We start from the raw sequence: 273,148 nt of genomic DNA on the forward strand, positions 1-273,148 counted from the left end.
ACCGTCTCTGTGCCCCAGCCATGGGGCCTAGCCCAGGCAGGGCTTGAGGAACCTGCTTTCTGGGCGTGTAGGGTTCATGGAGTCATGGCCATTTGAGCCCCTTCTGACAGGCTGCATCAAAGCCTTAAGCCTCTATGCAGGATCATCAGCGACAGGGAGACCATTGCCCTGGCAATCATCCTCTTGTTACTGGCCCATGAACAGGGCCTGCCTTATGCTGACCTGACTGGCCCCGGGGTCCTGGGCACTCACGGACCAGTAGAGAAAGCAGCTGAGTCCTAGCTCCTAGGAAGGGCTTGGTGAGGTGATGGCTCCTTTGGGCTCCCCAATGCCTGGGAAAGACAGATGATAAACAGACGAACCAATAAACAAGGTATTTTTAGGCTCTGAGGGAGACAAAACAGAACTGTATGGAAATAAGAAGTGGAGGAGGAGCTTCAAATGGGTGCTACAGGAAGTGCAGCCACCTGAAGCACAGGGCTGACATTCCAATGTCCAGAGTTGCTATCCACATGTGCACCTGGGGCAGGAAGGTTCCAGATGAGAAAAATGACAACAGCAAAAGCAGAGGCTAGAGGTTTCTTAGAGAAATAGCCAAGAGGCCAATGTGACAGAAGATGCCAGGGAAAGGAAGGGCCTGGCCTCATTGGGTGGAGAAGAGCTTCTAGCAGGCCAGAAAGAATACCAGGGACAGACATGAGAACAAATTAAGAGGTGAATGAATGAACACACAAATGAGGCCTGGGGCCAGGCTCTCCAGAGCTCAGGTCTTGCCCTGGACAAATACGTCCAGGAAAATGCGCCACTTCCTGTCTGGACAGGGGCTTGGCCCCCAGGGCAGCTGTGGACCCAGCAGGGCCTCAGCTTCCACATCTGTGACAGGGTGGGTCCAGCCTCTCTCCTCCCCCAGACTCTCAGTCCCCAGCAGAGGTGGGGCTGTGGACAGCTGGGTCCCTGCTACATGGGCAGATCCACTGCAGGAGGCCTCTCCAAATTCCTGGCCTAGCTCTCAGTCACTTGTCAGGCCCAAGGCTACCTTACCCAGCCCTGACCCCCACCCAGACAAGGACCATTTATCTCCATCAGCTGTTCCCAGCAACCAGGCCCTCGGCCAACAGGTCCTATCTCTACCCTATGGGGCTGACACTGGGCAGCCCTTCCCTAACTCCCAGCCTCATCAGCTGGACCCCCCCCCCCCCCAGGGAGGAAGCCACCACAGGTAAGTCCCCACACTGTTCTGCAGGTTCCTGGAGAAGGAACCCCTTCCTACCAAGTCCCTGGGAAACCCAGCTTCTAAGAGTTCAAGATTCATTCACTGCAGGCATCTATGAGTGCCCATAACATGCTCACGTGGGTTGGGTATTGGGCACAACAGAGAGAACAAGGCACAGATCCTACCATCACCCATACCAGGAAGGATGCTATCACCAGGCCCAGCCTTATGACCAGCGCAAACTCAGGGAGCCTCAGGCCTGGGTTCCTCCAGCTCAGAACAGGGGCCTGTAGGCCTCCACCAAGGGCCGGCTTCATCCTTCCTCTGGAGGTGAGGAGGAGCGTCCTCAGGCTCTAACTCTGAGAATGACAGCTGCCACCAGGGCTCTTACCCCACCTGGTACTGCCCCCCCCAACTGGTATGGGCGTGTCTCCCATTCCCCTACCCACCCCGGCCCCAGGTGAGAGGCCCCAGGTACCAAGCAAAGGTGGGGGTGTCTGAGAGACTATGTGTGGCCATCAGTAAGGACACAGCTGCATAGGACACATATGTGAAGGGTAGCGAAGCTCCACCAGGGCAGGGATGGTCCCTGTCACCTCCATGCCTGGCACAGATACCTGCCAGGGTGTGAGCATGCCAGGCTGGCATGTGGTGGATGGGCCATAGCCATGAGTTGCCTTCTTTGATTGGAGGTAATAGGGTTCAGGGCAGGCTCCCCCCAAAACATGGCATTTTGACATACTGACTCCTTGAATCAAAGTTACTTAAGAGGCAGCTGGTGCAAGAAGGATGTTCTGACCCTCCTCTGTCCCCCTGAAAGCAGGAAATAAATCTCCCACTTGAAGGGTACCTTCCCCATACCAGGAGGTAGAGACACATCCTCATTACCAGAGATGGGGAATTCAGGGTCAGGAAGGCCGCATAAACAAACCTTGTTATTTCTTCACCAACTTCCTACCCCTGGCCCAAACTTCTTTTTCTTTTTTTTTTTTTTCAAACTTCTTTTTCTTGTCAGCTCTTCGCAAATTTAGTATTTCTTTGTCTGAAAGGTACAAAAGCTGCCTGTTTGGTCACTTCTTTGAGTCTCATATTTTATGAGCTCCTATACATATGAAATAAAATGTTTTCTACCGTTAATCTGTCTTGTGTCAATTTAATGATTAGGCCAGTTGAAGAGCCCAGAAGGGATAAAGGGAAAACTTTGCCTCCCCTTCAGGGGAGGCCCCTGAGCTCAGGGGATCTTCCACCCTGCCTTGTCCCTCCCGCTGGGTCCAGGCCTGAGCCTGTTCAGGAGGTTCACTGGGCTGCAGAGATGAATGGGGGTGGGGCTTTTCTCATTGCTCTCCAAAGGCACAGGGGTCCTCTGAAGTAAGATCTCTCTTTTCTCTCATCCCTTCTCATAGGGCAGCCTCCCTTCTTCTTGAATTTCCACCCACAGGCCCAGGACAGGCCCTTGGAGCCCTTAATCCCTGCGCTCCCATCAGCCACGTCTTTCTCCCCAACCTTATCTATCTCCTGCAGCCACCGCAGGCTCCCCTGCGGCCAGCCTTCCCCTCCCTCTAGCCTCACTGCAGGTCAGGGTGTGTGGTTGTATATCTGCCTCCCCTCCCCTCCCTTCCCCCTTCCTCCCCTTCCTTCCCCTTCATCTCCTCTCTTCACCTTCCTCCTCCCTACCCCTCTCCCTCTAGTCTCCCCCCACCCCTGTCAGCCTCCTCACCCTCCTCCCTACCTCCCCTCCCTTCTCCCTCTTTTCTTCCTCTGCCGCTCCCCCTCCTCCTCCTCTCACCGCCTCTTCCTTCCTCCCTTGGGGAGAGAAAGGAGTTGGAGGGATGGCTATGGACAGTAGCCACTGTATTCACTCATCCCAGGCCAAGTGCTGGACAAAGACCCCTTTGGTCACTTTCCTTCAAAGGGGAGGAGCAGCTAACGGTACCCCACAAAGAGAGGCCCCAGGGCCTGTGAAGATAAGAGGGTACTGGATGTGAGCTGTGGCCTGGGAGGGTTTGCATCCCATCCCTAGACATGCTCCCTGTAATCTGGAATCCAATCTGCAGGAAATTCTCAGGAGGAAGCTTTGTCTTCCAGAAAGAATACCATGTATTGAATACCATGCATGCTGCAAGGCATGGAACCACCATGCATCTTTCTTTCTTGGCCTCAGGGCTTCCATCTTCCTACCTGTCTAGAAGATGTCGAAGGAGTTGGATATCAGCCAGCCCAATGATGACTTGATCCAGGGTCAGTTCCTGCCTCTGCCACTTTCTACCTGTGAGCTCCCCAGCAAGTCACTTAAACTCTCAACAACTCACCTTCCCCATGTATACAATGGGGTTATGAGGCACACCTCTACCACAGAGTCTGTGAGGACCTAAGAAGCTGCCTGGTACGTGGACCTTGGCCAGAGGAGGCAAGATCAGAGAGCATCACGGCAGAAGCAGCGAGATGAACCTAGGTTAGCAGTGAGCAAAAGGGACAATAGAGCCCATTCTCCCCCTCACCCCCTACCCCAGGGTTCCTGCTTGGCCCAGAGAGCAGGTGCAACTGGGACATATCCTTGGCCAAGGAATGCTGGAGAGGGGGAAGCAGGGCAGTGTGACTTGGGATGGGCACTCCCCGAGGAGCTTACTGCTAGTTGGAAGGGGAGGGGGGACGTGGAGCGTGTGCAGGCAGGGGACAGGATGGCTGGGATTGTGATGAGCACCAAATGGGACAGCAACAGTGGTGTCAAAGCTCCTCACATACTAGGTGCTCAGTGAGGGCTCATCGTCTGACTCTGCCTCCTCCAGGACGGGTCTTCCTTGTCATCCCTCCTCCTTCTCCAGAGCTCGAGGTCAGCTCAGGGCTAGGCAGAGTCCAGGTGCTGCCCAGTGTGGATTTGAGAGAGGAGGGAGATCGTGCATGAGTGCAAGGCCTGGCTCAGCCCTGCCCACCCTGTCAGGCTCTGCGAGAAATGTCTGTAGAGTGGAGCCCCCAGAGTGAACTGGTGCCTCCCCAGATGCACAGACAGACTGATGGACAGAGATGGAACGCCTCCTCCTCTGGTCAGCCCCCAGCGTCCCCGGGGATACCTTGAGGAGGTGTGGCTGGCATGGTCTGTTGAGGCTTGATCATGGAGGCCTTGAATGCCAGGCTTAGGAGAGACAGCTGTTGGCTGTAGCTGGTAGCAGAGTATGCCAATGCGTGTTGTGTGTCCAGGAATGCATGTGTGAGTAGGTGGGTACACTCTCCTACCACTGCCCCGGCCTCTCTGGGAAGCACATCCATACTGTAATGCTCCCAGGTGGGCAGGCAGGTGCCCACTCAGGCACTGAGACACCCCAGCTCTCTGCCGACCCACCACCTCAGCCACCTCTGCCAATAGGCCACGTGGGCAATGAACACATCAGGCAATTAAACAGCAGATCAATTCAACTTAACTTCTTAGAGGAAAGCAGCTGTACTCAGTGGAGGGAGGGCAAAGCTGCAGGAGACAGAGGCTGCACTGGGAGGGAATAGAGTTGGCAGGGCAAGGTGAGGAGGGGGTGGGGGGCTGCTAGAGACAGCTACAGAATGCACTCTGGAGAAGAAAGGAGAAGCCAAGGGGAGGGCAAAGGAACTATGACCAAGGTCACTGACCAAAAGGACCAGGGCAGGACTGGGTGGTGGCAGAGAGAATAAGAAAGATGGAAAGGAGACCCAAGGTAGGCAGAGGAAGAGTTTGTGTCTTCTCAGCTGCCCTAGGGTCCCCTCCTGGTGGGGCAGGGGCCAGTGGTAAGAATACACACATATGGGACACCTGGGTGGCTCAGTGGTTGAGTGTCTGTCTTCAACTCAGGACATGATCCTGGGATCCTGAGATTGAGTCCCACATTGGGCTCCCCACGGGGAGCCCGCTTGTCCCTCTGCCTATGTTTCTGCCTCTCTCTGTCTCTCATGAATAAATAAATAAAATCTTAAAAAAAAAAAAAAAGAATACACACACTTTACCAAACTTGCAGGATGCTTTAGGACTTGCTCTATTGGTCATGCTGGTCCCGGGCTCTCCCAAGGGTGCCCTGGGAGGCCTCTTTGACCACATCTTGCACACAGGAGAACTGGGCCCATGGGTGAAAGTGCTGGAAAGTCACTCATTCATTCATTCATTCATTCGGTGATGTTCTCCGAGCATCCACTAAGCACCAGGCTCAGGGTTTGGCACAAGCAGACCCAAAGAGGCGTCAATGCACACATGGGTAAACATCCTCCCGCAGGGGAAAGGACAGGACAGAAGGAGTCTGGTTCAGGGAAGAGGGCACAGAAGGCTCCCTACACTGGGAAATCTCTGACCTAAGGTGGAAGAATAGGAGCAGTTAACCAGAGGAACGTGTGGGTGTAGGGAGAAGAGGAAGGGAAGGCATTCAGGCATTGGGGACAGCAGGGGCGTGGCCAGAGGGCCAATGAGCACACCCTCCGGAGATGGCACTTTGTCTATCTGTGGGGACCAGGGGTTTGTGGGTGGGTTGGAGCAGTCAGTGTGGTGGGAGTGGGTGGGAGGAGCTCAGGCTGGTCCTGAGGGCAACAGGGAGCCAGGGATGGTTTTGAGCAGAGGTGGGATGGGAAGCCCCATCTGGAGGTTGGATTGTCCAAGCCAGAAGCCCTGCAGGAAGTACAGGGCTGGGAGGAGGGATGGATTGCTTGTGGGTGGGAGCAGCATGTCTGAGGATAGATCTGGAACTCAACATAGAAGATACCCCATGAATCTCCTATATGAATAGGACCTATATGTGCTACAGCCCAAGGGTGAGAATGAGGCCACAAGCAAGGATGGACTCAGAGAGAAGACCAGCAGTGGGGACAGAGCCCTGGGACAGGCATGATCCAGAGAAAGCTGGAAGAAGACACGTTTGAAGAGACTGAGGCAGTGTAGCCAAGGGGCAATTGTGTGATGTAGAAAGCAGTCGCTAACAAGCCGCATGCTGGTGAGGGGCTGCTGTGTGCATGTCAGAATCAGTGGGGGGCCTGGGAGCTGCACGTGGCAGCTTTGGAACAGAGGAAGTAGAGATCACAGTGTGGACACCCTGGGAGGAGTTTAGAAAAGATGAGTAGACAGACAGGCAGACAGCTGTAGGCACATGCGGGAATGGGGGTCGTGTGGTGTGTGTGGGATGGCTGTGGGAATGCTAGGAGGAGGTTGGGAAGAGGGGTTGATGGAAGGATAACGGAGATGACATGAGGAACAAAGCACAGGGCCCCTTAGTATGAACACAGATGTGTGATGTTAGCCAAGCCCCTGCCTCAGTTTCCCCATCTGTAACATGAGGGGGCTCCTCCTCACTCATAGGCACTGAGGATCCTGTGGTGAATAAGACAGGCTGGTTCCTGCCTCTGGGCTCACAGCCTAGAGGGGGCCAGGCAAGAAGAGAATTGCCCCTAGAGGAATGAATCAAGGAAAGAGAAGTTAAGGCAACAGGCAGGCCCAGCAGAGGCCAAGCCTACTCAGGTGCTCATTCCCAGTAATCCCTGGGGAGTCCCTGACCCCATTATTCTCCCTCCTTGGGTTGGAGACAAGCACATTCCCCCTATCCTTGGTGCAGGCCTGGCCAATCAGCTTCCTCCAGCTTCAAGACCACAGTGACTTTCTGGGATGGAATGTGACCTACTCGGCACTGAGGCTTCTGCTGGCAGTATGAGAATGAGGTATCCTGAGGGGGCAGGACTGGGAAGTCCCGGAGGAGCACGAAGTTCATACTCAGAGAAGTACAAGATGGGGAGGCTATGTTCTGATAATAATGTTTAAGCATTTACATCTAGCCATGCTCAAAGACCTAGACTTTTCAGTTACTTGTGCCAATAAATTCCATTTTGTTAATGCAGTAATATGAGTCATGGTTCCTACTTCCCAATTTATGACCTAAAGGGTGAAAGTACCCTCGTGCTTGCTCAGGCCAATGAGGGGGGAAAAGCTTCTCAGCAGAGAGAATAACATGAGCAAAGGCCCTGGGGTTGAAAAAAGCTTGACACTACTGAGGAATTGAAAAAAGCTGCCAGGGCAGGGAGCCCAAGAATGGAGATGGGAGATCAAGGAGCTGCTGGAGCTGCCATCTCAGTGAGAGCTAACGGGGTCTGTTAACTAAATCCATCAGTGGTTGAAGTGAGCAAGAAGGGATGGTGGGCAAGAAGGGATGCTGGGTCCAGTGAAGAGTGAAGAAGACTAGCCCACAAGGCTTTCCATTTGGGGCTCAGGAGAGAACCTGGAAGATCCCAGGAAGACTGGAGTCTTAGAGGGACCGATCTCAGAGATGGAAGAGGGACTACTGGAGTAGACTCAAGATGGAACCCTAAGTAACAGGCAAGTAATGGGGCAGAAGGAGGGCAGTGGGGTCTGGGGAGCCAGGCCACCTCATCCACTGTGTGTGGTATGCCTGGTGAGGTCTTTGGTGGCCTTGCCCTGAGCCATTTCCAGGGTGGGACAGGGGAGCCGAATGGGGATGGGAAGGGCGCATGAGGCTGTAGACACCTGGGCTCGGCAGACGGCAACAGAGAGGCTGAACAAGCATCTTCTGGGCATCAGATCCAAAGACTGAGGTGTCTCGCCCCACTCCTCCACCAAGGCTTCGGACAGGAGACACAGGACCAGTGAGGAGGAGCCAGGAAATTAAAAGTGGGGCATCTAGAGACTCAGCGGAGCAAGGGATCCTAGTGGGGTGGTGGGTGGGGGGAGTCTTCCCAGACTGTATGGCAAGAGCTGAGGGGCTAAAGGGGACTATTCCAACACAGTCAGGAGGTGAGCAAGAGAGGGGGTGAAGTGGACAGCCTGACGGTAGGACCCAAGAGACACCAGGAGGCACAGCGGGATCCAGAAGGAGCCTTGGTTGCTTTCTCTCCTGGGGAGATGGGCTGCCCCTGGGGCCCCCAGGATGAGGGTCTGAGGGGCAGATACCCAGGCCTTGCCCTGAATCAAAGCCTTCCCAGGCCCCACCCTACCCCACCGGGTGGCTAAAAATAAAAGCAACGATAATTTCCCTAAATGAAACCTCCACTTAAACACTTAAAAAGCAATAAAAACTCAATTTTCTTTCTCTCAATTATTTTACTTATTCCATTTTCCAAAAGGTTCACCCTGTTATGAAGATGTATTTTTCCCCATCAGCGGCAGCGTTCTCCGCCATTACTCAAACTGACTCAGCCTCCCTCTGCCAGGAGGGTCGCCTGGTCTCCGCGGCAACCGGTGCAGCGCACCAGGGAGGACCGCGAGTGACTTCACCACCACTGCCTTGTGGCAGGGACATGGAAGGGGTGGTACCTGCCACCACCACCACCATCTCCCCCATCACCCCCAGTTTGTGCCTCGGTTTCCCAGGCTGGCCTCCTTGCCTCCTCCTCAGCACTGTCCCTGGGCCTCCCTGCCTCCTAGTGTCCCCACCAGCCAGTGCCCTCTGCCCCCTGGCTTCCCCGTGCAGGCTCCTCTGATGCGTGGGGAGGGAGACCAAATGCCACTGACCTCAGATGGCACGAGGCTGGTTAAGGGGAGCAGGCCCAGTGCTTCATCACACAGTCCTGACACCGTAAAAATTAGGTTTCCCGATGTCATTAGCGCTTTGTGATCAGCTCCATTTGTATCGTGCCTGCCCTGTTGCCTCATCTCTGCTAATTGTTTTACTCACTCCTTCCATTTTTAAACTGCTGTCTTGTTGGCTTTTAATTTTTAATTATTGCTGTCTCCCCTTCCTTCCTAATTGGTCCCGGCCCCTACTGAGGCTCCCTGTGCTGTGGCTGGAGCTGGCTCCCTCAGACTGGCTTTGGCTTGCTCACCACCTGCCCTAGTTAGCCCAGGGGGGTTACAGCCTTGCTCCAGAGGCTGGCCACACAACTGGCTCCTGATGCAGTGAAGGCATCTCATCCTCCAAATGCACATTGGGCACTGTGCAGAGCTAATGGGTACAGCCACCCTTGGGGTGCGATAATACCCCCCTTCCAGAACTGCCTTTGTCCTGTTATGGCCTTGCCTGGGGTTGGCAGGGGCATGGAGGGGGACGTACTCACTTCTTCTCCCACCTCCCAACCACTTGCCACCCCAGCCCTGCCTTCTGTGTGGCCCTGGGTCTCTGAGCTTTACTGAAAGAGACACCAGCCTCCTCCCCAACTGCTCAGAGCCCGGAGATCATTCCCAGCCTCCTCTCAGAGCCCTTGCTCACCCGGGCCCTCCTGCCTGGAATACCCTTCCTCCTCTCAGCTCTGTGGAATCCTGCTCAGTGTTCTCTGTCTGTTCACTGTCTGTCCATTTGTCTATCCACCTGTCCATTGTCAACCCATCTATCTTGCTCCTCCATCTATCCATCTCTCTGCCTGTATGCCTGTTTGTCAGTTTGTCAGTAGGTCTCCTAGTCTGATCATCTGCCCATTAGCCTGCCCACACCCCTCTTTGCATCTGCCCTAGCTTCATTCCTTCCCTCGGTGCTTGTCCCCTAAGATTTCTGGTTTTCCCTTCTCCACAGAGGCCCCTCTGACATTTCACTCAGGTACAAGCAGGTCAGAGCCAAATTCTTTGGAAGTTTCAAAATTGAACTTGACCTCCCCCAGCCTGTGTCACACATGTTTTTTTTGTTTTTTGTTTTTTGGTTTTTTTTTTTTTGGTCACACATGTTCTTGCCTCAAGATCTTCACTCCCAGCAGGGATCCCTGCCAGACATGCTGGCCCTTCTCCTTGATCCATCCAGTGACTATAGACTCCCTCCACCTAAAGCCAGTAGGCCTGGGCCCTCTCTTGGGTCTGCTCTCTCTTGCTGTGTGACGTTAGCGAGATCCTTTCCTTCTCTGACTTCCTGCTGTTCTCATCTATAAAATGGGAACAAACCACGGTCTCTGCAAGGCCCCTCACAGAGCCATTAGGAAACCCATGGAGTTTCTAGAGGAATACATAACCACATAATTAGTGGGCAGGACCCCAGTCCTTAACCTATCCTTTGGGACCTCATACCCAGGCCCACCTATCCTTTCTGTACCTTCTCCAAGAATGGAGTCTTTACTGGGTTTCAGGAGCTGCGCTATCTCATGCCATTTGATCTGCAGCACAACCCTATGAGGTAGGGACCATCAGCAGGGCCAGAGAGGGAAGGGATATGCCTAAGCACCCACAGTTAATAATAGCAGAGTAGAGGGGCACCTGGGCAGCATAATCAGTTAAGCGTCCAACTCAGTTTCAGCTCAGGTCATGAAATCAAGCCTGGAGTTAGGCTCCATGCTCAGTGCTCAGAGTCTGCTTAGGATTCCCCCTCTCCTTCTGCCCTCCCTCCTTATGCATGCACTCTCTCCCCCCCCCCCCAAATAAATAAATAAATCTTACAAAAATAAAAAAAGACAATAACAGCAGAGTGGAATTTAAACCCAGAGCTGTGGCAGCTTGTTTTGGTGTGGGTTAGTGGTTGCTGGTGAGTCTGGGTGCTCTTGAGGGCTGGGGTGGGCAGCACCAGCCTTGGTCAGCAGTATTATTTCACCTGAGCACTGGACCCATGTTCCAGATAGAGACAGCCCAGAGAGGGAAGGCACCTGCCAAAGTCACATGTTAATCCTGGTCTAGCAGGGGCTCCATCTTCCAAGCTCCTCAGCTCCCTGGTGGCAGGGAGATGGGGCCCCACTATGCAAGGGGAGAGCTTGCACGGCCAGCTGGTCTGGGGAATACTGTGGTCACAAGTGACCTCACACTCAGTTGTCCTTCCTCCTGCCCCCGTTTGTTTGCTTCTTCAGTTGGGGGAGGGGGTGGGCAGCCCCAGAATGGAAAGGAACTTTTATTTATTTATTTTTTAAAAAGATTTATTTATTTATGATAGACACACACACACAGAGAGAGAGAGAGAGAGAGAGAGAGAGAGAGAGGCAGAGACACAGGCAGAGGGAGAAGCAGGCTTCATGCAGGGAGCCCGTCGCGGGATTCGATCCTGGGACTCCAGGATGGCACCCTGAGCCAAAGGCAGGCACCAAACCGCTGAGCCACCCAGGGATCCCTGAAAGGAACTTTTATTGAGCAGCTACACTGTGCCAGGCACAGTACTGGGTGACACTTAATTCCTGAAGCCACACAGTTCAGGGAGCTATTATAGTCCTGCTTTGCAGATGCACAGCCTGATGCTTAGAGGGGGGCAGTGACCTGCCCAGGGCCTACCCCTGGGAATCTGATGCTCCTCACTCGCCTGCCAGAGCTGCCTGAGCCAGAGAATATCTTCCTTCCAGCCGCTTCTGAGAAAGCAGGGTGGGGTCTGTAGTTGGAGCCTCTGGGGCAGACCCCTCCCCTGTCTTGCTCATCCTCCTCCATGTCAAGCCCCAGCACAGGCCTGGCTCAGAGCAGAGGTTCTGACATGTCTGGTGGTGACTGAATGCATGAAGGTATAAGGAGGAATGAACGTCCCAGCCCCACTTGGCCACTACTGAACGCAGCCCCAGACACTAAATGGACCGCTTATCCAGAAGCACCAGGACTTCAAAGGACGACGGGGAGGCGAGGCCCTGCTAACGGAATCGGAATCGCCTGCAGCAAAGCTGGGAGATGGCTGGAACGGGTTGCACGGCCGCCGCGCCCTGCAGCCGCCCAGAGGACCAGGGCTCCGGTCCGCTCTGCCGTCCGGGTGTCCCACGCGCGGGACTCCCGCAGGCCCCTGGAGGCGGTGCTGGGCGGCGGCGGGCTGGGGGAGGGCACCGCCCCTCGAGCGGTGCACATGCGCGGAGCCGCCGGGCCCTGCCGCCGCAGCGCCCCCCGCAGCCGCCCGCGCCCCCGACGCGCGAGAAAAGCAAACAAAGACGTATTGGTTTCTGCTCTATTAGAGGCTCAGGAGGGGGGAAATCAATGTTTAGTAAATGGGAAAAGAGAAAATCGTTCAGGAAAGACAGTCTATTTCCAAGCTGGAGAGGGGTTCGTAAACAGCACAGGCCATTGCGGAGGAAGCCCCGCGGGCCATCAAACTCCCCAAGCGGAGGAATGCGCGCTTGGCCAGCCCCGCGCCAGCCTAACACGGAGCCCCGCGCCCTGGCAGCCCGGGCTGACCCTGGCTGACCCTGGCCGAGGGGCAAGGGCCTGGCGTCCTCCCATTAAAGCCACACCCAGGAGCCTCCGTTGGTCACGCTGTTCCCCCTCAATCCTTTCCATGGGTCCCCATCGCCTGGGCTGCTGTCTGCACCTCCTCCTTGGCCTGCAGCGGCCTGCAGGGTGGGGCCTTGACAGATGCTCTGTCCTCCCTCACTGCGTCCAGTCTCGGGGCTCTAGTCACCCTGGCTGCGTGGGGGTTGTTTGTTTCCAGGAAGGCGAGGGCCGGCACCTTGGAAGAAGGGCATTTAAGGGGCACCTGGGTGGCTCAGTGATTGAGTGTCTGCCTTCGGCTCAGGTCGTGACCTTGGGGTCCTGGGATCGAGTCCCGTGTCAGGCTCCCACAGGGGGCCTCCATCTCCTTCTGCCTGTGTCTCTGCCTCTCTCTCCCTGTATCTCTCATGAATAAATAAAGTCTTAAAAGGGGGGGGGGCGGCTTTTGAACTGGACCTTGAATCATACAAAGGAGTTCCTCAGGTTAAGAAGGAAAGGAATGGTGATCTGAGGTGAGGAACAGACAGTAAGTATATGCAAAGGCCAAGGGTACTTGAGAAATGGCCACAGATTCTGAGAGGGTTGAGTGCAGGCAGGGAGAGGGGAGCTTTTGTTTCAGAGCAGGTAGCTGAGGGAAGAAAGGGCTGGGCACAGAGGAGTAGAATTGAGTGGAGACTGGCATCCAGGTAGTTGGAGAGGCTCAACCCATCCTGTGGTCAGGCTACAATGGCCCCAAAAGGCCCAGAAAAAGCACAGCATCAGAGAAGGAACATCTGAACCTCTGGGAGGCTGTAGATGGGAGACAGACTCAGAGTAGTTCCTGCTCTGGCCCCAACTGGGCTGCTAGACTATTAGGGGGCCCCTTTTGGGATGGCTGGACTGCTGCCCTGCTGCCCTGCCTCTCTGTCCCTACTTGGCCCCTCATGGCTGATGGTTAGATGTTCCAGAGAGCAGGGAGTGTGGGTAAGAGTCTTTGTCCTCTCCATTCATCATAACCCAATGGGCTACATTGGGAAGTATTGTATTTTAGCTTAAGATGGATGGTACAACTGGAGTCTCCTTTACAAATGAATTATATTCTGTTTACTATTTGTGCATGTGTATGAGCATGTGTGAAGACTAGATGGGAATGTGAATTTGAGGGGCACACCCCCATGGGTGAGTATGTGCATGGAGAGAAAGTGGTGGCTGGGGTGCAGGCAACTCTTGCAAAAAGTTTGACAGAGACATTATCCTCAAGGGTGGGGCCAGGGCCAGGGATGCAGGAAGGGCAGCAGCTTTATTATTACCATTGCTCTTATTATTATATTGGTACAGGACCCTGTCCCCTGCACTAAGTCCTTTCCAGGTAAGTCAGCTTCATAAGATCATGTGAGATTGTGAGGTCAGCTCTGTCATCACCTGCATTTGCTGGAGAAATGGAGAGACTCAGAGAGGTGAGACGACCTGCCAGAAGTCATGTAGCAGGATCCTGGAGCTGAGACTCCAGAGTGTGACTGGATCTGAGATGATTTTCCTGATGGGGAGGTGGCCCTAAGAGAAAGCGAGGGATAGAGAAGAGAGAGTAGAGGGCAGAGGTTGAGGGATGTGGGGGGAACTGGAGCACCCAGGGCAGAGCACTGAGATCTTGATTGCTCTGGGCAGGAATAAAGGCTGGAGAGAAAATGCACCCAGGTGAATAGCCCAGCAGAGAGGCCTGTCTTGAGGGCAGTGAGGGAAATCAAGTGGACTCCTAACCCTAACCTCTCCTTGGGACTTTGCAACCCCACCTCCCATCCAGGATCCCTGCTTCCTTTTTTTTTTTTTTTTTTTAAGATTTTATTTATTTATTTATTCTTGAGAGGTAGAAGGAGAGAGAGAGCCAGAGACACAGGCAGAGACAGAGCCAGAGACACAGGCAGAGGGAGAAGCAGGCTCCATGCACCGGGAGCCCGACGTGGGATTCGATCCCGGGTCTCCAGGATCGCGCCCTGGGCCAAAGGCAGGCGCCAAACCGCTGCGCCACCCAGGGATCCCCAGGATCCCTGCTTCCATTTCACCCTTCTGGGCCTCTGTTTTCCCATCTGTACAACAGGGTATTTGGACTGGGTTAAGGAAGTGAAAGACTTCTGGGCTTCTCTGGGCTCTGATTTTTGTTTCTTTTCTTTTCTTTCTTTCTTTTTTTAAGATTTTATTCATGAGAGAAACAGAGAGAGATAGAGAGAGAGAGAGAGGGATCCCTGGGTGGCGCAGCGGGTTGGCGCCTGCCTTTGGCCCAGGGTGCGATCCTGGAGACCCAGGATCGAATCCCACGTCCGGCTCCCGGTGCATGGAGCCTGCTTCTCCCTCTGCCTGTGTCTCTGCCTCTCTCTCTCTATTTCTCTCTGTGACTATCATAAATAAATAAAATAACAAAAATTAAAAAGAGAGAGAGAGAGAGAGAGAGAGAGAGAGAGAGAGAGAGGCAGAGACACAGGCAGAGGGAGAAGCAGGCTCCAATGTGGGACTCGATCCCGGAACTCCAGGATCACGTCCTGGGCCAAAGGCAGGTGCCAAACCACTGAGCCACCCAGGGATCTCCAATGGGCTCTGGTTTTCTGGAACTCTGTTAGACATATGCACAGGCATGTGGATACATGTTTTGGGGGGAGTGTGTGCCTGCCTAGTGGGGAGCACAAGTACAAAATGGGATCCGAAGGAACGTGAACATGTGCTTGTGTGCATCCTAGCCCATAGGCGTGGAGTGGGGGGGAGCATGTTCACACAGAGGAGGGGGTAATTCAAGGGTCAGCAGGTCAGCTGAGCCCAGGATGAAAGGAGGGAATGAGTGTGGGCATGAATAGTGACTTAGGGTAAGCCAGGCCTGTGCCTGGTCCAGGGGTGGGGGAGTAGGGACAGGGTTCGGGTGCAGAAAGAGGGGGCAAAGGAGACCCTTGGATCTCAGGACTTGAATTTCCACATATCGTGGCCCAGTCCCACCCCTGTACTCACTCGGCCCCACTGCTCAGGGCAAGCACAAAGAAAACAATTTTGCTCCAGCTAAGGCCTCGGGAGATGGAGATTGTGATAAGGGAGCTTCAAGGTGAAATCAGTCAGCATGGCCCCTATGCTGGGCAGGGGAGGAGTCCAGAGTGGGGAAGAGGTTAAGAGAAGGGGACTCAAAGAGGCTCTGGGATGAGGAATGCCTGAAGAAGGATGGATGATGGGGAAAGGCTGCCCCAGGGGCCAAACTATGGGGAGGGGACAACAGGCTCAAGGACACCAGAAGGGGACAGACAAGTCAAACAGAATGTTGGCACTGAGGAGGGGGCTTTTGGGCCCAATCTCCGTGGGGCCCTCAAAGAGATCTTTACCCCCAGATACCTCCTGAGTCCTGCAGTTGTCATCATTATGAGCATCTGGGGCAGCTGTACCTGGGCTCCAGAGTCAGGGAGCCCAAGTGGCAAGAAGAGGCCAGGGCCAGGCTTTGACCTTGACTGCCAGTGGAGAATTAAACATGACCAGCCTCAGGGCTACTGAGCAGGAAGGTGAATAGATGTTCCAGAGGTGGTTCACCTCCCCGCTTCAGGAAAACAGGTGGCTTTCATCTAGCCACCTAGTATCATGTGGGTACCTTCACCAGAGGGGTCATTTCCAGGCAAGGGCCCACTTGCTAATGGGGGGGCAGGCACTAGAGTGCAGGACCTATCAGCTGACCTGCTCTATCTAGTTCTACATCTTACCACACTTTGAGGTCAGGCAGTACTTCGCTGTAGGCTTGAGAAGTGGGAGCAGCTAGGTGGGTGGGACCAGGGGTAGAAGATGACGGAAAGGGGAGAGGTTCAGGCAGGTGCCCCTGGTGACAAGATGTCTCACCCCGAGGAACTTGACCCCCAGCTCAGGCCTTGTCCAGCTACATGGCCCTTGCTCCCTTACTGTGCCCAGGTCATCGTTGTTTCATGGCAAGCACCTTACAGATGTCCCTGCTGTGACTACTTTCAGAATAGGAAAGGGAGCCTGGCAGGACTAGCTTAGAGCATTCCTCCTCCCATGGCTGAGGGTGTGTGTGTGAAGGACCCAGGGGCTATTGCTGGGAGTGGGATGTCATTTTAATGCATTTTGCTTATTGACGAAACAGATGGGTCCCTCAATCTGAGGCCAAGAAGCCTCTAGAAGAATAGCTGCCACGTCAGAATTCTCCTGGTTCCTTCAAGGGGGCAATCTAGAGGTCCAGGCAATCTATGGAGGGATGGGAGGAAGGACAATTTTTGTCACTCCAGCCTTTATCACCCAACCCTTTTAGGGGTTGCTGTCTATCCCTCTGGACCCAACACCCCCCATGCTCTGAGTATCCTCCCTGCCTCAGCCCAACTTCACAGGCTCAGGGATGCAGAGATGCTAAGTACCTGGCCTTAGCTTCAAGGTGGTGTACATCTAGTATCTGTATCAGACCACAATGGGAAATGTCATCTGCTATGGAAACATCATTTTGGATATGGTCCATCTGCCCCAGGCAGGGAGGGGCTTTGTCAACCCTTCAGTCTTTCTTTTGTTTCTGCCTTTACTGAAGCAGCTTTGGGAAATCTCATCTTTCTCAGGGGGAGAAGAGAGGAAGAAGGTGAGGAGGGACCAGGAGAGGAGTGTTTCTGGAGGAGGAACTGGATAGGTGGGACAAACTGGGCCCTCATGTGCCCCGCCCCCTAGGTCCCAGAACTAGGCAGAGAGGGAGGGATATAACTAGGCTATAACTAGGCTGGATGGGCAGGGCTTTCACCCAGCGGATGGGAATCAGAACCATGGAGAGCTCCCACAACCGACCCAGGCCCCAGGCAGAGAGAGACAAGTCTTGGCCTGTGAGTCAGTGTCTGGGGTCCCTCCTGGTGAATCAAATGGGTCTGTTGTCTCCTCAGTGAGTGGTGTCACATCTTTCCTGTGTCTCCTCCACATTGGCCTGGATGGGCCAGGATTTCAGGAGCAGTTGTTTGTTGACCAACTGAATCATGGTCTCCCAGGTTACTTCCGCCCTGCCCAGGCTGCTCTCTAGTCCTGGGGACCATCTTCCCACACTCTCCTTCCTCTCAAAGTTTTAATTTAACCAAGCCATCTTCTTTTCTTTTCCCTGAAGAATCAATATTTTCTCTGTCTTTTGACACTTATTTTATTTTATTTTTACATGCGGCCTCCCAAAGGCTGTAATTTACGGCTAATACCATGCAATCAGAGACAATGGTTGGGTGCCTGTGAGCAGGAGCAGGCAGGCTCCCTGCCAGGTGCCCCCAACCCCCCTCCTGCCCTCACCCACTCACAGGGGTGCCCGTGGCTGAGAGGCCTCTGGATGCAGGGTCTATGAAGAACCTGGGAAAGACATGAGCCATGGCCTCAGCCATTATTTGGAGGGCACAAAGGATGGATCCTCCAGCTGGGGAGAGGCTCTGGAGCAGCCTAGAGGTGTGGAGGCTTCTATAGAGCCCTAGTCTGAGTGGAAGGGCAGGCAAGGTGTTCATGGGCTCCCCGCTGGGCTGGCCTTAGCTGCAGAGAGCTCCCCCACACACCCCCCAACTGAGGTGCTAGAGCTATGCCTCTGTTGGCCCGTACCTCCTTACCACCCCCTCACCCCTGCTTTGCCTCTGCTGTACTGTGCCCACGTGGCTCACGTGCTGTAATCTATGGCGCTGTTACTCTGTGTCAGTGATTTAAATCCTCTGATGGAGCTGGTGACAGCTTAAATGGCTGCCATCCCCTCCCCATACTCCGCGGGCCCTGACAAGGCCCCATAGGGGGAAGGGGGGGCTGCTGAGGTGGGATTCAGACAATATTTTCCAAGCTTGAGGGTGGCCAGGCTGCTGTTCCTCACCCCTCTAGAGAGGAGGGAGCCAAGCGTGCCCTCTCCTTCCCCTCACTAGTGATCAAAGAGGAATGATAAAACCCTCCATAAATTCCCAGGAAATGGAATGTCTGGAACACGCTCAATTCTACCTGCCCGCAGGTGAGAGGTGCAGGGATTGGGGCAGGGTGCCCATCCCCAGAGATCCTTCTCTGTGGCTTTGTAGGCCAGGACTATAGGGAGCTAGACAGGCCTGGAACCCAACCCTGTGCCTTGGGTCCAGCTTCAACCTTACCAGTCACCCCCAATTATACTGACACTCAAACCCCAGCCCTACTCCTAGATCCTTGCTATCCTAGAGTCTTGCCTCCATTCAGCTGTTTAATTCTTAGTTACAACCCTGCTCAGCTAACAGGATGGGGGGCATACATGTGAGGAGAACTGAGGCACATAGAGACAGAGCTAATCAGGGTATGTAATCCAGAAATTAGTGGCAGGGCAAGTCCTCGTCCCAGCCTCTGCCTCATCTTGGGTTTCTTGTTGGGACATTCTGAGACTGGGGTTGACTTCCTTCCCTGGCAACACATCCAGAGCAGAGCCCTAGGGTTGGGTAGGGGAGAGAGATGAAAGCTCTTGCTGCTGAATAGGGTCTTTCATCACTGGATAAAGAGACCCTATGAAGGCCTAGCACTGTCTTATCCTTTGGCTCCGGGGTCCTGTACCCTCCCAACAAAGCCCCAGAAAGAATGGCTAGCTCATTCCAGCAAGGTCTCAGGCTTGGTTAGGGTGGGTCTCACGTGGATGGGGGCACGAGGTCCCGGGTATGCTGGTGGATGTCAGAGACAAGACTCGACTTTTGGGGGGCCATGCCTAATGGGGCAGATGAAGCCCTTGTCAGGTACTGTGTGATCAAAGGGAACAGCCCAGGGGCCATGGGAACACCCAGAAGTCCCATTCAGATTTAGGGAAGATCCTTATAGCAGAGGCTTGAAAGTGGAATTCTCTAGAAGTAAGACCTGGGAGAGGGTAAGTATTCCAGTCAGAGGGAACAATATGGGTGAAGTAGCCCCCAAGGGAGTAGCCAGGACTTTGCCCTGATGGCAGAGAGGCAGGGGGGTGACATGACACCCCACCACCCCTCTGCCATCCAGACCAGGAGAGACAGACAGATCTTGTGACCTGCCTTGCCCTGTATGAGGAGACAGGTAGCAGCATCCTCTTTCTCCAAGGATGGAAACTGAGGTGTAGCAAGGTTAACTGACTTGTCCAAGGTCAACAGTTTGCAAGTGGGTTGAGCTGTGACTTGATCCCAGGTCTTGTTGCTGCCCCTCAGCTCCCACCCCAGACAGGACACAGGCTAAGCTGGGCTTGTAGATTGCCAGCCTCCTAAACTCCTGCAAATCCCTTATGGGAGTAAGAAGTGTCAGAGGAGTAATTAAATGATTGAGTGAGCAGGGCCAGCTACCGGAGCAAGGCACCCGGCCACACCAGGTGTCCTTCCAAATAGCCACATGTCCTCAGTTGGAGGCTCTGAGAGTCCGAGCTAGTAGGAGGGGCTGATCTCCCCGTCAGAGGTGGGTGAGAGTCAGACAGACCCTCGGCTTTCTGTGCCTGACCCTCAGGACTGCTGCAAAGTGGGCTCAGGGAGCAGTATGCCAAATTGTTCCCAGAGGGACCCTTTACTGCCACTGCTCTGTCCCGTGGAGCTCACGGTCTGGAGGGACAAATTCTAGACAGCTGAATAGGCATAGGACGGGGTTGCGGGGGTGGGGGCGGGCACTGACTTTTAAGGTCTCATTTCACCTTGAACAGGCCCCTTGGATAGTTAGGCTTAGGAGCGAGACAGACCTGGGGTCCCCTCCTGCTTGCAGAGGTCCCCTTGCCTACCGCCACCCCCAGATCCACAACCCTGACTCAGCGGCTTAGCCCAGCTCCCTGCACCTCCCACTCCAAGTGCCTTAATGACTTTTTAATAAATTGAAAAATTGTTTCAATACCAAATGCGATCCTGGGACATTGTTCGTGACTATATTGAGCTTAAGTCAAACGCTTTGCATCCTCAAATCCGACTGATTAATAATTACAAGGAGCAAGTCTGTCTTTACTGTAATGTGTTTAGGAAAACTGATGGATTTAATTTTTTTATCGGCCAAAGTAAGAAAATGTAATCTTTCTGAAAGTATCTAATACAACAATGCACCATAATTAGTTTCTCTGGAAACAGGCATAATGGAATAGAATAATAAATCACTTCTCCTTTCGTCCCTTCCCTCTGATGGAGAGAGATTTCCCCTCTGTGGGGCTGGAATAGGACAGGGAACAGAACTGGGGGATCACGGTGGCCATGGCTCTGTAGCCCTGGCTCCTCTCTGCTGGTTCAGCAGGATTTGGGCCTGCTCCACCCTCCAAGGGGCTTGGAAAGCAGGTCCTCCATTCCCTGGCCAGAAGCCAGAGCAGCTCTCCAGAATTGGGATCCAGGTTCCAGAGTGGTGGTTCCTCCCCCGCCCCCACCACCTCCCCGCAGCCAGACTCGTACCCACTGCTTTGGATACTCCCCTGTCTGGGAAGCCAAGACAACATGCCCTCAGGGGCAGTGGAGACAGATTATTTTGTCTGAGTGTTTAGGGATCCCGGGATGTGGGAGGTGGGATAGGCGGACAGAGGATGGTTCTTAATTTGTAACTAGGATCGCTCACAGTTACTACCTTCCCTGATGTGTCCGCTTCCCCATGCTTAGGCTGCTCAGGGAGAGGGACACCATCAGGAGGGGAGTGGGTGGGATCCCTAGGTGGCGCAGCGGTTTGGCGCCTGCCTTTGGCCCAGGGCGCGATCCTGAAGACCCGGGATCGAATCCCATGTCGGGCTCCCGGTGCATGGAGCCTGCTTCTCTCCCTCTGCCTATGTCTCTGCCTCTCTCTCTCTCTCTCTCTCTCTCTCTCTGTGACTATCATAAATAAATAAAAATTAAAAAAAAAAGGAGGGGAGTGGGTAAGAGGGTGGGCCAACTAGCCCACTCAGAGCCAGGTGGGGACTGGCCTGCATCCCACCTCCTTCAGTTAGAGCTTAGTCCTCCTGCTTTGCTGGTTCCAGGCCCTGCCCCCTATTCCTGGGCAGCCTTGCCTGGCGGCCTCCACAGTCCTCATCTCCTGCAGCCCCCAACCTTGGCCAATACCCCAGGTGTGGGCTGTCCTCATCAGAAGCTCCCCCACACCCCAAGTGCTCCTCCTTCAGCTGCTGCTTCTGCCCCAGGCTCACAATCAGTAATGACAGGATAATTGTTTGTTTTATTGATCATAACCAGCCTTCTGTGGCCCAGTGATGGATGATGTGGGAAGAGACACATTTGCCCTGGCACAGGCACCCCAGCACCAGGAGAATCAGATGTGGCCTCACCTGGATCCAGACTTTCCCCATCCTGCCACCTCATCACCTACCTCCAGCCCTGGCCCATGGTGGTGGAGCATAATGAATGCTAAATTGGGAATCTGGAGTCCTGAGGCTGATTTCCAGAATTCCAGAGCCAGTACCCAGAGCCCCCAAGCAACCCCTTTCCCCTCCAATCTCTAGTATCAGATTTCCTCCTACAGTCTAGCCACTTGGGAGGCCTGGCTGCAGGTTAGAGGTTTGGAAGAGCAGTGTGTAACCGGGGTGCCCCAGGTGGTGCCTTATAAATGCCTGTGCACACAGCCCAGAACTAGCCAACCAGCCAGTCACCCAGAGCTGCTGGCCACCTCTCTGGCCACCTAATTCATCATTTTCCTCTGTCATGGCCTCTATACTGAGGATCCCACCAGCAGCTGGCCCAGCCTCGCCCTTTCAGAATCCCTACGAGACGCTACTGGCTGATCTCTGCCTCAGCCTCTCCCAGCCCACCCATTACCACACCCGTGACCAGTCATGGCCTAAAGCTCAACACGGATCCTCCCTCCCTTTCCACAAGGCTCCACCAAGACAGGACAGGCTCCAAGAACTTCTTGGCTCATCTAGCCTTATCCTCTGGGGGACTTCTTTTCCTGAAGCAGGAAGCCCAACTCATGATCCCGAGGGACCTGAGGAAGCCGCATGTCAACTCTCGAAGTCCAGCTGGACTAGCATTTGGTGAATGTGGGTGCCCTGGGTCTGGAAGGTGAATGGAAGGAGAGAAGGAAGCGGGAATCTCACAGCCACTGTTGGCAATTGCCAAATTCCCATTTTTCCTGTTTCCAGCCTAAAGGCAGAGTTGCTCCTTCCTGCCCCCTGATGGTCAAGTGGAGCATAGTGTCTGGTTCTGACCAGTGAGTAATGAACAGAAGCCACACTTCCAGGCAGAGCAATTAGTTGATGGTGTGAGACCTTTCTAGGCCCTGTTCCCCTCTTCCACGACAGTTTCCCAGACTTTGGCTGTTTCATCAGCCTGGTCTCAGTATGAGGATGACATAGGGCAGAGCCTTGGTTACTGTGAAGGATACGTAGCAGCACAAAGAAAGAAACCTTCGTTATTTGAAGCCACTAAGATTTTAGATTTGTTACTACAGCCTACTTAAGCTTAGCCTGACTGGTATGGGGAGGAGGGATACACTCTGAGACCAGGTGGTATTGGGAGAAAGGAGGAGAGGGATGGTAGTGAGGGTAGGCTGTATGCCAGGAGGCCAGGTTCCCCACCACCACTCGCGGCCCTTCGTTTCTCTATCCCTCAGTCTCCCCACCAGCAAGACACCTGTATATCTTTTGGATTGGGAAGAAGCAAATGAAGGGACAGTGTGAAAGTCGCTTGAATTGGGAAGAATAAGCACAGGTAACTATGGATGGGGATAGGGACAGTGAGGCCCTAGCTGGATGTTGATGCTACTATGATGGTGACAGCAATGATGACTGTGAGGGTGACAGCAACACTGAGCTGCTGGAGGCAGTGTTGGTGACAGTGTCTGTGCTGGCAGTGCGGGTGCTAACAGCAATGGAGTCCAGCCCTGTCAGCCTAGCCCAGGCCCTGACTTCCACCAGGGCACTGGCTCAGCAGTGATCACAGCAGACCCAGACGGAAGGCCTCAGACGTTGATTAATTACCTCCGCTGGGGCTGGCTAATTGTCTGCTGATCTCTGCTCGTCAAGTGCCCTGCCTGCCTGACCTGTTCGAGCCTTCCAGAGCAGTACTGCATGGTGTCAGGGCAGAGGTTTCCCAGATATGCCAGCCCCCAAAGACCTCTTCATTTGCCTTAGCTGAGCATTCCCCCGCTGGGCACAGCAGAGGCTCCTCCCGGGGAGCTGGGTGCTGGGCTGGGCAGCTGTACAAAGTATCAGATGGTGTTTTCCTGACTCTTGATGAGCACAATATGGAGTTGCCATGTGTCAATGATGTGCGCGGGGTCCAGGGCTGGGAGGGACTCTCAGGGACTTGGCTAACGGAGTCCTCTCTTGGATACTCCTTGCAGATGTCAGGGGAAGTAGCTTTGGCTCCCGCAACAAACATCTGTGTCCCATCCATGCAGGGCCACGTATTGGCCACTGGGGGCACCACCGACTCAGTAGTAACTCCACTCTGGCCTGCCCTCTGGGAGTCCGGCTGTTGGGAGTAGGCAGTTCTGGACACAGACACACCGGGTGTGATGAATTTGCCTCATATGCCTGGGCGAGGGCCAGGGCAGAGCAGCTCTTGAGCTGTAAGCACCGCGGCTCCAGCCCACCTCCTTCCTGGTACCAATGGGCAAACTGAGGTCAGGACGGTGTGAGATAGGTCCCAGGTCACACAGGGACTTAGGGGTGAGCTGGGCCAGAGCCACATTCCTTTCTCCGGGTCAGGGCTCCTCACAGCCACCCCAGCTCCTCGTTCTGAGCTTATTTTTGCTGGAAGGCACAGATGAAGATTAAAAAAAAAAAATCCTCCATTTTGTTTTTGCTGAATCGGCACTTCTGTCATCCCAATCTAAGGGGCTTGGCTTGTCTGCTATGAGGGGGGGAAATGCCTCCATTTAAAAGCAGAACCAAAAGAAAAACATCCACAGGCCCCATTTCACTGCAGCAGACATGATGAGCAAACCATGGTCGTTAACATGATAAAAGTCACTTTGTCTGGGTGTAAAATTCATTTTTCCCCATTTAGCACATGGTGCATTTGCATCGTGCTGCAGTTCCTGGGCTGCGGTCTCCTCCCAAGGATGCCCTGAAATTGTTCCCATTCCCTAGGCAGTGTCCCTGACACTTGGGCCCAATGAGGCCAAGGCCACGGTGCTGGGTGGGGCCCACTGTTTGGGCCGTCTCTTGGCCATGGAGCTATTCTGCCCAGGTAGCCTCAAGGGGGACCTTGGGGCCCCACACTCTCTGGCCGGGCCTGGAGGGGCCTGATCCCAAGGAGCCCCCTCTGGCCCAGTCCTTGCCCCGGCTCTGACACAGAGTACCCACACAAGGCCACCCAGTCAGCCCAGGTGTCTCATCACCCACCTCAGCCCCAGGGGTCCTGACCTCGGAGGCAGGGCGTCATGGGGCTCCTGACTCAGAGAGGGGATGGAGTGGCTTACAGTCACCAGGGCAACTGAGGCAGAGATCAGTGTGTCCCACCACATGAGGGCTGAGGCTTCAAATCCCATCATTTGTGCCAGCACCTCACCCACAAGGGTTTAATGTTTAATGCCAGAGCTGACATAGACAGCCTGGGTCCTGTCTCCCATCCTGTCTTAGAAATATAGCCTTGGGGGACACCTGGGTGGCTCAGTGGTTGAGTGTCTGCCTTCGGCTCAGGGCATGATCCCAGGATCCGGGATCGAGTCCCACGTCAGGCTCCCTGAGTAGAGCCTGCTTCTCCCTCTGCCTGTGTCTCTGCCTCTCTCTCTGTGTCTCTCATGAATAAATAAATAAAATATTTTTTAAAAATTAAAAAAAACAACTATAGCTTTGGATCTTCCTTTCACTCAGACTCAGTGTCCCCAACCATATAGTGGCAGGTTCTATGAGCCAGACCCTGAGGTCTGTTCCAAGTCTATCCTTCCCTGAAGGGTGTTCAAATATTGTCTGCTGTTCATCCTGACTCTTGGGGAGACCCAGCAGCTGTGGGCTGAGGGGCAAGTGGACAAGGAGAAAGGGAAGGCAAATCTCTCTGCCCCTCTGTCCAGCAGGCCAAACAGGATCCACAGCCTTCCCAAAAGGCCCTGCCTCCAGCTCCTCCCCATAGAGGCTGGGCTGGCTCCAGGGAGGAGGTGGCATGGGGCCCACAATGGCCCAGGTGGAGCTGGCTGCTGATGGAGGGGCTATGGTTGAGACACAGCCCCAGAGTTTTGGGAGGTGGGAACCCCTTTCTGGAGAGCTCTGCCAGCAGACATGGGAGAAAGGAAAAGACCCCTGGGACCTTGGCTTTGGCTCTGGGGGGCTTTGACACCGTTGAAATAAAGCTCCTAGCTCTGGTGGGCAGGGAACCGAGCAAAGATTCCTTCTTGAGAGAAGGAATGCTGAGGCCTGTGGGCGGGAGTAGAGGAGGCTCCAAAGAGGGGTTGGCAATTGGCCCCAAGACAGAGGAGGGGGGAGCCCCTGAGGTAAAATGCTCACCTGGCCCCGAGACAGGTCTGGACAGAGTGGACTCAGAATATGCACAGTAACCATAATGAAGTTGCTGGGTAACCCTGCCCTGCCCCCTTTGATTGGAAAGAAGGAAAGGCCAGGAAGTCCTGAGCAGTGGATGGCCATCCTGTCACAGAGGAGTATATGTCCAGGTCACATGGCAGCAGGGTGGGCTGGAGGCCCTCTAGCACTGATATTGGGGTGCCCACATCTGCTTTCCTGGAGAAGGCAGGACTCGGGTAAGGCCATAGTCTCCTAAGGAGGGGAAGGTCCAAGCCGCCCTCTCCTCCAGCCCGGAGGAGGGGGCACCATGCCTCGCACCCCACAGCTTACATTCTGCTGCCAGAACAGGGGTCCCTGACTGCCAACCAGAGTAGAGTTCTTGGGGACTCTGGGGCGCCTGCAGAGGGGAGAGAAGCCCCCACCCGGTGACAGGGTGCGGGAAGAGCATTGTGCATGGCGGGCGGGGCCCAGCAACAGCTGTTCACTTACTGAAGCTATTTTATAATATTGCTGGAGCTTTTAAAATAATCCCATTTCTGCAGAATATTCCCAGCTAATTGGAGCTGTCTCTTTCTTATTAAACAGAAAGGTTATAAAAATGTGTGTTGAGGGTTTAAGAGCAATACCTCTCGGCTGTTCTGATTGTTATGACAAGGATAACGTACCGGAAGCCTGTGCTAGGCGGGCTAGGCGGAGCAGGCTCCGGTGGCTGGGCAGGGGCAGAGCATGGGCTGGGGCCTGGGCAGGGCCAGGCTGGCTCTCCCCTTGGAGCCTTGCACAGCACAGGCTTGAGGAATGGCAGCCTTCCCCAGAACAATTGCTCTCTAAACACTTAGGCTGCTGTGACAGGGCTGTCCATCACCCAGGCCTCTGACTGGGGGAATTCGCATAATTTACTGAGAGGCAGGGGAGAAGGGGGAAGCAATTCCAATTAGCTGAGCCAGGAGGCAGATGAGTTCCCCATGACTTCAGTGCTTCGGGAAGATGAGTAAATACCCCCTCTCTGTGATGGGGGGAGAAGTCTCTGCCCCTGTTCTAGCAAGTGAGGGCAAAGGTACTAAAAGGTACCCATTCTGCAGATGGGAGTATGAGCCCCCGGCTGTAAAAGGCCTTTCCCAAGGTCATCCAAAGAGGGTGGAAACAAGTCCAGACCTGTCTGGAGCCAAGGCCTTGTGCCCAGTACCCAGCCCTCCCTGTACCCATCTTTGGGGTGGGGTGTACACCCTAACTGTGTTCTGGAAGCCTCTTGAACCTCTTCCCCTCTGCCATCCTCCATCAGACCAGCCCCACCTTAATCTATCATATATGGGGGATCTGTGTCAAATTTAGTTTAAAATGAATTCCATGTTGCTTAAGAAGACAGCTGGAAATCCAGTGTCCTGGAAGAGGCTGACAAGATTTCCACGGACCCTTCCCTGCTTGGCAGCTGCCCCCATCTGACCCATTTAATGAACAAATCAGTTTATTCCCTAGGATCCTTCCTTGGCCCTCTCTCACAGAAAATAAGCTTCCAGACTGTCCTGGGCCACCCGCCACCTGTTCCTGTTTATCACATTTCTCCACAGGCCACCCTACTCTCTCTGTGTATTTCAGGGGCTGCAGGAAGGTCTCTGTACATTGCCCCAACTTCAACACATCACTCTGAAATGTGATCCAATCCTAGTCCCGCCCCTGGCTTGGGGCTCACTTCCAAGCTGTCCAGGGCAGTGTCAGTGTGTGCTGGGCCTGGCTCACTGCCTCAACTAGATGGTGTGTGTAGGGGCGGGGCAGTACTCTTGCCCCTCCTCCCCCATGGTTTCTAGAGGACCCCTCTCCCCACTCAGGTGCAGCTCTTCTAGCCTGCTTATGATTCAGCAATGGATCAAGCCCCAAATGGCTTCCCAGCAGCTCTAAGAGGAAGATGAGGGGGTTTATTAAACCCATATTACCTTCAAGGAGACTGAGGCACAGTGACATTAGGTAATGAGCTCAAGGTCACCTGGGCCGGCTGAATGTCCGCTGCCTCCCTAGCCATGAATCAGGCCAAGCATGGGGATGACTGTCCTTTCCACCCTGTGCTCATGGGACATTTCTCCTATGATTTGCAGCCACAGCTATATCCAGCTCTGCCACCCGCCTCCTGGCCTCTTGGCTTGCCTGCTCCAGTGCAATGGGCTCTTTCATCATGGAGAACTCACTTCTCGAAACAGAGCAGACCTTAAATGCTCTGCTGGCTTTCCCTGTTGCAGATCCTACCTTCACACCTTTTACTAGTTCCTCAATGTTCCCTTCACCTAGAATGCCCTCTCCTCTACCTCCAGAAAGCCTTCCCATATCTCCCTGAAGAAAGCAGTCGCTGTCCTCATGCATCCTGAAGTGCCCAAGTTCAATTCTACTGGGCCAGGGGCTTCATGGATGGGAAAGGGAGGAGGCGGGGCAGGGCCCCACTGGGGACAGATCTGAAACTGCTGCCTGCAAAGCCCTTCCTGGAAGTGCCTTGGGTAGGCAAACAGTGCAGAGAGGTTCAGTCCAAGCAAGAGAGACAAGACCTGTTAGACATTGGTCAAACTTGAAGGCTGCACTGCCATCCTGGGAGCAGGCAGGAAGTGCTATTTTGCATGCGGTGTGTGTAGTTTTGCATATTGAGATAAGATGGACTTATTAAAAAAAAATTCTTTTTTTTTTAAAGATCACATTGTGCTCCTCATGACTCAACCCAGGAGGAGCTAGATTGGGAGTCAAATCCCATCTCCGCAGCTTCCAGGCCAGATAGAAAAACTCACTCTGAACCATGGGAACCTTAGTTTCCTCTTCCGTTCAAGGGGGCTAATGCTATGTACTTGGCAGGTTATTGTGGGACTGAGGCCTCCTCCCAGCTGTGCCTGGTATGTGTGGGAAAAGAGGGGCTGGACCAGAGGGGGAACACTGATGGGACTTATTATTCTCATTCATTTTCAAAAGGAAAGGTTCTCCCTTGAAATTCACAGGAAAGCCAGAGTGACCCAAGGCAAGTTCTTTTCCTCGTACAGGAACCAGAAGGTTCTCATTTCCCAGGAAAGTTTGAGAGCAGGGTCACTCCTCAGTGCTGTTTAACAGGAAGATGCAGCAAGACTCTTAACGATGTCCAAGTATGGTCCTCGGACTCTGCCAAGAGCAAGTCTGGAGGGCTGGGGTGTCAGCAGAGCCTGGAGCGAGGAGATTCCAGATTTGCCCAGCTTTCTATACGAGCAGCTAGGCCAGTGTTCTGAGGCTAGCATGAATGGGCAACGACTCTCCTGGAGTGTCCAGCAGAATCGCTATAGTGTGAGGGTGGCGGAGCATCAAGAGGCTGGGGCTTATGGGGAGCCCTCAGTCCAATTAGAGACATGTAGCGGGCAGAGAACAGCACAGGAACCTGGGAGGAGTCTGAAGGCAGGGTCCACCTCGCTCCCTGGGATCTGACCAGCAGGACTGGCAGTGGTCACATGGCAAGCCTGACTCCAGACCCCAATACAGTGGAGGTGATATATTATTACATAGTCATTTAGTCATTCATTAGTATTTGATAATTCCCTGCCCTTTGGGGGGCCTGAGCATGCCCAGCATACCTACTGCCCCTTGGTTCAAGCACCATCCCCCACTCCTGTCCCATGCCTGAGTCATCAGCAGTCTTTCCTGTCCATGGCACGCTCCCAGCCACCCGAAGGCAGCTGGCTTGGCTTTTCAGGCAAGACCTGAGTGTCTCATTGCAAAATGCTGATTCTACATCCTGATCCTCCCTGAGGTCTCTCGCTCTCTGTCTCTCTCAGCGTGTCTCTCCATCCGCCTCTGCCTCTCCAAAACTCCTCCTCGCTCATTTAGAAATTAAGACCTCAGCAAGATGGTGCACTGGAGCTGCCAGACTGGGCTTAGTGAGGCCGTGGCAGTGGGTGGGGAGGATCCCTTCCAGCTGGGGGGAATATAAACAGGTAGAAACCTCCTGTCTTCCCCCTGACTCTCACTGGCCTACCGGGGTGCACCTTCCCAAGCACCCCCTTCTGCCTGCCTGGAGCCCAGTGAAGCTCTCTGACATCCTTACTTTACAGAGAGGCTTAACTCTGCCTTGAGGGTTCCCTACCGTCCTTTGAAATAGATTCTGGGGCTCAATCATCTCCAGAACAGCCAGGATGTTTCCCACCTGCCTAGACCCTGGGTCCAGCTGGGAAAGGATCCAGAATCCCTGCAAGCCACAGTCAGCTGTGGCCCTTGTGCCCTGGACAACCTCCCTTCCCCCGCCCCATACCTTCTGGACTGTGAGTACCCCTCTCTCAGCTAGCCCATCTGGGGCACAGTGGTCCCAGGCCAGCCTCTGCCCCTGTTTCCCACCACACAGCACAGGCTGTGCCTTCCATCAAGACCAGGTGCCCCCTTCATTTGCCTAACCTGGTACTACTTCATGCCTAAGAGGGAAAAGAGGGGTATGTTTCCACTCAGGCCAGGGAGAGGGACAGCCCTGCCTGTTTGCCCCTTTGTGTGACCTGAGGAGCTGGGGCTTCCAGCTCTGCTGCCTGCCAAGCCTGGGCCCATCTGTGTTAAGCTCCCCAAGCCTCCACGGCACCCCCTAGAGAACAGAGTAGCCTCCAACCCACACAACGTTCCTGAGCAGATCCTAATGGCTCACTCATTCCCCCTTGAGTCAGCATCACTGAAGGTTTCACAGGGGATTGGGTTGGAAAATCTCCTCCTTCTCCAAGGGCCTGGGTCGTTGGTAAATCCTAAGTACACCTGGATTGTGCTTAAGGCTAATGTCCTGGCTTCTGTGACAACAGGTCCAGCCTAAGAGGGGCTTCTCTGTGATCTACATCCCCCCGCCACACCACCAAAATGGGAGGAGCCCATGCCTCCTTCCTTTGGGCTCCCTGTTCTACTTCACTTCAGACCCTGGGCTAGGCAGGGGTCTCAAAAGATCTAGCCCAGGGAGATAGCGAGGTTGAAGACAGAGCCATGCTTCTGAGAGTGGAGAGACTCACACCCAGTGCTAATGGGAAATCTCGACCGGCTCTTGGCAGAAAGCCTCCCTTCTCCTCCCTGGTGTCCAAGAACCTCAGGGGGAGGGTCCTGAGTGCTAGCACCAGCCCCAGGAGGCAGCAGCCTCATGGAATGGGACAAAGCACCCTCTCTGGAGACTTCCAGCCTCTTACAACTCACTGTTCTGAGTGGTCCTCCTGCCACCTCCCACAGTGTCAGCGTCCTTCAGTAATCGAAGAAGAACACCTAGCCTCATCCATCTTTCAGGCTCAACAAACGAAGTGCTAACTGCCCCTCACAGGAACAGCAGCCATCAGTTAAATTAAGTGATGGTGGACCTGTGTCCTGCCCTCCCCTCCCCTCGACCACCTAGCAGAGGATAATCCACTAAAGGGTTAGAAGGCAAAAGCCAAGGAATTCTTTTAGCAGAAGAAGCAAAAGGACCTTTCTCAAGGAGTTTCCCTAGCCCATTGCTCAAAGAGTTACTCCCTGGAGTCCAGCATTGGTCTCTCCTACCATTTTATGTACCATCAGTACTTATTGCCCCCATTCAAGCCTCTTTTGCTGTTGGGGAGGGGAAGGTGGATGGCATGAGGTGTGGACTTGGCCTCAGAGAGCCCTCCCTTAGGAAACAGATTTCTCACTCTGTGCTCACACTGAGTAGAGCTAACTCATTCAGATGACACATCCATCAAGGCACCAAAACCCTCTGTGCCTCAGTTCCCTCATTTGCTAAAGGAACAAGTTAGGGACAGGTTATTCTCTTTCCCAGTCTTGGTGGGGGAGGCCAGCACCCGCTCGTCTCTGCAATCTTGAGGGCCTGGAGGGGCGGCTATCAGAGGAGGCAATTTGCCGTGGCCATTCTGCTGATGGGGCGTTAGGCGGTGATGGAAGGCAGACTCCGTCAGAGCCTGACTTAGCCCACCACTGACACTCTTCACTTCCACCTGGAGGCAGAAAAACATGTCTAGTGGAGAGTTAGAGCCACTGTCAGTCCTGGCCAGGGGCTCCGAGGAGACTTTTATTTATTTGGAAGCCATTTAGACACCTAATGCTCTTCTGAGGGGAGAATTTCTCTCTTTTATTTGTCCTCATTTTCTCTTGCCATGGTGGGGTGAAGGCCCCAGGGCCATGGGGCTATGTGCCATGCAATCTGAGCCTATGTGCCATGCAATCAGCACTGCATGTGGGACATAGGGGCAGCCCCTGGACCTCCAGGGGCTGATGTTCAGGTCAGGGTTCTCCCAAGAGGAGTTCTGGGAATGCTCTAGGGGCTGGGAGGGGCACAGAGTATGGAACCTAGACCCAAGCCTATGGCCTGAGTCTCTTTGCCCACCATGACCCCTCAGGGGTCAAGCCCTGCCCCTCCCTGGGACTCAGTTTCCTATCTGGAAAAGGAGAGGCTGGACCTCTCTGAGAAAAACTGCAAACTGTCCAGAACAGCTACTGGTGGGAGTGGGACCACCAAGACAGGGGCTACTCGTGGACAGTTGTGTCCATCGCCATCCTGCCTAAGTTGGTTAAGGTTGGTTAATTTGGCTTAGGGCAGCTAGGGCAGCAAAGGTGTGCTTCCCTGTACTCACACAACCAAAGTTCCTTCTCTAAGGATGAGGCCACCTGGGCTTCTGGAATCTCAGTGCAGAGGGGAACAGGCTGTCCTGACACCCTCGCTCATCGTCACCCCTGAGCTGAGCCCTGCCCCACGCTGCCTGTGAAGCTGAGCCATCCTGCCATCCACCTCCCTGCCTCTGCCAGGAACTCCTCCGGGGGGCTGTGTTCCCACCTCCGCCTCGAGAAGAGGTCCAGGGAGAAAGAAGCCGGAGCCTGGGCAGACAGTCTCCTCACTGCAACCTGTATACGTCTGGCACCATCCTGCCTCAGCCCTTTGCTCAGATGCTCTTCTCTCCATCTCCAGCCACTCATCCATTCAAGCCCTCCCACTTCTTCTGTGTCAATTGCAAAGCCTCTTTCTCCAGCAAGCCTTCCCTGATCACCAAGCCTCACATTGCTGAGTGACCACATACCCTGTTTCACCCACAAGATGTAATTCATCGTTTGAGGTATTCGTTGTGTTTTTGCCTATGTCATATTTCCCTACTAAGTGGAGAGTTCCCAGGGGCCAAGGATCAAACCTCTACACCTGCCAGAATCTACCTAATTAACTAATGTCTTCTCTAGGTCAAATAAGCAGAGTTCAGTGTCGCTCAAGATGTACCAGGAGGCCTGGGTTCCCCCAGGAGCACTGTACTGGATTCTTGATATCAGAGGCCATGATGGGGACACAAAGGTCTGGGTGACTGGCATCACTCTTGGTCATGGGGAGACAGATCTGGGATGACAACCTAGGTCTTCAAACTTGAAGCTCCACCCTTGATCTGCACTGACTGCCAGCCTCAGGCAAGTCTCCTCACCGATCTGGGCCTCAATTTCCCTCTCTGTCTAACAAGGAGGTCCTACAGGCTCTGACAGTCTGTAGCCTAGGACTTGTCCCTGACTTTGACCAGTGGTGATGGTTTACATTACCTGAAAGGGTTAAGCTCCGGCCCCTTCCATTTATTACAATAAGTGACACTAAAGGGATTGTGGGTCATTTACTGTGCAAAGAATCCTTGAAGGATTCTTAATGTCTTTGGAAGTGGGATCCTGTCTGATTACACCTGGAGGCCATGCTGCATCTGCACCATGATCAGGCAGAGGCATTTGTGGGACCATCACATCCCTGGATGTCCCTAAGGAGTTAGTGGGCGAGCCAAAGTAGCCACTGGCAGGTGTGAGCGCTGGCAGTCAGCCCATACATGGAGGTGTCCTGGCTGGGGGCCCTTAGGGACCACTGGCTCTAGCCCAAAGCGGGCAGAGAATCGGCACATCAGAGGGGGCTAAATGAGGCGAGGATAGCCTCCTCTTATAGAAGGATACTTGCCAGGACAGAGGCAGAGCTGGGTCAATGGGGCTCAGAATGGTGGGTCCTGGCTCAGGTCACGGTCAAGTCTGGGGGGTCTCCTTTCTTTCCTTCTCTGATATGCCCATCCCATCTTGCTTGTCTTACAAGGCCAAACTGGAATCTCTTCTTTTCTAGGAAGACTTCCCTCCCTGCCAGCAAGTAGGCCCTGCTCTTCCTGGGGATGCCTGAGTCTCTCTGTGGTTTCCTTTCATTAAGCCTTTGCTAGGTGCCAAGCCTTGCCCTTGAGGTTTTACATGCTTTGGGGTCTTCAGAATGCCCCTTCCAGTTGGGTACCATGGCTCCCATTACATGGACAAAGAAACGGAAGCTCAGAGAGGCAAAGTGACTTACCTATAATATCTGATGCCAAAACTTTCACTTCTCATGCCCAGACTAGACCACTCTTCCCAGGCATACCCCCAAGCTCCTGGAGATGTCACTCAAAAGTCCTTATGTCAATAATTCCTGCATTCTCCTAATGGCCAGGTTCTGTGTGGGGCCCTGAGGACGTGACAGGGACAAGGGAGGCTCAGGTCCCAGCTTAACAAGAGTCCAGTGTGCAAGCATTTTCCTGAATCTAAGATGGAGGCTGCAGGCTGTGTGTGTGTGTGTGTGTGTGTGTGTGTGTGTGTGTAGAAGTGGGGCCAGGAGAGAAGGGCCTGGAATGGGAAGGGCTTCCTGGCATAAGCAGTATTATGGTTCCATAAATATCCTGGGTTCAAATTGAGGCAACCATAGGAGGAAAGCCCTAAGAAAACAGGGAGCTGTCTAGCCCACTGGCTAATGGAGTGGCAAAGGGTGTGAGAGGGAGGCTGGAGGTGAGGGAGTGCTGGAGGGGGGGATCTTGCTGGCCCAGGTATCCCAGATGGACATTCCTGATGGGCTTCCTCCTCCCTTGTATGGCATAATCAAACCTGGGACTTGCTTGGCCCACTGGAGGGTTTCCATAAAGACTTCTTAGTTTCTTCTGGTCTGCTGAGATGACCTCCCCTCAGCCTGCATGCAGAACTGGCACCTGCCAGGTCCCCTGCCATGGTTGGCCCCCCCTCTGCCACCCCCTGTGTTCCAACACAGGCGCTTCTGGCCAGGTGGGTAGCCCCAGGCCTTTGCTACCAAACATATCAATGTACCTGCCATGGAAGTCCCCGCGTTTCTGGGAAGTCTTGATTTTTCCTCCCATGACTTTATACTGTGGCTGGAGCCAGCCGCCAGGAAACCGAGGATGTTGTGAGCCTCAGAAGTTGGAATGTGTAAACTCTTACTACCCGTGTACTCTTAATTACCTCCCCTCCTTATTTGTCTTCCTTTAACGGCCTGTCAACCAAAATCTCCCGCCTTTCCCTCTGTGCCAGCAGCCTCAATTAGGTGCACATCTGTGGTGGCTGGAACTGAAATGCCCTACTACCAAGGCCCACTCACCGTACCCAGTCTGGATACAGGTGCTTGATGGCTTGTGCACTCTTCAGCTACAGTACTGTCACTCTGGTGTCAAAGGACAGAGACACTGTCCCTGACATTTCTTACCCTGACACTGCAGAGTCTGCCGTGGGAAGGTTCCCACCTAATCCCAGAGCACACCTAACCCCAGAGGGTAACACCCTTTGTGCAGGTTCCCTGGAGCCGTGCACTACAGGCATTTTATCCAGCAAACAGATGGGGGAAGACACCATGGGCCCATCCTGCCCCGAGTAGGGGAGAAACAGAGATGCTGGAGACAGGTATCAGCAGGAGGGGCTGGGAGGGGGTTGGTTAGCTCAGGGTTTGTTGCCTCTTCTGTGCAGAACTCCCCCACCCCCTACCCCCTTCTGTCTAGCCTGGAGGGTTAGCCCTATCCAGAGGTGGGGGTGGGGACATCTGGCACAATCAGGCATCTGCTTGTCCCCATATAGCTGGCCTAGCTTGGCCTCTCAGAGTCCATTAGGCCCCTCCTACTCACCAGGCCCCAAGACTGTCAGGGGTTTGAGGTCCAGGGCATTGCCTTTCTCTGATAATGTTTTTGGGGCCTCAGAGTTCGTGGCCTGTTGGCAAACCTCACTTAGATCAGGGAGGGGGAAAACTTCAAAGCTGTCCACTTGTCAAGCCCTGGCTTATGAGGGTGGGGGCAGGTGTGGGACACCCCAGGCAGGACTGGGGAGCTAGTAAGGATTGTCCCAAGCCTTATTTCCAGCCCCTGACCTCTGCCTTCCTTAGTCTGGGGGCCATCATTCTTCCCTCCTCAACATTAAGTCTTCCTCAGGTTGACTTATGAGTGGGTGATGGGAGGCTCACACAGATACCGTAAAGTGGGGGCTCTTCCCCACATGGCTACTATTCCTCATTCTTCATGTTAAACTCCCAGAGTCTGTGGTCAGCTACTGCTAAAAGAATCTTGCCCCAAGCCAAGCTGGCAGGAAGCACTCTTCCAACCTGTCTAGAGGGAAGAGCAGAGTTCCAGGGGCAACTTCAGGGGAATCTCTCAGATTTGGGAATCTCTGCCAACCAAGAGTGTTTCAACTTACCAAGCAATATACTCCCATTCTCACTTCATGCTAGAAATCGGGTTAAGCACCCCACACAAGCATCCACAAAAGAGGAAACTGAGGCTCTGAGAGGCCCACAAGCTGCAAAGTCAGAAGCCACACCAGCCCCTGGCTTCTCCCTGCAGCAGGGAGGAGCCAGGGGCCTCAGGACAGAACTGATTGGATTGTGCAGGGATGAGCTTCCTGGCGCCGAAGGAGTCTAAATAGAGGCTCTGGAAGTCTCGCGGGGGTGGGGTGGGGGGTGGGGGGGTGGCTAGGGTCTGGTCTGCGCACACTGCCTGCTTAGGCCCCTGAAGTAAATGAGTAGCTGTAGAGCGCTGCATCCTGCCATTCTCAAACCCCGCACAACTGTGCAATTGGACCCAGGTTCCCGCTCAGGGATCCAGGAGGCCGAAGCCCTTCCTTTCCGTCAGGGAGTGAGGACCCAAGTCCCCCAAGAGAGGACTCTTGCAGGTAGCCGGAGCCGCTGGGGGTGTGAGTTTAGCACCGATGCCCTGTTCTCTGGTCTGAAGTCTGCCATTCCTCCATTAAACCTGCGACTCCAGGCCTCGAGCCTGTTGAAGGTCGAGCCCCCGTAAGGGTCACCCGTGCGCCTGCCGCGGGCCGCGGAGCCCGGAACTCCCACCGCGGGCGCGCCGGAGAGGGCCGGGCGGGCGGAGGCTGGGGGCAGAGGCGCGCCCCGCGAGGTCGGCCCGGGGCTGGGGCAGGACGCGCGCGCACACGCGCCGCTCTCGGGGCTGCGCGGGGACGAGGGGCGCGCGGGCACGGGCGGGCGCGCGGCCGCGGCGGGGGCGCGCGGGGGCGGGCCGGCCGGGGAGGGAGGGGGAGGGGGAGGGGGAGGGCGGCGCCGGCAGGTTGGCGGCGGCCGCTATTTGAGCGCGGGTCCCGGGCCGGGCGCTCAGAGCGCTTCGAGTCAGCGCGGCGGAGAGGTCGCGGCGCGCGGCCCGCAGAGGCGCTGCGGCCCGTGCAGCCCGGGAGGCCCGGCGCGAAGGAGGCGGAGGAGGCGGGGAGGCCGGCTTGCCGCCCGCTGCCCGCGCCCCCCCACCGGCCGCCGCCGCCCCCCCTCCCCGCGGCGCCGCATCTTGAATGGAAACATGGCGGTGCCGGCTTGGACCTGCGGCGCCTCTCGGCCCGGCCCGGCGCCGACTGCGCTCCCCTGGCCCGGCCGCGGCCCCCGGCCCGGCCCCGGCGCCCGGCGCCCGCCGTCCGGGCCCCCGCGCCCGCTGTCGCTGCTGCTGCCGCCGCTGCTGCTGCTGCCGCTGCTCGCCGCCCCCGGCGCGTCTGCCTACAGCTTCCCGCAGCAGCACACGTAAGTGGCCTCCTCGCCGGCCGCGGGACCCCGGCCGAGCCCCGCGCGCCCCTCCGCCCCCGGCCGCGCCGGCCCCTCCCCGCGCCGGGGCGGGGGCGCTGGGTCCGGCCGCCGGCTGCGCCCGGGGGCGGCGGCCCCGAGACCCGCGGACGGGCAGCCGCGGTGGCAGCCGCGGTCCCGGCGCTTCTGGCTGCGTCGCGAAACTTCCCCGCGGTGCCCCTTGTGTGCCCCCCCCCAGCCCCCAGACGGGGCAGAGCAGGATCTGCAAACCTCGGGATGGGCTGGGGGGCTTCCGAGTTTGCCCGCTGCTTCCCCTGCCGCTGTCCCGCTGAGAGGGGAGCCTGAGGTTGGGTGGGGGGGTGGCCGGCGACCCCTGCCCGGCAGAGTTGGAGCCGCGCGTCCGCTCCACGTTTCCTCCCCAGTGGGAACCCGGCGCTTTTGAGCCAGAGGCGGAGGACACCTCCACACCTGTCTTGGTTGGCCTTTTCCTTTGACGGGAAGGACTGGATGCAGAGGGTGCAAGCACCTTCTTGCTGTGACCCGTGCCACCGAGGGGGTCAGTGTCCCTTGTGCTTGTCCCCTCGCTGCACCTGAGGGGAGGGTCCCCTGGAGAGCTGGGAGGTGAAGGTGCTGGGATGGGGGCAGAAAGTGAATGGCAGGGTGGACCCCTGCCTGCCTCTGCTGCTGCTGCCAACAAGGGGATAGCATCTCCTGGCCCTGCCAGCTTCTGCCGGTTTTCAGGGTCCTTTTGAGCCTTCTCTCCCTCCCCAAGGGCCAGCAAACTTGGGCATCCTCCTCTGATGAGCTCAGCCAGATGTGTCTGGGGCTTGGAGTAGGCATTCCGTGCCCGTGGCCTCTAGGACAGCAGCTATTTCTGTGGGCACCATGCCCCAGACTTAGGTCAGTGCCCAGACACCTCTCACCCCTGTGGCTTTGGGCCGTGGTGACTGCCTTGCTGTCTGCTATCTGTCTCCAGGTCTGTGGAGCCACCTGTCCCTGGGATACTTCACCAGTAGCCAGGCCTGGGGTTTGGGAAATGAGTAGCTGGGCTGCTAGTGGCCAAGGGGAAGGTTCTGGCCTCAGGGAAGGGGAGAGGCTGACTCTGCGTCATTAGACCATTTCTGCCCAAGGGTAGGAGACCCTGGTTTTGCCTCAAAACCTGCCAACTCCAGCTGGTAGGTTCGCTCAGATGAGGGAAAAACAAACTCGGAAAGGCACTGCTGAGTGTCTCTTCATCTCGTCATTTCTTTCCTCATACAGCCTGGCTGTGCTCAGGCGGGTGATCAGTTGGCAAATTACAGGTGCCGCACGGACGTGTCCTCTGTCAACCGTCTGGATTTGTGTGTGTGTGTATGTGTTGTGGGGAGGGGGTGCTCAAGGAGAGGAGAATCATATGGAAGTTCAGGGCTTGTGGGTGCGTTATTGTCTTTTATTTGCTGTGATGAAAATGGACTTTAGCCACAATGTTTAAAAAAGAGCAAAAGCATTATTTTTTGTTGTTCTTTTTTCCTCAAAACCAAGCCACAATATTTTTTTCCCTAGCCATTTTATAGCTCCTTGAATGAAGGTTTAAATAGATGTCTCTTTTCACCTCTTCCCACCTGGCCCCCTCTCCTTGCAATGGACCAGATGGCTGCTGGGCCTGCGTGGGTCTCCATTGGAAGGACAGTGTGAGACCCTGACCAGAGTGGACACCTGTCACTCTGTCCCCAGCAAGAAGAGGATGAGGCGGGTGTGATGGCAGCGGCACATTTCCAGCTGGACGCTCTTCTCTTGTCCGTAGAGTTGGAGCTAATTTGAGGGTTTGGGACATGTCTCGCAAACCATAATTAGAGAACGAGAGTGGGGGTGGGACAGGGGCTGCGCGGCTCTGAGGGTCCAGGGGGAAGTGACTAATGTGACGACGACACACAGGGTTTACCGTGACAGCCAGCGCCCTTCAGCTGCCCTGGTCCCGCAGATGCGGATGCCCATTGATCCTCACAAGGAGGAAGGGGAGGGAATGGAGTGAGGGCCCCTGCATGGCCAGCTGGAGCGGGGGCTTTTGGGGCTTTTGTCGAAGTCACATAAAAGGCTGAGGCGGCTGCCTGCCGTGGGGCTACCTTGGGGGCAGATGACCTCCCTGAACTCTTCCTGGGTCAGCGGCCAGGCTAGGATGAGACTTTGATACAGGTGGCTTTCTGAGATGGGAAGTGGGAGCCTCATCGTCATGGCACTGGTGTGACGACCCCTGGGCGGAGAGGGCCCTAGGTGGGAAAGTCATCTCCTCGTCTGCGTCTGGCAGAGCTCTGCGAGCCACTGGTTTTAAGCCAGTGTCGGTTTGGGGTCCGGTGGCCATTATTTCTGTGATTGCTGTGGCAGAGTGGCTCTGTGCCCATCAGGCGAGTGGACCGAGGCAGCAGTGAACCAAGGAGGGCAGAGGAGTTGCCGCTGGAGTGGTGACAGGGCTTGGGTTTTGGCAGCAGAGGGTGGGGGGAAGTCCCTCACCCTGCCTGGACCTAAATCGGGGTTTCAAACGAGGAGGCCATGAGAGCAGGTACATGGGTGTGTACCCGTGCACTCGTATGTTTGGGGGTGAAGTTGGGGGAGGAGTGAGAGCACATTTTTCCCTTTTACCCACCTCCCCATTCCCAATTCCGCGCACTCCCGCCGTGGCCCTGAATGGCGAATGGCCATTGCTGCCTGCCGAGGGCAACTGCTTTGCCTCTCTCCAGTCTTTCTCCCATGTGTCTTCTGGTCCCCTCCCCTGCCGCCTTCTGGGGCCCCCGCAGCCCCACTCCTCCATTTCCTTGCCCATCCCTCTCAGTGCTCTGTGACCGCCTCTTTTGGGGGAACCTCTGACCCCAGTTCTCTGGCATCCCTGGCTTCCTCCGTCGCCTGCTCTGTGGGGCCCTGGCTGAGTGCTGTGGGAGCCCCAGGCTGAGCTGCCTGGCTGGTCGCCCCCTCTTAGCCTCACTCTGTCGTGGTGACAGCACTGGCCAGCACTCCCTTCCTCTGGCAGGGTGAGTGGGGAGCTGAGAGCGGCCCGAGGGGTCTGAACCCACCTAGCAGATTAATGACAGCTGGAGTACGTGCTCTTTTTCCTGAGTGCCCACGACGGGGCATGCGTCAGTCTAGCTACGGTTAATGGTGGGTGACGTGTGCCTGTCTGGGCCTCGGAGCCCGCGCCTTCACCTCCCTGTGACTCTCCCTGTTAGAGGGAGGCAACATCACACATCTGGGTCCCCCATCTCCCCAACGACCTGCCGCAGCTTTTGCAGGAGGGAGGGGTGAGGCTTCACAGCCTGCTGCCACCACCACTGGTGTGCAGAGCTGCCAAGGGCTCATATCCCTCTTGGTGTAAAGACCCCGGGCTGCTGTTCCTGCTGTGCCCTACCCCTGTTGGGCACCTCCTTCTGGTGAGCCATGTCAGACTAACCCCTGAGAAGGTGGGGGAGCCATTCTTTAAGATGAGTCTCCTCATAATCTGTGGGCGAATCTCACTCTGGATTCTCAGTCACCCTGGTGTCCCCAAGGAGAGACTGACTCACAAGTAGAGTGAACACTTCAATACTCAGTGCCTCCTTTTCTCTGCTGCCTGTATGCAGGTGGGCACTGTCAGCTTCTGGCACCTCAGATGTGTCTGGGGGACCCTGCCAGCTCCTGAGAGGAGGCAGTTTGGGGACACGCTGGGTGTCAGGTGTAGGCCCAGCAGGCTCAAGCGTTGGCCTCCAGAGCTGACCCTCTTGTTGGGATGACCTTGCTTCAGTTTCCCCAGCTGAGATAATAGAACCTGCTTAAGAGGCTGGTGGTGAGAATTCCTGTGAGGGGACATAGACCTCTGAGGGGTGGGGAGGCTTCCACGGGTGGGCACCGGGACACCTGTTATAAACGTCAGCATCTGGCCCTAATGCTGCAGCCAGACAGGCCTCTGCCCACCAGCCTTTTCACATTGTTCTCAAGGGCTGAGCACCTCCTATCCTGCTTTGCTGGTGATTCCCCTCATCACTGCATGCTTTGTTGAGGGGTTTAAATACCTCTTTCAAGGTCTCATACCCACACCTTCTAAAGGCTTCTGGGTTGTACCCACCTAAATAGGTCTCATACCCACACCTTCTAAAGGCTCAGACTGTACCCACCTACGTAGGGTATCAGCTCCTGGAGGACAGACTCTGGGCCACCTCCCTCCTTCCCTCCCTGAGCCCAGCTTGACTGTGGTGGGTAGCATCACCAGGCTAATAGTGGGCCTCCTCTCAGTAAGCTCAGGCCAGGCCCTTAGCTACATTACTACCTTGGCTTCAAAACCTGGGCTCATGCCCGTTCCACAGATGAGGACACTGAGACTCAGAAAGATGAAGGCCCTGCCCAAAGCCCCACAATTTCTGAAAGCAGCCCTCGGAGAGGACTGATTGGTCTAGATGCTTAGCTGCCCTGCCAGGGGCCTCGGCACATCTGAGCAGTAGGCCCAGGAAGTTGGGGGTGGGGACCCAAAACCTGGGTCTTTGGATGAAAATGAAGAGGCCTAAGACCTGTGAGGCGGTGTGCCTAGGCCTTCCAGCTGTAACCTTTCTTGCACTGTCGCTTTGCTCTTCCAAGTCTTAGACAACCTGGGCGGGCGGCGGGGGGGTTTCTTCCTTGCCCCAAGGCTGCCCTGCCAGCCCACTTCCACCCTCTTCCACACATACACACGTGATCATGGGGCCCCCAACTCAGGTGTTCTTCTTTTCCAAGGCTTTGAGTCATCTACCAGACCTGCCTGGTATGGGGGGTTGGGCAGGAGGGGCTCCCATTGCAAGATGCCAAAATGCCATCTCCCCCTCCAGATTCCAGTATGATTCTGGAGAGAAAGGGCATGGGGGTGGTTAATGGAAACCTGAGGCTGGATCCTCTAGTCCGTTGGGGGTTTTGTCAGCCCCGAGGGGACTTCAGAGGACTCGGGCTTTATAGACTTTAGTGGTTTTCATGCTCCAAGGACTGGTGTGGCCTGGGGGGCTACGAAACTCTTCAAGGGCCAGCTGGAGGTTTTGGGGGTCAAATTAGGCAGGCCTGTGGGATGAGCCTATCTGGCAGGTAGTGGTGTGTGTGGGTGGGGGCTGGTCTCTTTCTCCTTCCCCTTCCAGTACCCCTGCCCTGCTGCTATCCTTGCAGTCTTCTAGATTGAGATCTGCCTCAGGAACTGGTGACCTGTGTCTTTAAGTGAGTGGGCTTAGGGCCTCAGGTGGGGGCAGGGTACATCAAGGTCTGGGGTACTATGAAGGCAAGGGTGGGGGGCTTTCCCACTGCTGGCTACAATTCCTTCAGCCAACTGGGGAGCTTCTGTTCATGTCAGGTTGGTTTTTTTTTTTTTTCCTCTGGTGCCTACTGTCTAAACAAGAAGCTACAGAATCAATATTCGTATTCCCAGAGGGAGGTGTATGTGTGGTTTTTGCTTTTTTTTCTTTTCCCTTCCTCTCTTGTTCTGTGTAACCTAAAGAGCCTTCCGAGTTGCCTGTGGCTAAGGTCGGTGGGGGAGTTGGCAGTGCAGGTGACCACCAATGGATTGGGATGCCCCTGGGGGGGCCACAGGGATCTCTTAGAGCTACCCAAAAGGAGTCAAGGATGCTGTCATTCAGGCCCACACGGTCTGAGCCCTACTTTATGCAGGCACAACCCCGGGGCTTGACTCTGTCTGGTCCTGCCCTGCCACTATGGGACTTAGGTCATAGGTTTGGTGTCCCTGGGCCTGATCCTGCTTGTGGGCCACCTAGTCCCTTTCCCATCTGAGCTGGGGCCCCTCCTTCTGGGCCTGGGCTGGTCCGCCTGGCTTCTGGCCGCTGTGTGTGCTAGTGCCTGAGCCTGTGGGGGATGGAACCTCATGGAGTAGGAGACCCTGTCTAGCTGGGATTAGGTGAGGGAAATCTTCACATGGGGGGCTTGGGGGCCCTTGCCTCGGGTTAGCCTGGTTCTGGGAGGGACCTCTGTCAAAGGTATTTCCAGCCCAATCCTGTCAGCTTGGTGGCTTGTATGCCAGTGACCTTGGACAAGGCCCCTCTCCTCCCCTGGGCCTCAGTTTCTTTTCCAGGGCTCCACTGACTGACATCCCCATGTCCTAGGAAGATAGGCTCAGGGTCTTCCTTTCCTATTCACGCTGTGTTCTCGCTGCAGAGTGAGGCCTGACCCCCCAGCCCCGCCAGACCCTCCCTCCGCCGGCCGGCGGGAGGGGCACGCACCTCACATACTGGCCTCTGGCCACACCTTGGGTATCTGGAAGCTGCTTCTCAGACTGACCCACTTTGAGCTCTAATCAACCTAATTGTTTAGCAGAGAGGGAGGGGCATGGGAAATCTTCCCTGCTGGTCATTAACCAGCTCTCCCCACCTTGGAAATGACTCTGTTAAACGAAGGGGAAAGGAGTGGTAAGAGGGGGGAGTTGTCCCCTCTGCCTTCCTTCACCGCCCTGTGTAGCTGGTGGGTCCCTGGCTCCCACCTTGATGCCTTCCTTGCCTGCCAGCCAAATCTCTCTGAATGAGCGCCCTGCTTGGTGCACCCTCAGGCTCTGTCACACCTCTCACCAGCTGTGCGACCTTGGGGACTTCCTCGGCCTTTCTGGGTCTTGGGGCCTCATCTGTAAAATAGGGTCCCTTGAGCGTGCTGCCTCACAGGGCTGGGGTATGAAAGGTCCCAGGGGACGGGCCTGGCCCCGGGGAGTACATGATAAGGTTGTGTGGATCCTGACTTGATCTGCTACGGTTCTCAGCCCAGCCAGGCCCACCCTCTCAAGTGCCAGAAACCTCTCCTGTCACCCACAGCACCCATGGCACCTCCAGGCCCTATAAGCACCTGACACGCAGCTGTAGTTTCTATGTCTTTCCTCCTGTGCTTGGCCCTTGCCTTGGGCTATGTGTGGATGTATCTAAGAGTATGCTCTTGTGTGTGTTTGTGCACATGTGTTGGGTGTGCTCATGTGAACACATACTTGTGTGAATGTCCACTTGTACACGAAGATGTGCTTGTGTGGGTGTGTGTGCATGTGCATATGTGTCCCTGTGTGCGTGTGCTGGCATATTGTTTGTGTGCACATGTGCAGGTATGTGTGCATGCATGTGCTCATGTGTATACATAGGTGCAGGTGTGCATGAACAGGAGCAGAAACATGGGTGTGTGTTGTGCATGTGTGCATATGCAGACACGTGGTTCATCTCTCTGTACCCAGGACGTGCTCTCAGTGCCCCCTCCCGCACCCGCCTTTGAAGTTAATGCCACAGCTGGCTGGGCAAATGCTGGCAGCGGGAAATAAAGCAGCCTGGTTGTTAGGGCCAGTGTTTTGCAAACTTTTATGTCAGGAACAGCCCGAGTTAAGGCTGATCTGGAAAGTTTGATCATCTACCAACTGGCTCGATGACAGTCTGTGAAGGAAACACACAGGCTGCATCCTTGGAATTCAAATTTTTGCAGATTGAGTGGTATTTAGATGCACTGGAGGACTTGGGACTCAGAGGAGCTTGGTGAGTCCTCTATGAAGTAAAGCATCTTTGCAGACAGACCTTTCCTTGTGGGGAATGTGAAGGGTAGGCAGGGAGGTTGGGTAGTGAGAGTGGGAACCCTTGCTCTGTGACCTTGGGCTGGCATTTTCCCCCTCTTGGAGTGGGTGCTTCTCATTTGCACGGCAAAGGGAGGGAGACTGGCATCCTTGGAACATCTGCTGTAGGTCTAGGGTTCTCACCCCTAGGAAGATATTTGTGCAGTCAGTTGCTGGCATGATTTGGGGTACAGTAGCTCGATGATCCCCATATGTTTCTCTAGTTAGGGCACCTCCCATGAAGTCTCTTCCTTCCAAGGATGAATTTTTGTCTACTGGGTGCTGGCCCTTGGGGCTGCTGTGTGCCCAGCTGAGCTCTGGCCCTGATATGAAGGGTTCTGACATGGGTTCTGATGTCTGAGCGGATCATAAGTTTTGCTTTCCTGGCATTCTCAGGGTCTGTGTGTTGTCAGTACTGGGGTATCCCAATGTCCTCGGCATTTTGGGAGGGAGCTTCTGCAAAAAGCAGAAGTGACTGAGAAGGGCTCTGGAGCCTGCAGGGCCAGTGGGGGTTCCGGTTGGGGGCACTGTCTCCTTGGGTAGTATGGACTTTGCATGGTTCCTTGTCTCGGGAAGGACATATCCCAACCACAGAAGCCTCTGGGGACCCAGGCACCTCCATTTTAAGACAAGGAAGCTGATGTCTGAGATGGCAGAGAGGAACCTTCAAGCCCTACGTGTCTTCGCTTGCACAAACCCTGTGGATAGGGCTCAGTCCCCAGTGCTCAATACAGGCTGCTCAAAGAATGATCCCAGCTTAGCTGTCCTTGCACTATCACATACAACTGGTTCTCTTGATAAAAAACATCCCTGGGGTGTCTGAGTGGCTCAGTCAGTGTAGCATCCTACTTTTGATTTCGGCTCAGGTCATGATCTCAGGGTCATGAGATCAAGCATCAAGCTGGGCATGGAGCCTTCCTAAGATTCTCTCTCTCCCTCTCCCTCTGTCCCTCCACTTCTCTCTCTCCCTCTCTAAAAAACAAACAAACAAAAACAATCATCATCATCATCATCCCTGACATGGGATGCAGGAGCAATTTGAAGCCTCCTCTGGCAAATCCTTTTTTTTTTTTTTTTCTAAATATTTTATTTATTGGGGCATCCAGGTGGCTCTGTCATCTGCCTTTGGCTCAGGTTATGATCCCAGAGTCCTGGGATCCAGTCCCCATCCAGCTTCCTGCTCAGTGTGGAGTCTACTTCTCCTTCTCCCTTGGCCCTCCCCTCAGTTTATGCTTTGTCTCTTGCTTTCTCTCTTTCTTTTTTTTTTTTTTTTAAATTTTTATTTATTTATGATAGTCACACAGAGAGAGAGAGAGGCAGAGACACAGGTAGAGGGAGAAGCAGGCTCCATGCACCGGGAGCCCGACGTGGGATTCGATCCTGGGTCTCCAGGATCGCGCCCTGTGCCAAAGGCAGGCGCTAAACCGCTGCGCCACCCAGGGATCCCTCCTCTGGCAAATCCTATAGAGCAGGGTGCCTGTGTGGTATGAGGCTCCAACTCCTGGTCTTCCTCTGGGACAGACGTTGGTGCCTCCCTGCCATTTTAGAGTCAGCAAGGCTTTCAGGGTACCCTCGGAAAGGACAGCTTTGTCGCTAGGCAGGCAGGAATGGCCTGGTGTGTTCCTGAGATGGGTAGAGGCCCCTGCTCTGCTTCGAGTTCCCAGCCTGACGTGGCATTTTAGCCTTGATAACTTCCCTCTGCAGCCCCGTGTTCTTTGCCTGCCGGCGCCGCCTAAAATGCTGTATTTGAAGCCTTAAAGGTCAGGCCTGGTGCTGCTACCAGTTCCAACAAACAAACAACAAAACAACCCACCTCAGCCCTGCCCCCAGCTTCATTTATTAGAAAAGAGAAATGAGCTGGTGAAACAGGCTTCTGTGCTGATGGCTGTCACAGATGGACGTTTCTCTTTTCTCCTTGTGAGCTGAGGCTGGGGTGGGTGGGGGGAAAACCTGAAGACTTCCCTTCTTTTCCTGGACCCCCTGGCATGCTGCAGTGTCTCCTGCTGAGGGGTAGTGATAACCTTGCACCCCAGAAGCCTACTGTGGGCAGAGCCCCATTTCCCAGGCCAGCATTGAGGCTGCTTGGGCAGGCTCTAGTCTCTGGCCACTAGCCCTGTGACTCTCCAGGCTCCAGCCAGGCCCAGCCACTTGCAGATCCTAGTAGGAGCTCTGGCCTTTGTACCTCCTGGCCCTTGCTCATCATGGTCTGTCAGGCTGGTCTGTTCAACCCAAGTACTGAGGCAAAGAGCCCTTCTGACCCATGCCTGCCTCTGGCTTCCCAGCCCTTTGTGGGCCTTTCTGACAACCCTATGCCCCAGTGTATAGGGCCCTTCCAGGAGTGGGCACTGGGCTGACTACTACCCCTCCAAAATGTGAGTCTGAAGAGTACATTTGGCTACTACTACGAAAAGGAGTTTTTGCATACACCATGGCGACTACAGCATGATGATTTTTTTCATTGTGGTTAGTCCTTTTATCCTCTGATAGGGAGGCCAGAGCTGTCATTAAGGACTGAGTCCACCCCTGCACTCTGCCTGACTGGCCTCACTTTTAGTGGGTCTATTCTTGGCCAACTCCCCTCGTGACAACATGATGGCTGCCATAGCTCCAGGCATCACAGGTACTAGACAATAGGAGTAAGGGAGATACTGGATTCCTCTTAAGAAGCCAGGAAACCTGGCTCAGAAGCCCCTAGCCAACTTCGCCTCACAACTCATTGGTTAGCACTTGGGTCACATGTCCACTCTAAACCAATCACTGGCAAGGGAGAAAGTGTACTGTGATTGGCTCTGGCTAATCAGGATTTACCCTTGAGCAAAGGATGGGGTCACCTTGGGGCTGGAGGCAGGAGAGATGCTTACAGACTTGGGTTTTGTTAGCAAGAAGCGGGGAGTAATGGAGAATAGGAAGCAATTTCTACTCCAAGATCAGACCAGAGGCCTAAACATGGGATGGGGGTGAGGAAGAAGGTGGGAGGGAAGCACAGGGGAAGGGAAGGGGCATGTCCATCCTCAAGGAAACATTGTTAGGAAAGTGGTTATTTTAACCACATCACCAATCACTATGAGCTGGGCCCTGAGTAATGTGTTTCATGTATCCTATCCAGTGAGATCAATCCATTTTTATTCCCATTTCATGAACAAGAAAAATTGAGGTTCAGCAGGGCTGAGTGATTCTGAAATCACACAGATAGTAGTGGAGGCAGGATTCCTACTCCAGTACTCAGGTCTGAGCACCCAGCCACAGCCTCACATGGCCCTCCTGCAGCCCACCTCCTCCTTCAGGCTTTCTCCCATTAGCCAGCTGGGAGCTGACAGTACTGTGATCACCCATGTGGACAGGTAGCAGGGGAGCAGGACAGTCTAGATTCACTCCCCCCATGCCCCCACCACTCTACCTACCCTTTACCCTCCATCTTCCCACTTGCTCCATCCCCCAACTCCCACCCATCCCTGGTGGTGCCTGGATTTACCCATGGGAGACTCAGAGGCAGCAAGGTCAAGTATTTAAGCCAGATCCTGGCTGCTGAAGTGCCCAGAAACCTCAGGAGATTGTGCTGTAGGGCCTGGGCCTCCCCTTGCCCTTCCTCCCTCTGTCGGTGTCCTCCTACCCCACCCTATCCTTGGTCTGTGTCCAGCTCACTGTGGGAGTCTGTGCAAGCCACTGCCCTCCTCTGAGCCTCAGGGTCCTCATTATTCCTGGGACCCCCCCCCCCAGATTGATGGATCCTTCTTCAGCTGAGGATGATGCTCTCCTGATACTCCATCTGTGTGGCTCTCCTCTCTGTCCTCCCCTGTAAGCTGGTGCTGTGGAGACCATAGCCAAGGGGGCTGCTTTTTTTTTTTTTTTTAAGGTTTTATTTATTTATTCAGGAGAGACACACAGAGAGAGAGAGAGGGGCAGAGACACAGGAGCCCGACGAGGGACTCAATGCCAGGACTCGATCCTGGGTCTCCAGGATCACACCCTGGGCTGAAGGCAGCGCTAAACTGCTGAGCCACCTGGGCTGCCCGAGGGGGGGCTGCTTCTCATGGGCCTAGGAGTGGGCCCAGGAGGGGATCTCTGCCCTCAGGACTGAGTACCCACCAGGATAGCAGCCATCACTTTCCATGGGGGTGTAACAAACAGCTACTGTGAGCCAAACGTGGAGTAAGCCAGGGAGCGGTCAAATGGGCTGCAAAGGGCCTGCCTGTGGTCCAACTGACCTCTGCCTGTCCCTTAGTGATTGACTGGGAGTCACTGTTCCCCAGAGCCTCCCCTGACTTCCCCTTGTGGGTCAGAGGCTCCCTAGGCTGCCTGAAGGTTCCCCTATTCTTGTCTTGCTGTAGACCTTGCTGCCTACCCTTCGAGGCTGTGTGCCCAGGAGAGGCAGGGGCAGGGCCACTGCTCAGTAAATGAACTCAGTAAATGTTCACCAAACAGAGTCTACACAGGTATCTACAGACCAAGCTAGTTGTGTCTTTGGAAGCTGGAGTAACTAAGGTCTAGGACAGGGCCTCCATATGGGCCTGGCTTTGCTGGTGCCAAAAGGCAAAGGCCATTCTACACACCCTCCTGTGGCTCTCTTACAAGGAATTGTCCCAGCTCAGGGGCTGACTCTAAGGTCTGCCCTTAGGGGAGTGGGGGAGGTGGGGTCCAGGAACCCATGAGACTATGTTATTTAATTGGGTGGGGGCAGGGCCTAGGTACCAGTATCTTCCAGAGCCACCCAGGTGAGCCAAGGTAGAGAAGCATGGCCAGAGGGAATAGGAAAGTAAACACAGGACCCTCCCCTCTGCCACCCACCCCACCCCACCTCCACAGCAAGGGAGACAGAGGCTTCCAGGCAGAAGGGGTAGGGGCTGGCATACTGGTTCTGGGGAGTCTCCTGGTTGTGGTGCCTCTGGAAACTGTCTGTTCCCAGGTTCCTCTGCATGTGGCCAGTGGCCAGAGTCTGTGGCCTGTCTCAGGGAGATCACCAGGCCTCCTCAGCTGAGTGCCCCTGCTCCCTCCTGACATGCTCTTGCCTCATGCACCCTGCTGACTACTCCATAACCTGCCCATGTTTCAGAGCCCCCCTCCTGACCACCCCTTCCCGCCTGAGTCCACTTAGCTGTGTGCTGGGCCTGCTTTCTGGGAGCTCAGTCTGTGGGGGAGACCGTCAGTGAAGACGAAATGGAAGCAAGGCTGAATAATAACTATGCGTGACTGGTGCTCCAAGCAGCATCCAAGGGGTGAAGAGAGAGACATTGCCTCCAGTAGTGGTGGGGGAGGTGGGGCAGGGCTCATTTTCCAGATGGAGTTCAGGCGTCCTCAGGGTCTCTGCCATTCCCATGATCCTGGGCCTCCCCCAGTCAGGGCTGTGGAGGCTGGGGAGAGCACTCACACCCACTTTCCTCTGAGAGAAAGCCCCCCCCCCCCCCCCCCCCCCGCAAGGACAGGGGCAGGGGTGTGGTAGGGGAGGGGTTTGCCCCTACAGATCCAGCCCAGTTTCTGAAGCTCCAGGCAGGCTCCATCTGTGTCCTGCTGCACACCTAGCACCCAGGACACCTTGGGCTGTGCACTGCTTGCGACTGGGGCCCTGCGGCACTGAGTTCCATGGCACAGAGCAGCTGGAGAGGGGTGGCAGGGAACAATCCCAGAGACCGTTAAGTGGGGGTGATTTACATGGTTTCTGAGCCAGCGCCTGAGGAAATAAATTCACAGGTGATTTCCAGATTGGTGGCGTATGGAGGCCGTTACTCTAACATGCAGAAGGGTGGGGACTCCCTGAGGCTTCCAGAGGGACCCAGAGCCATGGACTCTACTGACCTTGTTGCACCTGCCTGCTGCTTGCTAGAAAACCTGGTCAAGGAGGTGGGAATTGAGAAGGAGAGAAGCTATGGGTCCTAAAAAGAGTCCCAAATATGATTTTGTTTGAGTCATTTTTGTGCCTCAGTTTCCTAATCTTTAAAATGGGATCATATTTCTTGGATTTTTCTAGCTGTGAGTATAGAGCATCCAGTCTTTTAGCCAATGCTTTCTGAGCACCTGCTATGTGCCTGGCCCTGTACTCAAGAGGTAGTGTTTTTGTGACAGTTTTTATGACAGTCGAAAACATCAGGGAACTTGTGAGTGCTTTGCACTTGCGGGCACCTCTGGCTGGAGTGGCAGCAGGAGGGTCTTACTGCTGGAGCCCCATCTAGCCTGTGCAGATAATAATACTGTTCCCCCCCCAAAAAAAATACTGTTCCCAATCCCTAATGTACATTGAGCTGAGATTCAGGGCTCTTTGCTGGCTCCAGCCAGGGGGCTCGGGGGAGAGGGTGGGCTGGGGGAGGTGTCAAGGTCACAAGTTACAAAGTATGGGGCAGTGTTGGGATGCCCAGGGCAGGAGGCTCTGCACCAGGGCCTGGTTGTTAGTCTGGAATGAATGAGTAAATAGAGACTGAGCACTCCCCTGCCAGTCTGTTCCCCATTCTCCCCTACCCAGAGGGCCCACCTTCCCTGGGTACTTCCAGACCCATGCAGCCCGGGGGGCCTACTTCTCCCAGATGGAGAGATCCCAGAGGGTGGGGGCCAAGTGTTAAGCACCTCTCCCAGCAGGACAAGTAGTAGGTAATCTTGTGTTAAGCCCAATTTACAAAGTTGCTGGGCAGCCACTCTGAACCCTGTTTTTCTCATCTGAGAAATGGGGAGAGGCAGACTGGCTGGGTGAATGTGAACTGGGCTGGTAAACATAGGGCAGATACCCTTGCAAGTCAGTGAGGAGGGACACAAGGGCCTTGCTCTCCTTATCTCCCCACTGTCAGGAGCCCACCACCCTCCACCCTTCGGTACATGGAAGTGCTCCCCATGTACTTGAGGTGGGAATTCTGCCAGGCTCTGTGTGGGAGAGCAGCCTGCTTTGGTGCTCACGCTTGTTCTGTGTGTTCACAGGACGTCGCTGTGGGCAGAGTTGTTGGGCTTTGCACGTGCTGCACCTGTCAGGACTGCACACCAGCTCTGTAGTGCTACCTTCACCTGGCCAGACCCCTGGGTTGGGTCAGGCCCTTTGACACGCATCCCACCCCTCAAGGCTCGCTAGACTCCTCTTCTCTCCACTCATCGGGTCTGAATCCAATCAGACGTCCATCCTTTCTGCTTGAATGTCAAGCTCCTGAGGGCAGGCCCAAATCTGCCCTGGCCACCACTGTATCCCGGGACCCAGCCTGCAGCCTGGTGCAGGAACCATCTGAATGAATGAATGGAGAGGGAGGGAGCAAGCTATTGGGGAATTTGCAGAAGGTTGGAAACACCTGCAGAGTATGTTGTCGGTGATAAGCCCTGCCGGGTTTGCCTCTCCTCCAGCCAGCCCCCAGGACAACTCAGGCTTACCAGGCAGAGTGGCTCATATTGGCCTGGGCACCTCCCTGGGGCTCCTCAGAAGGAGGTGCTGCTGCTGAAGTGGCCTCTGAACCCCCCTCCTTGCTGTAGCCACGGATCCGGCACAGCACAGCCCGCAGAGAGGATTTGCATTGCTAAAGGATTCACCACAGAGCACCTGTGAGGAACCAGCCCAAAGCATGTCAAGGCAGGTTGAGCACTCACATTCGATTTACATGCAGCTTCGAGCCTCTGAGAAGCCAGGGACTAGCGAGAAGCAAATCCCAGAGGAAGTGGGCTTCCCCCCCCCCCCCCCCGCCCCCGCCCTGACTTAGTCCAAGCTCCCTGGGGTGGGACAGCATGACTAGGATAGGACTGCTCTGGGGAGAGAGTAAGAACTTCCCAGTTACACCCAGCTTTGGCTTGCTTGAGGAGGCAGTAGGGGTCCGGATATAAGGGTGGGCCCCTTCTCAAAACTGGGAAAGGTCATAAAAGAGGGGTGGCCCTTGTCTGCACCTTATTTCCTACTTTAAATCTTGGCCATTGGCATCCATCCTGGGATTAGGGAGACATAGAAGTCATGTCTCCCTAGAAGACAGAGCCTGGGCTCCGGAGCCATACTGTGCTGAGTTCAAATTCTGGTTCAGCACGGACTGGCTGTGTGGCTTTGGGTGTGTTGCTTCATCCCCTGAGCTTCAGTCTTCATCCATGAAATGGGCCTGGTTTGGTGTGCACCTAGCCAAGGGTGCTATGTGACATCAGTGGGAATCGCACACAGAGCACCCAGCATACCATAGGTGCTCCATATCGTTGGTCCATTTCTTGGTGCTCTGCTAGCTGTTGAAGTTGGAGGCCCTTTCCCAGCCTGCCCTGCAGCCTCTGCCCCACTGCTAAGGTAGGTGAACAGGGCAGGTGCCAGTCTGGGGATCAGAGGATGTTTGGATAAATCTGTCCCTAGGCATTTCTAGAAGACTCTTCTTTGCCAGCCTGCAAGCTAAGTTCTGCAGGGAGCTTGGTGATGGGATCAGGCTATAGTCCCAACTTAAGGCAAGGGTCAGTAAAGTGGGATAAGAACTACGGGTTTGAGAGGGTGTGGGGGAAATCTGGGAAGACTTCCTGGTGGGGGTGACTTGGTAGAGGTGAGTCAAGGCCAGAGAACAAAGCTGGCCCTGATAGGTTGAGTTCTGGTCTTTGCTCTACCTCTTCTCTGTACCTGGGTGTCTTCCAGGGACCTGCCAGCTTCCACAGACGGATCTTTGCCCTGAGAAGGAACTAAGGACCCCCAAGTAGGGGGTTTCTGTTCTTCTCAAGGCAGGAGGCCATGTCGAGGATGAACATAGAGGACAGCTATTTGTGGCTCAGCGAGGATTTGACTCATGCTAGGGGGTGGGGAGGATGTGCAGGAGGGGAGATGGGGACGTGTGAATCACAGAATCTGACTGAAGTAGTTGGTGACACACGGATAGAACCTATATTGCCATCTCCAGTCAGGCTTCAGCTATTGGTGTGGGGCAGGGAGAGGTGGCTGGAGCTCCTGGGTTCCTCCCTGACTCACCCAGTGGCCTCTACAGGGGCTTCATCCATACTGTGTACCTCCTGAGAGCAGGCATGGCTCCCCTATCACAGCACAGGGGGTCTGCATCAATATATCCGCCTCCTAAGAGTCAGCTTTGCTAAATCTCAGTTTACCCATTTGCTAAATGGGCCTGGTTAGGGGTTACCTTCCCATTGTGCCTGACTCCCTGGGGGATATACTGGGGTGAGAAGCAGGTGCTACAGACCCAAAAACGGCCTTGATCTGTGCCAGTAACTAGGGCAGGTGGCTCCTGGCCTGGGGAGCAGACGGTGGATCCTGGGCAGACTGGCTGGCAGGTACCCTGTGTCCTTGGCCTGGACCCTTTGCTTTGCTTGGGGGAGGCCTCAGCTGCTTCATGAACTCCTCTTGCTCATTGCTACATCCCAGCTCTAGACTGCTAGGAAATTTGCAAACAGTGACACCTAGGTGTTCGTACCCTGAGACCCATGATCCTCACCCAACAGGGGAGCCCAGGTGGATGATCCTGGTGCCACTGCAGTTTGAAAACCACAACCCCATCTGTCCACAGATGGGAAACTGAGGCACAGAGACAGGAGTGGGTGAGCCTGCACAAAGCCCAGGGACTCAGGCCCCAGGAACCAGAATCCAAATATGCTGGAGAAGGCAGCATGGGGCAAGGGTGGGTGGAGGTGCTGGGCTGCCCCAGGTGGGACAGGGAGGCAGACATTCGCAGAAGACAGCCCAGCTCTGGGCTACTCCTTCTCTGTACTTTCTTCTTGCTTCCTGGAAAAATTGGCTGCTCCAGCACCCAGCCCTTCTGGGAGAGCCATGAATTATGCACAGAAGCCACAGGCCTAGGCAGGCCCATCATAAATGAGCTTTAATAATTCATACGGAGAGGAGCCAGGGAGAGGGAGGGCCTCCTGGGCCAGCCCTGGGGCAGCTGCAGCGCTGCCAGCCCCTCTGCAGTCTTCTGCTGCCCAACCCACCTGCCTGCTCCTATGCCGGCCACGCGCAAGCTAGGGCAGGGTGGTGGGGAGGCCACTCCGACTCTGGGGAGGTGCAGCCACTCAGCACATGGCCCGTTCTTCCAGGCCAGAGAGCAAAGGCTCCTCTCTTGGCTCTCATAGACCAGGTCGGACGCGGACAGTAGACAAAAGAGAGGAGGTCTACTAGAATGCTAGCTAAAAGAGTAACCCCACGGGGCATGGGGAGATCAGTTGCTGCGTGGGAGGCCTACTTAAAGTGGGGTGGGGGAGTGGATTACCAAGCCAGTGATGTGTGTGCAGAGACCTGGAAGTGGTGAGAGAGGGCCCTTCTAGACTTCTGAGGAAAGGCCAATCCAGGTGGAGGGAACAGCATGTGCAAAGACCTGTGCATAGAGTACAGGAGTGTATTTAAGCCCCAGTGAGGAGGCCAGTGTGGCCTGAGGAGCAAGGGCAAGAATGCCATTGGGAGCAGAGCTGCTGGATGGACTTTACCTTTCCTGTGGTGGCCTGGAGCTGCAGCATGGTGTTGACAGAGGAAGGACACCATTCCAACAGGACACTCTGGCTGCATGTGGATGTGAACAGACTAGGGGCAGTGGGGGTGAGGGCAGAAGCTGGTGACAGCACGTGTGCTGGGGGGAGATGGTAGTGGCCCAGGGCAGGCTGTGGGCCAGAGAGGTGGCAGGCAGTAGGCAGATTTGGATACTTTGTGCAGGTGGAGCTGACAGGACTTGCTGATAGAGAGAAAGCAGGTTCCGGGTCACCCTGAGGCCTTGGGCCTAAGCAGAGGGACCTGCTGTCAGCTGAGCCAGAGGTGGTGGCCAGTGAGGGAGAGAAGGGAGAATGCGGATCCAGAGGGAAGTCAGGGTCTCAGTTTTGGATCCATTCAGTTCTAGAGACCTACTGGACATCCCAATGGCCCTGGCACCCAGCAACTGGGCATTTGAGACCAGGACCCAGAGGAGAGGTATGTGTCATCCTGATGGGCATTCATTAGCTGTGTGACCTTGACCTCATCACTCAATTGCTCTGTGCCTCAGTGTTCTCCTCTGAAGAGTAGGGATGAGGGTTTGACAGCCACGAAGATGAATTGAGGCAGTGCAGTGTGAGCCCTAGTCTCAGTCACTGCTGCGACGCCCAACTCACAGGGGAAGGAAGACCCCAATTACAGCCCTTGGGAAATGAATCCCTACATGGCCTGTGGAGGGTTCAGGCCACCCCTCTTTGGGCAAAGAGAGAGAAACAGAGATCTGGAGAGGCCAAGCACAGTGCTATGGCTGGTACACAATGGCTGAGGGAAAGATGGCTCTAGGGCCCCTCCCCACCCTCCAACCTGAGTTCTGGCCTGGAGCTCCACTCCTCCCCTGCCCCTTGGCGACTTCTCCAGCCACTCTGATAGTACTGCAAGGGCTGCTTCCATGGAAGCTGGAGCAGTCCCCCTTAGGGCCTCCTCCCCACTGCTGGAAACCTCAGACCAGGCGTGATGAGGGGCATCTTGCTGGGGGGCTGCTCAGGAACCCTGTGGCTGTGGGTGATGACAACCACCTCACTTTCTCAATGAGAGCACGTTACCAAGTCACACAGCTAACCATGACAGAAACAGAAGTCAAGTTCAAGTGACCCTCCATGCTACTGGGGAGCCCCGCCCCCATGTCCCTGGCTGAGACCTGCCGCATCTATGGGTCCTTCCTGACTGCTGGTGCCCCTGTGGACCCTAATCCTGCATTGTGTGGAATGAGGCTGAGGTCTGTGACCATTTGCTGTGTGAGTCCATCCCTCTCTGGGCCAGGTGGGCTGCCTGGCTCTCCCAGCCCTTGGCCATGCTGCTCCCGGCTCTGGGTCTTCTCCTGTCCTCCCCTCATCAGGCTGTTAGGAGTAAATACTGGGCTGGACCCAGCGCCCTAATTAAAGCTGGATGATTGTTCACTGTTAGTCTGAGGGGGGAGGCACAGTCTCGCTGCCACCGCTGCCTCCTAGCCGAGAGCCAACTAGAAGGAAAAGCGTCTTCCCGGGGAAAGATAGGGAAGGGACAGCCCGTAATTAATAACCTCATTAAGGAGCAGTATTTGGGCAGGGTCCCAAGACACACATAGTCGAGGCGGATAGATTTGGACTAATTCGAGCTTGGGCAGCATCAGCCCCTCCCCAGCTCCCCAGGGTCCCTGAGGATCTCTTGTGGTAAGTGGACTGCCTTTGTCTCTGTGTATGTGGAATGGGGGCTTGGGGGCTAGGGAGGGATGACTTGGGGGAAGGTTTGGGTACCATGTTGCTCACACTATAGGGCTTTCTATAGCTGAATCCCAAATCAGTTGAGGATGGGCCGGTTTCGGTTCCTTTAAGTCCTGTGCCTCAGTTTACATGCTGAAGGGGTGGGCAGCTAGCTGGGGAGCCTCATTCTACCCTGAATCAGCTGAGCCAGCATGCTCCCCACAAACTGTGCTGGCTGGCCTCTACCTCTGTAGGCACTCTCATGTCCTTGGCCAGGAATGCCTGGACCTCTCAGGAGCAGATGACCTTGGCTAGACTTTTGCCCCTCTGCCGTCCTCAGGAGACTATAATCAGATCAGGGTCTGGGGTGATACCCTGGGCTTTGAGCCCCAAAAGACGCTGAGGCCCAAGCATCTTCTCTCCTGAGTGGACAAGGGAAGGATGATCCTATCACAGGAGGCCCTGGCCTTCCTGAGGGGTTGCCCCTGTTGTCAGGGTCTCTGAGGCAGTCCAGGGGGGTGCTGCAGCCCAACTGGAGGCTTCAGTCTAAGGAAAAGGCAAGGCCACCCCACACTTAATGAGCTGCAGGTCTGAGGAAGAAGATTGGACTGTGGGTGTGTGGGGCAGGCAGCACTGCTGATGTCCCTTCCATAGGGCTGTGGTTTCCACCTGCCTCTTCTAAGGGTTGTGAGAGATAGACAAGTGGTGAGATTTATCGCCATTTTCCAGATGGAAAAACTGGGGCCTAACAGGACATGTCTGGTTCAAGACCTCAAAAGAGCCAGGGCTGATCCTGGCACTCAGTCTCGGTAGAGAGGGACATCCACCCGAGCAGTCAGGGAGGACTCCCTGGTGGAGGTGGCTGTGGAGATGCCACAATCCTTGGGTGCGGCCTTGAGCCTCCTGCCATGTGCCCATGGTCTAGGGGCCACACGTGCTGTCTGAGCTTGGGGTAGCTGTTGGGGGACTAGTGCCCTCTCCAGGCCCACTCACCAGTCATCTTCCCCCATGCTGGGCTCAGCCTGATACAGGCCCTCTAGCCCGCTCTCTGGGGCTCTCTTCATGTCTGTGTCTCTCTGTCTGTCTCTCCCTCACCACCCTTCTCCTGCCCTATCTTTTCTTCTTTCCCCTTTAGAAGACTGTGAAGGCGCCGAGGTGGGAGGTGGCAGGCCAGCTGAAATATAATCAGAATAATTAAATAACAATTTATTTTAAATCGTTGCCTCCCCCAGCGCTGGGAGAATAATTGGCCAGCCTGTCACAAGAGAAGTAGGAGACCTGTGAGCTGCCATCACTGCCAGCTTTGGTTTGCATGCCCTTAGCAGCAAGTGGCCTTCTTGGCCCTCACCTGCCCCAGCCCATCCACCCCTCCTGCCTCACCTGCAGTTCCACCCTTGCCCCCTGCCCCCCACCTACCTGCTCACCCTCCCTGTCACGATGGCTGCTCTGCTAAGCTAGTGGGAGGACAGCAGATTGCTCATAGGTCCCCAGTGGAACCAGGTTTATCCAGGCAGTCTGCCTGGTGGAGACAGCCTGCAGCAGGGCTTTGATGGCAAAATGCCTCCATAGTGGTGAAGAGGCCAGCAGAGGCAGAGATTGGTAGTCCTGAGGCCTCGGCCTCCCTGGGCCTGCCCCTGTCTGCTCTGGAACAAAGCCTGCCTCCTTCCCTTCTTGCCCTTCTGCAGGGTCCAGATGCCCACACGCACCCATGCCCTCTGAGGGGAAACCTGCAGTGTCACCTGTCTCTGGGTTTTTGATTTGTTTAATTATAGATGAGTTTTCTGCATAATTTATTCCAAAAGCCTGGATTATACTGTACAATTAAATCACATTCTGATCAACAACTTCGTGTATAAAATTAACAACTGGCAACAGTTTAATCTGTCCTGCCGCATCTGCACGCAGGCTCTTTCCCTCTCTCCTCTCCCCCTCCCCCCCTTTTCCTGCCCCATTCTCCTGCCCTGCTGCTCCCCTCTGGGGGAGCCTGCACAGCTGGCCTCCCCAGGTTCAAGCTGGGTTCTCTGTGGTTCTGCCTGCTGAAGGGGTCCTCGGCCTACATGCAGATGAGCCCACACCCTTGCCTGACAGTGACAAGGCCTCTTCTCTCACATACCCTTCTAGGTTCTGAAGCGTGCCCTGGAGAGCAAGGCCTGGTGTCTTGCAGCACCTTGGCTCTTCTTCCCACTGGGCTGCCCTCCGACTGGCAGGCCCAGGATGAGTGCTCTCTGCCCTGTGCCCACTGCCTGCCTCTCTCAGGCTTTGGGGGAATTCTTTCCACACTCCCTGACCTGCACCCCTCTTCCCAAGTGTGGGCATTCGTGGGAGATTTCCTAAGCCCTGGGCCACTCTGTTGGGTGTTCTTGCCACTCAGGAGTCCCTGGTAATTATGCATTGAGGCTGCCATGAGGATTTGGCCATTGAAGCTTTCAGCCAGTCATTCCCCACATTTACAGATAGGAATACTGAGATTTGAAGGGAGCTGGACTCCCTGAGTCAAGGTCACACAGCCTCCTGGGCCTGAGGCCTCCCAGAAGTTGCTGAACCCTGGATGGGTGGGGTCAGGGAGCTGACAGAGCAGGAAGGACAGGTCTGGCTTCTCTGTAAGTAGGTGGCCCCTCAGCCATCCTTGCCAGGGGCCTTTGCGTAATGGGGGCCTGGCAGCTGCACCTCCCTGTATTTAGGCACATGGAGGACACACAGACACAAGGGTCTGTCCTCAGCCTCTCCTGCCCATACCAGTCATCCCAAGGGCTGCAGCCCCTGGCTGCATGTGCCTCCTCCCAGACACTCTTTCTCCTCCTGTCTTGCTAATTTGGCACTCAGAGACACTTATAGAGAAACAGTGTCATCTCGATGGAGAGCATGGAAAATCACAGGGATGGAGGGAACCAGCAGGTGTGTCTACCCTATTGGGAGGGTGACCCCTGGGCAACACTGTCTAATAGGGAGGCATGGCACCTGGAGCCAGGCTGATGGGAGCCCAGGCAAGATTCTGTCAGCTTGCCTCTGACCCAATGTGCCTGGTGTCACACCAGCCAAACCCTGGAGCCCACAGAATCTCATCTCTATGACAGTGAAATGATTTATCTATCATGTTCTTCTTAATACTGGGGCACACATAATTGCCTTCCTAATTGGGTTTGGTTTAGGTGAATTATCAGAGCAACTTGTTTTCCCTGGCATTGTTTTGATGCTCAGTGCAGCTAGGGTCTGGGGGTCTGTCCATCAGGCCCCAGGTGCTAGACCAAGGGCTAGGGCCATCCCCAGGTTCCAGGAGGATGTGTGTGTCCTGCTGTGTCATGGGCGGACTTGCCTGTGCCTACAGCAGAGTCTAGAGCCGCTCAGTCTGGGGGAAGAAGTGGGGAGGCCATGTGAGTGTGTGTGTGTGTGTGTGTGTGTGCGTGTGTATGAGTGTGAGAGAGAGTAGCAGGGAGGGAGGGAAGGAAAGAGTGTGTGTGTCTTGGAAAGAATTGGACTTTATCCTGAGATTTGGCTCTTCTAAAATTCTTTTAGTGTTGAAATAGCCTTTTTAGATGAAATGATGGTGATTATAATAATAATAATGTGTTGTCTGAACAAAATAAAAACTTGGCATCCATGTCTGTTTTTCCAATTAATTTTCTTTTAGTTATCTGTGAAATTCTAGAACCAGAGACCTATAGATACAGTAGAAAAGAGTCAACAGCCTGGGGCTGAATCAGTGGAGTGCTAGTAAATGTTTACAGTTCCCTCTCCAGGGGGAAAAAACTGTGATTTGTAACATTTGCCGATTTCTGTGGTATAAATATTCCCACGATGGCCGATTTCAAGTTCTCAAAGTGACAGTACTAGCTGCAGAGCTGGGAGGAAGTGCACCCTCTTGCTTGGCTCTTGCTGACTCTAGCACGTCTGTGTATCAAGTTCTGTGTTCACCACTTCTTAGGTGGGTAACTTTTGGCTGGTCACGTAAAGCCCCCGTGCCTCAGTTTCCTCATCTGTAAATTGGGAATGATGATGTTTACTGCTTTGTGAGGATTGAAGCAAGAGAGCAAGTGGCACGCTGGCACCACTCCATATGCATAATGGGTGCCCTTGTACATATTAGTCCCAGAAAGGATTATGATTGGCATTCGTCCCATAAACCAATGAGTGGCTGAAGGCAGGGGCAGAGCAGAGTTAATGGTTCCCTTTGGAGATCAGCTCCTTGACCTCACCCATTTTTGTATCTAGCTGGACGCAGGACTGTGCAGCAAGCCACCTCAACATTGGTCGCCCTGGGCTCTGTCTCAGGAGCACAAAACAGCCACCTGCCCCCCGTCCACCCACAGCCAAGGCCAAGCGATCAGCACCTGGTGCATAGGAACAGGGGCCAAGCAGGCTCTCCATTCTCTGCTGGGCTTTGCCCTCCCCTGGCTAGCAGCTGGGGCCTGATTGCCCTTTGTAGCCTGGTCTGCAGCCTTGCCTCCTCCTGAGCTTGGGGTTAGCTTTTTCCCTGTGCTGGGGAGTGGAGGTGGGCATCAGGCTGTGGCTTAGCCAGCAACATGCTGAAGCTAATACCTATTTCTTTTGATGTTTGATTTTTTTTTTTCCATCACGGTCCTGACATTCAGCTTGGCAAATTGCAATTAGTGATCCGCCCGCCTCCCGCTCCAAGTTCCCATGCCAACCGACCCAGGCACACACAATGGCACAGGCCCAGCCCCCCAGCCACAGGCCTGAAGATGGATGTGGGGCAGGGGGCTGGGGTGGAGGCTCAGGCTTTTCTGACCCAGAGAGCTAGTGGAGTCCTGGCCCCGCATGGCACTGGGGAAGGTAAGGCAGGCCCAGGGCAGGTGCCATCTCCTGGGTTCTGGGATACTCCTCCAGAGACTGGGGGGCTGGCATCACCCACCCCTACCTTTCCCTATGGGCTGTGCTTAACCCATGGTGCATTTAAATCTTTGTGGTAACTCTCTTATGAGCCCTCCCTGGAATGGCCTCGTTCTGTGCGTGGTGGGATGAGGAAGTGGAGGCGCCTTTTCAGATGCATTAGGGCAGGGGCTCTTGGTCACAGCAGAGAACACCTCTGGAAGTGTGGAGAACATCTCCCTGGTAGGCTCTTGGCAAAGACTGGTATGATTTTGCTCACCTGATCTGGCACTGCCTGAAGGAAGGATCACAGGTTAGAAGGTGGACCAAGCCTCTCCCCAAATGCCATTCCTGTTCGTGTGTGTGGGCTGGAAATACTGGGCCATGAGGCCACTTGTCCCTCCTGTCCACTCACAAGTATCCCTGTGTAGCACTCTTGACCGCCTGTCCTTCTCATACCCTATGAGGTGGCCCCAAGTTATCCCCACTTTCTGGAGGAGGAAACTGAGACACAGATGGGTTCAAATGAGTTCAGAGTAATGCCGGCGTAAAGGAGGCCTACTTAGGCTGGTGGCTCAGGTGAACGACTCATGGGGCTTCCCAGGCCCCCAGAAAGGGTCAGGATGGTCCGAACTGGACCTGCAGGTGGGCAGTTCATGCATGGCACGCAGCAGTGAGCTTCACATAGCATCTGTGTGTTAGAGAGCCGGAAAGGTGAGGGCTGCCTCCACCAGAAGCTTTCCATGTCCGCATCTCAGGTGAGGCCCACAAGGGCAGGAACCTGCCCCGGCTACACAATGACTTGGTGGTGACAGCAGTGACTCTAGCTGGACACGGGACTCCAGGCCTCACGGAGCCTCGAGGACCGGAGGCTTTGAGAACCAGCAGCCCCCACATCACTCACTCATATTCCCCTCCTCCCTAGTGTCCAGAGTCCCCATGTTCAGAGCTGCAACATCAAGGGCTGACTCTTCACGGTGAGGAATAGTCTCCCTGCAGGCTTCTTGGAGCTGCTAGACTCCCTCAGTGCATTTAAAATATAATCCGCTCTCCTCCCTGTCTGTCCAACAGTACGTGAGGAGAGCCTGGGCCACCAGGTCTAGGCTTCAAAGGCAATCACAGGCTTACTGTGGCTCCTAGCCTTTGTTTCTCCTCCAGTGGAAATTGGGTTCTGAAGGAGTGGTTGCTACTGGTCACGCCCCAGGTCACTTGGTGCAGGGCTGTGCCAGTGCTGGGTGGGGGGGCCCTCCTGACACCTCTCTTTTCTCTGCACACAGGATGCAGCACTGGGCCCGACGCCTGGAGCAAGAGATTGATGGCGTGATGCGGATCTTTGGGGGTGTCCAGCAGCTTCGTGAGGTAAGTGTGGTACTCTTTGCTTTCTGCTCAGGATTCCTCTTCTGAGTGGGAATGGGAGAAGGGCTTCAAAAATAAGGAGTAAGGTTAGGTGTGGTGGAACACTGCTGGGCTCATCAGGGCAGTTGAGGAAATAACTAGAAAAACAGCCTGCTCTTCCTAGTACTGAGCACTATCCAGTGAGCTCTGCTGTCGGGGTGTTGGGCTTGCAGGGTTTTAGGATTTGTTTTTTGTTGTTGTTGTTATTGTGGTTTTTTTTTAAGATTTTATTTATTGGGATGCCTGGGTGGCTCAGTGGGTTGAGTGTCTGCCTTTGGTTCAGGTCGTGATCCTGGGGTCCTGGGGTCCTGGGGTCCTGGGATCGAGCCCTGCATTGGGCTCTCTACTCAGCAGGGGGCCTGCTTCTCCCTCTGCCTCTGCCTGACTCTCTGCTTACTTGTGCTCTATCTCTAAGCAGTGGGAGAGGGACAAGCCAACTCCACACTGAGCACAAAGCCTGACATGGGGCTTGATCCCATGACCCTGAAATCATGACCTAAGCCGGAATCAAGTGACTGAGCCACTCAGGCATGCCAGGCTCTCAGGTTTTTAAGTGGGTGAGGTCTGTGTTTGTGGTAGCACCTGAGGCAAAAGGCCAGGCCTTGGAGCGTGCAGTGGATGTGGTTGCACACAGAGGCTGAGGGGCTGTCCACACAATGAGTGGGGTGGCCAGGCCGAACAACAGTGGAGAGCTGCGCTGGCCACACAGGACACTGTAGCAGGAGACGGGTTGAAAGCCTGTGCTTGGTGAGTTGAGGGATCAGGGCAGGAGGGGGTGATTGATTAGGCGTGAGCAACCACATTCATCCTTGGAGATTATGTTAATGTTTGAAATAGTGATGTGAAGAGCAGGCCATCCGTCACCCCCAGAAGGCTGCAAAATGTGTCGCTGTCAGGTTCCTGAGCCGTCGCTTGTTATGTGGAAATGCAGAGGCTCGGAGAGCTGAGCTCTTGGAGTGCTTGGGTGGGACTCCCAGGGACCTATGGGGACTTCAAGAAGGTCTTGCTGAAGGCTTGGGCCAGGACACCCAAGCAGGGAAATAACAGGGTTCGCCTGCCGATGGTTGTCCTGGAACAGCAGAGTAAACAGAGTTTCTTGTCGGTGGTTCAGCCAAGAGTCCGGGTCTGGACATTGTTTGTGACATCCTTCTTGGTCAGGACTGGGCTCAGTGCGTGTGGGCAAGCTACCATGGGGTTTTCTCCTCGGTCCTTTCCTCCTCCTTAGCTTAGAGCAGGTACCCAGGAAGTGGGGATGGCAGTGAGTGTGTTGCCACTGGCTGTGGACGTAAGACCTCTGGCACAAATGGGGCTGATCAGGGGTGGCTAACAAGGTAGTAGCATGATGAAGAGGAGTCTGGGTCTGGAGGTCAGCCCCCAACATGCTGGGCATCCTCCCCCTAGTGGCCCAGTCTCTCTGAACTCCTCCACCCTAATTGCTGGGCTTGAATTGCAGTAACCCCCACCCCACTCTTCCTGTGAATTCTCAATGACTCAGCCGTACTTGGAGGCCAGCAGAGCTTTCCAGAGAAAGCACTATAGGAAAAGCTGTTCCGGAACAGAAGTCAATTTATGCTCAGGAATTGCACCCGGCACTGACTAGGTTCTAAGTGGGCTCTGCCAAGTGTAGCCATGTAGGTTAATGAAGAAGGGCTAGTACCCTGAATATGTGTCATGTGCCTTTCCAAGTTTTGTGTTGGAACCTAAGATGTACCCCATATAAGCAGTTAACTACACACCTCCAGTCAAGAATCTTCCATGCTTTGAATTTTCAGCTTGAGGCCATTGCTTATTTTATGGTCATGGGCAACTCAGACCGTGAAAGTTTGCCAGTGAGAAGATAATGCACACATTTCATGCTTGAGATTTGATTCTGTGAACCATTGAGCTCCCTAGCTGGTGAGAAGCAGAGATGGAAGGCTAGCTCAGCATCCCCACTGTGTGCTTTTGGGAGAGTCCTAGACCCTCTGTAATCCTCACTCTTGGTCTATGGTGTGGCTGGGAGGTATGACTGGAGGATGAGGTGGTGAGAATAACAGTGGATGGACTGACACAGACACCACCTTTTCTGGAAATTTGAATTTCCCTCCTTGATCATTTTCCCTCCTAGGACATGTTGGTCCCTTCCTTTCTTTTCTTTTCTCTTCTTTTTTTTTTTTTTAATTTTTTTGGTCCCTTCCTTTCTGATGGGAGTTGAATGATTCCAGACACTCATCCTGCCCCCACCCCGCCAGCCATACCAAGAGTCATACAGCTGGCTACGCCAGACCTGAGGCTTGGACCAGGTCTAGGGCGCTATCCCTTCTCTGGTTGCACCTCTTGGAAGGGAGGCAGGGTGAGGCTGGGGAAGTGGGGAGCTGGGCTGGAGTAGGGGCCATGTTTGTTGCGGCTGTGGCCAGCTTGGCCGCAGGCAGAGAAGTGCTGACCTGGCGTTCCCGGCTGGCTCCTCCTGGCATCCTCTGCCTGCTGCCGGCTGCCAGCTCTCCAGCGGCTCTCTGTCCTGCTCCAGTTTTTTCTCACCTGCTTTCTCAGCCTCTTAGTTCCTGCTGACATCTCTGGGGCTGCTTCTTGGTACCAGGCACTCTGGTGAGGGTGGGTGGTAGAGAAGCAGGTAAAGAATTCTAGAGAAGGACAATCCCATGGGAGTGGGAGTAGGAGGGAGCCAGCCTCCCCACCCCCACAGTCCACCCCAAACCTGACTGAGTCACCACAGCTCTCCTTCAAATGCGTATGAGGGGGACTTTGTGCCTAGCCTATGTCCAGCTCTGAGTCAGGAGGATGCTTGCAGCAGAGCCCTGACCCAACTGCTGATGCTCCTGGGGATCCTGGCACCAGCTCTGCCAAGCTGCCAGCCTCAGCCCCCAGTGGCCTCCCCAGGCTCCCTGAGCTGACTCTATGCTCCCCCCAAACACCCTGCAGTTAAGATGTCCTGGCATCTGGGTTCCCTTGGCCTTCTTCCCCTGCATGGCTGCCTTCTGCCCCTACTCCAGTCCTAGAGGCTGCCCCCCTCCCAGAAGCTAGACACCGCAAGAGTTGGCAGCTACAAGAGTCCAGAAACTGCAGGCAGTGGCATTTGGGAGCACTTTCCTTGCATTGGCACTTTGCTCCTCCTGAGCACAACCCCTTGGGGACATGGCTGGGTACAGACTGGGGTCATAGCACACCAAGGTGGGGTGTGGGGGCTGTCTGCAAAGACCCCACCATGTTTCCTCATCTGAGTTCAGGGCCAGCACATAGTGGGTGCTCCCACTGTGGCCTGGTGCTCATGTGCCATCCCCACCCCCATGCTTAGCCAGACGCCCCTGAGCCATGTCCCCCCTGGGTACCCCACCTCCCCCTCATGCCCTGGCCTACTCCTAATGTGCACAAGCCACAGAAGTGTGGACTCTGTTGTAGTGTGCCCTCTCCAGAACCCCTGGAGGCTGATCAAGATCTCCAAGTTCCTTCTCTGCCCTCCCCCATCAGCACCATATTGTCCCCATCTTGGGGGGAGGGGAGGTGAAGAGCAGAGAGCATATGCTTGGGCTCTGAGCTCATTTACATAATGAGGCTGATCAGGATGAATAATTCATCAGGTGCCTGGGGGTGCTTGGGGGAAGATGTGGAGATGGCCAGTCTCCCAACTCTGAAGCCCAGGTCACTCTGACAGGTACAGCCAGGAACCTCCTCACTTCTGACTGAGTGTCCAGTGCAAAAGGAGAACAACTCTGGGGACCTTGTGGGAAAGCAAAGCAGGAGAGATTATAGTCAGACGTAAGGAAGAACCAGTGGCTCAAAAGTGCACCACCATCCGGAGATGGGTTCCTGACCTGGGCGAAACACCTTCCTTGGAGGGTCTCTAGAGAAGGATGTAAGAAGATCCTCTCTCTGGGGTGAGAGGAGGCTTCCTGGCCGAAGCTGGGCTGGGAACAGAGACCTAGGATGACCGTGTCTGGGGTCCACAGACCACTCTCTGGAAAGTGTCAAGCCAAGCCTGGGCTCTGGGAGCCTTTGTATTGACATCAACCACTCCTACCTCACCTTCCAACTGGGGCAGAAATGGCTTAGAGCCCTGTCAACATCCCTGGCTGCCTCAGTTCCATGATGACTGTAGCTCAGCTGCATGCTGCTGGTTACTCCTGTGGTCTTAATGTACAAATGGGAAAACAAGGGTCCTGAGCAACTGTCTGCACCATACAGTCCCATCCTGGAGCCCCGAGAGGCCAGTCTTAAGTGGTAGTGGGATTGGGGAGAAGTACTAAGCCAGAGGTGCAGGTCTAAGGCCTGTCTGGAGGAGCTACCCTAAGGCAGCCCCTCCCTTCAGCTGTTGAGCTGTGTCCACAAAGAACAGGAAACCCAGGTCTCAGAGACCTTTAACCCCAAAACTCCTACTCCCCTCCCCACTGATGTGCTCCTTTGGATAGCCATGGTGATTCAGACTGATGGTGCCCATGTGTCTTCACTTCTCCAGGTGGCCAGGAATGGCACTGCTCAATGGGTGATGGTGCCAGTCCCAGCCCATCTTGTTTGCCCCTGGCCATCCCTGTACCCTGTCTGCTTCATGCTCCCTGGGAATGTGTAATTAGTATCTGCAGAGGGCCACATCTGGAGTAGGCTCCTGGCAAGGACCAAAGTCTGGCCACATAAAGGGCCCCTTTCCTAAGGGGCTCAGGGAAGCAAGGACAGGGGTTCCTTCATACATTTCCTTTGAAACAGGCCTCCCACTGTCCCTCCAGCCCTCCCCCCAGGCTGGTACCACCAATTCCTGCAACTCATGCATTCTCACATGCTGGCTTAGGGGTGCTGGCCAAGGCTGTGGTTGGCCCCCATCTTTGGAGGGTCCTCTCTGGGTATCTGGGCATTCAGATGCGGTTAGTAGCAGTGTTCAAGAGCGCCAGAGAAGCTCAGAACCCTAGAGGGACTGGGACACACACACACACACACATACCCGCCCCGAGACCAGCACAGCTGTCCCGGCTGATGTGCTCATAGTCAGGTGAAGGGTGGTGAGGGAGCCCAGACAGACCTATCAAAACCCCTCCTCAAGTTTCCCAGAAGCCTCAGAACCTTAGTCCTAGGCCTCTGCTCTTGTTCCTCCCAAAGCCCCTACCCCTCCTCCAGCCACCTCCCAATAAGGCCCAGCAGCACCCTCCTTTCTCCCGGTGAAGATGATCAGGATGTGGGGTGCATGGGGTGGAGGTGGTGGGGGGCACGGGTGTGAAATATGCTGCTGGGTAGGGATTGCTGCCGCTCGCCTCTCTAAAAACCCACATATATTATTCTTTAATGGAAAGTTAATTGTCTTATTATTCTCTCCATATGGTCCTCTTGCTCGGCACCCAGCGGGGATGCATGGGGCTGAGGAGGGGCTCCTGGGAGGGTGTCTGAAACGTGGTGAGGCCGCCACTTGAGCATAATTAGATGCACAGAGGCAGATGCAGGGAAGCCCGGCCAAAGCCTGCCTGGACCCCCTCTCTGTCCCCCCAGCCCGATCTGTTCCCCACTCCTTCCCTTCCCAGACCTGCCCTGGGGTGGCCTCTTCTGCCCCTCCCCCACATAAGGTCTGGGAGTGCTCTCTCCTGAGTACTGGGTGGGGAGACCAGAGACCAGGAGGCAGGGAGACTGTGTGTCCTACTTGCCCCCTCCCCACACACACTCTGTTGTCGCCTACAGGAGGAAATTCCATTTTTGAAGCTTTTCAAAAGCCATTTCATCAGTGGCAGGAGCTCCTGCCTGCGGGCCAGCTGACTAGCTTGGGTCTCCAACACCCCTTCCATGCATCCTCCCACCAGAGAAGGGGTGCAGGGAGGTCAGTGTAGGGGGAGGGCTGCCCCGAGACACTTTGCCTGGGGACCCTGGCTTACGTTGATCATGCCTTCCATGGGCACCATCTACTGGAGCCTCCCGCACCCCAAGGGCTCCTCCAGAGCTGCTAAGGCTGGGCCAGTACCCGTGACCCTCTCAGCCCCCATCCCCTTCCAGGCCTCTCCTCTTCCTACTCCCCTGGATGTGAGCGTGTTAGGACAGAACAGCTTCACAGCAGGTGGAGGATGCAGTGATAGGGAAGTCCCCAGAGGAGCATGAGTGGGTGGTTGCCTCCATGGCCAATTCAGAGCCCCTTGCTCTGTAGTCTTGCAGGGGGAGGCTAGAGCAGGGAGCCCTGGTAGGAGGCTTTGGGAGTTCTGGCACAGCCTCAGTGAAGAGCTGCTACCCAGTGCCTATAGCGGTTGTGGGTGTGGAGGGGACAGGTCTGCGGGAGAGGCCTCTCTGGGTGCGATTAGCAGACCCATGGCTGGTGGCACAGGCCTGGCAGATGGACCACCAGCTTCCAGTTTATGCCACAAGGTCACCACAGTGCCATGGCTGAGGTCACCTCCAGAGGATGGGGAACGGGTCGGAACAGGAGAAAAGAGTTATGCATTCCTAAGATGAGACCTGCCTGAGGTCCCGTAGCTGGTACATGACAGAACTGGGACTTGAATCTGGCACCTGTGCCATGGCAGCAACCCCCCGGCAGGAGGTGGTGGAAAGAGTGTGGTGGCAGGAATGGCAGTGCTGGGCCTTCCCACGCTGAGGGGCCTGGAGCTTGTTGTCCTGCCCCTCCCAGCCTCCACTTGTGAAATGGGCAGCTGAGCACCTCTGTCCTCACGGGAGACAAGAGGATCTCAAGGGACCAGAGGCAAAGAAAGGCTACAGACAGAGCCCTATAAATGTGGGGGTACCTTTGCCCCCCCCCCCACTATCAACTCCTTGCCCTTCCAGGAATTAGTCATAGTTTGAGGAAGTTCAGATGTCCACAATGTCCCTTTTGCTTAGCTTAACCCAGGAATTTGGAAATCAGTTTTCTTGTCCCTGCCATCTGAGTCCGTTGTAGCTTCTATAACAGAATACCATAGACTGGGTGGCTAAGAAACAACAGGATTTCTTCCTAATGGTTCTGGAGGCTGAGAAGCCCAATATTAAGGGGTCAACAGGTTTGGTGTCTGGCAAAGGCCCACTTCATGGTTCATAGACAACTGTCTTCTCACCATGTCCTCATATGGTAGAAGGTGGTAGAAAGAGTTCTCTAGGGTCCTTAATAAGGACACCAATCCCCTTCACAAGTGGCTCTGCCCTCATGACCTAATTACCTCCCATAGAGCCCACCTCCAAATACAGTCATGTTGGGATTAGGTTTCAACATGAATTTTGGGGTGGCACAGATAACTCAGTCCCTAGCACTGACTGAGCATGCCATCTTTAGAAACCTTACAGGGCTTGGAGTGAAGGGCTGGCCCCAGGTATTGGCACTGGGGATAGGTTAGTGGGTCAGAAAATGATGTAGCTAAACCCAAGGCTGAGGATCATGGGTTCTTAAGGGTGGTAGCTTCCTTTCTCTGGAAGGTTCTGTGACTAGGGTCCCTCAGTTTCTTTATTTTTAAGTTTATTTGTTTAAGTAATCTCCACACCCAACCTGGGGCTTGAATCTGCCACCCCAAGATCAAGAGTCACATGTTCCTTCAACTGAGCCAACCAGGCCTGGGGTCCTTCAGTTTAAAGAAAAGACAATCTCAGAGGCATGGTTATAGTTGAGAACCCATGGCTTTGCTGCATGCTCCTTCCCTGACACACACACACACACACATACACACCCCTCCACCGACACACACATGCAGTAAGATAGTTCTAATGAACACCCTGGCTCTCCCCTAGGGTACCCAGAGAGGCTGGCCTTGTAGCAGGACAGCTGGGGATCAGCTCCAAGGGGGGCCCAGTACTTGCAGATAGTTGAAAAGAGGCCAGGGACTGCTCTGCTCCATCCTGGCCTCTGCATCAGGAGCAATGGGGCTGCAGATCCAGAGCTAAGGGCCCGTCTGGATCATCGGGGTGGTAAACGGGGGATGGGGGTAGAGGGCCAAATGGGTTTCCATGCTGCGCCCCAGGGTATGGCTGACCCGATATGCATTCCTATCTCCTCTTCCACCCCCATCTATTGTGGGATTGGTGACAGCCATGGGGACATGTGCCTGAGATTTGTGGAGCCCCAAGCATTTGGCAGAGGCAGAGAAGTAATTGGTTCTGACAAACCACAGCCGGCCTCAGGGGTGGTATGAGCAGCATTTACCATGACCAGGCAGGAGACGGAAGCTCAGCCTGGCCTCCCTCTACCTTCTCTGAGCCTTGTGAGCAAAGATCTAGAGTTTGGGGAATGTTACAAAGCCCCAAACTTCTTGTCTTTCACATACTTCTCTCCCAGCCCTGGGACCTGGTGGCTCTGCAGGGCAACTGGCTGGCTACTTATGTGGGGGGCGGGCAGGGGGAGCAGATGAGGCAGAGGTCAGGGGGATCCTGGACAGACTCCTCAGCTCACTCCTTGTCCATCCTTGGGTTCTCGTGAATCAGTAAACTCCAAGGCTTAAGCGTCCTGGTCTAAGAGTGTGGGGTTGGCGGCTGGGGGATGTACAGTCTGGGTGAAGAAGCAGGCTGTACACGCACAGGGTGCACATATACACACATGCCTGTGGTGCACAGACATGCATATATGTGCCCACAAGGCTGGCAAGGAGTAAGTGTTTACCTAGTAACTGTTCAATGGGTAGATAAGCAAAGCAGCAGGCATCTGAAGACTGACAGGGGGAGACCAGGGCCCTGGCTGTCCCACAGGACCTTGGGAACTACCCAGCCCATATGGGGAAACAGATCCAGTGTATCAAAGTACAGCTTCAGTGCCAGATGCCTTGGGAGAAGTAGGCTCGCATGGGATTTGCTTGACCTCACATAGAGGGTCCTGGATTGCTCTTTGTGAGGGAATGGGAATGGAGGGTGTGGGGGTCTGGAAGAAGGGCCAAGAGAAGAGCCAGCTGCAAGGTGTGCTGGCACCCAGATGTCAGGCTGGGGTGGGGGAGGCTGGGCTGTTACTGGAGTGACTTGAAGGTCTGGCCAAGGTGTGTAGCTTGAGCAGGGGAACAGGGAGCCTTTGGGCCTCCCAGCCATCCCTATGCCCTCCCGGTCCCCAGCTAGACATCCCACCTTCTCTCCCTAGTGCACTTGCCACTCTCCTCACACACCCCCATACCCTCCAGGCCTCACCCCAGTTTTGAATCCAGCCAAAGCTCCCTCACCCAGGAAGCCCTCCACGTCAGGGCTGAAGCCAGTAGTGTCCAGTGCTCTCCACAACCTTCTGCGCTTGCGTGCTTTGGGTACAGACAGGAGGCAGGAGCTGCCAGGACCCTGGGGCGGGCATCAAATGGGGTAGGGAGATCATGACCAGGAGGCAGGGTCACGCCCAGGCTCCTTGGAGTCCACCGGAACACAGGCAGTCAGACCTAGAAGGCAAGCAACCCCAGGGGCACTCCCCACCGTGATTCTTGATCCCTGTCTCACTGGGAGAAGGCTCTCTGACCTGTGGAGGCTGGTATAAGTGGAGTGAGGCTGACCACATGTGGGAGAGGACAGAAGCATGATGCCGCGAGTGGGAATGGGAGTGTATGTGTGCCTGGGAGAGGACCTGCAAATCTGTGTGCATGCGTGCTGCATGTGCGGGTGCAAACGTGTGAGTGTGTGCTCGGGAGAGCATGTGTGCTTTGTAGGGGGGTGTGACCAGGTAAGTGTGTACACGCACGCGTGTGTATGCGGCTGAGCTCTGCGTGGAGGTGGGAGCGGGCACACTACAGAGCAGGGTGGGACCACGAGGAGGCAGATGCCAGGAGCTCTGTGTCACCCGAGCAGGCGAGAACTACTGAACTGGTTAATTAGTGAAGCTGAGAAATCTCAGTTGTGGGCGAGGAGCTCACATTCATGCGCACACGCCATGTTCCCATGCGCAGTAAACATCCTCCCCACCCCCCCCACCCCCGCCCAGTTACTCTGCCTCCTGCGCTGTGCTTGGCAGCCCTGCAGGGGACAGGGTGCCCGTCGGCTGTGGATCTGTGTCCTTACAGCCCCGTGTGTCTGCATCCTGGGATGGGTCCGAGCGGCCCTTCTTTGGAGAGCACAGGGCTTGTGCAGGCAGTCTTCATTGTCCCCAGTCCAGTGCTCAGAAAGGCTGGGTGGTGAGGCCCCTGAGACAGTGTTCCCATTTCACAGATGAGGGAACCGTAGCTGTGAAGGGGTGTAGGCAGGAGCCTCCTTTCCATGTCTTGGGCATCCCGGTGAGGGAGAGTAACCCTTCCTGCCCCCTGAAGTGTTACTTTCTGGGGGTGGCCGAAGAGTTTGGGTGCCTGTGGGCTTAGAGCAGAGCCAGAGCTTCCTGCAGCACAGGACGGACCTCTCCAACGTACAACTGCCAGGTGCCTTGTCACCAGCTAGCTTCCTGTATATGCCCTGCAGGCAGGCCCAGGGCCTGATCCTGCCCCCCCCCCCAAAAGCCTGCTGAATACCTCCCCTCTGCTGTCCTCCTATGCACCCCAGCTCCCACAGCCCCACCTATCTCCCCGTGTATGTGATGGTGGCTGCCCCTCTTCCAAATCCTCCATTTAAGTGCAGCTCCTAAGGCTCTAATGGGGTATGTCGGGCTTGGCTCTGAGGCCCAGAGTCTCCTGGATGCCAGCTCCCCACTCTTCTGCTGCCCCCACAGACCCCTGGGCCCTGCTGCTGCCTGTGTCGTCTTTGCAGAGAGACCCGGAAGATGGGTCAAGTGGCAGTCACTTGCCTCTTGATCAGGTGTTGACAGAGGAGCCTTCATTATGCTCCATCTACAGGCACAGAATAAATTGGTGTGCAGTGAATTTATTCTTTTTAAAGAGGGACTTTCACACTGGGGAAAACTTTTAAAAAGAACATTTATATAAAAAGCAATTACCATGCCAGTAATTTTTATGTATTCTCCCCCTTCCATTGCTGCCTTTGTGTTTGAACGTGACCGCCTCCTGGGCAGCTGCAGCCTAGCTCCCTGGCCTCTGGCTATAGCTTCATGCCTGCTGGAGTGCCTCCTCCTCCGGGAAGTCTCTGGATGCAGGGCCCTGGCCTAGCAGGGGTGCAGGCTCCAGAGCACGGCTGGGTGGATTTATGTGGAAAACTCGGGTGCTTTGGAAATTTCCTCTTGCATGCATCTCTGTCCCAAGGTTGCTCCAATTCCAGGGCTGGTGCGGCCCTTCCAAGGCCCCTCTTGGCAGCACTGAGCACTTAAAGGCACCTGCTTCCCAGCAGCGTCACAGCAGATCCATGATGGGGGAGGTGGTGGTGTGGGAACAGGTATTTTCTCTCCCAAGGAGCCACTAACGGGCACCCTGCTTCCCCAGCCATTATTGCTCTTACACTCGATGCATTATGTAAATTGTCTCCGTTGCTAAGTAGAGGAGCTGCTCAGGGGGAACAGAGGTCTGGAGCCTTCTGCAGGGGGAAGGCAGGAGACTGGCCCTGAAAACTCACTGCTCCACATCAAGGAGGGTCTGGCAGCCCCCCAGCTCAGACTAGGACCTCCAGGGCTTGCACACTGTCTCCTCTGACCACAGCTATATGAGGGTGGTGGCTGCACCCCACAGCAGAATGGATCTCCCTGGAGGCCAAGGAGCTCTCTCATTGGACAGGGCCATCAGACTGGGCCTTTGCTTCTCACCTTGAACTGGCTCCCAGGGTAGGACATGTGCTTCCCTGCTGCCTAAGGAGGCATGCTTCTGCCACCTGCACGAGTCTCACCAGCAGCAAATTTGCCCACCGAGCCTCCTCAGAAACCTTGACGAGCTGGAAAAGGTCATGTCCATCCCTGGGGCTGGGTGAGCCACTGCCTGCCTCCTGGGGACTTTGGGGCTCCTTTTGCAGTGAGGCACAAGGAGGCACATAAGGGGCATGAATGTCCCTGAGTGGGACAAGGCCTGGGTGACAGAGGGGGCTCTCCCCTGGTACTTGTCTGGCTTTCGATCCTCCCTTTTGAGACACAGACCGGAGGTCTGGGTCCAATGTCTGGTTCTCCATTCTCCGAGGGTTCCAGATTTCCTCCAGCTGAGCCCAACTCTCATCTGAGCTTGTACTCTGTATGCAGCTTCTCCATGCAGGTCTCATACCTGTCCTCCCTCCCTCCCTGGGGCTGGGGGCCCCTGGGATGAACATTCGTCCAGTGCAAGGAGGCCAGTGGGTTAAGGAGTTGCAGGTTTTCACATTTGCCAGAAAATTGCATGATTAGTTGGGGATTCCAGGGAGAGGGTGAGAATTTGTACAGATGTTTGTAGCTCACTCAGCCCCATTTCTCAGGTGGTCCCTTCCCTCCACAGCCCTCCCCAGGCATGGCTGCCTGTGTGTCTCAGTGACTCACCTCAGCATCGCTTTGAACAGAGGTCGAGGCAGAGGTAGTGAGTACACCATGGCTTCAGACACAGATCCACACATGGAAGATGTGGATCTTCTTCCTCCCATCCAGTATTGCTCCCCACTGTGGGCCACTGTCCCTCAGCTTGCTTTCTGATTACCTTCAACTTTGGGGAAATGTAGAAGTGAGGGTGAGGGGTCACCCAGATACTAAATGGGTGTTTTGACCTAAGGAGCCAGGTCTGTGTACTTAGCTGATCAGGGAGTTGAAACCTTAGAACTGTCTTCATTTGCCGGAAGTGTAAACAGAGGTGGTTGTGATGTCAACAGAGCATGATATCAGCTCTGCCCTTTGGGGGCCTCCAGAGGCTGGAGTCAAAGCAGTCAGTCTCCTGCCCCTGACTCCTCTCCCTACATTATCCTTTCTCCTTTCTTCCTTTTTCCACATCCCCCTCCTTCCTCCCTTTCTTCATATTTTTTAAAAATTTTCTTACCTTTCTGGATGGATTTTTAAAGTCAGGGTTTTAAAATGAAAGTCATTTGCGCACATGGTGTAGCACCATAGCTTTACCAGGCATGTTGTGTTAGGGGCGCAGCATCCCCTCCTTTCCATTTCCAACTCCCTAGAGGCTATCACTTTCTTATCTCAGAGCTCCATATCTCTAAATGACATACTTATATGTCACTACTTCATGGTTGTTCAGTTTTAGGCATTATCCATGAACATGCACTGGGAGAGAGGAGGACTTAGCTCTTAGCACTCCTCTTCTTCCCATTCATAGCCCTATCTCTAACCCTCCCGTTACCATCCCATGGTCATGTGGGTGGGTCAGGACTGGTGGATCAGGATGCAGGGTTGATTGACACTGTCTTGACTTGGGCAAATGCTCTTCAGAGCTGTAACTCAGTACACACTTTGGGGTACAGTTTTTGCATTTTTTTATTGCAGGTTAACAATTGTCTGGGGACTGCTTCATTTTCTGTGAATCTTTGCTAATGCTGCCTCCTAAACTCCCTGCCCTCCTCTCTGAGCGTCCTGTCATAGTGCAGATGCATCTGGGGTTCTGTCCAATTAACCACTCAGAGAAGTCTTACCTGGAGCCTCTTTAGTTGCTTTTCTGGCCTGCGGCTCAGACTGTGCCTAGAATTTCCCTTCCCCTGTCATCTGGATTGGAACCCTGGATTCCTGGATATCATGGGCTCTACTTCCTTGGTTTCTGATTTTCTCCCTCATTTGGGTAGAGGACATTTTCAGTTGGTTTTTTGAGGAAAGGTACCCAGGAGCCAGACTTGAGACTTTCACATTCCAGAAAGCCTGCCCTTTCCCTCACACTTGGCAGAGGTTTTGGTTGGGTGTGCAAGTCCAGGATGGAAACCATTTGCCTCAGAGTTCCTATGGCAGTGCTCCATTCTTTCCAGCTCCTTGAATTGCTCTGGAGAGATCCAAAGTTCATGTGGATTCCCAATGCATTGTACATGACCTGGTTTTTATCTCTAGAAACTTTCTCCCTGTGCCCAGTGTTCAGAAATTCCACATTGCCATAACTTAGTGGGGTTTATTCTCACTCCTTACCATTCAGCAGACACTTCAAGCTGGACTTTTACATCCTTCAGGCCTGGGAAGTTTTCTTGAATGATTTCTTTGACCATTTCCTCCCTAATATTTTCTCTCCTCTTTTTCTAGAACCTTTAACTCAGACCTTTTTTTCCCTTTCTTTTCTCTCTGATTTTCCATCTCTGTGTTTTGTTTTTTTTTTAAATCAGGAGATTTCTTAATTTTATCTTCCAACAGTTCTATCAAATTTTATGTTTTATTTACCATGTTTTTGATTTCCAGGATCTCTTTTTGGTCCTTTTAACAAATAACATCTAGCTCTTGTTTCATTGTTGCCACAATGTCTGTTAGCTCTCTGAGGATGGTAGTATTATAGCTTAAAAAAGACAGCAAAAAAAAAAAAAAACAATTCCTTTAGGGGCCCCTGCCTGGCTCAGTCTGTAGAGCATGGGACTTCTGATCTAGAGGTCATGAGTTCAAGCCTCGTACTGGGTATGGAGCCTACTTAAAATCACAGATATGCGTGCATGCAAACACACACACACACACACACACACACACACACACACTCCTGTATTTTGAGATAATTTTAGACTTACAGAGAACTTGGCAAAATAGCACAGAAATTCCCTAACGCTTCACCCAGTTTCCTCTAATGTTATCATCTTGCATAACCATAGTACAAGTACGAAAGCTAAGGAGAAATTGACGTTGGTACATTACTATGAACCAAAGAAAAGACTGTATTTGGCTTTCACCAGTTTTTCCACTAATGTCCTTTTTCTGTACCAGGATCCCACACTGCATTTTGTTATCCCACACTGCATATCTCCTTAGGCTCCTCTAATCCATGACAGTTTTGGTAGTGTCTTTTTTGTGATCTTGACACTTTTTAAAAAGTACCCATCTGTTATTTTGTTTAACATTTGTGTCTGATGTTTTTCTATGTGTAGACTTAGGTTACGCATTTTTAGAACACCATAGAAATGATGTGTCCTTTTCAGTATATCAATATACCGGGGAGTACATGATGTCAGTACGATTGGTGATGTTAACTTTGGTAATTTGGTTAAGGTAGTGTCTGCTTGCTTCCCCCACTGTAAAGTTGCTATTTTCCCTTTATAATTAATAAATTTCTGGGGAAAAGCTTTGAGGTTAAACAAATATCTTGATTCTCTGAAAGTTTTGTTCTTTGATTTTAGCATCCATTGGTGGGTCTTGCCTGCAGTGGTGTTCTAATGGTGCTTTTCTATCCTCTCATTCCTTCTACATTTATTAATCAGAATTTTTCTATAAGGAAAAACTGTCCTTTCTCCCCTGTTTTACTTATTTATATCAGTATCAACTCATGAATTACTCTATGGGTTATAATTCACTATTATCATTATTTATTTTGTTGCTTGAATTATTCCAGCTTTGAGGGTGCCTGCGTGGCTCAGTTGGTTAAGCATCTGCCTTCAGCCCAGGTCATGATGTTAGGGTCCTAGGATCGAGTCCCCTGCTTTGGGCTTCTTGCTCAGTATGGAGCCTGCTTCCCCCTCTTTTTCTGCTCCCCTCTCCCCCACTCATGCTCTTTCTCTCACTCACTCTCTTTCTCAAATAAATAAAATCCTTTTTAAAAAAAAAAAAAAAAAGAATTATTCCCACTTTGGCCATTGAGATCTCTTCCATGTTGACTCCTCTGCCCTTTTAACATACTCCTCTCCTTATTTGAGTGCTTTCTTACTTTCTGTTGTTACAAGATACTCCAAGATCATCTTGTATTTTCCCTGGAATCACCCACTTCTCCAAGGAGTTCTGGTTCCATTTATTGGCGGATGGTACTTAGAAATTAAGATTTGTGTGCCGTGTGTGCTCATTGCTCCTAGGGTGTTACTGCTTCCAGGCCCTCTCGCGATCAGAACTTGGAAATGGGAAATATGTGTGTATCTGCTACCCATGTCTCCAGTCTAATGCAACAGGCTCAATCAAGTCTTCCTCCCTTCCTCTTTGGTGACTTCCTTCTCCAACAGTGAGACACCCGGTTCTCATTGTCTATAATATATTTACAGATTTCTTCAACCCTAGCATGCACAATTGATGGAACTTTTTTCACACTTCCATTTCTGTGTAGCCCAGGTTCCTTCAGGTATTTTTTTGTTTTGGTCTCTGACTCCTATGTGCCCATCTCCCCTCCCTGTTTGGGATTCCTTATGGTCTACTCATATATATAAGCAGACAGGAGATTATGTAATAGGAACTAAGAAGTGGAGCTCATAACCCTCGGAGCCTCATCAAAAACCACCAGAGAGTGGGCCACTGAATGTGGACCTGAGAGCTCCAGGCACGGGAGTAGGGGTATGGGTGTTCATGGACTTCGGTTTCATTGTGGGTAATCTGGCCAAATGGCCCTTCTGAGCTGCAGGTTCCCAGGGAAGTTTCTTTTAGCCTCCCATTTGGGGTTTTAGGGCTTACTCTTGGGGGTTCCCCAACCTCAACCTACTGCTGGCACAGGTGACCGTCCCAGGGCCTGCTGAGTCAATCATCATGGTCCATCTGCTTCCAGCTTCCAAATGTTGTTTCTGGCACCTCCTCCATGTTTTCGTTGACTCATAGGTTTTTGCCATTTTGAATAGCCCTTTCTTGTGGTTTCAGGGAGTTTTGATAAAGAATAGAAGTTCAATCCACGGGGATCCCTGGGTGGCTCAGCAGTTTAGCGCTTGCCTTCAGCCCAGGGCATGATCCTGGAGTCCCGGGATCAAGTCCCATATCAGGCTCCCTGCATGGAGCCTGCTTTTCCCTCTGCCTATATCTCTGCCTCTCTCTCTCTCTCTATCTCTCATGAATAAATAAATAAAATCTTAAAAAAAAAAAAGAAGTTCAATCCACTAGGCACCACTGCTGTCATGCTCTTCGAGCAGCTGAGCCCTTGCCATTTATTTAGTGAAATCCATGCAGGGCCCTGGCCAGTGAATGGATAAGGTGGGGGTTCTCTGGCTGAGGGAGGCAACAGTCAGGCTGGCCTCCTGACCTCCCTCTCACAACCCCTGATCTTCCACATGAGCCCTGCTGCTTCCTGGCCAGGGTTCCAGAGAACACACTTTGAGAACTGCTGCCCTGTGCCTAGGAGTACAGCAGGCCCAGGGCTTGGCTTGGGGTTAGCACTGAGAACAGAGGAAGGGATTTGGAGAGAAGGCAGAAAGGCAGGGGGCGCAACAGGAAACCTCAGCAGCCAAGTTCTCTCCCTATGACCAGGTGCCCCTTATCCCAAGCCTCAGCTCCCCCATCTGTGCCATTGGAAGCCCCAACCAGCCTGGCTTATGCAGTCAGCAGTGGGGAAGAGCTTTGCAGATAAAGTTCTGCCTTGAGGACAGCCCTGGTGGCCTAGCGGTTTAGCGCCGCCCTTAGCCTGGGGTGTGATCCTGGAGACGAGGGATGGAGTCCCATGTCAGGCTTCCTGCAAGGGGCCTGCTTCTCCCTCTGCTTGTGTCTCTGCCTCTCTCTCTCTCTCATGAATAAGTAAATGAAATCTTAAAAAGAAAAAAAAAAGTTCTGCCTTAATAACAGCATGCCAGTTATTCCCTGGGTGCCGCCAGCAGCAAGCACCTTCTTCATGCTCAGGTAGGGTTACCTAAGGCTCCCATGACCAGGGCAGGGCGTTTCCCTGAGCCTGGTTGGGGGCTGGGGCATCATCCACTAGAGCAGTTCCCAAAGACTCAGGCTGCTCTGAGTGAGTCAGAGTCCTTTCTTCAGCTCTGCACAACATGTCTAAGCCTCCCCAGGGACATACCCTTGCCCTGCTTATTCCACCTGCCTGTGGGGCCTTCCTTAGTCCCCACCTGTTCAAATTCAGCTTCTCCTAAAGCTGTCACGGTGAGTGGGGCCCTGCCCCTCACAATCAAGTGACCTGAGACTCAGTGTCCTCATCTATAAAAGAGAGAGGGTTGTCTGCCCCTGGGGTCAGATTGAGATGACCAAAGATGTGGAGTTGCTGCAAGTGACAGCACCAAGCCCTATGTATGCTGAGCTGCAGTGGCAAGAGCTGGACTAGGGACCAGGGGCTGGACTGGGCTTGAGGCAAGGATTGGATGTAGGGCATGGCTAGCCAGCGGAATAGGGGGGCTGAGCGATGGACCAGGAAGCTAGGGCAGAGGGCTCCAGGGGCTGAGGTGAGATGAAGCTACCTTCCTCGGCCCTACAGATAGGGCTGGGCTGTCTGACGCCTTCTAGAAGCAGGCCCACAGGCTATTTTTGAAAAGCTCAGAGCAAGGTTATGGAGTAATTTTTTGCAGCTACTGGTTACCAGGAAAGATACTAGTATGAAAGGAGGTCTCAGTTCCAACTTCCCTGATGGCATTTTGGGAGATTGGGCAAGCTGGACCACCCGCCAGAGCCTGATGTATAGCTTTATGTCCTGGCTTTCTTCTCCAAAGGATGGGGGCAGGGGACAGAAGACACTTGTGAACTCTGAGGAGACTGCAGCATTCGTGGGGAGCTCATGAAGAGCATCGTGAAAGGCATGGAACTGGATCAGAGAGCAGGTCCCGCCCTTGGCTGTGCCTTCTCTGACCTCCACACAGTGGCCTTGGGCATGTGACCTTCCCCTCCCCATTTCTGAGCTTTTGTCTGTAAAACCAGCTTGGGGGACAGAAGAGTCCATGCTCCTGGTGGGGTGCAGGTGGGCAAGGAGGAAGGGCAAGTGGACAAAGGTAGAGAGGTAGGGCTGAGTAAAGAGAGGCAGAGAGTGGAGGGGGTACAGGCCTGGAGGGCAGCAGAGTTTCTGGCAGGGCCTCTGTCCCTCAGATCATTTGGCCATCCCTGAGGAAACCGAGGCCCAGAGAGGACAGGGATAGACTCTCAGTCACACAGTGAGCTGGTGGCAGAGCTGGGCCAGAACACAGGTGTGCAGAGTCCATCCTAGGCCAGGGGGTAAAAATAGGGGAGATTACAATGTCACCTGGGCCATAGGAGGCAAGACACATCCACATGACAGACCTGTCCCAACAGTCCTGTGCCCCTTGAATGTGTGAGATTCTCCCGGGAATTCCCCACTCCACCAGTCTTTGCCCCTTTTTGCCCTGAGCAGCTTTTGTTTCTCAGGAACCATCTCTGGAGACTCAGGTTTGGTGCTAATGAAAAGCTACCAGCCTCCCTTCTGCAGAGGCCAAAGCCCTCTGCCATTAGCATCCAGCCCGGGCTAGTAACTAGAGTTGTCTGGTCTGACTTCTTCTCCATCCTTTCTAGCCTTGGGCAAGTGACTCCACCTCTCTATGCTGCCTCAGTTTCCTCATCTGTAAAGCAAAGATAGTACTCCCCATCCTGTCTCCTAGGGTTTCACTAGGTTTAAAGGACGTATATCTTATATCTATCTTGGTCTGGGCCTGCAGGTACTAGGAGCCTTGAATGATGGGTGAGAGCTGTCTTCCTCAGATTGGGGGAGAGGGGATCACAGGATGCTGCCCAGGGGTCTGCCAGAAATGGATGATGTTTGACAGTCGGGACAGGCCCAGATAGATGGGGGCAGAGCATGGTGAGGATCGGTGGGGGGTGCATGCAAGCCTGAGTGTCTGTTTTGCTGATTGCTCCTTTTGCTTTCAAGGAGATTAAACTATTTTTAGTCTGCGCCACTGCTGGTGAGACGCCGGAGGAAGCCTTTCCATCGCTGAGATTTTCTAGAAGCTGCCAAGTGTGGTCTTCAATTCGATTCTGGGAGCCTCCCCAAGCGGGCGGGAGGGGATGTCACCGTCTGGGGGTTGTAGGGACAGGCTGAAGTGTGGTCGCTCCCCGAGGTCCTTGCTAGGCTGGCCTCTGGAGCCGTGCAGCCCTGGACTGCGGGGAGGAATCATCTGATGCGCCCGATGTTTGTAACGCCGTGTTTAAAAAAAGTAATTTATTTTCTAATTATTCCTTGTCTTGCATAACTGTGCATCGCCAAAGTGTCGCTATTTAAAATATTTATCTCTCCACGCCGCAGGAGCAGCTCTGGAGCGTGGAGGGGGAAGAAATAAAAGTCCACGTGCCGGTCGCAGGCATATTACTTTGACTCGTCCTGGCGGCTTTGACGTCTCCCTGTAAATACATTTATTTTTCATTAGGTTGTTTCTGAGTTCGTGGCTCCCAGAGAGCCAGAGTGATGACGCTGTTCATCTGGGAGAGACGCAATAGAGAGGTGCTCATGGAGAGAGGACCACCAAACACATCCTGTGCTTGATGGTCTGTGCCAGGGCAGAGGTCAGAGTGAGTGTGTGCATGTGCAGTGGCTGTGCAGCGCTGGGCTGCGTGGCTCCAGGTGAGTCACGTGGCCAGGGACTTTGGCAGTTGGCTAGATGGAGAAACTGAGGCTCAGAGAGAGTGTGCTTTGGAATGGAATCACCTCACTAGCAAAGTGGGCAGCACACCTGTGGCCTGTTCTATCCCAGGGACCGAAGCTTCTCTATAGCCCATCAGGCTTTGAGGATTGGGTTCAGGGAAATCCTGAGTAGCTTCAAGGGGTGCACACATCCCAAAGGGTTGAGCAGAGGGCCCATGGGTTCCCAGCACACAGGATGGGGCCTGACTCTTCACCTTTCTCCAGCCTCCCCCCACTCCAAGGCTGTGGGTCCCAGCTGTGTCACAGAGGCTGTCAGCATCGGGGGCTGGAACAGCAGTGCCCCTCTTCTGGCCACCTGGTGGAGCAGGGACCAGACCTAGCTCCTCCTTCACTAACAGGCTCTTTTCCAATCAAAAAAAAAAATTTTTTTAAGCTCACTGAATCTAAGAGAGGGTTTTATGCTGAATTTTAAAATACCTTATTTTTTCCAGTCTCTAAACTACTAATCTCCCGGGCTAAGGGATTCTGGGACAAAGGCGAGGCCTCGAAGTGGAAATCTATAAAATTAGCTTCAGCAGTATTAGTGTTTGCAGTTGGAGATTGAAAAATTGCTTTCCCAGGGTCTGATTGGAGGCTCCACTTTCCTCAGGGAAGAGGCAAGAACTTAGCACAGTGACACCCGGTAAGGCAGGCTGGAGGCGGCCGAGGGACAAATGCTGGGAGGCTGTTACGGGGCTCAGGAAAGCTTCTCCTAAGGAGGCCCCCTCCTGGGGCCTGTGAGCTGGGCCTGCTCTGCAGAGTGTTTGCTGGGGTGAGTGTATCCTCTGCTTGCATCTTCCTTATCAGGACACAGCTTCTCCAGAGCTCTGGGTACACAGCAGGTGCCAAGTAAATGCTGTGGAGCCCAGCTGGGTCACTCCCTCTTTTCTTCCTAAGACCCCCTGCACCCTCCCAACCTCCACTCCAGTTCTCCCACACAAGGTAGGGGAGGGAAGGAGGCTTCCGGAACCTGACTGAGGGGCCAGCTCTGGTGCCTGTGGGTGCACCCGCCTGTGTGGCCCATCAGGCCTCTTGTGTGCTTGATTGCCTCTGATTGGCTGCAGCTGAATTCAGCAAAAACTATTATTTGCCCTTGATGAGCCAATCAGATGGCCTCATTGGCCATTCCGAGCAGGCACCGGAACCTGGGGGGAGATGGGACACAGGAAGGTGGGGGCAGGGTAAAACAGATGCAGGACCTGAGCCTGATCTGTGTCCATCACGACCTTCACACAAATCACACCTCCCTTCCCCTACTCATCACCCTAAACCAGGGCTCCTCACCCCACAGTACGCCTGTCTCCCAGCCTTTGCCCTCACTGCTCCCTTTTCCTGCAACACTTTTCCTTGCACCTCTACCTGCCTGAGCCCCAGAGCTCCTCCTTGGAGCTCCTTTCCACCTCTCCAGGCCAAGATGAGCTGTTCCCTCCAAGCTCTCAGAGTCTGTTACCTGCCCCTCTCTCTTGCTATGGCAGGAATTATGGAAGTCATGGGAATGATGGTCAAGGAGATTAAGACAGACTGGGACTCCAACTCTGATTAGCCCCCTTCTAGCACCAGGACCTTGGATGAGCTAGTTCGCCTCTAGAGCTTTGGTCTCCACCTGTAAAAGGGCCTTGTAATCACACCTCCCTGAAGAGGGTGGGGCCTGAATGTAGGCTTGGGAGTGTGAAGGCAGGCCTGGGGGGCTGGAGGTCCAGCAGCTGCCATGGCAAGGGCCTTCTTGAGCCTCTGCAGGCTGACCCGGGGTTTGACACGGATGGGGGCAGATAGCCTGGGCCCCATGTCTTGGGTCAGTTCCTGGGAAACAGGCTCTAAGACACTAAGATTCGCAAACAGAAGATTCATTTGGGGTAGGGGGTGCTCTGAGGAACCACACTTGTAAAGGGATGAACAGAACAGGCCTGGGTAGGGAGAGAAGCTGACCACATGCAATTGAATGGAGGTCTCAGCCTGCCCCCCTGGGGAGCTCTGGGTCTGGGATGGCTCCTTAGAGGTGTCCTAAATTGAGGCTGGGGTCCTAGCCTTTGTACTCGGCACAGCCCCATGCCTGGATGCAGGCTACTGCTAAGGACGGGGCATGACCACAGATGAGGTTGCTCCCTTCAACCAGAGGGGAGTCCTACATAGACTCTGCTGCAGGCCCTCAGCATCTGACAGGTGGGGAATAAGAGCTGATTCTGAGGAGGAACCTGCAGCAGTATCCACAGCAGCCTGTCACTTCAGTCACTTGGACACCCTGCTTCATGTAGTAAGTTTTACCTATGTGGGAACTCAGTTGCTCTGGAATTCTGGTTGGTCCCTTTAGCTGGGAAACTTGCAAGAGGAAGGATACTGAGATGAGCTTTGCCCTCCCAACATAAAAGTCAGAGTTGGAGGCACTTGGGTGGCCCAGTTGGTTAAGCATGTGCCCCTGGCTCAGGTCATGATCCTAGTGTCCTGGGTTTGAGTCCCACTTCTCCCTGTCCTTCTGCCTGCCACGCCCCCTGCTTGTACACTCTCTCTGTCAAATAGATAAATAAAATCTTTTTTTTAATTAATTTTTTTATTGTAGTTCAATTTGCCAACATATAGCATAACACCCAGTGGCTCATCCCATCAAGTGCCCCCCTCAGTGCCTGTCACCCACTCTCCCCCACCCCTTGCCCACCTCCTTTTCCACCACCCCTTGTTCGTTTACCAGAGTTAGGAGTCTCTCATGTTCTGTCTCCCTTTCTGATATTTCCCACTCAATAAATAAAATCTTTAAAAAAAAAAAAGCCAGAGTTGTTACACATGCTCTCCCTCCCTTCCCAACCACCCTAGATTCCCCTCACCCTGATCCGTGCCCTCATCCCTGAGCCCCACATACTCTGCCCTTCTCAGTCCATGGCTGATGCACTTGTTCATCCTTTGTAACAATTAGACGTGTGGGAGTACAAAGAGGTTCCCCAGTGGGTCACCTGGGTATTCAATGTGTATTTCCCTGCTCAGGCATCTCCTGATAATGAGAATCAATTACCTTTCCGTGGCTGCTGCTCTTGTGGCTTCAGGAGCCTGAAGTGACCAGCCAGCAGCTGAAACTTAGACTGAGACTCTCACTGTGTCCCTTGTGATAATGGTCCCTCTCCAGGAACCAAGGCTTGTAGATTCACAGAGCCTAAAATCAAAGTGACTAGAAGCCAAAATTCCCCGTCTGCAAGTGGGAGACTGGGAGTGAGGGGAGTGAAACCATTGTATTCTTGCCTATCAGGGATGTAGCACCTTTTTTTTTTTTTTTTTAAGATTTATTTGAGAATGAGCGAGCAAAAGCACACAAAGGGAGAGAGAGGCAGAAGGAGAAGCAGACTCCCCACTGAGCAGGGAGCTTGATGTGGGGTTTGATCCCAGGACCCCAGGATCTTGACCCAAGCCGAAGGCAGATAGATGCTTAACTGACTGAGCCACCCAGATGCCCCAGGATGTGGCACTTATATGCTCATAGATTGAGGGTGTGTACTGTGTCCTAGAGGGTGAGTCCTCATTCTTGCTAGATATCATCTCCAAGCTGATGGTTTTACCATGCTTCTAAAGGATATTCCACCCAAGAGAATTGTCAACATGTCCATCCGTCTGCACAGAGCCTGTACACAAACGTTCATAGCAACAGTATTTGTAAGATTGTTTAAAAGTGGAAACAACTCAGAAGTCCATCAACTGATGCACGAATAAACAAAATGTATATATCTGTGTGATGGAATATTATGTAGCAGTGAAAAGGAATAAAGTTCTGATACACTCTATAATGTGAACAAGCCTTAAGAACAGTGTGTTAAGTGAAAGACACCCATCACAAAAGGGCACATATTGACATACCATTCAGTTTATACAAAATGTCCATAATAGACATATTTGCAGAAACGCAAAGTAGATTAGTGATTGCCAGAGACAAGGGTGGCAGGAATGGGGTACAGGGTTTCTTTTGGAAGTGATGAAAATATTCTAAAATTAAGAGTGTTGATGCTTGTATAATTTCATGAATAGACAAAAATCATTGAATTGTGTACTTTAAAAGGTAAATTTCATGGCATGTTAATAAAGCTGTTATTAAGAAAGAAAAATGTCATTCCAACACTCTGTCAGACTGGTGGCTTTGGGGTGGTGAGATGAGTAATAAGACCAGTGGATCCTGTGTTCATGTGCCCACTGAAGCATCTCTTATAATGTGGATTCCTTTTTTTTTTTTTTTTTATAATGTGGATTCCTTGATCCCATAAACCGATGGGATCCCATGTCAGTAGATCAAACACTTGATGAACTTTCAAACAGCCAGTACCCTACAGGAAAGGAAAACTGACCTGATGTGTAACAGCATATGTGCCAATATTAGTCAAGATGAATCAGTGCCCCTTCTAAAATTGAAGAGGTCCAGTGTAATCAGTTTTCTACCAAATAGGGTGGTTGATCTCTTTGAGAAATAGTGCCATCATAGGAACTCACCATTTGGTCTCTGTTGCTGGCAGGTTGGGCATTCAGCAGTGGTAGCTAGATCAAACTTGGGCTTGGGCACATGCATAGTCTCCATCCCCACCATCATGGCTACTCTGTTTGCATACCCATCATACCAGCCCTGGAGTGGCCAATGACAAAGGCTGGCTGATGGCAACCAGCTGAGTCATTTTGTCCAGCTTTTTGGTGTCCCTTTCCTGGTAGTGCTATCTGATAGTCATTGACACTCACAGATCTTCATGTCTGTGCCCGTAGGTCCATCCACATACCTCTTTAGCAGGCTTTCTTGTCCATGATCTTCCAGACTTTCTTCATCTTGACATTTGGCCAAGCTGTTTGTCAATTTCCGTAAATCTGTATATATTCTTACCATTCTTTACTTTTTATACAAGGTGGATGACCAAGTGTGCTGCCATTCAGAGCTTTGCTTTGTGGGAGGATTTCTCCTTTATACTATGTTTCAGGGCCATCGAGTGGGGCATAATATAGCTGCTGTCTATTTTCAGCTCATATCAGCATACCAAGCTGACCCATCTGAGAATAACCTCAATCTTCTTCATCTTTCATCCATTGGTCATGAGGAACAACCTCCCCCCACCACCACCCCAGCCTTCATGCAGTCTTGGTTGAGAGGATGAGAGAGAGGCACTCATGCAATGGTAGTGAATGAATGGGCTGCAGCCTTCTTGTGTCTTCTGACCAGGCTCATACTTGACTAAAGATGCATTTCTTGCTTCTTAGGTGGATGGCTCTTGGGCTTGTAAAATCTCATGATTTCATGGGTCTGCCAAAAGCCAAATGATTTAATATGCTTTGGTCATTTAATCATGTTCCACCTGCCATCTCTGCCAGGACCCAGTAACAATCAGGAGCTGTTATCAGAATGGTACATTTTTTTGTTGAAAATTGATTGGACCCTACAACTATACTGTGGTTCTCTATTAGAATCTGCCATATGGAGTGCCTGGGTGGCTCAGTTGGTTAAGCGTCTGCCTTCGGCTCAGGTCGTAATCCCCGGGTCCTAGGGTGAAGCCCCACATCGGGACTCCCTGCTTCTCCCTTTCCCTCTGCCACTCCCCCTGCTTGTGCTCTCTTGCTCACTCTCCTGGTGTCTCTGTCAAACAAATAAATAAAATATTTTTTTAAAAAAGAATCTGCCATAAACTCCACACAGCATCTTTTCCCCAAACGATACTTCTCATGTCATGGACCAGCTAGATCACACAGCCCAAGCTACAGGGCCCTGTTCACCTCATCCTAAACCTGCCACAGAGCCCTTTCTCACTCTGGGCTTCACTCAGAACTGAGGTCCTTCCATGTCACCTGGTCTATGAGATAGAGCAGTATTTCCAGCCAGGCTGGTCTAAGAGGACAACCCTGCCTGAGTTTCTCTCTATGACTGTGTCCTTCTCAGATTGGCGAACAGCCTTCCCATGAAACATGGTCATGGTAGGTTTTCTGGCTTTTTGTGGTAGAACCATTGTGGTATGTCCACTTGTCTGAGCCTTTGATCCCTTTGTCAACTGCTTTTTATGGGAATTCTAGCATTTCTACTTCCCTTGGTATAGGCCCTTGCTTTTGCCAGCCTTCCCATAATCTCCTGGGGTCTTTGCTAGGGTGTTAGATCTCATATCGTGGGAAAGTACTTCCATATTAATGATCTCTCCTATATCCAACCTGTCTTCTGCCATCCTTGATCCAGCAACCTCAGGATCCGGTGCCAACTGTCAGCTAGGTTCTAGAGCACCTTCAGAGATAGTCCTTTCTTTTCCCAAAGCAGGCCCCACACTTCCTGGATTGGTTACGTTGTGACTTGACTTTATGTTGTGTTTGGTCTGGTGACTAGGAAGGAGGGGTGCAGATCCTGAGGGGAGTGTGTTGTTTTATAACATGGAGATCTCTCTTTTTTTTTTTTTTGAAATTTAATTTATTTATGATAGTCACACAGAGAGAGAGAGAGGCAGAGACATAGGCAGAGGGAGAAGCAGGCTCCATGCACCGGGAGCCCGACGTGGTATTCGATCCCGGGTCTCCAGGATCGTGCCCTGGGCCAAAGGCAGGTGCTAAACTGCTGCGCCACCCAGGGGTCCCAACATGGAGATCTCTTAATCATCTTTAAGCAAGGCAGGGGTCTGGGGGACCCTAGCATCAACAAGGAGGAGTGGCCACTGCTATAGGCTCAGAGAGTTTAGGGGAGTCTGGGATTTCAAGGTCTCTAATTTAATGACCCAGATGTCCCCATCCCAGAACTCAAGGACCCACTTTTTCCCAATCAGGGTCCTGACCTTGGGTAACCAACCTGCTAGGATTGAAACTGTAACTCCCTCTGGATCTTTGCCACTCTTCTAATTAAGTCCTGTGCCTGACCCTCAGCTTTTTCTCCCTCTGGCTGCAGGAGATGAGAGTCTTTTTATATCCCGCCAAGGGGGCTTCTGACTTTCACACTTCACCTTAAATTCATGATTAATCACACTCAGCCTTTCATTGTCTCTGTCCAAAGCATTGATAGCCCTCAGCAACAGCCATCCCATTCCATAGTCCTTATAATTACACTTTCCTGAAACTCTCAGACACCTGAAATATTGTACCCATCCCCTGTTATCCTACATCAGTTCATAATGGGTGAAATTTGATCAATTGTTCCTTATCGCAGGCTCCACCTACCACCATGGTGAGGCCCTCGGTGCCAGCAAGACAGGCACCACTCCCAGCACTAGCTGCGGTGGGGTCAGTTCCCTGGAATCAGGTGTATGCAGGTGTTTCCTGGGGTGTACTCTCAGGGATCACACCTAGGAGGGGCAAAGGAAGCCGGATTGGGCAGCAAAAGTTTGGTTATGATGCAGTCATAACAGAATCCTCAGCCAGTTCTGCAGAGGGTGCTGGAGCTGGCCTCACCCCTCAGAGTTGTCCCCAACTGAGGTCGCCTTTTGTGCTTCTCTGCATGATCTGTGTGTCAACCAGAGCATGGATAAGGTGGCTCCCTCCTGCTCTGGCCACAGCCCAGGCAGGGACTCAGTGGAGAGCGGGCAGTGTCTTGCAGCTGGGGGAATGAGGGTCTGTCCTGAAGGGGCAGTCTGGGCAGCACACCACAGCATCCATGTTGTGGTGCCACATGACTCAGATCCAGGTTCTGGTTGTGCCTCTTAACCAGCTGAGACCTCGGGCAAGTCCCAAGAGTTCCCTGAGCCCAGTGTCCCAACTGTAAAACAAGGGGTTGCTAAGCCTCCAACCCCAGGACTATTAGGTATAGGACTCAGGGGTCAGACTGGGAAGAGCCCAAGGCTGCACGTGGGGGGGGCGGGGGGGCAGGGCCAGGTTCTAGTCACCATCCAGGTGGGGGCTCGGGCTTAGGGGCCTCCAACCACTGGAGCCAGCAGGCTCCCCATCCTCTCCCTCAACTAGGAAACCAAGGTCTGGGGCAGCCCCAGTTTAAAGAATTGGGAAACATGGACTAAGTCTGCATTGTTGATAAAACACTATCATGTTTGACTCCTGGCAATGAGTGAGATGACCCAGCTCTTGGTCGAGGGGTTAAGGGTGAAAACAGTGTTTCCTCTGGAGAAGCAAGCAGAGAGTGTTTGCTCAGCCTGTTCCATGGGTTAATAAATTAGTGGCCCATGGTGGCAGGCTGGGTTCCAAGAGCTGGACTCCATGATGACTGGTGTCATTTTTACAACAAAGTGACCAGATTAGGGACCATGAGGCATCTAACTGCGAGTGGAGGGGGCTAGTAATGATGGGGGCGAGCACAGGCAGCATGGCTGCCCATGGTGGGGGCACTGAGGGCTATCAGGAGGTGGACAAGGATGCCTTGCAGAGGCCACAGGCTGGTCACTTTTGTTGAGCCTTCTCAGGAGTGGTCCTGGACATGCCACAATTAACCCTTCAGTGGCAAGGGCTCCATGCAGGTGGGGAGGTGTCTCAGAGGCTGTCCCATGTCCAAGACTGGCACAGGGTCAGAGCCTCTGGATCATGCTGGCCAAAAACACCTATGATGTCAGCCCGAGTGGCTGGTACAGTGGGGCCTGACCATGGGGGCAGGTGCCTGTGGGGGTACCTGTGGGAAGGGAAGAGACAGCAAGCTGGGAGGAAGGGGAGGCTCTACGATGGGCATGCGCATGGCGGGCATGCCTTTTAAAACTATCATCAGCCTTGGTGTTCCAACAGCCTCTTTCACTTTGTAAAAGCCTTTTCTTTTGAAAAATAAAAGAAGATTGGAGGCAAGTACAATATTTGGCTGTGGCGGCTGCTAATTTGGCACTGAATGTCACCTCCGCCTTTCTCTTCCCTGATGCCAAGTGCTCCTTCCTTGGCTCTGGGTGGGCGGGCAGGGTGATGGGGTGCAGGGCGGGCTCCCCGAGCCTCTTAAGATTCGAGATTCATTTCCTTAAACACACATTGTCTCACTCCAATTTCACGTCCGAGCAGTTCTGGCGAGGAATTAGCAGCCCCTGGGAGAGAGCGGGCGGGTTCTGTTTACACGGGGTGGGGGCGGGCTGGGGACTGGAGGGTGGCAGTACAAGCCTGGGGCTTGGGGCTGTTTGGACAGGGAGCCCGCAGAAGACCTTGGTCAGAGGCTGCCTTGCCTGGCCGGACAGCTTTCCTAGGAAGCCAGGGCAACCTCTGTCAAAAGAATGTGTAAACCCTGCCCTATTTTAGATGTTCTGAGTACATGGAGGAGGAGGACCATATAATGATTTGGGGAGCAAATCAAGGATGTTGGGCTCTCAGGTCAGAAAGGACAGATAAGACCATTTGATCCAACCTCCCTCCACTCCCGCCCTGGCCAGAAACGACTGACTGAGGCTGACCTGTTCTGTGATGAGGGCTCACTAACTCTGGAGGCAGCACTTTGCTTTTGACTCCGGTTCCCTGGACCCCTCCCCACATGGCATCTCACCTCTGTCTGTATGTCTCCTCCACAACCCCTGTCAGCCTGAGAGCCTGCCCTCCTCTTGTTCTGCAGGAGAAGCAGCTCTGCTCCATGGGTGGCTCAGGTGTCCCCCTATTGTCATCAGTCCTCAGGGCTCCCACATTGCAGACCCATCCTGGACCAGCTCAGGCAGCTCTGTGTGCGGTGATAGTGGTCTTAGGAGGCTGAAGAAGGTCAGCAGCACTTTAACCCCTTCCTCCATGGTGACCTTCACAGAGCATGACAACAGCCCAGGGAATTCAGGCCTCCCTGACTTGGGCCCACGTGTGTGGGGACATCTCCAAGGCTGGCATACCCACTCTACCTCCCCCCTGTTCATACCCACAATCCCCACCATCCCAGCCTCCAACCCTCACCCCTCAAGAGTCTTGGTTCCGGCTTGGGCACCCCAGAGATGCCACGTCAGGGCTGAGCCTAAGGAGTACCGTCGGGGAGGTGGCCCATCCCCCAGCTCTCCTGGGCAGTTGCTCATTCATCACCTCTTAGAGGGGAGACCTGCTAATTTGTCAGCCCATTAGCTGGGCACAAGCAGCATATGGACCCGGTTCCTGCTGCCCTCTTCCCGCCTGCCTGAGATCGAAACATCTGGGCTCACTGCATAGCCAAGATCTGGGCCTGGATCCTGGAGGCTGCCATCTTGCCCCAAGGCTGAGCCCCTCGGTGAGGCAGCCAAGGGTTAGCACCCCACTTCTCCAGCAAATCCATGTTTAGAATTAGCAACAAGACCTGGCTAAAGCCATAGGCTGAGGAGAGCCCTGCTTTTAGGAAACTGGGCATTATTTTTAGTGTTTAAAGAAAGGCAATTTTTTCTCACCCACTATCAACAAGGAGATCAATTGTTTTCATGGTGTTTCTAGATCTTCTGGGAGTGGGGGTGGGCAGGAAGGATCACCTCAGCCTGCGGTCCCATTGTCGCTATACACACATACACACACACACACACACACACACACACACACACACACACACGGGATGGAGTTTGTGCCCTGGGGCTCTCTATGCTGTGGCCTGGCAGGGTGTACAGGGGGGCTTCTGTGGTGGTGAGGTCAGTGGCTGGAAGGAGGCACCAGCCCAGTGTGGCTCTGTAACCAGGACTGGGCTCTCATCCTTCTGAGATGACAGGCAGGGAGACAAAGATGCCATGCAGCCATGTGCTCAGCACGGCCTCCGGACTGCCCCTGCCATGAATACAGTCCTGCCTCCACTCCCTCTCCAGGGCCTGGACCCCTCTAAGTTGCTGTCTCTTCCTTCATCCCAGGAGAATGCCCTGGGGAGCACATATCCTGGTGTGCGTTCGTCCAGCCTCACATGTGCACACAGGAAAAGCTCACTACAAATGAGGTCAGGTGCATCCTTCCCTGAGTGCAGCCCCAAGTCCCCTGTCCCTCTGCTCAAGTATAGCACACAGTAGGCCTCGGAGAACATCTGTGTATACACTGTGCATAGGACAGTCCTGGGAAGACCTTCATGTCCCAGGACACACCCTAGAACGCGTGCTTAGGCGTGCATTGCAAAATCACAGGAACACCAACCCTCTTTTGTGCACACGTACTCTGCTGTACACAGCACGTGATGCCTCCAGGCACCCATGTACACACACTCAGGCATATATACTGGCCCCCATGTTGCCTGCATTTATGGCAAGAGATAAATTTACAGTTTAGCAACCTTCACCTGCTAGCACCATAAACTCAAAGAGCCTGCTAGCTGGGGCTTCATGGCATGTTGGCAACCCAGCAAAGCATGGGGCTGTGTACAAGGACTTTCCCAGTCAGCTTGGCAGGCCAGCCTTCCGGGCACACCCAGTTCCCAGCTGGAAGAGGGGCCTGGGCAGAGACCACCTGTGGCAAGGTAGGGATGAGAAGCAGGGCGCTACCTTAAGGCGCTGGCCTGGGGCATCTCCAGTGCTCCCCAGGGCATTCTCCTGGGATGGAGGATGAGCAAATCAGAGGGGTCCAGGCCCTGGGGTGGGAGTGGAGGCAGAACTGTGTTCATGGCAAGGGCAGTCCAGAGGCCATGCTGAGGATGTGGCTGTATGGCATATTAGTCTGGTTCTAGAGTCTGGAGAAAGGGGCTTCCTGCTTGGACCCCTATGGGTCACTAGGAAGAACAGACCTGAGCATGTCCTAGTGAGGGTATGACAAGGTAGGGACTATAATTGGATTCTGGAAAGGCTCAGAGTTCCCCAGGACTCCATAGTGGCCGGGGCAGGGAAGAGGCCTAACACATGGGCTTCCCACCCCAGTGTACAGGCAAGAAAACCAGAGAGGCTAGGGTACACTCAGAGACACTCAAGGAACAACGACTGAACAGATCAGACCCAGGCCTTTTGCCCTGGTCCCATCCTGTAGGCCCCAGGAAAGGGGAAAGCAGGATCTTCCAAAGATCCTTCCCCAGTACCCCCAGTGACCTGGGCCTACAGACCCTGCTTGGGGGAGACTTGTGAGTGGGCCCCTGTGAGAGGTCTCGCAGTAGGCCCAGTGGCATGGGTGGGGGTGGAGTTGAAACACAGCTTCCCTGGTCTCCTCTCCCTGCTAAGGAGGAAATAGAGGCGCCTTACGTAATTGGGGCAATTTGTTCCGCTCTTGTCCTGCTGGCATCATTGCCCTCGTCGCCTCCTTGCTCAGGGAGCCCTTGACAGAGCTAGAAGCTCAGGCGTCCGTCCTTCTGCTAGAGGTCTCTGAGCAGAGGACACAGGAGCCCATAGCATCAACACTGCTAAGACCTGGTGGGCACCTAGCCCCAGGGACGAGGGGGTGCAGAGAGGACAGAAGCCCAGGCCTCCCACCTCCAGTCTGCCAGGTGACCCCACAGTACTGAGAACGTTCACACCAGCATACCATTCCCCAAGGCTCCAGTGAGGGGTGGAGGACAAAGTTGCCTCTGCCCTGCCACTAGATACCCCTGCCCAGCAGCTTTCTTTCCTTGCTTTGCGCCTAGCTGCCCATTCACCTCTACCTTTGTTGGCCATTCCCCTGCCAGATGGACATTCTCTCTTCCCCACTCATGCCCACTCCTCTTCTGGAAAGTTTTCTCTGCCCTCCCTCGTACAGAAGGAGGTGCCAGCAGCTGGAATCTGGGTCTTCCTGGCCCTGCCCTGCTACTTACCTCTCCCTCTTGGACCTCAGTTTACCCATCTGTATCCTGAGATCCTAGACTTCCAGACTTGCAAGGCCAGGATGGTTTTCTGCAGGTAGAAGCACCTCTTTGGGGGCATGCCCACCACTGGGTCAAGTGCAGATCAGTGCCTGTCCCTCCTACAGTCCTACTGAGCAGACAGGCTGGGCAAATGACAGATAGACCTCAGGGCCTGGTGTGTCCTTTGGGTGCTGGTGGGGCCACTGAGGATTCAGTTGGCACCATGCATCAATCTGAGCAGATGATCCTGGGCAGATGAAATAGGGGCTCGCGGTCCTGAAGGGGCTGCATTTCCTGCAAGGATTGGTCCAGGTGCCTTTGAAAGATGAGCTCTCCAAGAACATTTAAAACAGGGCAAGATTTGCAAACACCTGAGTTAGCTGACCCCCCACTGATGCCCATAGCCCTAAGGCAAGAGACCTCATGGACATAGCTGAGGGGGCATTCGAGAGGCTTCCCAGAGGAGGAGGCCTGGGGGACAAGGTTGGGGCTGTGGAGGGTCACAGGTTCCCATGCAATGGAGACCAGCTGGTGGGAGGAGGGGGCGGGGATCTGGAACATGGTCTAGTGTGTGGTTAGTCTGTGTAGTAGTCATTGAATCCCAGCTCCACTAATTACTCTGTACCTCAGTGGCCTTGTCTATGAAATGGGGACAATGTCTAGGTCTTATGAGGGTTTGATCTAACGGATGGCTGGCTGGTGTTAGCATTTCCTGTGGCAGTCCTCACCCCATAAAGTAGCCCCCAAAGTTGGGCACCAAAGGGGTGGCCCACCTGGAGTGGGAGTCTGGACACAGCATCTGCCTCCCTGAGCACAGCACTCTCACTTGGAAGTTCATGTTTAGATAAGGGCCTTCATAGCATTTGCTGGTATGGCTGGGCACTGGGTCCTGTGTGCATAGTTCGTTTGCATGGCAAACACTGCGCATGGACGCAGTGAAGACAAATGCTGGCCCCAGCGGCCTCTGGGTTCTTACACTCATGGAGAGAGAACCTGGGGCTGTGGGCGCCAAAGATTGTCCCTCCCTCGCCACAGTATAGTGAGGGGAAACTGAGGTGCAGAGAGGGGCAAGGGCTGGATCAGGAGCACCTAGCCTGGAGGGGTGTGGAGATCCTGGCCCCCTAGCTCTGGGACACTCTCTTGTGGTGACTACTCTGAATTTTTCCTGTCCAAATGTGGGAACTTTGCTCTGAGGGATCAGGAGAGCCTGTGAATGACAGGAGACCGTGGGCCCTCTGGTGTGTCCCCAGCATGTGCATGTCTGTGGTGTACACACATCCCTGATGTGTGCCTATCCTCACTGTGGCTTCAGCATGTGCAAGGCCTCCGTGTCCAAGTACTATTTGTTTGTTTTTGTATGCTTCCGACGTAGTCTACAGAAGATTTAAGGGCACTTACAGAGATACATAAAATTCGAGAAGAGCCTATAAATTGGAAGTAGGATAAAAATAAAAGAAAAACAAGGGGAAGGACAAAGATGGGATTGGGAGGTGCTGACGCAGGATGTGGACAAGATTGGCCAGCATGGCTGTGTTCCCTCATACACTCGCTTGCACACTCACCACAGTCAGGTTCCCACTTGGCTCTGGTACCCACTGCCTTATCAGTGCCTGACACTCGAGCACTGTGACCCTCCCAGGGACCTGTTCCAGAAGCCACCATCACTCAGGCATGTCCTGGCCCTCACCAGGCCCAGCACCCTGGCTGTGTGGAGCCTCTCCAGGACTGTGTCCATCAGGAGGATTTAGGGCCACGACCTTCGGGTAGCCCCAACCATCGGGCGCCAGAGAAGTTTCACTGCTTAAAATATTTCAGATGGCTCCAGACTACTGCAGAGGTACAGAAACCCATAGAGCTTACCCCAGGTGACATCCAATGACAGCCAGTGGATCCATCTGGGCTGTGGTGCTTTATCTCTGTGAGCCTAAGTGTGAGGCCGGGCAAGGTCCAGAGCAGCTTCCTGGGCACTGGGTGTGAATGTGGTGAGGTCAGTGTGTATGAGCTGATCTGGAAGGTCTGACTGGTGTGCCTGGACCTATAGTGTGTGCACAGGGATGGGGTGGGACCCTGTGATGACCCTACTCCCAGACTGGCCCTGGATGCCATGGAAGGCTGCAGCCATCTCCCAGCCTTACTTCTCTGTCTCTGCGAAGATACCTGATTTGCAAAGATCTCATGTTTTCACAAAAGCAGCTGGCCAGAGGGCTTCTCCTTGTGATCAGTGCTATCATTATTTGGGGACATCTTCAGCAGCAGGAGCAAAGGGCAGACCTCTCGCCTGCAAGGCCTGGAAGGTCTGGCCCTGCAGGGCAGCATGGGGCAAGGAAATCTCTCAGAGCCTTGAGAGCAGCCCTGGAAGAAGGCCCCATGAGAAGCCAGCAGCATCTTGCCTGTGACCTTTCATCATCAAGGAACACCCCCACAAGGCCTGGCTGAGGCAGCTCAAGGCTGTGTGGATGCTGAGGGCGAAGGCTCGTGCCAAGCCACCTGACTGGTAAAGAACAGGGCCAGGATTTGGGCCACAGCTTCTTAGCCATTCTTGGCTACAAGTGGAGAGGACTCAGGAGCAGGAAGGGCTCCCCTTTGGACAAATTCTGGCTCTTTTGCCACTTCAGTTTCCTCGTCTGTGAGATCAGAAGCTGCCTAGCTGCTGAGCACCTCCTGGTGTCCTTGTCACAGGTCAGGGAGGGGGATGGATAAAGAAAAATCAGGTGAACCCACCTCCCTCCCCAGGAAGCCTGCCCGGGGACTCTCAGGACAGGGTTGGTTTCTGGACATTCTGGGGTCCCTGAGAGACCTATCCCAGACCCTGAAGAGGATTGCCAAACCTGCTGGGAGGGTGGAATGGAGGTGATGTGGGCAAAGGAAGCAGGCTATGTTCTTTGCCCCATCGCCTTCAAAACTGCCTCTGGCCAGCCTCAAACCTATTTCATGAGGGTCTTTATGGGGCTAAGTTTCTGCCACTCTGGACCAAGGTACAGGCACAGAGGAGATCTCCATAATAGCTAAAGCCATGAAATGATGAAGAATCCTCCCTGGGTTCCCAAGGGTCTGCTGGAGCCGCTGTCCACACTGACTCCCAGAGCCCTGCACCCTGCCCTGCCAGGACTCTTGCCCATGAGAGGTAGGAGGTCAGAGGATGAAGGACCTGAAAAGGCCAGATAGCAGACCAGTGACCAGGCCCCAGGTCTCTCTTCTTAGGCTGTTGTATGGGAGAAACGGGCCGTGTGCCCTGCTCTCAGAGGGCAGGGTACACATCTAAGGCCATGCTGGGCCAGGGCTCCTCGAAGTGGTGCCCCAGGTAAAGGGCAGACCAGGCTTTCGGGGGTAGGGGTGGTTCGGAGGCCCTAGGACCTGGAACTGATGACTAGACTGAGAAACCCAGTATCATGGACTCCTCCACCCCCAGCCTAGTGTCCAGCCCATTTTTCCAGCTGCCAGAGTCTTGGTTTCTTTGGCTGTAAAACGGGGATCATAACCATACCTGTCTTTGGGGAATATTCTGACTCATTGGGTAAAGTGCTGAGCCCTGTCTCAGCACCTGAAGGGTAGGACCTGTCACTGTTGTCCCTCCGCAGCTGAGAGGCTGCGGAGTCCTGGGAAAAGGAAGGCGGGTCCCACTGGGTGGGGAGGCAGCCGGAGGGAGCTGAGCCAGGGTGGGTGGCATGGGGGCCCAGACGCTGGCACAAACAACCTGTTTCCCATAAACACAGGCGCCCACACCAGCCACACGAGTTGGGAAGCGCGGGTGTGTTTACTCGCACTCCCCCGTGCCGGCTGGTGTGCTGGGCACAGCTTCCCTCCCAGCTGCCTCAACAGCCGGTGCTCCCGGCTCAGGGCTGGGAGCCAGCAGGGGCCCCAGCTCTGCCTGCAGTTCCATTCACCTCGGGCTCAAGTCGCTCACTCCTGATGCTATCCTGAACCAAATCCGGAGGACAGGGCCCTAAGAATCTCCTCTGGTGTCCAGGTGGCTGAGGCGTGGCATGCTCCCCTGCTCTTCAAGGGCACCTGAGCAGATAGAGGCCTGGAGGCTGGAACCATCAGCCTTGTGTTTGGGCAACAGGTGTCCCTCTAATAAGATCCAGGCCCTTTGCATCCCCACAGTCCAGCCGCGTTCCCAGTGCATGCTTCCCACTGGGATGTGGCCAGCACCCAGATACCTGGGCACACCCAGGACTAATGGCTGTATGGTACAGGTGGGTGTGGCGGCAGGGGCCCTGGTGCCCCACAGGCCCTGGGATGTTGGGGCTCCATGTTTCTGGTTCTCTGCTCCGTGAGCACCTTGTCTGAGCTCGGCAGTGGCAGCCCTAGGAGGCTCGTGCATCATCTCCCTGAGGTCAGGGCAGACTCCTGGCTGGGAAGGGGTGTCCGTGGCACTGCATCACCCTCTTGAGATACAGGTGCCCAGTGCTAACACAGGCAGTCAGGGACGTTGAAGTGTGCTCTCCCAGCCCCCATGAACTTGGCCATTTGGCACTGTCACCTCTGTGGTAGAGCAGAGGTGCTAGACAACCCCCTACCCTGTCAGATTCCTTTCTCACCCCCTACCTGTCCGCAGACTATTTGCTTGACCACCAAGGGAGCAGGAACCTAGGGAAGAAAGTCACAGACTACAAGCTTCACACAGGCGCACAGCCGTGGGAATGCTGCTGCTAATGGCAGCCTGGAGACCAGCCCTGTGCAAAATGACCATAAGTGAATTCCTGCTCAACACCCCTGATGGCTAGGCTTGTATGCTTCTTGTGATGGAGAGCTCCCTATTTATCCAGGCAATGTTCCCGGGGCTTGGGAGCCTGGAGCATGGGGAAGTTCCTTCAATTCCCCTGATCTGGAAAATGCACCTGTCATCACGGATGCCATCAGGAACCTCAGAGTTGTGCCCTCAGGAACCTTGGAGAAAAGTCTTGTACTTAGAGCTGGGTGGAGCCATGCCCCTCCAGGACTGCTCTCACCTGAAATACATAGGCCTTAACAGGGAAGCCTTGTTCCAAGTCAAGTCTGGAATAATGGATGGATAATCAGGATTACCATGGCTTTAAAGTCAGCTTAGAAATTCACATCTGTTTTAGAGTATGAAGACGGGCCACACCCAGGAATGGGCCCCGCAAACAGCCTATCCTTGTGGTGGCCCAGGCCTCAGCCTGGGGCATGTACAGCTGGCCTCCCGGAGGTGGGGGTCTGTGTGGGGGCAAGTGCAGGGAGGGCCGCGTACACTGGCCCTAGCTCAACTGGGAGGATTTGGTTTATTGTTTTGTGTTGGGTTTTGAGTCTTTTGAAAAACAAGAGACTGAGCCTTTTTATGACATGGATTTTACAGCGTAACGAGGCAGCGTAATTTCCCATTCTCAGCAGCAAGTGCACTTTTTACACTAATTGCATAATTAGACATAATGTACTAATTGCGGTAATGGATGACAGTCAACTAAACTTTAACTTTAAAAACAGGGAGGCGTTGCTGGGGGTGGCGGTGGGGGCTTTGTGCCCCTGTGAGTTTTTCGAAGGGAAATCTGCTGGTGAGAGCTCCTAGCAGCTGCCTCTTGGGGGCCAAGGGGTCACTGAGCCACCAGGGCCGGCTTACCTTATAATCCAGGCCACACTCTCCCTCCACTTAGCCACCTGGGTATCCACCTCCCTATCTGCTCAGAATCTGTCCCCCCACCCAGCCCCCCACTTCCCTTCTGCCCTTCACAAGCCCCTGTGCTCCTGCTGCTGCAGAGTCCACTGACTTTCCTTCTCCCAGCCTCTGCACCTACAATTACTCTTGCCCGGTCTCTTAGCCCCCAGCCACCCCCAAGTCTGGCAGACTCCCACTTGAGCCTTGCAGACTCTCCCCTGTAAAACCATCCCAGTCTTTTCCTGGGCAGCTCCCTCCAGGGCGGCTGTACCCAAGCAGGCCAGCTCCATTTCCCGTGTCTCTTGCATACCTCTCCCCTCTGCCACCCCTCTACTCTTAGCAGTCTGAAGGGACATCTCTCCCCTCTGGATGGTGAGTCCCAGGAAGGCAGGGACAAGATCTGGTCCATTTCTGCTGCCCTGGGCTCAAGAGGGCCCCAGAGCCTGTGGCATGAATATGGCATGGCCCAATGGAAATGTAAGGATTTGGGGGCAGGGGTGGGGAGGAAGTGGAGCAATTAATAGGCCACTGACCCAGGAGGGCCATGTCTGACCCGCTCCTAGAAGCCACACCAGGAGCCCTCCTCCCTGCTCCCCCCACACTGCCTTGTGTTCTCCACTGTAGCTCACACAGGGCTGCATTGTAAAGGCCTGGGTGGTGTCTGCGACTTCCTCTAAACGGAGGGTTCATTCCAGGAAATCCCTATTCAGTATGAATGTTAATCATGTAACAGCGAGCATCACAATGTGCAAGCCCTGCTAATGGCATGACACCATCTACAGCTAACTATGGACCCAGCCCACCACAGAACGGTGGCGGTGTGGCATGGCCACATGAGAACTACCATGTCAGCAGGTGAATATCAGCAGCTGGTGAACATGCAAGTGAGTGGCACCTAATCCCTGCCTGTGCACTGACTATGTGCTCTGAGGCTCCCTGGCCCTTGCTTTACTGTAAGTCCTGTACTAGGTAGGCAAGGGAGGGGCTACAACTGGCCCTGGGGAGCTGTCGGTCACACACATACATAGACCAGGGCCTGGTGTGTCTCCTGAGCAGCTGGGTTAGGGTTTTTCTGCACCCACAGTGGGGCAGTCCCCATTATCCCATCAGGAGCTGAGCTGTGGAGCTCAGGGTTTGGGTGAAGGGAAAGCCCAGGAGCCGCAGCCTGTCCTGGATCTGTCCTGAGTGCTCTCCATGGGAGGGGACCACAGGGTATCTGACTATTCCCTCGATCCTATGGTCTTCAAGGGTGATTAGCAGCTATGTCAGTACCCTCGATCTTCCCCACAAAGGCAGGAAATGGGCACCAGCCTGACAGAAGGGCAGAAGCCCAGAGCCCAGCTTTGCCTTGACAGGCTGGGGTCCCTGATCAGTCATCACCTGTCTCCCCCACCTCTTGGCCCAGATCAGGATCATTAAACTACCGCAAGACCCCTGTCCTCCCACCCAAGACTCTCCTGATCCCTGGCACAGGTGCACCCCATTCCAGCAGCTGGCCCCAGTCCCAGCCCCTGTGGCCTTTCCAGTGCTTGCCCTGTGGGGTCTAGCCCACCATCTCTGGTCTGCTCCCTGTTCTCCCTCCAGGGGGCTGTTGGCATGAGGGCTGGGCAGTCAGGACCCCCACTGGCTGCTCCTTGCAAGACCAGGGACAGGACACCAAGACGTGACTGGCAGGGGGAGGGGAGGAGGGGGTTGCAGAACACACATCCCTGGGGGTTGTATTGTGGGGCTCCACATCCCCAGTCCAGCCTGCACCCTCCCCAGTAACATGGGGGGGGAGCCAGGATGCTGGGGCCCCTCAGGTAGCCGAACACCCAGCCGAGCCTGAGCCTTTGAGGACACAGCCAGCAGCAGGGCCCAGCCTGTGTCAAATCTTCCTCGTTCCATTTTCTTTCTGATTTAATTTTCCAGAGATTAGGACCCGTTCACCTTCGCTGCAGAGAGGAGCCTCACATGCGTCTGCGTCTGTTTTCACTCCCCGGGCTGGGTGGTTGGTTAGTTGATGAGGCTGATTCTGCTGGTCCTCCCCTCCAGGCCGGCTCGCCTGCTGTGACCCAGGTCTGCCCCCCAGGCCCCCCCATCCCTGGTGCCCCTCCACCTCACCTTGTACCTCACCTTCAAGTATGAGAATGAGTATGACTTGAAACAGGGGCTTCCGTCAAACAGATCCCCTTTGAATCTGAGTTCTACTGCATAACTTAAACTCTCTGGCCTCCAGTGTCCTGTCTGCTGAACAGACGTGATCAGAAGTGTCCCTCTTTGGGTTGTTCAAGATCGGTGAGGTCGAGTGTGAAAACACTCTGCATAGGGGCATTTCCAGGGCCTCCATCCTCCTTGCAACTTCGCCCTTCTCTGCTTCCCCTCCTCACCTTCCTTTTCCTCTCCTTTCCCCACACCTTCCTCCTCTCCCCAGGTAGGTCGAGTGCTGGCTCAGGGCTAGGCCCCACTGCTGCTGGCTTTCTGAGACTTTGCAGAGTCCTCTCTGGTCTGACAGGGGCCTGTCCGGGTCCCTTGTCCTGAGGCCTGTTGTCTCCTGCAGTGGCTTTCTCTGTTTCCAGGTTCCTCAGAACTCGACCCCACTCTTAGGACTGTTGGGAGCTGTGGGGCTGAGGCTGGCTCCATCTGCCCCTGTGCATGTCCCTGTGCCTCCTGTCCAAGGTCGCTGTTCTTCAAAGTGTCCTATAGGTTCACCTCTTTATGTGGAGCCACCCAGAGAAGCAGGGGCCATGGCGGAGGCTCTGGACCCCCTGAGGAGGCCTTAGCCTCCACCGGCCCTGGAAATCCCTAGGCTGAAAGGCTGGCCAGAAATGCTGCTTAACTAAAGAATCACTAGAACTGAGAGAGGGTTGGGGTTGGGGCCAGCACAGGGCCGGGGGCGGGGGGTTGGGCAAGGAAGGAAGTGAGGAGATGAGGGGAGAGATGGAGGGACCGATGGGGGGAGGTGCCCTTCTGGGGAGGAGGCCATAGGTATCTGGTACAAGGGAGGGGAGCCAGGAACTCCTGGGAACAAGAGGCTGCAAGCTGCCTTCTGAATTATTGTCCCTTGGGGTCTCAGCCACCCCTGTTCTCCCTGTTCCCCCTACCCCACCCCTACATGCTCACCGGGCTCCAGCCAGCTTGTCTGCTAGTCTGCTGCCCTGTCCCACTACCATTCACCATCTCTATGGGATGGAGCCCCTGCCTCCTCCTTCCCCATAACTGCTAGTGTGAAACTGTGACAACCTGTAGACCTGCTGGCCCCCATCTCTTTCCTCAATCCGCCTGCCTGTGTAGAGGTGGAGACCTTGGAGGCTGTGCTACTGTGGGAGCTGCTGGGTTTTTCCAATTAGCTTGCTGGGCCAAGGACACCAGCAGGCATGCAGTCCTGCTGTGGTTGCTGAGGCCCTGCACTGGTGCACCCTGGCCTGTCTGTTGCATCCGAGCTGGCCCCAGAGACCAGGGCTAGAGGCTGGGGCTCAAGGGGAGCCAGCCCTGGGCATGCTGTCTGCCCTGGCTCTCCCAGGTTCTCTCCTGGGCCTGTAGATAGAAAGCACCTCCTCAGACAGCATCAATGGAGAGATGACCTATCTCCCAGGGTGGGACCATCTGCTGAACTCTATCATTCAGATCTCCCTGGGACACAGGGCTCAGCTCAGGGCCTATCGCAGGGGACAGGAGCAAGTGGAACAGGTCCAGGGGAATGTTGAGAGGGGTGAGGCACTTGAGATAGAGGAAACAAGGGCTGTTTCACCTCAGGGACTCTTAGGATTGGGGGACAGCGTTGGCTGGTAGCTTGACCAGCCCCTGCAGTTCTAGGATTCAGCTCTCATCTCCCCAGAAATTCCTTCTAGCCCTTGCTCTAGGAAGGATTTAGGCAGGGAAGGATGGAAAAGAAGCAGGGACAGCATGAGCAAAAGTGTGGTAGTGGGCATCAGGATGGGCTGGGGACCCAGAAGCCTGCAGGGGCATGCCAGGTCCATGGGCTGCCACCAGAGTTGAGCAGGAGGGTGTCATAGAGGGTTCTTGGGACAGGAAGGAAGCGTGGCAGATGCAGCCCCAGGCTCCAAGGGGTAGTTCAGCTGCAAGCAGAAATACAAGAGTCAGCTTGAGGTCTAGCTGGTCTCAGAGCTCTGCTCTTGAACATGGAATCGGGCATATGCATTTGCCAAGGGTCCATTACACACAGGCCCAGTACTTTGGGAGAGTTAGAAGCGAGCTGTCCTTGCTATGCTGTATCAGTGGCGTCCCTGTGTCCAGGTCCCCCTGTTGTCACTTCCAGGGCCCAGCCTGAGGTGTTGGAGACAAAGACAGGATGGCTGGAGAGGGGCTACCAGGGAGGCCTGGGAGAGGGTGGGGCTGGAAGTGGGCCAACCCCAAGAGACCGAGGCTGTCTGCCCAGGAATGAGAGCCAGTGACTTCAGATCCTTAGTGTACAGATCTAGCAGAGTGGAGGCAGAGAGGGACTGTGATTCCTTCTGCAGAATTCTGGTGATCCTCAGCAATAGCAGTAGTGACAATAGCATAGGTTCTTTGCAGGCCTCCATCAGCCGGCAAAGTGGGGACAGCTGCTCTCTCATTTAATAAATCAGACACTGAGGTTCAGAGGTGACTCTTGACAGAGTGCCTGCTTTCAAGCCCTTATGCCACCTTTCAGAGCCCTGGGGTATGACCCTGCCACCTGGAGACCCATTCCCTCTGTGGCCCCAGAGCCCTGGCCCAGTCACCATGCCAGGCTGCAAGGGATACCCTGGACCCAATGGAGAGGAACTCCCCAGCTCCTGGAGGAGAGTTGTCAGGAGGCAGCCACTGCTATGGGCAACCCTGTTTGGGACACCTGAGAATGACCTTGACAGGAGTCTGGTGTGGGAACTTCATTCCCTGCCCTAAGAAGCCAGGCAGCTGCGCCCCCTGCTGGTGCAAGTGGACCAAGGGTGCGCTTGGCCAGTGTGGCTGAGATGAGGCTCAAGGAGTGCCTGGGGCGGTGGCCCATGATTAGAAAAGTGTGTATTTTTAAAGTCCTAAAACCTGGGGGGCGCCTGGAGGGCACAGGTGGTTAAGCGACCTACTCTTGGTTTCTGCTTAGGTTGTGATCTCAGGCCCTGATCTCAGCTCTTGAGATCCAGCCCCCCCCTCCCCGCCTCCCCCCCCTGTAGAGCTCTGCCCTCAGGGCACCAGGAATCACGGATTTGGCTTGAGATTCTCTTTCTCCTTCTGCCCCTCCTACCTGTGATCTGAATCAAACAATCAATCAATCTTGAGAGTCCTGAAACCTGGGAAGGAGAGGTCTGGGAGGATGGAGGACCTGGCTTTGCCACTCAGAGTCATGTGGCTTTGACCTGTCCTTTCTTGTGTCTGAGCCTCAGTTTCCCCCAACAGTGGGCCCTAGGCTCCAAGGTCCCCATATTTCCCTGTGACCCCCGCCTCCGCCACTGGGCTCAGACCCCTCCTTGACCTCTGTCCCCATCACTGCCTCTCATCTGGGGGCCTCTGCCCTAAGGAGCCCAGGGAGCAGACTGGCCGTGGTACCCACTTGAGGTCCCCATCCTCCCTGCCCTGCGTCCAGGCCTCACGCCTCACCCTCTAATCGCCACTGCTCTGTGGGAAGGAGTGAATTCACCACAAATTATTTTGTTCTAAGAGAAGGACAAAAAGAGAAGCCAGGAGGGATGGGGGGGGCGGCAGGAGGAGGAGACTGCCTGAGCTGGCTTTGTGTGGCACTTTAACCCTTGGGCTGCTGGGTGCTGCCTGGACAGCAGGGCCCAGGCTCTAGCACCCAGCCCCCTACTTCCTCCCCCATCAGCTGCTGGAGGCCTTATCTCCCCCACGTCTCGCTGTCACTCTCCTGACCTTATCTTGCCTGCCTGTCTGTCTCTCATCAGCTGCCTCTCCCACCTCCTTATCTCCTCATCACCTCTTCGTTCTCTACATCCCTCTGTTTCTGCACAGCCCGATGGCACGGCCCAGTGGTGGCAGTTCAGTAGTGGCACGTGACCTCTGGGAAAGAGTCAGCTTGGGGAACAGACCTCCTGGGGTCATCTGGATGGACACATGCAGGGGTGTACGACGCACACACACATATTCATGCACATGCACACACTCACACATGTGCACACACCCAAGACCCTGGCCTGGAACAAATAGGCTCACTGAATTTGCTTCTGTGACTCACATAGAAGCCCCAGGCTTCATCTAGGGGCTCTAACCCCACCCCCAGCACACAGGCACGTGCACACAGATGGATGTGTGTTGAGCCATAACACACTCATACATGCAGATGCAAACTGTCAGCTTTCCACATCCATGTGCATGTGTGCACAGACCCAGTCCCCAAGGAGGAGAGGGAGGCAGATTTGTCTTCCCCACCTACCTTTTTCCTGGGTCCCTGCCCCCTTATTCTGTGCCCTGAATGACAGAGGAGCCCTACAGTTTCTGTAAGTGCCCTGGGGCAGCACCAGCAAAAAGGGGTACAGATGCCTGAGTCCTCGGGGAGGGGTGGCTCTGGGTTTCTGATGCGTGTGTAGGTGTGCGTAGTGTAAGTATGACAGTGTCTTCATGTCAGCCGGCATGTGGTATGCAATGTGTGCTTAGTGGTTCTGTCTCCCCCACACACCCACCCTGCCTCCTTGCCAGCCCACCCTTCTGCCTCTACTGCTCTCAGCTGCTCTGAAGTCAGCAGGGGGGTATTGCTCATGCACCTGTGAAAGAGGAATCCTGAGTCCAGAGAAGGCAGTGACAGCCCCATCCCATCAGCCACAGCCAGGGCCAGCTGTGGAATCTATGACTATAGCCATCTTTCATGTTCAGGAGGGCACCGGGCCCAAGCCCCAGACATCCATACTCTCTCCATGGCCAGAGCCAGAGTTGGGGCAGGGCCAAGGGCTGGACCGTACTGGGCAAAGAGGATATGCAGGGGGTTGTGGCATAAGACTGTGGGACCACCCTGGCTTCACCCCTGGCTCCTGCTTCCTTCTAGATCTACAAGGACAACCGGAATCTGTTTGAGGTGCAGGAGAACGAGCCTCAGAAGTTGGTGGAAAAGGTGGCAGGAGACATTGAGAGCCTGCTGGACAGGAAGGTGCGGGCCCTGAAGGTAGGTGCCATTGTGTGGGCTAAGGGAGGGCCAGGTGGGGTAGCGCTGCCGTGCACAGATGATGTCCCCACCTGGTGTGAACACATGGCCTTCCTGGCCCTCTAAATTCAGGCTGGGCTGTCACTGGCCATCCTGTGCCCACCTGGATATGGGCAGGTCTGGCAGGAGCAGGTGGTTTTATCAGGAGGAAGCTCCATGAGGCTGATCTGGGGTCTCGGGGGCCTTCCATGGGCATGAAGGTGGGGTCCGAGCAGTCTTAGAGTCCTCTGATTCCTCTGTACTATAAGTGTGCCCTGGGGGAACACCTGTTGATGGCTGGGAGGGTGGGCTGCAGCTCTGATGGGGAGGGAGTATGGAGTGGCCCAGAATGCCCGCATAGAGAATGCTGGAACCATGTGATGCTAGAGGTCAGAGCCTCTGCTCTGCCCATGACCTTGAATGTTTCTCTGCCTCCCTCTGAGTGCAGTTTCCCCCTCTAATCTTGGAGAGGTTGTGCCTATCAGCTCCAAGGAGCTATAGTTCTGCAGATTGACAGAACCTGCTAGGCTGCCCTGATCAGTTGGACAAAGCCAGCAGACCCCTCATTCTCCACCCATCCCAGGGAGTACGGGTGGGGAGGGGATTCTGGAGCTGCAAGGTGCCCTGGGGCATATGGGTTGCCATGGGTTGTATAATAAATGAGGGAGGGTGTCCAAGCTGCCCCCAGATCAGAGGCACAGCTGCCATTGCCCCAGCCCTAGCCAGTGCCAGAAAGAGGAGTCCAGTCGAAAGGAATTAAGTAGTGATACACATGACAACCTCGATAACTTGAAAACATTCTACTAAGCAAAAGAAGGTAGCCACAAAAGACCACCTATTGTGGGATGCCATTTCTGTGAAATGTCCAGAATAGGCAAATCCATAGAAATGGAAAGTACATTAGTGGTTGCCTAGGGCTAGAAGAGAGGGTGGAAGGGGAGGGGGGATAAGAAGTGTCTGCTAATGGGTACAGGGTTCCTTTTGGGGGTGATGAAAATATTCTAAAATTAGATTGTGGTGATGGTTGCACAAATCTGAATATGCTTTAAAAAAAACAACACTGAAATATATACTTTATGTGGGCAAATTTTGTAGTATGTGAATTGTGTCTCAGTAAAACTAGTGACAAAAAAGGATGAGCAAATCCACACAGCCATACCCAGGCTCAGGCCAGGGGCCTGGCTGAGTCAAATCAGAGCAGTGACCTGGCCCAAACACCCCCCACATCCAGGCCCAGGAGAGAACTAGGATCCACTTCCCCAGGACCTGAGCCCTGCTCTCCCCCTGGGGTCCCTTGCCCATCCCATGTGACCTAGAATCAGGATAGGGAGAGGTTGGCATCCTGGGACTAGAGGCCCAGAGGAGGTGGACCCTGACAGCCTCCCACCCAGTGTGGATCTAAACGACCTGGAACTGGGCTCAGCCTCCAACCCAGCCTGACTTTCAGGATCTCCTGGGGTCACAGGTGGGGAGATGACTGGAGAAAGGTAGTGCCATGGGAAGGAGGTAAAGCCCAGCCTTTGGCTGGAACAGCAGTCCCTGGAGGGGGAATCCAAGAGTGTCTCCTCTGATTGTGAGAAACATTCTACTGCCCCATCCACCCAGCACATCATGTCTTCTCCTTGCTTTTCCCAAGACTGGGCCTGACCTGGATGCTCTTCCCTCCTTTCTCTTCTCTCTGGGTCTCTCTCTGTCCCATTCATTCCAGACTCCTCATTTGCTCACTACTTTGTTGCTTTGCTCCAGTTTACAAAGTACAGACCACCAGCCCTGAATTTGTGTTGAAACCTTCTGATGAATTTGGGAAGAGGCATCCTTTGGGCCTTAAGGCCTGCTGCCGACCCCAGCTTTGGGACTGTCACCTCAGTGAGGGGTGCTGAGTACTACTGGTGATGACAGGTGCCTGGCCTGCCAAGCACACATAGAGGCCAGGGCCCAGCCCCCCTGCCCATCCTCTCTGGGCATTACAGGGCTGGGGGCCCTCCCCCAATTCCTCTCCCCACTCCTAAACAATCAACCTTGAGAGCTTGGTAGGGAGGGGAGAGCCCAACGCCTGGGTCCTGATCCCAACCCTCTCTCTGTACCCCACATGCTGTCCCCAACCCCATGAGGCAGGGCAGATGGCTCTTCCCTCCCCACTGCATCTACAGCCTAGCCCATGGCCTGGTCCACAGTTGGCACCAAATACGAATTATTTTCAATAGCAGAATAATGGGAAAGGGGACTCACCAATTGGGTTCTCACCATGTGCGTATGTGCCACAGGCCACTCTCACAATCACCCTGTGGGGGAGGGCCACTTCACATAGGGGAGGTATGCTGAGACTTGGACATGCCATGCATCAGGCCAGGATATACACCCAGGTCAATCTGATGCTAAGCCAGGTCCTTGACTCCGTACATGAGTCCCAAGGTACACACAGAACCCACAGCCCTTACCTTCCCAGTGCTCTGCTGGCCCACTCCTTCCTGCTGCAGTGCCTCTGGCTCTATGCCCATGAGATGCTTCTGTCCATGTCCCCAGAGGAAGCAGAGGACAACCATCCTTCCCTTGCCACGGTCCTAATTGTTCAGGATGAGCTTCGGTCTTAATTATGTTTTAAATTTGCTTTTAATCAAGTTCTGGCCCTTCTCTCCTTTCCCACATTTGTTTGCAGCCTGAGTGCATATGGAGGCAAGGATGTGGGGGCCTGGACCCCTCACCCCCCACTCCATTGTTCCTCTCTCCCTGGACCCCATCCAGTAATCCAATTTAAATCCTCTTGCTCTGGTCTGGAATTTTAATTGGGGGCTTGCAAAGAGGGATCTGAGCAATGCAGGACGGAAGTTCATTGTCTCATCTAATCAGGGACAATCAGATGCTTGTTACGAATTTCTCCAAGCTGCACAAGGTGATTTACGGGGCCAAGAGTCAGGCAGGGACAGGCCAGGTCAGGGGCCTTGTGACACAGGCAACCAGCCTTCCCAAGTCCAGGAAACCTGCTGGGGCCTCAGCTTTGGACACAGGGAGGGGCGCTGTCCTGTGACTTATACTACCCAGGGAGAGGGGTCCTCTGAGCAGGGCCCACTTTCTAAGGGTCTTGAGTCCCAGGAGGAGGGAAGGAGGTACCTGAGTTCTTACAACACATTGAGGCAGAGATGGACCCAAATCAGGACACTGTTGGACTCCCTGCGGGGCCCCTGACACACAACGCCACTCTCAGAAAAATCATTTCCACTTGGTTGTATTTCTTTCTCCACTGAGTCATCCACAGTCACTAGTGGCCTCCTGTGTGCCAGGCGGTGTCGGGGGGACAGGGGCAAGGGGCAGGACAGGCCCTGTGCCTGCCCTCATAGAGCACTCAGTCCTATCCCAGGCCTTAGTCTCTCTTCTGTAAAATAGGTACATGAGACCATCCCTGCAGTACTTCTGGTCTCAGCTCCAGGAGCCATCATTTATAAAGGCCACAAAGAAAAAAGCATCCCCAAGGGTTGTACCACCTTCAACACCATCCCTGGCACCTCTGCTATGTGGCTTAGAGAAAGGGCCACAGGAGGAGACACAGGCTTGGTAAGGTGAGGAGTAACCCCAGCGCAGGGGGCTCCAGCCTCCTCTTGGGGGTGAGGCCCTGGGCATTGTGGCTTCATTGTATTGGTTTCCAGAGAATGGGACATTAATGTTTCTAGAAACCTGCTCTAAGGGGGACCTCCTTACCTCCAACTTCAGACAAGCCAGAGGTAGTGGAGAGGCCTGCCTGAGGATCCAGGTAGATACCTTGGTCCTTAGCTCTGCCCTTCCTGCCATGCCATGTTCCCCATGCTCCACCTCAGGTACCTCCCACTGTTCCCAGGCCAAGACCTTTCCAGGTTCCATGCTTTTGTACCTTTGTCTTCATGTGGTGTTTTAAAATCTGCTCCAACATTGGAGTCACTTGAGGAGCTTTTAAAGCATGATGCCCATGCCCCAACCCAAACCAGATACATCAGATTCTCCAGGGGTAGACTTAGGCTTCAATATTTTCCAGTGCTCCACAGATGATTCTGTGTAGATTCAGAGGTCAGAATGTTTCCCCTAAAATGGGCAGAAATAATTCCCTTCCGTGATTATTGGCCTCTTTCTTGGGACCTGCCAAGTGCCAGAGCAAGTGCCATGAGCCAGAACACTCCAGATCGCTTGCTCCAGATTCTCTCTACAAGCCAAGGGGATCTCATTCCCATCTACATTTGAGGAAATTGAACCCCAGAGAAGGTTAAGCCACTGACCCCAGGTCTCACACCAAATTCAGGCTTTAGACCTGGGCACTTGGGTTTCAGAACCCACAGATTGCCTCCTAGTGCTGACCCGCTCTGTACTATTGCTGGAGGCCACATGACATTCACTGTCTTCAGGGAGGCAGGGCTGAGGGAGCAAGAGGTGGGGCTCTAGTTTCTTCTGAAGGGGCCTTTCTCTGGGATGACCTAGTGACCTTGGGCAAGTCTCTGCCCCCACAGAGCTTGGGCAGTGGAGACTGAGCACCCCTCCCAGCCCAGCCCGGTGAAGCCCAGATACATAGAACAGGGGGTGGTACAGCTGCAGCCCTGGATCCGGGGGCTCCAGTGGGCAGCGTTCCCACCCTCCCACCCTCGCCTCTCTGGAGAGCGAGCATCATTTAAAGAGTAAAATTAAAAACCCTTCTGCACACAGCCGCCCTGCTTTTGCTGCTAATGGCCACTTAACCCAATTAAACTGATGCATTGTTGGCAGTGTGGCCAGGTCTGTTCAGGAACCCGGCTCTGGGCTGGGTGCTCAGAGGAACAAGAGGAATGAGCCAGGGAGGGGGCCGAGGACGCCCCCTGAGCTGTGGAGCAGACCACCCCCTTTCAGGAGAGAGCTCATTCCACTTAGCTCTAGCTCCTGCTTACTGGCTGCTTTCTTTCTAAGGCTTCATTGAAGGCAGGGTGTCGGCACTACTGACATTTTGATCAGGAGAATTCTTTGTTGTGGGGGCTGCTCTGTGCCTTGCAGGATGCTGAGCAGTATCCTTGCCCTCTACCCACTAGATGCCAGCAGTACACCACTCCCCCAGCTGTAACAACGGAAAAATATGTCCAAATCTTGCCAAATGTCCCCTAGGGGCAAAGCCCCCGCCCTCCCGGCCCCCAGTTGAGAACCACTGGTCTAATGGGAGAGATGCAGCCATGATGAATAGAAGCTCAGTAAGCAGGGGACATGGGGACCTCAGAGAGGTACAGATGGACTGGACCAGCCCCAGCAGGAAGAAGGTTCCTTCAGTTTAAGAGGGTAAAAGTGAGCTTAGGGCTGCCTGAAGGAGGCAGCAAGGGGAAATTTGGCACGGGACAGCTGGAAACTGGTTCAGACCTAGGTGCAATCAGTGTGGTGCACTGATTGCTGGGTGTCCGACGAGTAGATCAGCCCTGCAAGGAAAGGCCTGGAGGAGGCTTGGCCCGGGAATATTCGTAGAAGTAGAACAGGTGCAAGGGCCGTGGCTCTGCCTTCTGGCTAGAGGTCAGCTGCTGGGATCTGACTCCAGCCTGGGAAAGCTCTACAAGGCCCGGTAAGGGGAGACAGACAAGCGGGGGACTCTATAGCATGCGCTGCCCCCGCCCACCCTTCTTGGCGCAATTAAAAGGTGTTTATGTGGGGCCAGCGGTGGCTTCTGCCTCCCCTTCATTATGAACATTAAGAGATCTTGACCCTTCCACTTTCCCGCTCTCGAAAGGAGCCGCAGACACGTGGAGCCAATTAGGCGCACGCGTGGGCGCCAGGGGCCTGCGCAGCCGGTTCTCCCTGATTGCGGCGTTTATAGCTCATTATTCTCCCCTCACCCAAACAGCGCTGCTACTTCCTGGCAAGGTGCCAGTGCCACCCAGAGGAGCCACCTGGGGCCCCCAGAGATGGGGGGAATGCTGAATGAGTGAATGGGCTCCTTGTGTGGGAACCCTCGGGGCCCCCCACCTAACTGAGGAAGGCAGTGAGGGAGCCGGCCAGGGAGGAGACGAGGGCGGGGCCCCGGGCGGTGGTGAGCATTCAGGGGAGGCCAGGCAGCATGCGGTGGGGGAGAGTGACCACTCAGGAACAGGGCTCCGAGGGAGCTCCTCTGAGGGGGACGCCTGAATGTGGGCGGGAGGGAAGGTGAGCCTTGGGCGAAGGCAGGCTGCCTCCCCTGTCTGCGTCCCCACCGGGTGGCCAAGAAGCCACAGCGCCCTTGGAGGCTTCCTGGCTCAGCTGGCCTCCTGGGAAGAGGGAGACCGTGCAAGTAGGATGTGGCCACAGGATCCTCAGGGGAAATATCATTCCTCCTCTTCTCCTACCCACCCCAGCTGGTGGTGGCCAGATGTCGGCCTGGATGGGCCTGTCAGGCCTCAGGAAAGGCTGAGCTGTGTGTTTGGGCCGGGCTTTTCGATCCATGGGATTATGCCTCTCCTGGCTCCTCCTACAAGGTAAGGGGGCATCAAGAAGGGTCAGAAGAGCTGTGCTCATTCCCCAGCATCTGCTAGCCAAAGGGGCAGGGGGCCTGGGGTGCAACCCCTGAGGTCCCCAGAACCTGGTGGGTCAGCCTTACACTCACTTGCCCTCCTGCTGAGTTCTCCCGAGTGGCTGCAGGTCAGAGGAAACTGAAGAGCCATGTGTCAGGCCAGGAAGCTCCACATCCTGTTTGCCCGACCAGCATGGATTACCTCCTGTGGAGACAGGAGGAGACAGCTTAGCTGAGGCACCCAGGCCCAGATCTCCCTCCAAGATGGGGTGCCAGCCTTGCCTGCCCGTGGCCCTGCTCCTGATGCCAGGTGCATCCCCAGAGCTCTGCTCAGCCTCCCTGTGATTGACTTGCACACTCATTCAGCAGACTTTCCCACTGCCCGCAGCCTGACCCTGGGTGTGGAGCCAGTCTCCACTCACTATAGAGCAGAATTGCCATTTTACAGATGAGAAGACAGGCGCAGAGGCAGTGCCAGCCCTGGCTACTACCTGGCTAAAGCAGGGTCGTGATTTCCCCCGCTCACCCTGGCTCCTGAGCCTGTGTACCTGCCCAGAGCTCCCAAGGATGGGGAGGAAGCCCCAGGTCGGGGAGGGAAAAGTTGAGGCTCTGCCGGTCAGAGGTCAGATCACAAAGAAGGGTCTGAGAACCATTGCCCTAAGTTCTCAGTATGTCTGCACCCTGACCCCCACAGGAGGGGGAATCAGGTCATGGGGGTGGGGGGCCGACCAGATGGAGACACACTGGATTCCACTCCCCCAGAGAAGCCTGCACCGAGGGAGGATCCTCTCCAGCTTCTGCCCACCTCCTTGGGGGGTCCTAGCTGGCCACGTGAGGGCAGATGCTGGAGTGTGGAAGGAAACGGGCCTGCAAGTGCCACAGGGACAAAACCAGTCTAAATCAGGATCAGAGAAGTGAGAAACTTAATTGAGTTTTAATAGCTTCTGGCCCTTTGTTCTGAAATCCTCGTGTACAAGGGCTGGGGGAGGGGAGAGTGCATCTAAGGCAGGGCAAGCCAGTGGCCCAGCTAGTCCCCATCCTGTAGGACCCCAGCCTTCGAGGAGACAAACAAACTAAGAGGTCCTGGTGTGCAGAACAGCTGACATGGGAGGGGCAAGTCTAAGGAGACAGCCTGGAGGTGGTGGCACTTAAGCTGGTGAAATATCCAAAAGTGGAGAAAGGGAAGAAGGAAGGCATCAAGCCCTGGCTTGACAGAATGAGCAGAAGTGAGTTAGGCTGAGGCTGCTGGAGTGTGGTGGGCTGAAAAGAAGCCGGGCAGGTACAGCCTGTGCATCACTGTTTCTACTGGAGGGGACAGGGGATGGAGAGGTGACAGAAGCAGGGGGCAGGCCTCACCACCTGACTTCTGGGGTGGTAGCTGCACATCTGTAAGCATGGCCCTTTCACATTTCAGCGGCCCTGGGAGCGGCCAGTTACTTATGTCACCCCATTTTCTATGGCTTAAAATACGTAGGGACCAATGCCTCAACTCTGACAGCAAGTACCTCGGGAGAAGTGAGCCAACTCCTGGGGCTGCCAGCAGGGAGGGCCTGGTCCCTTGGACCCAGCACAGGTGTGGTCCCTCATTAGTCTTTCCAGACACACCGGAGGGCTGGGCTAGCTCCTGGTGCCATGGTGACCCTGGGAACAGAGTCCCCTAAGGTTTTCCTGGAAGAGGTCAGTTGACCCTGGCTCATTGTGTCATGAGATACCAGGTACCTCAGGTGCCCTTTGCCTCCTTCAGCCTCTGTTTACTGAGTGCTGAGCACCTGTTGTATACAAACACCATACTAGGTTACCAGGTACAGAGATGAGGGAATAGACCTATGGGGCCCCTCCCTCAAGGAGTGCAGTCTGCTGGAGGTGACAGTGTTGTGACCCATGCCACAAAGTGTAGAGCCAGGATGGTAAGCCCATGGATACTGACCAGGCCTAGGGGACCTGAGGTTGGGGTGGAGGCTGCTGGAGATGTAGCCAGACAGAGGTATGGGCTCCAAGTCAGTGGCACGGCAGTGTACAGACCAGAGGGAGAGCACATGCATGTCTTCATACTGGAGCGTTTGCATGCATGTGGTGATGGAGGGTCTTGCTCGGTGGTTTGGCTCTGCAGAGCATGTGCATAATGCAGTGAGGCATGTCTTGAAGCAGAGGTGTGCATGGCTGTGCCCAGTGCAGTCACCATTCCTTGGAGTCTACTGGCCTAGTGACCACAACCTGCACAGTCCAGACCTCGTGCTGCCCCCAAAAGAAACTCAGGCCATGAGTCCCACAGAAAAATGCAAGTATGGCTCATGATATGCATGACCAGGCCCAGAGCAGAAGGTGGCCAAGAATCAGGGACTTCAACCATTGCTGTGTTGCAGCCCCCACTCTGTACCTGAGAAGCACACCAAGCCCTTGGCAATTTCACTTTCTCTGAGCCTCAGTTTCCCTACTTGTACAATAGGAACAACAAGTGTGGCCTCATCAGAGTTTATGCCCAGGCCTTGGTGATGCTGATTCAAGAATGGATACACATGGGATAGGCCCCGTGGACAAGACTGGCCTGTGCCCAGAATGGGACCAACCCTGGGCCTTCCATCTTTGTGCCAGCTTGCCCTGCTCTGGATGCCTCATCAAGAGCCTGTCCCTAGCTTCCACTTCTGTGGACCACACTATCCAAGCTGCTTAATATTTCCTGCCTCCTGGCACAGGACTTGGGTTCCTTGTTTGAGAGGCTGGTCACGGTTGTCAGGCCCTTTGTTCCAGCCTTCCTGTGTTTGCCCACTCTGTGCCTCGGCGAATGGGAGTTGCAGCATGTTTGCTGTGTCAACACCAGCTGGAGCCGAGGGTATGAGGGCCTATCTGCCAGCTGCCCAGGTGCCTTGGGTTCATCCCCTCCCTGGGTGATTGGGGTTTGTGGACAAGTGGGCAGCTCCCCACCTACGACCCACCTATTCACCCACAGGACTGCTGGGCCTAGGCTGGGCAGATATGGGGAGCCAGCTAGGGCAGCCCCAGGCAGAGAGCAGGACTCAGAGGGACCAGTACAGTCTCCCCTTGGCATCACTCGGGAGCTTCCTGGCAGAGACAGCCTTCAGGCATCTGAAGGCCAAGTTTAGGGCTTCCCCACTCCGTATGCTGAATCCCTCCCCAGGCCCAGCTCCACCCCTCACCCTCCCACCCCCCACCCCCAACCGTGTTCCTAGTCGTTGGATCCAGCAGCAGTCAGGGAAGTGAACAGATGGATAGACAAGCATTGAGACAGGGTCAGGGCAGGGGATTGAGAAGAGTCCACCTGGCAGGATTGCCAAGTGTTTTGTCTGAGCTGAGACCTGGCTGGCTCTTAGACACATGTGTGCTATGAGGTCATCACTGTTACAGGACAGGGACTTGGACCTCAGGGAAGATCCTGTCACTTGACCTCACCTTGAACTTTCATCAACGGGTCCCAGTTATGTGGAAGCACAGTGAAGTAGTGCTGAGGCTGAGGCTGGAGGGAAGGAGGGGCTTTGCCTCTCAAGGTGGGGAAGAACATTCTGAGAAAGAGAAGAGCATGGAGGGGTCCTACAAGTAGGAGTGGGGGTCAGGCAGAGTCCAGCGTGGTTGCTGGAGAACCCTCCAAGTTCTGGGTTGGGGTTGCGGGGTGGGGGAAGATGGCGCTTCTGGGGACAGGGGGTCTTAGATGGGATAGGCTGTGGAGTGACAAGCTGAACCCCCAGGAGTCAATGGGGATTGTCAGCAAGTAGGCAGCATGCCTGCCTGCCCCCACCTTCCTTCCCCAGGTGTTTGCTGACCGCCCCCCAGAGGGCCACCAAGTGAGGCTGGTGTGCAGCAGTGATGCCAGTGCTCGCAGTCTCAGGGGGTGGGACATGTGGCCTTCCACCAGACCCATTCACATCTCAGTCCCTGCGCAAGCTTAGCATCAGTATACATTCCCACCCAGAGTTCCGAGGGGCTTGAGGGTCTTCTGAGCTTGCATCTTGGATCTTTGACTCTGGTCACTGGGGGCCTCAGAGCTCTGCTGGGGGCTGGTTTTTAGATGTGGGCTTTGGGGGTCCCAGAGCATCTTCCTGTGCACCCAGAGTACCAAGGGCTAAAGAACTGGAGAGTAGGCACCATGCGGTAAGGAGGAGCAGCCTGGGCCAAAGTGTCCCCACACCCCTCGGGTGGGAGTGTCCTGACTCCAGGGGCCAGCAGATGAGTAATGGGCATTTAAACAGAGCAATGGACCTACCGTGCTCTGCTAACAGCAGTGACAGCCCGGTTGGTGGCAGCTGCAGCTGCACTGTCCTCCGTCTTAGAAGCTCATGCATGGGACCTTTACCCCAAGTGCAGCCCTAACCCCCAGACACGAGCTTGCAAGGGAGAGGCTATGGGGGAGGTCGGAGAGAGCGTGGCCATTCTTCTTTCTCCTGGGCATATGTGTGCAGTATCCCATGGGGGTGTCTAGACATGAGCATGTGTTCCTCGTGTGTCTGCACACACCTATTTCCCTGTGGTTGTAGCTGTCACGTGGCCCAGGACAGACCTACGTGACTGTGGCCTGAGTGACAGGGCTGCGGCCCTGGCTCCCCGTGGCCCAGGCAGAAGTACTGGGCCCCACAATTTCCCAGGGAGAGCAGTGACCTTTCCCCACCCCCCACATGCATACCTGTGCCTCCTTTTATGAAATATTCTGCTAATCTCATCTCCTTGTGTGACTGCCGTGTAATTAGCTCATTTTGCAAAATATTGCATCTGTCTTATTTCCCCCCGCCTTTTCCTTTTCCCAGGAAAGGGTAGGCGGGGATGGGGTCGAGGAAGATTACTGGGGATGAGTCTACCTTACATCAGTCCTGGGCACCACCACCCCCCACACTCTGATACATGCACTGGCCCCCTTAACACACATCCTGGCACCAGGGCCTAGTGAGCAGATGGAGGCCAGTGGGCTGAAGGTATCCATGCCCTCCCTCCGTCAGGAGGAAGGGGTGGAGCAAGGCTGACCAAGCCCTGCTCAGGAGCACCTCTGCACCCTCTGCACACCTGCTCACATGCTCACATGCAGGGATGGCTCAGGCCCAAGTTGGACTCAGACTAATAAGCTACTAAGTGGAGTTGCCCCTTATGTAGGCATGTGTATGGCAGACAGGCTGGGGGTAAGGGGGCAGAATGCAGAAGCCTCTGCCCGGCATGCATGGCCATGTGTGGATGGCCTGAGCCAGGGTGCAGCCAGTACTTGGTTTATAGGAATCCCAGTGGTCCTCATTATCACTTGTCTGCCACCCCCACCCATTGGACAAAGTGCCACAGCAGTTAGGCTACCCTGAACCCCCAAATCATCCACCCCCTGCCCCAACCAGGGTCTGGTCTAGCTGTGAGGTGAGGGCTGCTTGGGACTGTGACTAAGGACAGAGCATGTATGGAGCCACCCAGGAGGGTCACAGGTGACCAGGGCCAAGGCCCTGACCAAGCAGACAGCTCCAGCGGGGGGCACCAGGAACATCTGCCTCCAGCAGTGATGCCGAGCAGAAGGAACAGCGCTGGACTTTGAGCTGTTTATTAAGCCTCAGAGCTTGGTGCTGCTCTGATCCAGCCATCGCTGCCCAGCCTCTGCCCCTGCCCCCATCTCCCCCACCCATTCCCCAGATGGGAGACCAGAGCTACCCCGGCCTCAAGGCTCAGAGCTGGCTGCAGCCATGGGCCTGGGCAGCTGGAAGGATCGGGCTCCAGCCCTCAGCTGGCGTGGCCTACTTTTTCCCTCGACCCTCCCCCTTGCCCCCACTGTCTCCCCGCCTTCTCTTGCTTCGACTCCCTCAGGACGTGAATTCTCTTAAACTTTTAATTAAAAACATTCTCCTTTCTCCCCCCAAGGTTTGCTTCCTTGTGATTTTCCTCTTAGAAGGAGAGATGGGGGGAAGGGGATGGCGGGCAAGAAGTGGAGGTCAGTCCTTCCTGAGTCTCTGCAAGGGACCCAAGGGAGCCAGGGCCTGGCCTGGAGGAGGCAGCCGGCTGCCCCCTGCCCTGTATCACCCTCCCTGGCTTCCTGGCTATCGAAGGAGGCATCTCAGGGCTCCAGCCCTGGGTGCCATGGCCAGATTTTAGGAATGGTGCCAGCTGCTGAGGGCCTTCACACACTCCTACCGTGCCCTGTGCAATCACTCAAGATTACCACTGAGTGGAAGGGGCTCCTGCTTTTTCATGAAAGTGTTGTCTGCTCCAGTGGCCTCGGGGTCACTCCTGAGTCTGTCGATCACAGGTTGGAGAAGTGTTCCCAGGGTTGGTGTCAGAGGCCCGAGGTCACCAGCTAGGTCATAGACACTTCATATACAGAACTCCCAGCTCAGCTTAGGGGCACAAGGTCAGGTCACAAGACTGTGGCCCCAGGAATGCTGGACACAGGTCCTTGATCCCAGGAAACCAGAACAGCTTCTCTAATCATGGGGCTGGAGGGAGGCTGGCCCACTCCCCTTCCCGCAAACAGTGGTATGTTAGCCTATCCCTCACTCTGGAGGGAAATGCCCCTGTGTCGTCAGATTCCTTTTCCAGAGCTGGAGCCCACCAAATGTCTGGAAGTTCTTCCTTAATGTCAGACCATGATTTTTCTTGCTAAATCTTAAGCCTTGGTTCCACCTCTAGGGAATTTTGGCTTATACTTCCTTGCCCATTGCCCATAAAGCCCTCCCTAGACCAGGAGACAGGGACTGAGTCGCCACCTCCCTGTGTTCCCATCTCTTCCTCCCTTCCTCTCCAGGCTGAAGGACTCCATCTGAAGGTGTCCAGGCACAGCCCAGGAAGCCCCCCACAAACTCAGACTCATCCTTGTCCTATCCTACAATGCCCCCAGCACAGATTGCACCTCTCCCACCCCCAAGGACCAAGCCCCCAAAGGCTCAGGACTCAAGACCCCAGGCAGGCCTGAGCCCAGGGAAAGAGCAGAGACGTTGCCAGCAGAGCCCATGCCTCCAGGGACCCAGCGCCTTATTCTGTGCTTTGTTCTCCCTGTCCAGCCCACAGCAGTGGACAGAGGACACTGCTAGTCCTCATGGAAGCATTGCAATGGTTCAGAGAAGGGGATGCAATGGGGACATCGGCCCTGAGGGGCTGGAACAGAGGTCCCCCCACCCCCCTCTTCCTGGGCTACCCTTAGCACCCCTCCTGACACACTGTGTGTGTCCTGCTCCACAGACCCAGAGGCTGCCCTGGCTGGCCCTAGAAGCACTCGGGAAGACATCCCCACAGAGTCCGGTGGACTGAGACAGGATTTGGCCAAGGAATTGGCCAGGAGGAGGGGCAGGCCAGACAGAACCCTAGCACAAATGTATGAAGGGGTCAAGGGCAGGGGGTGGCTTGAGTTGGAAGCAGTGCACGGCCAAGAAGGTAGAAATGGCAGTGGGAGGCCTTGAACCCCAAGCACAGGGATTTAGACTGCAGGTACTGGAAGCCCTGGCAGCCTCTTGAGTAAGTAGGGATATTCATTATACAGCATATATTGAGCACCTACTGCTTGCCAGGTCCTGTGTTGTGGCCCAGCCCCCAAGGTAGTGCCCACACTCACTGCAGATGCTTTGTAGCTCTAGGGATGTCACTGGCAGTGATCATAGGGGAGGAGCCTGTGCATTCCCCTCAAGACAGAGGGGGCAGCCTCTTCTGACTCATAGGAGCAGAAGTACAGTCCTGCCTCTCATGGCACTGCCCTCTCCTCCTGGCTCACTCTTCCATGGGGCCAAGTGATTTCCAAAGCTGATATAGGCAGGGCTGGGGGACTCTTCCTCCCACTACAGCACATCTCCATGCTCCCTGGACCTATCATGTCAGCTTCCACCTATCCATTCATTTCCCAGGTATATACCGAATGTCAGGCTGGTTGTTTGAGGACTCCACAGTGACAGAAGCAGACCTGGTCCTGCTTTCTGGGACCTTGTGGTCCAGATGGGAGGCAGAGGGTAAACAAGTGATGTGAAGATGCATAATGGGGTTTCAGAGGGGTGTCAGAAGACAGTCACATCAGGAAGGCAAGGAGTGGGTATTGGCACCCAAACACACATCTCAGAGCTGAGGAGGGCCGCAGCGGCTCAAGACCAAGCCCAGTCTCCCGACCTGGCACACCACTTCCTGAGCATCTATGGGGTCTCCCTCCCACAGCCCAACCCAGCTCCTGCCAGGAACCAGAGTCAACAGGAGCCTCCCATAGATTGCAGACACCCACCTGTGCACAGAGCGCTGCTTCCAAGCAGGTGGTAGGAGATGCAGGGTCAGCTCAGCAGGCAGTGCTGGATCTTCCTGGGCTGCCCAGTGCCAGACCACCCTAGGCAGCTGCTCATGTCAGAAAAAAGAGAACCCCAACTGCCATTTAGAGTTCTCAACAATGGTGATGGAGCCTACCTGAGACCAAAACACAAGTGGAGTATGTCTCTGTTTGTGGGAGGCTGCCAATATGGCTGGGATGTACCCCATATGCATGTCAGGGCTGGTGCTTGATGGATATGCATGCCTGTGTGTATGGCCTAGGGGCAGGCCAGGGCCCTCCGTGATAGGGCCTGCATGCATGGGTGTACGTGTGATACGCAGGGTGTGCGCTGGAAGAGTCTGAAGAGCTGGGGGTGGGAAGGGTGGGAAGAGCTCTCCTACCTCAAGGTTGCTGCTGCCCAACATGGCCCATCTCACAGGTACGCATGTGGGCATGCTTCAGGCACCCACAGACACGTATATGTGTAAAACCCATGTGCTTCCATCCCATCTCCTGCTCTGCAGCCAAAGCAGCACACCCAAGCCCATGCACCCACACTAGTGGCTACAGATAGACAGGCACACATACCTGCAGGTGATTCCCATGTATGTGTGCAGCCCGGCCTGTGCATGCGCACATGTGTGCATCTGTGTGTCCCGGGTAGACACCCCTGCACATGACCATTCCTGTGTGGGAACCCCTTGTCATAACTCTCTCATCCCTCCATCCCTTCCGCACCACCACACCTAGTGGAGGATGGCTCTGTTTTACAGACTGGCAAATTGAGGTGCAGAAAGGCAAAGGGCAGAGAGCGCTGGATGGCTCCAGCTTGAGCCCAAGTCTCCACGGATCCCATCTAAGTATGACACAGCCCCACAGCTAGTGTCGTGGCCTCCCAATGCTCCCTTGAGAGCCAGTGGAGTCCAGGACAGAGGCATGCTGTTTTCAGGGCACCCTATTCCTGTCTGCTCTCTCCTGGGCAGGGACTCCCTGAAGCCCCCAGTGGAGCATCCGAGCTCACAGTTACAATTTGAGAAGAAGCATTTTCCCTGAGCCTCGTGCAGGACAGTGGCCTACAGAAGCAATGAAACCCTCCACCAGGCCTTACCACCACTCCCAACACTCCCATCTCTGACCATCTGTCTTCCTGGGAGTCTGTCCTCTTCTCCCCATCCCTCTGTCTCTGTCTTTTGTCCTACAGGCCTGCCACAACCCCCTCTTCCCTCCAATGCTATTCCTCAATTTCAGCGGCTCCTGACATCCCCAACTGGAAAACTCTCAGAGGGAGGCCAAGCCCTCAGACCCTACTGTGACCTCAAGAGAACCTGGTCCAGGGTGGCCAGCCTTTAAAATAGCCTGGTGCCTAGGTGGTAACCACAGCTGTGAGAGGCTAAGCAGGAAGAAGCTCAGCACAGAGTCCAACTAAGCTGGACGTTAAGAAGCAGGAAACAATTGTGCAGGCAGAGCAGGGAGGGGAATGACATTCCAGGCAGAGAGAATGTTCTGTGCAAAAGCATGGAGGTATGAGATTGTCATGATAATCAGACACTTAATCGAGCCCCTGTCTCATGCATTTGAGTGTCTGTGCAGCCAGACATTTCTTCAGTCATTCATTTATGCAGCAAAGAGTTCCCAAGAGCTGGGCACAGCCTGTTGGGGAAATCATGTGACAGAGCAGGGACGTCTTTGATGAGGGCGTGTAGGTCCTGGGAGACTCTGAGGAGGGGTGTGATGGGAGACATATTGGCATTTGGGAAACCCTCAAGAGGAAACCTTATGGAGGCACACAGGACACCATCAGAACCCCAGGGAGATCCATGGCCAGGACTGGGGCTCATTTGTCAGTACTGGATATCCAGCCTTCAGAGGCCCTCAGAGCTGGGAAGGCCCTTGGCAATCCAGGTCTACATCTTACATTGTATAGACAGTAAAGCTGGGCCCTAGACCCAGAACTCAAGTCTCTAGGGCTCCTGTCTCAAGAGTGCAGTTGTAAAAACAAAGAATATAGTTATAGTGGATAAAGCAAGGATTGCACCCTGGACTCACACATGACCCAGACCTCTCTGCACAGCACCCCCACCAGCCCAGAAATGGAATTGCAGGCCCAGGAGTCTGAGTGTTGTTTTGTAGTTTTTTTTGGAGGGGTGGGGAGCAGAGTGAGCCCTGCCTAGGCTCTGTCACACAGGGGCCTGTGTTCTTCTCAGGCCAGCAGGAACTACTGGGGTCTTAGGCATTTCACTGAGCCTCGGTTTCCCACTACAAAATAGCAACGTGATTCCTGCCTGTTACCACATAGGGCAGTTGTGACAATGGGGAGTGCTGGTTCCCATGACTGGAGCTCCCGAAGAGGCCTTTCTGCCAGGGGCCAGAAGGGGTGGTGGACACCCAGGGCTGCCCCCCAGTGTGGCAGCAGGGCCGATGGCTGGCTGCCTCTCTTCTTCAGTGGCTCTCAAGCCATCCGTCACTTACAAATTCTCTTCATTTCTAAATAAAATGATTTGTTAATTTGAGTGAGTGATCACCACTCGTCCGAGCCTCTTTGCAGACCCAGGAACAGCTTGTGGGCTCCCGGAGCCCCGTGCCGTCGGCCTGGCGCAGACTTGGAGGGGTTGTTTTCGATTTAAATGTGAATTGAATGAGGAGAAAAATGTTTCTCTTGGCAATTCCATAGGAGCTCGCTCTTCTGACAGATGTTGGAGTTTATTATCCCATCGGGCCAGTGTTTTGTCGAGCAGAATTGCTAATTATTTCAGAGGCCCGGCCACAGCCGAGGAGAGGAGGGAGGTGGCAGGCGCAGTTTTGGGGTGGCATCTGTCGATGATAAGCCCAGCCCGCCACCTCTCTACTTGTCGCCTAGGATCTGCAGATATTTGGGGGGCAAGGAGTGCCCTAGAGGAGGCAGCAGGGCCTGTTCTTGCCAGTGTTGTTTTGGCTTCCTAGTAGGGATTCTGAAAGGTCACTCTGGGGGTCTGAGATTGTTTATATGGTGGGCCCATGAGTGGTGAGTGAAAAAGGCTTCAGAGAGGCCAGTGTTTTTCTCACTGTGTGAAGTCAAAGTCATTGGTTGTAACAACCACACCTAGGCAAGGGCTGTGCTTGCAAGGGCGTGTGGCTAGATGTCTTCATAACTGGGGGCTCTATACAGGCACATGGCAGCATGTGGGGATGGCGAGACCAAGTGCTGTGTTTGCGGGTCACAAGCCGCGTGGGGTGACTGCATGTGTCTGTGAATGAGATGCCCGCAGCTGAGCAGCTCAGTCCTTCAAGGTATGGCTCTAATTCACTTTTGTTCCCAGTCCTTGCTCTGCAAGGTGAAGGATTTGGGAGATTGATGGCCAGAGGGGACTAGACCTCAGGAAGGGCAGGCCAAGGCTGGCCAGAGTGTCCCTCAGCTGCTCTGGGAGTGCCCCAGACTTCAAGGGGGCTCCATGGTGAAGGGCTGGGTTTCCCAGTGAAGATGGGGCCCTCGTAGCCAGCCCCCTGGCCTCCTAGTACGCCCCGCCCTGGGATCTTAACCTCCCCTGGGGCAACTTAGAGCAGCAGAGCAGGGCCAGTCCTCCTGATCCCCAGCAAGGGTCCCAGGATTCCTGCCAGACTGAGTCTGAAGGCCTCCTGACTCCCTCAGCCCAGGTGTGACTCCAGGTCATCTCTAACACAGGGACTGGGGTTGGGACACATAATTCCTACTGCAGTGTCCCTGAGAAACACCCCCACTGAGAAATTCCCCCACCACTGTCCCCTTTATCATCGCATCTCTCCTTCCTGAGCCCTGAGACAAAGAGCTGGATGCCTGATCCCCCAATCCTGGCCAGCTCTGGATTCAGCACTTCAATCACTCTTATCCTAGTGCATCCCCATCCCCTCCCACCCTCCCTGTCAGCCTCCACCTCTGTTCTTCACCCTCACCAGCTCCAGGCCAACCGGAGCTCAGCTCCCTAGGTTTAACACAAAGGCAGCAGCAGCAGCTGGGCAGGATTTTATAACCCTAATTAACACTGGATTCCCTGGGGTTCCAGCTCTAGAATCCTGATGCAGGCCGAGACCAGCAGAGCACAAGGCAGGGAGGGTCCACCTGGGGCTGGGTCATTGGAGATGGAATTTCAATCCATAGTAGCTGGCCCCCAGTCGGTGACATGGACCCTGCAGCCTCAATCTCCTCTCACCAAGTCCTGGGCCCCAGCAACAGCCTTAGTGGGGGGCACTGGCAAGTGGGGGTGCCCGGCCATCCCAAGGCTGAGATCCCGCCAGACATCTCTGATTGACCATGTGTCCCTAGAACCAGGCCCTCTCTCTCCTCTGGATAAAACCACCGTGACATCCTTCCATTAAATAGGGCATGTTCAGAAGAGAAAATTGCTACTATTTTCCCCTTTTACTTCACTGTCATCAAAAATTGATCCCATATTGCATCCTTATTTCAAAGAATGAGCTAAAAAAATAAAATAAAAATTCTCACTCCTCAGAGCGACAGCTGCATCAAGCTTCCCATTCCCTGCTCCCACCCCCCACCCCCTAGAAAGAAAGAAAAGAAAATCATGGTCATGGTGAGGGGGAGGTGCACTGGCTGGCCCCACTTGGGCCGCTGAACGTGGCTTTGGGAGTGAGGAGGGGCAAGACACATGACTTTGTGGGCAGAAGGGGATTTCGATCTGGTGAAATGTGGTAGAAAATGGGGTAATTGGGGGAGGTTAATTTGGATCTAAATGGAGCGATTCGTTATCTCAATAAGAAGCGTCTCGTTTTCCAGGGAGACGGCTGTCCCTGCCAGATGCCGGCCTACCACATTGGTGGGGTGGTGGCTCCGAGCAGGGCCTCACTGCCCACCCCCAGTCCATCTAGCCTCATGGAGCAATCCGCCCCGCTGGACTGGGAGGGGATGCAGAGATGGGCACAGGAAGGGTGAAAATTAAAGCTGAGGGGAGCAACTGGCCCATGGAGCACTGGGGCCTCCTGACTTCTGTCCAGTGTTCCTTCCAAGGGGTCTAGCTGCCTCTTAGAAAAGGAGAGTGTGGGGGGCACTGAGGGGTGGAGGAGCACAGTCAGTGAAGTGTCCAGCTCTTGCTTTCAGTTCAGGGCATGATCTCAGAGTTCTGGGATCAAGCCCCACATCGTGCTCCACGCTCGGCAGGGAGTCTGCTTGAGATTCTCTCTCTCTCTTTCTCTCCTCCTCCTCCTCCTCCTCCTGCTCATGCTGTCTGGCTCTCTCTCAAATAAATAAATAAAATCTTAAAAAAAAAAAAAAAAAGAAAAGGAGAGCATGGACAGGTTGGGTAGCACAGTTTAATGTGGTCTATTCACTAGTTCATTCAGCAGAGTACTGAGCATCTCTTCACAAAAACATACTTAGTAAAACATAGAATAGGAATAATAAGGATGAGACAAAAGAGCCATGGTAAACAACACCTGATAGACTATAAGCATTTGGTCTAGTTGAGTCTCTAAGTCAACTCTGAGCCTCCTGGTAGCCAAAGGAAAACGGGATACCCACTGCTTTGTGTTCTAACTATAGAAGAGGAGACATTGAGATCAAATTCCCATAGAAGCCAACTCCCACTTCCCATGGAATTATGTCTGGGAGTGACTTTGACAGTTGTGCCCCTCAGCCCCTCCCGCCTTTACTAGAAACGGTTTGGGACCTAGCACATTGGCTGTAGTGTGACCCTGGGGATGTCCCACCTCCTCAGCCTCAGAGCCACTGAGAGTGCTGGGATTGCTGGTCACACAGGTACGGCCATTGCAGGCTATTGCAATGCAGGCCTGGGTTTAGCAGCTAAACAGACTTACATTTGGGTCCCAGATCCTCCTCCTGTCAGCTTTTCGTCTGAAAAACAGACCAGTAGCACCAGCCTTGCCCCCCATGGTTGTGTTGGTCACATGAGTGATAACTGAGTGATAACTGTAATGATGAAGGCACCTGGCAGGCAGGTGCTGTGAGACTATGCCCAAGACTTCCTCAGTCTGCATGTGCATCTGGCCTGGTATTGGCTGTACTGTGATTGCGGGGTTGGAGGGTGAGCATGGAGACAGGTGGAAGCCCCTACCCTCCACTGGGCAGTCTGGGAGGGTGGGACTGGGTCTGATTCACCCTGTGTCTCCAGCCCCCAGCGCAGGCCACACACATGCTTGTTGAAAGAAGAGGGGTCTTGGGGTCACCTTTTCATTTATTCCATACTATGGTGTTAGTTGGGATAAGATCACACAAAGCAAAGTGATCATAGGCTAGAGTGAGGTCAGGAAGGAAGGCAGAACAGGGAATAAACTGAGGGTACACTTGAGGAGGGACCACTCAGCAGGAACAAGGCAGGTGGTAGCCAGAAGAGTCTGTTTGACCAGGGAGGAGTGGGCAGGAGCCACAGGCCCAGTGAGCCACCCCACAGCCAGCCACAGCAGGAAGCGGCCTTTCGCCACCTGTACCTTGGGAGGGGAGTCCAGGACATGAAGGTGTGGACTTATCAGCCTTGTGTGAATGCGCCTGAGTGCATGTGGGGATGCGTGCACATATACACTGTTCATATACTCCCACATGTGTATCTGTGTTCACATATGATTTCTTACGTCTGTGCATGTGTTCCCATGCTCACATGCATGTATTTGTGTATACATTTGAATGCACATGCACACACATCCTCCATGTAGTAGTAGTGCTGGAGGCTGACTGTAGGTGGCAGAGGGCTCCTGGGGGCCAGAGCTTGTGGGTGACCTTGGTAAGGGCACACAGCTCCCCACCTTCTTAGGGACCCCTCTTGCCTCTTCTGGCGTCAGCCAGGGTGGGAGGGATGGACAGGAACTCCCAGGATGACAAGTGCAAGGTCATCCAGGAAAGCTGAGGCTGAGCTCAGGCCCATCCAGGTCTTCTCCTGTGCCCTGGATCCCTCTCCCAGCCCCATGGCATTCCTCCAACCCCATGCTCTCTGATCCATAGCCAGCCAAAGACCCACTTCCTCCTCAGTGGGGGCTCAGGGTGTCTCATGGATGAGTCAGTGAGTGGAGGAGGGGGAACGCCCTCCTCCCTGCTCTCAGAGAGCTATGACTGCAGGCAAACTGAGCAACCACATCTGAGCCTCAGCTTCCTGATCTGCAGCATGGGTTAGAAATGGGACCTGCTTTGTAGGGGCTGCTCTAGGGATTAATGAATGGTGCTGGGGCACATCGAGCACTCAGTGTGTATGAAGCACAGATCCTACAAATTCACCTCCAGATGCAGGAATTCCTTCCTGGCCATGGATGTTTCAGGAACATTTTTTACTCAGAGCCCCGCCTGGTCACCTGGCCATGGGTTTCTCCTCCCTGGAAAATCCCTGGCTATGATCTCTGCAGTTTTCTCTGGTTCTTCCTCCGGGGGCTGTCCTCCTCTTCAGGCAGGCCCGGGGTCCACACTCCCCCTACTGCCAGGTGACATGTGACTGGGACATTAGCCCTTCCTAATAAACTCAGGTGCCCTTGGGTTCCCTATCACCAGCACCTCAGCATCCCCTGTTTTCTCACTGATGCAGGCTCCCTGATTGGATGGTTCCATTTTCCCATTTCTCAAGGAGGAAAACTGGGGCCAGGAGAGCTGAAATCACCCAGTCAGGATGGATCTGAGTCCACCATGGGTCTGTCACTAGAAGGGTCCCTTCCACACAAAGTCCAACCCAAAGGGCTGAATCAGCCTTAGCCCCCTGGGATCCAGGACCCCTTTCTTGGGAGATGGCATGGTAGAGAACAGACTACCAGACCGTCTTCCCAGCAGAGCAGGGCCGCAGGCTGAATGGAGATGGAAAAGATAACGTCCTAGACAGGCAGGCACGTGCTGCACGGCCGCCTGCCCCACCCTCCCCAGCTGGTACCATGGCTCTGCGGCAGTTGCTAGGCATCTTTAAGGCCCAGGTGGGCCCTACCTGTTGTGGAGCAGCCACGACGCATGAGGTGGGCACGGGGCCCGGGCAGGAGCAAGGCCGCCTCCGCCTGCCCACCCTCCTATCACTTGGCAGCAGCAAGCAGAAGCCATTAGCGCCTGGCAGCCCGTGTCCCATGGCTCTGACAAACGCCTTAAATGTTGTCGCCAAGGCTCCAGCTGTCCCGCCGGCCGCCTTTACTCCTCATAATAACCAAGTGTCGAAGCTGATTGCAGCAGCGGGATGCAGCCAGTATTCAGAGCAGCTTTTACCCTGGGCGTTTCCTCCTGGCAACCAGGCTGTGCCCACCCCACCCTCCACCTCCAGGCCTTTGTCTGCCTGTCAGCTCTTCCCAGGCCCCCAGCATTGCCTCCGGGCCAACCGGTGCCCAGCTTTATATTCCAGGTGGTGCTCATGCTGCTGCCACCAAAGCTGGTGGATAGTGATGAGGTTGAGTCTCAGACATCACACCCAGCAGAGTGATGGCCTGAGTGGAAAGATCTGGCTCCAATTCCCACTCTTCTCTGGGTGACCTCTGCAAGGAAGCCCCTAACTTTGCCTTGGGTTAGGCTCATCTCTCCGCCTTGGTGCCCTTGTCAGTAGAATGGGAATAGTGATTGGGCTCCATGGGGCTTAGAGGGAACACATGTGTGAAGCAAGATGCAAACCATGGTGTCCTATGGAAGAGTCTTAGCCACACCATGAACACAAATACCCAAGGATGCTCAGGAGGAGCAAAGGCCTGCTTCAGCTGCCCTGGCCTTGACTGTCCTCTCCCCACAGAGAAGCAGCCCACTCATTCCCACCTCCACAACTTGGCCCTGTTCAGGCTCCCACTTGGAGTCCGCTCCTTTTTCCCATCCATCTGACCTTGTTTCAAGTCTGCTCTGCTGCCCCCTCTTCCCAGAAGCCTTCCCAGCCTGATCTAATCACTTTCCTTGCCCACAGGTTTAAGTGACCATCCAATGGGTCCTGGATGCTCAATATTCTCCCCTCATTATCTATTCTCATCCTCACACAGCCTTATGAGGTCAAGACGATTAGAAGCCCCATTTCGGAGATGAAGCAACCGAGGTTCAGACAGGGTGTCAGTCACCGTGTCACATATGCAGCTCCTTGCTCTGCTCCTCAAGATGCAGTGACTGCTAATCAGGGGAGTAAACAAAGCCCAGTCTCCTAGGGGCTCTGTCAAGTGGCAGGCATCCTCAACTCGATCCTGTCTCATGGGCTTCCTTCCTGGGACACCCAATTATAAGCACCAGTGTCCAGGTGGTTGAGTTATGAGGTCTCTGATCACTGGATCATTTGTTTATGGCTTCTCTAACCTTCACATAATGCTGGAGGGTTATGGTCAGAGAAAGATAGAGTCCGTGGTCTCTACCTGTTCACCAGACTTCCCTGAGGGATGCAGAGGTGATGGAGCAGCTGGTGATCATGAGGTAATATGAGGTGCTAGCAGAGGTGCCCCAGTGGGGTGATGGCTACAGTGGTGAAGGTGGTGGTGGTGGAGGTGACAGTGATGGTGTTGGTGCCTGTGATGATGGAGATGAAGGTAATAATAGTAGTGATTGGTGATGGGAGGACCAGTGATGGAGTAATGGTGTTGGGTGATGAGCAATGTTGGTAGTGGTTAAGTGGGGATCAGTGGTGATGATGGAGATGGGGGTGGTAGAGCTGGTAGGCTTCCCATGGAGTGTACCTCATGAGGCAGTGCAGCTCTGTCCGACATGTGGATTGTGCCCTAGCTGGAGGCAGGATGCAGTGGGGCTTGATTCTCTTTTTCTTTTAACCTCTAGCGAGCATAGCCTTCTGGGTAATGAGATGCAAATTGACAGAAAAGACAATGAGCCAGCCTGCGGCCGATGGGGCAGCTTGTAGAGTCAGGCTGATTGCCTCCGTGCCAATTTGCATGGCATTAGCTGTGCACATCTCCTCCAACGGGGCTCATGCGCTTCATCAGAGGTCACCTGGATGGTTGTGTCCAACAAGGGGTAATCCAGACCAGGGGCAAGGGCAGGGCCACTCTGACCCTAACTTGACTGGGGCTCAGAAGAGTCTGGGCCTGTGGAGAAAGCCACTGGACAGGGGTGAAGGGGGGCAAGGAGGAGGTCAGTCTCCATGATCGGCCAGGACTAGGGACAGACCAGAGGTCCAGCTCCATGTGTGGCAGGTCTAGGAGGTCTAGTTTGACCAGCACGATGATTCCATCCATTGCATGTGGTGTAAAGGTGACAAACAGCCTTCAGGCAGAAGAAAGGTTTGACTGGCCTGGGAAGCCTCCATATAGGTCCAGGCTTGCCCCAAACTGGCACCGTCACCTGGGTGGTCTGTCCAGGCCTTGGCTCCCCCACTGTGCAGTGGAACCCTCAGCCTCATTGTCTTTACATTGAAGGTGATGATTATCAAGCTCTGCCTATAGTGCGTTCAACAGTGGCCAGGGCCAGTTCTCCATGTGAAGGTCATACATTGCAGCCCTCTGAGCAGCTGGATCCCATCACTGTCACCACCACTTAAGGCAACTCCTGGGATCATTCCTGGAATGTGACAGGGTAAGACCTAGACAGGGTAGGACCCAGATAGATGCCCAAACCTGGCCCTTTGGGCCACCCTGCCAAGCCTGCCTGCCTCTGTCCATGGTTCTGAAAGTCCAGGCCCAACTTGCTCTGGGGTCGCTGCAGCAAGTGGACTGGGTGCCCCTTTCCTACTGCCCTGCTCTCTGACCCCTGGACCTTTCTGACCCAGTGCAACCCAAGACTCCACCCTGTACCCTCTGCCAGGATAGAGGACAGTGGGGCACGAGGCTCTTTCCCTCTGCCCTCCATCCTCAATCCAGCCAATGCCCCCTCAGGCATATCCTGGTGCCCCACTGGCCCCACCTCCCCTCTCACTGTCCCACTCCTCTCCCCCTGAGGTTGGGTCTAATCAGAGCTAATCAGAAAATTATGAGCTGCCTGATTACTGATTAGATTCCTAATGTTAATAGAGTCGAGAAGGGCCCGCTCAGGCTGTGTTTTAGGAAAAAGTATAAAAATAACATCATGGGAAGGGAGCATGGTGGCTGGGTGGGGGCTTGGGCTCTGCTGTCCTCACAGGCAGGGGCCTGGACTCCTCTACTCTAGTTGGTGGGGGGTGCTCAGGTTCAGCTTTTATGTGGAAATACATTTCATAACAGAGAGGCCTCTAGCACCCCTAAATTCTACCAATAAAGCTGCTACCCTGGGCAGCTGTTACTGTAGAGGCCTCTACCAAGTTCCATGCTCAGGACAGTAGGACTGAGTTGTAGTGATAAGATAGGTGGGATATAAAGAAGAACTTACAGAGGGTACACTACCTAAGAGCAGGACCACATCTGTACTAACCTCTCATAGGTCAGGGACACAGTAGGTGCTTAATAAACATTTGTTGGCAGAAAAGAAGGAAGGTCATATCAATCTCTTCCCACTGGAACCACTACCCTCTCATGGCCTGTCCCTGAGCCATGGTGGGGCATAAGGACACCTGAGAAGGCTTCTTGGAGGAGGGTATTGGAGCATTATAGGAGAATGCACTGGTCTGGGGCCAGAGCAGGAGGACCCAACTCCTGGCTGACCTGGCCAGATTAGAGACCCATGTCCATCACCCCCCAGCCTCTCACTCTGGCAAGGCTTCAGTGACTTTTGCTTCTAAACCATTTTATCACTGACTTGGCAACAGCCAGGTGGGACTGGTGGACAACATTTTCATGAATTTCAGAGTGAGGCTGGGGTCCTGGAAGGCAGACATCTTCAGTTCAGACCCCTGAGGCAACCTCTTGACCCCTCTGTATGGGGTGCTCTGTTGGACCAGTAGTCAGCCTCACTCTACCCATTACCCTCACTCAGCCTTTACCTCTGCACCTTCTGGGATCCCCGTGTTCTGTCATCAGTGCTGTTTCTGGCCTGTTCTCTGCCATTTCCACCCCTCAGGGAAACCTGTGGTCTCCAAGCCAGCAGGTCTCTAAGGGCACCTTCTGATCATGCCCCTACCCCACCTCACTGACCAAGGGGGAAGCCTACACCTGGCACCAGGGTCACACACATCCATGAATCAAGTCCATGCCCACATATGGGGGGGATCAGACAAAGTAGCGGTTCAAGTACCATAGGGAATTCTGGAAACCAGGCTGGCAGGAGTACCAGGCTTTCTGAAGGAGGTGGATGAGCAGGTGAGGGGGTGGAGGGACCAGTCCAGGTTTAGAGTACAGCACAAACAAGGGGAAGGAACCTAAACATGATGGAAGGGCAGAACTCCAGGTCAGCATGGGGGAAGAGTGCCTAGGTTGGCAAGGCCAGGCCACACAGGTCCCCATAAAGGGTGACAACAGGAAAGAGGTGGTGGGGGGACATGGGCCTATGTGGGAGGCCTAAAGGTGTGGGGGCCTGGGGAGGATGAGCTTATGCTAAGCAGCTTGGGTAGGAGTCTGAAGTTGGGTTGAGGGCAGTTTTGGAAAGGTCCGGTCAGAAGGGAGAGGAGAGTCACAGGAGTAGGGGGCTTTGGAGGAGAGCAGCTTCCAAGGGATGGCCTTGGGGAAATGACAGCCCAGCTTGGGTAGAGTTGGTCAAGTAGGACATTCAAATGGATCCCCCCTCCCTGTTCTATCCAAGGCAGGGTTAGGCTGGAGGCCAGGCAGGGTGCTGGGGGCCAGTGGACAAAGGCGAGGCTGAGGAGAGGGACAGTCCATCGGCATATGCTTCAAATGAAGCCAGGTCAAGCCAAGGTCAGAAGGCCCAAGAGATTCCAAGGTTGTGGTAGAGCAGTCGGTGGGTCCTTGGGCAGAGCTGAGGGAAGGAGCAACCTAGGACCTGGGGCTCTATCTCCAATACCCAGAGTGAGTCTGCATCCTGCTCAGAATCCTGCTCTCTGTCTGGACCTTATTCTGCATCTGAATTCCCATAGGCCTAAGCGAGCCCGGGTGGGATTCTGGTCCCCATCATACAAGTGAGAAACAGGTCCAGAGAGATGAAGGCATCGCTTCCCAAATTATACACTGGGCCAGCCTTAGGAACTCAGGCCTCCTAGCCTCTGTGGCAGGGCCATTGTAATATACCTTTGTCTCTGGAACATGGCCTGATGAGGGAAAGAAGTCAGTGACAAGTTCCATGGTACACTTTGATAAATGGTGTGTTGCTCATCTCCTCTAACTGGAGAGTGCCAACAGCCCTGGGCCTGACACCCTCACCTGATGCTATCATCAGGAATGAAAGAAACATTGGTGAGTTACACTGGGTGATCATTCAGAGGGAGGAACCTGACAAAACTGGAAATTTTATGAGAAATTTCACCTGGCTCACCAGGGACCGATTAACCTATAGAGATACACAGGTTTCATGCTGGAGTCTAAGGGGGTGCCAGCTAGGTTGGTGGGTTCTCACCCATGTGAGCCTCCCTGAGGGATTGTGCTGAGTGGGGCAGTACCTTGGAAGGAGCCCCTTCAGCCTTGGAATCCACATGGCCCAGCCCCCAGCTCATGCTCCTTGGGGGTAAGGTGCTTGCATACGGCTGGGCTCTAGGGCCGCAGTCCAAGCTCTGACCTGTGTGTTGGATGTATTGGCTCATTTCTCATCAGGGAAACTCTTGCAGGCACCTGTCAGGAAACTCAGGAGCAGCAGCAGTGACTGGGCAGGGCAGGGCCCCAAGAGCCGGGCCCATCCTGCTGCCCTCAGCATGAGGCTGTCCACACTCATATCTTCCTAAAGCAGCCCAACACCAGAGTTGAAATTTCCCAAGGGTGGACTTCATCCGCAGTTCCTGACAACTGCTCCGTAAATTCAAGCAGGCCCTTGTGAATGTCCTTGCCCAGCCACAGAGGCCCCTTTCTGTGCCTCTTGCCCCATTCACAGTGGATACATTTGGATCCTGCCCCATAATACACTGGACCCAGCTCTTTCTATACTGACTGTGGTTCCCACTGAAAGCTAAAACAGTGAAGCCAGTGGAATTTATGTCATCAACCTGAGTGCCACTTCACCTCCTTTCCTTCCTACTCTTCCCACATGGCTTCCTACTCTTGATGTTAAACTATCCAGTATAGGGTAACATATTAGTAACGAGGGAGTAGGTTTTTTAAAAGTCCCCCCAGGCAAAATACAACACAGCAAACTTCCTTGGGCGCCCAGGATGTTTTGGGAAATCCCGTCCTGTCTGAAATTCAAGCTTCTGGGATACCAGATTCCCCAGCCCCATCCCCATTTTTAGTACAAGCTACCCCTCACTTCTTCCTATTTTTCCTGAGAAATTAAAGCACAGGCTGCCCTTGCAGGGAGGACAGGGGAGGCACAGGAATCGATAATGAGCCCAAGATGCCCACAAAGAGCAAGCAAGCCTGGGCCTGGGGGTGGAGAGGCAGTAGCCCCTCCAGAGGGGAACCACAACTCGAATGTTTTTTTTTTTCCTGGTACATTTATTCTGACCTTTTTTTTTTTTTTTAAGGAAAAAAATCCATCTTACTAATTTTTTTTTAATAAACTCACAGAGAACATGTGCAGCTGGTGAGGGAAAAGGTGAGGGAGCCTGTTGCTGCCAACAGTAGCTTGGGCCTCCTGTGATGGCTTTTCCCCAAGGCTCCCTTCACTTCGAGGCCTGTTGGTTGTTTTCCCTGCAGTTTGGTCTGAGGTTTGAGTGTTTGTTTTTCATTGTTTTGGTGGTGGTTTTATCTTTCAGCTGAAAGTCTGGCTCATACAGAAAGGGTGGGTCAGGGGTGTCACAGGACAGGAGCCAGGTGTGTCCAGTGTGGACAGAGGCAGGAGGAGAGGAAGGAGGCGGGGCGGGGGGGGCGGGGACAAGGAGCTGTCCTGCCCAAGCGGCACTGGGGTCCATGGTACATTTGACAGGAAGGCAAAGCCACAGGCATCTCCATTGACTACCATGTGTAAGTCACAGGTCCAGGGCAACCCATTCTGCCCATGCCAGTGTGCTTCTTTCTCTCCACCCTTCAGAACCCAGAAAACTGGGGGATCAGGACAGACCCTGCCCTTGGAAGGGCATGGTGAGCGAGGCTGTGCCCAGAAATCCCCGAGCACATCATGTGCTGCAGATGGTGGCAAAGAGTCATTGAGGCAGCTGTCACTCAGGCAGCAGGCACTGTCCGTCTACACATGTGCCTCCCCCAGGCCACAAGTTGTGCAAAGATGGGGCCAAGTGGGGATTTGCCTGCTTCCCGACTGTGGATGTACCTACTTGGAGTAGGTGGTGGACAGACAGACAAATGGCCACTCAGGCCAAAGTAGCAGGAAGGAAGACACCCACAGGGCCATGACCCCCAATCCCACCTGCACATCGACCCTTATTGTCAGCCCTGAAGCTCTAGCTGCCTCCTTGCTACGTTGCATCTTGCTTCATTATTATGCAGATATTTTAATTATGCAGATATGTTTTTAGACAGTTTTAAATATGTATATTATTTACTCATTAGACCATAACAGCTCTGGAAATTGGAAATCTGTACTTAGTATCTATCAGTGCACAATACAGAGCTAATACAGAGCCCGCAGGCAGGGAGGGAAGCAGGGTGGTATCAGTGGCGGTGCTGGGTTGATCAGGAGCTGCTGGACACCCTAGTCCTTAACCCCTCCCAAGGTCTGGGCCCGTGACTCCAAGGTCAGGGCGTGGGCTCAGAGCAGTTACTGGGAGCCCAGTTACTGATCCACTCTCCTGACAAAAGGACAAAGGAACTGCTCTTAGGGGCAGGTAGGGGGCATTGGAGCCCAAGCAGCAGGCCTATGTGGCCAGACCTAGACTTTCCCTAAGATGCTCACTGTCCAACACTACTGATAGCCCTGGGTTCATGGCCCCTCTTCCGCTTCTCCACCAGAGGCCTAGGGTAGTGGCACTACTGCTCCAAGTCTCGGTCCCCTCCCCCTGTAAAAGGCAGGGGAACAGAAGATTCCACCTCTCCAGTGTCTTGCTAGGATAGGATGGGGCAGGTAAAGGAAAGGCCCAGTCTTCCACCTGTCAGTGGATGAACTGCACAGTCGGTGAAGCCCTGGCCCAAGGGAGCTGCCAGGAGTGGGGTCTGGTGTCACCTGCCACCAGTACCTTCCTTGCAACCCTCAGGCAATGTTATCTGCTTGGTGCTAGGACTTTGCAGCCCCCAGCCTCCACCTCAGGGTCTCCCATCATAGCTTCTGCCAGGCTCAGCCCTCAGGGGTCTAGATCTCAATATCCTGCTCCCCATGGGTTCAGGGCCTTTCATCCTAAGCCTCTTGTATCCTCTTGGAAGAGGGAGTAGCTATAACTAATTAAGACCAAACACCTCGTACAATCTTTCCCTCTGGGCTGCATGAAACAAATCCTGTTTGATAGGCAGTCACTCCCCGGACCCGTTCGGACTAGGCCAGCACTGGGGTGAGAGGAGGAGGCTTGGGGGAAGTGGGGCACCCAGCATTGGGTGAGGGGTGGGCCCCCAATGAGGAGGGAGAAGCCTAAGGGCTCCAGCCCCCTCACACCCAAGCCCCGCCCCTCCCAGTGTGCAGCAGGGGCTGGATCCCCACCACCACCACCAGCTGCTGGCCTCTGAGGGGCACCCACCAAGGCTCCAGGCCCCTCATTGGAGATCATCAGCTCCATGGCAATGGAAAGACGTTTAACTTAGTGAAATCTGAAGGTGTCTGCACAGGGCTGCTCTGCAGGGGAGCTGCATCCCCAGCCCAGCACACCACCAGTCCTCCTCTCTCTTGCCTTTTCCTGTAAGAACAGTTTCCAGAGCTGAGGGAAATTGATTGTTAAGTGAAACTCTCTGATAATTGCCTCTGAAATGCCTGCTGTTATTGTGATGGACTTGGCCATGAGCAGCCCTGCCCAGCAGCCCCACCATGGCTCCTGCCAATGCCTTGGCCACAGTGAGGACGTCTCAGGCCAGGCAAGCCACCATCAGCAGCTTTGCAGCAGCATCACCCTCAGAGGCCACACTAACCCTCCCCAACGTGATGAGGAAAAGTGGCTGAGAGACGTTAAACCATACACTCTGGGGTCACGCAGCTGGCTGGCAGAGCCAGACTCCTAGCTGAGTCTCTACCCAGTTCAGAGATACCCTGACCTTGAGTTAGCAGATGTTCATTGTACACCTACTGTGTGCAAGAGGCCAGCTTATTGTAAAGTGAACAGCTATCAGATACAGCCCTCACCAAGCTTGGAGCTCAAGGAAGAAAACAATGAGATGTGATAGGGACAGATGGGGGCTTGGCAGGAGTCAAGGAGTGGTTAGAAGGGGTATGAGACCTAAGCTAACACCTCAGGGGTGAGGGAGAAAACCCCCTGAACAGTCTGGGTGATGATGCACAAGATGGAAGCAGAGTGCAGGGGCCTGGTAGCAGGAGGCTACCAGTGGCTGAGGGATGAGAACGGAGCATATCTCCCCAGGCAGACAGTATCGTGGACATGAGACCAGGCTGTGAACCCACCTCTGCCCTGGCCCTGCTGAGAGTCTTGTGGGTTGTCTTCACCTCTGGGCCTCAGTTTCCTTCCCCATCCTGCCTGCCCGGAGGCTGTCATAAGGACCCAGGAGAGATAGGAAGGATGTGCTAGCACGATGAACCTTAGGGCAGGGTGAGCCTCAGCTTTGAGCACATGGCCCTGAGCAGGGCTGACTGCCCAGGCTCTGGGGAGATGGGAGCCCGAGGTTCTGAGTGCCTGACAGGGCAGAGGAGCCCCAGGGACTGGGCAGAGGCAAAAGGAGGCATCCAGGTGACAGTCTGATAGGGCTGACTGAGGTGATAGGGAGCACATCCCAGGCAGAAAGTAGGTAACAGAGGAAGACCCAGAGGTGGGCAAGAGCCTTGTATGCTCAGAGCCAACAAGAGAAACCCCAGGGCACTGGCCCCTCCAGTTTACAGACAAGAAATCAAGGGCCAGCAGGGGAAGCCACTTACTCAAGGAAGTTAGGTTTTGAACCCAGGCCAGGGCTCAAGACTCCAGGAGTCCAGGTGGCTGCTCGGTCCCCCTCAGGCAGGCCAGTGGGTGGGCCGGGTCCCCTCCTCCCCTCGCCCCCTCAGACTTGATGGGACCTCCAGCAGCCACAGCCTCCTTGCTTGCTCCAACCCCGTTCCGCTGTCTCCACCCGTCCTCCTGCACCACCGGGCCTGTGTGTTTAGCAGTTTCCACACGTCCACTGCCCCGGGATGGGCTGATTGATCTGTAACACCGAACAAATAATAATGGCTTGATCGTTACTGAGGATTAAACGTAATCCTTTCGCTGTGGCTATTGCAGCCCCGTTATTCACGAGTCAGCGGGCTGACCCGGGCCTTCAAGCCCGTGGGACTTCGAAGAGGCTCGGGGCTAGGGCCCCCTCGGTCTTCTTCATCGTAGCTGTGCAGCTAGGGAGCCCTGGGCCTCAGGCCTGGGCCTCCCACAGACAGAGCTGAGCTTTGAGAGGGTGAAGGAGTGGGCACCCCTGGCCAGCGGGGAAGGTGGGTTCAGGAAAGGACAGCCCCTTGAGGCTGCGGCCCAGTTGGGAGACTCCAGCTGATGTCAGTTTGGTGTTTGCCACCCCATCAAGCCTGTGGCTTTTCTGAAGCAAGAGGCCTGATCCTGTTAATCCCACACACTACCATCGCCTCATCCCCCCATGAAGGGCACTGGTGTCAGGGGAGCCCCACATGGGCTTCAGGCCTACTCTGAGAAAGATCTGGGGTCCCTGGGAAGGTAGAGGCCACTGGGTAAGCAAAGGGGGCATGAAGTGATTGCCCAAGACTCACCCTGCAGGGGCTGTCCCTGGGCTTCCCACCCTCTCATCTAGCCCAGGTGCTAAGCTGGCACAGTAGATGCTCAGTTAACAGTAATAACAGCTATTGTGCCATGTATGTTACATAGTAATGTTGTCTGCAAAAGAACACTGCAGACTTGTGAATCAGGGGCCTCCCCCATCCCGGGGGTTGAGGTTAGGGTAGGGGTATTTGTCATTTAGGCTGAGAAGAGGCCCCAGGATGGAAGTGAGTATAAGTGGACCCCTGGGGACCCTAAGAAAACTTTGCCTTTTCTATGCAGAGCCATAGGGAGCTGCTGAAGGGGTAGGGGGGTGGCCACAGGATCAGATCCACAGTGAGAGACTAGATGACAAAGGGTGAGAGAGGACACAGGAGCCTGAGGGAGGACAGAGCCTGGGCTGGGGATGAATGGTAGGTGATTTGAGTGATAGCACAAGTAAGACATAGGTGGCAGTGGTTCTAGTGGGGATGGGTTCATTCCAAGAGGGGATGGCATACATTCCAGTGGGCCTGAGGGCCGCCCTAGGAGTGTGTCCAGGACCTCCCGGGGGCGCCAGGATTGGAGGCAAGATATGGGAGGTTTCTGGGAGTAGAGAGGCCTGTGGTCTCTGAAGCTCGGTAAAAGGGGTGGGGCCCCCCAAGCATAACAGGTGGGCAGAGGCTGGAACCTACAAAGAAGACAAGTGGGATAATAGGAGGGAGAATTGGAGGCCAAGAAGGGCTCAGCATTGTAAAGGGAGGGTGCTTGACTTCAAGAGGGACTTTCCTACCCTGTCCCCAAGACCCCCAGCTCATAGTCTTCCCAGCACTCATTGCTCTTGGCCTGAGGAAGAGGGGGAGCTAGGCCCAGTGGGATTGAGGATGGCCCTGGTCAGCCCTTTTAACTGCCAGAGGTGACATCCTGCCCCAGAGGATGTAGCCATACCCCACCACCACCCTGTTCCATGCTGGGGGTAGGAAAACCAGTATCCCGAGTCCCGGCTCCCATGTCCCCATTTGGGCAGCTGCCAGGCTTTGGCCACACCAGGCCTGGACTCATGGATGGGCGCACGTGTCCTAAATACCAAGAGGCCAGGGCCTTCTGAGTAAGGGCTGGAGGCCAGGAGGCAGGACCCCACTGTTGGGATGGAGTGGGGCAGGGGTAGAAGACCAGAGCCCCTACCCCCACCAGAAATGCCCTGTCCCTCACCAGGCATGGTGGGCCCATGGAATGTGCCTTCAGACCTTGTGCAGGGGCTGAGCAAGATAAATGTGGTTGTAAAGCCCAGACTTTGGGCCCCAGCCTGACCTAGACAATGTGACCTTGGGAAGGCTTCTCACTGTCTCCATGCCTGGGTGTCCTCATCTGAGAAAGATGTTAGGCATGGACAGAGACAGGTATACATGATGTGTCACTGCCCTGGTGGCAGGCTTGGCATGTAGTAAGTGACCAGTTCATGATAACAGTCATCAATATGATTAATAGGACTTCACTGCACTCCGCTCTGCAGGAGGCTCCAGAGGGCCATCTTCAGGAGTTCCAGAGTTCCTGGAGAGACAGTATCCACAGAGGTGCAAAACAAGAATTACTGGGCAGCCAAGATTCAGGCCCTGAGGGTGGCAGAGTGCTAATGCCTCCTCTGGAAGCTTTCCCTGATGCCCCAAGTTCCCATCGCACTAAGCTTCCTGGAAACACTTCAGCTGCTCCTGTTTTGGTTGTCCTACCCAGTTTTGTGTCTGTTTCCTCCTCTAGACTGTGAGGGTCCGGGGTGGCCTGCCACCTCTCTGCACATCAGCATGGTCTGGTGCCAGGCATGGCGGGTACCAAGGTGTGGGATAAAAGGGCTGCTCACAAGCAGAGGGGCCGTGATGGAGGAGAACGCGGGGACCAGCCCCAAGGGATGGCCAAGCTTGTGTGGACAGAAGGCTTGGAGAGCCATGCTGGGAAGGGGCTCAGGAAGCTGGGTTAAGGACAGTGCGAATGGGCCTAGGTGGGCAGAGGTGTGCTAGGGGCACCTCCTGCTGAGCCCTGAGCAAGCTGGGGCCCAAGATGCATTAGCAGGACACCCTATCACTTGTGGTGGCTCACCCTTGACTAGGGAGGACCTCCTCTTGGCACTGGAGTGACACTAGTTCATCGGAGGTAAAGTGGCAATGGGGGTTGACTCCAGGGCCTGGGTCCACAAGGTCCTGGGAGTCCCCCTGCCATCCTGTGTGCAGGAGATGTGGCTGGGCTGAAGCATAAGGAGTCCCGTAGAGGTGCATTCTGATCACTTTGTACAGGCTTCAGCTGTCCTGTGTGAACCCAGCTGTTGGGGGGGGGGGGGGGCGCCCACTGAGCAAGCTGATAAAGGTCTGAGCCAGGGAATCCCTGAGTGCTTGGCAGGATGGGGCAAGCGAGACCTGGAGCCAGCCTGGCCCCAGGGAGTACTAAGGATGGATAGAAGGCTCGGGCTGGGCATGGACCTTCCTCAGCCTCTGACCTTCTCATGCTCTGTTCCTCAGAGACTGGCCGATGCTGCCGAGAACTTCCAGAAAGCCCACCGCTGGCAGGACAACATCAAGGTAAGAACTACGGTGCCATCCTCAGCCCCTACGACCTGCCCATCCCCAGAAAGGGCAGATGTGAATTCAGGGAAGGAGGTGCTGCCCAGATTCACAGGGTAGCACTGAGGGCTCTTTGGAGTGGAGCCTGGAACCTTCATCCAGCATTCAGCAAGTATTTGAGGCTCCTCTTGGTGCTGGGACACAGGGTGCAGAAATGAACCTCTCATGCCACCCTAGAAGAGCTGTGGAGTCCCCTGTGGGCAGACAGGGTGCTATAAAGTGATGCTCCCCAAAGTTGGTGTCACGTTGGAGGTTAAGGATGTACCCAGACTCTGGAGAGACCCAGGGCAAAGAAATCCCTTGGCTCCAGGATCTTTCAGACTTTGATACACTGACCTGGAAGAGTCCCTGCAAGAAGGGGACTCTGTCCTCTCCTGGGACTTCCCTGAGCAACAGCCTGTCTTCCAGGAGACCATCAGACTAGGATCAGGGACCAGGCTTGTCACAGCCACAGAAGCTTCTGCTTCTACCAGGAGAGCTCAGAAGGAGGCCAGGTGCCAAGGGAGTGGTGGAGTGAGAAGCTCATATTAGGTCTCTTCTTGAGGGCTGAAAGGCCCCAAATGTGGGGAAGGGAAGGGAACCCTCACTGTCTGCCAGTCTCCACCCAGGTGGCCCTCACAAACTCAGTCAGCTATGTTTGATTTGGGCTGGTGCTGGATACACCTGCACTGTTTCCATCACGCCAGTGTCTCAGAGCCATGGTCTCTCTGCTAACCACAGGAAGAGGCACACTAGGCTGCCTGCTGAGGCCCGGGGGCCAATAAGGTAGGGTAGGCCTTTGCCACTCCAGCTCTGGGCCTTGTGTATCTGGTGAGCAGCTGGATTATTATCTCTACTTAAAGGACCTACCTGAGGTATCTTTTGATGGTGGAGATGCACAGCCGGGCTGTCAGGTACCAGGGGATTCATGCCTATGATCCAGGCCCCCTGAACCTGTTCTACTGTGTCTCTTCCTCCTCCCTGGCCTCCATCCCTCCCGGCCACACTGAGTCCTCTCCTGCCTTGCCCACATCATGGCATTCTTTCTTTGCTGCTGCCTGGTAGGTGCTGAGTGCTACCCTTAAGGAGCTCATGGAAGGGGGAGGATGGAGGCAACATGATTTTTTACAGCGAACACATAAATGAGTTGATGACTCCATGGGCTGACCCCACCTCCCCCAGGAGCTCAGGACTGGCCCTTCTCTCCCTCTCACCACCCATCCCTGGGTCTCCATGCCTCCTCGGTCCTTTGATCAGAAACACCCATGGTAGCAGGCTTGCACCCACCACTCCAACTAGGCTCCCACCTATGAATAGCCCCTGCATGTCCTCTTCAAGGCCCAGCCTGAGCCTGCACTCAGGGCCCCAGGATCAGGCTGTTCATGTCCCCCTGTTAACCTCATTCCTCACTGTGTTCCAGCCATGCTGAACACCTCACTCCAGGCCCATTCCTGGTCTCTGCCTGAATGCCTCTGTTCCTCCTGGTGGCCTGACTTGTCTGGTCCTTCCCAGTGAGGCTGCTCCTATGTCCCAGTCCATCAGCCCCTCCACCTTCTGGGCATCCAGGACCTTCAGCTCCTGCTCTGGCCTTTCCTTAGTTCCTGCCATATCTGCATCCTTCCTCCCTTCCAGGGTGGTATGCAGAGCAGACACAGGACAGAATGAAGGACTAGGGAATAGGGAATGAAAAGCTGTGCCCTCAGCCTGGTCTCCTCTCCCTCATGGGCCAGGCCCCAAACAAAGAGGCTGCCTTAGCCCCAAACCTATTTTCTTTTCCTGACTCTGTAGAAAACTCAAAATTTAAGGATCTTTTTGTTTTTTTAAATTAAAGGATCTTCCCGCCAGACTCCTGACACCTAATTTTCAGCTACTCCCCAAGGCAGGAACAGCTTATCCCAAGTCAGAGCAGGGACCACAGGGACCTGCCAGGAAGGAGGGCCAAGGTCTTAGGGGCATCCTAGGGGTGCTGAGATGAGTGCGCTTGAAGCAGTGTGCTCCCTGCACACTGAGTCCCTGTGGAGCCTGGCAAGGGTTTGCCCCTCTCTGGGTTCCAGTTTCCCCATCTGGCAAAGGACTCTGGTGTTTAATGCCTCCTGCTGGCCCAGTCTGGGGTGTGAAAGGGTTGGTATACACGGCAGGCCATAGAGATGCCAGTTTGGTGACACTGTAGATGCATCTCTGGCCCGGGGTGCTCCTGCCCCAAGATGAGACAGGAGTGGGCTCTGACTGGCCCCCTCCCCTTGGCTCGACCTGGGATGCCCCCAGCTGTGGAAGTGATCACAGGGCCAGCGGGTGTTTACCACCGCCTCCCCCTCGGTCCATTAAGCTGCGCATCTGTCTGTATCTTGGGAGGGTGGAGCTGTGATCACTCCCTCCTTCCCAGCTGCAGGGTCAGGGCCCTGCTCTTCAGCAGAAGCACTGCAGTCACCCCCGCTGCCAGGCTGAAAGGCACTCACGCTAAAGGTGGGCCCATTAGCTGGCACACCAGCCAGACCTGCCTGGGCTGCCAGGGAGAGCTGGCCGCAGCTGCAGGTGGAGACCACCCATGCCAGGGGGATATGGGGACTTGAGGCTGGGAAACGGATGGTATTTCTGTCCCTTGTGGGCACGCCACCCACCCTGGAAACCATGTCCTTCTCAGTGACCTTCAGAAGGTACAGATGAGAAGCATGTTCCTCCATGTGGCGCTCAGGAGAGCCACAATGCCAGTGGCAAACTCGGGCCCTTTACACAAGCTGGGTCTGTTCCCAGGAATGCCCCACCCCACCCCTTCAGAAGGGCAATGCCTCTCCCTCTCCAGTTAACTCCCTGGGCCTCTTCTCTCTGGTCTCAGGCCTGGGACTGGCCCCCACGGCCCCCAGCGTCCATCTCCAGAGCCCCTACCACTGATAGTTCCCAGTACAAGCTGCCCCAGGCCAGTATCCCAGTGGACTCATCTGACTGCCCCACTCAGGGCTCCTCTAGGCCAGAAGTACTTGGGCCTGATTCACTGTTGCCCATCACCTGTCCACGTGCCCAGCCAAAGGCCCTGTGGATAAGTTGGCCAAGAGCAGCTGGGTCTCGGTCTTCTTACCTCTGAGATGGGAGAATGGCACCCGGAAGCTCTGGGCACAGAGAGGCTGCTTGGCACTTGGAATCCCCTGTGTGATCAGCAGGGTGTGGCCCTCCCTATGTCAACAGCATGCAGGAGGTCTACATGCAGATCTCTGAGAAGTAGACAGTGGTATAGCCACAGGTACACACAGACAGACACCACTGACACCAGCCCAGGGACCTGGGGGTTCAGTACTGGCACATGAGAGAGAAAGAGGTGTCTGCACATGAAGGCCCCTGTTCCCCTCAGTCTCAGGCCAGGACTCCACACACCAGCTGTGGCAGAAGCAGGGAACCTGTGGCCACAGACCTGGCCGCAGCCCTGGGACACAGGGAAACCATGGTCCTTGTTAGAAGCAACAGCTCCCGTGACCTTGCAGACAGTCAGCAGGCACCCATAGCAAGTGCCCATAACGTTTAGGGTAGATGACAATGTCCTGCCTGCTGGACATGGTGCCTGGCACCAGCACCACTGTGCCAGCATTATCTGCCATCTAGATTGCCACCAGGGAGGAGCTGAGCCAGGACGTGGGTGGAGGAGGTGGGGGAAGCCATTGGCCCCAGGGCCTCAGTGCCAATACCAGGGCCCGCGGGGGACAAAGTCCTGCCCTGGGAGTCTAAGAGAGGAAGTAGTCCTACCCTGGAGAATCTGAAGGGGGAGACACAGCCCTACCCTGCGGGTCTGATGGGAGACATAGCTGTCTGGGAACCCAAAAGGAAGACTATGAAGGCTGGACCAGGCCAGAGGAGCCGGCTGGACAGGACAGGTGGCCTCCCCTGCCCGAGGTCTGCCCCAGCTATCAGGCCTGCCGCCTGCCTCTCTGCCAAGCCGGCGACAGACGGCTCTCTCAGAAAACGGTCCTTTTGGCTGAGCTGAGCTGGCCATGAGCCAGGGCAGGAAGGCCAAGTATCCTCACTGTACCCCACAGTACCAGACATAGACACCAACTGCGATTCTCCATGCTTAGCCTGTGCTCACCCCCTCTCCATTTCCCACCTGCCAGCACCCCTTGTGCTCTCTCTTGGGCTCAGCTCCAGCTAAGGACAGTGTATATGTCATCTATACAGAGGCCCTGCAGGCCCCCTAGCTCCACCCTTCATGTGTCATTTGTGTACAGAAATCTACAAGGGGGAGAAATGTGAGTTCAGAAGGGGTAATTCCTCCCACCCCTGCCAAGTTTGAGCAAAATGGCCCCTAAAATACCATTAACAAGAGGGTGTTGGGTATGGACCCCAGACATTAAGGATGCCCATTTCTCCTCAACCAGAGGGTTTCCTCCAAATTCCAGCCCCTCCCAGGGCTGTGGAGCAAACATAAGAGCCTCCCATGGGTAGGGCTGGCCCAAACGCCTGGAGGAGCCCAGTTCCCTTTTTTATGCCCTCAGAGGAGGCATCGTCATCCCCATTTTACAAGTGGGAAATCAAGACCCTGAAGCAAAGCTTCACTGAGGCTACAGGATTTAACAGGCACACTTGTCTCATCATTGAAATGGGGGTGACCTCCGGGAGTAGTCACGGGGCCCCTGGGGACTTTGGAGGCTTCAGGCTCAGTCTTTACACACCATGCAAAATCCCAGAGTACACATGTTTGGGTCAGGATTTGAGGCCAGCACCCTTAGCCAATGCCCCTATGTGTAATCGATAAGTACCACCTCCTCATGGTCTAACCAAGGCAGGACAGTAATGGTGGACACTGGGACACTGTGCAGGCTGAGGCAGACACAGAGGCCTTTCCAGGGCCCCTCCCACCCCAACCCTGCTGGCCTCACTCTGCCACACCCCCAGCTCCACACTATATCGAGCATAAAGACCACAGCTGGGTTTACAATGCATTTTTACACATGTGACCTTGCCTGCCACCACCCAATGCTCATCCTCTCTCTACCAAGGAAAGGGGCATGGCCTGACCCTGTCAAGGTAGAAGTAGGGAGGGGACAAGGGCCACATACCGATTCCTGAGCCTCACTCATTATCTACAGGGGACTGGAATCCTCCTGTATGACACATTCCCCCTGTGTCACTGATGCCACCAGCATCTGATCCTCCACCGAGACCATGAAAAGGCAGGACAAAAAGACAAAGGGAGCCATAGGAGCAGCTGGAGGGGTGACCCAGGGGTGGCCTGAGTGCAGGCAAAACCCAGCCCAGCCTATGAGAGGAATGCATGTCTCCTGGCACCCCCCTCTGGAGTTACCGACCCCCACCCATGCCCTTTCCTGTCCTTGCAGGAGGTTTGCCTAAAAAGTTGGTGAGTGAAGCCCTGTGTTCTAATCTGTAGTCCTCCCACCGCGCCCGCCTGTTTTCATTACGGAGGGAAAGAGCATCAGAGCCGTGTTTATAACCCCCTTTTAGATAACAAATCACATTTTCTTTTTGCCAGCGAGTGTGTTGAATTGATATTTTTTCCCCTCGGTTTAATGGGTTTGTGTGTTCAGGAATGATCTTCATCAACCGAAACTCCTTATTGTGTTTGATGTAATGTCAGCTTTCATTATGTGCTTAGGTTGGAGCCAGGCGCAAGGGAAGGCCGAGCACCCTGGAGCCCGGGCCCCAGCCCCGGCCCCCACCCTGGGCCCACCCAGGCTCCGTCTTCTTGGACTGTTGGGTGGGTGGTGTAGCAAAGGGTGGAGATGCCAAGGGAAGGCGGGTTGGAGCCTGGGTGCAAAGGCTTTCTTACCCATGCCGTGTCCGCATCTGTATGATGGGGGTCGCAGGGCTCTTGGGAGAGCTCTTTACACAGTACGTGCAAAGCGCTGGCCGCAGCAGATGCCTCTGGTGACTGAAGTGGTCAGGTCGCCTCTGGCCTTCTATCCATCAAGCTGCTGTGGTCTGGCCCAAGTGTGCTGCCAGGCATGTAGTCAGTGTTGCAGAATGCTTGGACTGCGTTTACGGGTCCAGCCAGTGGCCTGTACCACGCCCCCCTCCAGACCTCTGGTGGGAGACAACTCACAACTGTCCTCACAACAAGCACCCCCATACTGACCGCCTCAAACTATGACCTCAGACCCAACGCCTGGGCAGTCACCAAGGCCAGGCCCCTCCCTGAAGCCTGAGGAGCCTGAGCTGAGAGGGAACAGTGCAGCCCTGAGGTCACACAGCAGAGGGGTGGCCAAGGTGACTTCTGCCCACCAAACAGGAAGTGCTGGCTCTCTGCTTGCTGTTTTATAGCCAGACCATTGGGAGCACACTTGGTCAACACCCCCATTTCCAGACCACAAAGAAACAGGCTGCCAGGGCCACGCACCGGATTTTTGCTGTAGGAAACAGCGCTGAGGAGCACTAGAGCAGGGTGACTCAGACCTCGGCCTTATCCTGTGTCCTGACCTTAGAGCCCATAGGGGCAGGAGTGGGGTAGCCCCTCCTGAGCCAGTGGCACTGGATGGCACCAGATTCACCTTCTGGCAGCCTCTGTCAGCAACGCTCAGTTCTGATTAAAGATCATTAAACATGAAATTAGCCCGTTTGTGTTACGGGTCCCCGGGGTGGCGGGTGATTATGACGTGCAGATGGCCAAGAACCCAGGCTTTGGGCCGGCGGGCGAGGCCGGGCCAGGCGAGGCTCACACCGGCAGGCGCGGCAGGCCTGGGAGGCAGGCATGGGGGCCGGGCTTTGTTTTCTCCCACTCCTGTTGTGTAAACCCCCTTGCATTTCACAACAAATCACAGATAATTAATAAGTACATGCCTGTAATGAGCAGGCTTTTTAATAGAAGAAATTGGAAGATGCGGTGTCGAGTCATTATTTCACTCTGGCCCAGACTCGGCTCTATTTTCCCATCTTCCTCACTCCCCCGGGTCCGCCTCAGCCAGAGTCTCTGCAGAGAGGCTGGCTCTGACCCCACCTGTCAGCTGGACTGCAGGGTGGAACCCCTGGTCCTGGAGACTGTGAGGGCCTCTGAGGGAGTCTGTCTGGGGGGGTCGGGGACGGGGGGATGCCTGGCCTGATTCAGCCAGCCCTCCCCAAGGCTGCTCTGGACCCCCGAGGGGACTATGGCTGGCCTCGAGGCAGGGGGCCCTGGCTGCACCTCACCTTCTGAGGAACTATGAGGGTCAAGGCCTCTCTCTCACCAGGAGGAAGATATCCTGTACTATGACGCCAAGGCTGATGCTGAGCTGGTGAGTGCCCCACCTCTATTGGGGGAGGGAGGGCTGCCAGAGCCCCACACTCTCCCTGGGCTAGTAGCCTCAGCTGTAAAATGTGAGGTCTCAGCACTTTCCCACGTTCTGAGGTCACCCTGCAAAATAACAGGGGTACCGGCCTCAGGCAGGTAGTAGTGAGGCACTTGGATCTCCTCCTGTGGGTCAGTCCAGGTTACCAACATGGAGGAGGCTGAGCACTATGGGAGCAGGGAAGAGAGGGAGCAGTTGAGAGGGCTTCCTGGAGGTGGGCAGGCAGGGCTGGGATGGGGCCATTTGTTTCAGCTCATGCAGGTTCCTTCCCTGTGGTGAGGGAAGCAGCAGCTTCAGTGTACTGCATACCCCCCAGCTGGCCCTACCATAGGGGGCTCCCCTGAGCTCAGTCAGGCTTGCTCCAGCTGCAGAGGCAGCCCAGCCCTGTGCCTGTTCCTCCGACGAAGGCCAGGGCCCGGGCTCTGCTGGGGTCACTGCCCTGGAAGTGATGGCACCAGGGCTTTACTGGACAACCCAGACCCACACTGCTCCTCTGCCTCTGTGCCACTGACTGGCTAATGTCTGCTTGGGCGCCCCATCACCAGAGGCCTCATAGAAAAGCCAGATTGCCATTTGGTAGCAGGGGACCTCCAGAGGAGGCCAGAGTGTCTGAGAGTGCAGGACACACAGAGTAGGCAGTGTTTGCTGAAACTGTCAAGGCCCAAGTCCATCTGCCTGCCTTTGAGGCAAAAGTAGTTGAACCTGACTGTCTCCTCTGCAAACAGAAGTGTCATAACAGCTCATTCTCTGGGGTCCCACCTGCTGTCACTGGGGCAGGAGACCCCAAATCCAGTGTTCCTCTCCCAGGCATATTTGCCAGGGGCATTTCCTGGGACGAGCAGGAGGTAGACAATGACACCAGGAGGTGGGTGGGCAGGAGGGGATCCCTGCAGAGGGTCTGTGGTGCCAGGGTGGCCAGGGTGAGCCTTCAAGAGGGCAGACGGGCAGGGGGCCTGAGAGGGAGGGGTGGGTGGGCTAAAGCAGGTGTGCTTCCCCCTTGGCTGAGCCTCCGTGGCTCCCAGAGAAGTTGCTAAAATTAAAGCTGGAATCTGAAATTCAAATGAAGAGCGAACCTTTAATTAGACCCTGAATCTAATTCCTTACCCCCCTCAGCAGCAGGCTGTAATTTTAGCAATCAGTGCATTAAATATAAACCAGGAGACTGTGGTTGCCCACCATACAAAACCCCCCGGGTGTGGGGGTGGCACAGAGGGGCTCCTTGGCCATTCTGGTGCCCCGTCCCCTGCCAAAATCCCTTCAACTCACTGAGCTCCCTATGTCTAGGTCCCTCCCCCACCCCCCCTAAATCCCTGATTCTCTGTCTGCAGCCCTGAGGCAGGATAGGGACAGCCCCAGGAGGGAGAGTCACCCTGGCTGGGGCTGGGCTCAGGTCAGGCCAAAAGCCCAGCCCTCTATAAATATCGACATGCACACATTTGCCGACTCCCTTGCTTGTTGTGTTGTTTTGTTTTTTTAATCTTTGCCAGAGGTACAGTTAGAGATCTTTCTAGACCATTTACTTTTAAATTACCAGCCAGAAGGTGGGGGTGGGGGAAAGAGAAGGAAGGAAAAAGTTCGCCAGCTGATAGCTTATCAGAACGGAATCCAAATGTCACATTAGTTGGGAAAGTTGGGAGATTAAATTTTCCAGCGCCCTTCATCTGCCGCTGACATTTCGGGGGCTTTCTTCTCCCGCACTTCCCCCTCCTGCAAGCAGAACGTGAGTGGCTCACGCCTCAGAGGCCTCAGAGGCAGCAGGCTCGGCAGCTGCCTGCCCCAGCTTTACCCAGCATCCAGGAGCTTCTGAGGGTCCTCCTAGGGTGTGCTGAGGTGGCCAGAAGGGGGCACACGTGGCAAGGGGTGAGGGGTGGACAGCAGCTGGCTTGGATTTTGCTGTACAGAATCCACCCTTGAAGAGACTCCAAGGGTATTTGCCACAGCCCCATTCAGGCAGGAGGAGGGATCCAGAGCACTCCTGGGGTGGGGAGAGCACATCTGGCTGGGTAGGGAGGCATGATCACCCTTACCCTGGACAAAATACAGCAGGAGACAGGAACACAACGTGTCCCAGGACCCAGCAAGCAGTGGGGTCTGCAGAGCCACAGGGGGTGGAAATGAGCTGAGCCTAGTGTTGACAGTGGTCACAGGGGTTGAGAGGCAGTGAGGGGGCCTGTGGATGGTCCAGCTATTTACATCCCTTCCTCCCAGGGCATAAGCCCCCCGCCCCTGCTCTGCCTTGGGCTCCATCCCTCCCTTCCTCCTTGTCTGGCTCTTCCTTGTCTTCCTCTTCACTCTCTACCACCATCTTCCCTTCCCCCTTGCACACCTGCACCCGGGCCTGCCCACCCCACCCCCCCACCAGCACCGCTCGGCTGCAGCATCAACGCTGTAGCCGCAGACCCATTCCTGCCAGCCTGTAGTGGTGGGCGGGGGGTGCACGGCGCATGCCTAGCCTGCTCGGCCGAAAGATGCTGTAATTGGCACCTGTCAGACGGCTGCAGCTCATTTTAGAAAGTCAACAGGGGCCTTTGCCGTCCTGCTGCTATCAGGCACTGAGGACCCTCCCTCTGGAAGTAACCGGGTCTCAATGCTAGCCCCCACCCCAACCCAGCTCTCCCCCCAAACTCAGCCCCTACAGCCACCTGCTGCAGGGGTGATGACCCTCCCCCAGATGGGGCAAGGACGCACTCCCTGTTGCCAAAGGAACTGCATGCAGGGATGGGTGCGGCCCAAGGCTCCTGGGAAGGGCTGCCTTGGCCTCCCTGTGATCGCACAAGCCCGTCCTTGTAAACAGAGGTCAGCCACCTGCTCCTTCTCACTGGGATTTGTCCTCTTCACTGATAATTGGTTTTCAAGAATGTGGGGAAGGGTCAATTTGGTTTTGGTTTTGAAATTTGGATTTAACAAATGTAGGGATGGTGTGGGAGGGGAGGGGCAGATGGGAGTCACAAGCCTCCTGGGTGAGAGATCCATACTCCCTATCCATCTGTCCCTGTGTCTCTCCATCTCTCCCCATCTCTGGCTGCTATAGTCTCTGATTCTGAGACTGGACTCTGGCCCTGTCCTGCCTGCAGGCTGTCTGACCCCGTTCCACCATTTTCCAGCCCTGATACTACTGTGGGGGTGGGGGGCGATATCCCTTTCTGCAGGACGACCCTGAGAGTGAGGATGTGGAGAGGGGGTCCAAGGTCAGCACCCTAAGGCTGGACTTCGTTGAGGACTCAAACTTCAAGAACAAAGTCAACTATTCGTACACGGCCGTGCAGATCCCCACGGACATCTACAAAGGCTGTGAGTGTGCAGAGCGATCAGAAACATCCCTCCCCACCCACCACGTCCTGGGCACTGCCACGTCCCGGGTGCTCAGCCAGTGCCATCTGCCTTCAGCCCCCTATACCCAAGGTCACACGTGCCCACCCACACGCAGGCATCAAGTCATCCTCAGGCACAGCCTCACACTAACTCGCAGCAAGCTATGAAATCCTCGGACTCTCACCCCTGTGCGTGCACAATCTCCTGCCCCTGCGTTTGCATGTGCCCACACAAGTGTGCACACACAACTTGCTCCCCCACAAGCCTGGACCAAATCCCCATGTGCCCCCAAAGCAACTCCTCCCCACCACCCCCCATTCCCTGGCCCCACATAGCAATGGTGGAGGAGCTGCCGCATCAGAGGAACACTGGGTCTGGGGGAAAGGGTGCAACTCCTCAGTCAACAGCTGCCAACTCTAGAACACCTCCTTCCTTCGCCAGGGTCAGAGCAACTTTGCACGATGGGGAACCACGTCACTATAGCTGAAAGGATTTGAGTCAGACATATGAAGGAACTTCCTGAAGATCTTAGGAGGTGTAGGGGGACGAGGCCGAGAGTCACGCACTACAGAGAGAGCTCTGGCAGCAGGCTTTAGGGCCCTGGAGTCTGCTGGTTTGGGTAGAATTCTGTGAGCACCTACAAGGTGATCCAAGGGGGATCACTGGGTGGAGGAGCTTGGTACACAGGTCCCAGAGCTTCTGGAAGGTCTCCAGAATGCAGGCAATCCTCCAGGGTCCTCAGGGAGGCCCCCAACGCCCTGGGGGTCAGCCAGGCCTTCTAGGCAGCCTCAGGTGGGGGTAAGGAGAGATGCTCCCCCCACCCCTGCAGTCCCTCCCACTGGCCGCCCGCAGGCCACCTGCCCGAGCCAGTCGAGGAGCACTATCACGGGCAGGCACACTAATTAAAACAGGAGCCATACCGCCCTCCCCAGTCACCCCTCGCTACCCACACAAATTACATTTTATATGTTTTTTATTTACTGTGTCACTTTTAATTAAATCTGTAATCGCCTGCCTGAGGGGGCATGGTCCCCGTTTCCCAACTCAGCGTGATCTGAGAGTTTGTGCACGTGGGTACGGGTGTGTGTACGTAGGGCTGAGTAGCAAGCCCTTTCCAGGCGGGGAGGCTGGAGTGTTTGCACAAGTGTGTCTTAGAGTGAAGGCGTGTGTGTACATCTTGTTGTGGATACCTGCAGGGGCAGCCCAGAGGCAGGGGTCTACCCTTGGCTCTTAACCTGAATCAGAAATGCCCCTCTGCCAGCAGCTAGAGGGGCTTCCAGGGCAGTTGGCTCTAGGCCTCTCCTTGGGAAGATGAGGAAACCGAGGCCCACTAAGGGTTGGGACTTACCAGGCCAACTCTCCCAGGACAGGCAGTACTATACGAAACATTTGAGAACCCAGCTTTATTTTTTCGTTAAAGTGAAAAATAGAAATTGTTCGACTCACTAAGTTTCTAAATTAAGAACAGGACCATAACATACTGTTCAATAGGCACAGCCAATGCTAGAAATGTGTTTTGTTTTCACATTATGGTCAGTTAAGGGAAGCTACAAGGACAGAGCGAAGGGAGTGGGAGCAGAGAGAGAGAACAGGCCACAGACAAGATGCAGCAGAGGCCCCACGCTGGAGGGCGAGAGCAGAGGGCCTGTGCCCAGCAATGTGTCAGCGCCCCCGGACTCTGAGAGCCTTGAGCATTTGTATCTTTCAGTCACAGCTTTTCATCTGCTTTATAGGTTTCAGTGTTCCGAGGCTCTGCTCTGAAGAGAAGGGCTGTGCGTTTTGGAAGGCATTCTCTGATTCTCACTTGGGGTGGATCTTTGACAGGGATCTCGGGGCGATGGTGTCAGGGCTCCGCCTGGGAAGAAAGGAAGTGGAGGAAAAAATATAGGCCCTTAGGGGAGGGGTTTAGGTACAGAGGTCTGACAGTGGTAGGTGTCTAGCCCCTGGTGGGTTTCTTCAAGTGTCCTATGTGCAGAGACATGTATACTGCATGCGAGACGCACATGCAGAGACAGGTATACCACATGCACACACACATTCATTTAGGGCTGTCCTGAGTTGGAGGATGGGGGTGCTGCCCAAGCCATCCTGTGTTTTTGCCCTAGTTGAGGGATCTACAGGACTGAGCCCATTCATCTGAGAGAAGCCTCGCTCTGTGAGTGTATATAGGGGCGGGTCTGGCCAGGGGATCACACATGTGTCACCAGAGGTCAGGGGAAAGGGAGGGTAGGGGTAACTAGTCACAGGGGTGTGTGAGAGCAAGACCCAGTGCTGTCCTCCTGTGGGTACAGAGTGCTGTGCAGGTGTGAGCATGCGTGCCCATGCCCACAGCAGCGTTCGGGCTGCTGGGCAGGTAGGTTTGAGGACCAGGGACTCACACACCTGGCTGGAAACACAGAGGCTCAGTGCAGATATACCTGTTAGGGAGTAGAGTCTGTGTGCATGCATGTATATGTCTGTGCAAGTGCACGTGCCTGTGTTGGAGCAGGATCATGACACAGCCCCTGCCCCTCCAAGAGCCTCCTCCCCCGCCCCTGCCTGCTTCTGGCCCCAGTTGATTAATCATGGAGCTGAGTGGCTTCCAGCTTATCAGGTACCTTAATAGCTGAATAATTCCAGCCCCATCAGCGGGCCCTTAATTGCTTTCTTGTGGCTGCAGCCCGGAGTGCATGCTGAGTGGGTGAGCTCCCAAGGGACCAGCTGCAAGCTCCAGGCAGCATGCTGGATGGGCATCCCAACTTACAACCCCTGCTACGTGGGCAGCCCCTCTCCAGGGGCCACAGGCCACAGCTGCCTGCCTGATCATATGGGGCCTGGCTGAAGGGTAGGCTAAGCTGGCTTGGGAGGGGTGAGGACCTGGAAGTCTTCCTGGAGGAGCTGGCACAGCCCTCAGCTGAGCCCTGAGGAATGAGAGCCCAGCTAAGCAGAGAGCAGGTGAGACTCTCTAAGTGGGGGATATGTGCATGGGTGTCCTGGTGAGGTTCAGCAGGGGGACAGCCCAGGCGCTCTTCACCCCAGACCCCTGTCTCCCCCACAGCTACTGTCATCCTTAACGAACTCAACTGGACAGAAGCCCTGGAGAATGTGTTCATCGAGAATCGCCGGCAGGACCCCACACTGCTGTGGCAGGTCTTCGGAAGTGCCACGGGAGTCACTCGCTACTACCCAGGTAGGTGTCAGCCCATCTCTCCTGTCCACCCACCCCCCACTTGTCCTGGGGTATATGGGGTGGTTGGTCACCCTGTGGGCTGTGGGGTAGCCACTCTGGCAAGGGCGGCCTACCCTGGCCAGGCCCTTCCCTGCCAGACCCCCTGACCTTCTCCTCCCACAGCCACCCCATGGCGAGCCCCCAAGAAAATCGACCTGTACGATGTCCGAAGGAGACCCTGGTGAGTGAGCAAGGAGGAGCCGGGCAGGAACACCCCTCCATTCCCCCACCTCTGCTGCCTGCTCCCCTCCCTTCCCGATATCCAGGACTCGGAGCAGGGCGCAGCCAGCTCTATCCAATTTTCATTTCACACATCGTTGCCACTGGAAAATGGATCCCATCACCCAGGCAGGCCTCCCAGCTGCCTCTGCCCCCCATCCACTGCCTGGCATTCTACCCCTTCGGGACTGAGGGATTGGGCCAGTGGGGGTTTCCAAGGGTGGCCAGCCCCCACGCCATCCATCTGAGCCCTGGACACCCCACCCTCTGCTCTGCCTCTCCTGCAGCATCCCATGACCTCCTCTCTCCTGTTCAGTCCCACACACAGCAAGGACTCAGACCTCAGGGCCTTGTCCTGGGACAGGGGACATGACAAGCCACTAAGACCAGGGAACATACCTCCTGCCCCCTCTCTGGATCACCCATTCATCCCTCCTTGGGCTCATTCATGTGCTGGGAGATTAGGTCACTCATGTAATGGGCAAAGACTGGTTTTTGGTTTGTTTAAGATTTGTATTTATTTGAGAGAGAGAGCATGAGCCAGGGGAAGGCAGAGGGAAAGGGACAAGCAGACTTCCCACTGAGAGGGGACACCCTGATGTGAGGCTCAATCTCAGGACCCCGAGATCATGACCCAAGCCATAGTCAGACTCTTAACCCACTGAGCCACCCAGGCGCCCCAGAACTGTAGTGATATCTTCAATGCCTAGAACGCTGTCTGATCCATGCAGTAGACGCTCAATAGAAACACGTTGAATCAATATGTGGGTAAAGGAAGACAAGGCCCACAGGGTCCCAGTGAGGCTGACCCTAATTGAGGCTTCTCCTGGGCAGGTATATCCAGGGGGCCTCATCACCCAAGGACATGGTCATCATCGTGGACGTGTGAGTGTGCACTGCCTACAGGGGTGTGGGGAGGAACGGGGTGAGAGTCTGCCACCTGGGAACCTCATAAGGGAACAGCAGGAGAACTCCTGAGGCCTACCTGGCGCCTCCATGACCTTCCCAGGAGTGGCAGTGTGAGCGGCCTGACCCTGAAGCTGATGAAGACGTCCGTCTGTGAGATGCTGGACACGCTCTCAGATGATGACTATGTGAACGTGGCCTCGGTGAGTGCCAAGGTGGCAGGCGGGTGAGGAATGGACCACCCCACCCCATCCCATGCTGAATGCCCTGGCCAGCCTGAGGCCGCTCACCACCCTCACTGTCCCCACAGTTCAATGAAAAGGCACAGCCTGTGTCATGCTTCACACATCTGGTGCAGGCCAATGTGCGTAACAAGAAGGTGTTCAAGGAAGCCGTGCAGGGCATGGTGGCCAAGGGCACCACAGGCTACAAGGCCGGCTTTGAGTATGCCTTCGACCAGCTGCAGAACGTGAGCCCCGTGGGTGGATGAGCGGGTGGCTGGGGACAGGCAAAGGCCTGGCCTTGGTGACACCAGGGAAATCAAGATGAATGGCCTTGTTAGCGCCCAACAGGCAGCTCGGGCAGATTACACCATCTGCTGTGGGGGAGAGGGCCTGAGGACCAGGCCTTCCAGGGGAGGGAAATCCACCCCGGGACCAGGGAGGGGCCAAGAGCCACCTGACCCAAGCCCTGCTTCTGACCAGTCCAACATCACTCGTGCCAACTGCAATAAGATGATCATGATGTTCACGGATGGTGGTGAGGACCGCGTGCAGGATGTCTTTGAGAAGTACAATTGGCCTAACCGGACGGTGAGGCTCAGCCCAGGTGGGGGCCGCCCTGACCTGTACCCGGTAGGGGGAGAGCTGTCCTCTAGTGGCCACAGCAGTAACCTCCAGCCCCAAACAGGTGCGCGTGTTCACTTTTTCCGTGGGGCAGCACAACTACGACGTCACACCCCTGCAGTGGATGGCCTGTGCCAACAAAGGTATCCCATCCAGCATCACTGCCTGGTGGCTTGCCTGCCATGCCCTGCTGTCCATCGGGTTGGTTGTCTACCTGTCCACCCGTATGTCCAGCTTTCCAGTTGCCTGCTTATCCACTGTGCACCTGCCTGTGCATGGGACTGTCCGTCTCTATTTGGCCATGTGGTTTGTCCATCTGACTGCGTATCTTTCTGACCATCTGTCTGTCCGTTGTCCATCCATCTCCCAGTTTATTGCTCCTATGTCTGCTTGCTGGTCAGTCTCCCAATCCATGCATGTGGGCCTGGCCCCTGGATGGACTCAGCCTCAGTCCCTTGCCTTTACCCTGCCTCTGCTTCCTTGCACCCCTACACTCATGGCCCCTTTCCTGGCATTGGCCCCATTGATGGGGCAGTGGAAGGGGGCACTGAAGGGATAGGAGTCTGGGGGTAGTGACACCAGAAAGAGAAGGGGCCTGGACACACCCCAGGGTACAGGATCCCCTGTTCCACGGGTTCGAAGTACCACCCAGGCCCACCTCTGCCTCACCTTCCCTCACAGGTTACTATTTTGAGATCCCTTCCATTGGAGCCATCCGCATTAACACACAGGTGAGACCTGAGGGGGCCCCCTCCTCCTAGCCCCTGGCTTCCTGAGCACAGTGTGAGCTCTGGGCTGCTGTGGTGTGAGAGCGCCCCCTGGTGGCATGCTGATATAGAGGGAGGCAGAACAGGGAAGGTGCAGTGGGAAGTGGACTTGTGACCCCTGTCACCTTCTCCCCAGGAATATCTGGACGTACTGGGCAGGCCCATGGTGCTAGCTGGCAAGGAGGCCAAGCAGGTGCAATGGACCAACGTGTATGAGGATGCTCTGGTAAGGCCTCGGGCCCCCACAGATGGGCCCACAAGGCCAAGTTCCTTAAGGGCCCCTTTGTGGGAGTAAACCAAACAGAGAAGAATAAAACGAGCCTGTGCCTGAGCCCATCCTCTGACCACTCAGGGTGGAGCAAGCTGGCCACAGGAGACTAACCTACCATCCTCTCCCTTCAGGGGCTGGGGTTGGTGGTGACAGGGACCCTCCCTGTTTTCAACCTGACACAGGATGGCCCTGGGGAGAAAAAGGTAAGGTTCCCCCTCCCCCCTGGGAAGGGCCAGGCATCCCTGAGGGGGTTGGGCAGGCTCCTAGCAGGCCTGAGATGGAGAAGGGACAGGCAAACCTTCAGACCGGACAGGGATAACTATGACTTGAGAGCGGCATGAGGTTTGGACCCTGGGGCTCCTCCGGGTAACTGAGCCCATGGCACGCCCCATGCCTCTGCTCCCAGAACCAGCTGATCCTGGGTGTGATGGGCATCGATGTGGCTCTGAATGACATCAAGAGGCTGACCCCAAACTACACGGTAAGTATCCATCTGCCCATCTAGCCAGCTCTGCCTCCCCCTGGACACAAGCCAGGCTCAGCAGAAGGAGTCAGATGGGGATGATAGCACCTCCAGGGAAAACTGTGAATTCAGGCAGTCAGGAAAGGCTCCTGGAGGAGGTGACCTTGGGCCTAGAGCTGGGGTCAGCAAACTTTCTGCTAAGGGCCAGACCATGAATATTTTAGGCTCTGCCAGCGTAAATACTCATACTCGGTTCTGCTATTGTGCTGAGAATGGCCACAGACAAAACAAATAGATGGACATGGCTGTGTTCCAATACAATTTTGCTTGTGGATCCTGAAATATAAATTTCATGTAATTCTCACATTCATGATCTTCCTCAACCATGTAAAACCATAACAAAACAGGGGCGCCAGGTTAAGCGTCCAACTCTTGGTGTCAGCTCTGAGTCCCACATAGGCCACTTGGCAGGGAGTCAGCAGAAGCATGTCTCCCTCCGTCCCTCCCCCCCACCAGTGCACACACATGCACGTGCATGCTCTCTCTCTCTCTCCCAAATAAATCTTTAAAAAAAGAAAAATGTAAAAAACATTCTTAGCCATACGGTGCCCATGAGCCATAATTTGCCAACCCCTGGATAGTCAAATAGACAGGAGGTATACCTTAGAATTACAGTAAACTCTTTGAGCAAAGGACTGAAGATGAAAACCAAAGTCATAAGGCAGGGTAGGGGCAAGGTCAGCGTGGCTGGCCCAGGGCCTGTAGTGAAGGCAGGCCTTCAGCTTCAGTCTTGGTTGTGAAAGGGGTGGGGAGTGGGACGTGTGCGACAGCTCACCCAGGCCCAAGCCACATGAAGGCCCCCTGTCGTTGGCCTCCACGTGCAGTGAGAAAACAGCCTACAGAGCAAAGGGTGAGTCCAGGGTCCCATTCACTCCTCCGTCACTTCTATCTGGAAGAAGTACCCAAGGATTCCATGGGTACCCCCCTCCCTATGTGCCCTACTGAGCCTGGGAGCAGGAGGAGGCAGTAGTGGGGAAGGCACAAGGAGGGACCCCTGGAGGCAGAACATCCAGCTGCCTGACACCTCCAAGAGAATCAGGAGTTGTGGGGGCAGAAGGCCAAATGGAATCAGGGTCCCATGGAGCCCACCTGCCCCAGCAAGGGCCACCAGCCTGCCAGGCTGGACTTGAGAAACAGGTTCAAGGCCACATGGTATGTGGGGGCCCCTGGCCCGGGGAAGGCAAATGGTACCTGTCAGTGGTGTGGAAAGCAGGCTAAGGAAGAGCTCGAGAGTCTGGGGAATCCCTGCCCAGCCCTCCTAGCTCTGAGCCCCCAATCTGTGCCCCCAGCTTGGAGCCAACGGGTACGTGTTTGCCATTGACCTGAATGGCTACGTGTTGCTGCACCCCAACCTCAAGCCCCAGGTGAGCCAGGGAACAGCCAGGAGGAGGGTCAACCCTACAAAATGGGGACCCTGACTTCCTGCCCTGCCTCCCACAGACCACCAACTTCCGAGAGCCTGTGACTCTGGACTTCCTGGACGCCGAGCTGGAGGATGAGAACAAGGAGGAGGTGAGGGAAAGGAGGGGAGGATGGATAGGAGCACCCAGAGCAGCCGGGAGCAGGGGCTGCACCCCTCACGTCTCTGGTGCTTCCAGATCCGTCGGAGCATGATTGATGGCAACAAGGGCCACAAGCAGATCAGAACACTGGTCAAGTCCCTGGACGAGGTGAGAAGGTGGTGGTAGAGGGGGACAGAATCAGTGTGCGCATTCTCCCACTCTCCATCCCACCCCTGCCTACTGGCCCAAGTACCTGACCCAGCCTCTTCTCTCAGAGGTACGTAGACGAGGTGGTGCGGAACTACACCTGGGTGCCTATAAGGAGCACCAACTACAGGTGAGTGGGGCAGGGCTGGGCCGGCAGGGAGAGGCGGGGGCAGCCCCAGAGTCCAGGGTCTGTGGGTGCCCAGCAGCTACAGCCACGATCCTCGTGGAGCACCAGCAGCTAGGGCTGCTCACTACTCACCCCAGGACTCTCGGTCCCCCAAGAGCCTCTTGCTTGCCCTTCGGGAACAAGGGCCATCTCCCGGAGCACAGGACAGAGACAAGACAGTGCATCTGATGTCTCCCTGTGCCACACTAGCCCCTCATGTCACCCCTGCCTGGACTGTACCCCTGGTTGTCTACACCCAGGATGTCCCTCAGCACATCCCCAGGCCTGCTCTCAACAGGCACCACAGCCCTGAGAGGAGTACCCTGTGGTCAGCCCTAGGCAGTACACACTGTCTTCTTGTGCCCCCAGAACTGATCTCACTCACACCCCAATCCCAGTGTGTGATTGCTTCTCACCGTGTAAGCCCCAGGCCTGCTTTTCACTGGCTTCACATGGCCTAAGTCCCTGGGGACCAAGGACCCAATCCTATGGCTGTGTACCCAGCAGCCTAGCTCACTGACAGTACTCTGGGCCTTGTGAGTTTGCCGCTGGCCTGGCTAAGGAGGCTGCCTGGGTACCTGATGTGTGTTGGGGGGTGCTGCTGGAGGTGGGGAGTGGGGTGGGGACTTCCTCTGGGGCTGGGCATTCTGAGGCCTCCATGAGAGTCTGGGGAATGACTCTCCCACAGCTAACAGGGAAAGGTGGCCCTGGTGGTCAGGAAAGGGGACATCACAGCCCAGGCCACTCTACCCAGCTCCCAGGCCATGGAGTGGGGGGATGGATGCCAGTGTGGCCCACCTCTCCCCAGCAGTGACAGATGCTTCTCCCCTCCCCTCCTCCTTAGCCTCGGGCTTGTGCTCCCGCCCTACAGCACCTTCTACCTCCAAGCCAACCTCAGCGACCAGATCCTGCAGGTCAAGTGTAAGTGGCCCGCCCCCTGCCTGCGCCCTGCACCCTTGCCTCTGCCCCGCACCCTGGCCGGCCCCAGGCAGCATAGCCAGCCACTGGCGGCAAAGGCAGCCCCTCCTGCCCAGTCTGCCCAACCCCACCCCCACCCCAGGCACCCGCAGGCTGGGGCACCAGCCATCGGAAAGTCTGTGGAAATCTGCATGCTCGCCTTTTCTCAGATTTGGTTCCAGATCATTCTCTCATGATTTCCGTTGAGGTTTTGGTTTTAGTTTCTCCTACTGCGTGTCTTCCCTCCTTAGCCTGCCTCCCCACCGCACACCCCTGGGGGCTGCATTCTTGGAAGACACCCCCTCCTCTCATTTCTCCAACCCCCTGCGCCCTGTAGCTCTCCCCCTCTGTGGTGCCACACCCCCCAGGGTCTCTCTCCCCCCTCCTCGCCCCCTCACTCATCCTCCCTCATTTCCCTCCTTTCTCTGACCCCCTCTGCCCTTCCGTCTCTCTCCCCCATTCCCTCCCTTCTCTCTCCCCTCCTCCTCTCCCCTTCTCCCTCCCTCCCTCCTTCTCTCTCCTTTCCCTGTACCCCCACCTTCTCTTCCCCCCCTCTCTCCCTTCTGCTCCTTCCCTCTCCCCCTCCCCCAGCATCCCTAGTTTCTCTCCCTCCCTCCCTCTGCTCTCTTCCCCATCTTCATCCCCTACATCCCAACCCCCCCTGCCTCTTCTTCCTCCTCCCTTACCCCCCCTCCTCCTCTAGGACCTCTCTCCTTCCTTCCCCCCCTCGCCCACTCCTCTGCCTGTGGCTCATCCCTGCATGTCCTGCTCACCCTGGGCCTCCCCCAAGAGGCCTCCGGAGCCTGTGGCCCCGCCTGCCCACCGCCCGAAGTCACTGGGAGGGAGGCTGGGGCTCCGGCCCCACCGGGCGCCCCCCACCTGCCTGGCCGACTGGGGCTCATCTCCTTTGAGTTTTCTCGCTCTCTCTTTCTCTCTCATGTCGTTTTTTTGCAAGAAGTTTCCTTTCGGTATGATGATGAGACACAATATTTTCATTCAAACAGCCATTGAATAAAATATTGTTTGTGCCCCTCCCCTTCCCCTCCCCCTTTTCGTTTGTTTTTGTGTTTGTGTTGTTTTTGTTTTCCTCGCTTTCTCTCTTGGTGGACTGTCCCAGTGCCAATCAGCAAACTGAAGGGCAAGTATATTCAGAACCAGTGCACCCTCCTCTCCCCACCCCACCCACCCTCACACCCCTGCTTGCCCCCCTCCCTGCCCAGGACCAGCCAAACCCCTGCTCTCCAGGGCTCTCTCCCAGCATCCCCTTGGCTCCTCTAGTTCTTGCCTTTTCCCTCATCCCTAAAACCCCAATTACAGCCAGCGGCCCTTCTCCTGGCCCTGCCTGCAGGGTGGTCTCCGGGTGTTCTGAGAACTCAGGCCCCCTCCTCGTCCTTCTTGCTCCCTCTGGGCAGGTCCCTGCCCATCCCCAAAATCTCTGTCCCTCCAAGACAACTCAACAGTGGGGACAGGGCTGGATGCCTCTCCACCACCTCCCACCCAGCAGGGCAGGAGTCCTGATAGGCAAGGACTAGATGAATCCTCAGTGGGGCTTAAGAGAGGCTTACGGGAAAGGAAAGCTGCAGCCACATGAGCCTTCCTCTGGGATAGTTCTCCCTCCTGTGATCTCTGGCAGATGGTCCAGAAGTTGGCAGCTCTCCAAGGAGTTGGCTCTGGAAGGCTCTGGAAGCCCCCCACTCTGATTCTGGGCAGGACAGGTCATCAGCCAGGCCACTGGGAGAGCAAGGCAGACCCAACCATCCAGGGCACTGGCCTAGGTGCTGACGCCCCTGTCCCCTGCTGCCTCCACTACTTTCTGGCCTAGGTGCTGATGCCCCTGTCCCCTGCTGCCTCCACTACTTTAGACTTTGCTAAAGCCCGCTGGCCTAGCTCAACCATGGTACCCACTGCCACTGGGGCAGGTGCTCAGGTATAGAGAAGGCCTTCCCCTGGGGAATAAAAGCAGACTCCCAATGGTGCGCCTAGCCAGGAATGGAAGGAAATGTATCTGGACCCCAAAGGCCAGCAAAAGAGCTCAGAGGGAATCAATCTGGGAGTGAAGAAAAATTCTGGCACTTAGAGATACCCAAGCCAGAGACTCTGGAGGACGTAGGCAATGAACTCACAGACTCAGGTGGAGAATAAGAGGAGTGGAGGGGGAAGCTCATGAGGGTCTCCACCACTGGTGCACAGAGATACCACTCCCAAGGCATGCCTGGGTAGATGGGCACGGAGAACAACCAGGGGATGGCCCAGGAAGCCCAAGGGGCCCTGTCCAGCTTAGTCCAGCAAAAGGGATATAGCTGGCCCCAGTGGCCTGGGTGGGGGTGGGGGATGGGCCCTACCCCCACTGGCTTGAGTTGTCTTTTCTCCCCCTTCCACATCCCTCCCAGTGTCCCCAGAAATGCAGGGCTCTGGTTACAATGACAACTACAGCCTAGTCTCCCTACCTCCTTTTTCTTTCTCCTCCTTCCCCTCCCCCACACCCGTTCCCTGTCGGCTTGTGTCCAAACCCTGCCTCACAGTCCCAACAGAAAGCAACAGTCCAACCAGTGACTGCCCAGTCCCTCCAGGCACCCCAAATCCACTTCCCAGAATCTTGCAGTGCATTGTGGGAGTATCTGGGAACACAGAAGACCCCTCTTCTGCAAAAATAAAGCCCTAGGGTGACAGAGAGGTCAGAACCTTGGTGAAGACAGGATTGGAAGGTGGGCTGCCCAGGGTGCAACAGACCAAGGAGCAGGGGCACACCTCCAAGATGCGGATCAGCCAGGTAGCTGATCCAGCTGGGCAGGGAGACACCACAGAGAAGCCTCAGATTCACTCACAAACCCACACAGAGACACTTGTATACATGCACACTTATGCAAACACACATGCTCTCCCATGTATATATATGCTCACTCTCAAACATGTGCACAGCCTAACTGGTGGATCTCTGAAAAGCACCCCACTCTGGAGCCCCATCACTTCTCTTTTGGCTGCTCTGAACCAACAGGTCATGGAGGCTCGTTGTTCTTCCCCACCTGCCCTCATACCTCCAGCCCAAGAGGGCAGGTGTACAGGTTCAAGCAGGTGTCCCCTCCTGGCTCCCAGACCCTCCTCCCACAGCGTGGGGACATTCCCAGATACCTCAAGAGTCTCCCCTCAACCCAGGCTCCCAGCCCAGGAAGGACCGCTGGACCCCCACAATGCACTGCAGCCCAGCCCCAGCTGCCCATACCGTCTCTGGTTGGACTGTCTGTGCCCGTGAGAAATCCCTCGGTTTGGCCATGTTGATGCCTGACACAGAACAAAAGCAAGACCTACCAAAATGCAAACAGCTGCAGCAAAGAAAGAGAGATAAAAATCCGCAGCCAAAAACCAATTCCCTTCCTCAAAGTCTCTTTGGAGGCAAAGGAAGCTCAGCATGCGGTTTTTTCCATTATGGATATGATAAGAGCAAGACCGGTGCCTCCCCCAGACCATGCATATATATAGCAGTGTGTGTATATATATGTGTGTGTGTGTGTCCGTGTATATGTGCTATACAGCCGTATGGAAGCATATACAGCCACGCCACGGGACTCACTGCCGACAGAGGACCAGGCCTGGGCAACATATTGGCTATAACTGCCCTCCTCCTGCGATGCTGTAGTCTCCACAGGCCCTCCACCCTTCCCCGCCCGCCCCTTCTCTCTGCCCGCCCCTTCTCTCTGGCTCGAACTTGAACGTGGAAGTGGCGGGTTCCCTCTTTGCTGGTGTCTCCCCCTCCCTCAAGCCACCCTCTTCCCTGTCCCTCCAGCCCTGTCAGCTCTGAGCCCCCTGGCCTCCTGCCTCCCCAGCCCCCGCCGGATAACCCCCCGTTTCTGTTGCAGATTTTGAGTTCCTGCTCCCCAGCAGCTTTGAGTCTGAAGGACATGTTTTCATTGCTCCCAGGTAGCTTGCGTGTGGCCTTGCTGAGGTGTCCTCCCCAACCCCAACTGCCCTGGCCCTGCCTCCTGCACTGCTGCCCGGAGCTCTGTGTGTGTGTGTCCTGTGCAGTGTCGCCCCCATCCCTACCCCCACCCCATGCATAGCCCCGTATGTGCGGCCATGTGCATACCCGGGCCATGCAGCCGCACCAGGCAGCAGTGGCCAGCCGCCGACGGCACCAGCCCCCACTGAACCTGGGACAGGAGGGTTCCAGACTCCACTGCTCTTCCCTGCCTTCCCAGGCCACCGGGACGGACCCTTTCTGCCCTGGACAGGCTGTCCGCATCACACTCTCCACTGGGCAGCTGCTGCTCTGGTCTGTGGTGCCCTTCCCACCCCCTGCCCTGCACCCCATCCTTGTCCTGTGTCAGTCAGTGTTCGTGTGGTCCAGGGATGAGCCAGCCAGAGCCCCTGTCAGCAGTGCTGAATTCAGGTGTGGTGGCTCACGGAGGATGGGGGGGAGGTGGGGAGTACAAGGCCTTCAAAGAACTGCTCTGGCAAGTGAGGGGTCGGGGCCCCGCACCCTGGACCAGCCCTGAGGTGCACAGTCAGCATGCACACACATCCTTGGGTGCACACCTTGTGCCTGTTGGCCCACAGTGAGGAGGCCGACAGGCCCCCAGGTGGTGAAGCCCTCCACTGTGACCTGGCTTTGGATGAGGGCAGGTGGATGCAGCCGATACAGACCCATGGGCACTCTTGACTCTTGGCACCACACGGGGCTCTGGACATTCCTGACCTCCATGTGTGTGCACGTGTGTGCATGCACCCACACATTTCTCTTGACTCTGTAGGTGTGTTTGTATTTGTGAGCAATTGTGTACATTCATTATGGTCTGAATGTAAATGTGGGGTGGGCTGTGTGCCTGAATGACTGTGGAAATGAGTGAGAAAGGCCCGTGTGGCCCACATGACCCTGAGAGAGGGGACTGTTTATTTTTTTCACTTCTGTATCTTTGGCTTGGGAAAGCTCAATGAATACGTGTTGGGTGAGTGAATGAATGAAGTAATCCACAACCGTAAATGTACATATTGTTGGGGGACGGGGGTGGGGGGATGGCAGGGGAGTTGTATCTGAAGTACAACTGGATGGGTGTCACTCTGGATGTGTCTGGTGTGCCCGCTACCACAGAAGTACAGGCTGGGCACTGTATAAGACCATCGGGGCCAAAGAGCAAGTGGGTGCTGAAACCCCACCCCAGGTGGGGTGGCCCTAGCACAGCCCAGGGAAGCAGTGCATTCTAAAAACTCCCAAAGTTGCTGCCTCCAGGCCAGTGTGGGGGCCTCTGGTGGCAGAAGTGTGAACGAGGGATTGGGCAGGAGAGAGAGCTCCATCTAGCAGGGTGGAAGGACTGCTCGCCAACATTTCCTGGGGACCAGAGCCCTAAGCAGGCCACCCATGCCCCCAAAGTTCCCATGTTCTCTGGCCCCGGAGCCTGAGCCCAGCAAGGGCCTTGAAGGAAGTGAGGCATCTTGCCTGTCTGCTTCTGGGGGAAGAGCATTCTGGGCAGGGGGAACAACCAGTCTGAGACCCCACGTGTTCCCACTGGCTTCCTGACACCCTCTGTGGTATGATGGACCACACTGAGACCTGGAGAGCTTGAGTGAGCTGTCCAGAGGCGCAAAGCCAGGAAGCAGCAGGCTGAGGTCTCACACCGAGTCCCGACGGTGCCGGGACTTCACCCGCCCTGTGCCCACGGGAACACGACAGCATACAGGCGGACCAGCCAGAAGTGACACACTGCCTGGGGCCTCCCAGGTGGGCCGTGTGGGTCCAGCTACACAGGAGGCGTGGGAGGCCCTGCAGGGCTATACCCAGGGGGGAGAAACAGCCAGGCTGGAGGAAGCAGACCATCATTCTTGTGTCAGCTCTGCCCCTATTCAGACGTGGCAGCCTGCCAGGCATGTAGTGGCTACAACCTGTAAAAATACACATGCCCCTGCCTGAGGCCCAGGCTTCTCAGCCAACAGGCAGGCCTGTGGGGAAGGCTCAACACTACTGCTCTGTCCAGCCCCCAAGCCTACTCTTCTTGCCCCTCCCCACCCCCAGAGAGTATTGCAAGGACCTGAATGCCTCAGACAACAACACCGAGTTCCTGAAAAACTTCATTGAGCTCATGGAGAAAGTGACTCCAGACTCCAAGCAGTGTGAGTGCCTGGTGGGGCAGCTGGGTCTGGGTAGTGCCCAGGCCAGAAGGGGGCAGCCCAAAAGAACCCAGAGATGGGGCAGGTGTGAGGCAGACCCAAGCCCAGGCAGCGAGGAAGGCTCCTTTGGAGCCTTGGGTATGTGGGGGAGAACAGACAGGAAGCCATGAGATGACACCCCCTCCACCCCTACCCTCCTGTTTCAGGCAACAACTTTCTTCTGCACAACCTGATCTTGGACACGGGCATCACGCAGCAGCTGGTAGAGCGAGTGTGGCGGGACCAAGATCTCAACACGTAGGCACCACCCAGCCTGTGGGGGCAGGAGGTGGGGATGGGCCCGGAGGCCCTGGCCCTGCCCTGAAGAAGGCAGGCCTATGACTCACCTCCCTGCTGCACCCCCCCCCCCCCACCAGGTACAGCCTTCTGGCCGTGTTTGCTGCCACCGACGGCGGCATCACTCGCGTTTTCCCCAACAAGTAAGTGACCTACCCTGCCACCCAGCACCCTGCCCCTGCCTAGGACCCTGCCTCTGCCCTGCTGCCCACAGGCCTCTTTGCACCTGCTGAGACACGGTCCCCACACACCACCCCTTCCACCAACCTCTGTCTGTCTCGGATAACCAGAGCAGCTGAGGACTGGACGGAGAACCCGGAGCCCTTCAATGCCAGCTTCTATCGCCGTAGCCTGGACAACCACGGCTATATCTTCAAACCCCCACATCAGGATGGTGAGTGTTCTCCCAGGCGCCTAGCAGCAGGTGGGAAGTTGGGGCTTCCCTGTCTGCTCAGCCAGGGCTAGGTTCTGCTGTCTGAGACCCCTCTCAAACACGAGGCTAGCTGAGACTGGGGCAGATGAGAAGACAGAGCTAGGCTGTGCCGAACACTACACTGGGTACTGGGGGCTTGGCTTGGGCTTCTGGGTCCACAGGCCCAGCACAGGGTGATCCATGTGGCCACCAGCCTCTACTCCTAACCTCCTCAACCCCCTCCAGCCCTGTTAAGGCCACTGGAGCTGGAGAATGACACGGTGGGCATCCTTGTTAGCACAGCTGTGGAGCTAAGCCTGGGCGGACGCACACTGAGGCCAGCAGGTGAATGCCTGGGGCAGAGGTGGGGAAAGAGATGATGGGCAGGGTGCTGCCCGGGCGGGTGGGCATTGATGGCCCCTTGCTGTCCTCTCTAGTGGTAGGTGTTAAGCTGGACCTAGAGGCCTGGGCTGAGAAGTTCAAGGTGCTAGCCAGCAACCGTACCCACCAGGACCAGCCTCAGAAGGTACCTGGGTGGGGGTGGGGCCAGTAAGCCCAGCAGTACTAACTCTAGAGGTCCCCAGGAACCCCTAACACTCATTTAGAGTGGTTCCTGTGCCTCTGGGGAGGCAGTGGCTGTTGCAAATAGTGTGGGGACCCAGATATACGAAGGGTGATGGGAGGGGGGAAACTAGCAGGCACCTTACTGTCCTTGCTCTCTGCCCAGCAGTGTGGCCCTAGCAGCCACTGTGAGATGGACTGCGAGGTTAACAATGAGGTACGTGTGCCCTGAACCCTAGCTTACTCCAATCCCAGACTTTAGTCCCCACTACAATTCCTAGCCCATCCCTTGGCCTGGGGGTCCCAACGTCCCACTCTGACTTCACAGGTTTACCAGAGCTGGGGGGAGTGGTGGCCCTTCTACCCAACGACCCGACTGCCAGGGTCTGGGGAGGAAGATTTGGGCCTGAGTCTCCGTCTTCCTCCCCCTTCCCCACCTCTCAGGACCTGCTCTGTGTCCTCATTGATGATGGGGGATTCCTGGTGCTGTCAAACCAGAATCATCAGTGGGACCAGGTGAGGGTCAGGAAGAGGTTGGAAGGAGGGAGCCAGGGTTTGAGCCTTCTGGGGGTGTGGCACTACCTGCTCCGTGACTACCATTCCCTCCCGGCCTTCCCAGGTGGGCAGGTTCTTCAGTGAGGTGGACGCCAACCTGATGCTGGCACTCTACAATAACTCCTTCTACACCCGCAAAGAGTCCTACGATTATCAGGCAGCCTGCGCCCCCCAGCCCCCTGGCAACCTGGGTGCTGCACCGCGGGGCGTCTTTGTGGTGAGCCTCAGCGATGCCTGGCCAGGAGATTGCGGGAGGAGTGGGGGGGATGGGAGACCTGCCCACAGACGACGCTCCACTTCTGAGGAGAGAGCTGGGGGTGACCCGGGTCCAGGGACCGCAGTGGCAGCCCATGCCCCTCTCTTCACTGCAGCCCACCATTGCAGACTTCCTTAACCTGGCCTGGTGGACCTCGGCTGCAGCCTGGTGAGTCCCAGGGAGGAGGAGGGGAGGGAGGGGGCTCCCTGGGCAGGAGGGCACAAGAGAAGTGGTGGCGCAGGGCACTGGTCTCTGGTGAGCACTCTCACTCATACCCTGCAGGTCCTTGTTCCAGCAGCTCCTCTATGGCCTCATCTATCACAGCTGGTTCCAGGCAGGTAGGTAGGGCTCTGGAGGCCCCACCTCGAACCTCCCCTCCCCAGTCTAAGTTCAGACGACACCCCGGCCAAGAGAGGGCGGGGCTCCCGGCTGAGCGCGGCTGAGGCCGGAGAGCTGGCCAGGGTGTACGGGTGGGGCTGAGGCGCTCTGGGCCCCGCAGACTCCGCGGAGGCCGAGGGGAGCCCCGAGGCGCGCGAGAGCAGCTGCGTCATGAAACAGACTCAGTACTACTTCGGGTCGGTGAACGCCTCCTACAACGCCATCATCGACTGCGGAAACTGCTCCAGGTGCCCGCGGGGAGCCGGACCCGAGGACCCAATGGGGCCCCGCGGGGGCCTGCCGGGTGGGCGGGGCCTGCGGCGGGGAGGGGCGGGGCGGGGCGAGCCCCAACGCCCCGCTTTCCGTGCCGCCTGCAGGCTGTTCCACGCGCAGAGACTGACCAACACCAACCTTCTCTTCGTGGTGGCCGAGAAGCCGCTGTGCAGCCAGTGTGAGGCTGGCCGGCTGCTGCAGAAGGAGACACACTGTATCCTGCCCCCGCTGCTCCCCGCCGCCCGCGCCCCCTCCCGTCCCGCGCGCCCCCTCCGTGCCCTGCCGCCTCCTTGACTCCCCACCCATGCCCAGCGGACGGCCCGGAGCAGTGTGAACTGGTGCAGAGACCGCGATACCGGAGAGGCCCGCACATCTGCTTTGACTACAACGCGACGGTGAGGAAGGGGCGGCGCACTTGGCTTCCCCCCTCCCTTCCTCTCCCCTCCCCGCGCCGCCGGCCGACACGCTCCCTGCCTCTTCCCGCAGGAAGATACCTCAGACTGCGGCCGCGGAGCTTCCTTCCCGCCGTCGCTGGGCGTCCTGGTCTCCCTGCAGCTGCTGCTCCTCCTGGGCCTGCCTCCCCGGCCGCAGCCCCAAGTCCACGCCTCGCGCCGCCTCTGAGCGCCGCGCCCCCCCCTCCTGCCCCTCTCCAGGCCTCCCCGCCTCTCCCCTGCTCCCCTGCCCCACATACCCCGCCTTAGAGCCTCGCCTCCTCCCTCACTGAAGGACCTGAGCGGCCAGGCCCCAGTGTCTGAGCCTTGGAGTGGGGGGGTCCCAAAGGAGGGTGCCGCAGGTCTTTGGCCCCCAAGCCACATCTCACCGCTGAACTGTCAAGTGACCCCAGACCCCTTATTCCCACTGGACGTACCCACCCCTGAGGGCTGGGACAGGGAAGCCACAGTACTGGTGCCAAACCAGGCCTCCACTGCCCACCCTGCCCCAAGGCTCCCTTTGTGCGGGAGACCTAGGCCCTGCCCCAGCTGGACTCCTCTAACCTGGCCCTTATGCCCCACCCAGGAGCAAATCAGGATTCCCTGGGAATAATGAAGTTGAGATGGGCAGTTTGAGGCCTGTGCATCCCAGCTTCCATTCTAGCAGGAGAGAATTCGTGAGGCAGCCCCACAATGGGCACCTGCCCCTTTCAGGCCTACAGCCACCTTCCTCCAGCTGTGGGGGTGACAAGCCAGTGACTGACACTGGTTCAGACACAACCCCATACACACCTGGAGCCCTGAGGGCAGAAACTGGACTCACATTAGACATACCAAGGAGAACACACACACACACACACACACACACACACACACACACAAACACACGTACACCATGGGGTGGGGGCGGGGGCTCACAAAGCCTTACACAGGGCATGGGGTCGGTGGGAGGGTTGGCATGTGCACACTTCATCTCCTGCTCACCACCCGCCTCTAATCTGACCTGCAGCCCAGCTGGTCCTCTGTCTCTAAAGCTGAATGTCAAACAGTGCCAAATGCTGGGGCAGAGGGTGAAGACCCGTCTGTCCCATCCTAGCCGCCAGTATCCCGGAAATGTCCCTCACCCCGCCAGGTGCTCATTGTAACCATTTCGCACTAGTGTCAGGCCCCCAGTGGGACCACATGCGACTGCCTGCACCTCTTGGCAGAGGAATCTTCACCAGACATTGCCCTTTGCCTTAGCCAGAGTGACATGATCACTCCTGGCTGGGCCATCCCCTCCCCAATCTGGCCCTTACACACTCAGGCCTGTGCCTATTCCCTGTTTCTTCTCACACACACACACACACACACACACACACACACCCTGCCCCCAATGGGGGGAGGGGCAGACTGCTCCTCCCTGCTGAATACATTTGCACACACATACACACGTACACACTCTGTGCACACACAGAGGCTGGGCCCAGGCACATGTCTTTACACCATTCATTCTGATCATTTCCCCCAAAGGCATCCCAGCCTGGGGGCAAGTGGGGGACTGAGGGCAGGGGGACGTGGCCATGAGGTTCAGATGGACTGGGAGGAGGGGGGAGGGTGATGCATTAATTAATGGCTCCGTTAATTAATGTCATGTTGCTTGTTGCTTTCTCAGTGTGTGTGTATGGTCCATGCCCGCTGCTGGTGCCAGGGTGGGCACCCATGCTGTACACCCAGCCTAGATGCCAGCCATGTCTTGCGGGGGCGTGTGTGTAACTGTAGTGTAGTCAGGTGCTCAATGGAGAATATAAAAATAAAACAGAATCAAACATATATAGAAAAATATCTATTTTAAGTTTAAAAAACAGGAAAACAGACAAACAATCCCCATCAGATAGTTGTCCAACCCCCAGCTGGGTCTGATCCTTCTCATCACCCACCCGACCTGGCTGCCCCCTCACCTCGGGCTCGGGGGATCTGTGGGGGACTGGGGGGCCATTTCCTTTTCTCTGCCCTTTTTTTTGGTTGTTGTTCTATTTTGTACAGACAAGTCAGAAAAACAACAGTGACAAAAAAGTCAAGAAACTTTGTAAAATATTGTGTGTGTGATTCCTTGTAAAATATTTTCAAATGGTTTATTACAGAAGATCAGTTATTAAATAATGTTCATATTTTCACTTCAAATAGTTCCCATCCATTGTGTCTGCCTGAGGGTGGGGTTTGGGTAGCTTGAAGACAGGTAGGTGGCCATGAGCTCAAAGTCCCATCTACCACTCCGCTGGGAGTGAAGGCCATTGCAACCCAGGTACCCAAGAGGGTATAGGTCGTAATGCTTCTTAGGTTTCCAAAATGCCGGATCCTTGACATCCTTTGTCTCATATAATCTCAAAAGCCTCTGAGAAAAGCTGTCCTTAAAGGCCAGGATAGTGGAAGAAGACAGATGAGATTCGAGGTTAGGCAGGCATCTAGGCATCAGGTCAGACCACCAGGGCTTAATGGGCAGGTCATCCACTTGGAGCAATGAGTTAGTACCTGGCCCAAGTCCAGGACCTGGTGCTTGAGGGCCCCATCCTGCTGTCCAGAGGAGGCCAGGGTCTGGCCCACCCACTAGCATGACCATGGCTCCTTTCCAGCCCAGGGGAGGCTTAAGACCCAGTGCTCTTGACTGCTGTTGCTCATACTGGAACCCAAAACGGAGTCTGTTTCAGTGAATCCTCTCAGACCTCCCTCTGGCTTGCCCGTGTTCATTTTAATCCCAACTCTCTAAATAACCCTAGTCCATGTGACCCTTCACGCTCTTTTCAAGGAGAGAAACTAGTAACCACCAAGTGTAAAGGTTTCCCAGTACTACTGATGTTCACTCTCTTATGATGCACACTTTGCACTCACCCAGTAAGCAGCCAACTTACAACCTTAGAGTTGGGTACTAGTTTATCTCCATACTGCAGATAGATAAACTGAGACTTGGGAGAAATCCTCTCCTCCCCTGGGGAGGAGGGCAAGAAATCAGCAAAGGCTTCAGAGAGGAGGTGACCTGTGGCTGGGGGGCCTTAGATACTAAATAAACGGAGGAGGGCATTCCAGTCCTTAGCAAAGACATCCTCATTCCACTCCATGAGTTGGCCACAGAGCAATGCCTAACTAGTAACCTGAGAGAGCTCCATGCCTTGCAACAGCGCTGGGTCCTGGGGTAGGCTTGCTAGATAAAATGTAGAACATCCAGTCAAATTTAGATTCAGATAAACAACAAATATTTTTTAGTATGTCTCCAATATTGCATGACACATAACTATACTAAAAAGACTGGGGCCATGCTTACACTAAAAAACTATTCATTTATATGAAACTCAAATTTGACTGAACACCCTGTATTTTGTATATGTGCTGCCGAAGCAAGCACGAACACCCTGTATTTTGATTTGCTAAATCTGGCAACTCTACCCTGAGTGTGAGTGGCAGCCAGTGAGAACCTAGACCCCAAAGAAACGGGTGTCATGTCAACACCGTTTGTAACCTGGAAGCCTATGTGTGCAGTTGTGACTGAGATCAGTGGCTTAAAGGAAGGGGCTCTGCACTTTATACATGTGCTTTGACATAATTATTTTAATTATATGCACATTTTGGGATCCCTGGGTGGCGCAGCGGTTTGGCGCCTGCCTTTGGCCCAGGGCGGGATCCTGGAGACCCGGGATCGAATCCCACGTCAGGCTCCCGGTACATGGAGCCTGCTTCTCTCCCTCTGCCTATGTCTCTGCCTCTCTCTCTCTGTGTGACTATCATAAATAAATAAAAATTTTTAAAAAAAATTATATGCACATTTTTTAAAAGTAACTCAATACACCAAAACAAAACAAAACAGCGTGCACAGGACACAACCTGCAGGAAGCCACCGATGCAGTAAAGTGGAGGCCCAGGGACACCCTGGCCCAAGTCTGTAGTGACCTCTATTCCTCTGGGCCAGAGATGAGAAATCTGTAGTGGGGAAGAGAGTCACTAAAAGCAGCCCACGCAGCCTTGCCTCTTTGGGGGCAGGAGACCTGCGTTCGAGGCGCAGCTCCACCACACTTGTAACAAGGTTAGCCTGGCCAACACACTCACTGAGCACCCAGGCTGGACTGACATTTTACACCACAGTCCCCTTGAACGCTCGCTCATCTCCATTTTACGGTCCAAGAAATTGAGGAATTTGGCCAGTGTCACAGAGCCGCCAAATGGCAGAGCAAGAATTCCAATCTGTGTCAGGTCCCATACACTCATACAACCTGGGTCAGGCGCACACGAAACTGCGGAAATTTCGGGAGTTCCCGCACCCTGGTAGGCACACCAAGACCGCCTACATTCTTACCTACACGCCTGTCCACAAAACACACTCAGATGTACTCAGATGTACCAGGAAATTCAGCAAGCGCGTGTCTGCAGTTGCGCAGCCGCGCGGGGACCCGCAGCTTTCCCGAGGTTAACGAAGCCGGTTCACTCCTCCCCGCCTCCGGACAACCAGACGAAACGGTCTGGAGAACTACAACTCCCCAGCACACACTTCTCTTCCCAGCCGGAACGGCCGGAGCGCACAGCTTCCTGGAACTTGTAGTTTTACGCAGAACCCTGACTTCCGCTCGTGCCCGGCTTCGGCCCAGGACTCGGTGTCCCAGCATGCCGTGGAACCGGAAGGGTATCCCGCAGCTGCCCGGGGCGCGCAGGCGCAGCAGTGCTGTTTGTCGGCGCCTGGGAAGGGAGGGGGTACGCTCGCAGCCAAGACCAAGACCGAGGCCGAGCCGGAGCTGACAAGATTTGACCGGGGCCCGGAACTAGGCTCCATCCCCGCGCAGACCGCAGGGCTCCCGAGTGGATGGAATAGGCCGAGCCCTGAGATCAACGCCCGCCCGGTCAGCTTGGCGCGGGGCCCACAGGGTGGGCAGGCCGGCCGGCAGGCAGGCGTGCCGAAGCCTCCCAGGGCCTTCGCTCGGGTCCCCGGCGAGGGGCCTAGGTCCCGGGCCCTCTAACAGGCCCCTATCGGCCCTTTGGACCGGAGCCAACCCGACCAGAAGTGGAGTCTTCACCGGGGCCATAGGCCAGTGACTAGGCTAGGCGCGGGCCTCCCGTCGGGGCCGGACTGGGACGAGGCCCCGGGGAGGCCCCTAACACACTAGACCCTTCCCTCAGGCCGACGCCCTTCGGGAAGATGCAGCGCGCCCTACCGGGCGCCCGCCAGCACTTGGGGGCCATCCTGGCCAGCGCCAGCGTGGTGGTAAAGACCCTGTGCGCGGCAGTACTCTTCCTCTATCTGCTGTCCTTTGCCGTGGACACGGGCTGCCTGGCGGTCACCCCAGGCTACCTCTTTCCGCCCAATTTCTGGATCTGGACTCTGGCCACCCATGGGCTGATGGAACAGCACGTGTGGGATGTGGCCATCAGCCTGGCCACAGTGGTGGTGGCTGGACGTTTGCTGGAGCCCCTCTGGGGGGCCCTGGAGCTGCTCATTTTCTTCTCAGTGGTGAACGTGTCTGTGGGGCTGCTGGGGGCCTTCGCCTACCTCCTCACCTACATGGCTTCCTTCAACTTGGTCTACCTTTTCACTATCCGCATCCACGGAGCCCTGGGCTTCCTAGGTGGTGTCCTGGTGGCACTCAAGCAAACCATGGGGGACTGCGTGGTCCTGCGTGTGCCGCAGGTGCGCGTCAGCGTGGTGCCCATGCTGCTTTTGGGGCTGCTGCTGCTGTTGCGGCTGGCCACGCTGCTCCAGAGCCCAGCGCTGGCCTCCTATGGCTTTGGGCTGCTCTCCAGCTGGGTGTATCTTCGCTTCTACCAGCGCCATAGCCGAGGCCGAGGGGATATGGCTGACCACTTTGCTTTTGCCACCTTCTTTCCTGAGATCCTGCAGCCTGTGGTGGGGCTGTTGGCGAACTTGGTGCACGGCCTCCTGGTGAAGGTAAAGATATGCCAGAAGACAGTGAAGCGCTATGATGTAGGTGCCCCATCTTCCATCACCATCAGCCTCCCAGGCACAGACCCTCAAGACGCAGAGCGGAGAAGGTACTGTGGAGTCTTCCAAAACCTTACTGAGCTAAGAGACTTTTTATTGATCAAGTCCCATTCCATCTGTTGTGCTTGCTGTGTGTTGACTGGCAGCCAAGGGTCAGGTGTTGGGGCGGCCTCAGGAGATAAAATCTGGTTTGTGGCCTTGAGAAACTCGGCATTTACATGCTGGGCTCCAGTAGTGCTTTTCTACATTAGAGTGAAATTTGCCTTTCTCACCACTCAGACAGCTTAATAAGTCCTAAGAGATGCCCAGTTTCCTTTGATATTGTGTGAGGGGCTAATGGACAGCCAGATACACATAATCCTGGCATTGTCTCAGAATCTTGGAATCCTAGACACTGGTCCTGTGGGAGCCAGAAACAATCTACTGGTCCTATATCCCCAGTGAGAGACAGACAAGGAGACCTTCTTTATGAGGCAGTCTGGGCCACCCCAAATTCAAAATGCTGAACCATATAACAAAAAAAAATGCTGAACCATATCCTCTTCCTGGGTCTTAATTCAGACGCTGTGCTTCTCTGCCACGTATTTGAGAGGGAACCTTGGGGGTATTACTAGATTTACCACTCTGTCCTTTCAGCATGTATGTGACACCAAACCCAGGGGACAGCCCATGTGACCCACCAAGGGAGCCTGCTGACCACAGGGAGTGGAGACGATTGTTTTCATTACCTGTAAATTAAGCCATCTGCACCATCTGGAGTCCCAGCTGAATTATTCACTGGATGCACCTTGGACAGGGCAGGGCAGATCTTTTTTAATCCAGTCCTCTCTCTCTCTCTCTCTCTCTCTCTCCCTCTCCCTCCCTCCCTCCCTCCTCCCCCTCTCCTCCTCTCCCTCTCTCCCTCTCTCCCCCACCCTCCCTCCTCCCTCCGCCCCTCTCTCCCAGGTCCATAGACTCACCAGAGTTGTCACTACTCCATTTCCAACATTATCCCTGAGGGGTATTTTGAGGCAGTTACTTTAGTGGCAAAATCTGGAGCAGGCTCTGTTCCTGCTTTCTGGTTTGTCAAAGGCTTCTACTTTTGCTCACCTGTGAAATGGATTCTTGGCAGGCAGCTTTATGAATTAAGCTGAAAGGTTATCCCTGTGCTTACTCTCCGCTGGGCGGTGGAGTAGAGCATGAGACACACCCCTTTCTTGAAGGAGTTTCAGGCTGGGGAAGGGCCACAGATTACTACTGCCTAAAGTGGTGGGTGTTGAAAAGCACACAAAGCATGCTGCAGGTCGTATGTGGGCCCTATGGTGTCTCTGTAGCTGATGAATCCTAAAGACTGAGCTCTGTCTTCACTTTATCCAGTGGAGAGGTAGGACCAAGAGGGCTGGACCTGATAGAAACTGAGCTGTCCTCAGAGCTCTGCAGCTCCCAGTGGTGACTCCTCCTTTAGTGAGTCTTGGATTGCTAGAGTTGGCTGGAAATTCAAAACACCTCTGCTTTGGCCCAAGAAATGGCAGACTAGGGTACAGAAAGTTGTCAGGGGGCAGGTTCTTGACATAGCCTTGTGGTTGTTACTTCTCCAACCAGTTGGGCATCTGGCAGCATGCCATGCCCAAGCCCAAAGGGCTATTAGTAGTGGGAGGCGGGGTTTCCTATCTTTGACCGTTGTGAGAAAGTTATTAGTATGCCACTGTCTCTCCATTTTAGCAGGCTTTAGAGAGAATTGCCAAGGCAGTCTCCAAGATGGGAGCCTGGGTAGCATGGGGAAGAACTGTCCTTTCTGTGCCAATTTGCCATGTGTCAGGCTGGAGCACACGGTGGAATTGTGCCAGGGTTTTCTGTGCCCATGTTCTTGTTGCCTTTCCTGTCATGTTTCCTGACGCGTTGGAGGCTTTGCTTCTCTGTTGGAATTTAGAAGGCTATTATAGGCTGTCCCCTATACCTACAGCACAGACAGGGTGAGACATCAGGGTTCCACAGTGTCCACTGTTGGAAGTATTACCTGGCAGTATGGGTATTCCACCTCCTGGGTAGGGTCACAAGCACACGTGTATACCTTCCAGTCAACTTTCCCACCTCCCCTCAAAGTGAGGTCCAAAAGGGTTTGTCCATTGGAACCAGTAGGCTCTGGCTTGTGTCCTATACACATACGCTGTTCCTCCTCTTTTCTGCAAGCACTTGGTATGTTCCTGCTCTAACACGGGTCCTGCTGGCTTTGGGGTAGGAGAACATTAGTCAGGAAGGATGGGCTGACCTAAGTTGGCCCTGCTTCCCAGATTGAGATCCAACATAGGTGCTTGAGTTCCAGCATTCCCCTTCAACCCTTGCCAAGAGACTCAAAACACCTAACAAGGAGAGAAGGAAGTAATAACCCTCTCCTTGGATGTGATGCTAGTGTCCACATCCAAGTGACTTACCCTTCCACCCATCTTCCTTGGGTTACCAGCTTTGCCCATGCTTAGGCACCACCCTTAGAATCATTCCTGAGCCTGGCCTGCTGGGCAGTCTGCCAGACACCCTACTGGCATTCTCAGCCTGGAATTGCCCTATGAAGAGAAGGCTCTATATAGCCTTTGAATCCTCCTTCTGATGGCAGATTGGGCCCTGTCCAGTCCCTGCACAGGATTCTGAGAGAAGTCTGGGTGGTAGGAGGAGTCAGCTTCATGGGGAAATGTATAGGGCATGAGCCAAATCCAAACCCAAAGTGACTTGTCATCTTTCCTCTGGCTCCAGGCAACTGGCCCTGAAGGCCCTCAATGAGCGGCTGAAGAGAGTGGAGGACCAGTCCGTCTGGCCTAGCATGGATGACGATGAAGAGGAGGCAGGGGCCAAGGTGGATAGCCCCCTACCCTCAGACAAGGCCCCCACACTCCCTGGGAAGGCGGCTGCCCCAGAATCCAGCCTGATCACCTTCGAGGCAGCTCCCCCGAAGCTGTAACTCCAGACCACCTTGAGTATAGCACCTCCTCTCCCAAGCCCCCCTTGACACCTCTCAGCTACTCCAGGGCACTGACTGCTCTGAGGAGAGGGAAGAAGGCCTGCTGGGGGTTTCCACAGCCTTCTGCTATTTCTCGCCAACACTACCCGGGACTCTTGCTATCTGGTTCCAACTCCAGACAACCACTATGCCAGGCATCAGCCAGCCCAGGCCATCTGAGGTAAGACTGTACCTCAGCAGAGAGCCCCAAGCAAGTGGCTGCAGGGACACTGGTGCCACAGCTCCTGGGCCAACCCTTATGCCTCATACTGGTTGCCAAGAGCCCTGAGCCAAGGCAAGGATTTGCCAAAAACATTCTGGGGGTCCAGCCAGCGCAGGGCTGCAATTCCCTGCCCACTCTCAGAAAGACTATGTTCATGTGAAGATTTCTGATTCCCTCTGCTGTGGTGGCTATGGCTGCTTCTGGGCCAGAAGAGCCACAGCTCCCAAGTATTTTCTACAGGACCACTTGAGTGGGCAGCCATGCCCAGCCTCGCAGTATCAATAAAGCAGTTCTTTGAGGTATGGCTCCTGAGCTCTGTCAGACCAACTCATGCAGCCCCCTCATCATGTTCAACTACAAAGTTAGGGACTTTAGGTTCTAGGGCTTGGTCTCCATGGCAACTCCAGCTCAATAAGAAGCCTATTGCCCCCACTCCCCCTACCACCACATGCCTACCATTAAATAACCTTCCCAGAGCTATCACTTTAAATCCCTACTCATTTTCTCTCCCTGATTCCCAGTCAGGAAGGCCCTGCCCAGATCTGATGGTTGAGGGCCCCTCTATCCTAAAGAGCTGCTATTGATGGCTCATGCCAAAAACAGAGTGCTCAGTGCTTGACGCCTATGGAAATAGCCCATCCCCAACTCCGTATCTTGTCGTCCACATCTAACCACCACAGTCTAGAGATGCCAGCACAGCGGGCAGCTGGGAGACTGAAGGGACACACAGCTGTACCATTCACAGCTATAGCTCTAGGGCCCTGGTGGCAGAGGCCACTCAGCAGCCAGATCCTGGGAGCTTGCATCCTGGGAGAGCTTCAGCCCCTCAGTGAGTGGTCAGGGACAGGGTTCCCCATCCTGCCCAGCTGCATGTTTTTTCATGCATTAGCAAGAACTATCCCCGACTCTAAGCTGTTCCTCCCATCCAGTCTTTTCAGTCATTCTTTTTTATTTATTTTTTCTCTCCTGTAATTTCTGGACATACCAGTACAAGTACGAGTTGAGTTGCTGGGGAAGTAGCCTTGCAACCCCAATTTCATCCAGACACATCATCTGTAAGCTCCTCTGGGACAGTACAGAAGGAAAGGGGAAGCACTCCAGGATGAGGAGCAACCAAAAATGTCACACACAAGACTCCTACTCTAGACTGCCCCAGTGCCTGAGGTGTCCCCATGACTTAGCTGAAAGAGTCCAGGAGGTTCCAGCCCCAGCTACTACACTGAGAGGCAAATCCAGGCTTCTAGGCTGGGAAGAGCTCACGGCTGGATCCTTTTGCGATACAGGTAGGCATTGCTCACCTGATTCATGATGACCAAGCTGGTAATGACAGGGCAGAGCACAGCCAGATACCAGACCCCACCAGTGACCGTGGCGGTGAACCACAGTGAACACATGCCCAACAAAAGGCTGGCAGTGCCCAAAAGGTAGCCTACTAGCCCAGAAGTGGCATGGTATAGCTTGAGCTTAGCCAGGGGCCATCGGGGTAGCAGTTTAGGGTAGAGCAGCCCCACCCCACCTGAGCATTGCAACCCCGCCCATAGCACAGCTATCAGCCCTGCCCGCCCATGCCACGTGGCCAGGTGGGCTTTGCCAAGCTGTTCCTTGTGGAGGATGACAAGACCTAGGCCCAGCAGTGCACACAGCAGGGCCAGCAGCTGCAGAACCCAGTGGCAGCGTGCTCGGCCCTTCCGTGAGAGGGAGCGCAGCAGCGAACTCTCAGGAGAGAACACCAGCAGTGCTTCAGTCATCAGGAAAGAGAACTGGGGAGATAGGGATGGGAAACGAAGTTAGGGTGCTGCCCAGCAGAAGAAAAAAGAGATTTAGATAACTTTCTAAACTGCCAGTCATTCTGGGCAGAGTTCACCTCTACATTCTCTCCCCAATGACAAGAGTATCCATTGGGTGGGGCAGGAGTGAGGAACTCCATCAGGGACAGAACATCTGCCCAAAAAAACTGGCAAGAGGTATGCACCTCTCCACACTCCTTCCTAGGTGGTATTTTGAAATGTCATCTCTGCTATATTACCCAGCAAACACAAGGTTTGAGATGTGGCAGTTATAAATGATTCACAAGCTTTGTTTCCTTGAACGGAGCTAGATACAATTTCTTGGCAAGAGCTGGCCACATGGGTGCACTGTTTCAGGGAAAATTAGATGCATCGCTATTAAGTTAAGGTAAAAGGGAACACAGGTACACTCAAATGCATTTTCTAAGCTTCCTGCCTGAAGATAGGTGAAGTCTCATCTTATACTTAGACAGATTTGCCCTGGGTTTTGAACCCAGTCTGGGATATATACCATGGGCAGGAGTTGGAGCATGCAACTTTTCCAATCCCACATTCCATCCCTCCAAAGACCTGTCAGGGCCACCCCTGGTACCTATGCTCCCTCCCACCCCTAAGAGCTGGCCAGGCCCACTACTTACAGCCAAAGACATAAGTGTGGGGTGCCAGGAGAACAGACCTGCAATGAAAAGGAGGTTTTGTGAGGCCGAGGCAAGAACCCAGCCACACCAATCCCTACAGGGTGAGGAAAATGAGCCACGCATCATCCAAGGAAGTGCTGCCAAAATGCTAGCCCCCTCTTACTGCAACAAGCTCACCCCCTACTTATCCTTGCTCCCTGGTCCCTCCCTAGAGCAGAGGCCATCCTTTGCCATTCTGGCAGTCCTCCCTCCTTGTAGCACTTCACAAAAGGTAGCCAAGTGGAGCACCAAGACCAGAGAAGCCAGGTACCTTGGCCAAACTGGTAGAGCCCCCAACACTCAACACTCACCTCTTCCCCACTTATCCCTCCAGCATAGGATGTCGCCCAACCAGCCAAGCCTTTCCCAGGTGTCAGGCCCAAGGCTTCCTATTGCTCCTGCTCCCCAAGAGAAGGAGCACTTTCCTTTCCAGAAGTCAACTATGAATTCTACTTACTGGAGCCAGGCCTGGCAAGCACAGCCACAAAGATGGTAAAACCCAGGGCCACAAGGTGGGCAGCAGCCCCAGAGGCAGTGCGCAGAGCTCTGTAGATGTGCGACTCCGTCTCCACAGAAAGAGCCATGGTCAACCAGGCCAGTGACTGTAGCCTGAAAGCATAGTAGAATGAGCAAGGGTCTGAGGTGCCTGCTGTCCACTCCTCACTGGAGCAAGGGTTGCAGGGCAGGAATGCCACGCTCTTCCAAGAAGTAAGGTAGGAAGGGACAGTACCAACACGGGTACCAGGAATAGTCGAGGACTGGCAGCGTGTCAGCGTGTACCCGCATCTGAACTTGGCTGGCACTGATCACTGGCCCACCTTCCAGGTAGGATGCGCAAGGCCATGTAATAGACTACAAATCCCAGCGTGCATCGTGCCGTCGCCGCGCGGAAGCGGCAGCTAGAAGAGCGTGAAGCACTACGGCCTTTGTAGTTCCCATCTGCGTATCATAGTACAGCCTGAATCCCTTCGCGCACTAGTCTCCCCACGTGCTGCTGGCATGCTGCCCCTACACGCTAGGGACTCGCCTGCCTCACCCGCAGCGCTGACCCGACGCGGTGGCTTCTTCCCGAGAAAGCGGGGTACCCGGGGCCCTGCCGTGCGAGCCGCCGCTCCGTCGCGGAGCCGCTTCACTTCCGGGTGCGACGTCTACCCAGACGGGACTTCCTGAGACGAGCGCCCCCACGCCCAGCCACACCGCTCAGTCGAGCTGCGCAGGCGCCGTTAAGCACACAGCTTAACGGGTGTGAGTGCGCAGGCGTACGTGATCTGGAGCTCCAGGCCTGCGGGCTGATTCCGACGGGTGTTCACAGGGGTCCGGGCGCCAGGGGCTGCAGACCTGGGCCCTGCCAGCACCATGGGCAGCGGTTGCCGCATCGAATGCATATTCTTCAGCGAGTTCCATCCCACGCTGGGACCCAAAATCACCTATCAGGTGCCATTCGGGCTCTCAGGGCCGGGGGCAGGGAGGGGAAGGGGGCGGTGGAAGAGGAACGCTCTCGGGAGCTCAGCAAGCTTCCTGGAAGCGGTGGATTCCCGTGCCCGGTGCTGCACGCAGGCATACCACTTCTTCATTCGCAAAGAATCGTGACCGAGAGGATACTCAGCCCAAGTCCCAGGCTCCCGTGTTGATGGGGCTGACAATCCCATAGGCAGTGATTGTGGGAAGCCGGACTGTGGGGAGGTGCCAGGTCCAAGAGAGGCGGGGGCGCGCAGTCCAATAGTATTCCTGGATGCTTAGGAACTTAGGTGAAGGAGGAGAGAGTGTGCCAGGTAGGGGAAACAGCATATGCAAAAGCCAGGAAGCAGGTGAGAACATGGCAAGTGTTTGGAAACACAAAGGAGGAGTAGGTCTGGGTGGATGGGAGAGAGGAGAAACAGTGGACAAGAGGGCTTAGGCCTTGGGGATCTCCTACTGTACTCTGCTTAGTCCCAGGGTCCACTGAGGGGCCTCTTGCCACTCCCCCACTCCCTCACCCCCAGGTCCCTGAAGACTTCATCTCCAGGGAGCTGTTTGACACAGTCCAGGTGTACATCATCACCAAGCCAGAGCTGCAGAACAAACTCATCACTGTGTGAGGCCCTAACGGGGAAGGGGGGGGGGGGGTGGGCGGAGGAATGTCCCAGGAGAAGTGAACAAGCTTGGATCAGGAGGAGCCTGACTCTGTACCCACCTCTCCCCCCCCCCCCCCCCCATCCAGCACAGCCATGGACAAGAAACTGATTGGCTGCCCTGTGTGCATTGAACACAAGAAGTACAGCCGCAATGCCCTGCTTTTCAACCTAGGCTTTGTGTGTGATGCCCAGGCCAAGACCTGTGCCCTCGAGCCCATCGTCAAAAAGCTGGCTGGCTACCTGACCACACTGGAGGTCTGCAACAGAATGGGCTTGAGTGGATGGGCAGGCAGACAAATGTTTCCAAAGCCCTACAGACCTAGGTATCTGCCAGGGCAGGATGCCAGCCAGGGGTCCCAGGGTATACCCACCATCTTGTCCATGCTCCATCCAGCTAGAGAGCAGCTTCGTGTCAACAGAGGAGAGCAAGCAGAAATTGGTGCCCATCATGACCATCTTGCTGGAGGAGCTAAATGCCTCAGGCCGGTGCACTCTGCCGATCGGTATGACCCAGCCTTTGCCAAGGAGAACAGAGGGGTAGAAGAGGGATAGGAACATGGCAAGGGAGGGCAAGCCCAGCCATGGACAAGATTCATGAACAAATTGATGGCTAATAAATAGCCATGAGCTAGGTTGATGATGTCCAGAGTCCAATGCATGTTGGGATTTGGGATATGGAGGCCAGCAGAGAGCTGTCTATGCTCCTTTGGCATGTTCCTGTTCCTCTCTGGACCTGTCTTTTGCTCCATAAAAAAGGAAGATTGGGGGTGTCTGGCTGGCTCAGTCAGTAGAGCATGTGAGTCTTGATCTTGAGGTTGTGAGTTCAAGCCCCACGTTGGACGCAGAGCTTACTTAAGAAGTGGGGGGGTGGGGGGGGATCGGCCCTACCCAGGGCCACCCATCTGCTTCAAGGGTTGCTGGGAGGACTGAAGGGTAATTGAGGGCCTCTTGAAAGAGATGACACTGAAGATATGGGTGGGGCCCCTGCAGATGAATCCAACACCATCCACTTGAAGGTGATTGAGCAGCGGCCTGACCCTCCTGTGGCGCAGGAGTATGATGTGCCTGTCTTTACCAAGGACAAGGAAGATTTCTTCAACTCACAATGGGACCTCACCACACAACAGGTGTGCTGTCCCTCCCTGGGTATCATCACCTAGGGGTGGCCACAGCTCTGGCCTCATCCCACCCCTACTGATCCTGCCCTGCCCAGATCTTGCCCTACATTGATGGCTTCCGCCATGTCCAGAAGATCTCAGCTGAGGCAGATGTGGAGCTAAACCTGGTGCGCATCGCCATCCAGAACTTGTTGTGAGTAGGGCAACAGCCACACTCAGGACAGAGCTGCTAGCCAGGGAAGAGCCCCAGGACACTGAGTGTGTGGGGTGGGAAGGCATGACCCTCAGAAGCTGAGCACACTATCTCCCCCAGGTATTATGGAGTTGTGACACTGGTGTCCATCCTCCAGGTAGGTGAGTCTGGGCTTTGGTTAAGGGGAGAGTGAATCATGTGGCTTGGCCAGACTAGGGCTATGTCAGATTTCCAAGCCCCTCACTCAGGCGCCTGTGCCTCCTGCTACCCTCCAGTATTCCAATGTGTACTGCCCAACACCGAAGGTCCAGGACCTGGTAGATGACAAGTCCCTGCAAGAGGCATGTTTATCCTATGTGACCAAACAAGGTAGTAGTGGGCTCTGGGGGGAGGCCATGGCGGGGCGGGGGGCGGGGAGGCAGAGCCACCTACAGAGCTGACCCCTGGTACCCACAGGGCACAAGAGGGCCAGCCTTCGGGATGTGTTCCAGCTGTATTGCAGCTTGAGCCCTGGCACTACTGTGAGAGACCTCATTGGCCGCCACCCCCAGCAGCTGCAGCGTGTTGATGAACGGTCAGAAGGGGATTCCCAGGGTCATGAGGGGTTTACCTGAAAGCATATACACTCTATGTCTCTGGAGCCTTGGGTTAGAGAGGAAGCAGGAGATTCCCAGTGAGCAGAATCATGTGGCACTACTAGTCTAGGCAGGCTTTCCAAAACCCCAGGCTTTGGGTTTGGAAGGCAGTCTGGTCATTGAGACAAAATCTGAGGGGAGACTGCAGAAAAGGGTTGGCTTGGCTGGAGGAAGGCCCAGCCAGGGCATCACTCTTCTCTCCCTCAACCCCACCCCAGGAAGCTGATCCAGTTCGGGCTTATGAAGAACCTCATCCGCCGACTACAGAAGTATCCCGTGCGGGTGTCTCGGGAGGAGCGGAGCCACCCTGCCCGGCTTTACACAGGCTGCCACAGCTATGATGAGATCTGTTGCAAGACAGGTGGAGGCAGACATTGCAGCTGGGGTGGGGTCAGGGCAGGTGGCCAAGGCAAGACTGCTCACCTCACCTGCACTGTTCCAAACAGGCATGAGCTACCACGAGCTTGATGAACGGCTGGAAAATGACCCCAATATCATCATCTGCTGGAAGTGAGGCTGGTGGAGGCTAAACTAGGCACACGACTTTGGCTGCTTTCGTCCTGCAAAGCGCTGTCTGGTGCATGAGGGCTAGACCCGTAGACTAGTCCGTATTGTCTCAAGGGTGCCCCTCAGTCCTGTAAATAAAAGCATCTGTTTCAACCTACCTTTATTGAGTATCGCCTCTGAACCAGCCACCTGAGAACTGGCAGTGAAATAGCTGTGGTCCTGGCCCGCTGCTGCGCCATCTGGTGGGCAGGACTAACTATGGACAAATGTGTCCACTAATTAGGAACTGAAATAAACAGCCAGAAAGAAACAATCAGGAAGCTGTGATCAAGAATGGGGTGGGGTGGGAGCTGAAGCTGTTCTGGATTAACTAAGCAAGGAAGGCCTCCCTGATGTGGCTTGAACTGAGGCTTGATGGAGGAAGAGTATTCCAGGTTGGGGTAACAGGTGCAAAAGCCCCGAAGCAAAAACAGCTTTAGGATGTATGAGGAACTCAAGAGAGGCCCACAAGGCTGAAACATAAGAGGCAATGGGGAGAGGGGCAAGAAATGAAGTACCGAAAGGGCAAAAGTGATACTGCAGAGATGCTGGTAAGCTAGTTTGGACATACTATTTCAAGAACTGGAGGCAGCCATACAGTCACCCAGGAAAAGATTACAGCAGTTAGTTCCTCACGGGAGGTGGTGGCAGCCTGTTAGACTGGGATGGAAAGAAGTGGCCCCTGCTCAGTACCTTGGGGGGTAGAGCCAGCAGGCGGAGCCCGGCGCCAGACGTTCTGGAGCGAGAAAGCCACGGAGAGGGGCATCCGCGCGGCGGAGTTGGAGCCGCGGCAGGAAGGGCTGGTGGGGGCAGCATGACCCTGTCCCTGTGCTGGTCTTGACGTCGGAGGAGGGAGCTTAGGCCACAGGAGTCTGGCGCTCAGGGCAGACCCTCGAGCCGCAGTCGGAGGTGAGGGAGAAGTTTGGGAGTCCAAGGGGCTTCCTTACCCGCCGCGGGGAAGGCGTGGCGGCCGGGGGCGGGGCCGGAGCCTGCGCGGGCCGCACTGCGCAGGCGCCGAGCTAACCGTTTCCATGACGGCGAGGACCCACGCGCCCCAACCGCTCCGCAACAGCTGCGTCCACAACCTGGACCCAGCGGGAGACTTTCGGCTCCCCTGCCTCAGCGCCGGCTGCTGTCCGGGGTCAACTGAATCCCGCTTTCTGGCTCTCTGGCCCTGGCCACAACATGGGCGACCTGGAGCTGCTGCTGCCCGGGGAGGCTGACGTGCTGGTGCGGGGGCTGCGCAGCTTCCCGCTGCGCGAGATGGGCTCCGGAGGGTGAGGCAGCTGGATCCAAGGGTCAGGCGGTGTCACAGAGTCAGAGTCCTTGAATGGAGGAGTATGGGCCTCACACGGGGGAGAGGGTACCCAGTGTGGAGGAATCCCCAAGTGAGGAGACAAAGATCTCTGAGTTAGAGGGTATATGGTCCTGAGCCCCCTCTGGCCCCTCAGGATCAGGTTAGGCTGATTAGGTTCAGTAATACCCAAATGCAATAGTACCCAAACCCAGGTTAGGCTTCAGTAGCACCCCAAAACACATCCACCCCCTCTCTCTGGGGCAGGTGGAACCAGCAGCATGAGAACCTGGAGAAGCTGAACATGCAGGCTATCCTTGATGCTACAGCCAGCCAGGGTGAGCCCATCCAGGAGCTGCTGGTCACCCATGGGAAGGTATGCTGGGGTCACGGGCAGAGTTCCTGCCCTTCCTACCACCTCTCACCCCACCACTCTACCTCTCAGGAGCACCTCGGATGCCTTCACTTCCCTCTAGGTGGTACTCTTGTCTTCCCCAAGAGAAAAAAGAGGAGTGTGTTACAGATTTGATTTTGCATCCCTTTTGGACAGGACACTGGCACACTAGGCCAAGTGTGAGACGTTGGTTGATTTGAGAGATAGCCGTAGATCATACAGCAGCCCAGGCTGTAGGGGGAGAGCCTATGTTCTAAAGACATCCTTGAATAGACTGTCAGGCCAGAGGGGGGCCCTCACTGAAGTGGAGGTGGGACTTTGGCATGGAAGAAGGCAGCCTTCATAACTTGAGAGAAGAATTAGAAACCAGGGATGAGCCTGCCTGGAAAATGAGCCAGGAGGTGACTCAAATAAATGACCTGAGGTATCACTTGACAAAAGGGTTCCTCTGCAAAGAAAAGGTGGAGCCCCCTACTGGAGGGTGGGAGAGGACTAGGAAATTGTGCAGGGCCCTGAGTAAGGGTGAGGTCAAGGCACATGAGAACCTTGGAAGGCAGGAGGACAGGGACAAGGAGGGCATGAACAGGAGAGCCAGCCTGAGAGGAACACCTGGATGAGGACAGAGGGGACAAGGGTGTAGTTGGGGGGGGCGGGGCAAGGCAGCCCAGGGACAAAGGAAGAGCCAGTTATAGGAAGCATGGGGAATGTCCCCACAAAGTTATTGAGAGCAGCTAGAAATGAAGGTCTAAGGTGCAGGAGAGAGCTTGGGAAGGTACCTATGGAGAGAACCTAGGAGCCTAGGGGAGTTTGAGGAGTCAGGCAGGACCAAGCCAGGGATGGAAGGGTAGGCCTACTTCATCTCTGTCCTTTCCTCTCCCCCTCAAAGATCCCAACACTGGTGGAGGAGCTGATTGCAGTGGAGATGTGGAAGCAGAAGGTGTTCCCTGTGCTGTGCAAGCTGGAGGACTTCAAGCCCCAGAACACTTTTCCCATATACATGGTGGTAAGCTGGGCCCCTGGTCACACCCTGCTCATGCCTTTAGAGGGCTCTGGATTTGACAAGAGAGCTGGTAATCTGATTCTTCCTTCAGTGGCTCCACGCTCTGTTCTCTTTATCTGACAGGTACACCACGAGGCCTCCATCATCAACCTTCTGGAGACAGTGTTCTTCCATAAAGTGAGGCATCAGCCCTGTCCACAAGCTGTTGCCCCAGGCTAAGGCCTGACTGGGAAGAGGGGTTGTGTCTGTGTGGGGAGAGCATCAGAGACAGAATGTTCCCCTCTGCCTGTCCCTCAGGAGGTGTGTGAGTCAGCAGAGGATGCTGTCTTGGACCTGGTAGACTACTGCCACCGAAAACTGACTATGTTGGTGGCCCGGAGTGGCCGCGGCAGCCCTCCCGAGGAGGAGGAGTCTCAGGAGAGCACCCCCATACAGGTAGGCTGAGGGTCCCTGGAGGTGCCAGTGGGTATAACAGGCTCTCTCAAGGCCTGAGCAGGCAGGGGGTGGCCCAGCTAGAGCACCATGTGCCCCTGCCACCCAGGAGCTGCAGAAGCAGGCAGAGCTGATGGAGTTTGAGATCGCATTGAAGGCCCTCTCAGTGCTGCGCTACATCACAGACTGTGTGGACAGGTGGGCAGTCCTGCAAGGCCCAAGACCTGCAGTGGAGGACTGGGATCCTGGGCCTATAGCCGCCACTCACTTCTTTCCACCACCACCCCTAGCCTTTCCTTGAGCACCTTGAACTGCATGCTCAGTACCCACAACTTGCCCTGCCTCCTGGTGGAACTGCTGGAACACAGTCCCTGGAGCCGACAGGAAGGTGGTAAGGTCTTCCCCACCCCCTTGCCTAAGCCCCAGCTCATGGCTTCCCAGACATACCCCAGGATTGATGGGGACAGGCAGCTTGCACACAAACTGCCCGCTAGCTCATAGAGGAGCCCAGAATGCCTCACACAAACTAGCTTAGACCTGGGCTCTGCAGCAGGTAAGGCCTATGTGTCCACTGTTAAAGACTCACCCCGCTCTGGAGCAAGCAGACACCAGCCTTGGCGAGTCGTGCACCTGGGCAGTACTCAGGACCCCAGCCCATTCAGCTGGCCGACTCAAAGAGTGTGTAACACCTGCTCCTAGTGTGCTGGCTCCTCTCCCCAGGCAAGATGCAGCAATTTGAGGGTGGCCGTTGGCAGACAGTGGCCCCCACAGAGCAGCCAAAACTGAGCAAGTTGGATGGGCAGGTGTGGATTGCCCTATACAACCTACTGCTAAGCCCCGAAGCCCGGACCCGCTACTGCATCACCAGCTTTGCCAAGGGACAGCTACTCAAGGTGGGGGAGCTCCTCCTGCACCAGTGCCACCCCATCCCACCCTGCCCTGCCCCACCCCTGCTGCTTATCACTGCCCACCTGCCTCAGCCCCAGTCCTCTTTCCAGACCCTGAAGCTCAGGTGTCACAGCAGCTGGTGGGACGTGGTCCCCACAGGCACCCCAGCCCAGGCCCTCCCTGGTCAGCACCACTTCACACTGGCCTTCCCTGGACTCCCTTGCAGCTTCGGGCCTTCCTCACAGACACACTGCTCGACCAACTGCCCAACCTGGCAGACCTGCAGGGTTTCCTGGCCCACCTGGCCCTGACTGAAACCCAGCCCCCAAAGAAGGACTTGGTGTTGGAACAGGTAGGTACCAGGAAGTCAGCTGCTCAGGACTACTGCCCACCTTGCCAGCTCCTCCTTGACACTTTCCACTTTTCTCCCTCAGATCCCAGAAATCTGGGAGCGGCTAGAAAGAGAGAACAGAGGCAAGTGGCAGGCTATTGCCAAGCACCAGCTGAGGCACATATTCAGTCCTTCAGAGCAGGACCTGCGACTACAGGCACGAAGGTGAGGCCCACTGAGTGGGCAGAAGGGGTAGGAGGGATGCAGAAGGCATGGACACAGGCAGGGGTGCTCTTGTGCCCCCACCGGCCAGGTACAGCCAGCCTTTCCTGACCTCTTTCTTAGATGGGCTGAGACCTACAGCCTGGACATCCTAGAGGCAGTAACCCCAGAGCGGCCCCGCTGTGCCTACTGCAGTGCAGATGCCTCCAAACGGTGCTCACGGTGCCAGAATGAATGGTATTGCTGCAGGTGAGGGTATCCTAGGAACTTGGACCCCTAACCCCCACTTCTATACCCTGCACAAGCACTGCATGCTTACCAGCCCGCCTGCCTGCAGGGAGTGCCAAGTCAAGCATTGGAAGAAGCATGGAAAGGCTTGTGTCCTGGCAGCCCAAGGTGACAGAGCCAAGTGAAAGCTGCAGCTGCTGAGGGCCAAGCACCCATGCCCTACAGCCCACCCAGAGTGTGCCCTTGAACCTCTCGAAACCTCAGCCAGGGCTCCAGCCTCCCAGGTGGTGAGCAGAGCGAGCACCGCGAGGTAGTGAGCACAGCGAGCCCAGCAAGCTGCTGACCCATCTTCCCCAGTAAAGGCTGCTCGCTTCCTGCCCTACTCTGCGGGTAGGCTGAGGGTGCTGCCTCAGCAGGCTGGAGCGGGAGGCCTGGGGGAGGCAAAGACAAGGGCCGGATGTGGGGACCCTGTGCCTCTAGCACAGTAAAGCTAGTCTCTAGAAACAGCCTGTCTCCGAGTGGCCCTTCTTGGTGGTCGTCGTCTTGGGGCGGGGGGGGGGGGGGGGGGGGGGGTGCACCCGGATGCAGGAAGAAAAGGAAAGGGAGCGCCCGGACTCTGTATGATCGCCCCCCCCCCGCCCCTACTCCGCCTGCGGGCCGACACAGCCCGGGCACCCGGGTCTGCACTGCGCCGCTCACCCTGGTTTTCTCGCCGCCCAGCCTAGATCCCAGGGGCGGCGCCGCCTCGCGGCCCGCCCCGCGGCCTCGCCCGCCCCGCGCTCGCTCGCGCCCAAAGCCGGCGGGAGTCCGGGCCCGACCCGGCCATGTCCACCGAACCCGAGCTCATTGAACTGAGGGAACTGGAGCCCGCGCGGCGCGGAGGTCCGGGCCGCAGCCGGCTGGAGCGAGCGAACGCGCTGCGCATCGCACCGGGGACCGCGCGCAATCCGGCACGGCAGCTGGTCGCGGGCCGCGGCCACCACTTCCAACCTGCGGGGCCCGCCACGCACACGTGGTGCGACCTTTGCGGCGACTTCATCTGGGGCGTCGTGCGCAAGGGCCTGCAGTGCGCGCGTGAGTAGCAGCCCCGCGCGCTGGGAGAGCGAAATGCGCGGCCAAGGGGTTAGTGCCGTCGCTGCGTGTCAAGTCGCAAAGGAGGGGGTCGGTCGGCAGGGTCGGTTCCCAACTGGCAGTGGGCCAGGTCCACTGCCTTTGCTCCATCATGTAAGAAAGTGCAGGCAGACAGATGGTTTATAGCCTTGTTCTATACCACCTGCATTGGGCGCACATTTATGCAGAGGCGGATGCCTGTGAATAACTATGAACAAGGTGCTGATTTCAAGCTTTTTATCTTTTAAGTGCCTTGGCTCTTCTTGAGAAGTCTGTATTTGGACCAATCTCTAAGTCCATGTTCCCAAGCCTGCTCTTTCCCAAAGATTCACTCACTGCCGCCCCCCGCCCCCAGAATCTCTGGGAGGAGGGGGAATTTACCCACCTATGGAGGCAAGCAGGGAAAAAGTACCTTGGGTGGGTCTTCTACAAGCAGGAATTTAATTGAGCAAATACCTATTGCAGGCCCAGCCAACCAGGTGCTAAAACACAAAACATCACACACCAACAGTCTTTCTGCCAGCAAGCAGAGGCTGCTGTCCCACTGGCTATACACCAACTAGAATTGGTTGGGATTTTACAGCCCTCCAAACCCCTATGCCTGGACTTCAGACCTGTTGAATCCATCACTAGGAATGTATCAGCAATTTACAAAAAAAAAAAAAAAAAAAAAAAAAAAAAATCAGTAGGCAGCCTGGAATTGAGAGCAGTTGAGAATCACTGCTCTGGCCCATTTAGGGATTTAGAGAAGGTGTCCTAGGCCTATGTAGGTGTGGAGACCCTCTCATCCAGTACAAGAGTCTGTCCTGAACACCAGAGCTGTGACAGAAAGCCAAGCACGAGCAAGGGCTGAGACACTGCAGTGATCCCATGGAGAAATAAAGTGACATAGGGATGAAATACAGGACAATTTGGGTATGTGTCAGAAGCAAAGAGAAGAGAGGGATCAAGGGTGATTTGGGATTTTTACCTCAAACAGGGACAGTAGTGATTTTTGCTAAGATGAGGAGCTCTGGCGAGAGGAGAGGGGAGGTGAAAGAAAAGTTGGTTTTGGTCACATTGGGTTGACACAGGCTTTGATCTGAGGAGGGAGGTTAGGGATGGAAGACTTGGATCTGGGGTTGTACACAGAGCAGAGCAATGGCAGTGATCAGGACTGAGCCTCAGACACTCTTGCCCATTAGATCTGGGAGTTGAGGCAGAACCAAAGAAGCTAAGCAGGAGCTGCAGGGCATGGGAGGAAAACCGGGGCAATGGGGGGCCCTGGAAGCCAAGGGGAACAAGCATCAAACGATGCTGGGGGGCATGGTGAGGATGCAGAAGGGATCTGGCATTGGAACGTGCACAGGTTGCTAAGGACCCTAACCATTATCCTGGAGGGAGGATCAAGCCTGACTGGAATGGGTAAAGGAGAGAGTGAAGATGAGGAATTACACTGTGTATGCAGATAAATGCTATGTTTTGGTGTGAGGGATGTAGACAGATGACAGCTAAAGAGGTTAAAGGGTTAAAGATTTTGGGGGTTTGCCCTTCAAGCAAATGCTGGGGGGGGGGGGGGGGCGCTTGACAGTGCGGAAGGGGGATCTCCGTGCTAGAGATCCAGCTGTTCAACAGGCCTGGATCCCTAACCGCCTGAGGCCTTCCTGCCAGTTTCCAGACGTCGGGAGACCAACACTAGAATCTGCATAGCAGCGGCAGGGTACCCGGGCCGTAAGACAAGGCGGGTCATGCAAAGCCTGGCGGGCAACGGCCTTCGTCCGGGGGTTTTTCTTCCGTCCCCGGGATGCTTCTCTGAACTGGAGCCCGGGCTCCGCCTCACGGCCAGGCCTCTCTGCAGATTGCAAGTTCACATGCCACTACCGTTGCCGCGCGCTTGTCTGCCTGGACTGCTGCGGGCCCCGGGACCTGGGCTGGGAACCTGCGCTGGAGCGGGACACGAACGTGGTGAGCGCGGGGCAAGGGGTGGCGTACGGAAAAGGCGCGCAGACCAGCCGGCCATACGGCAGGAGCTGCTTAGGGCCGCCCGGTTACGCGCAATGAGCGTTCGAACAGCGGGTTTTCCCGCGGCCGAGAGCGGCTTGAAGGGGTACCAGGGATGCTGACTCCGCGCGGATTGCCCGGAATAGCCGAGGCTCCACGCCCGCGCAATTTCCGCACCTTCCCGCATCCGCATCGGGTCGTGCAGCCACGCTGGTGTACATGCGCAGACGCTCCGACTTGTTCCCCAAAAGAGGTGTGGTCTGCGAGGCGGAGCCGAGCTGAGCTGCCTGGGCTATGAGGTCACTCCTGGAGGCGGGGCGTGTGTGAACCCGCCCCTCGAAGTCCCCCCCCCCCCCCCGCCCCAATGAGAAGGGAGTCAGATCGTGGCTGTCTACGTCTCGGCGTTAACGGTTGCGGCGCGAGCCCTGATCCCAGCGCACGCGCACACGCGTCTCGGGCGGTGGTTGGAGGCTACGGGCGCACGGGGCTCGAGGAGCTGGCGGGCGGGCGCGGCGATGGGCGAGGTGGACGCGGGGACGCCTTCTTTCGAGATGACCTGGAGCAGCACGACGAGCAGTGGCTACTGCAGCCAGGAGGATTCGGACTCGGAGCTTGAGCAGTACTTCACCGCGCGTACCTCACTGGCGCGCAGGCCGCGTCGGGACCAGGTGGGGGCCGGGGTTTTGGGCGGCGGGCCGGTGATGATCGCCAGGCCCCTGCCCCTTTCCGCTGAGTTGCCGGCTCGAGTCTGTGCGCAGTCCCTCTCTCCCATCAGTGGGGATTCCATACCGGCGCGGGGCCAGCCCGCGGAACCGTGTGCCGGGCTCTCGCGCCTCGGTGCCGGGCGCCGAGGCCTTGTTGTCTCTGTCACAGACCGGTTGAACCAGGGGAAGCAGCTACGTGGCTTGGGGTAGACCCGGGACGGGCATGATCCACCTATGACTAAAGCCGACTGCGCAGTCTGGACGAGCACCTCGGTTTCTGCGTTCAGACGCTCCCACTGCCTCTGGGGGACGCGGGTGGAGGTGGGGGTGGTGGGAGGAAGTGGAAGGGGAGGTGTCCTCGCCGGGAACTGGGAAATGTGTTTAGCAGGAAGGTTCGGGCCCCTGCGTTTGTACTCCTGGTCGGAGCCAACTGAGTCCCCACCTCTTACCCAGCTTGGCCTGCCACCAGCTGCTGGAAAGTGGAGGATTCTGGAGTGGACCTGGCTGGAGTGCTCGCTTCGGGAGCACATATACTAAAATTGGTGTGGACCTGTAGGAAGAGTATTTGGGAATGGATGGGCAGGAAGCCTAGTTCTGGACTGTTAGCAAACAGGAGCATCTTATCCACAGGAAGTGAGGCAGGCTAGATAGTACAAAGCCCAGAGGAGGGGTCAAGAAAGAGGGGCCACTAGCCCAAGACTGTATGATGTGGTGCTAGAGCAGCTGTTCTGTGCTGTGTGTCATGAGTGTGAAGGCCAAGCTCAGGTAACTGTTCTAGAGCTGGTACACCTCAGGGGAGCACCCTGGACAGAGCATCAGAAAAGAGAGATGGGACCCTGAAGCTCAGGATATCTTGCAGCAATAGGGCAGAGTTCCTCACATGAACCTCGAAAAGGGACTTGTGAGTAATTCTTCAGATGAAAATTTTATACTCTTAGATTAAATTTTACTCAAAGGTTCAGCCCAGATCTTAAAATATAAGGTTTGAATGTGGATCCCTGGGACTGTCACTCAGGCTTGAGCCATTTTCCATTGTGGAACGGTGAGAAAACCACAAGACACGAACCAATTGAAAAGGAGTCTGGGAGGGGATCCCTGAGTGGCTCAGGGGTTTAGCACCTGCCTTTGGCCCAGGGCGCGATCCTGGAGCCCCGGGATCGAGTCCCGCATCGGGCTCCCAGCATGGAGCCCGCTTCTCCCTCTACCTGTGTTTCCGCCTGTCTCTTTCTCTCTCTCTGCCTCTCTCTCATCAAAAAATAAACAAAATCTTAAAAAAAAAAAAAAAAAAGAAAGAAAGAAAGAAAGGAGTCTGGGTAGTCCCCAATTGTATGTAAAGTAAAAACCATCAGTCACTATGGACAGTGGTAGAGTGGATAGTGGGTCACTGTAGTGCAGGAGAAGGGAAATTCCATGGTCCTGCTGTGCACACCTCTGCGATGGCTGTTGGAATCCTCCAACAGGAAGCTTTGGAAGTGGAAAAAGAAACTTTTTCTTTTAGAATCCTGGCAGGACAATGCAGTGCCTCCTGTCCAAGTCCCTTGTTTTATGAGTAAAGATGCTAAGGAAGGAGGAAAAAAAGTACTAAGGGAGGTTTGCCTGGAGAGGGTAAGAGACTAGAACATAGGTCCCTGCACCTCAGTCGGGGCTCCTTGATAACTGAGGAAGGGATGAGTAAGAAGCAAGTGTTCTCATCCTCAGGCTGGAGCTCAGAGCCATCACAAGGAGGGGAAATAGGTTGGTGCCATCTCTCTGCCCACTGTTCTGTAAACAGAATTCTCTTCCTTCTGTTCCTAGTACTAGAGTTTACTCCGCTCTCCTCCTGCCCCATAGCACTCTCCCATCCTGGTACTTCTTCCTGTCCCAAGCCCTCTCCTTGGGCCTGAACAAACACATCCACCCTTTATTCCCAGGATCCAGCCTTCATTTTACCAGCCAGTCTTCCAATCTCCCATTTCCAAGGGCCCACATTATTTGTTCATTACTAGTCTTAGAGGGTTTGTCCCTCCCCCCAGTAAGATTTCTACTGGAGTTTTCACTTCTTAGTGCTCTCCTCCATCCAGAAGATTTTTTTTAAAACCTGGGGAGCAAACAGGCTTCAGTCCCCACCTCTCCCCTAATACTTTTTCCCTGTGAGGCCCCAACTTCAGTCCTCAGTGCCACATACTTACTGGAAGGTTCTAGGTAAAGAGCATACTGCTAAAAAGCTGTTCCAGGTATACAGTCTCATCTGTCCTCCCTATTCATCCCCATCAGATGGTTTAAGCTTAGGGCTTCAAGGCAGCAGTCAGGGAGAAGCCTGCCTCTCCCAGGCTCAGAGCTGGACACGAGGTTATTCTGCAGGAGACCAGCTGGTAAGAACTCCCCTGGGACAAAGCATTGGTCAGCAGTGATCTCAGCTGTGTCTGTGACACTCCCATTTCAACCAGGGCTGACGTCAACAGGAAGTAAGGCTGATGCAACGGAACCAGGGAGTTTGGTAGAAAAAAAAAAAAAAGTTAATTCAGAGCTCTGGCTGCCCTGGTCCCTACTCTACCCTTCCAACAAGAATCCAGCCCCTGGAGTAGTGGGAGTTGTGCTGAGTGGTAGAGCTAAAACTCTTTGGGCTAAACCTCCAGATAGGAGGGAGGAGGTACAGAAGCCTACCTGCCTGGCACTCGTGGGACAGGCTCTACTAGGAGGCAGATTGGAGCCTGGCCTGAAGCAACCTTTTGTGCAGCTTGTGTCAAGATCAAATGACATGTCACAGTGGTTTCCTCCCTATGTGTGAAACATAACAAAGCTGGCCCCAAGTCCCCCATGAGAGGGTGTTAACATTGTACAGGTTGCCCTCACCCTCATACCCACAGCTAGCTGAGCTCCTGGTGTGCACCAGTCCCCACACCTTTCACCCTGTGGTCATGTCCCTTTGCCAGGGCAGAGTGGCCAAGTAGTCTCCCTTCTCTGGGACACCTCTGACCCCACCTAACTAGGATGCTGAAATCAGGCTGTGCAGTTGAAAGGTGGTTTTACTGTCAATAAGAATCCCACATCTTGGGATGCCTGGCTCAGCGGTTTAGCGTCTGCCTTCAGCCCAGGGCATGATCCTGGAGTCCTGGGATTGAGTCCCACATCGGGCTCCCTGCTTGGAGCCTGCTTCTCCCTCTGCCTATGTCTCTGCCAATCTCTCTCTCTCTCTCTCTCTCTCTCTCTCATGAATAAATAAATAAAATCTTATTAAAAAAAAAAAAGAATCCCACATCTTTTTTTGTATATTCAGTTGTCTTGGTTTTAAGGTATCCTTAGGGCCTCACCCAGTGCTGAGGAGACCTCATGTGGGCAGCATTAAGAAGCCAAATGACTCTGCCTTTGCTGTGCCCATCCATAGCATGCAAAACTAGGAGCAGTAATGGATTCTTCTCATCAGGACTCAAGCTTTGTAGTCAGTTTCCAAAGGCTCCCCCAGACGCAGTTTTTCAAAGTGGCCCACAGACTCACCTCCCTGTCTGTAACACACATTGCAGTGTGATAGGTTCTTTTAGGGCCTTATGTCCATCCTGTCCCATCTTTCAGGATGAGCCTGTGGAGTGGGAGATACCTGACCTTTCTCAGGCTGAGGTTGAGCAGAAGATAAAGGAATACAATAGCCAGATCAACAGCAACCTCTTCATGAGCCTGGTGAGTTGACAGCCTGGGGAAGGGGTATGAGGAGAGGCTACAGGTCTCCTGCATAAGGTATTCTTGGGTGGGCCTGAGCAGTGATTTATTCACATCCAGCCTAGTCCCAAGTGGACTAGCGGTGTCCAAGTCTGTTCCATCTCACTAGAACCTAGTCATGGTTCGGTTTCTCTTCTTCAGAACAAGGATGGCTCCTACACAGGCTTCATCAAGGTTCAACTGAAGCTGGTGCGCCCTGTCTCAGTGCCCTCCAGCAAGAAGCCACCATCCTTGCAGGATGTGAGGCGGGGCCCAGGGCGAGGCACAGCTGTGAAGCGTCGCACCTCCTTCTACCTGCCCAAGGATGCTGTCAAGCACCTGCATGTGTTGTCACGCACGCGGGCACGTGAGGTCATTGAGGCCCTACTTCGCAAATTCTTGGTGGTGGATGACCCCCGCAAGTTTGCACTCTTTGAGCGGGCTGAGCGCCATGGCCAAGGTGAGCTTCCCATCTACCCCATCATGCATGAGGGTATATATGCATGCACCATGTGTGAGGGGCTAAGTGGACTGGGCCTGACTCTAATCAAACACTCTTGCCTCCCTGCCTGTCCCTCAGTGTACCTCCGGAAGCTGTCGGATGATGAACAGCCCCTGCGTCTGCGGCTCCTTGCAGGGCCCAGCGAGAAGGCCCTAAGCTTTGTCCTCAAGGAGAATGACTCTGGGGAGGTGAATGTAAGTACACAGCCCTCTTTCGGTTTCTTGGTTGTCATTGGGCAGGGCTAGTGGGTTGCGGCTGCAGTAAAGTTGGAAGGAGGAATAGGACTGGAGAAAAAGCCATACAAAGCCTCTCCAGGAGTATGTGAATCTTGTAGCTACAATGAAACTTTCTGGCTCCAAAGTATTGGGTCTGTGGAGTAATATTAGACACAGTGTGGGCATAACCTGTCCACAGATTACTGGGGAACATCTGGTTTGGTTGCCTGTCTTTGAGGTGATTGCTCTACATTGTGGGGCCCATCTTCTATACAGACTATTGTCAAGAATCCTAGCTCAGGCCAGAACCTAACAGAAAGCCTCATCCTAGCTGTGTGACATAACTGCTGCTCTTCTCTGGGGAGGGCCTCCTGGTTTGGCCATGCCTGCTGCAGCCTGTTTCCCCCCTCTCCACCTGCAGTGGGATGCCTTTAGCATGCCTGAACTACACAACTTCCTGCGCATCCTTCAGCGGGAGGAAGAGGAGCACCTCCGCCAGATCCTGCAAAAGTACTCTTATTGCCGTCAGAAGATCCAGGAAGCCCTTCACGCCTGCCCCCTGGGGTGACCTCTCATACCCCTGGATGAAAGGAGGAGAGTAGGCAGCGCCGAGGGCGTGCCGTGTGAGTGTGACAGGGCCCATGTGGCCTGAAGAATGAGTGTGCATGGAGGTCGTCACTTACTGGGGGAATGAGCCCAGAGAACAGCAAAGGAGCTGGCCCCCTGTGTCCACCCATGAGTGTAGCAGAGCATGGCTCTGTACCCTTCTGCCCTTCGTGTAGTGGGTCATGGTGGGCCAGGGTTGCCCCAAGAAGCTGCTCCAAGCTTGCAGCAGGGATAGAGAAGAATTAAGTCTCCTTAATTCATGTCTCAGATACCAGAATCTTGGGAGACCCTACAAACAGAATAGGGTCATGTTTGGAGGGAGGAGGGCCCTCATCTATGGAGAAAGGTCGTATGTTTTGGGTCTTGGATGGCGGGGGGTGGGTCAGGACAGTCAGAGCCAAGGGCAGGTGTTCAAGATAAGGCAGGCATAGGGGAAGAGTCTAGGTTTCCCTCTACAGTGGCTTCTGACTCCTCATACACACTGGGATCAGGGAATGCTGGCTCATGGTGCAGCAACAGTGCCTCAGTGCCTCCTCCAAGGAGGATGTCCCTAGGCCAGGGTCTGTGTGAGTGTAAGCACTGGTCCAGGTCTGTGCCTTGTTTGCCAATCAAAGCGAGGGTCTTTCCCTCAGTTATTTTTGATGATGTGTGCGAATGTATGTAATGTTTTGTGGCCTCAGCTGCATACCTCCTGTGGGGAAGGGGGTGGGGGTGACAGTCATCATCAGGGCCTGGGGCCTGAGAGATTTGGCTGAATAAAGATTTAAGAATTCTGCTTTTGAACTCTTTATTATGGGCCCTCAACTGAAGTTGCCCCTTATGTCAGTGGCTGCCAAGGGTGATGGACAGGCTCACAGAGCACCTTCTCAAAGTCACCATGTGATCAACTTGTGAAGGATATGGGGTACAAATATGTTCTATCATTTATTACACAGCACCATGGGGTTCAGGTGGTGGTAGGGGCAAGAATATAAGCTAGAGTTTAGGGAACTCACATCCCTCCCAATACACACATACACACACACACCCACACACATATATATACCCCAAGCTGTGGGAGGCGTTTTCACCAAATATTTACTGAGCTACTACTGTGGACCAGATACTGCTCATGGCACCGAAGATCCGACATCTGTTAATTCTTGCCTTCGTGAAGCATGCCTCCTAGTGAGCTTGTAAAGAACACTGAAGTTCTTCAGACTGAACGTAGCTATACATTTGACCAATTCCTTAATTTTCCTTAGGTTTTGTTTCTCCTCTACATGCAACAGTGTAGATTGCAGAAACTGTGGGAGTAAAAGGGAGTCCAGAGGGCAGTGCGCCGCCTGGCCTGGGGCAGCCCTAAAGTGCTGGTTGCGGGGAAGCTGGTGGTTGGGCAGGCCCGCTGGACCTGACCTCTGCGGGTGGAGGACGTCGGAGCCGCCACACAAGAAGAAAGCAGGAGGACACAGCGTCCACTTTACAGGGTGGGAGCTGTCCCAGCTGAACAGAGCGTGGCCTGCTGGGACCTGACGTTTCGCGGTGCCTGCTGGGATGCCTAGCTTCTGAAAAGGCTATTGGTCCCGCCCCGAGGACCGACGAGAGAGCCAGCCAATCAGAGAAGGCAGCGTGCAGAGCGTGCGGAAGCGGAAGTGAGGTTTCCGTGGAGACAGCGGAGCCTGCGGAAGGCGGCGGCGGCGGCGGCGGCGGCGGCGGCGGCGGCGGCGGCGGCGGCAGCGCCTGCCAGCGGAGGCCGAAGCAGGGCATGACGGCGCCGACTGTCCTGTGAGAGCAAAGCGGCCGCGGGGCTCGCCATGCGCCGGCGGCCCTGACATGGGCGCCAGCGGCTCCAAAGCTCGGGGCCTGTGGCCCTTCGCCTCGGCGGCGGGGGGCGGCGGCCCGGAGTCGGCAGTCGCTGAGCAAGCTTTGGTGCGGCCGCGAGGTCGAGTCGTGCCCCCCTTCGTATTCACGCGCCGCGGGTAAGGGTGCGGATTCCGCCCGGGGGAGAACAGGCGGGCGGCGGGGCGCCCCACGTCAGAGGGATCTCCAGTTCGAGCCAGGAAAAGTCCCATGTTTCGGGCCCCCGTGGGATCAAGAGGTGGGGAAAGCAGGGCAGTCAGTGCTCTGGCTGCTCTGAAGGTCTCCCTAGGGGAAGAATGGGCCTGCGGCTTGTCCATGGGCAGGCCCTCTGCACGGTAAAACTGAGATAAAGCCTCCCTGAGACTTCAGGATTTCTTCCTTTCATCCCTTCCAGCTCAGCATGAAAGTTGAAGGCTCCTAGCCTCCGTCTCCTCCAATTCTTCTGAAGGAGGAATAACCCTATTTTGGCTGTTTCCATACCCCACCGTGATGGCGTTGGGTCTCTGAGGGTAGTAGCCAGGAAAGTAGGATCCTAGTGTTGAGGATGGAGCCTAGGTAAAAAGACCCTCACCCAGATACGTTCTCCAGATCTGGAGTGCTGACCTCCCCTATCTTTTCCACGGGCCCAGATGGACTACTATATTGGCCTGCCCCTGTTGGGCCCAGGGAAGTGGTACTCGTGATGCTGGAGACTTGACTGTAGATACTAGAAAGAGCCAACCGTGGTAGTTTGGCTACAACAGCCACCTGGGGTGGGTGGGGAAGATTCAACCTTTTTATCTTTAGGCTCCCTCCTAGCTCAGGCAGCTGCCATCTCAGGTTGGCCCAAGGCCAGCAGTATTTTCTGGAGTGAGACACATGCCTAGGTCATCATGCTACCCACTGTAGAAGTCCTGGGTGAAGGCAAGGGCCTGATGTTGACGTGGCTACTTTTTGCTTAACAAACCAATGATGAGAACTGGCCTTGGCAATGTGCTCTGATATGATCTCTCTTCCTAGAGCCTGAGAGGGTAGTCCTGGCTACCATCCCACTCCCCACTTGCTTCTAGTAGACCCAGGCCCTAAACAAGGGTTTCTTCCAGCTTATTATCCTCTCTTCCTCCCACCAACGTTGTTCCTCCCCATTTGGTGATGGGTACACTTCCCTGTAGTCTGGTCATTTGCCATGACCGGGTATGGGGCTCCAGCCCAGCCCGTTCCCTATCTTTCCACACAGCTCCATGTTCTATGACGAGGATGGGGATCTGGCTCATGAGTTCTACGAGGAGACAATCGTCACCAAGAACGGGCAGAAGCGGGCCAAGCTGAGACGGGTGCATAAGAACCTGATTCCTCAGGTGAGGGGCTGGGCAGTGGTCATAGAGCCTATGTTGAGTATATGGAAGTAGACCCAGATGGGGTCTACTGTCATGGTGGGGGCTTTTTTGGGGGAGGAGCTGGCCCTCACAAGCCTCTGTTTCCATGGCAGGGCATCGTGAAGCTGGATCCTCCCCGCATCCACGTGGATTTTCCTGTGATCCTCTATGAGGTGTGAGCCTGGGGAGTGGCAGGCATAAGCACTCCCTACCCCATCAAGAAACTCCCAGGCTCAAGGTGTGGCTTCCATTAAGGAACCTAAGCTGGGGCCACAACCCTGAATAAACTGCATTGGCCTGGAAACTTCAGCTGTGAGCAGGGCAGTCCTGCAATATTGGTTGGGTGTTGGTTTGTATGTGGACAAGAGGTGGCTGGTGGCTGGCGAGGGCTATGGCAGAGTTACCAGCCCACCTTCCCCAGCAATCCCTATAAGGAGCGTGGCAGGGCATATGCTGGTCAGGAATGCCTGGTTCCTGCACCCTTGCCTGGCCTGCTTTCTTCCAAGCTTGCCTAGGGCCCAGCCCTGCTAGGGGCTACAGCACTTTACAAGCAAGGTCTGCCTTCTTCCAGCCCCTGGGCTGTGGGAGCTATACACAAGTGGGAACTTCCTTTCCCTCATTTCCCTTACCCCCTTGTTGGAGCATTTCAGCCGTTTGCTACCTCGATTCCTTCTGTGTTGGACAGAGGCAGAGGGCAGTGCAAGCCTGATTCTTCCTGCCCGCCTGCTCATCTGTTCCGACCTTCAGATGGATGGACAGTTTTCTGGCTGTTAATAGGAGATGGGACTGGTGGGGGAGGATTCTCCCTCCACCCAGGGCTGGACTGATCCCTCCCCCATTGCAACTACTGTTGCCCCCCCCCCCCCCCCCACACACACACACACAGTTGAGAGGGCATAAGACAGACGGGATCAGGAAGGGCTATGATGCCTGTGCCTATGGGGAATTGCCCCAACCCACCTACTTTGTCTATTCCTCCTTGCCTTTGTGCCAGCCCCCCCCCCCCAACACACACACACACACACACACACACACACACCTACACACACCTACCCCTGCTATTGGGAGGAGATCATCTGCCACCCTTTGGTGAGGGACAGCACGCTAGGGCTGGTGCCAGTAGCGGTAAGGAGCCCACCACCCTTTTTCCTACAGTATACCCATCCCTCAGGATCAGTCAACGGAAGGTACTAGAGCCCCTGGGTAGAGACATAAAGGAGAGATCAACCATAAAGGAATACTTAAAATGTGAAAGTTTGTAAATAGTCTAGTCCATGATGTTGGGGCAGAGTCTGATTTCTACATCAAAATGACTTTTTTTTTTAATTCCTTACTGTGCAAGCTCTGTGCTTTTAAGAGTTTGGGAAATGGCTTGGGAAGGGTGGTCCCCAATCTAAGTAAGCTGTTGTGTTATTTGTTTAGTTTCAATAAAATTATTTGTAGACCCTGCATACAAGAGTGCCATCTGCTGTGACATCCAGTGTCTAGATTGGGCCACTCTGATGGCCCCCCATGTATATCAGCAAGGCTCAGTCCCAGTAAGCCTGAGCCCAGCCTGTGGTCATCCCAGCTGTGACCAGCAGGTGGCAGTGTATTCACAGCCCTCAGGGCAGGCCCCCTCAGAATGGAAGCCCCTAACTTGTCTCTTGTGTTTAATAGGTGGGGACTATTGGAAGGAATTGGAAGGCTTTGGGGTGGTTCACTAGGGATTGGCCCCACCTGCCAGACCTGATGTGAGACCATCACCCCAGGTAGTTCTCGAACAGCTACCCTGCCCCAAGCAATGCCAGCTGACCTCACATGAAGTCACAGCACAAACCCCATGGACTGCCAAGACCCATCTTAAGTGGACAGCAATCAGATGGGTGCTACCATGCCCTTGGCCTACTGCCAGGCTATGTAGCCCAAACCCACCTGCTTCCTCCCAGGACTGCATGTGAATTCCACCAGGAGAGTGGGCTTGGGGCTTCTATTCCATCATGCAAAACTCACCCACCTAGTACGTTTCCATTTCTAACACTGTGTTCTCACCTCTAGTTGCACCCTGTGTACATTTGGCCTGCACCTCTCAGGCCCTGCTATAAGGCTGCTTCTCAGCTCAGCCCTTGGCCATCAGCCCTCTTCTCGTTAGGAAAGAGGGAGTTTAGGGACACAGGCTTCTGGGTCTGGGGAGTTGGCCTGCCAGTCTTTTAGAGGCTTAAATTTGTCACATCCGGAGGAGGATCATCCTGTGCAGCCTTTGTAGTTCTTTGGGCACCTTCCCACTTTCCTGATCAGATGCCAGACATAAGGCCTGTCATCCTCCGTTATCCCCCTTACCGCCCCAAGGCCAGGGTTCTTCCATGCCAGATGGCATCCCATCTCCCATCACCACTCTCCCAGTGTGGGGGAACTCCCTGTGTTCAGCCTGCCCCAGCTGACCCCAAAGCTGGAAACAATGGGGGGTCAGGGCAGTGCTCCTCCACTCCCTTCCACTGGGCTGTGCTCACTTCCTTCCTGCTGGCTGCCTGAGGAAGTGTCCTGCCCTGGGACAGTCTGGTCTGGCCTTTGTTTCCCCAGGGGCCCCCACCCTCGCAGTTTCCAAGGCTTCTGTCCCTTGTGGAGCTAGCACAGTGGTATGGGGACACACCCTCCCTTGCCATGTCCTGGACTCCTTGGTCCTCAGGGACAGACTCTGAGGCATGTACCCAATTGCCCCAGTTGCCCAGTCTTCCGCAGCCTTCTGTTAGGACAGAGGCCCTGGGTATCAAGGAGGTGGGCTGGTAGGGTGGACAAGGTAAGCTCAGGGTGACTTGAGGATGTGCATACTTGTCCAACCCTCTGGAACAGTCTGCTGAGACTCTGCTGCAGCTCTCTCTGGGGCCAGCCCTGTTATAGGCACCCTCTTCCTATGGAAACAACCCTTTTCTCACCAGTTATGAGCTCCCTGCTCTACAGTGTCTTGGTGAAGTTCACCCAGGAATGTCCTCTGGCAAGAGAGCTGGAGGCCTATAGACCCCTCCCAGCCCCTGTCCCACCCCAACCCTACAGTCACACACATCAACACATTGTCCAATCTGTCACTTGGGATACTTCCGCTCTCAGTGGAAAAAAAATTGAGTCAGCTCCTGGAAGTTCCCCCAAACCCCCTCAGAGCCAGTTCCCTTCTTCACCACCTGTTTTTGGGGACCTTGAGGCAAGCATCCCACCACTGGGGCCCCTGCACTCACAGGCTACTGGATTTGAGGATGGGCCTCAATCCCAAGGGAAGGTTAAGGAGAAGAGCTCTCAGGGTCAGGAAGCTGCCGGCATGGCGCAGGCTGTCACCTGAGCCAAGTCCCACAGCCTTCCTGTCACCTGGTGCAGTTCGCAGGGCCAGGGCATACTGGGGGAGGAGGGGGGAAGGCAGCCAGCCAGCAGGGCAAGCCGGAGGGAAACAGGGTCAAGGCGGTCCCTTCCCCCGCGCTGGTTCCTGGCCCTTTCCTCTCAGAGGGGCAGCAGGAAGTGAGGAAAAAGGGCTGGGGTGGGAGGCGGGAGCGGGTGGGAGGGGATGGGGTTTATCAAGTCGCCGGCGGGCTACCCGGCGGCGGGCAGCAGCTGGTGCGAGTAGCTTAGCTGGAGAGGCTCACCCAGGGAAGGAGGGAGGCCGCCGACCTACTGGGCCCACGGGCTCCCACACAGGTGAGCCCAGTGCAGGCGACTGGCCTGCAACCCGTAGATCCGCTCGCAGGAGCTCTACCTCTCTCCTGTCCCTGGCACGCGGACGGGAATGGGCTGCTGGTGCAGACCCAGGCCCTTTGGGGAGCTGAGTCCTGTACGGGGTTCGGCGGAGAGGATCTAGGAAGAGGCAGGGAGGCCCGGTCCAGCTCCAAGCCTGCTCCTCAGCAGGAGGGGCTCGTGGGGCGAAAGGGCTCCTGATAGCGGGTGGAGATTCGGGGAAGCCCCTCTAGCCAGGCCAATTTCTCTGCTGTCGGGCGGGCACTTCTGCAACCGCAGCAGCCTTCTCAGAGTTGAAATAAGGCCTGGGGGGCTCCTACCCCCAGGGCCCGCTGGGCTTACAGCGGGCCTACCGGCCCCCAGCGGGGCCGGCCAAGCTGCGACTCAAAGCTCGTGTTGCCAAGACAACCACTGCCTCCGCCCAGCCCGGCGAGGGCTAAACGGTAGGAGCTTGGCCCCCTTTCTCCCAGTCGGGCAGGGGGCGGGGCTTCCCTTCAGACTGGGACGGGGGGAGGGGAGCCCTGATCCGTAGGGACCTGGCGGTACTGTCCAGGGAGGCCCGAGGTCGGCTCTGGTCACCGTCTCTCTCTCCAAACTACGGCCCAGGGCTGGAAGCTACACTCGCGGGTACAGGGCCAGATCCTGGGCTGCCCCCAGCCAAGGCCCCGGGTGCCGCAGCACCACCTTATGGACGGGCGGAGGAACACCGCCTTCTTTATTGCCTCCGCGACTCGCGTCCCGGATGCTGTCCCTTTAAGCTGGCTGGTCGCGCGGCCGAGCGGAGGACTGTACCACCGGCCGCGGGCTGGTGGGGGAGGAAATCTTGGGCTGACTGGAGCTCGCGCCTGAGACTCCAGAAGAAGGCCCCGTTAGAGGGGCCTCACGGCCCCAGATGGGTGGCCACATTCCTCGGCGAAGGATCTGGGGACCCTGGAGGCCTAAAGGCGGCACTGGCTGCGCGAAAGTGAGGCCCACCTCCCCGCCGCCGCCGCAAGTCCTGCCCGGGGCCCACCTCCACGCTGGATTCTTAAAGGGCCCGCGGGCTGGGCTGGGGTGGGGGGGCGGAGCAGCAGAGGCGCCGAGCCGGGGCCGCGCCTAGGCGAGCGGCCGGAGCGGGCCGGGCTGGGTCGGGGATGGCGGTGGCCGTGGCGCGGGTCCCGGCGGCGCCCCGCGCGAGGTGAGGGCGAACGGTGCAAGCCTAGCGGCTCTCCCCGTAGGCTGGGTTTGGACCCTCGGGGATGCGCCCAGCGGGGCGGCCCAGGGACCCCACCCCCCACCCGGCCCGGCTCAGGCCCCACGTGCGGGGCGGGGGCGGGGTCCCGCACAAAGGCCAGGAGAAGTGAGCTCCTCCCTGGACCCGCCGGGCGAGCGGGCGCGCGCATTCCCGGTGGCTGCGGAGGGAAGGGCCGGTCGCCCGCGCCGCCATGGGAGGTCTGCCGCCCCTTTGTCCCGGTGGGGCCTCCACCGAGCTTGGGAGAGAATGTCTGCGCCTGAGACAAAGTCCTGAGCCTCGCTCTCCCGCCAGGCGGGTGCTGCACAGATACCAGCTCTGCGGCTGTCTTCCAGCTTCCTGGTGGCTGCTTGAGCTGCTAGCATTTCTCCAGATCAGGAGTTCTTCACGGGGCACAGAGTGGGCCTTGGGTTTGGGGCTCTCTGAAACCGTGTGTTGTTGGGCGGCGTGCAGGCATCTGTATTTCTGAGCAGCGAGTCCATAGCTCAGCCTGCCAATTCTCAGACCCACAGATCTACCAGAGGTCTCTGCCCAGCCATAAGCCACCTGCTCCAGGAAGGAGCCCTATGTTCCTGGCAGTGAGTTCCCAGGGTGTCTTGCCTTCTCAGTGGTCTGTGGTCTCTCAGACCTGTTACAGTCCCCTAACTGGGCACAGTGCCCCACACAGCTTGGGTTTTGGGGGTGTGAATGGGTTTGGGGTGGGCACCTCCAGGATTCTGTAGACTGACTTGCTCTCTCCCATCTTTCCCCCAGTTCCTGAGCTGGTGTCAGGCAGGTGACACCACCGTCTCCCTGCAGCCCCCAGCATGTGGGCAGGCCTGGGCCCTGCCCTCACCCTGGCCCTGGTGGTGGTGGCATGGGCCGCCCAGCTCAAACCCACAGCACCACCCATCTTTACCGGCCGGCCCTTTGTGGTAGCATGGGATGTGCCCACACAAGACTGTGGCCCTCGTCTCAAGGTACCACTGGACCTGAAGGCCTTTGATGTGCAGGCCTCACCCAATGAGGGTTTTGTGAACCAGAACATCACCATCTTCTACCATGACCGGCTGGGCCTGTATCCACGCTTCAGTTCAGTGGGGAGGTCTGTGCATGGTGGCGTGCCACAGAATGGCAGCCTCTGGGCACATCTGAAGATGCTGCAGGAACATGTGGAGCACTACATTCGTTCGCAGGAGCCTGCAGGCCTGGCAGTCATCGACTGGGAGGACTGGCGGCCTGTGTGGGTGCGCAATTGGCAGGATAAGGACATATACCGCCAGTCATCGCGCCAGCTGGTGGCCGTTCGCCACCCTGACTGGCCTGCAGACCGTGTGGTGAAGCAGGCGCAGTACGAGTTTGAGTTTGCTGCCCGGCAGTTCATGCTGGAGACACTGCGCTTCGTCAAGGCAGTTCGGCCACGGCACCTCTGGGGCTTCTACCTCTTCCCCGACTGTTACAACCACGACTATGTGCAGAACTGGGAGACCTACACCGGCCGCTGCCCTGACGTTGAGGTCTCCCGGAATGATCAGCTGGCCTGGCTCTGGGCCGAGAGCACAGCCCTCTTCCCTTCTGTTTACCTGGACGAGACGCTTGCGTCCTCCACCCATGGCCGCAACTTTGTCAGCTTCCGAGTTCAGGAGGCCCTTCGCGTGGCTCACACCCACCACGCCAACCATGCGCTCCCTGTCTACGTCTTCACACGACCCACCTATAGCCGCAGGCTCACAGGCCTTAGCGAGGTACGTGCCTTCCTGGGTCCTGCCTTCTTCCCCAGGGAACCACTGCAGGTTTGGGATAGCAGGGGGCCTCCTGCCCCCTAGCTGACTAGCTGCCCTAAATTCCCTCCCGTCATTCTCTCTGGGACCCTGTGAAAGGGTGGCAGAGTAGGTCTCTCCATTTTGTGGGTAAGAAAATTGAAATCCAGAGAGACTGAGAAATTTGCTCAAAGCTTCCCAGCACACCCGAGGCAGAGCAGGGACTTGGGACTAGGCATTCTGACTTTGGAGTTCATCCTGATAGATACATCCTAGATTCAAGTGGGCCATTGGCTTGAGAAATGGAAGCCAAAGTACGGAAGCAAATGGCTTGCACATCTAATGAGAAAATGTAACAACCTTTGCCTTAGGCTGGGGAGGGGTACTGGGCTGAGGGATCAGCAAGTCAGAACAGGGTTGGGGCCTATCCAGCCTGTCTTGTCCTCACCCTGTAGTCTCAGTCTTCCCCATTGACTCTCTTCCTCCTCCCACACAGATGGATCTCATCTCCACCATTGGTGAGAGTGCAGCCCTGGGCGCGGCCGGGGTCATCCTCTGGGGCGACGCAGGCTACACCACTAGCACGGTGAGTAAGAACCCCCACTCCACCAGCCTGCCAGAGTGGAGTCTGCAGGAGGCAGACAGACAGGTGCAGCTTTGGGCTGCCCACCTTAAGGTGGGCAAACCAACCTAGTCTGGGTCCCTTGCCTGTCTCACACCCAGGCATCTCTGATCCCAACAGAGAAGAAAGCGTTCTTCCCCTAGTCCCAGGAAAAGAGTCATGGTATCCTGAACAGCCTTTGAGTTCCACCCTTACCCCCTTAACTCCCCCCTCCCGCGCCCCCCCCCCCCCCCCCCCCCCCCCCCCCGCACTTCCCTCTTCCCCTGCTGGGCTTATCCCCGTCCCCTCCTCCCTTCTCTGCAGGGACAGGGACAGTAGGGCTCAAACATGCCTGTACACGTACACAGGTGGACACTATTAAAAGAAAGTACAGACCTTGCAGTATGAACACAGAATGTCCATCTGGGCCTGTGGGCTGAGGTGGCTGACTCTGATCCCTGGCCTTTGCCCCCAGGAGACCTGCCAGTACCTCAAGGATTACCTGAAGCGGCTGCTGGTTCCCTACGTAGTCAACGTGTCCTGGGCCGCCCAGTATTGCAGTTGGGCACAGTGCCATGGCCACGGGCGCTGCGTACGCCGTGACCCCAGCGCCAATACCTTTCTGCACCTCAGTGCCAGCAGCTTCCGCCTGGTGCCTAGCCACGTACCTGGTGAGCCCCAGCTTCGACCAGAGGGCGAGCTCAGCTGGGCTGATCTCAACCACCTGCAGACACACTTCCGCTGCCAGTGCTACTTAGGCTGGGGTGGCGAGCAATGCCAGTGGGACCATACACGGGCAGCTGGGGGTGCCCGGGGGGCCTGGGCTGGGTCCCACCTCACCGGCCCGCTGGCTTTGGCAGCCCTGGTGCTCACCTGGACTTCATAGAGGTCTCTCACCTGGCTGCCAGGCAAGCTGGCCTCTGCCACAAGAGCTCTGCTAGGCCTTTAGGAGCCTGCGAGGGGTGGACAAACTGGAGCCTGGGACGGGCGGGGGGCAGAGCCCCTGGGATCCCCAGCAGGGTGTCCATACCAGCTCTCACCCCCCTGTTCTAAGGGGGAGGGGCAGTCCCCTGAGAGGCCCCTTCTCTCCCAGCCTGAGAGGAAGAGGGGCACAGCCGGGCCAGAGAGGACCTGACCCTACTCTCCTGCCCCTGAATAGTTTATTATTATTATTTTGGGGTCTCTTTTGTAAATTAAATATAAAACAACTGCTTCTGTGCTTGGACTATCTACACCTACCTAGGCCAGGACACGTGAGAGAGACTCGGGGTCTCTCAGGTTTGAGCTCAGCTCTGTCCCTGTGAGACTCTGCTGGGGACATCTTATTTGTTATATGCAGTCCATGGAACCCGGAGGCCCAGAGCTGCCAGTTCTGCAGCTGCTCTGCTGGGGCAGGGGCCACTGGTAACAGAAGGATTCACATTGCACCCCAACACCAAGGACCTTGCTTTCTCCATATTGATAAGAAAGCAGTTGCGCCCAACATTCTGTGAGGAACCAGACCCATTGTGCTCGCCCACTTGCCCCTGGGTCCCTAGCTGGGCCAGTGCCACTCACCTCACGTTGCCCATCCAGGGAGAAAGGGGAAGTAGGTATTTGATATTCCCTGGCTGGGCAAGGAGCCAGACCACCCCTCCCTACTGTTCCCACAGGCAGGGGCGTCTCCTCCACTCCCAGCTCCCAGGGGCAGTGGACTCCAGCCATACATTCCTCTCCCCAGCTGGGTCACAGTCCTCCACTGGGGTTTGGGACCTCGTCCCTGTCCCGCTGCAAAGATGCACAGTGGCACGAGAGGGAGGCATCTTGAGTCTGGGAACAGAGACATCCTCAGAGGTCAGCCCTGTCCTGGCCATGGGAGAATGTGGCTTATCCCTAGTTGTCCCAGGGGAGAGGGCTAACTGTTGGAGTAATCAGATTAGCTCTGGCCTGCTTCACTCCCCTGCTTTTGAAGTTACCTGGTCTCTGGGAGCAGAGGGTCTCTGCTCCTCTTCTCAGCCATCAGACCCACACTTGGGGTCCCTTTGTGTTAGTGATGACGCCAGCCCTGCCCTCAGCATACACTGAAGGTGAGGAGACACACTCCAGAATCAGCCAAGTGGTGAAGGGGGCATTCCAGCCACAAGGACTCAAAGGAGGTATCCTCAAGGAAGTGCTTTCTACACTGAGTTTTGAAAGTGGAAGCGGAAGCTTGATAGTAGAGATAAAGTGAGGGCAAAGACTGGAGAAAGTCAGAACACAGCTGGGACTTGGCAATCTGAGGCTGCGGGGTGGCCAAGGGGTTACTGCAGGTGGGGTGGGGTGTACGCCTGACCTTGCCTGATGGCGGTGACCATCTCACCTGTGCAGTAAACACACAGTAAACACACATGCCGGTGCTAGGCTGCATCTGTGAGCCACACCAGGAAAGAGTGCTGTCCTCAAGGGGGTGCACACTAGATGCAAAGGCCAAGTCAGATGTGCTCGGGGGAGCAGAGCCTGGAGAAGCGAGCCACACCAAACTGATGTCAGCTCAGGTTGTAAAGTGATCCTCGTCCCTCTGGCTGGTGATGGCAGAGAATGGAGGGAAGGGGCTGGGTGGTAGCATCGGGAAGGCAGTGTCAGTTCACGGTGGAGGAGGGGTGCCCAGCTGCTCATGGCCATGGTGGGGAGAAGCCTGCTGGGCAGAAGATGAAAATATTGGTCAAGGAAAAATAGGTCAAGGAAGAAGCTGTGACTTACTGCCCTCGCACCTCTGACTTCCCCTACCCAGCTGTGACCCTCAAACACACCTGTGAACTACCCTACCACATCTGTAATACCCGACCTCTGTGACTTCCCATCTAGCTAGGAATTTTTCATACCTATGCAAAGCTGAGATTTCCCCCACACATGATCTTACACAACGGTTTCCTCCCCCCAACATCTGTGACCTGTACCCATCTAGCTGTGGCCCCCTCCGTGCAAACCTGTGATAACATTACCTTCCAGGAGGACCTGGAAGACAGTCTTGTGGAAGGTGCAGGGACCTCCACAGCTGTGGATGGGTGGGTGAGAGTAACAGGAAGCAAGGTGGCTCAGACCCGGGGTAGGCACGCAACCAGAGAGAGCAGGCAGGGCTGGACCACGAAGGTGGACTGACCCCAGACACACACAGCACTTGGACCATTCCGGGCAGACCAGCTCAGCAGGGGCAGGGCCCTCAGGTTGGGGAGAACTTCAGGTGCCCCAGCATCTTCCTACTGTTCCACCATTAGAGATTCTCTGCTAAACTGAATCCAGATAGAGAATGCCAGCCCAGTGGTTGGCTGGATTGTGCCAATCATGGCACTAGGTTTCTGGGGGCACCAGAAGGTAGCATGAACCCTCAAGAGAGGGAGTCAGGGCTATCTTGATGTTCTGTCCGCTCAGCCCTTGGGAGTTGTGCCAGGCTCTCTGAGCCTAATGGTCATCAATCTGGGACTCTACTTTGTGAACAGGATCAGTAGCCACCACCTCTGTGGTGATCCTGTGCTTGGGTCCTCCTGCTTCAACGCAGTCAGCTTCTCCATCCTAGCCTGGAGGACCAAGTCCAGATGACCGCAAGCTATGTGACTGACTCATTGACCACTGTGTCAGGGGGCGCACTGGCTCAGGCTCAGACTGGGTCATAGAGTCAGGTAGCACTTTCACCTGGACCAGGAACATGATGTTTCCTTCCACCCTGGCAGGTAAACCTGGGTGTGGGCACCTAGCAGGTCTCAAGAACCAGCTTCTGAATCAGCAAACAAATGAAATCATAAAAGAATGAACAAGCATGTGGTCACTGACACACCCATGGTCACACAAACATGGGGTCTCATAGTCACAAGACCGGAGTCTCACTGCCAGTCTCACTGGATCCCATGTTTGCACAGACATGCTCTACTGGAGCTTGCACAAAAGCCTAGAGCAAAGCTGAGCAGGGCTTCACAAGGATGCGCTCAGTGACCAGCCCAACTTCACAGACACAGTGCCTTTCACACTTGTCCCAAAAGCACAGGTGACTTACCCCCTGGGCATAGTCAGTGTTGGGCCTGGGGCCTAAAAAAGGTCTTCACTTTTTTAATCAGAGGAAGATACAGATTTATAATGAATATATGATAATGACCTCAGTCTGGATTGCATTTGTCTTTGTACCAGCATAGCTATAAAATGTACTCTTTAATGTTTTGAGGAAGGGGCCCAGAAAGTCGAAAGTACCCGAGCCCCACAAATGTCCTAAGGCACCCCTGCACAAGAGTATGCTCCCTCCATCTCCAGTACCAAGGATCCCAGATGCCAGTATCACAAACAGGCCTGTCCAGCAGGGTCTGCCACCCAGGCAGGCCCCCTGCATTGCTGCCACCCCCACTCGAACCCCAACCCAAATAAAGCCACAAAGCCCAGTGGAGGTGTTGACTGACCGTGTGGGCAGGGCCGCTTCCGGCCCAGCCCCACCTCCTAACAAGGCACTTTGTTAGGGATGCTAGGTGGCTCCGCTGCCTGGCCCAGCCCTCCGGCCCCAGGCCTGCCCCTCAGCCCGCCCCCAGACTGGGTGGGGTGACCCCCTGACAAAAGCTCAGAGTTTCCAGCAGCAGCTTCCTCCCAGAGTCTGGTGCTGCTGGGGCCAGAGTTGAGGAACAGAATCTTGCTGAGCCCTGCCTAGGCCCTCACTCTGGGGTCAGGAAATGTGGAGGATGAGGCCCTTCAGCCCTGAGGTCAGCGGGGACAAGTGGGCAGACTGGCGGGTATCCTGGAGGGTTGGGCTGACCTGTCGTTGGTCGCTGAGCATCTCTTCCTCCAGTGGCTGGCCAGGATTCCTAGGGGACGAGACAGGAAAGGATCCTCCGTCAGTCAGGTCAGCCTGGGGGTTGAGGGCCTGGCTCTCAGCAGCTCTTCTCAAAACAGAAGTCATAGCTTCTGTCGCTCCCCCCCCCCCCACCCTACCTCCGCAACACCCCGGGGAAGGGGATTGGTTAGCTTAGGCACACCCTACACACACACAAAGCCTGACAAAGTCTGTGGGAGACAAGAGGGCAGAGGCCCCATCCTAGAGGCAACTCAGATATGCACCCCCTCCGTGCCTTTCCTTTGCCCTCTGACCTCCCTGAGCCCTGAGCCAAGGTCAATGTTTACCTAAAGCTGGAGCTGGGGTGGATTAATGAGCAAGGGGCTTGGCTGGCCTTTTCTGAGTAGGGAGTCAGAGAGTTCAGAACCCGCTCTCAGCTTTGCCTCCCCTGGCCAGGTTTCCCTAGGCTCATCCTCTGCCATGGCAGTCCATCTGCTTCCCACCTATGCCCTCTTCCTGACCTTGCTCGGCACGGCCCAAGGCTCCAGGAGCTCCGTGGTACCCAACCAGCCCTTCACCACCATCTGGAACGCAAACACCCAGTGGTGCCTGGAGAAATATGGCGTGGATGTGGATGTCAGTGTCTTCGATGTGGTGGCCAACCCAGGGCAGACCTTCCGTGGTCCCGACATGACCATTTTCTACAGCTACCAGCTGGGCACCTACCCATATTACACATCTGCTGGGGAGCCTGTGTTTGGTGGCCTGCCCCAGAATGCCAGCCTGGATACCCACCTGGTCCACTCATTCCAGGATATTCAGGCTGCCATACCTGAGTCTGACTTCTCAGGACTGGCGGTCATCGACTGGGAGGCATGGCGCCCACGCTGGGCCTTCAACTGGGACAGCAAGGACATTTACCGGCAGCACTCACGGGCACTGGTACGGGGGCAGCATCCGGACTGGCCAGCTACTCGGGTGGAGGCAGCAGCTCGGGACCAGTTCCAGAAAGCTGCACAGGCCTGGATGGCAGGCACCCTCAAGCTGGGCCAAGCACTGAGGCCTCGTGGCCTCTGGGGCTTCTATGGCTTCCCCGACTGCTATAACTATGATTTTCTAAGCCCCAACTATACAGGCGAGTGCCCACCAGGTATTGGTGCCCAGAATGACCAACTGGGATGGCTATGGCGCCAGAGCCGTGCCCTCTACCCCAGCATCTACTTGCCCACAGAGCTGGAGGGCACAGGGAAGGGACAGATGTATGTGCGGCACCGTGTAGGTGAGGCATTCCGTGTGGCTGAGGATGTTGGGGACCCCTATCTGCCAGTGCTGCCCTATGCTCAGATCTTCTATGACAACACGAACCGCGTTCTGCCCCTGGTGAGTCTCCTGTGACCCCACCCACCTTGTAACCTATCTTGTCGGGCATTAGGTCTAATAAGTGAGGCCCACAGCCTTGGGGCACTTTTATCCATTATTTTCCATTCCTTGAGCTCCTACTGTGTGCCAAGTTCTGTGCTCGGTAGAGGCAATTCAGCATTCATCACACAAAGATGTAGTACCTGCTGTGTGGCACTCACAGGCCAGAGGGAGGACAGGCTTGCCTCTTGCCACCAGGGACAGAGCAGCCCCAGGCGGCGGTTATGAGTTATGTGTCCCATCCAGCGGTGTTATGGCAATCTGCTGAGGGGAGGGAGGAAGGCCCCTCAGAGCCATATTGTCCCTTTCCCCAGGACGAACTGGAGCACAGCCTAGGGGAAAGTGCAGCCCAGGGGGCAGCAGGAGTGGTGCTCTGGGTAAGCTGGGAGAACACAAGAACCAAGGTGAGCTCAGGCCCAGGATGGGGGTGAGGGCTGCGGGCAGGGGTGGGGCTGCCAGGCTGACTGGGAGGGGAGACCCTGGCCCACCCTTTCTATCCCTGCAGTCCTGGTTGGCCAGCAGGTAAAAGAGTGAGTCAATGCCCTAGATTGGCCCATGCGTGATCATGGTGTCCCTGATGTTCCTCCCCCCCACTCAGGAATCATGCCAGGCCATCAAGGAGTATGTGGACACCACCCTGGGGCCCTTCATCCTCAACGTGACCAGTGGGGTTCTTCTGTGCAGTCAAGCCCTATGCTCAGGCCATGGTCGCTGTGTCAGGCGCCCTAGCTACCCTGAGGCCCTCCTCTTCCTCAACCCCACCAGTTTCTCCATCCAGCTCCCTCCTGGTGGCAGGCCCTTGACCCTACAAGGTGCCCTCTCCCGTGAGGATCGGATGAGGATGGCTGTGGAGTTTCAATGTCACTGCTATCGTGGCTGGAAGGGAGTGCGGTGTGAGCAGCAGGGCATGCGGTAATTGGCCACACACCAGGATACACACATTGAGTACCTTATTTACCTTAAAAATAAAATCGTTATTTTGCCAGCAAAAGTGGGTTTATTTGGGAACAGCAGAGAATTGCAATTTGAGACAAGATGCAGCGTGCTGTTGCAAAACCATAGCCAAGTCCGGAGAACAAAGAAGAGGAATGCTGTTTTATTTTTTTTTATTATTTTTTATTTTTTTAGGAATGCTGTTTTATAAAGGGGGGAGTGGGAAGGGCCTGTTATAAACAGAACTCATTGGAGTAAAGTAGGAGTTTGAGGGTGGTGGCTTTTCATTGTTACGAGGCTCTCATTGGCTGGGCTGCAATCAGAAAAATCTTTCCTCCCGCAGGGGTAGTAAAGTAGGCTTCTTCTCGTTGGGTCTGTAAAGGGCTTCAAGAAATGGTTATGTCTGAATTCCCCCTTCTTGCCTTTTGACTCCATTTAAATGAGGTCTCTTTTCTTCGGTTTCACAACCTAATGAATTCCGAGCCTGGCCACAGCTTTCTCAAGTACAAGCAGTAAAACATGATCATGATCACAGTCAGGAGTACTCTCAGCCACCATCAAGAGCATATGCCTGCACCTGTGCAAATGCTTAACAGACCAGGATAGTTACCTAAGGGGCTAGAGCCTCAGCACTCACCCAGCAGGGTCATAAACATCTCCAGAGACACCCAGCCAGTCTTTAAACAGTAGCAATCACAAGAATTGACATTCACGGAGCACCTACTCTTCCCCAAATCCTGTGCTAAGCATTTTAAGTAGACTAGCTCATTCCGTCCTAACACGACGTTCTGAGGCAACAGGCACACAACTGAGAGGGCAAGCACTTTGCCCAAGGCTGCACAGCCAGAAAATAGAGAAGCTGAGATCAAACCCAGGCTGTCTAGCCAGCGAGGTAAAGCCCTTTGGCTCCTACTGTGTGTTGACAGTAACCAGCCCTGCAACCTGAATCTGCTCAGAGGGCCGAGCCTCGCAAATAAAGCTCTTGCTTCCAGAGCTAGTGAGAGCTAAGACGTGCCGACGCTGGGATCCAGAGGGCACAGAAGACGCTCGTCTCTCTCACTCAGACCTGATGGCTGTCGAGGGCGGCCGCTTCCGAGCATGCGGTCCAAATTTCAGGAGGAAGCTCTCCCTGACCGTTTCCACGCTGGACCCTTTCCTCCCGGAGGCCAATGGGAACCGAGACCTGCCCGAGCCTAGGGCGGGGCGGGAGGAGGCGAGGCGGAAGCAGAGCGAGGTGGAGGGGGCCTGCACGCGGCCAAGGATCCGGCGGGATGCGCCCCGGCAAGACCCCGGCCGAGCGCAATCCGGGACGCCTTGGCAGCGGCCCGGAGCGGGAACGCCGGCTCAGGGCGGGGCGCGGCGAGGAGGAGGCGGACCTGCGCTGGGTCCCAGCCCCCCGGCTCGAAGAGGGCGGGGGGCGGGCAGGAGGCGGAGCCGCGGCCGAGGCCGGGTGTGCGTGGGCTCAGCGGCAGGGCGCCGGCGCCGGGGGCGGGGCTTAGGGGGGTCGCGGATCAGGCGGGGCGGCGCGGGCCGCGATGGCTGCAGTGCGTCCGCCGCACCGCTAGGGGCAGCGCGGGAGGCCGGCCGGGTGCACGCCACGGAGCCGGAACAGGCCGGAGCCCAGCGAGGACGCGGAGCATCCCGGACCTTGGCTTCAGCATGTCAGTACCTCCCCGTCCCCCCTCGGAGCGTGTTCGTTCTCCCTGCCCCCCCGCCTCCCCACGCGTGCGGCCCTCGGGTGGCTGTGTCGTCCCGCACGCCCTCCCTGCGTCTGTCGTTCCCTCCCAGAGCATGCCGAGCCACACCCACCCAGCTAAGCTCCCGAAGTACCCCACCCAAGACTCAACGGTTTGTCACCCACTAGGAGGGAGGGGGAAACCGAGGTACAGGAGAGCCTTCCTGCCTCTCTCTGAGGACACAGGAGCCCCCCTCACAATGGGTGGGGTCGGCACCGAAAGGGTTAAGCCCGCGGGGAAGTCTGGGGCTCCAAGCCTGGGGGCGGATCCTGGGGCTTCCTCCCTCTGGGTCCGGGGCTGAGGCTGCTGCGGAGGTGGCTGGTGCAGGTGAGGGGCGTTCGGCCCTCTGAGTGTGTGTAGTGGGGGAGGGGAGGAGACGCCTCCCTGTGCTTGCCTACCTGTGCCGTGTGGAATTGGCCTCAAGCTTAGGGGACTCTGGGGAGGTGGCGAAGGGGAGCCAAGACGTCCTCTGGAGCAGGTGAGTAGAAGGGTGAGGCCCAGTGGACCCCCCACCGCCAGAAACACCACCCCCAGCATGGACCCTCCTGGCAGCAGGGCCTGGGGTAGGAAGGACAAACAATGGGGGTTAGGCGCAGGAGGCCTGAGCCCCCAACCTGGTGGCCGTTGGACACCCTTGTGGATTTAGGAAGGAAGCTGTGGTCCTTATCTAGGGTGACTATAAAACTCAGGCCAATGGGGAACCAAGCCTGCAAGAGCCACATTGCTGTGGGACCTTGAGCTAGGCCCCTTGCCATTGCTGCTGGAGCCCCATCTGAGGGGATACTTGGGTCCGTGCCCAAGCAAAGTGTCCCAAGCTGCGCAGTGTTGGGGAGGGGGCATGGTCTCTGTGCTCCTGATGGGAAAGCCGGTTCAGGAAGGGGAAAAACCGATCCTAATGGGTGGGTGAGTGGTGCCTGAGGATCAGTCAGGTGGCAGGCATGGTCCAAGTGGTCAGAAAGGCTGGGACCTAGAATGCAGGGAAAAGGGAGGGGCGGGGAGCTGCTCTTCTTCCAAAGGGAATCTTGGGTAGGTTTAAGTAGAGGGTCATGGCACCTAGCTTGCGTGTTTTGTCTGATGGCCAGCCAGCCGAGACAGTATAAGCTAAATCCACTGTCTTGTGGAGAACAAAGTTGTAGCCACAGCAGGCTGGGGCCAGGACCTTTGGGTTCTTCCCCAGCCTTTAGCCTTCGGCCTCCCTCCTATATAGGGCAGGACACCCTATTTTCTCTGCTGTCCACCTGAGTCAGGTATAGGGGATGGTCTCCAGGTCACCTGTGCCATCAGGTGAGTATGGGGACAAGGTGTAGCTTACCAGTTTCAGGTCGCATGGCTCACCTAGCACTTGGTCAGTCCCTCCCTGCCCCAATCCTGTCTGTCCTCCATCTTGGCACAGCCTAGCATGGCTGTTGTCCACAGGAAGAGCACCTTTGGGCTTTGAGGAGATCCCAGTGTCTGGAGCCTGTACCCTTAATCTCCAGCCTGCCAGTGAGACACCTGCAACCCAGCAGGAGAGGACCTTGGCTCCTAGCCTGACTCAGCTGAGCCTGGTCTGGACCTTACATGTAGGTGAGAGCTTATTCTGAGCCCTGGCCCACCAAAGCTGGCCCCCCCTACCCTAGACCCTACACACCAGGTAGAGCTGATCTTGAGTACCAGCCCAGCCGAGCTGACTCTGGATCCTGCACACCAGCCAGAACTGACCCTGAGCCCCAGGGTAGCTGAGCTGACCCTGGGTTCTGCATGCCATCCAGAGATGACCCTCAGTCCTGGCTCAACCGAGCTGACCCTGGAGCCCGCACACCAGCCAGAGGAGACCCCCGTCCCCAGCCTGGCTGAGCTGACCCTGGAGCCTGTGCACTGCCGACCTGAGCTCCTGGATGCCTGTGCCGACCTCATCAATGAGCAGTGGCCTCGCAGCCGTGCCTCCCGCCTGCACTCCTTGGGCCAGTCCTCAGATGCCTTCCCCCTCTGCCTGATGCTGCTGAGCCCCCGCCCCACACCCGAGGCAGCCCCCATTGTGGTGGGTCATGCCCGCTTGTCACGGGTGCTGGACCGGCCCCAGAGCCTCCTAGTGGAGACAGTGGTGGTGGCCCGGGCTTTGAGGGGCCGCGGCTTTGGTCGCCGCCTTATGGAAGGCCTGGAGGATTTTGCTCAGGCCCGGGGCTTCCGCCGGCTGCACCTCACCACCCACGACCAGCTGCAGTTCTATGCCCACCTGGGCTATCAGCTGGGTGAGCCTGTGCAGGGCCTAGTCTTCACTAGCCGACGGCTATCTGCCACCCTGCTCAGGGCCTTTCCCAGAGCCCCCTCTCCCCGGCCACCCTACAAGGCTCCTAGTGTAACTGCCCAAACTGCCCCAAGAGCCCACAAGGGGCCATCGTTGCCACTACCCCCTCCCCTGCCTGAGCCCTTGACCTCCTCTCTCCCACCTCCCGCTGGGCTCCCTCCACAAAGCCTGTTGGAGATGCAGTACCAGGATCTGAGAGGATGCCCCATATTCTGGATGGAAAAGGACATCTGAGGGCTACCCAGGGCAGGGCACTGTCCTTCAGGGTCGATGGACTGCTTAGGACACTACCAGCCTCAGCGCATGGGCCATACCTCAGGCTCTAGCCTCTGGGGACAGCTTTAGCCTGGCCATACTTCCTGAGTGCCAGTGGGGCTGGGAGATTGATTGCTCCATAGCTGTGGCTCAGAGCTGACAACGTGGTGGAATAAAGGCTTCTGTTGGGTGTGGCTATGACAGTTTATTTGTTGACCCAGCCTCATCTTAGATCCCCTATCTCTGAGATCTGCTAGATCCACCTTGGTCCTGGGGCCATGGATAAAGGGACACCTTTGCCTTTTGCCTCTCTTACTCTCCCAGGCCCAGGTGACAAGATGTTTGTTCCCTTCCACATTCACTCATCACCATTCACTGAGTGCCTACTGTATGTTAGGCCCTAGGCTGGACCAAGGCAATGGGCAACTAGGTAGACAGGCGTGCAGTGGCAGGATCTATGTTGGACAGTGGAGCGCGAGTGCCCTCAGTCCATTTGGAGATCAGGGGGAGATGGTGTCACAGCAGAGACCTGAGTGCTAAGGAGGAGTTAAACCAGGCAAGGGGGAGGGTGTTAAGTGTTCTTGGGGCAGCGAATAAGGTGGACAGAGGACAGAAGGGGCCTGGTGAGTGCTGTGAATGGGCAATGCACCAGAGGGTGCAGTGGTGCCGTGACAGAGGTGGGAAGCATGGGAGGGGAGCTGCCCAGGCCGATATATGGCATAGCTGGTCTGAGAGGGCTGGAGGACCACCTGGGGACCATGCTTTCCCTGCCCCCCCATCCTTGGGAGTAGTTGGGGGAATGTTCCTGACTTTCCCTGCTATGTGCAAGGTACAGCCATGGCCATGGTCTCTAAGCTCACAGCCCCTCTTTCCTGCAGGTTTCCATCCCTGGGGCATGATCATGCGGCTGGGCCTGGCCCTGGTGCTTGGAGTGGCCCTGTGCCTGGGGTTTGACCAGCTCCCCCTGTGGGCTCCTGAACGCCCCTTCTCTGTGCTGTGGAACATACCCTCAGCACACTGTAAGACCCGCTTTGGTGTGCACCTGCCACTAGAGGCCCTGGGCATCACAGCCAACCGTGGCCAGCGTTTCCGTGGCCAGAACATCACCATCTTCTACAAGAACCAGCTCGGCCTCTATCCCTACCTTGGACCCAGGGGCATAACTCACAATGGGGGCATCCCCCAGGTTGTCCCTCTTGACCGCCACCTGGCCCGGGCTGCCTACCAGATCCATCGAAGCCTAGGTCGTGGCTTCACTGGCTTGGCAGTGCTAGACTGGGAGGAATGGAGCCCACTTTGGGCTGGGAACTGGGGCCGCCGCCGAGCCTATCAGGCAGCCTCTTGGGCTTGGGCACAACGGGTATTCCCCCACCTGGACCCCCAGGAGCAGTTCCACAAGGCCCGTGCTGGCTTTGAACGGGCAGCCCGTGCCCTGATGGAGGACACACTGAGGCTGGGCCAGGCACTGCAGCCCCATGGGTTCTGGGGCTTCTATCGCTTCCCAGCCTGTAGCAATGGCTGGCATGGTACTGCTTCCAATTATACAGGCCACTGCCACCCAGCTGCTCTCGCCCGCAACACCCAACTTCATTGGCTCTGGGCTGCCTCCAGCGCCCTCTTCCCTAGCATCTACCTCCCACCCAGGCTGCCACCTACTCACCACCAGGCATTTGTCCGATACCGCCTGGAGGAGGCCTTCCGTGTGGCTTTCATTGGGCACCCACATCCCCTGCCTGTCCTAGCCTATGCCCGCCTCACATATCGGAGCACTGGGAGGTTCCTGTCCCAGGTGAGTGAAAGTTGAGATCTAGAGGAGAGGTCTGAGTGGGGAAGGATGGCCCTGTCCTAGGAAGGTCTGAATACCCTTGCCCAGGGGAGTCTGATGGGGAGGTCCTGATCTAGGTCTTAATGGGGAGGTCCTGTCCTATCCTGGATCATCTGAAATGGAAATATGCCTCTGCCTTGGAAAATCTTGAGGGGGAAGGCGAAGCCCAGCCTTCGGAGCACTGGTCTGAGGGGAGACATTCTCTGAGTGGAGGACCTGAGAAGCCACTCAGAGGCTAAGTGCCAAGAAACCTTACTCTAAAGGTGGAATCAGATCATAACAACAAACCAGAAAATTTCCTGGGAAGGTAAAGGTAGGCCCAGATGGATCTGGCCAGCTCAGTCCTGGCTTAGCAGCTCTTTGCCTCCAGGATGACCTTGTGCAGACCATTGGTGTGAGTGCAGCACTAGGGGCAGCCGGCGTGGTGCTCTGGGGGGACCTGAGCTTCTCCAGCTCTGAGGTGATCATTGCCCTCCAACCTGCCATGCAACCCATGCTGGAGTCCCAGGGTTGGGGGAAAGACGATGTCAGAGCCATGGAGCAGGAGCATTGATACATCCTTCTCCTCTCCTCAGGAGAAGTGCTGGCATCTCCGTGACTACCTAGTGGACACCCTGGGCCCCTATGTAATCAACGTGACCAGGGCAGCCATAGCCTGCAGTCACCAGCAGTGCCATGGCCATGGGCGCTGTGCCTGGCAAGATGGAGGACAGCTGGAAGCCTTTCTGCACCTGCAGCCAGATGGCAGCCCTGGAGCCTGGGAGTCCTTTAGTTGCCGATGTTATCCGGGCTGGGCTGGCCCTACCTGCCAGGAGCCCAGGCCTGCAGCTAGGCCTGAATAAGCAGCATAAAGCCAGAAGTTACCTGCCTCTGAGTCTCTTGTCCCTGCTGCCATTTTTCCAGTCCTGGAGGGAGGACTCTGTCCCACTATTGTCCTATGCAGTTTATGGTCAGTCTTCCCATATACCTTCCCAGCTTCCCATGGGATCCCTGGGAAGTGGAAGGAGCCAGAAAAAGATGTTTACACCATTTTATATTATTATTTTTTTGGTTACACCATTTTAAAACCAAAAGTCGTCTGAGATCACTTGAACCCTTCTGATAAGGAAACAGCCCCAGGGAGAGTCAGCGTTCCAGATGGTTAGGGTTGCCAGCCGAGAGTTCTGTTTCAACTCCTCACTGGGTCCATGGAGAGGTCACAGGAGACCCGTCCAGGGACAGGTGGGCTCCAAGATTTTGGCTCAGGTCTGTAAGTGCTAAGCTGTTTTCTGTCATCTGCTTCATCATAAAGTCACTTTTTCTTCCACTGCCTAAAGTTTGACTGTTCACACAGTTCTACCAAGCTCCACGTTCTTCCTGTCGTGAATGTCCAGCCTCAAGTACCGAGAAATAGCCTGCGTGCCGTGGTAGGCTGCTCCAAGGCGGCTGCTTCAGAGTTAACGACCGTGCATGGATGTACATTGGCGCGGGAGGAGGGAGTGGGTGTACGCAGGGTATTGTGGGTGCATAGTTCAGCTAGAGCGTCGTGGGCTTTTGGGTCTCCGGAGTAAACTACAATTCCCGGAGTGCTCTGCGCCCGGCGGGCCGGCAGTCATCTACGCGCGCAGCCCCCTGGGACTAGTAGTTTCGGCCGCGTGGCTGTGGGTCTGAACCCAATGGGCAAGAACTCGCCTTCCCGGCCACCCGTTTGGCAGGGCGGGGCGCTCCGACCCTTTTGGCAGGGCGGGGCGCCTCGCGAAGATGGTGTCGCATGTGGCGTGTGGCTCCCGTCGTCTGCCCAAGTCTCAGCTTAGCCCACCGGCCCGCGTCTGGCCGATCTGGAGCCCTCGCCCGCCGGGTCCCTGACCCCGCGCCCTCCGCGCGCCCGCGCTCCTGATTCCCGGCATGCCCCGCGCTCGTAAGGGTAGCGCGCCCCGCAAGGGCGGCCAGCGCCGCGGAGCGGGTAAGTGGAGAGCAGCTAATGAGCCACGAGTGGGGATCCTGCGTGGCTTACCCGTCGGTGTCCCCGAGGGTCTTGGGCGAAGACTCCTGCCCCGACCAACCTGGCGCTGCGTCCCCAATTCCCCCGCGGCCGACACGTGCCCCAGGAGGCAGCGGCCACGTGGGTGTCCAACCTGAGCGTGCTGCTTGCTGCTCAGGAGCTCGCGTTACTGGCCCTAAAGCGGTGGGCGCCTCCTCGCCACAGTATCCCCATTGCCGCTCCATCCAGGTTGCCTCCTGTGGTGGACAAACCGCCCGACAGAGCAGGAAGCCTGCCCCCGAGCCACTCCCTGGTTCTTTCCTGGACTGGACTAGGAAATTGGTGGGAGGCCTAGCCTTTCTGGGGGTACCGAGGTGGGGGGAGCAGTGATAGGGAAGTTTCAGGATTCGGGGTTTGGTGGGCCTGGCACGAGAGGGCTGGGGAATGCCCTGCAGCCTGAGGCAGTCCTGAGACTTATCAGTTTTGAACAGGAGTGTGTCTTGGTGCGGTAAACACATATGTTTACTGTGCAGGAATATTGTGCCTTCTAGGCAGAGTTCAGACTTGGCCACAACCCTAATGGGACTTGAGTGTGGGGATGGATGTCTTAAGAGGGTAGGGACATTCCAGAAGGACGGGTGCTGGAAGACAAGTTCACTAAATGGTGTCAGCCCCAGATAGGAACCAAGGAATCCTCGAGGAGCTTCTGGGTGAATCCTGAGAAGGTGAAGAGTGCACTATGCAGAGGGAAAAGTTGTGCAAAGGCCTGGCATCTGGAGGGAGCAAATGAGAGGCTGGGGCTGCTTTGGCTGGTTAGGGTAGTAAGAGATGAACAGAGGCCTGTATGCATGCTGGACTTTGTCCAGCAGGCATGTGGAGTATGTAGTTCCTGAGAAGTGGGACCAGCCTAGTGACCAGAACCCAACTGGGGCTCTGCTGCAGCAGCTGCCCTTGCCAAAGTCAGCCCCTGGCCCTGGGCAGCACCCACACGGAGGAGTATACCAGCTTTGCTGACCCTGACATTCTCCCGTGTTTACCTATTTTCAGGGACTCATGTGGTCAGGGGCCACTCCACTTTCTGCATTTCTCAGGGTCAGCATTCACCCAGGGTGTGTCCATTCACCCAGGGCTAAAGGCCTGGGATGGTCAGAGGGAGCTCAGAAGAGAGTATGTTTGGGCAGCCCCGGTGGCGTAGCGGTTTAGTGCCGCCTGCAGCCTGGGGTGTGATCCTAGAGACCCGGGATGAGTCCAGCGTCGGGCTCCCTGCATGGAGCCTGCTTCTCCCTCTGCCTCTCTCTCTCTCTCTCTCTCAATAAATTAAAAAAAAAAATCTTAAAAAAAAAAAAAAAAGAAGAAGAAGAGAGTATGTTTGAAGCCCCCCCCCCCCCCCCCCCCCGCCCCAATCCACTAGGAGCTGGTCTCTGCCCCAAGGCAGATTGATGATGTTGGCACACAGAAGAGCCATAACTAGTTGTTTATTTAGTTATTGTCTTCGATTGTTATGCCAAAAGAAATCCTTTAGCATCTCTGTTCTGTAGGTGAAGAAATTGAGGGAGTAAAGGCTAGGCACTTAACTTAGTTACACACCTTTTAAAATATGGAGCTGGAATTTGAATCCTGTATCTGTCTATATGGTTCTATACATACAGATTATATAGTTAAGCTCCTGACCTTTGCCCTGGCCAGTTTTAGGCATAATCTGGGCTAATGGCTGAGCTCCCCTGGGATTTGCCTAGCTATGCTCCCACTCCAGGCTCAGCCACAGGTCTAGGTGGGGCCTATGCAGCACCTTCTTCTCTACCAGGCTCAGTCTCCTTCTTAAATCCGGCTGTAGGCTCAGGGAGGGGAGGCTCTACTCACTAACCCTGCCAGGTTTTCATAGGCTGGGCCTAGTGCCTGATGTTTTCCAGCTGATGGACCTCATTCCCTTTCTCCTCCTTCCTGGCTCAATGGCCCCTGCCTCAGCCCCTGTGCCTCCCACCTCAGTCTGTTTTCTCATCTCTCAGAGGGGCAAGATTCTATTCTTGTGGGGTCATGAAGTTGGGTGAGGCACCCCCTGCCATTGCTCATCAATGGAGGCAAGCCAAGTGCTACCACAGTGTGTTCAACCTTCCCCAGGTGCCCGGAGCAGTACCCAAGCGGACTCAGGTTCCAGTGAGGATGAGGCCGTCAGTGAGGCCCGTAGCACCACCAGTGAATGCCCCAGCCTTCTTAGCACCACAGCAGAGGACAGCCTCGGTGAGAGTGGGCGGGAGTTTGGCAGGGACTTTGTGGGGATTCCCTGGGGTATGGCAAGACGCAGGGCTGACCAGCTGGCCTTGCAGGGGGGGATGCCGTGGATGAGCAGGGCCAGCAGGAGGACCTTGAGGAGAAGTTGAAGGAGTATGTGGACTGCCTCACAGACAAGAGGTACCCCTGACTGCCAGCCAGCCCTTCACCCTTGTCCCTGCTCAGCTTGTGCCAAGTGTGACCCGGTAGGGCTGGCCCACAGCATCCCCTTTTTTCATCCCCCAGTGCCAAGACCCGGCAGGGTGCTCTTGAGAGCCTTCGCCTGGCCCTGGCATCCCGCTTACTCCCCGACTTCTTGCTGGAGCGCCGCCTCACGCTGGCCGATGCCTTGGAAAAGTGCCTCAAGAAAGGTTGGGCCCTGGGGGCTCATGGGAGACTGAAACTGGCTGGGTCCTGACTCTTGCTGCCTGGGCTCACTGGAAAGCATTCCTGCAGGGAAGGGCGAGGAACAGGCACTGGCCGCTGCCGTGCTAGGCCTGCTCTGTGTGCAGCTGGGCCCGGGTCCCAAGGGCGAGGAGCTCTTTCACAGCCTGCAGCCCCTCCTGGTCTCTGTGCTCAGTGATGGCACAGCTAGCCCTGCCGCCCGGCTCCATGTGAGTGTTTCCTGCCCTTTGACACCCTTCGCTCCCCTAATCCCCAAGCAGAGAGGTGGATTCCACCTGCCTTGAGGCTCCCTTACTCTAAGGGTAAGCCCTGTGGCCGGGAACCCAGGCTCACTCTCTGACCATGGCACGGCTTTGCCCCCCTTCCAACAGTGCGCTTCTGCTCTTGGCTTGGGGTGCTATGTGGCTGCTGCCGATGTCCAGGTAAGTAAGTGGCCTTTGGGCACAGGTAAGAGAGCACCTAGGCCCCAGCTCTGCCCCTGAGCCATTCCTACTGGCTCCCTGTGTCCTTAGGACCTGGTGTCTTGCCTCAACTGCTTGGAAGGTGTTTTCAGCCGGTCGTGTGGTACGGGTGGCTCCACAGCCCCTGTGGTCCCCACCAGCCTGCACGGCCTGCTCTGTGCTGCTCTGCAAGCCTGGGCATTGCTCCTCACCGTCTGCCCCAGCACCCACATCAGCCACATCCTGGACAGGTAAGAGCGACTGCTCTCTGCGAGTGGGAGGGGAAAGGTGAAGAGGCCCCTAACCCAGACATAGCTCAGCCTGCCCCTTCCCCAGGCAGCTGCCCCGGCTGCCCCAGCTCTTGTCCAGCGAAAGCGTGAACCTGCGAATCGCTGCCGGCGAGACCATCGCACTGCTCTTTGAGCTTGCCCGGGACCTTGAGGTGTGAGGGGGGGCGGGGGGAAGGGAAGGGAGGGGGCCTTCCGACACCACCTGTCCAACCTAGGCTGGACGCAGGGGACACCACAGAAGATAGGGCAGCCTCAGGTCCTTACGGAGGGGAGGTAGCCCTAATACAGGCTCAGAGGCCGGGTGCCATGGTAGGGGCTCTGAGCAGAGGTGTCTGGCTCAGGTAGGGGCCAAGAAGGGATTCCTGGGGGCCAGGTGGAAGAGGTAACCATTTCTGTGTAAGGAAGGATTTGGGCGAACCCATGTTGAGAGCCTGCAGAGCCTGGGCCTCTACTCACACACCCTCTGTTGCTCCCACTGCAGGAGGATTTTATTTATGAGGACATGGAGGCCCTCTGTGGCACCCTGCGGACCCTGGCCACTGACAGCAACAAATACCGTGCCAAGGCCGACCGCCGGCGGCAGCGCTCTACCTTCCGCGCCGTGCTGCACTTCGTTGAGGTACGTGTGAGAGCCTGTGTCCTGGTGAGAGTGCTCCCTGGGCACAGCCGCCAAGCCCTGTCCTGTGGGTCCCTCCATACTGCAGGGTGGTGAGTGTGAGGAAGAGTCGGTACGCTTCGGTCTCGAGGTGCTCTATGTAGACAGCTGGGCTCGGCGCCGCATCTACGCCGCCTTCAAGGACGTGCTGGGATCAGGCTTGCACCACCACCTCCAGGTGGGAAGGCAGGCGGGGAGGAGGTGGGGGGGTACCCGGCTTGGCTATTTGGGACCAGTCTCAGCTCACTGCCCATTTCATCCTCAGAACAATGAGCTACTCCGTGACATCTTTGGCCTGGGCCCTGTGCTGGTGCTGGATGCCACTGCCCTGAAGGCCTGCAAGATCTCACGTTTTGAGAAGGTTTGCGCCCTTGGGCCCCTTACTCTTCCCTCCGCTCCTGTGGCCAAAAGGCCTAGAGCTGTGCAGGGGCTAGAGGAGAAGCCCTGGGCCTCCCCTTGCCTGGCTCACCAGGTCCTCACTCTCTGTCCCCACTCCAGCACTTATACAACGCGGCTGCCTTCAAAGCCCGAACCAAGGCGCGCAGCCGTGTGCGGGACAAGCGGGCAGACATCCTCTGAGTCGGGGCCCACTGAAGAGGAGACAGTCCACACCTGTGCCTGTGTTTTTAACAGAAGACACTGCAACAACTGGTCCCTGCCAGGAATTGTCGCTTTATTTTTTTAATGACAAAACCAAAAACAGACATGGGGATGGGTAGCTGGAGGCCAGGGCACTCGGGATCCTGGCCCCTTGCCCCTGCACACGACGCTGTGGCCTTTCCCTGCTCTGTCTCAGGCCAGACCAAATGTGTGCTTGTCCCAGAGCCGTGGGGCAGACAGCAGGAGGGCTGTCCCTTTCTGTCCTTTCTCAGGCCCTGCTCCCATGGGATGACCCACTTTCTTGAAGGGAATGGCATCTGGACAGATGACACCAAAACAGGTGGGGAGGTGAGGCTCCGTGGAATGGATCTATATGCTGATTTGTAAAGATTATTAGAGATGATTAAACTGATTGCTCAGCCTTCTGCAGCCCTTAGCTCTGGGTGTTTCTGCCTGCCCTCTCATCCACCACCCCTGTCTCCATCTCAGGTGGCCCTCTTTCCCATACTCAGCTCTGCCTGCTTGAGTGCTGAGGCCCGACCCCTGCTGGGAGGCATGGCAGGGTTTGAGCAATTGAGCAGGGGGGGCAGCTATTTCTAGACTCTGAACCTGCTATCTGGGGGAAGCCAGAGGCTGCTGACAGGCCACAGAAGGAGCCAGGAGGCTGGTGTCGTTTCCTCTGACCTTGGGCCACCCAAAGCAGGGCCTTGGCCCCAGAAAACTTGGCTAGGCCTGGCCCGAAGACAGGAGAGGCAGGTAGCTGTGGGGTCAGGTTAGACTCATGTACAAAAACCTCACCAAGGAAGTAGTGTGGAGCAGTGGGTCAGGAGAAACCTGCCAGTGGCCAGTTTATTCCTCCCCACACACACACCCTCCCAAGCCCCAGGTCCAAGTGGTATCTCAGCTGGGTGCTTGGGCCTCCGTGGAGTTGAGCCTCCGCAGCTGGCTGAGGCTGGCGAGCCGGAGTTTGAGTAGCGTCTCCTCCTGAGTGCGAAGTGTGTGTGCCAGCATGCGGAGAGATTCACTCTGCAGCACTGGGTGGGCGGGCGGGAATGGAGGTGAGGAGACCACGTGCCACCCTACACCTCCCTGCCCCCCCTTCACTGCCTCAGCCTCTGTAGCTGCTCCCTCCAGGTGTGCAGAAGGGCCCTCCGGTCCCAGTTCCTGGCCCTCTGTTCCCACTTGCCCCTTGCACCATCCGCCTTACCGCTCAGATAAACAGCCAGGATGGCGAGCGCCAGGCAGGTGAGCACCAGCAATGCCAGCAGCAACAAGAAGCCTCCCCGGCCTTGCACAGGACTGCAGCCAGCCTGGGCACACAGCGATGGTGGCAAGATGCCCAGTAGCTCGTCCCACGGCTGCACCTGCTCGGCCAGATAGGGGTGCAGCGAACCTATGGGGTGTCAGGAGGGTAGGAGTGGTACTTGCCTTCTGCCCCCTCCCAGCATGTCAGTCCCACTGTCCTGACCCCCCTCACCTCCGCTGTGTAGGTCGCTGATGGATTCCACCTGGTGCAGGCGCACCTCCTCTATGTGGTTGGGGGCCGGTGGCACCTTGCTCCTTGGACTCTGCGTCAGTGCCATGGTGTCTGCTGGGATAATGCAGAGCTGAGCAGCCAGCAGGTCACCCCCCTCCCTTGTAGGTGGCTTCCAGCAGCAGCAGGGGCTCAGAGAAGAGGGCAAAGGACGAAAAGACACTGGCTCCTAAGGCCCTAAAACCAACTCGGGGATGATCCTTGATTTGGAGCCAGGATGACCTCAGGATCCCACAGACTTGTTAACACCCACAGTAGCAAGAGGTGCATTTGACTTGGTCACTTTGGTTTTTCCAAGCACCGCAAGGACTTTCAGGCTTTCCTCTGCCTGCTCGTTTTTCCTAGAGAAGAGTTTATCAGTCGCAGAAGACCAAACCCACAGTGCGTGAAATTCATCCCTGCCTCTTCCTGTCAGTTTCCCCTGCAGACCCTGGACCCTGTGAGTTAGCCATCAGGCCAGACCCAGTGCCAGCACCTTCACACCCCCAGGGCAGAAGCAGTCTTCTCCTCACTAGGTGGTGCTTGTCCCTTGTGGCCTTCGCTCTGCTTTAAGGACTCAGCTGTGATTTGCGATTTGGCTGTACTTCTGTGAACCCTGCTGTTTTCATTCAACATCATAATAGGACACCTGCCTTTGTTATCAAGCTGTTCCACATGCTTCTGAGGCCTCCCTTTGAGGCTGCCTGGGCATTTAGGTTGTTTATAGTTCCCTTCAAAAGTTAATAACCTCTAGGAGAGGACATGCATCACTGAGTATGAAGGTTTTCCCAATTTCCTAATCCTTAATAAGGACAGACTCCTAGAAGCAAAATTACTGGCTTAAAAAGTAGGGACTTTCTCTCTCTCTCTCTCTCTCTCTTTTTTTCTTTTTTAAGATTTTATTTATCTATTCATGAGAGAGAGGCAGAGACACAGGCAGACTCCATCCCGGGTCTCCCGGACCATGCCCTGGGCTGTAGGTGGTGCTAAACCGCTGAGCCACCCAGGCTGCCCTGGACTTTCTCTTAAGCCATCATCAGACTGTCCTTCAGAATGACTGTCCACAGCCCCCAAATGTGTACATCGCCACCATTAGGCCTTTTCATCATTAAAAAAAAAAAATTACATGTGTACGAGTTTGCCAAACTGGGGATGAGAAAGACCTTTCTTGACCTATTCGACTGGGTTTCTTTCCTTAGAGTGCCCTCTTCCATTGCCAGTTTCTGCCCACTTACTCTCTGGGGTCTCTACTTTCTTGTGATTTTACTTATTTTTAGACCCATCAAAAGTATTTTGTGAGGGCAGCCCCGGTGGCTCAACAGTTTAGCGCTGCCTTCAGTCCAGGGCATGGTCCTGGAGACCTGGGATCGAGTCCCTCGTCGGGCTCCCTGCATGGAGCCTGCTCCTCCCTCTGCCTGTGTCTCTGCCTGTGTGTGTGTGTGTGTGTGTGTGTCTCATGAATAAATAGAATCTTTTAAAAAGTATTTTGTGATATCTAAAAATTATATATTTTTAATATTTTATTCTTTTTTTAAAGATTTTATTTATTCATGAGAGACACAGAGAGAGACAGGCAGAGGGAGAAGCAGGCTCCATGCAGGGAGCCCAATGTGGGATTCCATCCCAGGACCCCAGGAGCCAAAGGTAGACGCCCAACCGCTGAGCCACCCAGGCGTCCCTAAAAATTATATTTTCTTTTAACTTTTTTTTTTTTTTCAATCTTGGCCTCTTCAACCTCCAGATACCCAGCTGGATGCTAAGTAATAAAGTAGGGAGCACTGAGGTAACGCCTCCTGAAAGGGGCAAGGGTGATTGGACTCTGAGTCTATCACTTTCAGAACAGTAATTTGGCCTTTGTGATTTGCTTGAAACTGGCCCTTGACGTGCTCCAAAGCAAACCGAGGGATGCTGCCAATCATGTTTGGGTGGTGGGCTGGGGGTCATATTAAATTCTTCTCTGTACTTGGTTCTGCTTGCCCTATACTCTCTAAATTGAACTCAGATTCTGTTCATTCCCAGGAAAAACATGGTAAATGTTTTGTTGTTGTTGTTTTTTTTTGTAAATGTTAGAACTCCAAAAGGAAGCAAACGTTCCCCATCATTCCTGGGTGCTGGGCCCCTCCCATTCAGTTGAAATGTTGAAAATGTAGTAAAGGAGTTGACCAGCTGGACCGACCTGGAGCAGTGGAGAATCTGGCTGTCCCTGTTCTGGCCCTTCTGAACCTCTGTACTCCTTGCATGCAGTGGAGCAGTTAGGCTAGTGGCACCAAAGTCTTAATTAGCTGTCAGTCTGGCGAGGCTGAGGGATGCCAAGTAGCTAATGGTTGGGTCCATTTAGACCCAAGTTGGAGGAGGCCAGAGATCTATCCATTCGCAGTCTCTGGGCCACATGCCCAAATGCTTCCTGGAACCACTGCCCGCCCTGGATCCCAGCTTCCTCCCTGAATGAAGAGCTGAACTAGCTAGGCATCTGCCCTGTGCACGCCCACTTTGAGCATAGCCTGTAGTTAACTACCCCCAAACTGGGAAGTCCCCAACCCCACCCCACCCTGCCAGCCAAACCTTCCCTGTCCTTAGCAGAGGAGACAACCAGGGCCTGAGGCTAGGTGGGGATCTAGACGTAAGCTGTTTCTTCATGCACACGGGGCAGGTCCCTTTACTCAAGCTGGGACATGGTGACTGAGGACTAGTCAAGGAAGTAAGGTCAGTGGGATGGGGCCGGGTTGCTCCGTGGTTCTCCGTGGTTCTCCATGGTTCCCAGGGTCATAGGCCTGCAGCTTTGCCCTCCCCCATAATCCTTTCCTACCTTCTGTCTCCTCAGGCATGGTGGGCGGTGGGCAGTTGAGGGGCTGATAATAGCACCCAGGAGCAGGACAGGATGGAGGCAGCAGTGGCTCCTCAGAGCCTGGGGAAGGCTAGCCACCTCCCAGCCTGGGCCTAAAATAGGCCTGAGCTCAGCCCACTGGGCTATATTTAGAGGGGGCAGCTCTCAACCATGGGAGGGGTGGAGTGACCCATATGGGCCAGCCTAGCTAGCTGGTGATGGAGCCCAAACAAGAGCACATCTCCACTAATGCACGTGTCCAGGGTCTTTCCTGGGGAATCCTGCCTCCCCTACATATGCACAGGCCTTGGTGTCTTTATCCAGACAAGCTATCTCATGTTTACCTCCAGCGATGCCCTGCATGGCAGCCAAGATCTGTAAGGAAGCCCTGCACCTCTCCACCCTTAAAGACCCCTACTCAAAGCTGGGTCATCAAGCGCTGTGTGATTTGCTGACCCCAGGGATTGGGGTGATGAATAACTGGAGCCCAGGGCCATGAGGGCTCTGAGACCCCCAAAGAGGGCAGACACACATATACATGTAGGTACTCATGTTGGTCAGTAGGCAAAGTTAGATTGAAGATTAGTATTTCTATTAATAAGCTTACAACCTTATGTCTCTGACCTCCATTTTCTCATCCGTAAAACAGGAATGACAATGGTTCCTCCCTGGCACAGGATACGTGAAGATGGAAATATAGCCACATGTCAGAAACACTTAATATAATGCAGGTTAGATCCTTCCTCTCCTAACAAGGGTACACAAGTCACACAGTGTCATTCGAGGAGACATGGTACTTTACCCTTGAAAGGACTAAGTGGCAGAGCTTAGGGCCCACCCTCTGCTACTGCACCCCCAAGGCCCTCCTTCCCAATTGGGACAAAGCAAGACAATGATGGGCTCTACCTCCTAATACATCCCAAACCCATCACTTCATTATATCACTGACCTCCTTGATGTTCCTCACACATAGCAACCTTGTTTCCATCCCAGGGCCTTTGCACTGGCTATTCCTTCCTAGAATGCTCCCCACACACACACACACTCCCCGCCCCCCCCCCCCCCCCCCGCCCCCGTTACTCCCAGGGCTGGCTCCTTGTCATTTAGCTCAAATGTCAACCCCTCAGCAATGCTTTGTCACATTATTTTACATATCACCCAATTTCATTTTCTTCATAGCACTCTGCCAAGAAATCATATTATTCAGAATATACTGTGTATGTCAGTAGGACCCCAAAAGGCCCCACAGAATCCACTCAGTCACATGGAAACCATTTTTAATCCTCACCACAGGATCCTTAGCAGAAAGGAGCTCTTGAGACCAGTAGGAAGTTGCCCAAGGCCACACAGTGGTTGTCCGCTGGGGCCATTCCAGCTTCGGCTGATAATGTGTTTATTGCATTAGTACAGTTGGCCTGCCCCCCCCCCCACCCGCTCAGCCTGTTCACAGCTTTCTGCTCATTGCCCAGGGAGGAGGTCCTTCCCCCAGGGTGGGCACTCCAGGCACCTCCTCCAGCCAGGTCGTTGCTCGGAAGCCCTGTTTCTCTGTCTCCTCACACCAACAGGACCCTGTGCCAGGCCTGGGCCGCCCCTCCCAGGGCTACATTCAAGGGTTATCCTCTGTTAATAAATAAGCCGGCGAGGCAGCCCCTCGGCTAGGGCCTGTCGGTCGGGGTCTCCATCATCCACCGTCCAGGAGCCAGTGCGCCGGGCCCCCCAGCGGTGCGTCCCCCAGGGTCTGGCCTCTGGCCTCCCCCTCCAGCCTGTGGCCTCCTTCCCTGTACCCGGCGTGGACGACCGAGTCACCAGTGAGCGGCGCTGCGCGGCCCCCGCTCGGCGCGCGGCTCCGGGGCGTTCCTTCGGCGGTTTCGGCCCTTCCTCCTCGACTCGGGAGCGGGTGGGCGCGACTCCGGCTGCTGACGGCACATTCGCAGGGAGCCAGCGCCGCCGCCGCCCGGCTCCACCAGCTGCAGGAAGTCCCGGTACCAGAGCTTGGGGCCCGGAGGGGCGACGGGCGCAGCCTCCTCTGTCCGGGCCAGCCTTTCGGCCTGCGCAGCACCTAGCACGTGTAGCGCCAAGCGACGCAGAGGCTGCGAAAAGCCCTGCTCAACCGCTGCGCACAGGTACACGCCTGAGTCCCCGCGCCGCAGCCCGCGCAGCAGCAGTCCCCGCGGCAGGCGCTCCGCGCGCTCCTCCGCAGCCACCTGCAGGCCGGGCCAGCGGGAGGCGTGGGCGTCAGGGTCGGGAACAGGGAAACCCGGCTCCAGGCCCGACCAGGAGAGGCGGAGGGGCAAGGAAAGGGGCGGCCGCAGGTGCGCATTTGAAGGCTGGGTGCCCTGGGACCGGTGTTCTAAAAGTGGATCCAAAAGTGGATCCCCGTACGGGGAGGGCTCCTCTCGGATGGGGGAGGGGGTGTCAGGAGTCTAGCTAGGCGCCCTGAGGCCTCCCCAGGATGTGGCGTGCAGGTCAGGGGCCAAATGACAGAAGAGGCTGGTTGGGCGGAGTCTCACTGGGCGGGGCCGACCTGGTCTAGCGCTGGGAGCGGCCGGGGGCCTCCCTGGCTGGGGCGGGGCCTCTCCTGGATGTCGGGGGCGGGCCAAGGGCCTGCTCGGAGCCGAGGGGCAGCGGGCTCACCGTGGTGCGGGCCGCCTCCCCCGCGCGCTGGAAGGTCCATTCCACGCGTGCCTGCAGCGAGCGGGGCTCACACTCCAGGAAGGCGCTGCCGCCCTCCACACCGAACACCTTCCGCTCCAGCAGTGTGGGATGGGCCGAGTCTGCGGAGGGCAAGGGATTGTCAGGTTCGGGCAGGGTGGGGCGTCCTCAAGGGCGGAGAAGTGGGGCAGCCGGGGCACTCACCGCCTGAGCACAGCGTACTGGGGTCACCATTCTTCACGTCTTGCCGCCGGAACCGCCTGCGGGGAGGGGGCCACAAGGAACCTCTGTGAGCCCTTCTTCACTTAGCCAGGCGCAGCCAGGGGCACAGTACTCTGGGTGGCCCGCCCCCAACCCTGCCCACCTTTTAGCGCTGGGCTGGAAGCGCGTGCACGTGGCCCCGTCCCAGGCGCAGTAAGGGTCACGCGCCAGGCAGCATTCGGCGCAGGCGCGGCCGTGGGCAGCACAGCGGTGCAAGGGGATCTGGGCCACCGCGCTCCGCGAGGCTACGTACAGCTGGTGCTAGGGGGCACGAGGGGCTCCGGGCTGACCGAAGGCAGCCCTGTGCCCGCCTCCCATTGGTCAGAGATCCCTCACCCCACTTGACAGATTGGAACACTGAGGTCTCAGGTCACACAGTCTAGCGAAGGCGGAACCTATACTCAAACCCGGGGCTTCGAGCTACCAAGGGAGACGTGGGGGTGGGGGCACCCGGGGAACGCACTGGGCCCTTTCACCCCCAAGCCTTTTGGTCACTTACTCTCTTGGAAGAGATTTGCATGCTGGTGATAGCAGCCGAATCCTGAGAAGGAGGAGGAGGGGTGCTGGGATCAGGCATCAGTGGGGTGCAGTTACTCCAGGCAGCTGGGGGGCGGGGCGGAGGGGGCTAGGCCTCACCTCAAACACGTGCAGCTCCTCCAAGAGCAGCCCCTCCGCGTTAGGCCGGCTGCCCTTGGGCACTGAGATCACCTTCAGCACTGTGCCAACATCTGCAAGGTTGAGAAGGAGTGTTCCCTGATAGCTCCTGCTGGGGGTCCCCTCACTCCTGAGGCCTTTACCCTCAGTATGTGGTTGGGTGGGTGAAGAATGTGGGTTGGAACAATAAGGGCAGGATCCAGAAGGGGATGGGGGCATAACCCAGGCAAAGATGTGGAGATGAGACTGGACAGGGGCAGCGTCCACTGACAGGCCAGAGTCCAGACTGGGTTTTATGAGTGGTCATGAGGGGACACTGACCTGTGCCAATGAAGAGGACGTCGTAGTGCCCATCAGCAGCTGCTACACGGTCTGCAGTGATCTGGGTGAAGGTGTACCCAGCACCCACTTGTAGGAAGAGAGGGCGCCCACCCATGGGCAGGACAGAATTGTACATGAGCGGGTGGTTCCGGGCAAACTGAATGACGTCATCAGGAAAGTCCTTGGTAGAACTGAAGGTGCCAAAGGTCTTGCTGGGGCACTGGGAGATGGGGGAGGCGTGACAGGGATGTGGGTATGAGGGCCTGGGAAGCCAACAAGAGACCTGCAGGAACTGAGAGTGTGTGGGGGTGCTAACGGACAGAGCCTTGCCCTGGGAATCTGAAGAGAGCAGACCCAGCCTTGCCCTTGGGAGTCTTAGGGGGAAATGCGGCCTTTCTCTTGGAAGCCCTATCTGATGAAGGTGAGGTTTATCTGCCCAGAACAAAACAAACAAGCAAAAAACCACATTCACCAAGAAAACCCCAGGCCAAGTTCTCCACTCCTGAGACTTTAAGTGGGTTGTGATGTGAATCCTGGGGCTACGCACCATGCCTGGCCGGGGGTAGGGGACTCGGCCCTGATAGGACACCCACTGGTGCATGGGCCCTTCCTTGTGTGCAAAGGGCCCCAGGAATGCACGGCGCACATCGTTCATGCTGTACACACACACTGCAGAGCCTTGGAAGATGGTGCTGGAAGGGAAGATGCAAGCACAGTGAGGGGCCCAGGAGAGCCTGGACCAGCCCCGCCCCTACCTCCCGCCCCTCACCTGGATGTGGTGAAGACAGTGTAGAGCAGCGGGCTCCAGCGGTCCCTCAAGGACAGCAGGAACACATCCTCTGTGGGGAAGGGGCCTCATTGGGGGAGGGCACACAGCCCTCTGGGAAGCCTGGCTCCTGAGTCTGGGCCCTGGCACACCCTCTCCCCAACTCCATCCTCCACTCCTGGCACTCACGGAGCTGGTCGAAGTGCGTGTCACCCTCGGCACCTGGCACTGAGCACACCAGACGTGCCTTCAGGAACGTGGTCCACTTGTTGACCAGGCTGCGCTGGCCGCCCACGTCATTCTGCAGGGTCAATCAGAGGGTGTGAGGGGGAGGCCCAGACAGGCAAGAGGACAGGGGCATGGTCACCAGATGTGGCCCAGGGACTCCTCACCCGGCAGATCTGGCCAACACGGGACACAGACAGGCGTCCCAGTGCCGGTGCAGCCTCCACTGCCGACTCCCGGAAGAAGAAGTAGATCTTGTCATCGTCGGGATTCTCGCTCTCTGGGATCCAAAAGACCTTGACAAACTTGGGTTCTAGCAGCAGGAGGTGTGGGGTCAGCAGGGTCCCGGCCCTGCCATTCATGAGACCCATACACACTCCCTCTCCTTCCTGTGGTGCCCCCAGAAGCCTGTGGGGCAGTACCTGACCAGCCAGTCCCCAGGACCAAGTTCACTGGGATGGTGCTGGCATCCCACAGAAACTGGAGGATCAGGGCCTGTGAGTCAAGCAGCAGCCACAAGAGGGCAGCAGAGACCGAGACAGCCTCCCACCTCACCCGGACAGGTCCCCAGGCCGGTTGGCAGAGAAAGGAGGGGAGACTGCGGATCAGTTTTGTGAATCTTCCTCTTGGGCAGGAAGCACATGCCTCCATTCCTGCTGTGAACACTCTGCTCGGTCTCCTCACTCTTATAACAAAGGACTCCGGCCCCTGACAGTGCAGACCCCTTACCCTTTCTCCTCTCGCGAGTCTGTTCCTTGGCGTGTTCCTGCCTCGGATTCTTTGTGCTAGCTGTCCTCTTTGCCCAGAATGCTATTCCCTCAATCCTGCCGTGCTTTGGGAATTAGCTCACCCCTCTCTCTGCGGAGTGGCTTCCTTTCTCCATCTCCCACCACCACTATCTGGTATCCTTTTCCCTTTCTGTCTGTGCAATCACTGGTCTCATGGCCATTGGAAGCAACCTGACCATGTATCTGTTCTGAGGTCTGTGAACTGAGAGAGGGCATGGGCTGCACATCTTGTCTTCCCTGCAACCCCAGTGCCCAGCACAGGGCTGGATGCATGGTAAGTGCCTGGTGGGACCCGGCTGCACCTGCTGTTCACTTCCTTTAGGAGCCTGACTCGGCACCTAACCTATCCTGTCCTGTCCGGGATGAGGGCCCCCTCCCAAAAGCCCCTCCCACCCTTCACCGTTGAGCCAGCGGGAGTCGTGTGGTTCTGTTCGGAGGCTTGGACGCTGGCCCAGGCTGCGGAAGATGGTGAAGTCCCGGCCCATGAGGTCTGCAGCCACCCCTGAGTATAGTTCTTCTCCTGCATATAGGGTGAGGGCTGTTTAGCCAACCTGAGGACTCTTAGTGGGAAGTGTGTGTGGGGTGCCTGTAGAGTTGGTGAGGCCCTGAGGGGATCCCTGGGGCTCTCAGGAGGGTCTAGAGTTTCTGATGGGCCCCCAGCCTTTGGACTCACCCACCAGCACGGAGGCAGCCCGATGCCTTGGGTCATAAGGACTCTTGCCCTTGCCGTCCTCTAGCCTTCGAAGATCCAGCCGCAGCACAGGCTCCTGGGAGGGGGGGTGCCATTGTTACTTCCTGGCTCTTCTTCACCTCCCAGCCTCCCTCTGTGCCTAGCTCTGGCCTTACCTCCAGCCGGTGGCCCACCTCCACAAAGGCACAGGTTGGGTGGAAGGCCCCTGTGCCACAAGCCAGCAAGTGGGTGCGGTTGTAGGTATGCAGCAACTTCACGAAGTTCATGCACTCCGTCTAGCGGGCGAGCCGGGGAAGGGACAATGAAGCCTCCCCCAGGGAGGCAGCTTTCAGGGGTCCCAGCTCACCAGGGGCACCTCACCCCTTCCTCTCTGCTGCATCAGTCCAGACAGGCACCCACATGGGCTGCAGGGACCGAGGTGCACCTTGCTGACCAGCACAGCCCACCCTTCACCAGAAGGGTATGAAGAAAAACATAGGCCTGTACTGCCCCCTGTGACTCAGAGGCCCCCCAGGAGGAATCACATGAGTCTCCACCCTGACTCACTACCTCCAAACTTAAGCCATCTCAACCCACTGCCCCCATCCCAGCCAGAACAGGCAGGCCTCTGTCTTAGCGCTGCTGTCTGCGAAGTGAGGGGCTGGCCTCCCCACTCCCACTCCAGGAAGCCGGCACTCACACCAATGTCCTTCCCGGCCCAGTTGCACTCCTCTCGCCATTCCACAGGAGCCGGCCAGGCCAGCTGTGAGGACGTCAGGGGAATGGGACACAGGTCAGAGCCTTTTCAGGGTCGGGGGGGGGGGGGGCATCCCCCTGGGAAGCCCCGAGGCTGCAGGGTGGTGGTGGGGTCCCTGGCACCTTCTTGGCCTGCTTGCTGATGTTGTCCAAGCTGAGGGAGGCCACGTGGTTCTCTGCACCCACAAACAGGCGTCCTCTTTCCTCATCCACCAGCAGAGCTTCATAACAGCAGGTTCTCTCCAGCCTGAAGATCCGGAGACCGTGCCGCGCCTGGAGCTCTGCAGGATGGGGACCCCGCTGAGGGTTGGCCAGCCATGCTGGAAGCTTCCCCCCAGACCCTGCCTGTTGCCTCTCTCACAAGTCATGCTTGTACATGTGACCTGGCCCACACACATGTGAGGTTACAAGTGTGTGAGTTCACACTGGTGAAGAAAGGCCCACCCCTGCGTGAAGCTTCCAGGGTGGGCAGTGCAGCACCCCTCCAAGGGGAGAGAGGGTTGAACTCCTGGGGCGTGCTTGGGCAAGCAGTGTCTGCAGGCGGGCACACTGGGAGGCCAGGCGCTGGGGGAGGCTGAGCCAGTCGGCAAAGCCAGAACCCCAACCCTGCCACCAGCCTGAGCTCAGCATGATGCCACTGCTTAGTGACCAGTGACCACCCTCCTGTGTAGGGGGTTTAGAAGGGGGCTCTAGTGGCCCCCACACGTCAGCTTCCCTGGGGGTGGGTAGTAGATGGGACACAGGTGGGATCTGTTGCCAAGGGAATGGAAGGGGTCTTCCCCAGAAAGCAAGAGGAGAGTGCACACAGAAAGTGTGGGGGCGGAGGCCAGGACAGGGTTAACCGGAGATGGCCTGAGTGTGCCCCCAAATGAACCTGAGCCAGTGGCACTTGGCAACAGCAAATGCAGTGCCCCCTACCCACCCTGGGCCCCTCTCCTGCCCGCCCAGAGCTGAGCCCTCCCGCCTGCCAGGTGCACCTACCTTGGAAGGAGAGCCGAAGGCGTGGGGGGCTGGGGGTAGCATCCCCCAGCACTGCTGCCCAGAGCAGGGCCAGGCCTGGGATCATGGCGGCGGCCCCGGCCCGCCCCATCCTGCGGCTCAGGGTGCTCAGGGTTCAGCGGGCGTGTGTGGAGGAGCCTTGAGCCGCCCTGGACTCTGCCCCAGGATCTGGAAGACAAGGAGCTGCAGCAAGGACGAGGGCGGGAGGCTGAGGGGGGGGGGGAGTCCCCAGGGATCAGATTACAGCCCCTAGGGGAAAGGGGCTGGGGGGTCGCATTCCACTTCCGAGCTCTCCCCTCCCTCTGAGTGTGCCCGGCCTGGCCACAATCACAGACACACCCACGCTGGGCACACCCTGGGGTCACCCCCACACTGGCAGGCGCCCGCCCCACCACGTCACCCTCCCGGGTAAACCCCCCTCCCATAGGCACTCACAGGCATTAATTCACGAACTCTGTGCGCTTACTTCATGCCAGCCTGGGACACTGGGGGACACAGACAAGGTCCCCATGCAGAAGAGGGCAGAATGCCAACAAGGACTCAGATCAGTACAGTCATTTCACAGGGCGCCAAGTGCAATGAGCAAAACAAACCAGTCATGGGAGTAAGGGCGACAGGAGAGGGTCAGGCTGGAGGTGGCTGTGCACCCACAGGCCCACAGAGAAACAGAGGCACCTTCGCGGCTGGAGCCAATGGTGTGGGCACCTGTCAGTGTGTTTCTGAGGGTCCCTTTGTGTATCTGTATCTGTGGTGTGTGTGTGTGTGTGGTGTATGCAGACAGATGTGTGCAGATCTGTGACAGTGTGTGGCATGAGTCTTGTATTACATGTGTAGATACATGGTGTGTGTACTTTGCATACATGTGTACACGTGTCATACACGTGTGTGTGGGAACGTGTGTGCACGCACAAGTGTATGCCTGTCTCTCTGGACATGCAGGTGAGCAAGTACAACCGCAACAATCACTGCCTTCAACTCTGAGATGCGCCTGAAAGCCACCGCTTGGAAGGAGTCTATGCAGGAGCCCCAGGGCCTGAGCCACCGGGGCGGGCGGGACAGGGCTGGAGGGGAGCCTCGGGATGGCCGCCCCAGCTTTGTGTTGACCTCTCGCTCCCCACCCGGGCCTGGAAGGGCTGGTTACGCAGAAATTCTGTGAGCTCAGACTTCAGACCCAAGAGGAACCAAGTCGGGGAGAGCCAGGGGTGTCGGGCAATCTCTGCCCCGCACTTCAGGTGAGCTGCCGGGCCCTCTCTGAGCCTCTATCGCCTCCACGCCTCTCCCTCCCCTGCCTTGGCCCTCAGGTTTCCACATCTTTGAGCCCCCCACCTCTGAGCCAGAGCCCTTCCCTGGGGCCAGCCTCCGGCTGCAGTCCCCACCGTCCTTCCCAGAGCTGGCTGGGCAGGTGCTGGGCGTAGGGCAAGGTCCCGGGGTGCCGTCAGGCAAGGGCGCAACTGCCAGGGCACGGGCCGGATCGCTCCCCCCAGGCCCCCGCCCAGTTCCACAGCTCCCCACCCCTGCCATGCTGGGACTCCCACCTCCCGCCGGCCCCCCACTGACACTTGCCACTGCCTCTTCTGAGCCCGTGAGGTCTGCGACGCCGCAGAGCACCCTGCTGCCTTCCTGCACGCCGCCAGAGGTCCGGCGGCAGTGCCCCGCCACCCCAGCCCCTCGGCCCGAAGGGGAGAAGCCTAGGGACCGCCGGGCACCCTCTGACGGCTCCTTTAAGGCGCAGCCCCCGCCCCCGCCTCCACCGAGCCGCCGCCCCACGCGCGCCGTCAAGTTTACGGGGCGGATCGGGTGACCAGGCGGGCGCCCGGGCCAGCGGAGCCGGTGGCCAGGCGAGGGGAGCGGGCGCCGGGGAGGGGCGACCCCTCCCCTGCCAGGCCTCAGGGCACTAGGCGCAGAGGGCCGCGGGAGGTAGTGGGGCGGTAGTGGGGCGGTAGTGGGGCGTGAAGGCGAAGGAGAAGCAGCCCTGGGCCCCCCAGCCCCGCCCAGTGAGGCGGCCGAGGACCAGCGGGTCTACACCGCTGGGGAGCTGGAGGCCGGCAGCCAGGGAGCCCGGGCTCCGGGGAAGAGGTCCTAACTGGCCGTGTGGCCAGCCCCCAGCCCTGCCTCACCACTTGGGCCACTTAGGGCTTCTGCCACCTGGCTGGCGGTGGCTGTGGTGGGAGAAGCCAGGGCGGCAGAGGAGGGCCGGGGAGGGCCAGGCAGGGCAGTCAGCAGATGCCAGAGACCCCTCCTGATGGGTGGTCCTGCGGCTCTACTGGGAGGGAAGGGGGCATTCCGTGTGACCTCTGTGACTCAGGATGGGGCCTTGGGGCCTCAGCTGGGAAGGGTCTGGGATCTTGGCCAGAAGCTGAGTCAGGTGCACGACCCTAGCCAGGGGTCTACCCGGGTGAACGTGACAGGGCTTGGGGATGGACTTTTACCTCCCAACCCCCTCTCCAAAAGGCATCCCCCTGCAACCTCCCCAAGGCTGGTCAGCAGCTCCGCAGTGGTCAGTGAGGGAGGCCGTGGGCTTCAAGCTCCGTGGCCCATCTGCTGCCAGCTCCCCTGGAGCAGCAGTGTCTGTGCCCAGCCAGCGTGGGGCCGTGCCCCTCTTGCCTGAGTCTCAGGCCTTAGTATTCCTGGATTGGCCTGGCTGGCTGGCTGGCTGGCTGGCAGAGGAAGGGTGGGGGTCAGTGGGAGGACCAGGGGCTTTCAGGAGGGAGGGTGGAGGGATGCACCCCATTCTGAGCTCTTGGACTTCCGGGATGCAGCCTCTCTCTCCTCCCAACTTCTGGTTTGGACCTGGGCAGCTTCTCCTGGCCCCATGCAAGCAAACAAAATTCTTCGGCTGTTTACAATTTTCCACCCTAGCAGCCAAGATCAGCAAGTGCCTTTGAGGTCCCGCCCACCCCCACTGGGCCCCCTACCTGCCCCCACTGCTTTTTGTTCTTCAGGCTCAGGGTCCCCAGTCTATTTCATCTCCTCCCAGCCCTGCATCCATACTGATCAGTGGGACCAGGACCCCCACCACCTTTCCTCCCAACATCTTGGGGCTGTCTCTTGCCCACCTGGGCCCTTTGTGTTGCTTTCCTTGCCCCTGATGTGTCCTCTTCCCTGGGACCAGAAGGGAAATCTTCTGGGGTGGGAGCCCTAGTTGTCCCTGTCCCCACGAGGTCTTTCTGCCCCTCAACCGCAGCTCCAAGAGTATGCCAGCCCCTGGGTGGGGACCTCATGGAGGCATCGCTCCAGGAACAGCGTCATTGGCTGTGGCTTACACAGGACTCTGTGAGTCTCTGATGATTCTCGAATCAGGCAGCCCTGGCCTGCTTCTTGACAATGGAGCAAACTAGGGGACACAGCTGGGGTTCCTACTCCTACCTGCACCCCTGCCCAAGGCCACCACAGGTCCCTAGCCTCTAGCCTTTGCCAGGGAATCCACCACCTGATGCTGCCAGTCACTGTGCCACAGCCTACCAAGGCCTTGGATTTTCATTCTGAAAACAATTCAGTTGTCGTGCCAAATCCTACCACTGCCTCCTGACCCCTCATTACCAGCAGGGCCTGCTCCTTGCTTGGACTCTGGGTGTAGGACATCCATCTGAGGAAGGCTAGAGTCAACCCTCCCAGTGCCAAGACTGGGCTGGGTCAGGTCTTGGCTCCCCATTCACACCTGCTTTAGCCATCAAGGCTGGTGGCTCCAACGTCACAAGCTTTCCTAGTTCTGGCCACGTGGGCACTCGGACTCACTACCATGAGGACTTAGGCATGGGGGCAGGGAGGCTGGGGGCTAGGAATGGGCACGGGGATGCCTAACTGAGGCCGACTTCCCTGACAAGCTACTACCCACCTTGGGGAGATCTCCTGGTGAAAAGTGTTGGGGCCCTTCCCCTACCCGCCCCCTTCCTGGTATCCACACTCCCAGGGATCCTGGGCCCACCTTTTGGGAAAGTCAGCTCTTCCCCTCCTTGCCTGTTCCCCTTCCCTTCTGAGGGCCATGTCAGTGCTGAGGTGGAGGGGCCGAGGGAGGGACAGCCAGGAACCCTGGGCCTCTGGCTGTGGCCCTGCCCCCACCCGCCCCGCCCCAGCCCTCCGCCTCCTGCACATTCCTCCTGGGCTGAGGTCAGCCCCTCTGGGATGGGGGAGCCCCCCCCACCAGCCACATCACAGCTCTCCTCTCGCTCCTGTTTTCTTCATTGCCCAGCAGGGAAGGGCAGAGCGGTGGGGGCGGGTGGAGCCTCCCTTTCCCCTCCTCCACAGCCTAGGGGAGTGTGGGAGGGGGTGCCAGGAATGCAGCCAAAGTAGACTGGGGTGGCACTCCATGCTTATTAACATATATTAACATAAATGCTACCTTCCCTTAATGGGCTTGGGGATAGCTGCGCAGGAGTGCAGGTTAGGGGGTGCTCTGGATGCTGGGGTGAGGGAGAACCTGCCCCAGGGATCAACCCCCCTCAGTAGGCTGGGAGGGGCAGGGTGGAATGGTGACTGCTGCTCACCAGCTGTGTGTCCCTAGGGAGACACTGAACCTCTCAGATCTCTCCCCTCACCAGCCCTGCGGTTGCAGCTAGCAGGCCTGGGAGGTCTGGCCTCGGTGGGGGAACATAGGTGTCCATTCTTGGTGCCACCTCCACACCGGGCATCTTAGGCATCCAGGCCTTGGGGCAGACCCTTCACTGCTGCCTCTTCCAGCCCAGCTTCACTAGGGCCCCCGCTCTGTCTTGGCTCCTCTCTTCTTCCCCCACCCCTGCCACAGCCCCCAGAATGATGGCTTCCCCCCCCCCCCACTTAAACCTCCATCCTTCCCCAACCCCTGAGGACTCCCCAGTCTTCTTCCTCCAAGTCTCTAACCCAGCCGTGGCAGGGCCCAAGCCCGCATCCCTCCTCCCAGAGGCCCTATCTCAGGGAGACCTTTCTGCCTGGTTAAACTGACAAGGCCCCACCTCCTCCCCCAGTGGGCCTGCAGCCTGACCTCTTCACCTACCCCCAGACTGTGCCCCTGTGGCCTTTCTGCCACTCCTCCTCCCAATGCCTCCCCTCTGCAGTACCCCGCCCCCACCTCAGGGAGCTCGCTGGAGCTCGGGGGTTCCCAGGCTCAGCCTTAGCCAACCCTGCCAGTGCTCTGGCCACCAGATTTCTGGGAGGTGGCTCTTTCCCTGCCAGGACTTTGCCTGGACTGTGTTCTCTGCCCTGTAGGCCCTCCCCTTTACCACCTGCTAGACTCCCTTTTTCATCCTTCAGTATCCAACTCTCTGGGTGTCACCTCCTCTGTGAAGCCCTAGATGCCTAGAGCACCTGGGGTTCAAGTCTCTCTTCAGCCTCCAGGTCTCTCGGTGGCTACCATGACTAGGGGCCCCAGGACCCAGCAGAGGACAGCACAGGGTGGTAGGCGACAGAATGCCTGCAGGAAGCCCTTCCACCCTCCTGGGCCTGCTGAGCCTAGGGGGAATGGGAGACTGAGGGACAGGGAACACCCCAAGTCCCTCCTTGACCCTGCACCAGCTCCTCAGGCCTTGACTTCCTCCACCCACAGTGAGGCTGGCAAGCAGAGTCAACGGGAAGGGATAGCAAACTGATTTTTCTCCTAAATAAAAACCTTGGGGCTTATTTCCTGCGAGGGGAAAGACCAAGACAGGAAAGAGAAGGTGATCCACAGTGTTGACCCCTGCCCGCCTGAACGTGGGTGCCCATCGATGTTATTAACTGAAGAGCTGAGTGGCTGGCAAGTATGGACACACTCACTGCACGCATAACCCAGCTGGCTTGGCGCCCTCCTTGGATGTGTGTGTGATGGGGGCTGGCTTTCCCTCTCTGGTGTCCAGGAGGCTTTAGGGGAATGCATAGCCCCAGGGCAGGGAATCTGGGCCCCTAGGATCTCTCTTTAAAAAAAAAAAGAAAAGACTTTATTTATTTATGAGAGACACACACGGAGAGAGGCAGAGACACAGGCTGAGGGAGAAGCAGGGTCCCCGCAGGTAGCCCAATGCGGGACTCAATCCCAGGACCCCAGGATCACACCCTGAGCCAAAGGCAGACGCTCAACCGCTGAGCCACCCAGACATCCCTCTTTTCAAGGCAATAGTCACAATGATTGGGCTCAGTTGTCTGGGAATGAGCCTGAACCCAGAAGTCAACCAAGGGAAGCTAGGATCATGTCCCTGCCCTGTGCTGACCCCCAGGGCAGCTAGGACCTGGCTGGCATGCCACAGGTCAGGTGGCTGGAGTCAGTGCTTATCTTCTCCAGCTGGCCTGGAATTCTGGGTCTGGGAGGGGGTCTTTGGGGGTAATGATTTGAGGGGCTCTGGGTGGGTGGGGAGTAGGTTTTCCTGACCTCAGAAGGAACCATGGGGCTGCCGGGGACATGGTGGGTGTCATTCCAGGACTTGGCAGCCCCTGTGGCCTCAGAAGTCCCAGAACTCATGGGGCACCTCCCCATCCTGCCCCTCACATCTTGGCCCCCACCCACCTGTTGTGGGGGGCCTGGGCTGAAGATGGGGAGTAGCTGCCCATCTGGCTCCTCTCCCTAGAGGGAGAGGAGGGTCTCCCTAGATCCTGCCCTCCTAAGCCCATGGGCTCTCAGAGCTTGTCTTTCTCTTCCCAGCTGTTTCCCCACCCTGCAGATGGGTTAAAAATACTGAGGCTGCCACCACATCAGAAGCCTGTGCAACTATTTGGAGCGGGGTGGGCCCTCTGAGAGGTGGATCAGCCTCATGGAGGTCTCCACTGGCTGGCTGGCAACAGCTCACTTCATCCTGGGACCCACAAGCTTGGTCTGGAAGCAAGAGCCTGGGTCCCTTCCCTAGCTCTGCCTGTCTGAGGGTCCCAGGCCTCATAGCTGCAACTGCCCATGAGTGGGACCACAAAGATGAGCCTTCTCCTTCTCTCTCTCTCTTTTATTTTTTTAATTTTTATTTTACGATAGTCACAGAGAGAGAGAGAGGCAGAGGGAGAAGCAGGCTCCATGCACCGGGAGCCCGATGTGGGATTCGATCCTGGGTCTCCAGGATCGCGCCCTGGGCCAAAGGCAGGCGCCAAACCGCTGCGCCACCCAGGGATCCCTCTCTCTCTCTTTTAAAGATTTTATTTACTGGGCAGCCCAGGTGGCTCAGTGGTTTAGCGCCACCTTCGGCCCAGGTTGTGATCTTCGAGACCTGGGATAGAATCCATGTCGGGCTCCCTGCATGGAGCCTGCTTCTCCCTCTGCTTGTCTTTGCCTCTCTCTCTCTGTGTCTCTCATGAATAAATAAATAAAATCTTTATTTTTTTTAATTTACTATTTATGATAGTCACACAGAGAGAGAGAGAGAGGCAGAGACATAGGCAGAGGGAGAAGCAGGCTCCATGCACCGGGAGCCTGATGTGGGATTCGATCCTGGGTCTCCAGGATCGTGCCCTGGGCCAAAGGCAAGCGCTAAACCGCTGCGCCACCCAGGGATCCCCAAATAAAATCTTTAAATGAGAGACACAGAGAGGTAGAGACACAGGCAGAGGGAGAAGCAGGCTCTTCGCAGGGAGCCCAGTGTGGGACTTGATCCCCCTACCAAGATCAGGCCTTGAGCGGAAGGCAGATGCTCAGCCGCTGAGCCACCCAGGCATCCCAGATGGGCCTTCTCAAGCTGGGAGTGTGCTGGCGTCCATGGGGTCCAGGAGCACTGAATCCCTGGCTGCCCTCACCCAGCTGCTCCCAGGGATAAGAGAGACTGAGAGGTTCAGGCCCTGGAAAGCTCCAGGCAGTAGAGGATCCCTAGGAGTCAACCGTATGGAGTCCCTCCCTTTGGGGTGCAGGACACCTGGGATGCCACCCCCAACCCCCGCCATCCCCAGCTGCCCCCCAAGGCTGGGAATTTCCCAACTGCCAAAGACAAGGAAGAATTGAAAGGCCGCCCCCGCCCCTGCTGGGACAATGGAGCCTTATGCCCTCCAAATGGGAGCAGGGGTAGGAAGGCCAAGGCAGGTGGGAGCCTAGCTGTCTGCACCCAGGGGAGCCTTGCCTGCCAGGACCCCGCCCCGCCCCACTGCAGCTGGGTACAGGGGGATCCTGGCCAGAATCCTGCAGAGCCCACCCAGGGAGAGAGGCACTGGGTGCGTCTGGCAGACAATGCCGACCTCTCAATGGTCCCTCTGTGCGGGGTTCCCCTCAGCAGGGAAGGAAGGAAGCATCTCCGGCGGCTTCCTGCTGGGCGGGCATCGAGGCCCCGGCCCGGCCCTCCTGCCCCGCCCGCATATCTGGGGCCCAGCCGGGTCCAGGCCTGACCGCCGAAGGCAGAGACCCGGGGCTGGACGCGGGATCCTGTTCTCCGTGCGGGCCGCCCTGGGCCCGGCCCAGGCCTCGGAGGCGGCGGCAGCAGGAAAGGCCCGAGGGGCTGGGGCGGGGACGGAGGCTGCGGGCGTCCACCTCCTTCCGACCGGGCGGCCCCGGCCTCTCATCTCCTGCCAAACCCCGGGGCCCGAGGCCGCGCGCGGACTGGCAGGTGTGCGGAGGCGGGGCCGGGGGGGAGCCCGCCCCCCGCCCCCCCTCCGCCTTCCCCGCCTCCGCGGCGCCGACCCCGGCCCAGGCCGCTTTGTCCCGCCGCGGGCGCGGAGCCGTCGCTGCCCCACAAAGCTGCCTTTGTGCCCCGCGGCCTCCGCGGGACCCGCTGACGTCAGCCTCCGTGACCAGGCCGGCGGGGCCGGGCGCGGACTGCGGCGCCCCCTGGCGGCCGGAGCGGGGCAGCGCGTCCCCGAGCCCCGCCCAGCCGAGCCCTTTGCCGGAGGCCCAGCCCCAGCCGAGGGACAAAGTCCAGGAGCCTTGCCCGGCGCTCAGGGCCCATCCCAAGGCACCGTCCGCGCCTTGTCATCTGCCGTCTTGTCATCTGCCGTCGTCTCCTCCAGCGGCGTGCGTGCCCCCATAGGCTCATAGAAGTCTCCCCCTTTCTAGGGCCTTCGTCCCAATGCATCCAAAGCCCTGCCGTCATCCAGGCCGCTGCGCCTCTGGCTACCCACACACTGAAGTGTAGTCACCTGCCTGTCACTCCCCTCCACGTTTGGAGGGGGACCACTGGGGCAGAGACCTTTTTGAACATGTACCCCAACTTTCTGTTTAGTCAACCCCAAGAAGCCCAGTCCTGAGCAGGGGAGGGTATACCAGGGGCTCAGCAGTTCGTGGTCTCTGAGCCTTGGGCCTGGGAGGTCAGAAGTCACATTTTCCTTCTGCAAGACTCACTGGGCATGCTCCCCATAGAGAAGAATCCCTTAGAGGAACGGCTCCGGTAGAGCTTGAAGACTGCCACAAACCCGGGGAGGCCAGGGCGCTGGGAGGAGTGGGCACCCCAGGCGCTAGCCACAAATGAGGATTCTGGTCACTAGCACCTTGACACAGCTTTAGTCTCAGTCTCTGGCCCTGGACAGAAGAGCTACTGAGCAGTACTTGGTATTTTTTTTTCTTTCTACATTTTATTATTTCAAACCAGGTGAACAATTCCATAAAACATGTGAAAAAAGCAAGGAAGTGTTCAACGCTGAAGGACCCAGGCCTGGGGCAAGGGCATGAGGGGCATGGCCCTCAGCAGGCAGCGGCGGTTCCTAGGTTAGCGCTAAAGAGCTACATTTAGGTTAATGGAGCCAGGGCCCAGGGCCACTGGGATGGGGCCCTCGGTGATGTTGGCAGTTGTCTGGAACAGCCCTTGGAACCCAATTCTGTGGAGGGCAGGGCGGGGAAGGGCAGGGGAGCTGCCCGCATGGGTTGCGGGGGGTAGCCAGCAGAGGGATGGGTGTAAACACGCAGACACACTCAAGGCACGGAATCACTGGAAGGGGGCTGGGTGGGCGCTGGTCAGGATCTGACAGTTTTAAATAGTTTTTTTCTAAAAAGTTTTCTAGGTTTGCAGTTTTGTCTTTTTTTTTTTTTTCCTTTACTTTCATTTTTTTAAAAAGCTACGAGAATGAGCAGGTGGACTGTAGTCTCCAGGAATGGTGGCGTCTCACGCTTCTTGTGCTTTTTCCTTTGGGGCCTCCGAGCGGCTGGAGGGGTGGGATGGGCAGGAGGCTCCCTGTAAACATTTGGACTTGGGCTGGGTCAGGGGCTGGTGTTGAGCGAAGCCAGGGGTCCCAGGCTGGAGAAGTGAGTGCCCCTCCAGACACAGGCCTTGGGAGACTCAGCATATGCTCCCCTCCCCCGTCACAGAATAAGACAATGGTTAAAACCAAAACAGATGCCCGGGAAGGGGGTACCGCAGTCATTCCCGGCACCTAGGACAAGGGGCGGCTTCAAACAGGGAGGCCTGTGGCATTTCCTCCCCCCCCCCCCCCCCCCCGAGTCTCTGGATCTGAGGGGAGGAGGTTGGACAGGGGAGCCAAGAACAGAGAGAGTAAAGAGGGGGGAAAGCAGCCGGGGAAGGGGGGGCAGGCAGGGAGTGTGGTCCTCTTGCCCCCGTCTTCCTCAGGAGCTGGGGGGAGCAGAGTCGGCGGTGGCCCTGGAGATGGGGGACAGTCAGAGTGTGAGTCGGGAGGTAGCCAGGGTATGCCTCTCCTCCCACCTCCCTAAACAATGACCCTCTCGTTTTTCTCATCCCCCTGTTACCAGGGATACAAGGGCTGCCCAGAAGCCAGGGTCTGTTGCTGGGTTACATGAGGGAGGGGAGTCTACAGCACTAGCGGGAGTCCTCCCCATCTCCCCCAGGGCTGATTGGGCCAGGGTCAGCCCAGGACCCTCAGATAGCTCTGAGGGAAAGCCTACAGGGCTAAGCCCAGACTAGTCACACTGAGGGGCCAGCAGCTTGGCCAGTGGCTTTGGGGGTGAGGAGGTAAATATTCTCCAAGGGAGGTCAAGTCAGCCCTTTCGCTCTCCCCTAGTGCACAGCCGGGTGCTTCTGTCAGGACCTCTGCCCAGCCTACCTGTGTGCTGCCTCCTTGGCGCCCCTCATTCAGTCATCCAGCTGCCCTACTGCCCTGGGCTCCCAGGCTCTCCACCCCCGCCCCAACCTCTCCACCCCCACTGGTCCATTCTCTGGGCTCTATGGCTCCACTCTGTTCCACCCCAGGCTCACCATCCTGCCAGGTCCCACTGCCCCTCAGAAGAGGCCGCAGTCCTTCAGGTTGTTCTTGATGATGACGTCGGTGACGGCATCAAACACGAACTGCACGTTCTTGGTGTCAGTGGCGCACGTGAAGTGCGTGTAGATCTCCTTGGTATCCTTGCGCTTGTTCAGGTCCTCAAACTTACTCTGGATGTAGCTGGCTGCCTCCTCATACTTGTTGGCCCCTGTGGGAGACACAATGGTGAGGACTTGTGCCACCTGTACAACAGGCAGGCCTGTCCCACATGAATGAGAAAGTTCTGTGCGTGTAAACAGACAAACATAGAACATGTGCACGTGTCAGGGGTGACAATGTGAGTGTACATGCACACCTGAGTGTATAAAGAGGGGCTCCTGACTGTGCACATGTAAGGGGTACATGCCCTGTGTGCAGACACAAGGACCTAAGCCTAAGTGAGGCACCAGCTCCTGCATGAATGTCCTGCAGTTACCCTTCTGTCCAGCGGGGGGCGCCTGTGCACCACCTGGTCACCACCAGCTCCTCCCCAGAGGCCCAGTCCCCACACCTGTGTACTCAGGGAAGCAGATGGTCAGGGGGCTGTGTGTGATCTTCTCCTCAAACAGGTCCTTCTTGTTGAGGAAGAGGATGATGGACGTGTCTGTGAACCACTTGTTGTTGCAGATACTGTCAAACAGCTTCATGCTCTCATGCATGCGGTTCTGGGGGCAGGACAGCTCGGTCAGCACCTGCCCCTGCCCCTCACCCCCACATCCCCCCAGTGGCCTCTCGGCCTCTCACCATCTCCTCATCCTCAGCTAGCACCAGGTCATAGGCGCTCAAGGCTACGCAGAAGATGATGGCCGTGACACCCTCAAAGCAGTGGATCCACTTCTTCCGCTCAGACCGCTGACCACCCACATCAAACATCCTGCAGACACAAGGTCACCTTAGCTCCAGAAAAGGCAATTCCAAGAGAGGGTCCCCATTGCACAAGCTGGCCGAGGATAGACACCGGCTCAGAGTGGGGAAGCTCTTGTCATGGAATTACCCATACTTGTCTGCCTTATTATGCCTGGTTCTGGGCCAGTGTGTCTGCGCAGGCAGGGCCAGACTTGGTCACCAAGGCAGCCACACGGGGCGGAGGCAACAGAGTAGGTGACCCACTGGCGACCACACAGCCGAGAAACCTCGGAGCAGGGCTGGGGACTCCCAGAATGGCCCATCCTGCCCAGCATCGCCCAGCATCGCCACTAACAGGCCTTGGGTGAGGGTGCCCCCCACCATCTGTCACCCCAAAGACTTGCAAGTCCTGCCCTGCCACCCTGCCCACATGCCAGCTCACTTGAAGTGCAGATCCTTGAAGGTGAAGTGCGTCTCCACGATGCCCGTGGTCTTCACACGGGTCCGTAGCACGTCCTGCTGTGTGGGGATGTAGTCACTCTGTGCAATGCGCTCCAGGTCATTCAGGTAGCTAGAGGTGAGGGCAGGTGGGTCAGTGGGGGCCAGCATGAAGCCTCTGTACCTGGACCCTGGGCAAGCTGACCCAGGTCCCTCTCCCTCCCATCCCCTCATTTCTCAGACAAAGCCCTTGCCTTTTTGACCCTTGCCCTCATTACATTCACTGCTCAGATGAGAAAAACTGGACCAGAATCCCTTGCCTCTTGCCTGTGGAATAGGCCCAGAGGAGGTGCTACTCTATGCCTGGCCAGCCAAGCCCTAGCACCCAGGCCTGAGCCAGGCCTGCCTCAGACCGGATCCAAGCCAGTGGGGCTGCAGACTGAGGCGGGCGGGAGGGGGCAAATTAGTCCTTCTGCGAGGGATTCAGGATGCTAATTGACACAATTATGGCACCCAATGCAGAGTAGCCTGCTGTGGCCCTTGGTGTGGGGTTGGACAGGTTGGGGCCTGCCAGCCTCAATGGGCTCTGCGCCCAGTGCCCAATAAAATTTGGGCTCCTCAGGGGGAAGGCATGGACACCTGTTTGGCAGGAGTCCCAGGGGCTCCTCATTACCAGCTCCCTTGATTAGTATCAACACTGCCCCTTGCCAGGCCCTGGGACTAGCTCTGCCCTGGGACTGGGTCCTTCGAGCTGCTGACCCAGTGCTGGTGTCTCAATCCTGGCGCAGGCCTGCTGGGGCCAGCGGGAAATGACCTCAGAGACGCGGGGACAGAACAGAAAAACAGGAAGGACCACGAGGGCCCATGACGCATGTGCTATGACCCGCTTACTGGACCCTGTCGCCTTTGAAGAAGCTCCTGCCTAGGGGCTGGGTTCCACACCAGCCTCTCCCTTCTCCCCAGCAGGGCTCACCACAGACAGGGACCCACCACCCGCCAGCAACCTCGAAGGACTGCTCCCTGCAGCATTCCAATCCACTCCCCACCCGGGGTGATCTGGGAGGGCAGGACCTGTGTCACTGTTGAACCCCCACACCTAGAACAGTGCTGGGCACACAATGGGTGCTTTATGTCTGGGGAATGAAGAATGCACGATGAACAAGTTGGGAGTGGCCTTGAAGGTGGCCCCATCCCCATCTCCTTGAATGCCCCAGACACACAGGTGCTAATGGTTGACAAGGCCTACCCCTGCCCGCTCTGCTGGAGCTGAGCCTCTGTGACCTCTGGGGGTGGGGCGCTGAGGTCTAGAGGCCCTGAGGTCTAGAGGCCCCATTGTGTTGTGTTTGGCTGCGATTCTGCAGTTCCTGTGGAGGGCACTCACAAGAGCATTGAGGCCCCTGCAAGGAGAGGGAATCAGTCCATGTGCCTGGGGCAGGGCTCAGGGCCAGGCAGGGCTGGCCTCCTACCCACCCTGGCCCTGGCCCAGCCCCTCTCTGGGCAAGCTCAGGGCTAGATGGGCAGCAGGAGAGAAAGGGGAGGCAAACAGAGGGGCTGACTTCAGTGGAGGTGGGAGGGGCAGGTATGAGCACAAGGACAGCTCCCTATCTGGGTGGCACAATCCAAAAAGCCTGTGCATGTCCCCTACAGCCCCACGGCCATCAGCACTGGCCACCAACCTGTCCTGTTCTCTATGGGTGCTCAGCCCCCTGCAGTAGGCCTGGCACTGGGTAGGTAGCTCAGGGGTGGAGTTCAGAGCATGAGCCTATGGGCCGGGCCTCTGGAACTCCTAGAACCCCCGTGACTCCCCAGCGGAGCCCTGGGTTGTCATCTGCACGTGACATCTGGCAGCTCCCAGTCTCTTCTCCTGGTGTCTTCCTCTCCGGCCAGTCTGAACATCTGCGGCCAGCACTACTCCCCCTAGGACTGTGTACATGCTGCGCTCCACCCCTCGCCCCTCAAGGAGCTTTTCCTATTCCTCCTCTGCCCATCTCTCGTGCAGAACTTGGCTGAGGCAGTCCCTCCTCTGGACCTTCCCCCACTCCCACCACGACCCCGACACTGGAGTAGTCACTGCTCAGGGATTTGTCTGTTCCACTCATCACTGGGTCCCTCAAGCCTTGCACAGGGCTTGGCACGGGTGGCAGCAAATGCTCTTTAGAATGATTACGTCTACAGACAGATTAGACTCAATTGGCTCTGGAGGAACAGCAGGCCTGCTGGCTCTTCCTCCCCTCCCGGCTTTCAATGCCAGGCCCCCCACCTCAAGGCAAAAACACCAAGGCCTTGGTTGACAGTCATCAGCTTCGTAAACAAAGACTGGCAGTGTCTTTCTGAGGGTGCTCCAGCCCTCCACTCCAGCCTGCGGTCCCGAACCCCCGAACCCTGCCCAGCCCCTTCAAGTACTCACTAGGCAGCGGAGTCGTTGAGCTGGTACTCCCGGGAGCGGCCAAAGCAGGCCTGCACACCGTTGTCAGCCCAGAGCCTCCGGATGACACCGGACAGATCCTCAGGGAGCACGCCCTGCTCCTCAGCAGTGCAAGACAGTGCAAACAGCTGCCTAGCATCATCCTGGGCACAGTGGTGAGGTGTCAGCCAGTCACAGGAGCACCCCCCACCCTACCTGTCCAAGGCAGGGACGCCTCCATCCTGGGGGCCCATGCTTGGGTGTTCCCAGGTTCCCCAGGACAAGGCTTGCTCTGAGGCCTTTAGGGAGGCAGGTGGGGGTTGAGGGGAGGACATACCGCTCGGGAGGGGTCATCAAAGTCAATCTGCAGATTGCCCATGGCTTTGACAATAGCCATGATAGACTGGATGGTGTTGCTGTAGACAACTGCCCGGTACTGCCGGCATTCCTCCTCTGAGTAGCCATCCTCGTGGATGATCCTGGCAGCCAGGGGTCAGGAGTTAGGGCCCATAGGGCACAAGAACCACACATGGCCTCCTGGAGCTGTTGGGGCCTGCAGGGTCTATTACAGAGAGGAGGAAACTTCCCCCGACCCCCTGGGACCTGAGGATAAGTGACTGCCTCGGACAAGGTCCTGGGCCTGGTGAAGACTGGCTGGGCCATTACTCAGGGGGCAGTACAGACCCAGAGGAAGAAGAGGGGAAACCAGGGTTTGGCAGCTGCCTCTCACACACAGCACTTACTTCATCTGCTTGACAATGGTGCTCTTCCCTGACTCCCCAGCACCTGGAACAGAGAACACAGACGGTCAGGGAACAGCCCAGTGGGGCTACACGCATAACTAACCAGTGGCCTAGCCGCCAGCAGCCCCTCCCCATCAACTGCACAGGGAGAAAGAGACAGTTGGGCCTGGTGGGCAGCAAAGCTACCAAGGGTGCAGCTGGCAGGGCCACAGTGGTCAAGGCAACCTAGACCACCTGCACTCCTGGTGGACTCACCCCAAGCCTTGGCTTCCCACAAGCTTCACTGCAAACCATGGCACCCCCGCCCCCCACTGACTGAGCTCAGGGGCTTTGGCTGGAGACAGGGCCAGCCCTCAGGAGTCTCCCTGTCATTTTCATGTGTGTAGGTTTGCCAACTTGAGGCCTGGGCACAGCTGGCAGGAAGCAGCCCTGCACACTCCAGCAGTGTAGTAGTCCCTCTTCTCCTCATACTCTGAATCATCAAGGGGCCTAGGCTGGGGCACAGTGTCATACTGCTGGCTCCCAGGCATGGCCCAAGTCTACCCTAAGCAAATGGAGGCTGGGACTTGGGAGACACACACACGGACCCATACGTACACACCTCTGGGCGGATGCAAGATGTTTCTAAGTCTGGCAGAGGCCCATTCTGTGTTCTCTTCGGCCACTACTGAGGGATTTGCTAGTACTCTTCCCCATGACTGTCCTATTAGCTCCACAAACATATTGTTTCGGTTCCCATTTTACAGACAAGGACACTGAGGCTCTGAAAAGTAGTCCTGGCCAAAGATTGTACAGCCAGGATTCAGATGTGCAGGGAGACACATAGGACTACGATGTCTGGCCTGCCCCATCTTTCTCAAAATGTGGCTCTACTGCAGGAGGGCCTGGGAGAGTGAAGAAAGAAAAGAAAGAAACAAACAAAAAAGAAAAGAAAAGAAAAGAAAAGAAAAGAAAAGAGAAAAGAAAAGAAAAGAAAAGAAAAGAAAAGAAAAGAAAAGAAAAGAAGCAGATTCCCAGGTTCCACCCTAGACACACAAAGCCAGATCTCGAGGGGTGCAGCCCAGAAACCCATATTCCCCAGGGAGTCTGCAGGGAAGTGTGAAGACCAGGAGGGCTACCCTATCTCCCTGGCGCAGGATGGTGGGAGTGGGGGCAGGACCTCATTTCTTCCTTTCACTGTCCTAAACTCCAAGTAGAACACATCTCAGTGGGGCCAGCTTTCCCTCCCAGCACCTGCCCAGACTGATCCCTCTGCTCCTCCCCCTTCACTGCCCATCACACCTGCACCTGCCAGGCTCTGCCTCTTGCCAGCACTAGGCATTTGCCCAGGTAGTTTTCTTTGCTGGGCATATGTGCCCCATGCCCCATTTACATGTGTCCTAAACCCTCTTGATGGTTGTGGTAGGTCTGTCCCTCTGAGCAGCTCAGCAGGCCAGGTGGTGGGGTCTGTGGGGAGGTTACATTCGGGAACTCTGGCTCCCTCATCCCTCAGGGTAGGTGAAGACAATCTCAGAGGGTGAGGGGCTAACATAAACTAGAATAGTGTCAGCAAGCATCCTGATGGCAAAGCCACAAACAGCGCCCTCTATGTGCCAGATGCTATTCTACGCCTACTAAGCAACTGAATCACAGCAATCCCACCTCACAAATGAGGAAACAGAGTGGCTGCTGTCACGCAGTCATAATCCCCCCTGTGGGTGGCCCACCTCGCTGGCCTCCTAGGGCTGACCCAAGAGCCCTGTACTGCAGCTGAGCTACAAGGTCCTCGAGCTTCAACTGCACCTGTTGCTGGGTTCACTACCTGCCTTCCCAGGCCTACATTGCTCTTGAATCTCTGCAGTGCGCTCCAAGCGGTAGTAGAGCACCCCCACCCTGTCCCTGCCAAGGCCCCTGCCCACCTCCATTTATCGTACCCACCCCACCCCAGAGTTACATTTTACCAGGACAAACAGAGGCACAGCTGGGTCCCTCACAGGGCATAGGCTGGGTATGTCCAAAACCCAGTGGCCTCCTGAGAAGGGTCTCGGCTCTCTTCACAAATGCCAATGGCTGCCTGGTATCACTAGGCTTCTGACTGTCCCAGGCCTGCTTCCCAGGACAGAGGACTAATGGGCGGCGGGGAGGAGGAGCCCCCAAGGGTACAGGCTCTGGGTAGGCTGGGGGGTGGTGTGAGGCAACAAGCCTATCAGTTCAGCCTCTAGGCACTTGAAGCACCTATCCCAGTGCATCCCCCTGGACATGGGCTTGGTCAAACGGCAGTACTGTTTCTCTGTTGGGCTGTGCGTGACAGAGGAACAGCAGAGTCCCCCACACTGACATGCCACACCTGTCGAGTGGAGACATGGGGCGAGGGCCTAGGAAGGTCTGAGAGTGATGCCCAACCACAGAGGCCCATCCTCCAGGGTCCAAATATCTAGGACCAGGGAGGGCAGTGCTAGCCTGGCCAACCAGACCTCCTGGCTGTCCTTCCCACCTAGACACTTGCTCCCACAGAGCAGGAGAAAGGAAGCACATCCTGGGGCAGAGGAAGACTCAGGAATCAGGGGTCTTAGCTAGGATTGGGGTCCCAATGGGGGACCAAGGCAAAGGATCTGAAGTGATGAGTCAGATCAATCATGCCGGCCCCAGCCAGGCAAACCTAGACTCAGAGTGGACACCTCTGCAGGGCACAGGGGACCTGAGATTTTGGTGAGGTATCCCCACTTGTGTGTTTGGGACCATGTCACCCAAGGCACCAGTTTCCTTGTCTGGCGTCTTGACCACTCTCCTGGTAGTGGCATGGTGTTCCATGACCCTGCCCAGAGATAGGGATAACAGCACAAACTTGCTTTGCATCTGATTTTCCTAGCAGCAGGAGGCCTGGCAGACACAGAGGTGGGCAGTACATGGGGGACCAGGCAGCAGCCAGGACACTTGCTCCCTGTCCCACCCAACTGAGGGCCCACTTTCCTATCCCCTTTGGGCCTCGGGCTCCCTTCCTGTCACATTTTGAGGGTTAGGAGGACATTCTCTGCCCCCGTTTGACAGGTGGACAAACAAAAATCATGAAGCCTCCATCCCTGGACTTGGGACAGTCCCTTTGTCCTCCCAGTGGCTGTGACTCAAGCAGGAAGGAGTGAGTGGCAGGACAAGGGTGTGGTGCTGGTGGCCAGGCAGGAAGCTATGGGAACACAGGGACAGAAGCAGAGGCATGGCCCAGGAGCAGTTACAATAAGCAGACCAGGGAGCAGGGGCAGAGGTACGTGAGATGGTGGAACAGGTGGGGCGAGGCGCCCCAGGAGCTGTAGGTCCCAGCCCCGCCCTTCACCCCCTCCTCAGGGCCCCATCCCTTCAGGGCCTGACCGTACTCCCCTATCAGATAAGCTAGTACTTGGCTTGGAGTTTGCTGGTACTCTGCTGATGCTGAGTACCTGGCTCTTCCCACCCAGCCCTGACCTTCCCCTCACAGGGAGGGGTCTTCACTAGCTGGCTCTGGACTGCTGCAAACGACCGCAGCAAACGTGCTTCTGATGACGGAAGGTGGCGGGAGTCTCCAACTTGCAGAGGACCCCACCAGGCGCTCCCCTCTCCAGCTGGGTGAGATCAGAGGGGCACACAGAGGCTCCCTAGGCTGGCTGCAGTGCTCCTTTTGCGCCAGACCTCTTCCCATCAAGAAGAAACCTCTGCAGCCCTTGCCCCAGGGTGCAGATGCTGGGCCCCCAGCAGGCAGGCAGTAATTGCCACGATGTGCTGGCAACAGTGGCTGCTCTGCATTAGAACATCTGCTTCCACTCTGGGAGTGCTGGGCCCCAACGGAGGAGGGAACAGATGGGGGAAGGGAGACAGCAGAGCTCCACCTGCCCGAGCAAGAGCCAAGGCCAGCCAGGGCCTCTGCAGCAGAGATGGGACCACTGATGCCATCCCAGCCCCAGCATCAGGTCACGGCTGTCAATCCTGGACACTCTATGTTCCAGACCAGGCTTTGCCCCTGCTGGGAGGCCGACATACCACTGTCCTCTCTGGCCTCAGTTTCCCTTCTGTAGAGGCTGCCAAGCCTCGAGTGGCCAGCTGGCCCATCTCTCACTCTCAGATCCTCTCCCAGAGAGAGGTTCAGACCTTCCATGGCCCTGGTGCCCACCCTGATCCTTCCTGATGTTTCTAAGAACTTCATCCCCTTCCTGCCCTTGCTCTGGCACCTCATCTGTGAAACAGGACACCACCATTATCTCCTTCAAGAGGGAGGGGAGGATTAGACACAAAGAGCTTCTCATAGTGCCCAGCACACGGTGAACGCTCAGATAAAAGTTATCATCACATCGCTATGTTTCTACTCTATGGAAGATCACAGACAACCCCAAACCTTTCATTTCCTGCAGCCTACAATGGCCATGCTGCATAGGTCACTGTAACCACAACCTACAGAGTGGCCTGCTGTGGCCACCTCATTGGAAGAAGAGTGTCTGAGGCTTTCCAACAAGGCACCATGGAGGGCTGTGACCAGTGGCTAACAAGCTGGCTTGGCACTGCCATTCCCTGCAGGGACTTGTGTAGCATGGGACAGCAGTCAGAGCCACTCGGTCCTTTTTGGGCTTCTGGCTCTGAGTTCGTCACTCCCCCTCCACATAAGCCAGTACTGCTACATAGCTGGGGCCTCCTTCCCACTGCAGAGCCTTGCCGCAGACACTGCTCACTGACTGTGCTCACAAGGCTGGGCAGAGGCTCCCTCGCTGGTGGGCTCCCCTGGAACACATGGGGCTAGGGAGAGCAGCCAGCTGACGTGGCGGCCTGAGGGCAGAGATTCTCATAAGCAGCAGGGCTGGGACCACAGGGTAGACTTGGGCTGCAGCCCAGCTCAAACCCACAGTACCAGGCCCGCCTCCACTGCCACCCCTCAGGCTGCCCTAGTGGGGCACAGGGAGAAGGTGGGGGTGAACCCTGGGAAGCCTACCCCAAAGGCAGCCTGGCCACCACCTCCCACTCTCATCCCAGGAAGGTGCCACGTCTCTGGCCCAGGCAGCGGTTCCGGGCCCCTTGGCTCTCGGGCCCCTCCCCTGCGGCCTCAGGGTCCCAAGCCCCGCCGCCACCAGGGGGCGCCCGGCAGCCGGAGACGGTGGGGGAGGCGGGGCATGGGCAGGGCTGGGGAGTATTTGCTCCAGAAAAGCCGCCTAGGCCAGAGGCAGCTGGGGGAGGTGCCTGGACCCTCGCTCAATGTCCTCTCCCAGGCCTGGGAGGCCCTCAGCCGCCGGAGACCGGGCACACAAGGGAACAATGGAAATGGGAGAGAGGGGGAGGGCGCCCGCCAGACAAAGGCCCTCCAAGCCCCGCCCCTGGCGTCTCTTCCTTCCTCCAGGTGCTACTCTTTGGTACCCTCACAGCCTCCAAGGCGTCTGTCATCAGGGTCTGGCGCTGTGGGGGGCAGGGACAGGAGGCTGCGACACCCCCACCCACAAGTGTGGCCTTGCCTCCCCCAGCTGCCCTCATAAACCTGGAACTCCCCTATCTCCAGTCTCTACCACTTGGGCAGCTTCCAGTGGCTTCCAGGGGTTTGTGATGCCCCCACCAGGGAGGCACTAGCAACCAAGATCTGGTCTACTCTTCCCAAGTCAGAGCTTTCTGTGTAAGGGAGAGGCTTGGGGACCTACCAGACATGAAGAGGGCTTTCAGGGACAGGGCCGTGTCCCCTGTAGTGGAGCCCTGCCCACTGGACAAAGGGAAACTGAGGCACTGGGCAAAGGCAGGCCAGCTTGGAAGGGAGGAGGCCCTGAGACCTGCTCATTGCTGGCCTAGGCTACAGGTCTCACCCTTTCCAGGAGCCAAAAGATGCTTGACAGGGCCCAGGTCATACAAGAACCAGGCCAATTGACACACTCCTCTTCCTGGATGCTTCTTCATTGAAGGAATCCTCTTGCTGTTTTCGAAGAATCTGAGTCACCCCACCTCTCTTCAGATTTGTTGTGGGGAGATGCCCAGCCCCCAGGCCTCAATGTTCCCATCTATGAACTGTAGCCCTCCACGGAGTGTGCCAAACTGAAGGCCTGCCCTGAGCAGCCTCCCTTGGATCTTCACACTCACCCCAAACTGCCCCAAGGTCCAGCCCAAGCACACAGTTTGTCTCTGTGCCCACAAGCCATGGGGCCTTGCGGAGAATCATGACATCACAGTCTCAGGACTGGGCACAGAGAGGGCAAAGGGCAGCCTGAGGTCACACAGTGAAGAAGGTGGGGGAGTGGGCTTTCTGGGACCCAAAGTCTTGAGTGGCCATAAAGATGCAGGTTTTTTGTTCTGTGCATGGCCTCATGGCCCAGCAAGTCCTTGAAGCATCTGCTATAGCTGTCCTAAGGCTCCCCAGGTTCCTCAGCCCCCTGCGGCCTGGCCTGATGACAGAGCAGACCCCCACCCCGGAGCCTCCACAGGGGAAGGCAAGGCCACAAAACTCCGACTCACAGGCTGAGGAGCATGAGGACCGACCTCACGTACTATGCTACTGCCGGCCCACACTGTGGACACACTCAGCTGCCACACAGCGCTGCAGGCAGCCCACCACAGCCTTTGCTTAGTGGGAGCCCTCTGCAGGCAAGCTCCTCCCTTCTCCTCATCTGGACAACTCCCAGACTTAGGGACCCCCACCCTGGAAGCACTAGCAACCAAGACCTGGTCTACTATGCCTCCTCCTCCAGCTGTCAGGGACTCTGACAGCCCCGACCCTCCCTCAGACCTAGTTAGTCTCCATCCTCCTGAGTTAAGCTACAGGAGGAGCAGCATAATGTCAGGAGACAGTCAAGTACTCAGTGGCCTAGCAATGATCTGAGTCTTCCTGTGAGGGAACGTGGGCTGAGAGGCAGATGGGCAGCTGCACTGGGAGAGTCACCCCGTGGCCACACACCAGACTTCTGGTTCTGAACAGGAAACAGATTCATGAACAGATTCTTGGGTCCCCAGCCTCCAGAGGAGGTAGCCTCCTTTCAATCTCCTAAAAGAGGAATTGCCCCCCACCCCCTAAACAGGTCCCCAAGCATAAGTAGAAGACACGTGGACCCATAGCATCTGACTCTCATCTCGTCTGACCAACTCTTGCCAGTGGGGCACAGACTCCTGACGGAAGGGGGAGTTGTGTGGAGGTGCTCCGACACTATCTGGTCACGTGTGGTGTCTCCACTTATTGGGTAAGTCACATAACATCTCCGAGCCTGTTTCCCCATCAGTGGAATGGGTATCATGTCAGTCCCAGCCTCGTAGGGTTAAATACAATAAGGCCATGCAGAGTCCAGTCCTACATGACAGTCACGGCCCAATGAGAGACAGCTGCTGTTGTGACCAAGGGGAGATTGACGCCCAGTGACCAGACCCCCGGGCCCAGCGGACAGTAGCAGTAGAGGGCAATCCCAGGGCTAGAGTAAGGTCCCTCTGTCCACTCCCGGACAGGGGAAACCCAGAGTGAGCTAATCCCAGGACTGCTGCTCCATTTCCGGGCATTCATCTGGGCCTGTAGCCGGCCTTCCGGCTTTGCAGGGCAATGGCCGCTCGGGAATATAAGAGCAGCCCTCTGCTTTCCTGCTAGCTCCCCCCACTGCTGCAGTCCCTCTCCCAGCCACCACCACTTCCTGTGGTCAAAGGAGGGGCCTGGAATCCTTCTCAAAGGCACCACCTTTTCTGAGATGCTGGGCCCAGTGGCTGCTGAGGCAGGACAAGGGCCAGAGGAGCCTGGAATGACGTCAACCTAGTGACCACTGGTGAGTGGTGGCCCCCCGAGGGCTACCTAGAGATGAGCCTGAGCAGGTGGGGCTCACCTTCCAGATCCCCCAGTTGACAGGGCTCGCACCCCCACCCCAGCGCAGAGTAGGAGCAGCCTTCTAGCCTCTTCCTCTTTTGGGCTCCTCCTCCTCCAGCTGCTTCCTCCTTTTCCTCTGGTGTGGACACCACTTCCCCGAGAGGCCCAGCCCTGCCAAGCAGACTTCACTGCCCCTCCTCCTGTCCAGGGCACAGTGGGTGCCACCATCAACACCCCCCTGCAGATTTTGAAGCTTAGCAGCCTTGTACCCCAGAATCCTCTAAGCCATGAGGATACCTTCTCAACAAGCTTTAGACAATTCCACCTTCAGGCTTTGTTTCAAGCTGACCTGGCACTCACTGCCAAGCCTTGGAAGTGTGCGCCGAAGGCCAACGCTGAGACCCAACCAGACCCAGCAGCTGTTTGCTTATTCCAAGGAGATTATTTCTCTCAAACTACCAAGATGAACACCATGAGCTGTGACCCCTTCCCTCTCATTGTACTCCTAGATTGGGACTCCTGCCCCAAGATATTGTGAAGACATGACAGATGCTGACCTGGGCCCTGCCCCCAGCTGCCTAGTCCTGCCTCCCAAAGCATAAAGGGGTTTTAGGGAGGCAGCACTCAGGCTCCATGTCAGACTGTCTCTTCCTCTGCTGAGGGCATGATGGGGCAAGGCCCTGGTCCCTCAATGGACAAAGCATATGTGGACAGAGCATCTTCCATCCTGTTCCTGCCAAAAGAATGTGTGGCTTTTAGAGACAGAGACCAAGAGAGACTGCTGTGCCCACCTGTGGCCCAAGCCACCCAAAGTGCCAGCCCCTGTGATGCTGGAGGCTTACTGACCTCCAAGGGATGGGATGAGGCCCCACCCCTACCTGCTGTCACTTGCTGGGCAACATTTGCAGGCCAAGGACACCAATGATGCTACCCAGTGACCCCTGCAGCACAGGCCAGCCCAGGGCCAATCCCTGACAGGCTGCCCATGCCCTAAGGGATCCTTGACCACGCCAGCCCCCATCTGGCACCCTAGGGTCCGCCTCAGCACAGTGGGTGGCTTGATGCTGCCCCAGGGCCTGGCATGGAAGCCTATGCTACCCAGTTGGCTTGACTTCCACCTCCAGCTTATGGGGCCAATTCATTCCCTCTCCTTGCCACCTGCTCAGCCCTATCTGGGGTTCTCCACCTCACTGCCCCCTGGGATGCCCTCAGCGGAGTTCCAGCATCACTTCCTTTGCAAAGCCATCCTGACTCACCCAGTCTCCTGGCTCCGGGTGTCCCCTGAAGAACCCAGTCCCACTCCTAACCAGAGGTCCCTCCTGTTGGCTACACCAACACTAGGGTCATGGGCAGGGGCTGAGCTCGGTGGGACTGGGTGGGATGCAAGCACAGGGGAGGGGGTGGAGTCCGAAATGGCTGAGACCCTTGCTCAGTTCCCAGTGTGGGAGCTCCAATGCTGCTCAGGAAGACAAAGCCTCGCCCTGCCTGGGGGAGGGGTGGGAAGGAGAGACTGGAGGCCCAAGCTACCCCGCCCCCCATTCAAGTGCTAATGAGCTCCAGCCGGGACCTCGAAGACTGCGGGGAGGACCTGGAGGCTGGCCTGGGTACCAGCCCACCTGGTGCCTAGGGCCCAGCCACATCCCCAACCTCAGGCCCCCAGGAAGGCAGCTCAGTCCCCAGAGATTGGGCCTATGGTCCCCAGGACAGTCTGTCACTCCAGCTGGCACCAATTGTCTACATACCTCGGTGCCCCTACTTGCTGTGAGCAGCTGCCTGAGGGCAAGGGGTGGGGGTTCCCCCAGGGCCTCCAGACTGGGGCCAGGCAGCCTGTAGGCTGGGGAGAGCCCTCCCCACTGAACTCTCAACTCTGTAGGAACCACTAGGGGCTCGGCTCCTTCACTGGTTTCCACACTCCCAGGCTTTGGTGCACTGTCCCCACAACACCTGTGGCTGCAGGCAGGCGTCCAGTTCCCAGATCACAGAAGGGGAACAGAGCACCTACAAGATTTTACCTGTCGCTGCGTTTCTGAGCTCATGCACTAGGTGGAGTTGGGATTGGAACCTGCGTCTGAGTGACCCCAAGAGCTAGTCCAAAGAGGTGAGCCCTCCTCCTTTCAGCCTCAGTGCTCCTGCTGAGGTGGTCCCTCTGCCCCATCCCTATGCCTGGCAAATGCTGCTCATTTTTCAAAGCCACTCAGAGGACCCCCACCCCCACTCCATTAACAGTCTCTTCCCATTCATTACCCAACCAACCAGGATCCCAGGCTACCCCTTCTCCAGCTAGACCAAGAGCCGTGTAACATCCCCAGAATTACTTATCTCCGTTCATGGCTGTGCTCTAGAGCTTTATTCTTTCCACACATGCTTAATAGGCACTGACTATATGCCAGGCCACTTGTTAGAAACACAGACTGGACAGAGACCCCAGAACTCCCTTTTTTTTTTGGTAAGCCTAACTGAGGCCTTATAGGTACAGTCCCTGCACTGGCCAGGCCAAGAACTGCCATGGCATTGCTCTGGCCTGAACCCCGTGGCTGTGGGGTGGTCCCGGCCCGGAGAGCTAGACAGGCTCTCCTGGAGCGGCGAAGACAGCAGCCCTGCTGGAGCCCAAAGGAAGCATGGCCAGCCCCTCTCATAGAACAGCTGGAGTCCCTACTGCGTGCTCTGTGCTGTGACAGGCTACGGACTTTACAGGACAGAGCACTGCAAGAGTTCTGCACGCACAGGATGGGATAAGGGCTGCCTCTGAGGAACCAGCTGGGCAGGTGGGGAGTTAAGGAAGAAACAACCCGAAGAACTCTCTTGCTATCCCCCACCAATCCCAGACACTGGCCTGACGTGGAGCCCTTGCTGCCTACCCACAATATGTCAGGCTCAGTGACCGTCACTGTACTCCCCCATCTACCCACCCATCCCCAAGACTGTGCTCAGACTAGTAGCACTTTGTTCATTCGACAAACAGACAAGAAGCATTCAATAGGCACCAAGCTCCATGCTTGGCACAGAAGGCTCAAAGGTGAACAGGACACAGCCCTGCCCCTGTAGTCTCAAGGAGAGGCAGCAGGCAAATATGATGCTCCGATGGGGGAAGCAGTAACACCAGGAGCCAGAGGAGGTGTTTCAGCAGCCGGTCTGAAGGGGCCTTGTCAAGGAAGGATCCTGGGAGGTGGTCCCTGAGCAGAGTCTTAAAGAACAATCGAGTAGGAGTGAGTTAGATGGAAAGAAGGGAAATGCATGCCAAGCTAGGACAGTAGACACAAAGTGCCAGGGGCAAGAGAGAAGGGCTGTATTTATACTCTGAAGTCTTCATGAAACCTACAAGGGACAGTCTCTCCTTTCTCTGTAGGCTGCCCACACAAGCCCATCCCAAATCAGAGACATTCCCCCAAAACACAAAGCCAAGGCCCCACATCCCACCTGGGAACTGTTGGTCAGTCAGGTTGAACTAGGTGGTGGTGGTGGGGGGTGTCCCAGAAGTAGGGCTGGTATCAGCAGCTCTGCCCCTCTCCACCAAGCTCCAGGAAAAACACTCTCATGGTGTGTACCACATCTGCCTCTGCCCCCGGTGCCCATCCGCCAGCAGGGCTACCCAGGAGGGCAAGGAGCCAGGATGCGGGTGGGGCAGCAGGCGTGGTTCTGGCTGGAAGGGAAGGCTGGCAATTGCCCAACCTAAGAGTCCCGTTGCCTGGACAGAATTCTTCCCGCTACGTGGGACAG

The 273,148-nt window shown here is 56.0% G+C and overlaps 15 protein-coding genes across 41 annotated transcripts in view; 11 read left to right on the forward strand and 4 right to left on the reverse strand.

The window, feature by feature from the left end:
* The first annotated feature begins 36,930 nt into the window (after positions 1 to 36,930).
* CACNA2D2 (calcium voltage-gated channel auxiliary subunit alpha2delta 2) lies at positions 36,931 to 175,832 on the forward strand. 6 transcript variants are annotated; one of them, XM_072720948.1, is made up of 39 exons: positions 36,931 to 37,282; positions 62,981 to 63,062; positions 108,284 to 108,400; positions 144,146 to 144,205; positions 151,390 to 151,434; positions 154,638 to 154,779; positions 157,838 to 157,969; positions 158,132 to 158,189; positions 159,062 to 159,112; positions 159,237 to 159,336; positions 159,444 to 159,602; positions 159,838 to 159,945; positions 160,043 to 160,121; positions 160,660 to 160,709; positions 160,882 to 160,971; positions 161,148 to 161,219; positions 161,423 to 161,497; positions 162,829 to 162,903; positions 162,980 to 163,051; positions 163,138 to 163,209; positions 163,317 to 163,378; positions 164,259 to 164,335; positions 165,489 to 165,509; positions 168,226 to 168,286; positions 170,373 to 170,470; positions 170,674 to 170,764; positions 170,884 to 170,946; positions 171,094 to 171,197; positions 171,462 to 171,560; positions 171,653 to 171,741; positions 171,943 to 171,993; positions 172,221 to 172,292; positions 172,396 to 172,548; positions 172,703 to 172,755; positions 172,870 to 172,925; positions 173,087 to 173,213; positions 173,343 to 173,452; positions 173,551 to 173,633; positions 173,725 to 175,832. In XM_072720948.1, exons 1-39 carry the CDS (start codon positions 37,068 to 37,070, stop codon positions 173,857 to 173,859), a joined length of 3,459 nt encoding a protein of 1,152 aa, XP_072577049.1. In that variant the 5' UTR covers positions 36,931 to 37,067; the 3' UTR covers positions 173,860 to 175,832. The 6 variants fall into 6 exon arrangements, with proteins under 6 accessions (XP_072577049.1, XP_072577050.1, XP_072577051.1 ...); XM_072720949.1 differs by having other exon boundaries at positions 171,946 to 171,993; XM_072720950.1 differs by lacking the exon at positions 165,489 to 165,509.
* A 2,253-nt stretch (positions 175,833 to 178,085) lies between these two features.
* On the forward strand, positions 178,086 to 183,120 carry TMEM115 (transmembrane protein 115). Its single transcript, XM_025987365.2, has 2 exons — positions 178,086 to 179,678; positions 182,356 to 183,120. Exons 1-2 carry the CDS (start codon positions 178,828 to 178,830, stop codon positions 182,558 to 182,560), a joined length of 1,056 nt encoding a protein of 351 aa, XP_025843150.1. The 5' UTR covers positions 178,086 to 178,827; the 3' UTR covers positions 182,561 to 183,120.
* A 633-nt stretch (positions 183,121 to 183,753) lies between these two features.
* On the reverse strand, positions 183,754 to 186,447 carry CYB561D2 (cytochrome b561 family member D2). The gene is made up of 4 exons (XM_025987378.2): positions 186,323 to 186,447; positions 185,744 to 185,895; positions 185,248 to 185,285; positions 183,754 to 184,582 (listed from the first exon to the last, which is right to left on the reverse strand). The coding sequence occupies exons 2-4, from the start codon at positions 185,868 to 185,870 to the stop codon at positions 184,079 to 184,081; spliced, it is 669 nt and encodes a 222-aa protein (XP_025843163.1). The 5' UTR covers positions 185,871 to 185,895; positions 186,323 to 186,447; the 3' UTR covers positions 183,754 to 184,078.
* NPRL2 (NPR2 like, GATOR1 complex subunit) lies at positions 186,418 to 190,010 on the forward strand. The gene is made up of 11 exons (XM_025987353.2): positions 186,418 to 186,720; positions 187,269 to 187,360; positions 187,487 to 187,655; positions 187,795 to 187,903; positions 188,391 to 188,527; positions 188,614 to 188,711; positions 188,832 to 188,868; positions 188,987 to 189,080; positions 189,168 to 189,285; positions 189,565 to 189,707; positions 189,793 to 190,010. The coding sequence occupies exons 1-11, from the start codon at positions 186,643 to 186,645 to the stop codon at positions 189,858 to 189,860; spliced, it is 1,143 nt and encodes a 380-aa protein (XP_025843138.1). The 5' UTR covers positions 186,418 to 186,642; the 3' UTR covers positions 189,861 to 190,010.
* An 866-nt stretch (positions 190,011 to 190,876) lies between these two features.
* Positions 190,877 to 195,187, forward strand: ZMYND10 (zinc finger MYND-type containing 10). 3 transcript variants are annotated; one of them, XR_003233324.2, is made up of 12 exons: positions 190,877 to 191,169; positions 191,454 to 191,562; positions 192,467 to 192,583; positions 192,704 to 192,757; positions 192,878 to 193,015; positions 193,122 to 193,210; positions 193,303 to 193,403; positions 193,733 to 193,905; positions 194,011 to 194,252; positions 194,335 to 194,456; positions 194,577 to 194,702; positions 194,791 to 195,187. XR_003233324.2 is itself a non-coding variant. In XM_025987329.2 (12 exons), the coding sequence occupies exons 1-12, from the start codon at positions 191,078 to 191,080 to the stop codon at positions 194,864 to 194,866; spliced, it is 1,323 nt and encodes a 440-aa protein (XP_025843114.1). In that variant the 5' UTR covers positions 190,877 to 191,077; the 3' UTR covers positions 194,867 to 195,187. The 3 variants fall into 3 exon arrangements, 2 of the variants coding, with proteins under 2 accessions (XP_025843114.1, XP_025843119.1); XM_025987329.2 differs by having other exon boundaries at positions 194,127 to 194,252; XM_025987334.2 differs by having other exon boundaries at positions 190,924 to 191,122; positions 194,127 to 194,252.
* Positions 195,159 to 204,245, forward strand: RASSF1 (Ras association domain family member 1). Of its 3 annotated transcripts, XM_025987392.2 has the most exons (6): positions 195,159 to 195,755; positions 197,629 to 197,735; positions 202,025 to 202,129; positions 202,310 to 202,607; positions 202,728 to 202,843; positions 203,286 to 204,245. In XM_025987392.2, the coding sequence occupies exons 1-6, from the start codon at positions 195,506 to 195,508 to the stop codon at positions 203,430 to 203,432; spliced, it is 1,023 nt and encodes a 340-aa protein (XP_025843177.2). In that variant the 5' UTR covers positions 195,159 to 195,505; the 3' UTR covers positions 203,433 to 204,245. The 3 variants fall into 3 exon arrangements, with proteins under 3 accessions (XP_025843177.2, XP_025843197.1, XP_025843186.2); XM_025987412.2 differs by lacking the exon at positions 197,629 to 197,735 and having other exon boundaries at positions 195,443 to 195,755; XM_025987401.2 differs by lacking the exons at positions 195,159 to 195,755; positions 197,629 to 197,735 and adding an exon at positions 198,130 to 198,439.
* Positions 204,246 to 205,095: 850 nt separating this feature from the next.
* On the forward strand, positions 205,096 to 208,115 carry TUSC2 (tumor suppressor 2, mitochondrial calcium regulator). Its single transcript, XM_025987424.2, has 3 exons — positions 205,096 to 205,428; positions 206,526 to 206,646; positions 206,778 to 208,115. Exons 1-3 carry the CDS (start codon positions 205,283 to 205,285, stop codon positions 206,841 to 206,843), a joined length of 333 nt encoding a protein of 110 aa, XP_025843209.1. The 5' UTR covers positions 205,096 to 205,282; the 3' UTR covers positions 206,844 to 208,115.
* Positions 208,116 to 210,031: 1,916 nt separating this feature from the next.
* HYAL2 (hyaluronidase 2) lies at positions 210,032 to 215,141 on the forward strand. 7 transcript variants are annotated; one of them, XM_025987454.2, is made up of 4 exons: positions 210,032 to 210,803; positions 212,345 to 213,315; positions 213,827 to 213,916; positions 214,407 to 215,141. In XM_025987454.2, exons 2-4 carry the CDS (start codon positions 212,398 to 212,400, stop codon positions 214,815 to 214,817), a joined length of 1,419 nt encoding a protein of 472 aa, XP_025843239.1. In that variant the 5' UTR covers positions 210,032 to 210,803; positions 212,345 to 212,397; the 3' UTR covers positions 214,818 to 215,141. The 7 variants fall into 7 exon arrangements, with proteins under 7 accessions (XP_025843239.1, XP_025843223.1, XP_072577057.1 ...); XM_025987438.2 differs by having other exon boundaries at positions 210,032 to 210,324; XM_072720956.1 differs by having other exon boundaries at positions 210,087 to 210,147.
* A 3,331-nt stretch (positions 215,142 to 218,472) lies between these two features.
* Positions 218,473 to 221,106, forward strand: HYAL1 (hyaluronidase 1). Of its 2 annotated transcripts, XM_072720957.1 has the most exons (5): positions 218,503 to 218,625; positions 218,712 to 218,765; positions 219,153 to 220,076; positions 220,430 to 220,519; positions 220,714 to 221,106. In XM_072720957.1, exons 1-5 carry the CDS (start codon positions 218,596 to 218,598, stop codon positions 221,029 to 221,031), a joined length of 1,416 nt encoding a protein of 471 aa, XP_072577058.1. In that variant the 5' UTR covers positions 218,503 to 218,595; the 3' UTR covers positions 221,032 to 221,106. The 2 variants fall into 2 exon arrangements, with proteins under 2 accessions (XP_025843262.2, XP_072577058.1); XM_025987477.2 differs by lacking the exon at positions 218,712 to 218,765 and having other exon boundaries at positions 218,473 to 218,625.
* A 109-nt stretch (positions 221,107 to 221,215) lies between these two features.
* On the forward strand, positions 221,216 to 228,466 carry HYAL3 (hyaluronidase 3). 5 transcript variants are annotated; one of them, XM_072722258.1, is made up of 5 exons: positions 222,573 to 222,709; positions 224,201 to 224,350; positions 226,205 to 227,115; positions 227,522 to 227,611; positions 227,727 to 228,466. In XM_072722258.1, the coding sequence occupies exons 3-5, from the start codon at positions 226,222 to 226,224 to the stop codon at positions 227,991 to 227,993; spliced, it is 1,251 nt and encodes a 416-aa protein (XP_072578359.1). In that variant the 5' UTR covers positions 222,573 to 222,709; positions 224,201 to 224,350; positions 226,205 to 226,221; the 3' UTR covers positions 227,994 to 228,466. The 5 variants fall into 5 exon arrangements, with proteins under 5 accessions (XP_025843274.2, XP_025843280.2, XP_072578359.1 ...); XM_025987489.2 differs by lacking the exon at positions 224,201 to 224,350 and having other exon boundaries at positions 221,216 to 222,709; XM_072722259.1 differs by lacking the exons at positions 222,573 to 222,709; positions 224,201 to 224,350 and adding an exon at positions 223,090 to 223,262.
* NAA80 (N-alpha-acetyltransferase 80, NatH catalytic subunit) lies at positions 224,405 to 225,518 on the forward strand. The gene has a single exon (XM_025987536.2). The coding sequence runs from the start codon at positions 224,538 to 224,540 to the stop codon at positions 225,303 to 225,305; it is 768 nt and encodes a 255-aa protein (XP_025843321.2). The 5' UTR covers positions 224,405 to 224,537; the 3' UTR covers positions 225,306 to 225,518.
* On the forward strand, positions 227,787 to 234,198 carry IFRD2 (interferon related developmental regulator 2). Its single transcript, XM_025987510.2, has 12 exons — positions 227,787 to 229,093; positions 231,230 to 231,349; positions 231,436 to 231,520; positions 231,626 to 231,750; positions 231,836 to 231,993; positions 232,156 to 232,206; positions 232,297 to 232,475; positions 232,561 to 232,666; positions 232,996 to 233,133; positions 233,219 to 233,347; positions 233,435 to 233,530; positions 233,668 to 234,198. Exons 1-12 carry the CDS (start codon positions 229,036 to 229,038, stop codon positions 233,746 to 233,748), a joined length of 1,326 nt encoding a protein of 441 aa, XP_025843295.1. The 5' UTR covers positions 227,787 to 229,035; the 3' UTR covers positions 233,749 to 234,198.
* LSMEM2 (leucine rich single-pass membrane protein 2) lies at positions 233,822 to 238,210 on the reverse strand. Of its 2 annotated transcripts, none has more exons than XM_072722262.1 (4): positions 238,089 to 238,210; positions 235,247 to 235,357; positions 234,977 to 235,162; positions 233,822 to 234,803 (listed from the first exon to the last, which is right to left on the reverse strand). In XM_072722262.1, the coding sequence occupies exons 1-4, from the start codon at positions 238,105 to 238,107 to the stop codon at positions 234,670 to 234,672; spliced, it is 450 nt and encodes a 149-aa protein (XP_072578363.1). In that variant the 5' UTR covers positions 238,108 to 238,210; the 3' UTR covers positions 233,822 to 234,669. The 2 variants fall into 2 exon arrangements, with proteins under 2 accessions (XP_072578363.1, XP_025843334.2); XM_025987549.2 differs by having other exon boundaries at positions 234,593 to 234,803; positions 235,247 to 235,360; positions 238,089 to 238,209.
* Positions 238,211 to 239,366: 1,156 nt separating this feature from the next.
* SEMA3B (semaphorin 3B) lies at positions 239,367 to 247,935 on the reverse strand. 5 transcript variants are annotated; one of them, XM_025987569.2, is made up of 19 exons: positions 247,756 to 247,935; positions 246,634 to 246,683; positions 246,181 to 246,366; positions 245,323 to 245,480; positions 245,144 to 245,206; positions 244,620 to 244,739; positions 244,447 to 244,540; positions 244,174 to 244,293; positions 243,153 to 243,298; positions 242,950 to 243,061; positions 242,764 to 242,833; positions 242,542 to 242,686; positions 241,995 to 242,214; positions 241,656 to 241,747; positions 241,519 to 241,560; positions 241,123 to 241,280; positions 240,963 to 241,018; positions 240,741 to 240,880; positions 239,367 to 240,310 (listed from the first exon to the last, which is right to left on the reverse strand). In XM_025987569.2, the coding sequence occupies exons 3-19, from the start codon at positions 246,287 to 246,289 to the stop codon at positions 239,909 to 239,911; spliced, it is 2,247 nt and encodes a 748-aa protein (XP_025843354.2). In that variant the 5' UTR covers positions 246,290 to 246,366; positions 246,634 to 246,683; positions 247,756 to 247,935; the 3' UTR covers positions 239,367 to 239,908. The 5 variants fall into 5 exon arrangements, with proteins under 5 accessions (XP_025843354.2, XP_072578355.1, XP_072578356.1 ...); XM_072722254.1 differs by having other exon boundaries at positions 247,762 to 247,926; XM_072722255.1 differs by having other exon boundaries at positions 244,451 to 244,540; positions 247,756 to 247,895.
* A 7,658-nt stretch (positions 247,936 to 255,593) lies between these two features.
* Positions 255,594 to 273,148, reverse strand: part of GNAI2 (G protein subunit alpha i2) — a 27,039-nt gene continuing 9,484 nt past the window's right edge. For both annotated transcript variants that reach the window (XM_025987601.2, XM_025987594.2), the window contains exons 2-9: positions 261,685 to 261,727; positions 261,279 to 261,420; positions 260,945 to 261,105; positions 258,542 to 258,670; positions 257,998 to 258,127; positions 257,765 to 257,918; positions 257,208 to 257,422; positions 255,594 to 256,634 (exon numbers count right to left, since the gene is read on the reverse strand). In XM_025987601.2, coding sequence (XP_025843386.1) covers positions 257,232 to 257,422; positions 257,765 to 257,918; positions 257,998 to 258,127; positions 258,542 to 258,670; positions 260,945 to 261,105; positions 261,279 to 261,420; positions 261,685 to 261,689 — 912 coding nt within the window. In that variant the 5' untranslated portion in view covers positions 261,690 to 261,727 and the 3' untranslated portion in view covers positions 255,594 to 256,634; positions 257,208 to 257,231. The remainder of the gene's footprint in view (positions 256,635 to 257,207; positions 257,423 to 257,764; positions 257,919 to 257,997; positions 258,128 to 258,541; positions 258,671 to 260,944; positions 261,106 to 261,278; positions 261,421 to 261,684; positions 261,728 to 273,148) is intronic.

This window comes from Vulpes vulpes, chromosome 9, assembly GCF_048418805.1.
Source record: "Vulpes vulpes isolate BD-2025 chromosome 9, VulVul3, whole genome shotgun sequence".
NCBI classification, from domain to species: Eukaryota; Metazoa; Chordata; class Mammalia; order Carnivora; family Canidae; genus Vulpes; species Vulpes vulpes.

Bases quoted from the DNA above. Each gene is read 5' to 3' on its own strand.
- CACNA2D2 (XM_072720948.1), top strand. From the start codon at position 37,068: ATGGCGGTGCCGGCTTGGACCTGCGGCGCCTCTCGGCCCGGCCCGGCG. The intron at 162,904-162,979 runs GTGAGCCAGGGA...TGCCTCCCACAG, and splicing joins ACCCCAACCTCAAGCCCCAG to ACCACCAACTTCCGAGAGCC. The intron at 163,210-163,316 runs GTGAGAAGGTGG...CTCTTCTCTCAG, and splicing joins TGGTCAAGTCCCTGGACGAG to AGGTACGTAGACGAGGTGGT.
- TMEM115 (XM_025987365.2), top strand. From the start codon at position 178,828: ATGCAGCGCGCCCTACCGGGCGCCCGCCAGCACTTGGGGGCCATCCTG. The intron at 179,679-182,355 runs GTACTGTGGAGT...CTCTGGCTCCAG, and splicing joins CAAGACGCAGAGCGGAGAAG to GCAACTGGCCCTGAAGGCCC.
- CYB561D2 (XM_025987378.2), bottom strand. From the start codon at position 185,870: ATGGCTCTTTCTGTGGAGACGGAGTCGCACATCTACAGAGCTCTGCGC. The intron at 185,286-185,743 runs GTAAGTAGAATT...TTTTCATTGCAG, and splicing joins GCTTGCCAGGCCTGGCTCCA to GTCTGTTCTCCTGGCACCCC. The intron at 184,583-185,247 runs GTAAGTAGTGGG...CTATCTCCCCAG, and splicing joins CCACACTTATGTCTTTGGCT to TTCTCTTTCCTGATGACTGA.
- NPRL2 (XM_025987353.2), top strand. From the start codon at position 186,643: ATGGGCAGCGGTTGCCGCATCGAATGCATATTCTTCAGCGAGTTCCAT. The intron at 188,712-188,831 runs GTGAGTAGGGCA...TATCTCCCCCAG, and splicing joins ATCGCCATCCAGAACTTGTT to GTATTATGGAGTTGTGACAC. The intron at 189,286-189,564 runs GTCAGAAGGGGA...ACCCCACCCCAG, and splicing joins CTGCAGCGTGTTGATGAACG to GAAGCTGATCCAGTTCGGGC.
- ZMYND10 (XM_025987329.2), top strand. From the start codon at position 191,078: ATGGGCGACCTGGAGCTGCTGCTGCCCGGGGAGGCTGACGTGCTGGTG. The intron at 192,584-192,703 runs GTAAGCTGGGCC...TTTATCTGACAG, and splicing joins CTTTTCCCATATACATGGTG to GTACACCACGAGGCCTCCAT. The intron at 194,457-194,576 runs GTGAGGCCCACT...CCTCTTTCTTAG, and splicing joins CTGCGACTACAGGCACGAAG to ATGGGCTGAGACCTACAGCC.
- RASSF1 (XM_025987392.2), top strand. From the start codon at position 195,506: ATGTCCACCGAACCCGAGCTCATTGAACTGAGGGAACTGGAGCCCGCG. The intron at 197,736-202,024 runs GTGAGCGCGGGG...CCCATCTTTCAG, and splicing joins TGGAGCGGGACACGAACGTG to GATGAGCCTGTGGAGTGGGA. The intron at 202,608-202,727 runs GTGAGCTTCCCA...CCTGTCCCTCAG, and splicing joins GGCTGAGCGCCATGGCCAAG to TGTACCTCCGGAAGCTGTCG.
- TUSC2 (XM_025987424.2), top strand. From the start codon at position 205,283: ATGGGCGCCAGCGGCTCCAAAGCTCGGGGCCTGTGGCCCTTCGCCTCG. The intron at 205,429-206,525 runs GTAAGGGTGCGG...CTTTCCACACAG, and splicing joins TTCGTATTCACGCGCCGCGG to CTCCATGTTCTATGACGAGG. The intron at 206,647-206,777 runs GTGAGGGGCTGG...TTTCCATGGCAG, and splicing joins ATAAGAACCTGATTCCTCAG to GGCATCGTGAAGCTGGATCC.
- HYAL2 (XM_025987454.2), top strand. From the start codon at position 212,398: ATGTGGGCAGGCCTGGGCCCTGCCCTCACCCTGGCCCTGGTGGTGGTG. The intron at 213,316-213,826 runs GTACGTGCCTTC...CCTCCCACACAG, and splicing joins GGCTCACAGGCCTTAGCGAG to ATGGATCTCATCTCCACCAT. The intron at 213,917-214,406 runs GTGAGTAAGAAC...CTTTGCCCCCAG, and splicing joins CAGGCTACACCACTAGCACG to GAGACCTGCCAGTACCTCAA.
- HYAL1 (XM_072720957.1), top strand. From the start codon at position 218,596: ATGTGGAGGATGAGGCCCTTCAGCCCTGAG. The intron at 218,766-219,152 runs GTCAGCCTGGGG...TCCCCTGGCCAG, and splicing joins AAGGATCCTCCGTCAGTCAG to GTTTCCCTAGGCTCATCCTC. The intron at 220,077-220,429 runs GTGAGTCTCCTG...CCCTTTCCCCAG, and splicing joins CGAACCGCGTTCTGCCCCTG to GACGAACTGGAGCACAGCCT.
- HYAL3 (XM_025987489.2), top strand. From the start codon at position 222,118: ATGGCTGTCGAGGGCGGCCGCTTCCGAGCATGCGGTCCAAATTTCAGG. The intron at 222,710-226,204 runs GTCAGTACCTCC...TCTTTCCTGCAG, and splicing joins CCGGACCTTGGCTTCAGCAT to GTTTCCATCCCTGGGGCATG. The intron at 227,612-227,726 runs GTGATCATTGCC...TCCTCTCCTCAG, and splicing joins TGAGCTTCTCCAGCTCTGAG to GAGAAGTGCTGGCATCTCCG.
- NAA80 (XM_025987536.2), top strand. From the start codon at position 224,538: ATGACCCTCAGTCCTGGCTCAACCGAGCTGACCCTGGAGCCCGCACAC.
- IFRD2 (XM_025987510.2), top strand. From the start codon at position 229,036: ATGCCCCGCGCTCGTAAGGGTAGCGCGCCCCGCAAGGGCGGCCAGCGC. The intron at 233,134-233,218 runs GTACGTGTGAGA...TCCATACTGCAG, and splicing joins CCGTGCTGCACTTCGTTGAG to GGTGGTGAGTGTGAGGAAGA. The intron at 233,348-233,434 runs GTGGGAAGGCAG...TTTCATCCTCAG, and splicing joins GCTTGCACCACCACCTCCAG to AACAATGAGCTACTCCGTGA.
- LSMEM2 (XM_025987549.2), bottom strand. The intron at 235,163-235,246 runs GTGAGGGGGGTC...GACACCCCATAG, and splicing joins CAGCGACCTACACAGCGGAG to GTTCGCTGCACCCCTATCTG. The intron at 234,804-234,976 runs GTAAGGCGGATG...CCGCCCACCCAG, and splicing joins CCTGGCTGTTTATCTGAGCG to TGCTGCAGAGTGAATCTCTC.
- SEMA3B (XM_025987569.2), bottom strand. From the start codon at position 246,289: ATGGGGCGGGCCGGGGCCGCCGCCATGATCCCAGGCCTGGCCCTGCTC. The intron at 245,207-245,322 runs GTGCCAGGGACC...ACGTCCTCACAG, and splicing joins TCAGCAAGCAGGCCAAGAAG to CTGGCCTGGCCGGCTCCTGT. The intron at 241,748-241,994 runs GTCAGTGTCCCC...TCAACCTTGCAG, and splicing joins CGTCCTCTTCATTGGCACAG to ATGTTGGCACAGTGCTGAAG.